We start from the raw sequence: 288,358 nt of genomic DNA on the forward strand, positions 1-288,358 counted from the left end.
CCATAACTCTCCCCAGTTGTGAATGTCAGGAGCGTTATGGGCAGGGCCCTTCAACCAGCTCCTGATTTTGATGATCTATCGTGCCAGTTGTACAGAGTTTGGCACAATATCCCTCAGGAGGATATCCAACAACTCTGTAAATCAGTGCCAAACCGAATAACTTTTTGCATATGGGCCAGAGGTGGACTAACGCGTTAATGACTTGCTAAATTTGTGAAGCTCTTTCTCTTCAACAAATCATACAATTCTTCTGAAACTGTAATAATTTGTTTGTCTGCACATGTACATCACATCTATCAATGTAAATCATATCTACCGATTTCCGTACCATTCGGATAATTCCTTCGTTGTGCGTCGTTTTTTTTTCTTAGTGTGTATATATTCCTCCATTTAAATATACAATTAATCGCACTGAAAATATACTGCTAATAACGTCTAACACCGCCTCTAGCCCTGATAAAGACCTGAAGAGAGTCTGCAAGTTTCTTCAGGTCCGCCGTCTCCAGCTGAAGCCACTCCCATTTTACCTTGTGGAGAGGATGTTGACTGCTACGGCTCACCCACTGTTCCACATAGCTCTGATCAAACGAAGAGGTGCAGAGGTTAGCACACCGGGCTCACATTCGGAAGGACGACGCTCAAATCCCCATCTGATCGTCCAGATTTAGGTTTTTCGTGATTTCCTTAAATCGCCGAGGTGGTTTCTTTGAAGCGGCGCAGCCGGCTTCCTTCCTCATCCTTGGGGCCCGTATGTCCGTTCGTCTGCCTACAAGTCCCGCCCATCTTAAATTCATTTCCATCATTGGGTTGGACAAAAATATGGAAAATGCGCGAGAAATGCATACTTGAACATAAATTTAGATGTTAGCCAAGCCTGCAGATTGCGCTGTTGTATTTGGCCACGAACTTTACCTGTGCAGTGACCTCAACACACTGAAAATATCAGTCGTTGTCAGAACTGAGTTCTATGTAATCGTAAGTGCACTACGTCGATGCTCAGTGCATTCGAACGTAGACAAATTGTTGGTGCTCATATGGTGATTGCTTCCGTAACCAAGGTAGCTGAAGTGCTTGGTGTTTAAAGAGGTACCGTATTGAAGATTTATACCGCATACAGGGAAACCGGTTCAAAAATGGTTCAAATGGCTCTGAGCACTATGAGACTTAACTGCTGAGGTCATCAGTCCCCTAGAACTTAGAACTACTTAAACGTAACTAACCTAAGGACATCACACACATCCAAGCCCGAGGCAGGAGTCGAAGCGGTCGCGCGGTTCCAGACTGTAGCGCCTAGAACCGCTCGGCTAGGGAAACCGGAAAGCATATGTTAAGTCACAACGCGGACGAAAGTGTCTGTTGAGTGATAGTGACAGACGGTCATAGAAGATGATTGTGACGACAAATAAGAGGGCGACCGTTGCAAAAATCACTGCAGAACTGAATGTCACATTTGCGAACTCTTGTCAGCATCAAAACAACACAAAGGCATCTCCAGGAGCAAAGAATTGCAGGGCGAGCTGGAATTCCAAAGCCAATTCATCAGTGACGCAAATGCCAAATACAGGAAAACGTGGTACCAAAGCTCTCAAATCTGGACTATGAAGCAATGGGAGAAAGTCGTTTGGTCTCATGAGTCTTGTTTCACACTGTTCTCAACTTCTGGTGTTTAGGTCCCAAGACTGAAATGTGACTGCGATTGTGTGATGATTTGGGCAGCTATATAGTGGTATTCCATAGGCATCATGATTATTCTCCAAGCTTGCATTACTGCCATGGATTATGTAACCATTTTGGCTGATCAGGTCCATCTCTTGATACAATGTTTCTTCTCCAGTTATTATGCTATGTTTGCAAGTCGACAGGACCCATATTCACGCAACTCGCATCGCCCAGGATGGTTTCGTGAGCACGAGGCCAGCACAGTGACCAGATCTCAATACTACTCAGTGTTTGTGGTCTTCTGTGGAGAGAAGGGCGCGTGGTCGCTGTCCGCCACCGTTATCAGAACTGCAGGAAAAATGGTATAAGATTCCCTTGAAAACCCTACAGGACCTACATTTTAACCATTCCGAGACGACTTGTAGCTTTTTTCAGTCCAGATGGTTTTCCTACGCCGTATTTGGCATGGTAATGTGTTTTCGATGGTTCCATATTTTCATCCTCACCCTGCACATCTGCTCCTCCTGTTTCTTTGTTTTCCTGCCTCTCCTAGTACACTTCCCACTCTCATCAATATACCCACCTGCCAAAAGGCTGAATAAGCACCTTTTGGACCGCGGGCCGCAGCGAGACGTACAGGAAGAGAGTCAGTGAGGTACCGACAGGGATGTGGAGCCACGCCCACTCCAGAGCCGTGGCCAACTGAGCTACATGTCTCAATTAGGATCCAAGTCGCGAACAGCCCAACCGAGGTGGTCCCACAGACTCGACTGGGCTCAAATCCGGGGAGTCTGGTGGCCAGGGGAGTACGGTAAACTCATCCCTGTGCTCTTCGAACCATTCACGAACACTACGACCTGTCTGATGCATTTAGGCGTGGACATAATCCCCAGACATAGATGCATACATTTGTTGATCTCTTGTGCCTTCCATCATCAGGATCACCCAGGGAACGCCCTTCGATGTGGAGCGTCTGACGATTGTTGCAAGGTGTCTGCCTTCGGACGTTTCACACTGTACACGCATACTTCTACCTGTCCGATGGAGCATAAACGTGATTCAACTGAAAAGGCCACCCGTCGCCACTCAGTGGGCCTTCAGTTGCGGTATTGGTGTTCAGATTCCATCCTTCACGGCCGATGAACAGTAATCAGAATTAATGCATGAACCAGGCGCCTGTGGCTGAGGCCCATATGCAGCAACGTGCGCTGTACGGTCGCTGAGGAGACGGTAGTGGTAGCCCCCTGGTTCATCTGCCAGTCAATTGCTCAACAGTTGCGCGTCTACTCGTCTTGTTCACATCCCCGCAGCCGTCGTTCACATCTGTCTCTTGCCCGTGGTGCTCCTCGGTCGTCTCGGCGTTGGTTTTAGATAGCGCCATTTTGCCGTGCACGGTATACTTTAACTATGGTGGCACGCGAACAGTTTACAAACTTGATCATTTCGTAAAAGTTTCCACCCCTGGCCCTTTTGGACTTTAGATAAATTGCTCCGTTTCCGCATTTTGACGACTGCACTGTTTCTCACGTCCACCCGACACGACTTATACGCCCTCCACTGCTAATGCTGCCACTTGCCGTCTGTAAGCGGTTATTACAAGTCGACGTCGAACACAGGCCTTGGTCACATTAATGAGACTGGACCATGTACTTTCCAACACGCATCTCTCCATTGAGCGCTGAGTAAGCCGAAGTTCTTAACGATATTTTCTAGTAAAAGTCCATGTTTCACTGCGACAAGTCAAAAGTGGTACTATACATTGATGGTAAACTCAGCATTTCAGACACACTGTTATCGTAGTTTTGAAAATTCTAACACAAGCCCTCGGACACTTTCAGTTTTCTGTTCATCCTGTGGCGTTCTCTTACACAAAACTCACAAAATGGTTCCATCACTTCATTTTCAAATTGTACAATTCTCGCTGTGTTTTCTACACATTATCACAGTTGACTTTCAGGCTCAGTTTCAAGCTTGCTCTTTTAAGTTCTTCGATTAGTTGTTGGGGCTTATTTACACTAGAGATTATCTGCACTAGAGACAAACGGTACAGTGTCATCTGCAAAACGAAAGTGGTTCACTCTAGTTGTAAATCATTAACTCTGTAGTTAAAGACTACCACGTTTGTATATTGTGTGGCGTGCATAACTGCAAATATGCGCGTTAAGAGAAACCAGCCTTTGTACCACGTTAACATTTTTTCGAGTAGTCTGCTATATCATCTCCTTGATCTTGTTAGGATATTAAGTTTTTCATGAGAGAGCTTACTTGAAGCATGCAGTAGACAGCACATGGCGGCAATGTTATGCCAAGGTCGTTAAATAAGAAAAGTTGACCACCATTAGCATTCCTGCTAACAACTTGCATTCCTTTCTTCGTGATATCTTTCCTGCCACAGCGTGTATTTTCCTATTGGACGGTTACCAGCGACATAAGGTAGCGGGTACAGTTGCTTGTAGTACATGATCATTTGATATCCAAGTCACTTCATTTGCGTGGTATCGAAACTATCAACTACTTTTCACTTCACAGTGATTTCCAGTGTACGAATGTAGATGAAGACTCGGGATGCAGTCCAGTGCCTGCTCTGCTCAGAGATCATGAACAGCGTCCTCATAACCCACAAGAATTGCGTGTACTGCAGCAGAAGAGAGGCCATAACGAATTGCAGCTGTGTGGTGACCCAAAAATCGGTGCGAACGGTGAGCAGCGTTGTACGTTCTTCTTCTTCTTGGCGCGTTTCCCACGTTTTCGGGGTTCCACACGTGTCAGGCATTCGTGCAGCTTGGATTTGGCAGTTACACCCGTAGACATACTACCTTCGAGCTGTGTTGCATGCGTCTTCATGTTATCACTCATTTCTGGAGGTTTTTTTTGGAAAAGGAAATGTGAAATCAAATGGAGACACTTAGAAAGGCCTGTGACTCTCTGCGTAAGAACCAGATCCTCCTGCGTGAAGTACCAACTTCGTTGCAGGCCAGCCTCGATATCATCCCATGCAAACAACCAGTCCGCACATTCCGCAATACGGTCATGTCTAGAAGAGAATGAATGCTGAATGCTGTACCATATCTTTCACTCAGTACTTCTCAGTTGGTCTACAGAAGGATCATTTGGCGTAGCAAACAAGTAAGATTCGAGTTTAAAGTCCAGTAGACATCAAGGTCATTAGCGACAGAGCACAAACTGGAAGTGTTTCAAGGGTGGGAAAGGAAACTAGCTGTGACATTCAAAAGAACAATTCCGGCATTAGCCTAGAGCGATGTAGGGCAATCACGGAAAACCAAAGAGTGGATGGCTGAACGCGGATTTGAGCCGTCGTCTTCTCGAATGAGAGTCCAGTGTGCTAATAACTGCGCCACCTCGCTCGGTATTTGGTGTGGCGGTCTGTTATCACAATGTCGTACAGTATCAAATGTTCATACTCCCCATTAATCTTAAAAAAGGTAGTGTGAAATAAGCAAATGAACTTAGATTTACTTCGGAAAATGATGGTGGACTAATTTCTAAAGTATCTGTGATATTGTCGGCCGGTGTGGCCAAGCGGCTAAAGGCGCTACAGCCTGGAACCGCGTGACCGCTACGGTCGCAGGTTCGAATCCTGCCTCGGGCATGGATGTGTGTGATGTCCTTGGTTAGTTAGGTTTAAAATTCTAGGGGACTGATGACCTGAGAAGTTAAGTCCCATAGTGCTCAGAGCCGTTTATCTGTGATATTTTCATTGCGTAAAGGTCGATACCAACGGTCGCATAAAAAATTGAAAGCAAAATGGCTCTAGGTAATACACTGGTTATTAACTATTTATAGCCGATGGCCATCTTCATCCACAGAAAATAATTTTGCACTCTGACAGACAACAAGAATCAATGTATCTTCTTCTTATTTTCCATTGGTCTTTATCACAAAGTCGGTCTGTTAATGCAGATTTGACATGTTAATTGTGTAAGGTGGCCAGATGCCCTTCTTGTTAACCTCCACATCCCCCCACCCTTCCATCCTCCGAAACCTAAACTGTGTAGCTCATCTGTTTGCGTGTACAGTTAGCCCTGTGGAACTCGGACAATATCTTCTAAAAGTTTGAGAATTGTGTAACTGAGGCGGGACGTGGTATTCACTTGGTCGTAAGTGAGGAAACGCCTAAACACAGGCTGCCCTCGTTATACCTGAATACCAAAAACGCCGCGTTAACGCGCGCGGCTATTTCAGTGATTAATGTACGTCTTGAAAAATCAGTTTCCCCAAATATAGTCGAATGCAAGCAACTTAAACTTAGCTACTTGGGTTGAGTTTGTAAGCGACCCGGCAGGGATAAGCCATTCACGCTTCCTGGCCACGCCAACGCTCTAAACGCAGCCGTTTGTGTTTGTGATGTTAACGGCAGCCTATGTATGGGACGGTAATTCCATAGTCCAGTTACTGCTAGTATCTAATCAACAGTGCGGTATGGCACTGTGTGTAGGAAGGAGCCTCTTACTTGTTCTTGGAATGTAAGCACAGGTGTGAAGGGGTCAACTGGAACGCTGATGACATTAGCCTACAGTACAGCGCCGGGCCACTGTCACTTCCCAGTGTCCAACATATCTAGGTACTTCATAATTCGACCAGCCGCTCAAATGGAGACCCACTAAATATCGTTAACGTCGGTATGCAGCAGTATTTTGGAACATATATTGTGTTCGAACATCATGAGTTACCTCGAAGAAAACGGTCTATTGACACACAGTCAACATGGGTGTAGAAAACATCGTTCCTGTGAAACGCAACTACCTCTTTATTCACATGAAGTGTTGAGTGCTATTGACAAGGGATTTCAGATCGATTCCCTATTTCTGGATTTCCGGAAGGCTTTTGACACTGTACCACACAAGCGGCTCGTAGTGAAATTACGTGCTTATGGAATATCGTCTCAGTTATGTGACTGGATTTGCGATTTCGTGTCAGAGAGGTCACAGTTCGTAGTAATTGACGGAAAGTCGTCGAGTAAAACAGAAGTGATATCCGGCGTTCCCCAAGGTAGTGTTATAGGCCCTTTGCTGTTCCTTATCTATATAAAGGATTTGAGAGAAAATCTGAGCAGCCGTCTTCAGTTGTTTGCAGATGATACTGTCGTTTATCGACTAATAAAGTCATCAGAAGATCAAAACAAACTGCAAAACGATTTAGAAAAGATATCTGAGTGGTGCGAAAAGTGGCTGTTGGCCCCAAATAACGAAAAGTGTGAGGTCATCCACATGAGTGCTAAAAGGAACTCGTTAAAATTCGGTTACACAATAAATCAGTCTAATCTAAAAGCCGTAAATTCAACTAAATACCTAGGTTTTACAATTACGAACAACTTAAATTGTAAGGAACACATAGAAAATGTTTTGGGGAAGGCTAACCAAAGACTGTGTTTTATTGGCAGCACACTTAAAAAATGTAACAGACCTACTACGGAGACTGCCTACACTACGCTTGTCCGTCCTCTTTTAGAATACTGCTGTGCGGTGTGGGATCCTTACCAAATACGACTGATGGAGAACATCGAAAAAGTTCAAAGAAAGGCAGCACGTTTTGTATTATCGCGAAATATGGGGGAGAGTGTCACAGAAATAATACGGATTTGGGCTGGATATCATTAAAAGAAAGGCGTTTTTCGTTGCGACGGAATCTTCTCACGAAATTCCAATCACCAGCCTTCTCCTCCGAATGGGAAAATATTTTATTGACATCGACCTACATAGAGAGGAACGATCACCACGATAAAAGAACGGAAATCAGAGCTCGTACGGAAAGATACAGGTGTTCATTCTTTCCGCGCGCTATACGAGATTGGAATAATAGAGAATTGTGAAGGTGGTTCGATGAACCCTCTGCCAGGCACTTAAATGTGATTTGCAGAGTATCCATGTAGATTTAGATGTAGATAATGAGGCCGCCATAAAACTGTCAGGTGCTGATGGCGCTGTCTCATACGAGAACGTGTTATCCGCGGGTCCTTTACAATGATCACTCAACATCTGACGCTGTTCAGGCGTTTCATGTACCGTACCAGCCCTGGGAACAACACTAAAGGGAACAGCGGTAATGCTCTACAGTGGTCGTTGTACCTGTCACAGAGCATTGCACATCTAATCATTTACGTACCCACCGATGGCGTGTATGTGTCTGAAGCTACACTGATATTCGCCCATGCCTTCTGGGTGCTTCACATTTTTTATTATGCAGTATAGTATGGTGATACATATTTGTTTTATCACTACACTGCAGTGAAGGGAGGTTATATTTGAGCGTCTCGTCATTACCGATTGCCTTAAAATCGCATTCCTCCTCTGCATGAATGAATTGAGCGTGATTGTGTTGATGGAACCTGTATAGTATTCGGCTGAAGTGATTTACGATTACCGTAAATCAGAACGGCTGAACTCTCAATCGAACTTCACCATGTGTACTGCAAGGGTGCCATCCCAGCTGTTCGAATTACAGTGGGAGATACCAGAATTCTATACATTGTGTTTTTCTGTGCCGTAAGGGGGGTGGAGTGAGGGGGTGAAAGAGGGGAGGAGGGGGAGAGCTGAGTAGAGCCAGCCAGCAGTCATACTACACCTCGCACATTTTTCACATAATTTACTGCAGGAGGGCAGTCTGTTGGCAAAGACAGGCATCATCGAGTGGCAATTAACAGCCAATGGCTCCTAACGGTTTGCCGGGGGGTGGCTAGCTGAGAGTACACGTCGAACAAGTACAGTCAAAGCTTATAAGAGAAAAATACACTGATAAACCCAAACATGCGTGCCCGAGACTGACGAGAATCGCCAATGTCAGCAGCAGCGTCAGCGTCAACTGGACGTGGCGCTGGATCTGCCTTCCGCGCCACCCGCCATAGCCAACTCGCCGACAAAGCCTCTGGAGCGCCAGTCTGCACGGGAACCCTCAGAGGCCGCTCTGGCTGCAGCACCATCGATCGCCGCTCCTGTCGAGCGCCCCACTGGCGATCGCTGTCTTCCCCACCAGCTGAGCACAGCAGAGGCCTCGAAGAGCACAGCAAAACACTGGTATCACACCACAACCGAGAGCGCACAACACCGCAGTGGCCACCTCCGGCGCCGCGGGGAGCGGAACGCTAGCGCGGCGGAGGCAGTGATCGTCTGGCGGGAGCTTATTGGCCCGCCTTTGGAACGAAGACATCGGCCATTCTGGGTTGTATTGATTCCAAAAGTCCTCAGTCAGTGTCGAAAGGTACCAGATGTCAACGTACATGTCACGCAGCTCCCGTACATAAACTATGAGCCGTTGTTTTCTGGGCACATAACTGTAGCTCGATGGCGACCCGGATCTGTTCCTCCTGTCGGTTTTGGTGGGCGGTCAATTCATTATCAAGCTTCCCAAACCACTGTTTCTGCAACTGACAGTTATCCTCATGGAAGATGACATAGCCGTTGGGGAAGGCACTAAGCATGAAGGGATTCGAATGATTCGTAATAATGTTGACGTAGTCCACAGCTTCTATTAATGCCACAGGAGTAATGAATAAAGGTAGTTTCTAGGGCATGAGGCAGTTCGAGGTTACCCTCCCCCCTCTAGGTCACCTCCTCTCCCTAACGGTCATCCCCTTCCCATCTTCCATCATACTGCGCTTCATATGTGCGGCAGAAAAAAAAAAAAGTTGGCAGTTCTAGTCAACTTGTACTACTTAAAAAATTCAAGGTGGTTGAAGTTGAAACAGGTCAGTTAAAACGGCTGAATCGTCGTTTTATACGGGGTGTTCAAAAAGTCTCTCCGCAGTGCCGTATGATTGTTAGCCGTGCGTGTCGTATGCCGCAGTGAATCGAAATGAAACTCTGTGAAACACAAGTTATTAATTTATTGAATATTCATTTTTACTTACAAATTTTCACATTGAATGTTGAAAGTGTGTACCCCACCCCCACTGTTGTTGAATACACAATTCAGTTCGTCTAATAATGTTTCCAAACACAAGCTGTAACATTTCTTCGGTAACAGAAGCAGTTTTCAATTCTATGGATTTTGGACGGTTTTTATAGACAGTTGCTTTCGCGGCACCCCAGAAGAAAAAGTCACGTGGTGTTAGGTCAGGCGATCGTGGAGGGCAAAGTCCCTGTGAAATTATGCGATCACCAAAGACATCAGCAAGCAGTGACATTGAAACGCTAGCTGTATGCGCGGTTGCACCATCTTGTTGAAAATAACCATTCAGTATTTTACTTACACGAGTTCTCCTATGAATGGGTACAGAATATCACTGCAGTATCGTTGTGCGTTTGTTTCGTTGAAAAATATGGGATCCACAATCCGACGTCTAGAAACTGGATCCAAACTCCTATTTTCACAGAATGAAGTGGTTCCTCATGAATATACAATGGATTTGCAGTACTCCACATACGAGAATTTTGCGAGTTCATGTCCTCGGCTTGATGAAACCACACATCATCAGTGAAAAACTTTTCATTAAGAATGTCCCTTCCGTTTTGTTGAACGAAATTTTTGAACCATTCACAATAATGCAGTCTCTTGCCATGATCAGTATTTTTCAGTTCTTGCACGACTGTCACTTTGTGTGGGAAAAGTTCTAATTATTTCCTTACAGCTGTGTGGGCCGTTCCGACACTAACATCCATTTCCTGGGCGAGTTTTCTTACTGACTTGTTCGGACACATGGACATTTTATCGGAAATATCGAGTAGTTTATCCTCAGACAAAACGCTAGGACGACCACTTCTCGGTGCATCTACCACTGAACCCGTACTTCGAAATTTGTTAATCAAATCTTGCACAGTATCGCGATGTGGGAGTGCTGTCTACGGGAAAGCTGAATTAAATGTTTGACGAACTGAAACTGTGTATTTACCGCCAGCTTAGAACACTTGTTCGACTAAAAACACACGTTCTTCAATGGTTAGCATTTTAACAGTGACAAAAACGAAACAAACGAACAAAGGAACTAAACTTAAACGTTCACGTCAACACGGAACGACACACACCAACGATACTACTGAAGCTTGCTGAGATAAACGAAACAGTGGAATGTTGGGAGAGTCCCCTTGAAGGGAAGTAACCCAGGCAGGCGAACAGTCATACGGTACGGGCTACTAACAATCATACGGCACTGCGGAGAAACTTTTTGAACACCCCGTATTTTCTTCTCTGTTGCAAAGAGCTATGTTTTGTCGTTGATAGTTATTCTTGACGTACATATTCCGGTGAGCTGGACGTATTTCCCATTTGTTCGAGTATTGATGATGACAGATATGAAATTTCCTGACACCTTGGTTACTGTGGTCCATGGGGGAATTGCGCCTGTGGCAGCTTCACCTCCATAGATGGTTGGCTAGATTATTTTTCTGAAGTCGGGAGCTAGGCGAGTGGCTAGTATATCTGCACATTGATGGGGATTGGCTACGCCCACTTGGTGAGTGACCTCGACCAGAATACAGCAATGGGCTCCAGCCCACAAGTCGTCTAAAAACGTCTGCAGCCTTTCTGGAGTGAATAGAACTGTTGTCGTGGTTGACATCTAGCTGCATAATGGTCGTCGAAAAATTGCCCTCTTTCTCTGCAGTAGCGTACATCACGTGCAGTGTACCCACAAAGGAAACGTACTAGTGTATTGTTCTCTATCATCCAAAAGTCACTTCTTCTTGGGGCGTTCTACTTTGCGTACAAGTTAATAGTACCTGTATAACTTGGATGTTGGATTGTCATTTAATGGCTGTGGCACCGTCCGAGTTGGCCAGTTCCATTCTCCCCACTGCATTCAGTTGGTGGTGGAGATCGGTGCTAAAGATGAAGCCCAAGCAGCCTTTGGTAAAACGCCATATCAACGCAAGCAGCCTGCGGTAAAACACCATATCAACACTGGAGATCATCCACCAGTTAGCCAGTGCTCATAAAAACTCTCTCCAGCTGATCGATGGATAATCCAACAAGAGGTGGAGAAGATGTTATAAGGCGATGACACTGAACCTTCAGAGAGTCCTTGGTCCTCTCATGTGGTCCTTGTGAGAAGGACACCACATGCCCTTTCTGCGTCAACTACTGGTGGCTGAAAGAAATCACAAAAAATGTCTATCCATTTCCGTTCACTGATGATGCACGAAACTACTTGAAGAGGAACAAAATATTTCTCAACTACAGACATACAGACAAACTACTGGTAAATCAGGGTTGACGCCGGCCAGAAAAATACTGCCTTGATAACCCCTGATGGCGTCTAAGAGTTTAAAGTTATACCGTTTGGATGCTCCAGCCAGCGTTGAATGTATGATAAACAGCCTGTTTCGACACCGTAAATGGACTACATGGTTTTGATACCTGGATGACAATGTCGTTTTTTTTAAGATATTTGAAGAAAATTTAAGTTGTCTGGCATTGTGTTGAAGTGTGTTCAAATTGCAGGCCTCTGCCTGAACCCGAGAAAGTGCCTCTTCATCACCAAAGAAACAAAAATCTTGGGGATCTAGTGAATGGCGATGGAGTCCATCACAATCCAGCGAAAATAAGAACAATCACAGATTTTCCAACCCCTCAACACTTTGGTGATCTGAGAATGTTTCTCAGAACGTGCTCGTATTGTTAGCGATTCATAAATGACTTCCGTTCCAAGGCACATCCCTTGCAAGAACTATTGCAGGGGGATGTGAAATTTTACTGGAACAAGATACAAGAAACATGTTTTCTTGTCCTTACGGCAGCTTTCACATCTTCTCCAGTCCTAGCACTGTATGAGAAGAAAGTTTAGACAAAACTTCACACTGACGCTAGTGCTTCTTGGATAGGTGCAGTTCTAGTGCAGATTCGGGAAGGTACTGAAAGGATGACAGATTTGGTTCCGGAACACTCTTCAAGCCAGAGATGAAGTATTCTACAACTGAGAAACAGTTGCAGTTGATTGGGACATCAACAGGTTGTGGCCATATTTATTTGGCAAACCATTTTCTGTGCTAGCTGACCAGCCTGAAAGCTCTGCTGTTTCAGTTGACGTGATCGACACTGAGGCTTCAAGAGCACAATGTCCTAGAGGTATACAAGAAAGGCTACAAACACAAGGATGATGATTGCCTTTCAAGGAATCCTTTGGTGGGGCACATCATCGTGGATGAAATCTCAAACTTTTTGCATTAAATGGAATTGCTGCTGAACAAAGATTAGTCCCAGCATTGCTCTGAAAACGATGGGATCTTGAAGGAGGACGTACCGAGCAAAGAATAATTCTAATTAATAAATGGAGCGTTGTATAAGAGGCACTGTGATTCAATGGGGCAGAAATAGTTACTCGTCATTTCAGCTTGTATGTGATAAGTATCCTGTAGTATTTCCATGATGCTCCAACATTTGGTCTCCTGGAAATCTCTAGACATTATCAGACGCAGATGCCACTAGCCATGTCTCTACCGATTCGTTGGATACTATATTAGCCACTGTAAGGAATAGCAAATTATGGGAGCATGTGCCACTATTACCTGCAGGACATCTGGTACCAATCCCTAGCACAGCAGTGCCATTCCACTGAATTGGCATCGACCTCTTGGGGATGTCTCCGAAGTCGACAAACGGGAATCGATGGATAATAGTCTGCACTGGCTGCCTCACTCTCTATGCTGTCACCAAAGCTGTGCTGACTGCCAAAGTTCCAAAAATTGCAAAGTTCCTTGTAAAAGACGTCAGTCTGAAGCTCGAAGTACCGTGTTTGATGATCTCTGATTGTGGAAAAAATTTCCAATCGAGACTAGTATCAAAGGTAATTTCGCATTGCGACAGCCCCCACAGGGTGACAACTGCCAACCATCCATAGAAGAACGGCCCGTCAGAACGCTTTAATAAGACATTGGCAGTCTCGATGTATGATCATGTTGAACAGAGAAATTGGGATACAGTACTGCTCATTGTGAAATTCTCTTACACAGATCTTTAGAATGAAGCCACTTGAACAGGTAATAATAATTAACACTTTCCTCTTCCTGCACATTGAGACCATAGCCTTCCAGATGTAACATTTTGACATATTCAGGAATAATTAGTTCCAGACTATTTGGGATACCCTGAATACATGAACATCATGCAGTCATCGTTCTCCTTTATCAATGAAATATAAAACCATTATTAAAGTGACGTTAGATGCAAGCAAGACATAGCATTGGTGAAGGTATAGACATTCAGCATAAAACAATGAACAATCGAACTCTGCAATATATATATTATAATGACCCCAGTGAAATAATGGAATGGCTAGAACTGCTCACAAAATCTGCTGGTTTTGAGAATACGGCCCATACAAATGAAATTACATCAATCATTTCTGAGCTTAGAGAGAGATGCACCATCGAATAGTTACGTGGCTTGGACGACTTATGGCAGGTGGATCTCATAGATATGAAGGAATATTCATGTGAGAATAAAGCATTAAATATATTTTAATGCTTAATAGTACGTACTTATTCACGGTTTGCGTGGGCACTACCCGTGAAAATAAAAATGGGGAAGAACATTGCACGAGTGTTTGAACAATTGCTGCATATGGTGACAAACTGTTGCCTGGACAACCTTCAAAATGATCGTGGAGACGAGTTTTATGATATGTGTTAAAAAAGTAATGGATAAGTACAGAATCCGCCACATGGAACGTTTGAACTGAATGATAGAAACCATATGAAATGATAGGGAGCTGGGATATGGGAGTAATAAGGTACTAAGCATAAAGGTAATAGTCCTTTTAATGTATTTATTTGCCAAAGCGTCCAAATTTAACGTGAAAAAGATGAGCAATACTTGTTTGTCACAGAGGCCAATTTTAACATAAACAATTATGAACCTTAAGCTCATGGGAACATACGAAATAAAAAATTCAAATTACACGTTCTATAATGGTACAGAGAATTCCCATTTTGTAAGCAAAAACAAAGAAACACTATGAACTCTATAAATATTAGGAAATCGCTCTAACAATAGTTTTACTTAGTTGGAATTCAATACTATAAAGACCAAACTGTGCATACAATTTAAACATAAAAAAACCTTCCAAGATAGCAAAGCATGCAACTTCCGTACAGCCTTTAAAAATAAGAAAGAGGGCATTATCAAACTGACAAGTATAAGCAATCATTTACAAGAGCAACTGAGGACAAATCCGAAGCAAATAAAGGGACAGAACTGCAGGAATTAACCAATGCATGGTAACTGGTTTGAATTCAGGCCATATTCCAAAGAGTTGCTCAGTTCAGTACAGATTATAAAACATAAACATAGGAAATACAGTGCATTTACATAACATATAAATGGTAAATATCACAAGGACCTTATAATCTTAACTGGCAACGAAAAATTTTAACGATACCTAAACCTAAGAAATACATTTACCGGTAGTGAAGATAACAATAAATCTTTGTAGCTTAAGGTTACCAGACAATGAAAGACACGTAAAGCTAGTAAATACATGCGCCAGTAGTACAGGTAAAGGCAGGAACAAGTTCAACTGGAAGCCTCTTTACAAGCAATATTTAACTCTGTTCAAATGGTTCAAATGGGTCGGAGCACTATGGGACTTAACTTCTGAGGTCATCAGTCCCCTAGAACTTAGAACTACTTAAACATAACTAACCTAAGGACATCACAAATATCCATGCCCTAGGCAGGATTCGAACCTGCGACCGTACCAGTCGCGCGGTTCCAGACTGTAGCGCCTAGAACCTCTCGGCCACATCGGCCGGCATTTAACTCTGTCACATCATTATTACTGGGATGATGATCCACTTTAAGAGATTAGGCCAAAACAACTGCCAGTAGTGGACGCAATATCAGATGAAGGCAAGAACATCACACAAAATTCAGTAGCAAAGCACAGGGCTTTCCTTCAACCACAGTAGACACTTTAACGCAATGAGAAGTTGTACTTACAGTTATTCCTCTGTCAGGCCTAGCAGAAATGAGGATGGTATATGTGGCCACGACCCCCAACCAAGGCAGTAGGTAACAAGCCCAGCGGAACTCCAGAGTATGGTCCACTACCACACAGGCAGAGGAAAGCAATGACTCCCCATCAGGGATAGTCACACTCCTCAAAGTGGTTAAGAGAGACTCGTTCACAGACCATCAACCCCAAGAAGACAGACCTCTTGTCTGAGGTGTGCACTCAATGAAATCCGACTTAAGGCAACACAAGGGCGCCACCTATCAAGATCTCAGACAAATCGTAACTAGGTAAAGACATTCCACAAGCAAAGTGCAGGCACTGCTCAACATACGTGGATCATATGAGGATCATAAAAATGGTTATATATTCTCATACAAATAATTTCACTGTATAACTGAAATATATATCATACTACACAGTCCACTCATGTTGGTATGTTTGATTTCAATGTGCAATAACCACTCACAGACGGCACGTGGCAGCACTAGCAGTTTAGGGCATATAAAGCTTACACAGGGGATATGGAAAACAATGTAGTGATTTTAGTAATGTGGGAAATGTGGAAATGGAGCGATTTATCTGACGTCCAAAAGGGCATGATCATTGGCTTTTAGGCGAAGGGAGGAAGCATTTCGGAAATGGCTAAGTTCGTGAACTGTTTGTATGCTGCCATGGTTAAAGTATACGGTGCATCGCAAAATGGTGCTTTCAAAAACCAGTGCCAAGGCAACTGTGGAGCACCATGAGCCATAGATGACAGGCGGGCTGCGGAGATGTGTACAGGCGAAGAGATGTGCAAATGTTGAACAACTGACCATCCAGAGGAACCAAGGGGCGACCAACAGTATCTCCTCAATGTCTGTTCAGTGAATATTGCTGTATATGGACATCTGCAGCAAGCATCTGGTTTATGCATCCATGCTGACTGCTGTTTATTGTCGAGGAAAACTGGAAATTTCATACCAATACTGCAGCTGGACTGGTGGCCTTTTCAAATGAATTGCGTTTTATGCTTCATCGGCGTGAAACGTCTGAAAGCAAACACCGTGCAACAACCTAATAAGGGTCCTGGCTGGAAGAGGGAGCTTTATGGTTTGTTGAATCTCTTCACGGCATTCTCTCCATGATTTCATCACGTTGGAGGGCCCAATGGATCAACAAGTGTATGCATCTGCCCTTAGGGACATCACCACTCTTACATGCAGTTTCTTTTTCCTTGGCACGATGGTACCTACCAGCAGGACAATGCAGCATGTCACACAGCTCGCAAAGTGCATTTGTGGTTTGGAGAACACCAGGGTCAGTTTACCATACTACCTTGATCACAAGACTCCCTGCATTTAAACCCAATTGAGAATGTGTGGGAGCATCTTAATCGGACTGTTCTTTCCATGGATCGTCAGGCAAGAAACCTGGCCGTGGCACTGGGGTTTGCACAGCTCCACACCCCTGTCAGTACCTTTCAGGATCTCACTGATTCCTGTTCCTGCACGTCTCGCAGTGGTCTTTGCTGCAAAAGGTGATGTACAATCACATTAAAATGGTGGATCCATGTAAACAGGAATGTAATGTAGGTGATTTAGTATGTATTTCAAAGTTCTATGTGGCATTTGAGAAATCTTACCTACCGAACTGACCAACAGAGATATTTATGGTTTTCAAAGTGCAGAGAACAACTCTTAGAACTATCATCTTAAAGTGCAGGTGGAGAAATTTGGTTGGTTGGTTGTTTCGGGGAAGGAGACCAGACAGCGAGGTCATCGGTCTCATCGGATTAGGGAAGGACGGGGAAGGAAGTCAGCCGTGCCCTTTGAAAGGAACCATCCCGGAATTTGCCTGGAGCGATTTAGGGAAATCACGGAAAACCTAAATCAGGATGGCCGGACGCGGGATTGAACCGTCGTCCTCCCGAATGCGAGTCCAGTGTCTAACCACTGCGCCACCTCGCTCGGTGGAGAAATTTGTGAGAGTTCTTACACAGAAGAATTACACAGAAGATCTGAAGTGGATGTGTTTCTGTGGAACATGTCGTAAGATGTCACAGGAACAGGGCTTCAGTTAAATGGCTTAGCTTCTGATCATTGGCTCATGACAGAATATAACAGGGTGCATCAAACCGTTCAGTAGCATAAAATGAGTAGCAGAGAGCGCGTCAAGGGTGGTGGCGGTATTCTCAATAAACTACAAGTGGAATTACACATTCCTAGATATAACTACCGTGGACTGAGAACAAAGCTTCAAAAACGTCTAGGACTTAGGAAAAAAGAAGAGTCATATATTGGACACGGCATGAAAAAACGCAGTATTACATACACTACAAATAAAGATCTCCCAGGGTGCCAAGCTGCAAGTAGAATTTTAGCTGCTGTAGCTACAGAAATACACAGAAGAAGAAACACTGGTGTAAGGCAGCATATTGCAGCATATGCAATTAGCAAAACAATGCTCACGAAACTAAAACTGAGTTTGAGACAAGTTAAATGCTGCTCATCATGCACAAAAGACAAATAAAGACCTGTCGGATGTTTAAAAAACTGTATCTAATCAGCGCTGTTAGTAGCTAAAAGTGTTCTGAAGCAGAAAGGGACGAGAAGAAGAAGAGTAGCGATAAAATGTCTACAGTTCTGCTAATACCTATGACATCTGCTGGAATTATTCCATTTCTAATTCAGTGATTGACTCTTTAACTGGAGGGACGGTACCAATTGCCTGGATAATGAAGGATGCATATAGTGACAGGAACAGCTTGACAAGACGAACAGGCACAAGAGAAGGATGGAATCAGAAGCTATCTGGAAAAGATTATATTTGAAACTGTGTTTGGAACTGTTCATTAAAAAAAAAATTCCTAGCCACACTACCCAAGAGACCACTTACAAATAGCGATCTGCTTAAAGTCGTTAAAAGTGAACATTCCGAGGGGATTTCGTGCATTGTTTATGTAGAATACAACGCCGAGGACTAGATACCAATCTAAAGAATGCAAGACTGTAAATTTAAAAGTTGCAAGAGGACTGAAACTCACTGGGTTTGCGCACATTAAAAAACTACAGTTAAATCTACTGTATTGACTCGTTTGGTGACTTACAGCTACCAGAAGAATTGCGCCAAAACTTTGCCAACGGTCATATGTTCTAAAATTTTCGATGCTATCAAAACTTCGGTACATATTTGCTTGGTCGTTTCTGCCCCATGTTTCTTCTGACGAGTGCATAAAAACAAGTACCATGCACATCACTGCATCAGTTGAGGTATAGAAGTGATGTCATACACTCTGCATTTAAAAGAACGATCGCTAGTTCTATGTACAACTTACTTTCTACCAATCTGTTGAAGCACGGCGGATTGGAGTACTGCATTAACTGGGAACGTATAACAGCATATCACTGAGGCAAATAATAATTAACATTTAGGAGCTGATGGTAAAAAAAAGTGGGAATACCACCTGGCATACAAGATACTGAGGATTTCATAGCATTTTTAAAATAGAAAGTAAAAGGGATTGTGCTATATTCAAACGTCAGTGCACTAAATCGGAAATGAGAACAACACAGGCGACATAGGCTTTACACAGGAAGGTTCAATACGACTGCACCAGATTTCTCAAAAATTCAAGTTTTGGGGAGGAGTCCCAATAAATTTTACGTCAGCTTAGCCAGTAGATATACGGTCAGTCAGTACGATTCTTGACAAGTGTAGTATCATAACAAACGTGTATCACAATAAAAAACTGATTCATATAATCTACGTATTCTCCCCTGCATTCGGTCCAGCGTATAAGATTGTTGAGATGCCCACCAACCCCACACACCTTCCAGTGACTATTCAGACATTAGTCCACCTCAAGTTGCCTCTTGAGTACCAAGACAGGTGCCTAGTCGAGATCGTGATATGCTTCCACCCAAAGCAGATTGGGCGCAAGTCATAAAATCAGTGTATGCAGCCATCAGTATGCCACTTTGCAGGGACGACACAACGTTATAAGGCAGAAGAGCTACCAATTCCTTTAACCGTTAAAACTACGTTGCTGCATCGACCTCAGACTTGAATGGTTTGGAAAACGGAGGATAGTTTAAAAATGAACCGATGAGCAGAACAAAAGCAGAGTACAGACATTTTAGTGCATGTATGCCTCTTAGGCATCCGATGGGTTATTTTCAAGACATGAAATGCTTTATTATGCACACTAAGCAAGATTTTTTTATAGCAAGAAGTGCAACTCATACATTCTAGGAAGTGCTGGAGAGAACGAGATTACCATTGACAAAATAATAAGGAAAATACCTCACATCATAGTATCAGACAAGGCACACTTGAGACTTTTCAAAGTTATAAATGCTAATATTTATCTGCCGTTAACTTTCTGTTCAAGGAAGCTCTTTGAATATCCCATGCTACCAACTGCATTCAAGAAAACCTGGGCTGTTAAAACATTCATTCAAATAGGAACACCAAGGTCCATCATCCTATCATTCCAAACCGACATTAAGAGAAACCTAAGAAAGGATTTTATCATACTCGACAATTGTAACTAAACTAATGCTCTAGTCAATATTAACTCAGAGTTTTATCCATATGAGGACTTACTAGTAGAATGGAATCAAAACATGTACAGTGTAACATCCTTATTCATGTTTTCCGTGATTTCCGTATATCGCTTCAGGCAAATTCCGGGATGGTTCCGTTGAAAGGCACAGCCGATTTCCTTCCCCAGCCTTCCCTCACCGATGGGACTGGTAACCTCGTTGTTCGGTCACACCTCCCCCCCTCCCCCTCCCCCAAATCAACCAACGTACAACAACTACACACATATTCTGCATAAACGGGTGCTGTACCATAATGAGACTCATGTCATGCATCAAATTGCCGCTCGGAGACATGCATAACAGCCATAAGTTTTTGGCACTATCACTATAAATTTATTACTCAATTATCACTATTATATGGTCCTGGTAGACACCACACACACTCCATGAAATGAGACTCGTGTCTTACATCATATAACAGCTGGAAGACATACATATTCAACAGATATCCACACAACGTTTTGCCATTATTTCTATGAGGGCGTTAAGGAAGAGGAAAGATGTCTGCTCGCCCCCAGTAATTTAGTGATCTGGCTCCCGTCATTGTGATAGATTGCTCAAAACAGAACGAAATAATTGAATTGGCACTGAAAGATGTCTAATAGAATTTGAATCTTCTGCAAATTTCCTATCTGCCACTGTACCTCCTGCCTTGGTGCTGCATGGACATGCAAGTAACAACTCATCGATCATAATAATTGTGCTAGTAGTTGCATAAATAAATAAGTGTTACACCACATCTAAAGCATTTCACGATGACGCCTCCACGTGTGAGCTTTACTGTAGACTTTCAAGGCTTGAATGACGAATCCGGCAGGTTTGTACTTAAGGATATTGTTTTTACTGCGCTCAGAAACAGTGGACACGTAATAACGAAATTTTCCGTAAATGTCGATCCATCAAAGCCTTTCAAGAATGTGAAATGCGCAAAAGCATGACAAACTGCGTTATGGTTAACATATTTCCATCATTCAGTATGGTAGTATGAACCCAACATACCCTACGAAAATATGGTGACATCGCTTCGAATATTTAACTACACAGACACAATCATTTATGTCAAAGGTGGCGAGAAGATCTCATGAATGAACGGTATCTACAAGAAAGACACTATCTGGAACTTCAAATCATACAGGTGGCCACTTCTCTGACAGCTCAAGAAGAAGTATGGTGAAGAAAATCGTGTTATGTACACATCAGGTAAGGTAAAATTACTTTCAAGTTCGATGACAAATTATTTTTAATAAAAATACGATGTATTGTTTATTCAGTTTCTCCTCCTCTTTGTCCTCCACATGGCTGAATAAACTTCTGCACATGTACAGGTAAGTATTTATCCATAATTTGTAGACAGCTTCTCCAGATGAGATTCGAAAACGAGATTCGTCAAGTACAGGTGACAGAATTTTACTCAGTTTGTTGATGCATCTTTGGAATAGGTAGTGGTCACATGTAGCCTTCTTCCAAGGTCAAACACGAAAGCCCACACAATTATCATGTAAACTGAGTCGTATTCAGTAGATGGAAACCACAAATTCTTCTTACCACTCGGGTTCACTACTGCTGCAAAAACAGAACAGTTTCTGCAACAACTGCAGAGGTGTTGGGACGCTGACACAGGCAGGAAGTGGCAGGCTGTGGCATGTAGAGCGAGGTAGTCTTATCTGATAGGTGAAGCGATGGCGGCTGGCTGACTCCAGTAACAGTGATGACCGGCGACAGCTCGCAACCCCAGGAGGTAACGCCAGCTAGTCCTAACATATTGTCACCATCTTGTACAACAATACACTTGTATCGCTGTAGGTAGTCTATAACCTCTTACCACACAGAGACATAAGACTGTAGCTTCATTCAGACAATTACACATAACTGTTCAAAGCCACGTCCAGCCATCCTTATTCAGGTTTTCCGTGATTTCCGTATATCGCTTCAGGCAAATTCCGGGATGGTTCCGTTGAAAGGCACAGCCGATTTCCTTCCCCAGCCTTCCCTCACCGATGGGACTGGTGACCTCGTTGTTCGGTCACCTCCCCCCCCCCCCCTCCCCCAAATCAACCAACGTACAACAACTACACACATATTCTGCATAAACGGGTGCTGTACCATAATGAGACTCATGTCATGCATCAAATTGCCGCTCGGAGACATGCATAACAGCCATAAGTTTTTGGCACTATCACTATAAATTTATTACTCAATTATCACTATTATATGGTCCTGGTAGACACCACACACACTCCATGAAATGAGACTCGTGTCTTACATCATATAACAGCTGGAAGACATACATATTCAACAGATAGAATCTACGCAGCAGTCTTCTTTCCCCAAGACCTTCTCTGACGTGTTATCGCAATTAAGAACAAAAACAGGCTATACATATTGCGCTGTGATTTGTTTCCAGCCATAATTTACTCTGATGCGTACATGGACCATTGCATTCATTCCCACGAAAACATTATAAATTATTTCACTCTAATGATTTGGAGATGTGTCCCTAGGAGGCATTATAATTTTAGCAGGCTCTATGACCAAGAAAATGGTCAGAAATCTATTCCATCGGCCAGGATTTGAACCTGTGAACACATACAGTCAGGTGCATGCATGCACCTACCTTTCCCCACCGTCTAACTCAGAGCGGGTGTACATATAAGGTACACCTCTACTGATTGAACTCCCTTCGGTGTTAGACTGTCTACTAACACTGTCAGTTATGAAACACTCATTTGATAAACGTGTTGGAGTGCTGACAATGAAAACAGACGCCCTTGTTTGGATGACTACATTGGAGGTACGCATCTTAAAATGCTGTGTGCGTGTGAATTTTCTGTTGTTACAGATGACAGTCTACTATCAAAGCTGTTTGGTGATGAAGGTAATGCTGATAGAGAGTATTGGTGGAGGTGGCTGGTTAGGGGTTAATTAACCAACACCATTAACAAATAATGATTATGACCATTAGAGTATGTCTTAATGTGGATAATTTTACAGTGGCTATGACATTTTATTGTTTTTATTCAGGATTATTGAGTGAGGGTATTATCACAGAGCCCAATCCAGAGGTTGTTCACACACATAGCCCAAATGAGCCAGCTGCAGGAGGTCACATTGGTATGTAACACGTACCTCTCTCTATGTGTGTGTATATATTTTAAATTTAACACATACATTATTTAACGTTGTGTGAACGGTGATCCTAAGGGCTGTTTAAAGCTCGCTGATCTTTGTATTAACGGTGATCCTAAGGGCTATTTAAAGCTCGTCGATCTAATAAGTATAGTGTCTGCTTTGAATCATTAACCTAGTTTCACCAGCTCTGTTCTTGAAACTATTATTGATATTTAAAAGGGTTGTTTCATGGACATGAACTATTCATATACAGGGTGTTACAGAAAGATACGGCCGAACTTTCAGGAAACATTCCTCGCACACAAATAAAGAAAAGATGTTAAGTGGACATATGTCCAGAAACACTTAATTTCCATGTTAGAGCTCATTTTAGTTTCGTCAGTATGTACTGTACTTCCTCGATTCACCGCCAGTTGGCCCAGTTGAAGGAAGGTAATGTTGACTTCGGTGCTTGTGTTGAAATGCGACTCATTGCTCTACAGTACTAGCATCAAGCACATCAGTACGTAGCATCAGCAGGTTAGTGTTCTCCCACCTACGCTCAATGGAGCACGTTATCATGATTTCATACGGGATACTCTACCTGTGCTGCTAGAACATGTGCCTTTACAAGTACGACACAACATGTGGTTCATGTACGATGGAGCTCCTGCACATTTCAGTCGAAGTGTTTGTACGCTTCTCAACAACAGATTCGGTGACCGATGGATTGGTAGAGGCGGACCAATTCCATGGCCTCCACGCTCTCCTGACCTCAACCCTCTTGACTTTCATTTATGGGGGCATTTGAAAGCTCTTGTCTACGCAACCCCGGTAGAGACTCTTTGTGCTCGTATTGTGGACGGCTGTGATACAATACGCCATTCTCCAGGGCTGAATCAGCGCATCAGGGATTCCATGCGACGGAGGGTGAATGCATGTATCCTCGCTAACAGAGGACATTTTGAACAACTCCTGTAACAAAGTGTTTGAAGTCACGCTGGTACGTTCTGTTGCTGTGTGTTTCCATTCCATGATTAATGTGATTTGAAGAGAAGTAATAAAATGAGCTCTAACATGGAAAGTAAGCATTTCCGGACACATGTCCACATAACATATTTTCTTTCTTTGTGTGTGAGGAATGTTTTCTGAAAGTTTGGCCGTACCTTTTTGTAACACCCTGTATACTACCACTGTATATGTTATAGGAATTTTTGGTTGTTTTTGTAAAAATAAATATTATTACGAATTGCTCAGGATACAATGTATGCGTACCTGTGATGTCTTTTTTGGGTTGTGATAGCAAAAGTTTGCAAATCATGTAGTTCGGCGCCTTCCACTCAAGAATCCTTGCAACCAAGCAAATCCGCTCAGAAGATAAAAGTAGCCAAATGCTGTGCCACTACCCTTTGGATGATGATGCTGCAAAGTATGTTAATGCTGAAATTGAGGCTGTGTTTAGCTGAATACCAAAATTGCAACCACTTGGAAATGATATGAAATCCTTGTGGGACAATACAGATATCACTGAATTCCTACATAAGTACAAGGAATTACGAGGGCCATTCAGAAAGTAACCTCCGGTTGATTTAAAAAAATACACCAAGTTAAATAAAAATATTTTAATATATACATCTTACAACTACATCTTTGCACTATTTTTCTACATAGTCTCCATAGCGATTGAGGCACTTATCGTATCTCTTCACAAGCTTTGAAATTCCTTCTGCATAAAAATCACCCGCTTGTGCCAGGAGCCAGCCTGTGACCGCATCTTTGAGCTCTTCATCGTCATCAAACCGCTGTGACCCGAGCCATTTCTTCAAATGCATGAAGAGGTGATAATCACTTGGCGCCAGGTCTGGGCTGTAAGGTGGATGGTTGATAACGTCCCACTTGAAGGACTCAAGAAGGGCCGTTGTTCTGCGAGCAGAGTGAGGACGGGCGTTATCGTGCAAAAAAACGATACCGGAAGTCAGCATACCAGGGCGTTTGTTCTGTATAGCCCGTCGTAACTTTTTTATTGTTTCACAGTACACGTCTTGATTAATGGTCATACCACGTTCCATGAATTCAACCAACAACACCTCTTTGGCATCCCAAAACACCGTTGCCATCAGTTTTCTGGCAGAAAAATCTTGCGAGGCTTTTCTTGGTTTGGTAGGCGAATTTGAATGTGCCCACATCATTGATTGTTCTTTTGTCTCAGGGTTCACGTACTTAATCCAGGTTTCGTCACCGGTCACGATTCTGTTTAACAATGGTTCTCCTTCGTCCTCATAACGTGACAGAAAGTCTAATGCAGAGGCCATTCTTTGAGTTTTGTGGTGGTCGGTAAGAATTTTGGGCACCCATCGTGCACAGAACTTACGGTAACCCACTCTTGCTGTCACTATCTCGTACAAGAGAGTCTTAGAAATCTGTGGAAAGCCAGTAGACAACTCCGACATTGAGAAACGTCGATTTTCACGAACTTTTGCATCAACTGTCTGAACGAGTTCGTCAGTCACCAATGATGATCTACCACTCCTCTCTTCATCATGAATGTTTTCTCGTCCACTTTTAAATAAACGTACCCATTCACGGACAACTCCTTCACTCATAAATCTTGGTCTGTACACGGCACAAAGCTCACGATGAATAGCTGCTGCAGAATATCCTTTGGCTGTAAAAAACCTTATGACAGCACGCACTTCACATTTGGCGGGGTTTTCTATTGCAGCACACATTTCAAACTGCCACAAAAACTAAACTAGCGCAGGTACGACGTTCACTCGACCACGGCTTGATGCCGACTGACCTGTTGAGTGCGTGAACGCACAGATGGCGTCGCTACTCCCCCCACAACCCGCACTGTGACCAATCGGAGGTTACTTTCTGAACCGCCCTCGTATTTACGCCTTTGTATATCCATTGTGTATTTTGGGATCATCACACATTGTTATGCGCTGATTCGATGATGTATTCTCTGTGTCTAAGTACATCAATGATGCATTCATTATGCTGTGGACCACTGACCACGCCTCACCTCCCGATGTTGAGCAATCACTGGCTAGTAATAATCATCCATCAACTAGCAGCAGCTCTCTTGCCTGTCCTATCGTTTTAGGACAGTAGCACCAGGTTAGTCATATGCCACCTTTAAGTTATGCAGTGGCTGCAGGTAAATTTAAGGGCAGGATCTCATACCTGCATAGATAACTCTACTGCAGGATACCAAGACCCTATTCGTTTCCTAAACACGTGTCTACCTGTTATGAAAATTGCCTAGAATCCACAGTATTCCACCATCAAGTGCTATACGACTTTATGATGTGGACTAACAGACTTTCCCCTAAACAAGATGATAATGGTGAGGGAGAGAAAACCATTGTCTATATTAGGCGGGAAAATGCTGTGATATTGTGGGGTGCCTCAATTACTGAATGGTTCAAGGGCTTTACCTTCAGTGTCCAAAAAAAAAAAAAAAAAGTGATTGAAATGGCTCTGAGCACTATGGGACTCAACTTCTGAGGTCATCAGTCCCCGAGAACTTACAACTACTTAAACCTAACTAACCTAAGGACACCACACACATCCATGCCCGAGGCAGGGGACGAACCTGCGGCCGTAGCAGTCACGCGGTTCCGAACTGAAGCGCCTAAAACCGCTCGGCCCTTCAGTGTCATACTGGGTCAGTTTTCTTAAATGGAAGAAAGAGGTTCCAGAAAGGCACTCAGCTGTATAATCCACCTTGATAAATACAAACAAACAGGACACATTAATGAGAGATGTCGCCTACCATCATTGCTCTCTGTAGATACAGATACTAGCTTGGGCATGTGGTATCCCACAAAAAAAGCACAAACACAGGTTCAAGTTCGAGATGACAGCATAGCAGCCTCCGCCGAAGAAGATCCCACGACCAATGAACTGTCTTCTGCGCTGGGGACACAACTTTAGAAGACGACAGATTATGGAAAGAACGGTTATGGACTCTTATTCAATCTCTACAAATCTCTCTAGCTTCCAGATCTGACTTCGAACACAACAGAGTACAATGTTATAACAGGACGCTAAGGTTTAGCATAAAGGTGCTGGACATATCCACTTTTGCAAAGTAGCTGGTCAGTGTAAGCAACATTTAAATTCGTTGCTTTTCTTCTGGGGGAAAGTCGACATTACATCTGGATCAAAAACTCATCCCATCATCTTCCTCTCAATTGAGAAATAAGAATTGAACGCGTCATTTTTGGTCTATATGTCTCAACCCACTTACTATGAGAGAGGAATGAACAACACATCTGATGGATTGCTCTACACAGGAATCGGAACAAGTGTAATGCATTCTGAGGCAGACAAGTCTTAAACTTTAAGAGTACCTACATCAGGAATGTTGCCTTTTTGTAGTATACATTGATTTCAGGTGCCTCCTAGCTCCTGTGGCACGTTTTGAGGATGATACCACTGCCAACTGTAGTACCTTCACAGAGCGACACATACCATACATGGTGGCATACCAAACTGTATGAATATGTGACTCTAGTATTAACCATTTCAATTCATATATCAGGAATTATTCTGTGAGGTGTCTACTCTTTCAGCTGGAACAACTTGCAAGGAATGTTGACTGGATTTATCTCAGCAACATTCCCATGCCCAAAATGCAGTAAAATTTGTACAAGAAAGCAGTTCACTGTCATATTTGTGGGTTGCCGCCCGACAGAAAAGTAGCAACTCCACGCAAAGACCATTCTCATCTAATGGGAAAGTCCCCAAAGTGCACTACACACTGAATGCAGCTTGAAGTACCAACTACCACAACACATACTCATCTTTTTTTCATAATTTGAATGAGTATCATGGTCGCTTCTTTGTTGAGCACTTAGCTGATTTCGGCTTCAGAAGTGATAAGGTTCATGTCCTGCCTAAGAGACGTTAAAAATACATCTCAAAAAAATGGTTCAAATGGCTCTGAGCACTATGGGACTTAACTTCAGAGGTCATCAGTCCCCTAGAACTTAGAATTACTTAAACCTAACTAACCTAAGGACATCACACACATCGATGCCCGAGGCAGGATTCGAACCTGCGACCGTAGCGGTCGCGCAATCCCAAACTGTAGCGCCTAGAACCGCATGGCCACTCTGGCCGGCAATACATCTCATTCTCCAAGAACATTGCACTCCACTTTCTAGACTCCCTACGTCTTATGCTCGCACTGCTTCAGAAACTTACTGAAACACTGTGTCACGAGAACATGTACATACCTCAGGGGGCACATTCTGATGATGCAGAGTTGCAGCTCGTGACGAAGAACGAGTCTTCCCATGCGAACATTTAGATTCGATGGAGAGACCCGATGAAACCACACTGTCTTACATAACTGCGTTCACCAGTTATCTCACGGGCAGTGCCGTAATGGATGTGGATTATGTGCGTGCAGTTAATGTTTGTCATCCCTAATTTAAGGGAATATGTAAAACTTTTATATACACACACTGGATCTTGCCTTCTGTTACACTGCACCAGGGCTTTCGTGGGACGCCATGTTGAAAATGACGTGATGTTGACGTCCTTCACTTTTTCGAACGTGGGATTCGTAGGAGATAGGATGATAATAAATTAGCTTTTATCAACCCCAAATCTGATCTGATAGCACAATAAACCTTAAAGGAAAAATGCCTGAACTTTTTGTACGTTAACTTTAATCTTAACTGAATCAAAATTTATACTGACTGAATTAAAATGCAAAAAATAATTTTACTGAATATAAATAGTCATGTAAAGTGAAGACAACAAAATTGTTTCCTTCCTTTATTTGGCCAGGATTACAGCGAATAAACTAACATATGAGAAACATAAGATAGGTGTTTTACAACATGAAAATTCTGTGGGTGATATATCTTTTCAAATGAAAATAATTGTGGGCGTATCACTCTCGACAGAACGAGTACAAATAGATATAGATTTTTCCACCATCACACGAACCAGCGAAACATAGTAAAGGAAATAGCGGAGCGACTCTTATAAACAGTAATGAGAACCCTTCTTGACACCAGAGCACACCAGTCGCTATAATAAATATGCAGTCAAGTTCTCTCTGATATAGAAATTGACAACAATTAGCAGTAACTTTAGCTGGATCACTGCAATTAGTACAAATTGTGAAGTCTAGAGCCAAATTTTAAAAAAGCGTTTCAAGAGACAACAGATCATGACCAGAAACATAACTGAGCATACATGAGCGTTGCTGGAGTTTGTTTCACATTACACAATAGTACCAACACCTCACAGAGAAGGCGCAGATCAATTAGCTGTAATCGCAACCAGCGTGTGGCTGTAATCGGAGCACAACCAGGAGCCAACTAGATACTGGGGGACACAGTGTTAAATGTTTCCAAACGCAAATCCTCACCATCAACAACGACCAGCGTGCAGTCGCTCTGATGCAGATGCAGACCTGACGTTTAACATGGTCCTTATGCCAACAACGACTCAACTCCAAAAGGGTCAGGAGCATGTATAGCAGAAAATAAAAGTTCTTCCACACTGTAACACTAGGCATATTCAGTTCTAAGCTGGTGGTTGCGTGGAATATTTAGTCCTGAACTGTAGCAGCGGATTTGGATTCATGAATCATAGACAACACTGCACACCATTAGATGACTCCATGATGTCTGCTGGAATGACTCATTCACACATGCCACCTAAAGTCTGGTTAAAATTACTTGATAGTTGACACTTCATGTGGTGGAGCTAGTTTCATTGAATCAGAGTGCTCAACGTCATGGCTGAACCATTCACTGTTTCCAAACTGCCACAGCAATTTGTCAGTTCACTTACAATTCCTTGCTCAGTATTCTTTCTTTATGCACTTGGAGAAATGCATGGTACACACTGTGCTGTCTTACAATATAAAGGGTGTTTGAAAAAAAACTCCCTAGTTTTAAGTATATGTTTACTGGGGAAACTAATGAAAAATTACATCAATGAGTATATATTATGAAAGAGAATTCCTTAAAGTTTTGGTTAATGTTAGTAGACTTCAACGTGGGATCCATTTGTTGCCCAGCACACATCGAGACGATAATCCACACTTCTCGCCACATATTCACCAACATTTCAGGTGTAACTGCCCTAACTGCTGCGATGATTCTCCCCCGTAAATCATTGATGTCTCTGATCTTTTCACTGTACACAACATTTTTTGTGTGGTTCCAAAATAAAAAGCCAGCCCTGACTATCCACATTCCTGGAAAGTGAATGTCAAGAGACGCACACACATGGCTACTGTAATGAGGTGGGGCGCCATCTTGTTGGAAAAACACAAGCCCCTTTTCCGCCTAAATATCGTCCATTTGGGGAAACACTACCCGGGTTCACCGCCATGCTGACGTCTAAAATTACGGGGTGCGCTGTTATAGCTGACTCAGTTTTCACAAGCCAAATAGCACACTGCGCTTTCTATTGCGAAGTACACATTGTTGCTGAGTTGCACTGCACTGCACTGCACTGCATGCAGGCCTGGACTGGACTGAGGGAACAAAGGAAAAAAACAGCACTGGTGCCGTCTCAAGGTCAAGCAGACCTACCAACTGCAGGGGTACCAAACTTGGAAAGTTGATGAATCAAACACCACAAACTAGAATAGTGTATGTCACTTTGTACAGATTCTAGGACACATTAAAAATAGGGAGTTCTTTTTCAAACACTCTATTTATTCAAACCAGTTTCGATCATTTATCATCTTCACAGTGGAAAAATATTGAGGCATCTTCACATATCATACATACTATTTAACTAAAAAAGACGCCATAGCTGACTTGCAAACATCAGAGAAAGGATACCGTCTTCAGCAACCGGAAAACACTGAAAACACGTAACAGCAGTAAGTGCCAAGCACCATTTGGTTGTTGTGCCTGAGCAATTATGCTGTGCTGTTACAGGGTTTCATGTTTTCTGCTTGTTTAAGCCGGTACTACGGCGTCAAATATTTTTTTCTGACGTCTGCAAGTCAGGCGTCTTTTCTGGTTATATAGTATGTATGACCTGTGAAGTTGTCACAGTATTTTTCCACTTTGAAGGTGATCAATGATCGAAACTGGTTGTGAATAAATATATTGTAAGACAGCACAGAGTGTACCATGCATTTCTCCAATTATATCAATGCTGTTGACAGTCGCCAGAAAAAAATTTTTGTTCTTTCTTGATGTGTTTGGATCCCGAATCATGGGTCAGGCACTTTTATTTCGTATTTCATCATATGTAATAGCCACACCACAAATAACACACACACATTAAGATGCTAATGGCATAACACGTTTTACACGCAGCTCTAACTTAACAATGCTGGATATTTCTGCACAAGACGCCATACAGCGTCCCATATGCGATTATCATAATCACGGAGATCGGCTTGCATTACATAAACTTTGCACACATTGCCTGAAACCGAATTTTCTGAAGGCTTCAGTTCATCATTGCAACTGGGTGACGTCAGTCAAAAGTGTAATGATTTCGTTCAGTGTTATATTTTAGCGCACTGGTTAGCATATTAACCTACCACACTGAAACTCATCAAGAGCTGTGAGTCTTTTAATTTCTAAATCTAATCAAAAGACTCCAATTATCATTTTTATTCAATTAAGTGGTTTAAATATAATTTTAAATAAAAAATTCTTTGCCATGTCATTTTCATCATCGTATTGCCTTTTTGATAGCCCTTATTTTTGTACCTATCATCCTTTTTTCGTCTGGACTCTGCCTGTGTCGTCCATAATCTGCAACTAAGTGCCAATAAGGACTGCTCATCGGTAGGTAGCGCTGTAGTTCGTGCAGCCAGTGAAAGGAGACCAATGTAGCAAGAAATTACAATATACTTTTAGCTCTGAAACTAAACTTTTTCTGTCTTGTTGAGTTTGCTCGTGGATGATAGCTTTAATAGCCACGAACAAGGCGATCGTGATTTTACTTCTGCCGCAGATTGTTGACCACCGCTTTCTCGGATACATCACATACCACGTAGTTGTGATTAGCTTATGATACGAGTTTTAAATTCAGGGCTACAAAACGGTACCGCATTTCAGTCGTTGGTGACTTAAAATCAGCTGTCGACAGATCTCGCATTTCCAACGTACCTTGCACCAATAACCGTGCAAGCCGGACGCCTATGTGGCAACACTGTAGCAGCATGTGACAGACGTCAGCTATCAAGTAACTTTTAAGCGGACTATAGCAGGAACGTGGAAACTAACAGTGTTAGGCGGGAACAAAACTTGAAGACGTACTGCAGTCAGCGCTGTATCAAACATTTTTGTAAGTCATTTACTCTTTTCACTATTAAAGGTTATTTTTGTATAACTAATATATAAACACCGTGTACAGTCCATCACTGCTGTTGGGCGACATCCACAGCACGACACATTAAAGGGCGTCGTGTCTTTCAGCGGGTCCCGAGTATATACTTGGTATGGTACTAATGACTGACAAGGGAACCTCCCCATCGCACCCCCCTCAGATTTAGTTATAAGTTGGCACCGTGGATAGGCCTTGAAAATCTGAACACAAATCAATCGAGAAAACAGGAAGAAGTTGTGTGGAACTATGAAAAAATAAGCAAAATATACAAACTGAGTAGTCCATGCGCAAGATAGGCAACATTCAGGATACTGTGAGCCCAGGAGCGCTGTGGTCCCGTGGTTAGCGTGAGCAGCTGCGGAACGTGGGGTCCTTGGTTCAAGTCTCCCTCGAGTGAAAAGTTTAATTTTTTATTTTCAGACAATTATCAAAGTTCAGGCACTCACACATAATTAACTTCGCCCTCAAAAATTCCAGGACTTGTTCAGATTTACTTGGACATATGCAGGATTTGACGGTCTACACACGGAAAAATTTGAATACGTTAAAAACACATGTTTTGAAAGAGCACAGGGAAAACTGTGAGACTGTGAAACTGTTACATTCATTTGTTGCAGTTTATGTGACAAACTCTTATGTTTTCATCACTTTTTTGGGAGTGATTATCACATCCACAAGAAAACCTAAATCGGGCAAGGTAGAAGAATCTTTTTACCCATTCGCCAAGTGTACGAGTTAGGTGGGTCGACAACATATTCCTGTCATGTGACGCACACGCCGTCACCAGTGTCGTATAGAATATATCAGATGTGTTTTCCTGTGGAGGAATCGGTTGACCTAGGACCTTGCGATCAAATGTTTTCGGTTCCCATTGGAGAGGCACGTCCTTTCGTCTACTAATCGCACGGGTTTGCGGTGCGGTCGCAAAACACAGACACTAAACTTATTACAGTGAACAGAGACGTCAATGAACGAACGGACGGATCATAACCTTGCGAAAATAAAAAAAAGTAAACTTCTCACTCGAGGGAAGACTTGAACCAAGGACATCTCGTTCCGCAGTTGCTCACGCTAACCACAGGACCACGGTGCTCCTGAGCTCACAGTATCCTTGATGTTGCCTATCTTGCGCATCGACTACTCAGTTTGTGTATTTTGCTTATTTTTTTCGTAGTTCCACACAACTTATTCCCGTTTTCTCGATTGATGTGTGTTCAGTTTTTCAAGGCCTATCCACTGTGCCAAATTACAACAAAATCTGAGGGGGGTGCGATGGGGAGGTTCCCTTGTGAGTAAACGAATGCCTACAGCATTTTACAGCTCTGTTTTTGAGTTGCTGTGTAGCCCGAGGAGCCACAACCTCCTGAGAACGACTGTCTCTGGCAGGGAGTTGAGCCCGGTAACACTGACAAAATCCTCTGGCGTCGCGTCATCGAATTTTGACTGAACGAGACCGGCGCCCACCCAGCGACACTTGATCGGCCTGCGGCGGTGCAAGCCGCTGCCGCACTGCCTGTGTTTACCGGCAGACGCACCTGAGGCGCGCATGCGCGGAGCGCGGTGCGCCCAGTGTGTCACGACACACATCTGCCGGGCTGCGCGTAACGGGACGGCGCCCCCCACCCCCTCGGCCTGTCTGCGCTGACCCACTTGACGGCGCGGCTTTTTTTCTGGCTTACGGTAACGCGGCTGGCTGCGAGCGCCTGCAGTGCCCGACGCGACGGCGGCCCGAGAGGTTCGGAAGGACGAGCGAGCAGGAAGAGCGCTCGGCCTAGCGGCGAGGAGTGGTGAGGCGCGATGCGGAGCTGCCAGCAGCGACCCCGACCCAGACCCAGGTAGCGGCCAGCGAGCGCAGCGCCACAGCACCGCCAGACGTCGCGTCGCCACAGGGATGGCCGCACACGGCCTGCTCCTGGTGAGTCGCCGGCGACGCCCACCGCGTCGCCACTGTCCGCAGTAGCTCCTGTGTTGTGCGTGGCTGGTGTGCTCGGCGGCTGTTTGCAACTACAGTAAGGGGGGAAAGAAAACGACTCTGCATCGTGCTTTCGTCGACTCGATTTATTTAGTCGGAAGATGTGACGAGCTCAAGTCCATTTTCAGAGAACAGCATACGTTTCTAGTGCAGATTAAAATTTGTATGCAGGCTGCATTCGAGGGCAGTGTTTATATCTTTGGTGACATGTGATTTTGTAAAGAGTTAGTAGTATGTTTGGGAGTCTCCAACGCCTCCCGTATCCTCAAGGATTTTCCGTACTTCGTATACCATGTATGTACATAATTTGCACATAAACACTCGTCGGACTCCTTTTATCTATGGTGAAATAAGGTTTTTCCGAATTACCTTGCGATCTATTTGTGGCTATGTGTAAACCATTGAAGTGCATAACAAGGGACACTCCCTATTGTACCACGTATTAGGGAAACCCCTTCCATGCCTGGTGTGTGCTGTGATCAGTCAAAAATTTTCTTCTGGGGTTGCAAAATACTAACACTAATTCTTTACAGCCGAATGGAAAAACTGGTAGAAACCGACCTCCAGGAAGAACAGTTTGGATTTCGGAGAAATGTAGGAACACGCGAGTCAATACTGACACTACGACTCCTCTTAAAAGATAAGTTAAGGAAAGGAAAATTTAAAGTCTATACCGTTTGAGGACTTACAGAAACTGGCAAATCTAGCGATATGTAGGAGTGTTCAGTACGTTTTTACTGTGTTGTTGTGGTCTTCTGTACGAATACTGGTTTGATGCAGCCCTCCATGTTACTGTATCCTGTGCAAATCTCTTCACGTCCGAATAACTACTGTTTACTCTATTTATCTCTAGGCCTACCTCTACGATTTTTTACCCCTCACACTTCACTCCAGTATTAAACTGACGATCACTTGACGTCTCAGAAACTGTCCTATGAACTGATCCCTTCTTTTAATAGAGTTGTGCCGCAGATTTCTTGTCTCTCCAATTCTATTCAGTACCTCCACATTAGTTACGTTATTTACTCGTCTAATCTTACCATTCTTCTGCAGCACCACATTTCAAAAGCTATTTTCTTCTTGTCTAAACTGTTTATAGCCCATGTTTTGCTTCTGTACACGGCTACAGTCCATTCAAATACCCTGACACTGGCCGAGCGGTTCTAGGCTACGGTCGCAGGTTCGAATCCTGCCTCGGGCATGGATGTGTGTGATGTCCTTAGGTTATTTAGATTCAAGTAGTTCTAAGTTCTAGGGAACTGATGACCTCAGATGTTAAGTTCCATAGTGCTCAGAGGCATTTGCACCCTCAGACAAGACTCCCTAACACTCAGATCTATATTCCACGTTAACAAATTTCTCTTCAGAGACGCTTTCCTTGCCATAGCCAGTCTACATTTTATATCCTCTGCTTTGACCGTCAGTTATTTTACTAATAGCAAAACTCGTATACTACTTTGTGTCTCGTTTCTAATTCCGTCAGCATCACCTGATTTAATCTGAGAACATTCCATCATCCTTGCTTTGCTTTTGTGGATGTTCATATTATATCATTTCAAGACACTGTCCATTCCATTCAACCGCGCTTCCAAGTCCTTTGCTGTCTGACAGAATTACAATGTCAAAGGCAAACCTGAAAGTTTTTATTTCTTCTCCCAGATCTACTCCAAATTTTTCTTTAGTTTCCTTTGCTGCTTGCTCAAGGTACAGACTGAATAACATCGGGGATAGACTATAACCTTGTCTCTCACTTCTCAACCACTGCTTGCCTTTCCTCCCCCCCCCCCCCCCCTCTGGTTTCTGTACAAGTCGTAAACAGCCTTTCGCTCCCTGTATTTTTACCCCTCTGGCATCAGAATTTGTAAGAGTATTCCAGTCAACATTGTCAAAAGCTTTTCTGTAAATCTACGAATAGTATAGATGTAGATTTGCCATTTTCTGTAAGTCCACAAACGGTGTAGACGTAAGTTTTCCTTTCCTTAACTTATCTTTTAACAGAATTAGCGTCAGTATTGACTCGCGTGTTCCTACATTTCTCCGAAACCCAAACTGTTCTTCCCTGAGGTCGGTTTCTAGCAGTTTTTCCATTCCGCTGTAAAGAATTCGTGTTAGTATTTTGCAACCTTGACTTGTTACGCTGATAGTTCGGTAATTTTCACACTTGTCAGCTTTTCTCACTTTTTACAGTTTCTGAAACTTTGTAAACTGGTTCTTGTGGGATGGTAGGCGTCTCTGTTAAGTGTCTGCCAGTTAAGTTTTATCAGCACCCAATTAACCCCCTTCCAGCGGTAAAAAAAATCTGACGATTTGTGCAAGTTCTTCGTGTACGTTCATAATGTCCTGTTTGTCCTATCTGGTATGGGTCACAGGAGTGTTTTGCAAGCAAACTTCTCTGGATGAATGGTTGCGTTTTTCCAGAACCCTGCTAATGAATCGGAGCCTTCCACCTACTTTACCTGCTGTTGAGACTGTGTTCTTTCCATCTCGCATTCCTACAAACTGTGGCACCAAGATAGCTGCATGAATTTGACTTGTTCCAAGTGCGACTCATTCATGTTAGTTATTTGATGTCATATTTTTGCAGTTTTTTAAAATAATGAACCGTTCGTTAACTATGAACCAAACGTAAAATTCGGTCTACGCTACAGGTCTGTCTGTATTTTGTATTAGTAGGCTTTGTCAACTCGTGACCAAATTGACGCCTTCCAAACTAATCTAGACGGATAAATATGTCGCTTCAAACAGTTCCAGAACGCTGTAACATTCCAACATTTGGCTTTTCGCCATTGTTTTAGCCGTATATGCTTTTTATGACCAGTGCTTCACCATCGGTGGTGACACATCGAACTTAAAATCCAGCAAAGTTTCTCCTAAATACTCCTGAAACTAACTCCTTTACAACTTTGCGAAAATTAAGTTGTAGAAATACTATTCTACCTTTATTAATTCGTTGCCATTGTTAATATATTATTACACTGAATAAAATGCCATACAAGGTGCTCTTACAAAAAGTAAACTTTTCGTTATGGCGTTGTTAAGTCATTCACACATTTGCACAAACTTATTTTAATGAGTAGCTCTTTAACAGTAGATAGCAAGTCAAAATAGGTTTCCTGTTTTTTCACGTTGGCTGATAAGTATTGGCTGCAAAAAATGGAACGCCCCTGGACTCATTCTGTAGAAGTCGTGGAATTTGTGTTCATGTTGGGAGAACTGACGAGAAATCACAGCTGAACAATGTTCGATATTCATGGCGTTGTTCTGATCCGCCCAGTACTTTGTTTCCTTTTTCAATTTCTAGAGCTTTAAATAATAAGCCCCAATGACGTCCTCTTTAGAAGTGTTCATGATTGCAACTGAGAAACATGATTCGTGCAGTCTTGTTGCTTGTTGTATGGTGAGTCCCATCGCATGGCATATTGTATCGCCCCCGTGGTATGAAGTGTCGCACCAACAAGTGTCGCGTCGCATATCGTTTCTTCTCAGAGGTGCAAATGGTTCAAATGGCTCTGAGCACTATGGGACTTAACATCTGTGGTCATCAGTCCCCTAGAACTTAGAACTACTTAATCCTACCTAACCTAAGGACATCACACGCATCCGTGCCCGAGGCAGGATTCGAACCTGCGACCGTAGCGGTCACGCGGTTCCAGACTGAAGCGCCTAGAACCGCACGGCCACATTGGCTGGTCTCAGAGGTGCACTTTCCTCTTTAACCACTAGATGTTGGTGATGGGGCAGATGGTTTCGATCCCGCCTCTGGCATGAGATTTTGTGTTCAAAGGACACTGTGTTGGTTTAGTCGTGATAATAAGCAATGCAGGACGGCGGGTGGAGTTTCAAGTCGGCCGTCCAACTCTAGGTCTTCTGTGATTCCTCTAAATGGTTTGAGGTGTATGTAAAGATTCTTCCTTCGAAAGGGCGCGCTAGATTTCCTCCCTAATCCATCACCACCAACCCAAGTCTGTCTTAGATTGCTAGTGACTTAATCGTCGAGGGATGTTAACTCCTAAACTTTCTTCTAGATGCGTGATAGCGATACGCAATAATCATTATGAAGAAGATATAATATTTATATATCCCTGTAAGGTAGGCACCCCTCCCCCCCCCCTCCCCTCCCCTGTCCAATGTTGGACCTAGCTGGGTGGCCCAGCTTGACCTGACCTGTCCTTTCCACCTTTTTATTCTTTCATTTCTTGGTTTTAATGCCTTTTCTTAAATTATCTTTTAACAGCGTGTTTGTACTGTCTTTTTTATGGGCTTTGTTTTTTTATTTTGTTGGTTACACTTAGGCTTTCCAAGATCCGCCTTTCGCCTCCTTCCTTTGACGAATACTCCTGGTTTGCCACTTAACGGATGAAAGGACTGATCACCCTGCAGTTTTGTCCATTTCACTCCAAACCAACCAATCAACCAATTTATGTATCTGATGTTACCAGTGGTATAGCAACAGATACCAAATGCGCATTTCCTGCTGTTTACATATTTTAATGGGAGAATCGCTTTCTACGGACAGTCTTGAGGCAAATGCTAGCGTGTCATAGTGAGAAGTATTCTTTTGGTAGTTAAGTAATTAGCAGTGAAATTGGTGCTGCAAGATTGTGAATTACGAAATTCCTACTTTTGGGTCGTCAGTCGTATAATGCAACAAATAACTGCACTCCTCAAATATCAAGTTCGTTACTTTCCCAAAGATGAATACAGTGATTATGGAGAGTGGCATAACCATGGATGATGCCACGCAGCGATTGACAGCTAAATGGCTTTACAGTACCTTCACGAAAGACATCTACACCATACTCCGCAAGCCACTTAAAGGTGCGTAGCGGAGGGTACGTCTGGTATCACCATCTGATCCCCCTACCTGCTCGAGTCGCGAATGGCCTGTGGGAAGAATGGTTGTCGGTAAGCCACTGTATTGGCTCTAATTTCGCGAATTTTCTCGTCATGGTCATTACGCGAAATGTAGGAAGAAGTAATATTTGTCCACCTCATTCCGGAAAGTAATTTCTCGAAATTTCAATAGTAAACATCTCCATGATGCACCACACCCCTCTTGTAACGTTTGCCAATCGAGTCTGTTGAGGATCTCTGTAGATCTTTCGCGCCGACGAAACGATCCCCTGACGAAACTCTCCGCTCTACATTGGATCTTCTCTATCTCTATCAGTCCTACCTGATAAGGGTCCCATATTGATGAACAATACTCGAGAATCAGTCTAACATGCGCATTATAAGCCACTTTCTTAGTAGACGTGTTTCCTTAAGATTCTTCCTATGAATCTGTCTGGCAACTGCTGTTTCTCCTTTTTATTTTATGTGGTTATTTCACTTAAGGTCGATCTGAGTAGTTACTCCAGGATATTTTACGGTAGTTAATGTTTCTAGCAGTTTCCCGTCAATAGCGTATTGATACAGCAGTGGATTTCTTTTCCTATGTATGCGCAGTGTGTTACGTTGCCTGGACCATTTATCACTCCTCTGCTCTCCTCTTTGCTCCTTTGTTATAAACATCTGCAAACAGTCTAGAGCTTCCGATGCTTTCTATATATCATTTAGATACATTGTAAACAATAACGGCCATAAAACTTTCTGGCAGATTAAAAGTGTACCGGACCGAGACTCGAACTCGGGACCTTTGCCTTTAGCGGGCAAGAGCTCTACCAGCTGAGCTACCCAAGCACGACTCACGCCCCGTCCTCACAGCTTTACTTCTGCTAATTCCTCGTCTCCTACCTTCCACTTGAGTACTTGCCCGCAAAAGACAAAGGTCCCGAGTTCGAGTCTCGGTCTGGCACACAGTTTTAATCTGCCAGGAAGTTTCATATCAGCGCACACTCCGCTACAAAGTGAAAATCTCATTCTAATAACGATCGTATTACATTTCCTTGGGATACTCCGGAAATTAACTTTACATTTGTCGATTTTGTTTCTTTAAGAGATGTGTTGTCATTTCTACAAGGAACTCTTGAATCTAGTCGCGAATCTGGTCCGATACTCGATAAGCACGTATTTTTTCACTAAAAGGCAGTGCGGGACGGTGTCAAACCCCTTCCAGAAGTCAAGCAACACGGGATCAACCAGAGTGCCGTCTACAGTGCTATAGATCTCTTGGAGGAACAGAGTGGTCAGTTTCGCAAGGCCTGTTTGCGGAATCAGTGTTGACTTCTATAGAGATTTCCGTTTTCCAAATAAGTCGTGATTCAGCGTAAAAGTGCCCTGTAATTCTAAAACAGATTGACTTCAACGATACAGGTCTACATCTGCCCTGCAGCTCTTCTTGAAAATGGACATGACCTGCGCTTTTTTTAGTCCCTACGTACCCTTCTATGCTCCAGCGATCTTCGGTAATCTGCTGTTAGAAGGGGAGTAGGTTCTTTCGCATAATATTTGTAGAACCTTATCTGGTGCCTTCCGACTGCTAAGGGACTGTAATTGCTAGAAACTAGCAAACCTCTTGTAAAACATTTGTATTCGTTGTTATTCTGGCTATTTTCTTCCCATTGGTGTTTCTTTTCTGTAGCGGGATCTGAGACATCATGAGTGGTCGATTATTTTCACTTCGTGGCTGGCTGCCCTTCCCGCCGCCCCGGCTGTTAGCCTTAGGGACTCAAGTTTCTAACGTGTTTAATATTTTAACTATTATTAAAAAAAGAACTTATTCCTCATCTGTTTTTATCGTCTCAAACTGACCATTTTCGGGCAATGTAGTCCATTTCTTGTCACACAGTAACCTGGCATAACGGAACACCGTTTAGCTATCATAGACGTGAGTACATGACAGTAAATCTGATAATTCTCTTGACTGGTTACTCTGTAACTACGAGAAATGATTTGAAGATAGCAGACACTGTCAGTAACCGGTCAGTCAGAGATAATAAAAAGAGCGATCGACAGATGGAAAATGAGTTTATTTTCTGCAAATAAGGATTGCAGACTGCTCCCTGTCTACAAGTATATCCAGTTTTGGTTAACTGTATTTGTGTCGTGTTTTCTCAGATGGAGACAAATACAGCGCGGTATTTATCTAAATGAACGTGGTAAACCATGTAAAACCTTACGTACGTTGGCCGGTGGACCAGGTAAAGTGTCGTTAATCTGGCGCGCGGAACAGTCAGTGTTTCGTAAGCTATCATAAATACTTCCTAGACGCAGCTACTTCAGCATTGCTTTCACCAGCCTTGGTTATTTTTTTTTTTATTTTTGATACTGTGTTGCTTCTTTCTCGCTGTTTAACCATACGGTTGTTTTTGCAGTAATCCTGAAGTCGTCGCCAATGAAAATGTCTTCCTTGTTAAAATATCTTGATCTGTACGTGCTTCTAAACCACCACAATCTCCTCTGATTCCTCATGTCATTGCTACAATTAATCATGTACGTTCACTATAAACGTCATTCACCGATATTTAAAAATCGACCGAGCGAGATTGCTTTGTGGTTTGCACACTGGGCTCTTATTCGGGAGTGTTCTAAATCCGCGTCTGGACATCCAGATTAAGGTTTCCTGTGGTTTCCTTAAATCACCCCAGGCAAATGCCAGGATGGTTTCCTTCCCCGTCCTTGAAACAATCCGAACTTGTGCTCCGCCTTTGGTCACCGCGATGTCGGCGGTAGATTAGACCCTAAGCATCCTTTCTTCCTTTGAAAAATCGAAACTTCTGCTTCGAAAGGCACAAGGAGTCGCTAAATACTTCTGATGTGCAGGCCTGCCAACACGGGTATTAACATCCTCCAATGCAGGATACAGGGGAAAGTAAATGCATCTCCACCAGCGTAGTCTAGTCACTGTTAAACAGTCGTACAGCATGATGAGTGTGTTTGTAAGATTCGTGGTGGTAATTCTGAAACAAGCTTGTCTGGTGCTGTGGTTTTTCAGAAATTAAATAAAACATTGATCTTTCCGAGAGGCGACTTCTAAAGTGTTGTTTCACCGTGTGGTATTGACCCTATTACGTTAAAAATAAACCCCGTGATCAGGCCCTAAAGACTGGCCGCTGTTTCAGCCCCTGCTTCTGGCGTCACTACATTCGATACAGAAGGACATGTGGTCAGCAAACCCCTCTCCCAGCTGTTGTCAACCGTCGGAACCTGGAAACTGCCGTTTTTCATGCAAGTAGTTCCCAGATTAGCCATCAAGAGACTAACTGCAGCCCGTCCAAATCACACAAAGAAAAAAAATCTCTGGCACCATTGGGAACCGAGCCAGAGTTCGCCGCTCGGCAGCCAGACGCCCTGACCACTTAACCACGAAGGTGGACTGTTTTATTGTAGTAATTATTTCTATCTTATTTCTGTCTTATGCCTATTTGTCATTTACGGGTTACTTTGACTCGCAGTGGTCGGTTTCTGGATCTACCAGAGCACATGAACTGCTTTGCTACACAGTAATCCACCACCGATTTAAACTGTCCACAGAAGATATAACTAACGTTACTTAGTCTTCTGCAGTTAATTGTCAATGGAAATTAATTGTCAAAGTGCCAGATCACATCGTTAGTGTAACAGATTTCTAGCGCCACTTGGATATCGGTTGACGTTCCTGCTTTTCGTGGCTGGTCACAGAGCGACGTGGGACATGCTATAGCCAACATATACGCTTATTAGTTTAATTTAATGTCCACACCTACAGTCCAATCTGCGTAAGATCCCTGACATTTAGTGGCGCTGTAGTCAACTGCAAAGCCTCAACGGCTGCAGTCCGCAGCTCGTGGTCTCACGGTCGCGTTCTCGCTTCCCGAGCACGGGGTCACGGATTCGATTCCCGGCGGGGTCAGGGATTTTCACTTACCTCGAGATGACTGGGTGTTTGTGTTGTCCTCATCATTTCATCATCATTCATGCAAGTGGCAAGATTTGACTGAGAAAAGGTTGGGAATTTGTACGGGCGCTGATAACCGCGCAGTTGACCGCCCCACGATCCAAACAACAATGGTGGTCATCATCATCATCATCATCATCATCATACCAAGGGTCGTCCATTTCCGGTGTCTCTGTTTAACTTACCGGGCAATACCAGTCTGTGTACATGTCATCTGGGAAATATACAGGGCACTAAATTACTGCGTCACTTCATTGTGACAAGTCCATGTAGATCTTTCTCTTATTCTGTATAACTGCACCTTCAGAAATATTAGATGGAAAAATCCTAATACTGATCTCCCGTACATTCGGAAAACTTCAAAAGTTGTGCCATCTGTGCGATATATTCTCCATTGTCACGCCTTAAGAGGAATAGTAGAGGCACTTTTGTTCTAAAATAAATAAATAAATAAATAAATAAAAACATAAACACATTAGTAAACGACCAGTCAGACAAGAGGCATACCGATGATTCACTGATGCACTTTTATTAGGTAAACTGATCAAACGTCTAGAAGTAAAGCTAAAATTTGATATTAAGTAAGAGAAACATTTGCTTACTCAGCGGTAGTGATAGCAAGCTGATAAATTCTGCAAAATTATCAAAATCTTGAAAATAAAACAGTATCATCTTTTCTTGCCTTTTCTTGAGTGTTTTAGTGTATTGGATTGCCCCAAGTCGGATCGGAGATCGAAGGAATTGTTTGCCGTTACGAGCTATAGCCGATCGTTCAGTCAGTTACGTGGATGAAAGTTACGTACAGGTAAAAAGTGTGCACCAGTTTATCTATTCAGGAATATCCCAAGGCGTAACAGCTTCACTCAGTACATCAACAGAGTTCTTAATCTCTGGTGACATTGGACCCGCGTTCGGAATGTCGGCGGTTCAAACCGTCTCCGGTCAACCAATTTAACGGTTTTTTGTGGCTGATCTAAACCGCGTGGGCCAAATGGCGCGATGAATCGTTCGAATAGGGCACGGAAGATTTGTTTCCCCATTCGAGGCTTATTCACCGTTTCGAATGACGTTGTGCGTAGGACGTTAAATCTTCTGTCTTCCGTTCAATGCTCCATTGAACTTCGCTGCATACTTTTTCCGTCGCACCTTTCCTCACAGTGATGCTAGCCTAGTAATCGTTAACATCATACTACCTCTCAAAAAGTCACAAAAAAGCGTACATTTCGCTGCAGACAGTAACGCTCATTGTTACGATTTTAAGAAGCTTACACGGAAATATATGCAAGAAACGCCCTTCGTTGTGTGAAAGGCTGACTGGCCGAGAGTGGGGAACACACATCTGGGACAGACTTTAGACACTTATCTCATAGGACAACAAGATCAAGACGAGCGATATTAGTGCGCGTGCAAATATGCACAGACTGGCATTTACCGTCGCGTCATTCGCGTGAGGTTAAGGAAAGAGTGAATAATAACGGTGCGAAGTGTCGTCCGTTATGAGCTGTGCAGTATACAGGCAGACGCCAAAGCTGTTTCACCTTAAGGTAGCTAAACACGTAACGGCATGGTTGACAACCACGCATAAGCAAGCGTGCTTGCTCAAGCATGCACAGATTCCTCGCGCAAGCATGCGCAAATTTGTCGCGCCTCCAATGGCTCAAGTTGCTTGTACAAGTATCAGTTTACCAGAAAAATGTAGAGCTCGGATGACGATGCGCTGTCTTGGGCGACTTTTCAGCTTGTCATGGAAAGAAAAGAAGCGGAAACGCTGTTTGTGGAGTAAAGGAACGAAAATACTATTCCTGGATCAACCGATCGTGGTAGACACGCCACCAAAACTGTTTTTCTTCTCTTTTCTTCCGTGTAATATTTTATTCTTTGACTTGTCCCACGTATGGTACAATATGTGAAGAATTTAATGTGAAAGGAGCAAATAAAAATTAAATCAAATCACTTTCGAATGCTTCTGACTTCTTGATATCCACGCTCAGGCGTGAACACGCTAGAACGCTTCCACGAGCATCGATCGAGCATCACGCTGTCTTTACACTCCTGACGCTTGTGCAAATTTCAGTCACACGCTCAAGCATGTGTACTTGTCAAGCATGCTGAACCATTACGTATGTAGGCCACTCGACTCATTTTGCTGTTACTATTCGGTTGATGCAGAACTTCGTAAAGTTTTTCCGCAAGTACACAATAGACAGATAACAGAGACTTAAGTCATCAGTAATATATTCCCCTTCAGCAGTCTGCAAACGCTGGGGTAAGTTTTAGATTCCGCGACTGCAGAATCACACGGTTTTGAGGCGAAGAACTGATCGAGCCATGTTTGGAGCGCATTTTAATCCGGATAGGGAGTTCCTTGAAGGCTGTTCGATAGGGAGCAGAGAAGATGAAAATCTGAGGGCACAAGGTCAGGTGAATAAGGTGGGTGCGGAATGATTTCCCAACCTAACTCATGTGTAACGATTTTTGTCAGTCTAGGAGAATGCGGGCAGGCGTTATCGTTCAGATCACTTCACGCAGTCATCCTGATCGTTGTTCTTGGATTGCGCCTGCATATTTCTCAGTTGTTGACAATAAATGTCAGTAGTGACGGTTACACCTCGCGGAGGCAATTCATAGTACACCACACAGATTCTATTTCACCAGATGCATAACATTATCTTTTGTGGATGCGCGCAGATCTTCGGGGAGTTGCTGTCATGTTTGGGGTTAATTATTCCTTTATTTTCCTTATGTTAGCATAAAGTCACCATTTCTCGTCATCAGTATCGATACAGGACAGGAATTGTTCGTGTTGTTCACGATCCAATTGATCAACTGATTTTTGTGATTTTGGTTTAGGGGATGCTGTATACTGATTTTTGAACATTCCATATTGCATGAGAATGATCACAGTTCATCACATTTGCCAATTACCGAATACTCTGGCGTTGATCATTGTGGATTAATGTTTAGAATATCCTCTTCAAACCCCGAATGTCTTCCTGAACGTCGACAAGCACTAATGTCAAACGATCTTCCTTAAAACTACTGCAACCTACTTCATAAGTTTACATTCTCTACTGGTCTAAACTGTTTATTTTTAACGTTTCACTTCCGTACAAGGCTGTACTCCAGACAGGACTTACTAGCACCGCAATTTATATTCAATGTTAACATTTTTCTCTTGCTAGTCTGCCTCCATTTTAATTCTTTCTACTTGGGCCATTGTCAGTTATTTTGCTTCTAATGCAATTATCTCGAGATCGCGTGACTGAATTCAATTATACTACACTTGTTTTCCCCCCATGAACCATGGATCTTGCCGTTGGTGGGGAGACTTGCGTGCCTCAGCGATACAGATAGCCGTACGGTAGGTGCAACCACAACGGAGGGGTATCTGTTGAGAGGCCAGACAAACGTGTGGTTCCTGAAGAGGGGCAGGAGCCTTTTCAGTAGTTGCAAGGGCAACAGACTGGATGATTGACTGATCTGGCCTTGTAACACTAACCAAAACGGCCTTGCTGTTGTGGTACTACGAACGGCTGAAAGCAAGGGGAAACTACGGCCGTAATTTTTCCCGAGGGCATCCAGCTTTACTGTATGGTTAAATGATGGCGTCCTCTTGGGTAAAATATTCCGGAGGTAAAATAGTCCCCCGTTCGGATCTCGGGGCGGGGACTACTCAAGAGGATGTCGTTATCAGGAGAAAGAAAATTGGCGTTCTACGGATCGGAGAGTGGAATGTCAGATCCCTTAATCGGGCAGGTAGGTTAGAAAATTTAAAGGGAAATGGATAGGTTAAAGTTAGATATAGTGGGAATTAGTGAAGTTCGGTGGCAGGAGGAACAAGACTTCTGGTCAGGTGACTACAGGGTTATAAACACAAAATCAAATAGGGATAATGCAGGAGTAGGTTTAATAATGAATAGGAAAATAGGAATGCGGGTAAGCTACTACAAACAGCATAGTGAACGCATTATTGTGGCAAAGGTAGATACGAAGCCCACGCCTACTACAGTAATACAAGTTTATATGCCAACTAGCTCTGCAGATGACGAAGGAATTGAAGAAATGTATGATGAAATAAAAGAAATTATTCAGATAGTGAAGGATGACGAAAATTTTAGTCATGGGTGACTGGAATTCGGTAGTAGGAAGAGGGAGAGAAGGAAATGTAGCAGGTGAATATGGATTGGGGCTAAGAAATGAGAGGAAGCTGCCTGGTAGAATTATGCACAGAATATAAGTTAATCATAGCTAACACTTTGTTCAAGAATCATAAAGGAAGGTTGTATACATGGAAGACTCCTGGAGATACTAGAAGGTATCATATAGATTATATAATGGTAAGACAGATTTAGGAACCAGGTTTTAAATTGAAAGACATTTCCAAGGGCAGATGCGGACTCTGACCACAATCTATTGGTTATGATCTGTAGATTAAAACTGAAGAAACTGCAAAAAGGTGGGAATTTAAGGAGATGGGACCTGGATAAACTGACTAAAGCAGAGGTTGTACAGAGTTTCAGGGAGAGCATAAGGGAACAATTGACAGGAATGGGGGAAAGAAATACAGTAGAAGAAGAATGGGTAGCTTTGAGGGATGAAGTAGTGAGGGCAGCAGAGGATCAAGTAGGTAAAAAGACGAGGGCTAGTAGAAAGCCTTGGGTAACAGAAGAGATATTGAATTTAATTGATGAAAGGAGACAATATAAAAATGCAGTAAATGAAGCAGGCAAAAAGGAATACAAACGTCTCAAAAATGAGATCGACAGGAAGTGCAAAATTGCTAAACAGGGATGGCTAGAGGACAAATGTAAGGATGTAGAGGCCTATCTCACTAGGGGTAAGATACATACTGCCTACAGGAAAATTAAAGAGACCTTTGGAGAGAAGAGAACCACTTGCATGAACCTCAAGAGGTTAGATGGAAACCCAGTTCTAAGCAAAGAAGGGAAAGCAGAAAGGTGGAAGGAGTATATAGAGGGTCTCTACAAGGCCGATGCACTTGAGGACAATATTACGCAAATGGAAGAGGATGTAGATGAAGACGAAATGGGAGATAAGATACTGCGTGAAGAGTTTGACAGAGCACTGAAAGACCTGAGTCGAAACAAGGCCCTGGGAGTTGACAACATTCCATTAGAACTACTGAGCCTTGGGAGAGCCAGTCCTGACAAAACTCTACCATCTGGTGAGCAAGATGTATGAAACAGGCGAAATACCCTCAGACTTCAAGAAGAATATAATAATTCCAATCCCAAAGAAAGCAGGTGTTGACAGATGTGTAAATTACCGAACTATCAGTTGAATAAGTCACAGCTGCAAAATACTAACGCGAATTCTTTACAGATGAATGGAAAAACTGGTAGAAGTCGACCTCGGGGAAGATCAGTTTGGATTTCATAGAAATGTTGGAACACGTGAGGCTATACTGACCCTACGACTTATCTTAGAAGATAGATTAAGGAAGGGCAAACCTACGTTTCTAGCATTTCTAGACTTGGAGAAAGCTATTGACAGTGTTGACTGGAATACTCTTTCAAATTCTGAAGGTGGCAGGGGTAAAATACAGGGAGCGAAAGGCTATTTACAATTTGTGCAGAAACCAGATGGCAGTTATAAGAGTAGAGGGGCATGAAACGGAAGGAGTGGTTAGGAAGGGAGTGAGACAGGGTTGTAGCTCACCCAGATGTTATTCAATCTGTATATTGAGCAAGCAGTAAAGGAAACGAAAGAAAAATTCGGAGTAGGTATTAAAATCCTTGGAGAAGAGATAAAAACTTTGAGGTTCGCCGATGACATTGTAATTCTGTCAGAGACAGCAAGGGACTTGGAAGAGCAGTTGAACGGAATGGACAGTGTCTTGAAAGGAGGGTATATGATGAACATTGACAAAAGCAAAACGAGGATAATGGAATGTAGTCGAATTACGTCGGGTGATGCTGAGGGAATTAGATTAAGAAACGAGACACTTAAAGGAGTAAAGGAGTTCTGCTATTTGGGGAGCAAAGTAAATGATGGTCGAAGTAGAGAGGATATAAAATGTAGACTGGCAATGGCAAGGAAAGCGTTTCTGAAGAAGATAAATTTAACATCGAGTATGGATTTAAGTGTCATGAAGTCATTTCTGAAAGTATTTGTATGGAGCGTAGCCATGTATGGAAGTGAAACATGGACGATAAATAGTTTGGACAAGAAGAGAATAGAAGCTTTCGAAATGTGGTACTCCAGAAGAATGCTGAAGATTAGATGGGTAGATCACATAGCTAATGAGGAGGTATTGAATAGGATTGGGAAGAAGAGAAGTTTGTGGCACAACTTGACTAGAAGAAGGGATCGATTGGTAGGACATGTTCTGAGATATCGAGGGATCACCAATTTAGTACTGGAGGGCAGCGTGGAGGGTAAAAATCGTAGAGGCAGACCAAGAGATGAATACACTAAGCAGATTCAGAAGGATGTAGGTTGCGGTAGGTACTGGGAAATGAAGCTTGCACGGGATAGAGTAGCATGGAGAGCTGCATCAAACCAGTCTCAGGACTGAAGACCACAACACCACCACTTGTTTTACTTTTGTTATTCATCTTGTAACCCCATTCCTTTTAACTGTCTTCCAAGTCGTTTGCCGTCTCTGACAGAATTGCAATGTCAACTGTAAATTTGTGAAACACAGCGATCTGTATTATTCGTTATTAATTGGAGTCGTCTTCATCGTGTTATAATATGAACAACAATTAGATGACGATCTGTACTCATCTGGGCCCGCTGCGTCGAATGTCATTTAAGGACATTGTCATGAACCAAAGGCACTGCTATGTTTGATTATATTGTTTATTAAAATAGGCCTATCTCGGCGTGATGGCATAAAATATAGCTAATAAGAACAAAGATGCGACATGGAGAATACCAAAGAAGGAAACTACCCGTAACCATATAACATCGCTGACTCCACGGCCAATATAGCTGCCAGGATACATTATGAAATAAACTTTCGTAGTTAAACTATGTAAATAACTGTTCCAAGAAAAATCTAAAATCTATTATAGATCCAACAGGATCAAAGGAGCAAACTTACAATGTGACAGCACTGTCACACAAGTACCAAGACTATATGACGTACGTAGCAAACAGTAATTCTACAATGGGTTAAATTATTTACTTAAAAATTCGAAATGTTGAACCAAACTATGTATTTTTCACAGATAATTCGAAGATGGCAATCACGCCATAATAGGAGTATTGCAAAAAACCGTACAAACACAGCAGCGTCTTTGGCCTCAAAACATGATTGCTAATTTCCTTCATTAGGAACCATGCTCAGATAATGTAATTGGTGCCTAAATATAGTGTTAACAACCACCACCACCACCACCACCACCACCACCACAACAACAACAACAACAACAACAACATCGATACTACGTGTAACTTGCCAATATCTAAATGCTGGTCAGAGCACGACGTTTGGCGCATACGACCAATAACAATTCACGTAAATAACGGAATATGTTCGCCTTATGAAATCCTTCTATCTGTGTAGTCAACAACTGAGTTTGTTTCTGATATAAATTCGAAAACTGAATACAGTCCTACAGGATGGTGCCATAGTGCACAGCTGATTGCAGTTTCGAAGTAATTTTTAAAAAGAACTCTAGTACCAACCCCGTTGTTGGCCGGCCGTTTTCTGCAAATGTTGCGCGTTGGTAAAACACGAACACAAGCTATATGTTCAAATTGGCAAGTGTAGCTTTATATAAACAATTATGCAAGAAAGAGGAAGTAATTATTATGGCGTCAGTGAAGTTGGTGTCATCAGTTACCCGATGAATAATGCGCCATTTATTTCCTAGGATACACGGGAAAATCCCTGCACGTAGTACGGAGCCGGTTCGAGAACATTTATCCGCACAAGTGACTTATCATTTTGCGCCCTTTTTCCCCCGGACATTTCCACCCGTGCCAATTTCCGCCTACTAACTTCGGTACGCACTGTGTACTACTCTTCCGCTTGGTACTCCTCTCAGCTTGTTGACCAAAGCGGCCGCTACTATGTGATACGCCCTGTACAGAAATCTTAGGCGCCTCTACAGCTCCCCTCCGCTTGGCGCCCCAAACGGTAGCTTGTGCAGCTTGGGCCTTAAACCGTCCTTGGTATATTACGTGACGAAGCAGAAAATCGCAGTGCTCGCGCTTACACGTGAGCTGTGGTTCCGTTGCTCCTTTTCCGCGAGAGAAAGCACCGCAAGGAGGCGTTTGTGCTACGCGATGAAAGGCTGCGGTGAACTTCTAGCCTTAGGAAAGTAGACTGCGCGTTTTAGACACACGGGTTATCTAACACGATTCCCTGTCTCCTGGCTTTTATTCGGAAGTATTTCCATTCTCCATTGATACACTTCTGGAGTCTGTTTGAAACACTCCCGACATACGAACACACAAATATCACTCGCTTCTGAACTAAGTTGTCCTCAGTGTACACATCAACTATTTAACCTTTCATAATATCATATCAAGCACTGCATTCTTAAGTACACTATCTGATCAAAACTACCCGGGACTATGTAAAGGCGGAATTGACGTCTAGAAGTCATGAGAGGCGGACCCGCAAATACACTCCTGGAAATTGAAATAAGAACACCGTGAATTCATTGTCCCAGGAAGGGGAAACTTTATTGACACATTCCTGGGGTCAGATACATCACATGATCACACTGACAGAACCACAGGCACATAGACACAGGCAACAGAGCATGCACAATGTCGGCACTAGTACAGTGTACATCCACCTTTCGCAGCAATGCAGGCTGCTATTCTCCCATGGAGACGATCGTAGAGATGCTGGATGTAGTCCCGTGGAACGGCTTGCCATGCCATTTCCACCTGGCGCCTCAGTTGGACCAGCGTTCGTGCTGGATGTGCAGACCGCGTGAGACGACGCTTCATCCAGTCCCAAACATGCTCAATGGGGGACAGATCCGGAGATCTTGCTGGCCAGGGTAGTTGACTTACACCTTCTAGAGCACGTTGGGTGGCACGGGATACATGCGGACGTGCATTGTCCTGTTGGAACAGCAAGTTCCCTTGCCGGTCTAGGAATGGTAGAACGATGGGTTCGATGACGGTTTGGATGTAACGTGCACTATTCAGTGTCCCCTCGACGATCACCAGTGGTGTACGGCCAGTGTAGGAGATCGCTCCCCACACCATGATACCAGGTGTTGGCCCTGTGTGCCTCGGTTGTATGCAGTCCTGATTGTGGCGCTCACCTGCACGGCGCCAAACACGCATACGACCATCATTGGCACCAAGGCAGAAGCGACTCTCATCGCTGAAGACGACACGTCTCCATTCGTCCCTCCATTCACGCCTGTCGCGACACCACTGGAGGCGGGCTGCACGATGTTGGGGCGTGAGCGGAAGACGGCCTAACGGTGTGCGGGACCGTAGCCCAGCTTCATGGAGACGGTTGCGAATGGTCCTCGCCGATACCCCAGGAGCAACAGTGTCTCTAATTTGCTGGGAAGTGGCGGTGCGGTCCCCTACGGCACTGCGTAGGATCCTACGGTCTTAGCGTGCATCCGTGCGTCGCTGCGGTCCGGTCCCAGGTCGACGGGCACGTGCACCTTCCGCCGACCACTGGCGACAACATCGATGTACTGTGGAGACCTCACGCCCCACGTGTTGAGCAATTCGGCGGTACGTCCACCCGGCCTCCCGCATGCCCACTATACGCTCTCGCACAAAGTCCGTCAACTGCACATGCGGTTCACGTCCACGCTGTCGCGGCATGCTACCAGTGTTAAAGACTGCGATGGAGCACCGTATGCCACGGCAAACTGGCTGACACTGACGGCGGCGGTGCACAAATGCTGCGCAGCTAGCGCCATTCGACGGCCAACACCGCGGTTCCTGGTGTGTCCGCTGTGCCGTGCGTGTGATCATTGCTTGTACAGCCCTCTAGCAGTGTCCGGAGCAAGTATGGTGGGTCTGACACACCGGTGTCAATGTGTTCTTTTTTCCATTTCCAGGAGTGTATAAAAGGAGACGGAGCGTGTTGTATTGCCGGTATGCATTAACAGCAGAACGGGCCGGGCAGGAGAGCTCATGACTTTGGACGTGGACTAGTCATTGGCTGTCATCTGAGTAACAAATCCATCGGATATTTCGAACCTTCAAAAGCTGTCCAACTCGACAGTGTGTGATGTGATTGCGAAGCGGAAATACAAAGGAAAAACGACAGCTGAATCACGACCATACTGTCCTCATGTACTTACAGACACGCACCACCGAGCATTGAGCAGGGTGGTTGGAAAAAGACAGTATGAAATCAGCGGAAGGATTCATTGCTTCCAAAGTGCTGCCAGCGGCCCAGCTAGCACAGTGGCTGTGCGTATGCAATTAAAAGGAATGGGGCACAGTAACCGAGCAGCAACTCCTCTTAATTCAAACATTTACGTTGTCAGTGCTAAGCGACTCTCGAGGTGCGTTAAAGAGCGATGCCACTGGGCAGTGGATAACTGCAAACGAGTGATTTGGATTGATTCCATCCAGCTACAGAATATTGTGCTGCAGTCCGACAGAAGGACTTGAGTTTGGTGCACGCCTGGAGATCGTTACCTGCTATCATGGGCAGTGCCATCATTAAAGAACGGAGGAGGCGATATTATGGTACGGGGATGTTTTTCGTGATTAGGGTGTAAGCGCTTTATTGCACTTAAGAAGATGCTAAATGTGGAAGGACAGTAACACATCTGACAGCACTGCGTCCTGCGTACAGTAGAGGAACAATGCGGAGGCGATGATTGTATCAACCTGATAAAGCACCCTGTCGCAAAGCAGCGCGTACAAGCCAATAATCTGTGGGCTATACAATATACGGACTTCTTAGTCCCGACGCGAACGCAATGGAACACCTTTGACATCGCTCCAGACCCGGCGGACAACGTCTCTACATTGTAAGTGTCGTCAGTAGATTTTAACGCATCCTAAAGGCGAAATGTGGGCACACCCCATGTTGATGTCCATTAATAAGTGTTCGAATACTTTTGATAAGATAGTTTACACACAAGGAGCAGTAGGGTTTTTAACAAGGTCATTAAAAACGAAGCGTACGAACGGACTGGAGACTGAGGGGGAAGAAAATCTGTTGCAAGAATTCGAAGGAATAATTCTGGCATTAGCCTAAAGGGTTTTATGCACACCACGGGTAACTTAAATATCCGTTGTCGGTCGGGATTTTATATCCGACCCCCATCAAGGCGCGAGCACTGTCACCTACACTGGAGTGATATTAGACTGATGTAGTGGCATTTCAGGTGAAATATCAGCAAAGAACGACAAGTGAGAGTGATTTGGAAATATTTACACCTGATTGTTGCAGCATTAGTTCCAAACCAGCAAGCCAATTCTCAGTACTTTTGAGTGCTGTATAGAGTGGAATACTGTTACATAAATTTCGATCAAGTGTTAACTCATGAAATTGTAGTCTCCTGTCTAAGATAAATACCAAAAACTCATAAAATAGAGGTAAAACACACTTCTAAGCGATGTTAACGTTGAACTAGCAGACATTAAATTTCGCGATATTTTGTATGTAATTGTCATTTGGGTTTCCTTGGACTCTTGTGACAACGAGACAAACGAGCAGTCTGGGTTTCCGTATGTGTGTTCTCTTCGATCGCTCCACAAGGCTGTTCGTAAATCTTGTTGCTTCAACTTTTTTCAGCAAATTGTGGTTAGTCCTATGTGGCATCTGATGGGACATGTCTTTTGCGTTTACGTCGAACAGCACCTAAACTAGTTTTATAACTCTCAGGACAAATTCTTTGCGTTACAAGTGCAATGTTCTCTTGTTTTATTATCGTCAATACTACTTCCAAAGTCCCAGTGTACAATTTTCATCGTGAGCATAATCCAATCATCAGTAACGAAATTATATTTTATTTCCTAATTTTATAAACCTGTGACGACGTGTGTGTACGTCGAATATGCATTCACTGATATCTTGCATCAGCCTAGATTCGAAAAAGAAATTTTGAAGTGTTTGAAGTCCAATACTACGTTACAGTAAAACATGGACTAGGAAACAACTGAAACATTGTTGATGGCGTAAGAAACCTCGTATCACATTTGTACGAGATGTAACAGAAAAGGAGAGGCCGTACGCTCATTAAAAATATTAGGTTGGGGATAAGTTAGTTTTTCCGTAAGTTTAAGAAACACAACGAACACACATATAACAGATACTTTAGTCACCAATAATATATTCTCCGTCACTATTTACAACAGTCTGCTAGCGCTGAGATAACTTTTCGATGCCGCGACTGTAGAAATCACGTGGTTTTGAGACGAAGAATTCGTCGAGCCACGTTAGGAGCGCGTTTTCATCCGGGAAGGAGGTCCTTGAAGATTTATCGATAGAGAGCGGAAAACGCGAAAATCTGAGGGCGCAATGATTTCCTAACTCAACCCCTGTTCAAATTTGTCAGTCTAGCAGAATGCGGGAGGGCGTTATTGTGAAGCAGCAACACTCCACGCAGTCCTCCTGGTAGTTTGCAAGACGCCTCAGTTGTTGACAGTAAATTTCAACAGTGACGGTTACACCTCGGATAAGCAATTCGTAGTACACTACACCGTCGCTGTTCTACCAGGTGCATAATAATATGTTTTAGGGATGCGCGCAGGTTTTTGTTCAGGAAGTTGCAGCTTTGTTTGGGTTCTATCTTTCCTAAATTCAGCATAAAGACACCATTTATCGTCACCACTAACGTTACAGAATAGGCATGGTCGGTGTTGTTCAGGAGCCAATTGATGACAAGCAAGGAGGGATGTACATATGGCCACCTGGAGATTGTTGTGACTTTGGCTTCGAGCATATGCAGTACCCATAAACCCGACCTTTGAACTATTCCCATAGCAAGCAAATGTCGCAAGATGATGGAATGATCACAGTTCGTTACATTTACCAATTCTCTAGTACACGGACGTACATCATTGTGGATTAATGCGTTTAAACGATCATCAAACTCCGAAGGTTTGTTGCCGAGCTCTGTCCAATGGCGTTATCCCAATATACGGCGTAAATGTTTCTGGCTGCCTCCGCTGCTGTCACCCTCCACTGAACTCAAACAGAAAAAAATGTCTGAAATGTTGAGATTTTTCCACTTGGCACTCGATTTTCTATCGCCCGCAGCCCCACTCGCTTTCTCCAAATGACAAGATGACATCATGTAAATTCAAACAGAACAGTGAAGTATAAATGAAAAATGATACTCGGTAAACAGACCCACAGCAACCGGAATATCAACACGCAAAACACAAACGCTGCGAACTTATGCACCAACCTAATACATATTAGTGAGAGACCTGTATTGGCGGCTTTGGCCTACGTTACTTTTCCACGTAATCGTGTTCTACTTTTAACATATTTCGTAACGTTACAGTATTTTCTTCAGCCCTTCTGCTTAGTTCATCGTCTGGATTCTGAACCAGTTTACAGCGCAGCCTTGAGTTCCTTACTATTTTCAAACAGTTGTCTCACAAACCATTGAATCTGGGGCAGGGAAAGATAAGAGGCGCCAGGTAAGAAGTGGGGAAGTTTAGTGTGGCAAGGAAAACTGTTTTGTCGTGGAGGACGACGATCCCGGACGACAGTTTCTCGAGAACTTCAGTTTAGGGAGCGACAAGAGTGCATGTCGGCTGTAACTGTTGGCGAACATTCCCCGAAATCGAGTGCATGTCGGCTGTAACTGTTGGCGAACATTCCCCGAAATCAATCAGAAGAAAGCCCTTTTCGTCCTAGGAAACGGTAGCAGTTATTTTTCGACTTGAGTGAGGAGACCTCGAGTAAGGAGACTTTCAATATCCTTGGGTTTCGCTACTACGTTTTTTGTTTTGATTCTTCCTTGGTGTAGGGTATCCACCTATCTTTGCCAGTAACACTGTGGGAAAGCAAACCATCTCTCCATCTTGTCCATAGCATTGCACAACCGATCGTCCGCTTGACGTTCTTTGCTCTCTGCGTTCGCTGTTAATAATTTTCGATGGCCAACTTGAACATAGTTTGCAATGTCTGAGTTTTTCCATGACAATAGTGTATATAGTGGTGCGTCCAACATGAGCCAGAGCATCAGTCATCGAATAGATCGCAGTTATTGGTATGCATGTTGCGCTATTTGATTGGATTGGATAAGATAGTGGACATGCCGCTCCTCTTCATGCATCGTACTTCTGAACAAAGGCACTGCAGTATCGTGTTCATCCGCCGATACCGGGCACGCCACTTCCAATTTAGTAAAATGGCTCCTGTGTACGAGAGTCTATATAATGGATGTAAGAGTGCGGGTTGTTGATACATGATTGCCGATATACGGAATTTGGGTCTGTTCGTGAAGCGTACTCGGATAGCCTATTGTAAGGTGACTGCTCGCGATAAGAGGGAAATCCGGCTTAGAGTCCCGGTTTGGCAAAGATTTTCGTCGTTGTCATTTCATTACATAGCTGATGGTTGTTTATATTCGCAATGGCAAATAGATTTCATGTACTTTCTGAGGTCTCTACACCACTGTCTAAACTTTCTTCACTCTTGATTGTAAGCCAGTTAAGTAAGCACGACCGATGAATTGGAGCAGCTGTAGATAGTTTTAACTAAAAAGTAGAATCAGAACACAATCTCTGCAATTGTCGGAGCAAAGCTTTTCGAAGCTTCCCCTCAGACAATTGAATGAAAACAACATATTACGCGGTTTCATAGCCGGCTTAAGTGGCCGAGCGGTTCTAGGCGCTTCAGTCTGGAACCACGCGACAGCTACGGTCGCAGGTTCGAATCCTGCCTCGGGCATGGATGTGTGTGATGTCCTTAGGTTAGCTAGGTTTAAGTAGTTAAAAGTTCTAGGGGACTGATGACCTCAGATGTTAAGTCCCATAGTGCTCAGAGCCATTTGCCATTTGAGCGGTTTCGTAAACAATCAATAAATAGCGCTACATCCTTGTAACTCTGTTCTGAGATTCAAATGTGCGGACGAAGAATGTTAAAGATTGAGTGGACAGACGAAGCAAAAATGAAGTATGGCAAAGAAGAGGTGAAGAACGTTTCTAAGAAGACTAATACACCGAGAAGGGATAGATTGGTGGGACATCTTTTCGGCATCTAGGAGAATTTACAGTAAATTGGCACTGGAAGCAGTAGGAAAAGGGGCAATAGAAGGTGCAGACAAGGAGAGAAATATGCGAAACAGACAGAGGATGTTGGGTGCAGTATTTGTACAAGGAAGATACTTGTACAACTGCTTGATTGCAGCTCTAGTCAAGGGCCATCGATGAGGTTTTTATTTCTGTCGAGTTAAACGATTTTTCTGCCGAGAAAAAGTCGCTTAGAGTATACGTATACCTCCACTCAGTCCCATTGCTTGTCATGCGAAGCTCTATAGTCGTTAGACTAAAAGTTGCATGTCTGACCTTTTCCCTAATCTATGCAAATGAGCACAGTGCGAATGTGAAGTGTACCAAAGGTGGAAAGAGATCTTTATGTGCATCGACTGTTTATTCCACGATATCTGATAACAAATAATTTGGTAATGATGTATTGAAGAGATGGTGTAAAAGGACTAATTTATGTTTTCATTTGTAATGTAGCTGATATGGATCAATGGACGTAATAAGTTTTTGCTTCTCATTAGCCTTTTGCACTACATTTAAATAACGAACACCCTGCCAATCTTTTATCAAAACACTGAGAGTCCAAGGTGGTTGGTAGGTTTGATATTCAGCCTGCCTAGGTTTTTGTAACATTCAAAGTTCGTTATCTTTAGACTATCCTTTTTGCGTTGCTTTCATTGGTGGTGGTGGTGGTGGTGGTGGTGGTGGTGGGTGGTCGTCGTCGTCGTCGTCGTCGTAAACATTAAAATGCTAAAGTTCCTAAGCCCAGAACACAGTGGAATCAACAGAGTGAATAAATTTAAGTACTTAGGAGAAATAATACCGGCAAAGGGACTAGATAAAGAAACAACAAAACAGAGCCCAGGAAAAGGAAACTGCTTATCAATTAACGTAGGACATTTACAATAAAAAATCTCTATGTAAAGACAAAAATCCAACACTAAAACAATGTCAAAACCGGAGTGCCTTTATGCAGCAGATTGTACAGTCCTCAGTAAAAAGGGAGGAACTGAAGTTGTGGGTAAAAATGACAGGAAAGTACTATGGAAAACACACGCTCCAAGAAAGTTGGGAGTATGTCGAAGAAAGGTAATGAAGAAATCTACACCCAGACTGAAAAACCATCTGATGCTCTCAAACAAAGAATTTCGGTTATGGTGACTTGGCTCGAATGAACTTGGAAAGACAGACTGAAAAGATATTCAACTATTCCAACAAAATCCCGAAACGAAAGTCATTTGGTTCAGAGAAGTGAAGAAAGGCTCAGCAGAAATCAACGCTACGAAAACAGTCTAGACAGGTCATCTTTCCGAAACAAGATTAGTAACAGGTCCCGAGTTAGTCTCGGTTTGGCTCACAATTTTAGTCTGTCTGGAAGTTTCAATTCAGCGTAGACCCCGCTGCAGAGTGACAAATTTCTTTCAAGGTTAAGAAGTTAGTTTTCGGGAAAATGTTCGAAGGCGCATCACTGTATGGACAGGTGGAAGAAGAAATGAACACAGTGAAAGTGTGAAGAAATGCTGGAAACCGGGAAAGAATACATTATGAAGTTACTCCATGTGGTTAGTGGATAGAAAAAAATCTAATAAATAATAATGATAATAATAATATTTGCAATGGAGGATTGTTTTTTCAGTTAATCAGTCAAATCCCGTTGTCAGTAAATTTGAACTGAAGGATGAAGTGTTCCCTAGCTGAAATCACTCCTGTTGTTCGTCTTGGAAGCAACGATTTGCACTCTGACACGGAATGATTACATCAGCTATGACCGTTGCCTAGAAATACTGCGTTTCGTTGGCTTTGATTCTTTGTGTTAATTTTTATCTATTAACATAATAGAAAATACTTGAACAGCCTATATCAGCCTGGTATAATGGTGGTGCTGAAATCATTGAAACGATGCCAGTATGGATCAATAATTAATGAGCTTAAACATTTTACATCAGCAATATAGTATTCGAAAAGAGAGGAAAAACAACAGTACGTCCCTTAACTTGAAGACTCAAGTTATAGATTAACAAGTGAAGCAACTGTTAGAAATGACATCTGTCGCAAAACTGCTCTAAAATGAAGCTAAATTTATCTCCCTAGGATCCAGGGAACACTACTTATCGGGACCGTCAGCAACGACTGTGTGCGCTTAATTAATGCCAGCGCTCTTACTAAGGCATTACATTATTTGTGTCGTTTTTATATAGCTGTTTTTTGGAAGTTAACGTTTCCACCACTGTGAAAATTTCCATTTTAAAACAAGATAATGTAAAATAGGAATTAGCTTAATTGTAGCTTGACAGCTTCCACAACTAATAAAGATTTACACTATAAATTTTGCTCCAACATTGCTTTTAAATTCAGAAATATTTGCTATCAAAAGCTCGCTGAAAGATGCCCACAAAACAACCATTAACATACTATTGGAAGGAGATTTCCAAGAAAAAGTTCACCCAATGAAATACAGTCAATGCAAGCAATAACAAAGCCCACCTATTAGTAAGACAGTGGCAGAGCAAGAACTTGAAACGCAGATAAATGGTAATATCTCAACGAAAATGTTGGAAGGAAGATTAGTTTAACATTTCGGTGACGACGAAGTAATTACAGCACAAACTCTGATTTGGAAATGTAACTGACCGCCGTGCTTCAAAAAAACTACCCAGCTTTCGCCTTAAGCAATCCATGGAAACCGCAAATTGATGGCCAGACGATGATTTGAACCACTGTCATCCCGAATAAGAGTCCAATGTCTTGTTACTGCGCCACCAGACTCTCACATATCCCAGTGAGGCGTAGAAATTGGCACTACAGTACTCAGCGGGCAATATGAAATGTGATCTCCACTCAGCTGTTTCATAATGACTGTTAATACATATGACTACACAGTCCGCATGTGTGTGATCTTCCCATATATTCTTTTCTGACGCGATGGAAGGCAGGAAATACAGCATAGTATTAGAAGCTCGAAAATTAACTACACCAGAAGCAAAAAGAAAACAGTCTAAATCCAAAAGTACTCTACTCGACAAAAAAGTAAAGCAACCAGAAAGGGATGAGGAAACGGAAAAAGCTGTTCGGTTCGGGGAGGATATATGGTGATATTTCAGTGATTACATCAAGTCAAATTTACAAAGATCTTGGCAGTTTGGGGCCACTTAGCAGTATGGCGTTCCAACCCATCTAGTTTGGATCCATGCGCTGATTCAGCTGGGAAGTGTGTCATAAGGCTGTTGTAGCCTCTTGTGAAACCAGCTGGATCACAACTGTTGTAACTGCTCCTTGATATCCTGGTTACTGGCACCCTGTTGAAAAATGGCACCACGATACTGCAGCTGCAGCAAGAGGGGTAATACACGAGGGCTCAGGATGTCTACGACGTTCTTTTATGCCGTCAGAGTTCACTCAATCGCTACGATCCGCGACCTGATGTCGTACCTAATGGCTACCCACATCATGGCGACAATGTAACGCCACTGTGCCTCTCAAAGAACTTGGAAGAATGGAATCTCTCCGCACATCGCCGTCATATTGCAGACGATCATCCGTGTGCAGAATGGCGATTCATCGCTGAACACAATGCGACACCATTCACCAACAGTCCACGCTTCTCAGTCATGGCACCCCACCACAAAAGCAGCCGCTCCTGTTGTGATGTTAACGGCAGCCTACGTGTGGGACGGTAATTCCCTAGTCTGGCTGGTGCTAGGCTCAGACAAAGACACAGAATGTTGGTAGGAGTCCCATTACTCATTCTCGGATGACACGCGCAGATGTGAAGCGGTCACGATGTGCTTGGTGCACAACACAGTGATTCTCCGTTTTGGTGGTCAGTCGTGGCCGATCGGAACCTTGATGAGGAATACGCCTGCCCTCACACTGTCACTGCCACTATCACATCCGAATGCCTCAATAATCTGAATATTGTACGATTCGTCTAGCTGGCCAAAAGGAGACATACAATAAGGCCCCTTCAAACGTGTCAGGTGCTGAAAATACTGTCTCACAGAAGTACGAGGCATCTCAGAGTCCTGCAGTGATTTCTCAACATCTGACGCTGTTCACGCTTCTTGTATACTCTACCAGGCATGGTAACAACACCAAACATGAACAACACTAATGCACTCTGGTGGCAGTTCTACCTATCACTGCGAATTACAACTCTAGTCATTCACATACCCTGCCGATGGTGTGTGTATGTACAAAGTTACTTTTCCCCATCCGACCACGTCGTGGGGTTGCTTCACTTTTTTTTTTTTTTTTTTTTTTTTTTTTTTTTTCAAGCAGTGTGTTAAAGACGAGGGTGGTTTGAAAAGTTCTCAGAACGGAACAGAAAAAAAGTACTTACATCATTGAACTTCTTTTTGTTTTTCAATTTAGTCTCCTTGTAGATTAATGCACTTGGTCCAACGATGTCCAGTGTCTTGATCCCACCTCGAAAATGAGTCGTCAACTCCAGTAATCAGTTCTTCGTTTGAAGTGATTCTTCGTCCACCAAGAAAAATTTTCAGTTTTGGGAAGAGATGGAACTCTGGTGAAGCCATATCAGGTGAATAAGGCGGGTGTGGCAACAGTTCATATCTTTGTTCGTGTAACTTTGCCATGGCAACGGCACATGTGTGCAGGTGCGCATTGTCTTGATGGAAGATGACTGTCTTCCTTGCTAACCCTGGCTTTTTTTCGCGTATCTTTTGTTGTAATTCGTCCAGGAGGTTAGCATAGTATTCTCCAGCAATTGTTTGTCCATTGGGGAGATAATCTACAATCAGAATCCCCTTTGAATCCCAGAACACTGATGCCATCACCTTTCCCGCTGCAGGAATTGCCTTTGCTTTCTTTGGTGGCAGAGAATTAGCATGTTTCCTCTGCTTTGATTTGTTTTGTCTCTGGGGTATAGTAGTGCTCTCAAGTTTCATCTGTGCTCACGAACAGGCGCAAAAAATCTTGTTTGTTTCTCCTAAAACGGGCCAAACATTGTTCCAATATGTCCACTCTCGTGCCTTTTTGATCCGGCGTCGAGAGTCGCTGCATCCGTCTTGCAGATTTTTTTTCATTTCTAATTCTTCAGGTAAAATGTGATATTACCCTTTCAGATGACATCTAGCAAGCGTGAGCAATTTCACGCACTTTCAATCGGCGATCCTCCATGACCATTTTGTATACTTTTGCAATGATTTCTGGAGTAGTGACCCATCTTGGCCGACCACTGCGCGGATCATCTAAGCTCTCCCGACCAAATTTTAATTCATTTGTTCACTTGGCAACAGTTAAATATGAAGGAGCATAGTCACCCAGTGTATTCTGGAAATCGGCATATGACTGTCCGTTGCTTTCATACCTATCTTTACGAAGTACTTAATCACTGCTCGAATCTCGATTTTTTTTTCCATCTTCGCAAATCACTAGGTAGGAACAACAAACCGACATCATCGCCACAGCTCTCTTCCAAGAGCACTGACGTGGCAAGTGTTTACAGGCAACAGTCCAATGAATATCACGTGAACAACTCGTTGCGCTAGCGCTGACCTCTCGTGATGATTCCGAGAACTTTTCAAACCACCCTCGTCAAAAAACTTCCCTGATGTTCTGCAAAATACTTTTGCACATCACCAGGAAAGAGTTTCCTGTTTAATATCGTTGTCGTGTTCTGTCAAGCGCCGAGTGAAAATGCGGTTAAATCGAAAAGTATTATCAATGACAACGGAAAGAGGGCTACAATTCGATTAATAATCTAGAAACGCCTTCCTCTGCATTGTGCATATCATACCCACACGAACAAACGAGAGTGAATGCTATCTTGAGGTGAAAGTATTAATCGGCTCTATGATAATCAACTACTCCTGGCGAAAACAACGAAGAATAACGTCGCAAGTTCGAGAGTTTACTTATATTTGACATGGCAAGAAAACATATGTTTTGTACAAGGATGCCATCGCTAGAAACTTCATCCCTCCCTACTCTTCTTCGACGTTTTAAATAACTATTAATCCGAAAAGTTTGGGTCAGTGATCGCCAATGTTGGGAAGGTAACGTGCGTTCGTGTTGCGGCTCTCGACCTGAACCGATCCAGTCTGAATGTTGTTACCGGTATCGATAGAAATTTGTATTGTCCTAATTTGGCAAGAAGAAAAAGACTGAGACTCGATGTCCTGAAAGAGATGAGACGCTGTTGAAGGTGGTCAGTTTACAGGTGGGAACACCCCCCGGAACACCCCCCCCCCCTCCCAGTTCTCTCTCTCTTTTTGCGAAGTAAAGATGCTTATGAGCGAACGAAGAGAACTTTTCCAACTAGGTGGCTAAGGATATCTAATGAGATGTCCTAGCCCTGAAGGTCACTAAAATTACCGGTGCTCTTTAATTGATAGTTACCGCGTTAATGTAACAGACCTGTACCTTTAAATACTGTTCCATCTCTAACAGCCAGGTGACAATTGTAGCGCTTGCCCCCCCCCCCCCCCCCCCTATTTGGCTGAAGAGCCAAGACTGTTAGCACTCATTTACGGTACGTGAGTGACACTCACTAATTTACGTCATGACGCCAAGCAAGTCGTTGGGGTATTGTTCCATTTCTGAATCCTTACGTACTGTAAAGGCTTTGCTCGTTGATGTACGATTAGAAAAGTAAGTTTCTTTCAGAGTAGCAACCTTTGTGACCTATTGCATGGTGTTGCCATTTGCCAACGCCAACAAAGCGTACATTTACGTACGTGTAAGTGAAGGAAACCACTCGTATATGCATGATCGTGTCGTCTGCAAGAGAGAGTCTAGTTGCATCGAGTTGGACTGTGTTTATCGTCACTATGTTGGCAGAAACAGTTGAAAATCGATCATCTTTGCCGAAGGCCGAGTGCACGCGCGGAAATACCTAAAAGAGAAAATTGTTTCTGCCTCTTAGATCATAACAAAACAGATTTTTAAGATACGTAAAACGATGCTTCATGATAGCGCAGATTATGTTTCTTCGTTTCTGTAACTACATGATTAACACTTAATCGATACTTTTGGTTTGTTGTTGTATGGCAGCAAATATAAAATACTGGATAAACCAAAATTTCTATTTCAGTCTCTCACATAACATTTTCAGACTCTACCTTCAGATATTTTTTTTCACTGAAATTGGTTTCCTAATAGAAAATCAATCAATAGAGGGTTAATTAATTTTTTATACTTCCATTCCATAGATAAAACGGGTTGCCAGAGTAATGACCCCTGCAGAGCTAGGGATTTTTCAGCCAATTACGAAGCGAGCTTGTAGTGGGGCAGAGGCAGACCCAACTGGGAATATTTGGAAGTTCTCTGTTCTTGCACTTTCCTAACGAGCAAGAGAAACCTACCGAAACCCGTTGTGTCGTAATCGGGGGACGGGAACCATTTTTAATATAATTCTAGGACAATGTGTCCCAATAGAAAATGAAAACTTAAATGTATGTAAAAATATATCTGTTAGTGAGTATACACAGTACATTAGATGGCTAGCTCGGTATGTGCAGTGTATCTTTGTCACTATCGGTCGCAGGCGATGCGATGCGAACGACGGTGTTTGACGGTAGCGTTAAAAATCAGTTTAAATCCACAACTGGAGGTATAACGGAAGGTTTCGCAGTTCTTTTTTGAAATAAGAGTTTAACGTTGGAAAGCATATTGGTACAATAGTCAGCATACCCCGCTAGGTATGTTCACCATAAATGGGAAAAAAAGGCAAGTTTTATTCTCACTGCCTCTGATGTCAAGGCAGATTTCACTGCTTATCTGGTAAAGTTTGTGGAAGCAATTGATCATTATCCTAGCCTGCTCGAGGGAAACGCTTTGACTGGGACGTACAGTATATTGTGAAGAAAAGATTGCAGTGAAGCGAGGAAGACGACAAAAGTTTGGATGGAATACTGGATGACATTAAGACCGAAGTTACCAGCAGATTAAGTTACAAGAGAAATAAGAACAAAAAGTCTACAGCGCCGCCTGTTCTCTCCATGCCGTCCAAACCTGGCATCCCAAATTCCTCCCGGTAGCAGAGTTTCCATCAGTTTCCTGATAATAAACGAGGCACATATTTCGGGTGCGGAAGCTAACCTTTCGTCTCACACTAGTCCCAGGGGTGGTCTCTGACTGGTTCAGACCGGTACACCTCTATCTCACTGTAGTGCCTCGTTTTTTGACTTTTGTTTCTTTCCCTTTGCTTTCTACTTGGCCCTCTGCCGCAGATACCAAATTGACAAGCCGTCCCTTGCGTCTCCTGGAATCATTAGGGTTCGATTATTAAAGAGAAAATGGGACTGATCACCTATGTGCAGTCCCTTTCAACTTTCCAAAAATTCTTTGATTCTTTTTAAGCAGATGGTCAATAAGAAGCACCTTATTATGCCTGAAAAAGAATCTGTAACCGAAAAATGCTTGACACGTCGTAAGGAAAATGACGATGTGACTATAGACGGTTTAATATCATTTACTGTTTTTATCTGCATTCTCTAGGGAGTAGGACGATCGAAAAGCGTCCGGTCCCTTCCCAGTAAAGAAATGGTTAACCCGCTGAGATGACAAAAGTAATTGTTAGTCTTTTATGCCGTGAACTCCTTATCGTAACGAGTCAGTTCTGCTACTCAGCCTCATTGTAGTAGCGATCCTCCAGCTTTTGCATCCCATTGGAAAAACATGTTCTGCCAAATTTTGCAAAAATCCGTTGATTGCAAAATCACTTCTTAAATTCATGAAAATTTCTTTGCAAAAAGCAAAATTTTCAGGTCAGGAAGCAGGAAGAAGTCACTTGGGGCTAAGTCTGGTGAATAGGATGGTTGAGGAACCATTCAAAGCCCAATTCATGCACTTCTGCCATTGTTATCGCTGATATGAAAGATGGTACATTGTCCTAGTGAACAAGCACTTTTTTGCATGCCAACCTTGGTCTTGTTCAGCCAATGCAAGTTTCAAAGGATCCAACAACGAAGCATAACAGGGTACAGTCATGGTTCTTTTTTTTCTCTCAGGTAATCTATGAGGATTATTCCTTGAGAATCCCCAAAAAACAGTGGCTATCACGTTACCAGCCTTCGTCTGTGCACTTTTACCAGCCTTTGTCCATTGTTTTTACTACAGTTCTGACTCTGATGGGTAACAATGGATCCATGTTTCATGAGCAGTCTTAAATTGGCGCAAATAGTCTTTCGGATTGCGATTAAAGATCGCCAGACATTTTGCTGAAATGCTGTGCCGGATGGACTTTCGGTTGACTGTGAGCAATCACGTCACCCACCTCGCATGCTACTTCTTCACATCCAACTCTCCGTGTAGGATGTTATGCACTCGCTCAGTTGAGATGCCTATGTCAGAGCGCGGTTTGTCTTTAGCGTTTTTCCGACCAAGTTGTCAACAGCCCTGGTATATACGATGGGTAGTTATAAACTTTTGACTATCACCTCGAAAAAATAAAGTAACATAATTTTCTGTTTGTTTGGCCGTACAAGTATGTAGTTCTGTTTGAAATTCAAATCGTTGCGACACGCCACTGTAGCATACCGCTAGAGGAGCAAAAAAAAAAAAAAAAAAAATTCATAAAAACTAGAGTATCGTGCATTAGCTTGATTCAAGCAGCTGCAAAAATGTTGCAGCTGTGTCAGGACTATTCAGGTGACTTCTTCAGCAGACTCGAATGTACTTCATCATTTGATTTGGCTAAAACGAAACCAAACACAAAGAAAATAGTAATAAATACAGAGCCAAGTGTCTCATTGATTCTATATTTCGTAATACACCTGTGTTATTTGAACCGTTGTTAAATACTGACATTTTAAAAGTTGTTGTTGTTGTTGTTGTTGTTGTTGTTGTTGTTGTTGTTGTTGTGGTCCTCAGTCCCGAGACTGGTTTGATGCAGCTCTCCATGCTACTCTATCCTGTGCAAGCTTTTTCATCTCCCAGTACCTACTGCAACCTACATCCTTCTGAATCTGCTTAGTGTATTCATCTCGTGGTCTCCCTCTACGATTTTTACCCTCCACGCTGCCCTCCAATACTAAATTGGTGATCCCTTGATGCCTCAGAACATGCCCTACCAACCGATCCCTTCTTCTGGTCAAGTTGTGCCACAAACTTCTCTTCTCCCCAATCCTATTCAATACTTCCTCATTAGTTACATGATCTACCCATCTAATCTTCAGCATTCTTCTGTAGCACCACATTTCGAAAGCTTCTATTCTCTTCTTGTCTAAACTATTTATCGTCCATGTTTCACTTCCATACATGGCTACACTCCATACGAATACTTTCAGAAATGACTTCCTGACACTTAAATCAATACTGGATGTTAACAAATTTCTCTTCTTCAGAAACGCTTTCCTTGCCATTGCCAGTCTACATTTTATATCCTCTCTACTTCGACCATCATCAGTTATTTTGCTCCCCAAATAGCAAAACTCCTTTACTACTTTAAGTGCCTCATTTCCTAATCTAATTCCCTCAGCATCACCCGACTTAATTAGACTACATTCCATTATCCTTGTTTTGCTTTTGTTGATGTTCATCTTATATCCTCCTTTCAAGACACTGTCCATTCCATTCAACTGCTCTTCCAAGTCCTTTGCTGTCTCTGACAGGATTACAATGTCATCGGCGAACCTCAAAGTTTTTATTTCTTCTCCATGAATTTTAATACCTACTCCGAATTTTTCTTTTGTTTCCTTTACTGCTTGCTCAATATACAGATTGAACAACATCGGGGAGAGGCTACAACCCTGTCTTACTCCCTTCCCAACCACTGCTTCCCTTTCATGTCCCTCGACTCTTATAACTGCCATCTGGTTTCTGTACAAATTGTAAATAGCCTTTCGTTCCCTGTATTTTACCCCTGCCACCTTTAGAATTTGAAAGAGAGTATTCCAGTCAACATTGTCAAAAGCTTTCTCTAAGTCTACAAATGCTAGAAACGTAGGTTTGCCTTTCCTTAATCTTTCTTCTAAGATAAGTCGTAAGGTCAGTATTGCCTCACGTGTTCCAGTGTTTCTACGGAATCCAAACTGATCTTCCCCGAGGTTGGCTTCTACTAGTTTTTCCATTCGTCTGTAAAGAATTCGTGTTAGTATTTTGCAGCTGTGACTTATTAAGCTGATAGTTCGGTAATTTTCACATCTGTCAACACCTGCTTTCTTTGGGATTGGAATTATTATATTCTTCTTGAAGTCTGAGGGTATTTCGCCTGTTTCATACATCTTGCTCACCAGATGGTAGAGTTTTGTCAGGACTGGCTCTCCCACGGCCGTCAGTAGTTCCAATGGAATATTGTCTACTCCGGGGGCCTTGTAATTTGTAATTTCTTGTGTCAGCCCGAGGTTTTGTTAATAGTTAGGTTTTTTTTTTATATACATATTTCATTATCTACTCGAGAGATTTGCGGGTTGTTGCAGGACAGACTTTGTACTATCAGCCAGTGATGTCCGAATTGGGAATATTTGGGAGGGAAATTCTGTCACCACATTCGCCTCGTGATCGAGGAAACCCGCCCGAAAACCTTGAGCGGTAACGGGAGGACTAGACTCCTGAAAGTTGGAAACCGCTTCTATATACTTATGATCAACAATGGGCAGAAACAATAGAGCTCTTTAGTTGACAACTTAGATGGTTGGCGGCAATTGGCAAACTGTAGAGGTGATTAACTCGACGGATACACGACAGTTACGGTGGATCGAAGACGAAGCTCTGCACCTCTCGTGTAAAGAATGCGTATGACTGAATGGAAATCGAATCTCTTAAGATTACTGCATGTGCATGCATGAACACACACCTGGAACGGCCATAAATCATTTTAACTATCACTGCTACCTTTTACGTAAAACAGAACAGTAGGAAATCATACCTAACATTTCGTCGTCAAAGATTTTAGTTTTTATGTTGTTATCACAGACGAAAAAGGCAGTTTTAATCTCGGTGATGGCCAGATACATGCTTTTACCCATAAATGACCTTGATGGGTGATAGAATACACACATTTCCGTAGTGTAAAATTATTTTTATTCGGTTTCAGTTGGGCTTACTTCCCTTAGTCCTTTCAGAAACACCACTCAAAAATGGCATATAGAAATGACATTTTAGTCTAGAGGAGGATTCAAAAGGTACCCGACAGGTGAGCTTAAAAACTGATGTTTGTTTTACACTTACGACGTATGAAATGACTGTCTTGTATTGGTCGGTGGATAAACAGTATTTCGATTAGTAAAGCCGCGTACACTATGATCGCACCAAGGCTTCTGGCAACAACTGGAGGCCCAGGTTTGCAACATGTTTTGAAACAAACAGCTATCCTCGCCAGTGTCGGAGCAGATCAAAGAAAACAGTTTCCGGCCAACCACCTGACATCACTAGCTTGTGATAATTAGTACACAGTACTAAATTTGAGTGGGCCAGGCAAAAAACTGTCGAAATGGCATCTTTGAATTAGTCAAAGGAGTGCCTTAGAAGTGACACTTATAGTGACACTGTACAGGGCATAAATTGAGGTGGTGCATGAGGCGAAACTGAGCTTAAAAAGGTTTCTTCAATCTGGGTTGAAGTGGCAGATGCATCGACAAGCGCAGATTTCAGATTTCATTCATTACAAGCAACATAAACAGTGAAACAATGGAGAAAAGTGATACTAATCGATGTATTTCAGTGATTTTATTTCATTCATTTGCCTATACAATCCTATATGCTTCAAAATTTTGTCCCGCGAACTTCATATACTACCTGGGACATTGATTGCTTCTGAAATAAATTTTCCAACGAGTAACAAGAAGTCTATAGTACAATGGAACTGTTTTTCGGAAATTTGTCTTTATAAGAAACAAATTGTTAGCATATTCGCTAGAATTTAAACATCAGCCTATAATATCATAGTGAAGCTACGGAAACCAGCGTCGTCTCCCATATTCAGCTCCCTTTGTAGGTTATGCCCATCAGTTAGTCTGTACTAGGTTTAGTCCACCAGCGACTTCTGAGTCTTTCTTTTCCTTACCTCCGAGAAGTAATAGTGTAGCACCATACGTCAATGTATTATCCTCGTCAGTAGACATAAAGTAGCCTCTCTTGCCAGCAGGCAGATCAGATTCTTATGCTTTTATCTCTCTCGCAGTTATTTCGTAACTCTGGCCTCAGTGCCTCGATTTACAACTTCTTCGTACTACCACAATTCGATCAGATTTCTGACCGATGACAGTAACTCCAGATGAACTAACCAGTGAACGTGGGACGGGTGGTGGCCACTGTGACCGAGCGGTTTTAGGCGTTTGTCCCGAACCGTGCTGCTGCTACGGTCGCAGGTTCGAATCTTGCCTTGGTATGGATGTGTGTGATGTCCTTAGGTTAGTTAGCTTTAAGTAGTGCTAAGTCTAGGGGATTGATGACCTCAGATGTTAAGTCCCATAGTCCTTAGAGCCATTTTTTGAGGGACAGGTAACCGCTCTGTTTAGTCCCCAATCAACGAACATAGCGCAGCAAACGATGCGGGAACACTACGGAACGAGAAATGTACTCTGAAGCATACACAATGACCTATAATAAGAAACACTATTACTGTATAAACAAGGTGCCAACGACAGTGTGTACGCAGCTCAGTCATAATGCCTATTAATGTTTGTATCTTACCATATCCTTCGGTTTTATATGTGTACGTACACTGAATGACGTCGATTGAATTTATATATGTAAAGATTCTGTGGAAAATCACAACTTTACTTCTGTACTTACTTGCTGACCCTCATTTAAATCTTCGAGCAATAAACATCTGACTGAACATATTCCCATGACTGCTGGTTTTGATGACTGCCGTCTGCAGCAGGTAAAAAGGTTTGCGCCAATCGCCGTCGCGCGGCTACCTGGGAAGAAGCGCTCGCGTCTGCCTTTCTACCGGTCTCTAATGAAGCCGCCCGTCGAGACTGCCTTCCACGCGAGGTCTTCGCCGATATATAACACAAACCTACTTTCCACACTAGCCGCGTTTCTCCCTTCACTCTTGTGTCAACATTTCTCTCCCAGATGTCTGTGTCTCTTATATCCAATGATATGTTGCTGGCCGTATGGTGTGAATATGAAACACTCTCTCGTGGTAATATAGTGACACCTTAGACTGTGGTGACACGGTGTTTGCATTATTTTCTAAACAGATGGCCTTGTAGAAAATTTTACTTATTAAAATACCGACAAACAATACTTTCCGCGTAAACTAAGTCGACACTCGGCACGGTGGCTGTTGGGAGCGACCATAAGTGGGAAATGCCTTTACAGCCGCTCACCTATGCCACTGCGTCGAGTGTCAACTTAGTTTGCACAGAGAGATATACCTACGTTTTACGCTGAAATAATGGCATTTACTCTTTACCATGCAATTATGCACGAGTGGAAGTTCTGTGACAGTGCTGATACTGTATGGACTGTTTCTGTTATCAGTGTGCATTTTACAACTATGCCTCATTCTGAAGTCATCAGTCTTCTGATTGGTTTTATGAAGGACACAACATGTTCATTTCTTGTGCCAACTCCTTCATCCCAGAATGGCACTTAGAGCCAAAGTCTTCAATTATTTATTGGATGTATTGGTGCATTTTCTTTTTTCCAGACTCAGAATACCTACAATTATAAATTTATACACCTATGTGTCTGTACTCTATATTAAAAATAATATTTCAGAATTTATTGCCAGAGGGGAAATACATGAGCACAACACCAGGGCTACAGGTAACTTAGACGTACCATGCCACAGATTAGCAAGAACAGGAAATTCCCACGAAGTTAACCCACTCAAAATGTTCAATAAACTGCCAATTCATGTTCAGTCTATGGATGCAATTTTTTCTTTTTAAATTAAGTACTACAGCTGGCTGTGAGATCATCCATTCTATGACATTAAAGAATTCTTTGAGATGCCTGAGCAGGATATTAGCATTTAAAAGTTGTCTATAATTAAACATATTATTATGTGCTATGGTTAATCATGTGTAATTACATAGTATATACAATAAACAATAGAATAGTATATTATATTAGATTACAGTATAGCTTATTGCATTAACTTTTAGAAGCTATCCTGGTGTAATTTGGTACACTGCCATGCTTGAAATGTATTCTATAATGTACTGACCCTCGTTTATTTTATTATTCTGTATGTACTAGTACATACTGCATGACAAAGCCAATATCATTGTAAAATGATCTATGGTGAATAAAATTCTTGATTTACATGAGGGCCAGGTTGGGCTGCGTTCCCACCCTATCTTCAGGGAAAGAAAAAAATAGTGTAGTCAGGGGTTTTTCTTTCAAGTAAATGTCTTAAAAATCAGTATTATGCAGGTTTTTAATAGGGTCTGAATTGGAACTTTTTCGTCTGTCTTCCAAAATGTTAAAAACATTTCATACTTCTAGATCTAGGTCCCCCACCTCCTCCTCTCTCCCCTACAAACTCTCATATGGGTGCCTTTGGTTGGGTGTGTGCCAATCTCTGACTTCCCTTACAAATTTTATCCTATAAACTCTCTTTACTGCCATGGAAGTTGTTCCCTAATGTCTTAATATCTGCTGTCAGCCTGCCCTTCCTGCTTTATATGTTCCTTTCTTCACAGACTCTGCAGGGAACCACCTCATTTCTTATATTATCAATCTGTCTAATTTTCAACATCCTTCAAACGTTTACTGGTAGATTCTCTTCTTTTCCTGTTTTCTCCATCCATGATTCACTACCATACAGTACTGTCTTCTGAATGTACGTTATCAATTATTTTCCTCAAATTAAGACTGGTTATATTACAGATGTCTATTTTCTATCAATAAATATCAGTTAGCCTATCTGCTAAAATGGAGATTAGAGCTGCTCCTTTTCAGCTGTGACATTCTTTTAGTTCAAAGTTTATTTGCATATGTTTCTGATGCGTGGAGGGACAGCTGGTTCCAAACCAGATTAATTAAACCTAGATTAATTTTAGTTGTTAGTGCAAACACATGCATCTAAATGCTAATAGACTCTTAATTATTTCCTTGCCCCTACTATGTCAATTTACTGGCCTTGAGTTTAAGCATTAGTATATATTTTGGTTTTAAATGTAGACAGATGTGCAATAGGTTGTGAATTAAAGGCCACATTAACATAAAGGCACATAACAAGAAAACAAAAGAATTTGGAATTGTGTGCTAAGTATTACTGCACTACATTCCATAAAGTTTTAAATGAAAGTCTTACTGCCATTCATTCAACTAAAATTTTACAGGTATCAAGCCTGCAATTTATGTTGTTAATACCTCTTCAAACTGTTTCATTAGCATCACCAGTAATAATAGGTGTATCATTCCCGTTCTTTAGGGATAGTTAATGATAGCCTTTCTTTATGGATAATTAATGATAGCTTTTTTTTTCTAAGAACCTACATTGTCCTTAGATTTGGCTACAATATGATTTATTACTGTGATTTTGTCAATAAATAATGTCCTAATATGTGATGAATAGAGGAAGAGTTTAAGATATTGGTTACGTAGATAGCAGTGTAACTAGAAAAGTTCTGTTATCCTTCATACATTTGTGTTCTTCTTATGCTGAAACACACACAGATGTAACAGTTCCCTCTCTTATGCTTTGTTTGCACTTTTGCTTGACCTCCTTCAAAGATTGCTACTTCCCCATATCTCCTTTTCAGATGAGTTTACTTGAGGTATTTCTGAGAGCTCTGTGTAAACTCTTATTTGAGAAGATGGTGGTTCTGATCCTGGCCCAGCTATTTTTATTTAAGTTTTCAGCAGTTTCCCTAAATCACTTTGGGTGAATGACCGAATGCTTCCTTCAAGGAGGTAATAGAATATAATTTCCTGACTCATCCGTTTTCAAACCCAAGCTTGTGCTCTCTAATGACCTCAATGTTTAAGATACAACAAACTCTAAATTCCACTAGTTTTCAAAGTTCGGCAGTTTGCAATGACTATGTGAAGACATCTCTTAAGATAAGTCACCTTGTCATGCTATTAATTGTTAATATACAGATGATTCATGTTTGAATGAGCTCACTGATCCCAAAAGCAAGTCGTCATACTGGGAAAATATCACTCCCCGACCCTAACAGTAGAAAATTTTATATTTATGATTAACACTATTTTTTGTTTTGATATTATCCAGCATAAAAGAGAGAAAGTAGGTTAGTGTTTGATATTCCATGAATATTGGGATTATTAGACATACAATACTTGATAGGTTCTATTGTCTGGGTTAGTAAAAATTTCATAAGAAGGCACATTAAAAAGGCTCTAAATCTGTATATCTCTTAAACAAGGTTGGTTGATACATTAAAACTTGAGAATATATATTAGCTCTTCCATGTATTGGGCACTTCCTTAAATTAGAAAAATGTTAGCATCTTACAAACAGTAAGCAACATACAGAAAAATAGGTGAACATCTTAGAAACTAATCACTGTAACACTGCTTCAAGCATGTCACAATAGTGCCCAGTTTCTTATTCATAGTTTTGTGTATACACACCCACATTTTGTATAACAATGTAATTGTCTTTTACAGATTATTCTAAGTTGCATTCACATTTTACATGCATATGATGGCTATTCGTCATGTGCAAAACCATACAGGACATCTAAATCTCATGAACCACCATGTGACTTTCAGAAGCAATCATGGTGCACAGTCCCTGGAAGTGCCTACCCCTGGTGAGTGCACTTGTAAGTAGTCAAGCCAAAGAGATGTTAAACCATGATAATAATTCAGAAAATAAATTATTTTAATTTAATACATTTTAAGTACACATAAGAGTTCTCAAGGCCATGCTCTTAAATTCCCTGAAGAATTTCAATAATATAACCATAATTTATGAGATGCCCATTGGCAGCTCATGGTGTAGAGGTTAGTGTTACTGTATCTAGATCACAGAGTCTGGTTTGGATTCCCAACTGGTTCAAAGGTTCTCTTTGGTTGGGAATTGGTTGTTTATATAATGTTAATCATTTCATCTCATCTCACCGTCATCGCAAAGATGTTCATGTCACAAACAATGTGTCAAATGGAAATACTTGCACCAGGTGGCTGAACAACCCCAGATGGGGTCTCCCAGCCAAAAACGCCATATGATCATTTAATTTCATGAGATGCATGGTGTCAATACATATGATGCATTATGTACTTCTTGTCTTGATGTTGATGCTGAAATCCACAAGGAAAAAGACCTAGGGCGTCATGTTAGTCCTAAACATCTCGGCAGTTAGACCAAACTCTTTGAGATTGGTTGATGCCAGTTTCAAAGAATGTACTTCTATCTGAACACCACTCCAGATTCAGTCAATAGAACTGAGCTCAAGTAACATGCAAACAACCTCATGTTTACAGTGCGTCAATCTAACTACTCTGAAACAATTTGGGAACAGTGTAATAGCATGTTGTTACTCAAGTGGGGAAGGAAACGGTTCAGTCTGCCAACGGCTTCAAGTATCAGATATACGAGGTATCATAGCATGTGTCCAGCCCCCAATTCTCGTGTATCTGATAAGACTCTAATTCTGCAATCAGTTTTTTTGTGGGAAATTGTCTGATCATCATGTTTGCATTTGTTACACTTGCAGCCACTAATAGGTCTGACAACATGATTTTTATGTGAGATATGAGAAACCATTCCATGTTGCAAGCCAATAAGGATAGTGTCAGCTGTTCCTAATTTAACTGCTCATAGGTGCACAGTGGCATACATTAAATTGCTTTTATTAGAACAACTGAAAATGCATATAAACATCCAGGGGCTTAAAAAGAAATTTTAATGTTATATGATACACAAATATCTATCATACATGCATTATCATACAGTTCATCATAGAATAAGACTTTCTGTTGCATCAAAGACAAATTACTCTAAATATTAAAATGCTGTAATATTAATGTTCTTCACTTAGACTGTTCAAATATTGCATGTTTTTTCTTGTTTTAATGAAGTTTGCTTTTAAATATAGTAATCCTGTTTGGAATCTTCTAGGCATGCAGTTCGTCGATTTGTCCAGGAGAACCATGGCCTGATGCGAAGAATGTATGGTGAAGAAAGACACATTTCCGTCCTCAGAGCTGAAATTGTGTCCAATGATGTGAATTACATGCACGACAATGAATGGAAGCTTGGAGAATCGCGAAGAACATCATTCAGAAATAAGGCTCCTGTGACAAGTGCCACTACAAAGGAACAGAAGCAAGAAGCTCCCTCTTCGTCTACCTCAACTGAAGCTCCTCAAGGAACAACTACAAACACTAAGAGCACTACACAGAACACAACACAGAATCTGAAGCCATCTCCACTAACCACTACCAATTTTTCCTCAAAGTATAATACCACCCAGCATACAACTGTAACACCTGCCAGCACACTGCTGACAACTACTGCTCAAGATAACAGTACAAGTTTCATTGAAGACTCTACAGAAGACAGCTTTATGGGATCAAGCCTTGTGCCAGATCTTATTACTGATCAGATTGAAATTACAACTGACACAGTTATTGTTACAAATACTCACATAACAACTACTGAAGGGACAACCAGTACAACAGCACAGCTACTGAAGGAGGATGTTTCAGAAACTATGCTTTTTCAAGATGCACAAGCAAAGCATAAGGAACAGCCACTGCCAGCACACAGACTTCGAGGAGTGTAAGTCATTTGTCTGAAAATCACAGTACTGAGATATAAAAACTCTACTGTATAACCAAGTTTTAATTTTATTATTGTCGTACAATTAAGTAAATGTTACTTCACTATTGAAGTAGGGCTACTTCTTCTAATTTAATTCTGAATCTGTTTTTGGAAAAGGAAGTATATCAAGAGAGTTGCTGATATTCACTTCCAGAGTTTTTGTTGTGGAATTTATGTGCGAAGGAAAAAGTATTTTGCTCCTTAAAGCAGCAGAATTTTTACACACTGTAAAATATTGTACATACTTGTGGTATACACACTTACTGCAAGTTTCACAACTCCTGATATCTGACATGAACCTCAATCTGTTAATTTTCAGTCGTGGTTCCTCACAATCTTTTTTTCACTTGTAGCAAGAGGTATTTTATACTTAATGACTATCTCTGTTATGAAATCCAAGGATACCATATTTTTCATTTCATTTGATTGAGTTTATTTTTATTCCTACTGTGTGGTGTGTCATCATTCCATTCCTTGCTGTTGAGTCGAGTGATGGAAACACTGTCATTGAGAGTTACATGCAAAACACTTGATGCAATTTGAGATACATTTTAAGTAAATACAGTAAGTTCAAAGACTTCTCAACTGTTTCATATCCTTAGAAAAAACAAGATTTGTCCTACAGTGCAAAAAAAAAAAAATTATTTGCTGGGAACCAAATCCAGTGAATATGGTAGATGGACAAGAGTGTTAAAGTGAAAGTTGTGCAGTTTCTCTACAATCCAGAACTTAGAAAAGTTTATTGTGATGGAAAAAAACTTTCTTCTTCATAACATGAACTGCATGTTTCAGTGTGTTGAGTAATGAAATGTAATACTCCCCAATTACAGTTACATCCTTACAGAGGACATACTTCAGGAATCCACATAATTGCAGCTGTGATACTTTCTGCTGGTGCAACTGTTTATTTTACTTTCTTTGGCGCACTGTTAGCACCCACTGCTTCGACTATTTTTGTCTCTGGCTTTTAACTATAAATCCACAGCGTATGTATCTTCAACTTACAGAGGACATCATTATATTGTTGGGTGTTTAGGTTTTTGAAGGCTCTGAGATCTCTTCATCTTTGGTGGCTGCATAGTCGCACTTAACTCAGCACCTCAGTTTCCAAATAACTGAAAATTCCGAAAATACTTTATTATAGGCCTTAACCCAGCAGAATGTGTGATTGTTTATATGTTCACCACAAACAAGCAACTGACCATGCATGTCTGGAACATCACAGTGCACATATAAACATTCAGATGTTTCTAATGTAGTGTTTTGTCCACATAGATACCATAGGTGAAAGCTTCTGGTATGATACTTGTATAACTATTTCAGTCGTTGTAGGCAAATGTGGGGCTTTCACCACCAGAGAGGTTTACGGGGATGTATAAATCCCTCGAGTATAGTTTTCCAACATAATACATCAGTTTTTTTTATTTCTTTTTAACTTAAGCTTTTCGCGCCTTATCCTGAAAAATGAAACTCTGTGCCTGGAAATTTATCCCTGCACCAAACTGAGAAACTGCAGTATGCAAAGGTTTTTGTATTCTGTCATAGGCTATTTTGTAATGGCAGGTTGGAAGAGGGGAACGATGGAGTGAGGTGGCGGGCAAGGAAAGATTAAGAGTAGTCAGACAGCTGAGTAAACACTTGTTGTTCGTGGTTGTGCCCTACAAAGTGCTATACTTTAGTGGTATAACGTTTATGGAATTTTCAGAAAGAATTATCTGTGTTTGGAATAGGTGTTTATCGTTCAAAACTACTGCCAGGCATGTGAATTTCATGTGTGTCACAAAACTGCTTATGTATATTCACTGGAAAAAGTTCAAAAAATGAGTGCATTTTACTGTATACCATCACAATCACGAATATTTTATGACTTGGCTGAGGCTTTTTACTGTTTGAAATATTTTATCTTTGTACAAAATTTAAAATAGTATGGGGTAGTAGACTCAGCAGGTTCATGGTATTTACCTTACCTACATGATAAAGAAGTAAACATTACATTGGTTTTAGTTCTAGGAAATCCTGCAGTGACTGAAACTGACTTGCTTCATGTATATTGATAGGAATTATGTTATTTCATGGCTTTTCTTGCTACATTGATATGATCATATCATTGAGTCTTGTACAGATCCTCAGGAGTGTTATTCATGCATTCTGGAATGTCCATTATAATTTTGTTAATTGTACCAAGCAAGCTGGTTTGTTGATTTCCAGATGTTTTGCTGGAAAAAGTGAAGTGAAAAAGGTGGCACACACGTTACTTCCTTTAGTTGAGTATGGACTCAAAAATTTCTTCACTACAATTTCACTAAGATTTAGAGTCTTTATTGACAATTATCGTGTACTTCTGCTCATACTTGTCAGGTTTTGAAGCTGTGAAGTGACACATACACTGGGAGAGGAGCAACTGCTCACTGACACAAATATGTAGGCTAGAAATGTATGTGCTTTGAAAGTTTGCTATGAATCCCTCCCTTGCATCTGCAATGAGAGCAAACTTGTCACCTTTTAGTCACTCCAACCTCACTGAACTCGAATCAAACCTGAGGAACCTCATGATTACTCTAAAGCGATTATGTGATATTGCAGATTAATAAAATTGTATTCCCCATTTCTGTTCCTTTGAATTCAGTGGCATCCATAATATACAGAGTTGTACGAAATGCGTCTAACTCTTATAACTGTAATGAACATTGTTCACCTCCCAGCACACTACATGCCTCTGTTATAAGTGAAATTTTAAATGTCCTATGAGGTTTCAGGATTGCAGCTGGATCATGTTGACTTCTTTCCGCAGTATTATGACTGGCAACCGTTCAACCATCTTCAGGTGAGTGTCCACCACTGCAGACTGCCAGTTCATGGCATTGGCTTTGTACCAAAAACTGGCTCAGAAACTCATGTGCATTGGTGGCTGTCACCGGAATGTCGTCTGTCAAAATCTATGCCCTCTGCAAAGACTGTTCCATCTGTGGCACGCAAGCACGTGCATAAAGGTGAAACCACATATCTGCCTTCTGTTGGAATGTGCACTTGTCACTAAAAACAAATGTGAGATATCTCTTTAGAATAAAATGCTTTCTCTCAGAAGAAATTAAAGAGATAACCGGGTCCCAAGCCTTTTCCAGTTTAAAGCTGCCATCATAATTTATAAGGTTTTGAGGTAGACATATTTCTGCACATTCTTTGATTACTGAATCCCAAAAGGATCTTGTTGGGGCCAAGATTTTTGTAGCAGGGTAGTCCACAGAATGTCCAATGGTAATACAATGATCAGCTATGGCTGAATTACTGGGCTGTGGAAGTAGAGTGTGGCACTCATGTCCAATGCACCTTTCATGTACTGTGTGTATCGTCTGACCTAAAGACGCTTTGCCACACTGGCCAGAAATTTTGTAAATCTCGGTCTTTGCAGACAGAGATCGCACTTTACTGAACCGATAAGGGCACTAATCTTTGCTGGTGCCTGTAAGATTACTTTAACTTGATGTTTCCTTAGGATTCTGCCTAGTTTAGACAAGAGGTTGCTGATGTATGGAAAAACGCCCTGGACTTAAACAGCTCCTTATCTCCTTGATGTTGTGGGTGGTCATGTTTCTTCCTCCTTAGTGCTGCACTAAGAGTGTGGAGAGTAACCATTGCCTTGAACACCAACTGTAGATGGTCTAGCTCCTTTGAAAGTGTATCTCCATCAGAAACAACATGAGCCCAGTGCACCAATGTTCTAAGGATGCCAGTAGTTCATGAAGGGTGATGGCAGCTTGACATTTGAAGCCATCACCCTTCACAAACTTCTGGCTAGTTAGACCTTTGGTGCACCTGGCTCATGTTGTTTCTGATGGGGACAGCCTTACAAAGGAGCTAGAACAATTACAGTTGATGTTCAAAGGTAATGGTTACTCTCTGCATCAAATTAGTGCAATGTTAAGGAGGAAGAAACATGATCACTCACATCATCAAGAAGATAAGGAGCTGTTCAGGTCCAGGGCGTTCCTTCCATACGTTGGCAACTTTTTGTCTAAACTAGACAGGAAACATAAAGTTAGTTATATTCCTGCCATAGGCAAAGATTAGTGCCCTTCTCGGTTCAGTAAAGAATGATTTGGGTCATCGGAAGGCCGGGATTTACAAAATGCCTTGCCAGTGTGGTAAGGCATACATAGGTCAGATGATAAGCAAAGTACATGAAAGGTGCGTTGAACTTGAGCACCACACTTGCCTTTTGTAGCCCAGTAACTGGCCATAGCTGAGCATTGTGTTACCTCTGCACACTCTATGGCTTATTCTGCCACAAATGTCTTGGCCCTGGTGAGATCCTTTTGGGATTCAGTAATTTAAGAATGTGTGAAAATACGTCCATCACAAATCTTATAAATTGTGATGGTGGCTTTCAACTGGACAAGGCTTGGAACTTGGTTCTCTCTTTAATTTCTTCTGAGAGAAAGCATTTTATTCATAAAGACACATCTGGTGACATCTGACAATTGTTTTTAGCGATGCAAGTGTGCATTCTGCCAGAGGGCAGACATGCAGTCTCAACTTTACGTATGTGCCTGCGAACCACAGATGGAACAGTTACTTGTGAGGGTGTGGATTTCGATACAGGGCGCTCTGGTGATGGCTACCAATGCTCATGCATTTCTCTGCCAATTTTTGCTGTAAAGCCAATGCCGTGAACTAACAGTCTCCTTCAACAATCAAAGAAGCTTATAATGCAGAGCATCATAGCTAATCAAGCCTTGAAACTAATATGAACCTACTTCTTGATGAAGGCAAGATTACGAAAGCTAACCAGTACTTCAAACACAAACAGAGGAATCCTACCCTCATGTAAGGTAAAAAGGATTCTCTCACTATTATGCAGTAGCAGTCCCCCAGTGACAGTCACTCAACTTAAGATGGCTGGACAGTTGCCAGAAGAAATATTGTAGCCAGAAGTCAACATGATCCAGCTGCAATCATGAAACCTCATAGAACATTAAGTATATAAGGAAACTTCAAGAGTCACAATTTTGAATGTATTTGAGAATAAGTTCATCAATAAACAAATACCAAGCACTTGAGGAAAGAATCATGATAAAACCAGAATTCTCCCAAAGAACACATTGCTGTTAGTGCCTTCCAGGACTTCTAATTTTGGTAGGAACTACACCCCACTTTTGCAGTGCCTGAGTTATTCTGAATTACGATGCATTGTTCCTTTGGAGGTGTGTGCATGTGCGAAGGAAAAGTTATCATGGTGACTACAGCTGTTATGAAATTAAATACATTAAATGTATTCACAATTGTGAATGTGGACAACAATCAGCTATGTAATGCAATGACAATGAAAATTTTTGCTGGAGCAGACACAAACCCAGATTTCCCACTTGTTGTGAGCGGTCACCTTACCATTTGGCTATCAGAGCACAACTCGTGGCCAGACCCAAACTTCCAAATGTCATCAATCATATGTCTGCAACCTGTACTCGTATGTCCATTATGTATATTCCTGTGCAGGGGAGACATTTTACTTGAAAGTTGCGAGACATTTTACTTGAAAGTTGCGAGACATTTTACTTGAAAGTTGCTCGCCCAGTGTTGGCGAATAAATAAGATATTGCAGTGCCTATGGCATTCTGAATTACGATGCAATGTTCCTTTGGACATGGTTGACGACATTTGGAAGCTTGGATATGGCTGTGTGTCATGCTGGATAGCGAAATGGTAAGGTGATTGCTTGCAATAAGCAGGAAATCCAGGTTAGAGTCCCGATCCGATAAAAATTTTCGTTGTCCTCATTCCATTACACAGCTGATGGTTGTCCATATTTACAACAGAGAATACATTTAAAGTACCTCCCACTTTGTTCTGTCAGGAGATTCTACCCCTATACTGACAGTCATATTATTGAGGAAGCTGTCAAAGATGTTGCATGTAGTTTCACACCTGTATTTCAGGAGCAGATGCAAGGAAGGCTACAAACAGTGTGTAATAATCGGCCGTGTTTAGTTTATTTAGTGGAACAAAAAATTGTATCAGCGGGTTTATAATTTTTTCTCAAAAACTACATATTTGTTAGTGTAGACTATTATTCCAAAATGAACTAGGATAAGAAATATTAAGTCACAAACCATTGTCCACCTAGTATAACAATAAGATGAGGGAAAGTGGCTGAAATTTTAATATGGGAAAAATTTCCTGTAGGCAGTTTCAGTCTCAAATTCATGAAACTTATTTAAAATACATACTGTTTGAACTCCCTAAGGCAGTTCATTGTGTAATAAATCATAACTTGCTCTCTTTTGCATTACAGGAATGCTTGTCCTGTGAAAGAAGAAGTTGTAGCACCTTTTTGGGCTAACAACACCCGTGGGGAAGTCCTTGCTTTATTGAATTTGTATCCATTTGAGCAATATGTTCACTGGGAAAAATGCACGTGAGTATCTCTGAGAAAATGAAAGGGTTTTTGATTACATTTTATCCATTATTTATGAATGTTTATCAACTTTCTTCTTTTATAATTACTCTTTCTGTATGTTTCCATAATGACACAATAGTGATTGTTTAAATACATTACATTACAGTATTGACTGATATTTAAATACATTACATTTTGTGCTTTCTGTGCTAACTGAAAGGTCAAATGATTAGCGAAAAGATTTGTCTGAAAGTAATAAATAACACAGATTAGAGAAACATTTGATGCACCTCTAAAGGATGCTCAAAATAATGTGCAGAAAATGAGGTCCTATTGGGCAATGGCCTTGCCGCAGTGGGTACACCAGTTCCGGTCAGATCACCAAAGTCGAGCACTGTCGGACATGGCCGGCACTTGGATGGGTGACCATCCTGGCCGCCACGTGCTGTTGCCGTTTTTCGGGGTGCACTCAGCCTCGTGATGCCAATTGAGGAGCTACTCAGCTGAATAGTAGTGGCTACAGTCAAAGAAAACCATCATAATGACCGGGAGAGCGGTGTGCTGACCACACGCCCCTGCTATCTGCATCCTCAGCTGAGGATGACACAGCGGTCTGATGGTCCTGATGGGCCACTTGTGGCGTGAAGACAGAGTGAGATGAGGTCCTATTGAGAATTTAAAGTCCAATGTTTAGCTTAGAATCTTTGAATGTGAGAGTGTACTAGAGAATATTTGTCTGTTTGATTATGTAAAATGTGCAGTCTAATTTGCTGTATGTGATTTTGATCACCATTCAAAGGTGCATCTAACGTTTCTATAGCTTGTTTTATTTCTTATTTTTAGACAAATCATTTCACAAAATATTTCATCATTTTGATTTCAAATATTTTTTATTGTATTATTGTACTGTACTGAACTGCAGCCAAAGGAAGTATGACGAAGGTGTTAAATCCTGCACTGATGAGCCAAAATATTGTGTCCACTGCCCACGGGGAGACTGTATGCTGTGTGGTGGCATTGTGGGAAGATGACATAGTAAGGAAAGTATAAACGTGGATCATAGATGCATGGGAAATGATTCTAGTTACAATACAGGCTGCAAAAAGGGGAAATCCACTGACCTATGCAACATAGTGCAGACTGTTATTGGCTGATGCCTGTGAACAAGCATCTTGGTAACTGAGAAGCTGGTTGGCTGTTCAGTGGTACTGGTAGTGAGCACTATGCAAAACAGTGACGAATAGTGAAGCCACAGGTAGGCAATGAGGTGGTGGATGTCTGTGCCTCATCGGAGAATGTAGAGGCTGGAGCCTAGCAAACAGGATAGGAGGAAATATGATGACAGAGCAATGCTGATGCAGGCACAGGTGTATCAGATTACACTGTTCAGTGCATGTTGTTGAACATGTGGCTCCATGGCAGATGACCCCTGTGTGTTCCTATGTTTACACAAAAATTTTGTCAAAATTGCAATTGGCATAGGACAATAGACTTTGGACTGTGGATCAATGGAAACATGTCATCTGGCCAGATGAATCAAGTTCTTCATGTTGACTGTCATGTCCAAATACGCCGCAATCCAGGAAAACTGCTGTATGAAACATGCATCATGCCAAGGTTGTAGGCCAGTAAGAAGGGGGCAGTATTATGCTGCAAGTTAACGTTCGCCTGAGCTTCCATGGGATGTGGGGAAGTAATTGAAGGCACCATGACAGTTATGGACTGTGTAAACACTGTGCAGGCCACATTTATCCCCTTTTTCCTGATGTCTTCTCCAAGAGTGATGGCATTTTCTTGTAGGATAACTGTCTGTCACTTGGCTAGAGCCATGCTACACTGGATTGAAGAACATGATAATGAACTCATGCTGGTGTCTTACCCGCCACATCTGCCTGATCTGAACCTATTGAAACACATCTGGGGTACTACAGGTTGCCAGCATCACACCCACAAATGACTGTCCTGCAATTTCTGGAAATTGAATGACCTCCAGATTATTAAGGAGTTTTTGAATCACTGCTGCATTTCATTCTAAAAAGAGGTGGTCAAAATGTTTCAGTTAATCAGTATATATGGCTTCAGAGACCTAGTTCATGGATGAGACACACTCCAGAAATAAAGATAAACTGCTGTTGTGGAATTTGTGGGGGAAGTTGTCCATGCATGACCATTTATTTAAAAATTGCTCTCCAGTGAATAAAAGCTTTACTTTAACTCCTTGTCTTATGGAACAATGCAGCTGAAGAATATAGTTAGTCAGCAAAAGTGAGCAATAAGAATACTGCATAAAAAGCACCTGTAAATCTTGGATTCCTGTCTCAGTACAGTGACTCCTTACTTTTTACAACTAACAGAAAAATCAGTTTCCAGTCATATATGATATAAGCAATCTGTACTATTATATAGAGACAAGTAATTGTTTAATGTTTCACCAAAAAGTTTGTGACTGAGTTACTTCAGATTTTGACACATATTCTAATAGACTTTTGGATGGAAATAGGCTGTGTATACATTGTCACATTCCATCTTGGATTTTCCATTGTTTGATCCTTTATATTTTTCTAATATATATGGTATGTAAAAGACAATTCAGTTGTCAGTGTTGTTACCAATAACTAGTTTATCAGTCTCCTTCAAATTTTTTCATGATACTCTAATGTTCGGATAGTTGTAGAATACATCTACGTATGGTATAATAAGTATGTTCAAAAGGTGCAACATTGCAAGACAAAAATCTTAAAAAGTTCTTGAATGATTTACTTCAAATCTTTACGCAACACTCCAGTACCATTGGGAAGGACAAAGGCTATATATTTTTAAGCAGCAACACCCAGGTTTTCTCTTAAAGTCAGCTGCAAGGAAGAAAATGCTGTGGTTTCAGTTTTTCCTCACAGTTAGTTTTAGCTACAATATGGGGGCATGTAAGCTTACACAAATTGCTTCTCCCATATTACTATCTTCATATAAATATTCAAACAAGAATTGTACACAAAACAAAATGCTGATTTGTTTTCTTCCTTGCCATCAGTTTTATAATAAACGGGACAGGACAGGACTTATTGGCTTATGATTAGAATACATTTATGGAATTTGAATCATCTGACACTTGGTAATTCTACCCAGTCAAAGAGTAAAACAATGTGAAATAGTCATTGGAGCTACTATCCTCACAGGTACAGCAGCTGGAGAAATCTCTCTCATGCACTTGATCCCAGCTGATTTATCCATTCATTTTAAGAGACTTCAATTTCCAATAAAGGTTTTGTTTGTAATTACAATAAACAAGGCTCAATGTCAGAGAGTAAGGAATAAGGTGAGAGAGAGTGGGGAAGGAAAAGTAGCTGGACAAAGAGAGGGGCGAACAATGAGTTAATGTATATGCAATTCCCATACATATTTAGCAACTGTGAAGCATTGCTGGGTTCGCTGGTCGTTATATAAGACATAAACACAAGTATCCTAGATGCTTGACTCCTATACAGTTCAACACAAAAGGGGAAAGAGGGGGCCGAGAATTTAAGTTTTTCTGTATTCTGTTGCAAACAAGTTCACACTATACAAGGCAAGAAACTCTCAGTTCCTTCAAATTCAAAAGAAAATTAAAATATTACTTTTGACTCCTTATGCTACAAATTATCTGATTATCTAAAGTCAAAGACTGATGGTTCCTGTTACATACAAGTAATAATAATCATTGGAAACAAGCTTATAAAAATAATGAAATGTATTGCCATCTTTTCTTTGACAAATGCCCAATTTTATGTAAACATTAAATTACTTGGGGTAGTGTATTGCAACACCTGTGGTGTTCCAGATGTAACTGTTTTCTTTAAAACAATATTAATGTATTCATGTACACTGATGAGCCAAAACATTATGACCACCTGCTTAATAGTTTGTTCTTTGGAACAAAATACTTCACTAATTCTACAAATCAGAGATCTGATAGTTTGTTGTTAGGTTTGTGGAATTAGATGTCTATGCACAGGTCATGAAATTCATGTAAATAACGCGGTCGTGGTGCCCGATACTGACCCAGATGGGTCCCATAGTATCTACATCAAGATGATGTGGTTCACCCAAAGAGCCGACACATTTCCATTGATCAACGGTCAAATCCCGATGATCCCATGCACACTGAAATCATAATTGACAATGCCATTTGGTCAAGATGTGAACACACAGGGGTGGTTGCTGTTGAGCTCCATGTTCAACAATGTATGATGAATGGTGTGCTGTGAAACACTATTGTGTGCACCAGCACTGTGCTCTTTTCAGCAGAGGTGCAACAGATCACCATTTGTCCTATTTTACAGAGCAGAAAAGCCACTGGACCCCACATTCTACGAAGAGTCGTGGACATCAAACCATTTAGCACCTGGTGGTAGTTTCACTGTCCTTCTACTCCTTGCTGTAGATGCTCATGACAGTACCATGTGAACATTTGACCAGCTTCACTGTTTTCGAGATACAAGTTGACCAGCTCTGCATAATGATGAGCTACCCTTTGTCAAAGTCTCTTATCTCAAGGTGTTTATCCACTTGCAGCCCATATCTTTGCTAGGGTGATCCCCTGCCCATGTCTGCTCTGCTTACATACTTTCGCTATCACATCATGTGCAAGCAATGCTACCCGGCAGCATCCAACATCGTGATGGGAAATGGTCATGATGTTTTGGCATATCAGTGTAAGTATTTGAGAGAGAAAAAGCAGGTATAAAGGTGGAAACAGAAGATTTATTCAAAGTAACTGCTTTCACAATGAATAAGACACTTTCTTCTTTCAGCACTGAATTAAATTCCAGTACACAAAGACAAAATGATAAAAATAATGCATAATTCCAAGATCACTTTGAGTATCACAATGTTTTATTATACATTGTTCTAGTGAGGATTGTTGCTATTGTCGTCCACTGTTCTGTGGACCAGTTCATCTAGAGCGTTATAAGGGGAGACTCGTAATTTAATGTATACCTCAAATCACTCAATACTGGCAGAACCTTTCCATTTGTCACTTGATATTTACCCTCTGACACCAAGCCATGTAATGATGTACTATAAACTAAAAATAATAGTTTTGTGTAATTCATATTATCTTATTAAAGCTTCTTTTTTAAATTTTGCTGTCAGGTATGAGCTGAAACAAATGTACTGTCGTGAAGGGTGTCGCTGTGAACAACAGTATCGTCTTCACAGACTGTTGGCATATGACCCCAACAATGAATGTCGTGGAATATTCTCTGATTGGTTTAAATTTCCATCATGTTGTGTTTGTCGCTGCTATGACCTGCCACCTGAATTCCAAATGACATCCCGAAGTCCAAGAACCCAGCCATCAGTCTCAAACAGCTTAGGACAGCCACCAACTCATTGGTATAAGAAGGAAAGTGACTAATTTTCATGTAGTATATATGAAAAGACTTCTGCAGGGAACAACTAGTATTTAATTGTATTGAAGTTAATTTTCAAACAATTTAATATTAACACCCCAATACTGCTGCATACCAAGCGAGATGAGAGATAATTCTATTACACTGGATTATTGAAGGAAAAAAAAGGATCCAATACAGAATGCTTAACAAAAACTATTGGAGGATAGCAGAAATACCAAGCTGCACACAGTAATTTAGCCATGTTCCCAAAATAGTGAAGACACATTCTGTTGACATTTTAGCACATGGAAACATATTTTGATATCTTCTGCATTGTGCTCATAAGCTGTGACATACAGGATAGGTACTTTACTGTTCCCGGTTTATACAGAATGAGATTAAACCAATCCTTCCTTTTAAGAGAAAAGCCTTTCAGATGTTAACTGTAAGATATGTTAAACAAATTGCATGTTTTTTGTTGGTAAAACATTTACAATTTATCATTTGCAAGGAAGGAAGGTAGGAACAAACAGTGGCTTTTACAATGTTTCGTGTCACTCTAGTTATTTTTTGTGGATGTAAATATCTGGCTAACTGCCCAACATAATGTGTGTTAGTACATTTAAAAGACTGAAACATTTGTGCAATTTTATTGTCATATAAGCAATGTGTGTTAACTATTTAACTAACACCAGATTAGTTGTCAAATCAAAATTATTTTGACTTATAAATTTGAGAATAATTTGTATATATAGTTTTTCCAAAATGTGCCTGTGAATCATTGAACTGAAATTTTCTTGTTTCTGAGGAATATTGAAAATTACTGTAAAGATGTACATTTCCAATGTATTCATAGATTTTCAAAAGTTTTGTTTTTATTGTACATAAGATGTATTTATTTGTACACTTGACATAAAATCTGTGCATAAAAGTATGTTTCTTTCCTGCCCTTCTTCATATTGTGCACCCCCCCCCCCCCCCCCTCTCTATAGTTGACTTTCATGCTTTGGATACAATATGGCAAAATGTTTCAAGTAACAGTACATTGTTCACAATACACAAGTATTTAATGTCTAAATTTAGAAATTATTGGATATTGAAATTGTCTAAACTGTTCCTGTTAAATTCATGTGAGAAATGAAACTTGACCTCAATGTCTGTGCCAGTTACTAAATACTGTGCAGTACCAGGTGTAGAAGTTTGAAACCAGAATTGAGTTGCAATTATTACACATCTGTTGTTTGAAACTGATAAACAATATTTTATTCAAAATCTCCATTGCTATTTATACATTTCTCCCATCTCTCTGGCAGGCTAGAAGGGCATGCAAAAAAAAAAAGTAGTTTTCTTCTGAAGTGAACCAGTCTGCGAGCCATTTTCGTACATATTCCCATGAACTGAAGAATTGTTCAGTGAGTGTGTGTCCCAGTGATGCAAATAGATAACTGGATGAAGCCATGGGGGGGGGGGGGGGGGGGGGGGGAGAGGAGAAAAAAGAGGAGGTTACACAGTATCAGACAAGATTTTGCAACAGGATCCAAGACCTCCTCCTACATAGAACTCAACATGTTGCTTGTAAGGGACATTACACTGGAATACATGTATCGCAGCTTGTATGAGCACCATGTCAATCTGATGTTGCAATTCGTCCTCTCATACAAAAGCTCATCCAACATGTATGCAGAACTGCCCACTTATAAAAGTCGTATTTACGTGATGTCTATAGATTTTTCGTGAAATACTTGACATGTCACAGAAGTTGCAAATGGGCAGTACCATCTTTGGCATTGTGCCGCCATATTTGTTTAAAAATGCCTATTTGATCTTGTGCTCTGTGGAGTTCATTGTTGTATTCATGGTGTTTTGTGGATTTTCCTTTCTTCATCCAAAAGGGCAAGTGCACCAGCACATAAAAATATAGTCTTGGGAAGCCATTACAGAGTCTGAAAGCTTTGCACCACCAGATGCAGTGATACTTGCAAGCAGTGTGCTCTTACAAGTTGCGATGCACATCCTGGAGATTTGTATACATGTCAGGCATACTTGCACTGACACAAGTCCCAGATGTGAATGTACCTTTAACAGAACAAAATCAACAGATGTAAAGGTAATTTCCAGACTACCCCAATGAGGTGTGATAGGACGGTTGCTGTTTACATTGTATATAAAGGATCTAGTAGAAAGCTTCGAAAGCTCATTAAGACTGGTTGCAGGTGATGTGGTTGCCTATAAGAAAGCAGCAACACCAAAAGACAGTATCAATTTTCTGGATGATCTACAGAGAATTGATGGATGGTGCATGCTCTGCAAGTTGATCCTGAACGTGAATAAATGTCGCATAATGTGCATCATAGGAAAATAAACTTGCTACTGTGTGAGTACACTATTTATGACAAATTGCTCGAAACAATATCTACCACAAGATATCCAAGGGTAACTACCCACAACGACCTTAAATGGAATGGCCATGTAAAACAAATAGTAAGAAATACAGATGCCAGACAGATTCATAGGAAGAACCTTAAGAGAAATGTAAATTGTCCATGTAGGAAGAGGCTTATAAGGCACTTGTTCTACTAGTTCTTGAACATTGTTCACCAATCTGGAAACCTCACAATGTAGAACTGATAGAAGAGAGGGAAAGAACCAGGTAAGAGTGGCACATACTGTCAGGGGATTGTTTTCACAGTTCTAGATGCCTACGGTTTGTTTTCAGGCAGTACTGACAACTGGAAGCTAGTAACAGCTCTGTCTCCTATCTAGAAATTTTTTTTGCTGTCCAGATTATAGCAAAAGTAAATAGGATACAATGCTTGAATTGTTATGTTCATCCCACAAGGATAGAAGTAATTTTAAAAGAAGACAAGACATACATAATTGTTTATATACTTGGTTATGATGCGATTCTTAAGGTCTGGAATGAGTTAGGAATGCTATGTGATGCACAGGTAATTTTAGAATGTGGTAGAGAAACTGCAGCCCAAATAAACAGTGTAACATTAATGTATATGCAGCCATGGGAAGCACAGAGAGAACAAATAGAGGCTTCTTTCATAGACAACTGTCATCACATAAACACACTGCCATGAGGCTGGTGGCAGCCACAGCAGAGCTTTACACCTAATGTCTTTGTGCCCACTGGTGGCAACAACAGGGCATCATGTTTGATGCCATGGCCTGGCCTAGCAGTGAAACATTTGTCAGTATGGGTGCAGCATTCAACATGTTAACATACATTTAGGCAAAGGTAATAATAGGTGGAGGCTGTATCTGTTTCTACAAGACAACACACCAACTTTAATTCATGTGAAGAGCTCCAGACTTCAATACATAAACCTGGAATGGAGGATATTCAGCTCAATGTGAATCTTATACCTAAACTTATGTGGGCTGATGTACCGCCAGTGAACTCAATGGAATATTTGCTGTACTTGTATTCATGTATAACAAAGGTACTTGCAGAATCTGTCTTGTAACTTTCTGACATCATACCACAAATATAAACAATTTCTTTTCTGGCCAAGGCAAACAATTCCTTGCTCCAGGAAATTGACCTCGAACAGGAAATTATATAAATTTAGAACGGATGCCACAGCTCACTAGGAACATACAGATAATATGGTAAACAGAATATATTAAACCACAAATTAAAGAATGCATTATACAGTTTTCCAGAACTCCAAAGCATTGGCAAAAATACCAGTAGAGTACTATTTTTTCTCTCTTTCCGAGAACTTAGTCTAAAATAAGTCTTAGTCCAGAAACATATGACAGGACTCTGGATATGTGCACAGAATGAAAATGACATTGTGTGTGAGAAAAGTAGCTGTATTTCATATAATCTGGAATTCAGGGAGGGACTTATTATGAAACTGAAGGATGAACAGTAGATGTAAGATACTAATGAAATTAAAGAGGTTGTGCGCAAATGTTACACAGATCTTTATATAGAGAGGCAGTCAGACATCACAACTGTCAATGAAATTTTGTCGCAAATACTAAGAACCTATTTGGTGTAAATTATAAATTTTGGACCTGCTTTGTAAACAATAGAATGGAACCACTTCTAAAAAATGTAATAGGATCATATCGGTCAATTGCGATATAAGGTATTTCAATTTTATCTGAATGCAGGGATAATGTCAGCTTAGCCTGGATATGTAAATGCAGTCTTTTTGTGGTTCTCTGATGTTTTAATTACCAACAGTCTTCCACCTGGCCCAAAACATCAATTTCTGGGGAACCAGTACGTGGCAGCATTGCCTCCAACAAGAAAGTCCATGGTAAGCTGCCTGAAGGGATTTTGGAGACGTGAATAGTGCTAAACCTTGGCATAACTAAGACCACAGTGGACTCAGCCTAGGCCTGAGTACTTCTACGTCTCTCAGCTTGGGCTCAACAAGATGAGTTAACACATTGATCATTTGCAAGCAGGTACCTCAAGTCTGTAAACAACATTGTCAGCTGAAGAAAGTAACAAAGTAACAACCCTTAGTTTAGTAAGGTTTAGTCTGATCCTGACCCCCCCCCCCCCCCCCTCCCACCCGAATGCATCACATGCTGATAACAAGAAGTTCTTTATCTACTACTAGAAAGAACTACCTACTACACAAACTGCTTTGTCTTATTGTATTTATGGTGTTGTCTTTGTAATTAATCAAACATATAAAATGCAATAACTCAGTACAGATTTTCTTGTGTGTTGGCACTGTCTTCTGCTGACCTCTTCATTTAGCAGTCAGTTGATCTTTGGATGACCTGTAATACATATAGTCTGGGGAGTTGCAGAGCTTAACGCATCAAGCCATTTGCAATAAAGTATGAACTAAGGATGCTGTAGGCTATTGGTCTGTAGCTTTGTGTCACACTTAGCAAAAGATGCATGTCTCGTGTAGTACTGATTAGAATAGAATTATGTTAGAATGGAAAGGTGGTAATTTGCCTAAGTTTTGTGCAAAAGTCAAGGTATTTAATGAGGTATAGTAGATTGATTAGATCTAACTATGGTGCTACAGGGAAACATCTGGACAGACTATTAATAAAACTACAATGTAGTTGTAAAAAGAGAAATAAAGGGGATGTATAAAAAAGGCAGACCAAGCAGACAGTATAAAATGTATTACGTAAGGCAAAAATGGAACAAAAGGTGAATTATTTGGTAAATGGGTTTCTGTGTTCCTGCTCCTACTACAGCTTATTACTACAATGGAGGCATTACATTTATCTCTTCAGGCATATAATGATTCATGTGTCATACAATTCAGCAGGACTTGAAAGCTTAACAATTTAGGTTACCCATGAAGCAACAAAAGAGCAATGAAAAGTCAAAGGGCATATTAAGAGTAGTGTAATATTTACCATTTCATTGGTAAATGCAGTTTATTCTCTGTTAGAAAGATTACATATTTACTGTTTACAATTAAGAACTGAACTTTTCATTGACAGCTTGATCTAACCATGATACTCAAAACAACATCTTTGTACATGAGAAAAAATATGGCTCTACAGAAATGAGCTTTTTTTGGGGAAAAATTGTTATAGCACGAAATTGGCATGGAAAAACTGTAGTTAGCTGACTGAATATTTTAAAAAGGCTTATTGCATTTTCACACTGATTCACACAGGAAATTATGCTAAGATATTTGTTGTGCAATGCATATCACATTATCATGTATATGATCAAATGTTATACTGAAGTTGTGGTAAAGACTTTCATTATTTTTCACAATAAAAACTTTTCGTCTGACATTGTATTTCCACACACTCTTAGGACTGACTGTATTTTAAAACTGTGCGCTATAAAATGAGAAATAGTAGTAAAATCCCATTTGAACAAATAAAACTTCATAAAATATCACTGAAGGACTTCATCAGAATTGTTACTGTGCAAAGCATTAATGACTATCATTTTTCTGACTGTTAAGATAATTCATCACTTTTTCTACTAGGTCCCCTTTCTTGTCTTTTACTTTGCAGGGTACATTTTTCTGTCGAAGCCAGCTGACTAATGTCACAGTGTTGACTTTCACTAAGTCATTGTTGCGTGCCAATATCTCAACATCCACATCATTCTGCACTTGGGGGCGTGGACGAGGCTTCTTACTTGTTGGAACCTGTTTGGGCATAGGATAATTCATATGTCAGAAAACTGAGCAGTACTTGAAAGTTTAATTACTGGAAACAGTTAGGTCACACATAAAGTAACAACAGAGGAATGGAAATTCAAAAAGTTTAAATTAAATGCAATAAAACAGTAAAAGGGGAAACTAGAGGGAGTATTTTACAATAACCAATGAATATGAGCACATCAAAAACTTCTTGAATATGGTCTAAAGCTGTCCTGGGGAACCTACATGGTTTTCAGTTTCCAGTCAGGTGAAGCTGCAACATTACACAATATTTCAGTAACGTACTATGCTGCCATTAACAAATGAATTCACATAATGAAGGATACAGCATGTGTGAAGGGCAAGGATGTCTTTATGTACACTTGGTGGCATCAAGTCACAGCAAATACAGGGTAAGGATATGATAGCCAAATTTTCAGTACTATGCTTTGCAGTAGTTACTACTTCCACTAGCTTTATGACACGCAGTCGCCTGCTTTGAGTAGACCTAATGCGAATATCTACACACTGTTCAACTTGAATCTGCCATTTTGATTTATTAATTTGTCTGTAATGCCATGTTCGTATGTTACTGCCTGGATAAGCAAATTTTTACTAAACTATGAAAGCTATGTATTATACTGATGTTCCTGGTACTAGAGTTTGATTATGCAAGTTGCTTGATTGATGTATATGACAACACATTTTCAAGGACTGTGGTAAATGTCTGATCTGTAAGGGCAGATCATCTTCAAATAAATGAAACGAGACACAGGTTTTGGTTGGACGTTGGAACACACATTGCCTTGTATGCCAAATATTGTCAGCATAGTAAAAATAAGCACTTGGTTTTGGCTTCTCATTTTTACTCACATTCATCCCACATGCAACCAATTTTCTATGAAAAACAGATTTTACATGAAAATCTACAGAAAACTGTCATACGACAGCAACACTTGCTATCTATTGTTTCCCTGTGGGGAAGAGCATGAGCCCTGTAAACAAATATTTTCAGTAAGACATTATATAATGCTGTCACACAGGGTGTCAATTGGCACATGCAAATAAAGATAATGGTGTGTCAGTTTATAGTACACACACTGTAACCAGGATACTCATCTGCTTTCATCAAGGGCATTCAGGAATGCCAGTACTGTGTGCGATTAACATAATTTCATAGGGCTGGATGTCCAAATACCACTCGTGTAGTTAAACCACTGTTTACACAATACAAGAAAATGGTTAACCTGATCAACTGTTAGGTGAATGCAGCATTAGTAAAAACATGCCATGAGTATGCCAGTCCAAAAGTGATCTTGTACATAACAAGATGTGTGATGAATACTCACTGATCCATTTAAAGCTCTTACCATAATTCACCCATGAAGTCAGTGGCGGTTAGTTTGTGGGAGTAGGCAGTGCCTGTGTTGTAAGCTTAGGTCATAGATTTATGTTGACACTGTCTGAATGAGGCAAGAGCTAAACAAATTGAAACATTAATCTGCATTAAGACACTGACCTTTCTAAATTTGTCATTGACCCAAAATTTCACCAACATTTTACATCTGTCACACTTAAAATCTGTACAGCCTCTACAGTTGGAAAATATTTTCAAGGATGCAAAATTATTTTGTTTAATTGCAAACATCTTGTTGTGCTACGTGATGGAAACATCACAATACCACATGACAGCAAAATAAATGTCTCATAGAACTATCTATCAGCTTTACTGATTGGCATACTAACAAAACTCAAGGGAGAAAAACCCCTAAATTATTCTGTGAATAACATATTCACAAAATAGAAATAAATATAAAGCAGTATAAACAATGGTTTAAGAAAATTAACATCTCTCTAAAAATCTTTGTCAATAATATTCAACTGCTCTGCTTACTTTGAAAGCTGTATTTCACTTAGCAATACTGTATTTAATTTGGATTAAGTTTAGCTGCATATGATTCTCTAGTACGTTACTGAAATACTTCTTGTATGAAAACTAAAATAATTGGAAACTGTTCTTGACTGTTCCAACTAGTGACTGGCAACAAAACGTGCCCTCCTGACACAAAGGACAAGTTTTAGGCCTAAATGACACAAGCCACAGCTCGGAGAACCAAATTGAGATTTCTATGTGGGGCGTATCACAATTAATAGTGGCCGCTTGATGCACCAACCTGAGAAGTGTGCCAGGGGTGCCCACATGTAAGACTTATGTACAGTGCATATAAAAATTAATAGCAAGAACTGACATTGATAAAGAGTACAATGGAAAAGGGAGGGAGGGGGGGGGGAGGGCATGGGAAGGGAGGCGGTGCCAAATGATAAGTTGCTTGTTTGGAGAAATGTTTTTGAACCAGCCATGCTGACATGTATCTTCACTTCTATCATCTTAGCCAACCACATTGTGACCCACAATTATACCTCCCTTGAAGCTAAATCTAGAAACAAGGTCATGGCACTGCCATGGGTATGTGGATTGCATTTGCCAATGCTAATATGTTTTATGGGTCAACTTCAGGATTTTCCCCAAAGTTTTATTCAGTCATTCATGCAATATCAAATCAGGGTATTATGCCATATGCCACTCCTGTTCCTAATCCTTCCCCCATTAATCATTCCCTGGCAGATGTCCCACATCAGATGCAAGATCTGATGTAACAACCACAAATCACATGCTATTTGAGATTTGAACAGACATTTGATATTCAACCAGAGGAAGAGCCATGTCTTCTACCAGTTGTGCTGCTACTTAGCAGCTTTCTATCAAACTATGATGTCTGAACAATTGTCTCCCAAGACAAAAAGCCATTATTTAAATGTGACTAACAGCAAAAATAAACCAACTGCTACATCTGCTGTCCTCAACACATACTACAGACCTCTACAGTAACTATATTATTTTTATGCTCTCTGAATTGGACTGGTGGGAGCTGTCGCTCCAGTACAGTTTCTGTTCCCTTAAGCCCCCTGACCTAATCCTCTGCTGCTAGTCATTATCCTGCTCTTTCTACTTTCTTACTCTGTGCATTCTCCTATGTTGTTGTCCTTTCTTCTCTGGTCATTTTCTACTCTCATCCTCTCAATCCTGCATCAGGCTACTCCATCTTCCTCTTGTTTCTCTTGCATCCACTCTCCACTCTGCCTCAAAGGTTTTGTGATTATCACCAGTACTAATCCACATTTTCTCAGTAACACTGCGAGCCATCTGCCAATCTTTTTTTCTTCTGTGGTTGTAAGTGGGTGTATAAACAAAAACAGAAGATGAGAGGAGGTTTGTGTGATCTCTGTGTGCCTAATATTTATATGCAAGTGAGTGATTATTTATTCTCTAGCTGAGGTAAATTTAAAGACCTGTGGCTTCATCAGAAAATATGACTGTGATAACTACTCCTGCAAAACCTAACTTCAGCAGTCCTTCAGTGCAGTAATGTATTGTGTGTTAAGTAAGCCATACAAACAGTTTTTGTTTTGGTATGTTTGCAGTAATCTTTTTGATTATTGTATAAATGAAAAAGAAATGAAAAAGAAAAACTCTGAAAGTCATAAAAATGTATTGAAAAGTACAGAAGAGATTTACATGAGGGAACAAAAGCTGTCCAATTGCACTGATAATTATTGCTAAGTGCATATCATATATTTAACTTCAAAAATCATAAGAAATTCATGTGTCTAAGATCTGTCTATAGAGACACTTTAAACAAATGAACACAAAGTACAGCAAGTGAAAAACCTGTAACATCAGCAAATGCAGATGAAGACCAGTGTCATTCACAATCAAAATCACTTTACATGAATTTTTCATTCAGGCAGAGAATATTTCTCCATTTCTCACATTTCAAAAGTGACTGGTGGAGCAGTGTAACTAAATTCTTAAATGACTCTAAGCTATTGAACATCAATCAAATTAAATGAAATAAAAGCATAGAAGTGATAAAAATGAATAACACTGAAGAATAATTAGATACTTAGAAAGAAAGCAACCTATCATATGAGGGAAGTTAGATTTTTCTACAACTTTTGTTGCTGTCAATGATGAATTTCTTTTAAACAGCCAGGGAGCACTAAATGGACTCAGGTTGTGAAACTTATTTCAGCTCATTACAAGCATGAAATGAGAATGTTGTCCAATGCAAAGGAAGTTTGAACAGGAGTGCCACTCTCATTTTACATAAATGATATTGAGAACAAATATAAGGTAGTCAAACACACCCTGTTTGCAAATGCCACAATAGTAAGTAAAATGAAGGAATTTTGATAGTATTGAATAAGTTCTCGGGCACATATTCACGCTCCAAGGCAAAGAAGTTGACACTTCATGAAACTAAAAAACACATACAATATGAGAAAAAAATCAAAATGAAGAGATAAACCTGATATTGGGCAGCAGAGACTTAGAAAATGTACAGATTACAAGACTGTTGCAAGTGCTTGTTCACCAAGACTTAATACTGAAAAGAATACATAATAAAACATTCACAGATACTGAATTCCATTGGTTTACTCAGAGAATACATAGCAATATAGATATTCTGTTAGCTTCTGCATTCAGTGTTCAGAAGAACTAGCAGCATTTTTTGCTGCTGCATGCTGCAGTGTTCTATATCAGATGGATTCTATGTGGCTGGGACCAACGGTCACTCTGCAGAACAATAGAACTATTACACAGTTGATAACTGCCATAGATTTCTATGATATTTTGGAATTGGAGCGGGATAACAGTTCCTTTGTCTGGATCAACATTGCCTTTCAAAGAAATATGCATCTGTAGTTAAGTAGTCGGGGTTTGAAACTATAATGTAATATCTGCTCATTGAACAGTAGCAGGTGAACACACATATAAAGATACAGAAATTTTCAAGCTTTCAGAGTCAATGGCTTCTTCTTCTGGCAGAAGGGTTGAAGGGGAAGGAAGAGGGTGAAGGAAAAGAACTGGTGAGGAGTAAGAAATGGTAAGAGTTTGGAAAAGTCACCCATAAGCCTGAGTCAGGGGAGACTTACTGGGCACGATGAGAAGTAAAGTGTGTCTGATTGCTGTGTAGAGGACCTTGGTTCAAATTCTAGTACCACCAGGGATTTTTTTTCTTTGTGGGAATGAAGTACTCAGCCTCGTGACGCCAATTGTGGAGCTCCTTGAGTGAGAAATAGTGGTTTCAAGGCCTGCGTAATTGACAATGGCCGGGATAGCAATGTGCTGACCCTATGTCCCTCCATACTGCATCCAAATGAAGCCATTGGCAGGGGATGACATGATGGCCAGTTCAAAGTTATTTTAATCGGAGTGTAGTACTTCCAGTTTTAAGAATTTGGAGTCCAGATCAAATAGCTGACATATAACATGTTCAGATGCATGTCACTAGGATCATTAAAAGTTGGACAGCCCCTACAAAAGTGAAACAGTGACACTCATGGAAATGAAGGGAATGTTTAGAAAAATGGCAAGATTTTTCTTGTGGTGCCTTGTTGGGTAAATTTAGAGCTCCAAGCTCCAGTATTTAAGGAACTGTGTGTGAGAAATCTACTACCTTGATGGTCTCTCTCATATAGCTTTTTTCCCTTCACTCAATATACACATGAAATAGTACAGAATCATTAATACTGACAAAGTGCTCTCTTTAAGAACTGTTCACTTAGGTGAGAAAAGTCATGGGATACCTCCAAATTTCATGTCGGACCTCCTTTTGCTGACATAGTGCCACTATGGGATATGACATGGACTCCACAAGTTGTTGGAAGTTCCCTGCAGAAACATTGAGTCATGCCACCTCAATATCTGTCCATGATTGTGAAAGCGTTGCCAGTGCAGGATGTTGTCCACAAATGGACCTCTCAATCATGTCCCATAAATGTTCGATGCAAATCATGTCATGTGATGTGGGTGACCAATTCATTTGCCTGAATTGTCCACAATGTTCTCCAAACCAATCGTGAACAGTAGTGGCCCAGTGACATGGCACATTGTGATCCATAAAAGTGTCATCATTGTTTGGAAACATGAAGTCCATAAATGGCTGCAAATGGTCTCCAAGTAGCGAATGTAACCATTTCCAGTCAATGATCAGTTCAGTTATACTAGAGGATTGAGACAATTCCATGTAAACACAGCCCACACAATTATGGAGCTTGCGCAGTGTCCTGTTGGCAACTTGCGTCCATGGCTTTGTCGCGTCTGTGCCACACTCAAACCCTACCGTCAGCTCTTACCAATTGAAATCAGGACTCATCTGATGAGGCCCTGGTTTTTCAGTTGTCTATGGTGTAAATGATATGGTCACGAGCTCAGGAGAGGCATTGCTGGTGATGATGTGCTGTTAGCAAAGGCACTTGCGTCGGTTGTCTGCTGCCATGCCCCATTAACCTCAAATTTCGCTGTACTATCCTAATGGATATGTTTGTCATGCATCCAAATTGAATTTCTGCAGTTATTTCATGCAGTGTTGCTTGTCTGGCATCACTGACAACTCTACACAAACGCCACTCCTCTCGGGAGTTAAGCAGAGGCCATCAGCCGCCGCGTTGTACATGGTGAGAGGTAATGCCTGAAGTCTGGTATTCTTGTCACACTGTTGACTCTGTGGGTCTTGGAATACTGAAGTCCCTAACAATTTCCAAAATGGAGTGTCCCATGTGTATAGATCCAACTACAATTCTGTGTTCAAAGTCTGTTAATTTCCGCCATGTGGCCATAATCATGTTGGAAACTTTTTCACATGAATCACCTGAGTACAAACGACAGCTCTGCTAATGCACTGCCCTTTGATAGCTTGTGTACACAATACTGTCAACATCTGTATATGTGCATGTCACTAACCCATGATTTTTGTCACCTCAGTCTATAGTGGCTTGCAAAGTGTAAACGTAAATTTTGAAAAATAATAAAGGTCAGGTACATACTGTGTTCCTCACATTTTGATCTTTAAAATTTAATTTAAGGCTGTTGTTCTACAAGTAAGTGATACACTTTCAGCTAGACATGTAACTGAACAGAAAATTTCATGTCTGGCAGCAGTCACCCTCAGGGTGAACAGAAGTGCTATTCGTAACACATTTAAAATGATGATGTCAGTAACTATTTAAGTTTCTTTGAATATGAAAGTAACATTGATATGCCCGCATCTCGTGGTCGTGCGGTAGCGTTCTCGCTTCCCACGCCCGGGTTCCCGGGATCGATTCCCGGCGGGGTCAGGGATTTTCTCTGCCTCGTGATGGCTGGGTGTTGTGTGCTGTCCTTAGGTTAGTTAGGTTTAAGTAGTTCTAAGTTCTAGGGGACTGATGACCATAGATGTTAAGTCCCATAGCGCTCAGAGCCATTTGAGTAACATTGATGGAGAAATAGTCTCTAATGAAAATACTAGAGAAATTGAGAAATATGTACAGTTTAGTGTACTGCTTGGAATAGTAACCAACAGCAAAATCTAAACATACACAAATGGGGTGCAAAGGGCAAAAAAGAAAAAAAAAGTATTATTTCATTCTTCAAAGTTATATCTGACTGAATGGATGAATGATTTGAGTCAGAAGAGCAAACACTAGATGCATGTAATATGAGGATTATGTGAAGGTACCCAGTGTACAGTCAACCTAGCATCTCTTCCATGTTAAAAGCTTTGTAAAAGACACTTTTGCTTCCTCCAGAAGACATCTCTGTTTTGGCTGTAAATTTTTCAGTAAGCAAACTTCCAATGACTCTAATGGATTCACACTTCACAAAAATCCCATAACATTGTCCTGACCAGATTTATTCTACTAGATTACTTAAAAAAAGCCTCATTTAATTACTATAATTCACATCATTAACCATTCCAACAATGGAAAAATGACTTGAGGAGGAAAAATGACATGTGGTAAGCATCAGCAAGAGTTGGAATTTTTCTTGATTGTCCTATCATTCCTGTCATTTGCAGTATGTATGAGGGATGAAGTAAGGTGTTGTCTGACTCTTCCAGGAATGCATGCTTTTGGAATTTTTATCTGTAAACCCTCATGCGATGTTTGGCACTAATGTTAAATGAATATCTCCATGATGCTCTTGTACTTACAAAATTAAGACTTGATGACAAACACACATTTTCTTTGGATTTTTTGAATTTCTTATGTTTATCCTTCCTGCCAAGTTCTCAGACCGGCGAACAATACTAAAGAACTAGTTGAACAAAGATTTTTTAAAGCTTCCTCATGGAGAGATGAATTATGTTTCTTTAGGATTCTTCTCCCGAATCTCAGCCTGGCATCTGGTTTTCCTACAGTTAGATTTATGTGACTGTTCCAGTTTGGGTTGCTTTGGACAGATACTCCCAGATATTTTATGGTTCTTACCCAGCCTGGCACCTGTTTTTCCTATAATTAGTTTTATATGATTGCACTGGTTCAGGTTGTTATAGACAAATACTCCCAGACATTTATTGTTTTTACAATAATGTGTCTTTCCCCCTATTTATGTGCAGTTATATGTTTATGTTGAGGGTCAACTAACTGCCAGTCCCTATACCAAGTATCAATCCTCTGCAGACTGTCTTATTTATATGCAACAGCATCATCTGCAAACAGACTTACGAAGCTTCCAATGCCATGCACAAGATCAGTCATATACAATCGTGAATATTAATGGCACTATTAGAATCTCCTGGAACACTTTCAAAATATTTTTTCATCAGTCAATTTTGCCCCAACGAGAAACATTGTGTTGAGTTCTCTCTTTTCAAAAGTCTTCAGTTTAGTCAAAAAAATAGTTCTATTTTCAGTAAGATCATACTTCATACAGTAAGCATCAATGTGGGGCTTTATCATATGCCTTCTGGAAATCAAATAGTATACCATCAACTTGGGTGCTATTATCTACTGTTCTGGAGATGTTGTAGGGGACAAGGCAATGTGAGTATCACAAGATAGCTGTTAGCTTAACCAACAGACACTAGCAAAATATATCTATACTAATGTTTGTGAAAATGGCAACATCCTGAAGGAATGTTCAAAATCACTCAAAAATCAGAGGATGTGGAACAATGGACCTGTAATAAGTGATTAAGATTGGAAAGATATGGAGTACACACTTGCCCAGCAGTACCCTCTATTGTGTGACCACACAGGTCATGATGATCAGTCACTGCAGAGCCGTAAAACAAAGTAGATATGGTCAAGCAACTGCCAGTATGGCTCACCAGCATTAAATTGTGCAATATCATCTTGTGATTCAGTTCAAATGGGCAGAATGATTAATCTCTGGGAAATGGGTTTCTTGTACCTGACACAGTGACTGATACAGGGTATGCTGCAATGAGAGTTGTGTGGAACCAGTGGATAGAAGAGTCAGTATTACACAATGCTTAGTTGGTGCAGACCTGTTAAACAGTAGAAATATGCAAGCAAGTGCTGGTAGGCCTCGCCAAAGTTAATGGCGCTATATCAGCAAGTCATTCAGTTCAAATGGGCAGTATAATTGGTTTCTGGGAAACAGGCCTGTGGTACCGTGATACTGTGGCTTGTACGGCTACGCTGCAATGACTGTGATGCATGTGTGGAAGCAATGGATAGAAGGGGGTGGAACACGGAGATGAGTGGGAGCTCTACCACAAAATGTGACCCCAGTACTGAATGACTACCATCTTGTCCACATATCTGTAAACAACAGAACACCTTCATTCACACTGTAGCCTTGATGTTGGAGCACTGCAGTGGGTGTTTACGTGTCTGCACTGATGTTTCAACACATCTGCTAAGGGTGGCACAATGCCATTGTGTTGGCTTCCATCGACCAGAAACCACCAACACCTTACATACTAAGGGAGTAGAACACCATCACTGGCAAAATAAAGTGCTTATGGATGAGTCCCTCTTCAGCATTTCCTACACAGATGGCCACTTACTTGTTAGATTCTACCATGGCGAACACAGTCGGCCAAACTACATTATTGTGCAATAAAGCAGACAAGCACACAAGTGATGGTTTGGGGTGCCATTGGCTATGATTTGCAATCCAGTCTTCTAAATATTGGGGGTGATCTGAACAGCAACCACTACATCACGGAGGTTTTAGAGCCAGTGCACTACCCCTTCTCCAGCAGCACCACATCCCATGTTTCAGCAGGACAATGCCCAGCCAGGTGTGATGAGAAATGTGCAAGCTTTCTTCCATGAGCAAAGGGTACTACTGCTTCCCTGGCCTCCATGATCACCTCGCATATTGCCCATTGAATATGTCTGAGATATGGTTGGTCGGCAACTTGTTTATTCTGGTTCTCCTACAACCAGGGCAGATGCTTTGTGGATGCACTCACAAACTGTGTGGCAGTGTGTTCCCCAGCAACAGATCCATGCCCTCTTTGATTCCATGCCATGATATGTAGAGGCTCTGACTGTAGCATACGGCGGCCTCACACTGTACTGAATTCTCACAGTCAAACTGAATGTACAGTTCTGTAATTACAATCACTGGCATATTGTCACTTCCCTAGTATGTGGAATAAATTTCTTTGTAATTGTATAAGGACGTTGCATTCACAGTGACCAACAGGCTGCTTCCATATATGGCCCTGCCTTTTATTTAGTAGGAAATGCCTGTCACTGGACTTTAGTAAGAGGTAGTGGGTGGGTGTATGGGGCAAGTCTTGCACATGGACGACCACAAGCAAATGACTAATGGGATGCAGGACTGGGAATAGGATAATAATAAGGATGGAAAAAGAGATTTTGTAGGTTGGGTGGGCAGCGGAATACTTTCTTGGTGGATGTGGGTAGGATATCCTTCATCTCAGGGCATGGTGAGAGGTAATGGGAGCCCTGGTGAAGGACAGAGTTGAGCTTTTCAAGGCCAGGGTGATACTGGGTGATCAGAGGATTGCTGGTCTGTGGCTGGTTAACAGGTTTACTCATGTCAGAGAAGGAGACGGCATGGGAGATCTGTTTATGGATGAGCTGGATGGGATACTGTCTGCCAATGAATGCTCTCATAAGATTATTGGTATATTTTGAAAACTCCTGCTATACACTTGAGATACGGTGATTCCGTAAGGAAGAGACATTTTCACATGGAATGAGTGACAGGTGTGGACCTGACGGGATACCAATTCGATTCTACACAGAGTATGCGAAAGAACTTGCCCCCCTCCTAACAGCCATGTACTGCAAGTCTATAGAGGAACAGAAGGTGCCAAATAATTGGAAAAGAGCACAGGTAGTTCCAGTTTTCAAGAAGGGTTGTCGAGCAGATGTGCAAAACTATAGGCCTATATCTCTGACATTAATCTGTTGTAGAATTTTAGAACATGTTTTTTGCTCGTGTATCATGTCATTTCTGGAAACCCAGAATCTACTCTGTAGGAATCAACATGGATTCCGGAAACAGCGATCGTGTGAGACCCAACTCGTTTTATTCATTCATGAGACCCAGAAAATATTAGATACAGGCTCCCAGGTAGGTGCCATTTTCCTTGACTTCTGGAAGGCATTCAATACAGTTCTGCACTGTCGCCTGATAAACAAAGTAAGAGCCTACGGAATATCAGACCAGCTGTGTGGCTGGATTGAAGAGTTTTTAGCAAACAGAACACAGCATGTTGTTCTCAATGGAGAGACGTCTACAGACGTTAAAGTAACCTCTGGCATGCCGCAGGGGAGTGTTATGGGACCATTGCTTTTCACAATATATATAAATGACCTAGTAGATAGTGTTGGAAGTTCCATGCAGCTTTTCGTAGATGATGCTGTAGTAAACAGAGAAGTAGCAGCATTAAAAAATTGCAGCGAAATGCAGGAAGATCTGCAGCGGATAGGCACTTGGTGCAGGGAGTGGCAACTGACCCTTAACATAGACAAATGTAATGTATTGCGAATACATAGAAAGAAGGATCCTTTATTGCACGATTATATGATAGTGGAACAAATACTGGTAGCAGTTACTTCTGTAAAATATCTGGGAGTGTGCGTGCAGAACGATTTGAAGTGGAATGATCATATACAATTAATTGTTGGTAAGGCGGGTGCCAGATTAAGATTCATTGGGAGAGTCCTTAGAAAATGTAGTCCATCAACAAAAGAGGTGGCTTACAAAACACTCGTTCAACCTATACTTGAGTATTGCTCATCAGTGTGGGATCCGTAGCAGGTCGGGTTGACAGAGGAGATAGAGAAGATCCAAAGAAGAGCGGCGCATTTTGTCACAGGGTTATTTAGTAGGCGTGATAGCATTACGGAGATGTTTAGCAAACTCAAGTGGCAGACTCTGCAAGAGAGGTGCTCTGCATCGCGGTGTAGCTTGCTGTCCAGGTTTCGAGAGGGTTCGTTTCGGGATGAGGTATCGAATATATTGCTTCCCCCTCCTTATACCTCCCGAGGAGATCATGATTGTAAAATTAGAGAGATTCGAGCACGCACGGAGGCTTTCTGGCAGTCGTTCTTCCCTCGAATCATATGCGAGTGGAACAGGAAAGGGAGGTAATGACAGTGGCACGTAAAGTGCCCTCCGCCACACACTGTTGGGTGGCTTGCGGAGTGTAAATGTAGATGTAGATGTACTGTTGGTGGTTGACAAGGACACCTGTGCCTATGGAGTCATCTGACAAGTGGAGCTCGACACCTAGGAAGGTGTATTAATGAATTGAGAAGCACCAGTTGAAGTGGAGTTGGGATTTGGCGTTGAGGTTATGGAAGAAAGAGCAAAGGATGTCCTTGCCATGAACCTAGATCATGAAAATGTCGTAAAGGAAACTGAACCGGACAAGAGGTTTTAGGCATTGACTGAGCAGGAAGGATTCCTCCAGATAGCCCATAAATAAGGTGGCGGAGGACAGTGCTATGTGAGTATTTATGGCAGTACCACAGACTTGTTTGTAGATTTGTCCTTTGAAAGAGATATTATTGTGGGTCAGGACTTGGTTGGCTAGCAGGATTAGGAAAGAGGTGGTGGGTTTGGTGCCTGGAGGAAGTTGGTACAGATAGTGTCCCATGACCACAAGGACATGGGCATGGGGGCTGTTGGTGTACAAGGATGTTGCATCCACAGTGGTGGTGAAGGAAGGGAGCAGTGTCTTGAATGCAGGATAGGAGCTTACGGACAGTAGTTTGGAGGGGAATCATTGCACCCAGCCACAGTGTGCCAATCAAGAGAAAAATCTGTGGGGTTGGGATTGTGGAGTTTTTGGAATGGGTGAAAGGTAAGAGTGCAGGGTTTGTTGGTGTGAGGATGGAAAAGGATTTTGGTGTCAGGTCTTGGCATGGACCTAAGGTCTTCAGGAGCTGTTTGAGGTCATGTTGAACTTCTGGGATGTGATCATGGTTGTAACATTTGTATGCAGAGGTGTCAGAAAGTTGATGGAGGCCCCCCCCCCCTTTCTCCCCTTTTTTCAACCTGTCTCACTTCTCTCTCCTCTCCTTTTTCCCCACATCTTCACCCTTTTCTCCCTTTCTCCCCCTCAGTTTTTCCCACCATCTCCCTCTTCCTACATCTGTTTTGCAGTACCCTCTGTACTCCCTTCATCTTGTGCGGCCACAGAGTCAGCTGTCCAAAGACCTGCCTCTTTCTTGATATGCCCTCCTTGCATTCTTCTGTAACCCTCCCACCTCCGTCATCCCAGGCAACTGCTTTCAATAATCAAGTATCAATAATTAGTCTTGTCATGGCCACAACAGTGAACATTTGGGTGTCTGTATGATTGTGTGTTTGAGAATGCGTTTACTTTTGCTGGAAAAAGAGGTAGTGTTCTAAAGCTGGTTGAATGCTCTTTTCTATTCATGTTTCTGTGCTCCCACATATAATCTGTTGTAGGTTTCCCTTATTTCACGTGTATCTGTGCAACATAAATGCCCAACATATTTTAATATTTTGCTACTATTCACTTCTGGTTTCAATCAGCTTTGTGTCTTCACACAACAAACACAGTCCCAGTCCACTGCCAACTATCCAGAACTGACTCTGTATAGTTACATGAAATAATGTACCAAATCAAGCAGTCTGAGACTAATTAAAAGTTAATGAAATTTTATTATTTCACCAGGAATCAAAACTTCATTTGTAGCATTTAACCAGTTAAATTTAATCCTGGATATTAATAGTGTGTTGTATTTGACCCTTGTGGTTCTTCCTTTTGCCCTACTCCAATTTTCTATTTACTTTCACACAAAAGTGTATTTAGTTTTGAACACTTCATATGTTGACGTGAAAACTTTTGTGTGGCTGTTGGGTGGATCTCAGTCAATAATATCTAACCAGTCTTTTCAATACATGTTCTATGCTTTGTTAAATATTTCAGAGCTTTCCACTTCAGGTTCCACCAAGCTCTGTTTCAAGCCACCAAAAAAAAGTGCAAGAGCTCCCATATACATACTGGTGGGTGCTACAGTGCTTGTAGAACCTTGGCCTCCTTTGTCACCTTCCTCCAGTCTTTTCTGTCCACCACTTTCCTTCTCCAATTCCTGACTCCCAGTGTTTTGAGATCCTCCTCTTAATGTTCAAACCACATTTTCCTGGGACTTCCTCTTCTCCCTTTGGGCTTTTCTATAAACACTTTTTTAACACTTTGAATTTGTGCCATTCTCTGTACATGCCCAGCCCATCTTATTCTTTCTTGTCAATTTTCACAACAATTTTCTTCTATCCAAAAAGTGTCTGTAGTTCTGCATTTGTCTTTATTCTCCAGCTCCCTTCCTTACTCACCATCCCAAGTATCTTTCTCAAAATCTTCCTTTCCCATTTCAATAACCAAACTTCATCCTTTGTGGTTATCACTCAGCCTTGCCATCCATACATTACTAGAGGTCTTAATATGATCAAATGTATTTGGATTTTGGTACTTCTCCTAACATTTCTGGACTTGAATATATTCTGCAAATAATAATAATACTGGTTTCAACTTGATATCGTATCTTGAATTTCTGCTGCTCTCATTTTATCTTCTGTTATTACCAAGCCGAGGAATTTTAAACTTTTCCAATCTATGGTACTCTTTCTCATTTATATCAATTGAAGCCTCTCCTCTATCACCACCAGTATCTCCCATCATTGTATACTTTGTTTTAGCTGTATTAACTTCTAGTCCTAACTTCCACACTGCTTCCTCCAATGCAGTATAATTATCCTTCAAGGCTCTGATATTCTTTGCAATTAATGTTGTGTCATCAATGTATGCCACCACGTGGACCTGCCAGTTTCTCCAGGGTTTGCTGAATTATCTTCTATAGCGCTAAGTTAAAGAGTTGTGCAGAGATCACATCTCCCTGCTGCAGTCTCCTCCCCACAAGGAAATCTCCTGACAACTCTTGAAAATTGTTGCTTTCATGGTCATTTCGGTCAGCCTCTCCAATTTTAGTAGCTCCCATGTATAAGAAGGATAAAAGAAGTGATTTGAAAAATTACAGACCAATGTCCTTAATGTTGGTTTGCTACATAATTCTTGAGCAGATCCTGATTTCAAATATAATAAAACTTCTATCCACAAATCAACAAAGATTTATAAATCATTGTTCATACAAAAGTAAACTTGCTCTTTTATTGCTTGATTTCTTGTGTACCATGGATGATAGGCAACAGCATATTCCTACATTTGGCACTGTGCCACACTGCAACCTGTTAATAAAAGTTCAAGCAGATGGAATAGCTTCTCAGATAGGTGAGTGGCTTGAATACTTATTGTTCTGGATGCTGAGTGTTCATCGGAAAAAAAGGTATCAGCTGGAGTGTCCCAGGGAAGTGGGGCCTCTCATTCTCTACATCCATAAATGATCTGATGTATTGGGTGAGCAGCAATTTATGACTGTTTAATGATGAAGCTGTAGTTTTTGGGAAAGTGTTATTTTCGAGTTACTGTAAGGGGAGACAGGATGACTTGTGTAGAGTTTCTACTTGGTATGAAGAATGGTAGTTTGCCCTAAACTTTAAGTTAATGCAGGGTGAGTAGGAAAAACAATCCTACACTCTTCAAATTCAGGGTTAGTGGTGTGCCACTCTACACAGTCAGGTCAATTAAATATCCAGGAACAGCAATGAAAAGTGACTTGAAATGAAACAAGCATGTAAGGTAGGTTGTATGGAATGCAAATGGGTGACTTTGGTTTATTGGGAGAATTCTGGGAAACCGAAGCTCCTTTATAGGAGATTGCATACAGAAAACATGTGCAACCCGTTCTTGAGAACTGCTACAATTTCTCAGATCCCCAATAAGTTGGATTAAAGGAAATCATTTAAGCAATTCAGAGATGTACTGCTAGATAAACACATGAGTATTATAGAAAAGCTCCACAATCTAATGGAAATCTGTGGAGTGAAGATGATGTTCTCTTTGTAAAACACCAATGAGTAAGTTTATGGCACCAGCATTTTCTACAGATGACAGAAGAATCCTACTGGCACCAATATACTTCTTGTATAAGGATCAGGAAGACAAGGTAAGAGATATGGGACCAGACAGTCATTTTTCCCTTGGTTTATTTGTGGAATAAAAAGATGTGATGCAAGTTACTCTCCACCCTGCACCATATGCTGGCTTGCAGAGTATGTATGTAGATGTAGATGATTACAATAATTGTGACTACTTTTAGCATAATTTGTAGATAAAATAGTATATCACCAACGCAACATGCACACTACAACACTTTTCACTTAATTAATACTAAGAGGTTACCGCTGATGAAGGTGATGACGTTTGAACACTTCTCTTTAAACTTGGGACACTATTTAGCAGTGGATTCTGTAATGTATGTGCAATGAATTTTACTTGGAGTTGACCACTCGGAACCTAAAACAGAAAGATTGTAGAGAACACATGTGTTTCAATATATATCTGTAAATTTCTGACTCAGAAAACATTACTTACAGGAACTTGAAGTGTAGCAGGAGCCGAAGACTCATGGGTTTGCATCAGTAACTGTGACAGAGAAGTAGAATGTTTCTCTGTAGTGCTTTGTCCTGTTAGCTGATCACATTTTTCTGCATATTTACTAGAGCTGTTATTAATATCATTCTTTGCTGATTCATGTTGTCCTTCCAGAGTTCTTCTGTAGGGTACACAAACACGCTTCTTGAATATAGGAACATACTTAATCTGATTGGTTTTGCCAATTTCAGCACACTTCTCATTGACTGCAGCTTGTATTTGAAAATCAGGTGCACTGTCAGCAACTGTTGGGTTACTTAGGTCACACTGTAAAACAGGACACACACCAGCAGGTGTCGGTGCATGTTCTGAAGAACTCATAAGGCTTACACATCTACTTCCACTTGGTGAGCCTTTTGCTTGGGGCAACTGTATTTTTCTTTTACTCTCTGATGAGTTCATTTTGGTACATTCTGGCTCTAAACTGCATACTGGTGTCATTTTAAGGAAAGCGGGGCTAATGGGTTGGAGATCTTTGTGATGGACCCGTGAAGAGGAAGACAGATTTGGTAAAACCAAATTCTGAAAATAGGAAAATATACAAGACATCTAATTATCACTCAAATACTTCATTTGCAAGTGTACAGTAAATTAACTGCTCTTGCACAAATTTTTTAAGAGAGCAGATTTTGTCGTGGGATGAAATTAAATGTATGTCACATACTAAGTTCTACGATCCCTTAGTAGTAAAAAAATTTAAGCTTCTAAGTCAATGCAGTCAAAAGATATGGCCATTTATGTCACATATTTTTATATTTACAAACTCACTCATCAAAACCTGTAGGGTACTTTCCTTTGGCCTAGAACCATGAAATTTGGCAAAAAAGGAAGGTTTCACTAGACAAACAAAGGACAAATCCAAACACTGTAAATTTGTAATTATCAATGAAGAAATTTTTTTGTCATTTCTCACCTGACTCCATGTCTGTTAAGACTCCTTTTTCTCATGAACAGGTAGATGTACCAACTTGAAATACATGTCATATACTAAAGTCTATGGTCCCTTGGCAGTATAATAAACATTAGCTACTAAGTCAATGTAATCACAAGACATGCCCATTTATGTCACATATTTTGACTGTCGCAAACTCACTCATCAAAACCTACAAGGTACTTCCTGTTGGCCTAGTATCATGAAATTTGGCAAAAAGGAAGGTTTTACAGTGCAACAAAAGGAAAGAATCTGAAAGCCGTAAATCTGTAATGATATATAAAAAACCAAGAAGCTGTAACTTACCAAACGAAAGCATTGGTACGTTGATAGAGACAATAAAAACAATAAAAAACACACACACAAATTTCATGCTTTCGGAACCCAAGGTTGCTTCGTCAGGAAAGAAGGAAGGAGAGGGAAAGACGAAAGGCTGTGGGTTTTAAGGGAGAGGGTAAGGAGTCATTCCAATCCCGGGAGCGGAAAGACTTACCTTAGGGGGGAAAAGGACAGGTATACACTCGCACACACACACACATCCATCCGCACATATACAGACACAAGCAGACATATGTAAAGGCAAAGAGTTTGGACAGAGATGTCAGTCGAGGCGGAAGTACAGAGGCAAAGATGTTGTTGAATGACAGGTGAGGTATGAGCGGCGGCAACTTGAAATTAGCGGATTTTGAGGCCTGCTGGGTAACGGGAAGAGAGGATATATTGAAGGGCAAGTTCCCATCTCCGGAGTTCTGATAGGTTGGTGTTAGTGGGAAGTATCCAGATAACCCGGACGGTGTAACACTGTGCCAGGATGTGCTGGCCTTGCACCATGGCATGTTTAGCCACAGGGTGATCCTCATTACCAAAGGCATCAAGTGAATTGTTATCTACTGTTTTAAATAGATATATTTTGCATTTATTTTTAGTGGTTTTGGTTGATATGGTTTTGAGCCTCACTACAATGACCTTGTTTTCACTAATCCCTGTATCTGTCATGACACTCTCTATTAGATCAGGATTATTTGTGGCTAAGAGGTCAAGCGTGTTTTCACAAGGATTTACATTCTTGTGGGCTCATGATCTAATTGTTCAAAGTAATTTTCAGAGAAAGCATTTAGTACAATTTCAGAAGATGTTTTCTGTCTACCACCGGCTTTTAACATGTATTTTTGCCAACAAATCGAGGGTACATTGAAGTCTCCACCAATTATAACTGCATGAGTGGGGTTCTTATTTGTAATGAGATTCAAGTTTTCTTTGAACTATTCAGCTATTATGTCATCTGAGTTGGAGGGGTCAGTAGAAGGAGCCAATTATTATTTCAGTATGGCTGTTGGGTATAACCTCTACCCATGGTAATTCGCAGGAACTATTTCAACTTCACTACAAGATAAACTACTACCAACAGACACAAACACACCACCATCTACTTTATTTAATCTATCCTTTCTCTGTAAAAATTTTGGCAGTGTTTATCTCCGGCTTTAGCCAGCATTCTGTTCCTATAACAATTTCAGCTTCAGAGCTTTCTATCAGCACTTGAAGCTCTGGTACTTTTCCAACACAGCTACGACAATTTACAACTACAATACCAACTGCTGCTTGGTCGATTCCTGTTGTTTCTTTGCCCTGTACCCTTTGAGAATGGAGCCCTTTTTGATCTCTCCCGAGACTGTCTAACCTAAAAAACTGCCCAGCCCACACCATACAGCCTCTGCTACCCGTGTAGCCACCTCCTGTGTGTAGTGGACACCTGACCCATTTAGCGGAACCCAAAACCCCACCACCCTATGGCACAAGCCAAGGAATCTGCAGCCTACACAGTTGCAGAACCAACTGAGCACCTGATTGAGACCCTCCACTCGGCTCTGTACCAAAGGTCCGCAATCAGTCCTGTCGATGATGCTGCAGATGGTGAACTCTCGCTTCATCTCACTAGCAAGTCTGGCAGTCTCCACCAACTCAGATAGCCAGTGGAAACCAGAGAAAATCTCTTCTGATCCATAGTGACACATATCATTAGTGCCGACATGAGCCACCACCTGCAGTTGACTACACCCTGTACCCTTCATGGCATCAGGATGGACCCTTTCCACATCTGGATGACTCCCCGCAGTACACACATGGAGTGCACATTGGTTTTCTTCCTGTCATTAGCTGCCATAACCCTAAGAGGCTCCATCACCCGCCTAACATTTGAGCTCCCAATGACAAACAATCCCACCCACTGCGCTTGTACGGACCTCTCAGGAAGACTGGCCACTGCCACAACAGGCGAGGGCGCCCTTGCTGGCTCAGAAGTACTCTCAGCAGTGGGCAGTACCTCAAACCTGTTACGGAGGCATAAGGGTACAGCCTTGTGGCCAGCACCAACTTTTGCCTTCCGCCCAGGGATTCGCGACCCCGCCACGGTTCGCCAATCACTGTCAGGCAAGTGTCGACTGGCAGGGACGTCCGAATCCGAGGGTGCAGTGTCATCAGAGATCCCAGGCGATGCTACAGGTTCCAGAGGTGCCAAAGTGCTTGCCTCGGGTGTCCCAATGTCACCGTGGCCCAGGGCAACAGCCTGGAGCCTGTCGATCACGGCCAACACAACTTCCAGCTGTTTACGGATAGTGGCCAATTCCCCCAGAATCCGTACACAACAGGTGCAGTCCCTATCCATCCCTAACAATTTTTTTTTTCTTTTTACATGGAAATGACTGAATAACAATGAAAAGTCACAATCAGTAAGCCAGTGAGAATTTCCTACTAGAGGCAACAAAAGATAACTTCTAAGTTTCCCACAAGGGTCTGTGGTAACACATACACTTAATTCCAAGTCCTATTCTGATGACGAAGATGTAGTCTTCTGTGAAGACGTCCTTGAGGTTGGTATTTGGTGTGAACTGACGCCCGGTGCTGGTTCTAGCCTTAAAATAGTATTGGCCAGCCAATCAGATGTTGGTGTAGTAATACTTCCTGCAGGCCATCTTGAACTCCCTCTGCAGGAAGTAGTACACAGAATGTCTGTTTCCTAAACAGCCGATGTTTACCATTGCTTACGCCTTGGGCATAGACAACCTTGGTCTTGTGTGATGTTGGATGTGTTGCCAGCCCGCAGGGGCTACCTTGGCGACGGCATAACAACGGGTAGTAAAACGTGATGCTACAACTCTCAAATACTATAATACGCCCAAAATTTGTGAATTAAACTATGCAAGTATCCACAAACATGCAAAGAAATTAAGAATTAAACTATAAAACAAATAAGTGAGCTAAGAGTGCGACTTGCTGCTGGCTGCTGCTTATCCAATGGCGGCAGGGAGCTCACTGGCTAGCAGCAACTGACACTGGCCGTTCAAAACAAAAACAGATGACTGACAACTACAAGAATTTATGCCAACAGAAAAATGAAATAAAAATGGCAGACATTAACAACCACATTATGTAATGTTAAAGATCTTTGGAATTTTGAAAATGAACTTCATATGATTCTGACACTATTTGTGTCTCCAATATAGCTTCCATTTGCTTACTAATTCAGACTTAATGGAACTGAAAAGTAATATATAAACTCCTTCTCTCTCTATCTAAACCCATAATTATTTTGTAAATTTGTACACTAATTGTTTGCTAATGTATGATTTTGTTTCTTTTTTCATATAGTATTTAGAAATAGACACTAAATTGTGGCAAAACATCCTGGAAGGAATCACTCTATAGACATGTAGATGTTGTGGGTCAAGTGCCTTCAGAGACAAACAAACTGAACCCAAATAATAAGTGAAACGATATTCCTAGATTTCCAGAAAGTGTTTGACACAGTGCCCAATTACAGATTATTAACGGAAGTACAAACATATAGAATAGGTTCCCAGATATGTGAGTGGCTCGTAGACTTCTTAAGCAATAGAACCCAATATGTTGTCCTTGATGGTGACTGTTCATCAGGACAAGGGTATCAGCAGGAGTGCTGAAGGGCTCATATTTTCTATATACATAGATCTGATGAATATGGTGAGCAGTGATCTGCAGCTGTTTGCTGATGACACTGTGATGTATGGGAAGGTGTCATTGTTAACTGACTGTAAAAGGATACAAGATGACTTAGACAGAATTTCTGTTTGGTGTGATGTATGGCAGCTAGCTCTAAATATAGAAAAATGTAATTTAATGCAGATGAGTACGAAAAACAATCCTGTAATATATGAATACAGGATCTGCTACCTGTTCCCTGACTTCCAGAAGGCCTACGATTCAGTGCACAGAGGAACAGTATGGGAACTCATGGCAGAATATGGAATCCCTAACAAATTCATCAGCCTGGTCAAAACGTATATGGAGAAGATGGTAAGCAGAATGACATGCTCGTTATTGAACTGACGCAAGGTGATGCATTATCTCCACTTCTTTTCAACTTTGTCATGGAAAATGTAGTCAGAGAAACCAAATAAGCATCAAAAGGAAAAACCACAGACAAATCTATTGGCCTATGCAGATGAGATAGTTTTAATAGGAAATAACAGTGATGAAATGGTAGTGCTGTTCAAGTAACAACATGAAACCACCTAAAATAGTTTAAAAACTAATGACGGTAAGAAAGAATAAACAATATTACAGAGGGAAAATATGACTACACAACAACGTGATGACATGCATACAGAAAACTACACTTTCAAGAACACTCACAAATTCAAATAGCTGTGTGTAAATATAAATGACTTTAACAGTAGAGAAGTTGAATACCAAACTAGACTATGGAATGTAAACCAAGTTTAGTTTTCCCTCCAAAAACTTCTAACCTCCAAACATCTGACAAGGAAAACTTGAAACTCTACAGTGCAGAAATATAGATTGTGATCAAAAGAGAAGAGTACTAACTCTCAGTCTTTGAAAATAAAAGTGTACAGAGAAATCATTAGAACGTTTCACAAAGCAACACAAAGATGAATTTGGAGATTGAATGAAGAGCTAGTTAATCTAGCGAATCAATGAACATTGTCAAGCAAGATGTTAGCAGTGGCCTGATCATGTTGTCAGAATATACCCTGGTAGAATCGTGTGTAAGATGTATGAATGGAAGATGGAAGGCTCAAGACTCCCTGTATGGCCAAGAAGTACAAATGGCAAGAAAAGGTGCCCCAGACTACAGAGTGATGGATATCACTGGATGCAAAGAGGCAGGAAGAACTGGAGGCAGATGGTGCGAGTAGGGCAGTATCATGTCCTAAGGGATCCAACAGTGTGAGGGAGCAATAACGTAATTATTACTGGTTACTTTTTGATACTGCAGTATTGGTAAAAATTTATGATGAAAAGGATTAACATAAATTTAATTTCCAAATGAAATAACTCTGTAATGCGTATATTTGATGTAACTGCCATAGGTTTAATTCTGTATTCTTGATAACTTGTCATTTAGTATGTTTTGACCCCTCAGTTTAATTTGGATGATGCTGCTAGCTATTGGCAATATCTGTCTGTATAATCCAATGATGTAGCAAGGTGGAATAGCTCCCACTTGCTACAATTGTACTCCTTGAACAGTTTTTTGTTTTGCATGATGCACAGTGTACAAACTACAAATATTTAAAACTGCTAAATTCTTATTCATGTAATAGGAGAGAACATGGTACCTTGGAACAGTTTTAAAGCTTTTGCCTCCAGCCAGTCCAGTAATAAAAGTTTAACATATTTTGTCCATCCATTTTGAAATGATAGCATTTAGTTTATGTGTACTGCACTCTTTTTTATGCAAAATAAGGTTTTTTATGAATGTGAAAAACTGTTCCATGGTACAGCATGTCATGTACATAGGCACAAGTACTCTACTCAAAAGTGTTGTAATTGTATGTGTGTTACACTATTACTCTACAATACATGAATAATCAGGAAATGAAACTATATTGACAATAAGTATTACTGTAAACCAGTTGCAAGTTGCAAACATTTTGAAATAGAAGCTATTGGCAACCAAGGCAAATTTTCATTGCAAGAGAGGGGAAATCTTTAAGATGTTAAAGAAACTCAGTTCATTTGCAAATATAACTTGTCTCATGGTAGAAGACCTCCCATTTCAACATACAAGATGGGGCATAAGTAACACGGTACAGCTCAACTGCCCACACATGATGAAGCTAATGTTAAAAACATACCATTTAACTCTGTATCTGAAGAATTAAGAGTATTAGCCACATTGCTGTAATATATCTTACAGCAACTAAGTATGTAGAACTTATAATATTTGCAACTGCTGCACAAAAAACAGCCTCAAGTTTCACAGCAACAAATACAGCAGAAAACACTGGAAACTGCTTATGGTAGTCTCTAGTGCACCTTCTTTGATGTGATTGTAAAATATGTCACCACACTGAAACACTGACCAGAAAACATCATGTGTTTCTTGGACAACACTCTCCCCTGTTTTACAAAACTTTATTATTCATAGGAATGTTTTCAGGCTACTGATGCTAAAAGAATATTTAGTTTATATGGAGACATTTTATCTGAGGAAATATTTTTTATTCTAGAATTATGTAAACCACTTGCATTTAAAAATTTTACTCCCTAATAACTGATTGTTTCAAAACTGACATGGCTTATTTGAAACTCCTCATTTTCCTCTCTCAAGCAAGCATTTTACTTCTATGATAAACTGATACTTCAAAAGTTATTCATATTCAAAATTTTCTTATTCCAGAATGTTTGACATTTACGATGCAACCTTGTCAAAATTCTACTGTTATAGTTTTGTAGTAATAAGTTTTCTGATTTCAAAAATGAATAAATTTCCTAAAGTTACTAGTTAGTTCATTATTTATACAAATTATAAACTGAAACTTTCCATAAAATTCTAGGCGGTCTTTGAAAATCGCGGTGTACAGAAAACTTCCACATCGTAAAGTAGTACCTGTAATTTTGCTAATTTCTGATTATACATTTTATAGTTACAGTAGAGCGTCGATTATCCGAACGTCGGTCAACCGAATGACCGCTTAACCGAACTGTGTACTCGCTCGCACCTGTTACTCTCCCACTCTACCGTCCATCATCCCCCTCACTCCCAAACCAAGTTTCCCACAGTAGTTGCCGCACTGGGCCACCGCTGGCGGAACATTGCTTCTAATGGGGCCTTCACAAGGCGCTGCTGACCAGCCAAGCCGCCAGTCACTGTGTTTCAATAATCAGCACACTCCTGTCGGCTTGGCACTGGCAGTAGAAGTAGCGGCAGTATCAAAGCTGTTCACAGCAACAGCTGTGCCAGCTTAGAGTTGAAGCGTGCCGCTCCGCGCAGTTTGAAGGATTGCGCGCCCCCAAGAAGAGCTTCTCACGGTGCAGTCACCTTCTGTTCTCTGTTACGACCACTTGTGTGCTGCTGCGTGTAGAAGTGAACTTGACAATACAAAATGCTTAAACGTAAATGTGTTGTCCTTTCTATGAGGGACAAGTACGAGATTATTGAAAGGTTAGAAGAAGGTGAATCTGCAACCACTTTATCCAATGAGTACAAGGTGGGGAAGTCGACAATTACGGATATAAAAAAACAAAAGATGAGCAAAGCAAATTTTTTTAAACATTAATTTTGTATACTGTGTGTACTGTTCATGCAAAATGCGTATGTAATATGTATATATTTTTGTTTAATAAACTGTGCCATATACTATATATTCCTACTGAAGTTGCCTTTGTATGTTACTTTTGTATTACTAAAAGAGATGCCTGTTTTTATGAATTAATTTACTGTACAGTACTTCTTTTTGGCAAATAAACATGTACACTTCGATTATCCGAACAAACCAGTTTTCCGAACACCCATGTCCCCCAATTACTTCGGATAATTGACGCTCTACTGTAATTCAGATAACTTCACAACCAATTCTATTTTCATCGTTTCTTTTTTTTTTTTTTTTTTTTTTTTTTTTTTTTTTTTTTTTTTTTTTTTTTTTTTTTTTTTTTTTTGGTAACAGTCTAAAACAAAATAGCTTAGTATTATAATATCACATCATTTACATGCTGTGTGTGTCTTTACATAGGTGTAATGCAGAAAGCATCAGTCATTTATGGGTGAGCACTCAATCAATACAAATACTATCTTAGTCAGCAATGGTTAGTCAATCAGTGTTCTGTTCATTATGCTTCTCATTTTCTTCATTCATTAGGTTCATTATGTGAGAGTTGGACATTAAGTTAGTATACTCACTATGTTCTTACCAAGTTGCACAATTACTAGTCTTTATCACTTGTGAAACCTTTTTATAGCTTGTCAAACTTACCGATTAGTGTTGTGAATCCTATAATAGGATATTCCAAGCAAGCTCTAACAGTATGTGTATATGTATGTCAAGGATATCTTCCCAGGCCCCTGGATCAATTCCAGTCAAATTGGCATAAAACAGCAAACTTGGCGATTGTCAGCAATGTGGTGTTTATAAACTCCTATTAACTGTGATACAGGATAACATGTTTTTCATTCCTTCCTGTGTAGGATGGCCAGCACAGCAGAAATGGTTTCCCCACCCCTGATGTGTACCGTGCCCAGTATGACAGTGTTGTACAGTAATATAAGCTTGCTTTATTGTCCTGTTATCTGGGGGCCATATGTGCAGATGGGCATGGCTGTGGGAGTATAAATGGACAGGGGGGGATAGACAGAGAGAGAGGGGGCAGGAGAGAATGGATAGGTAAGGAGGGGATGGACAGGGGCGGGGAGCAGAAATGGAGAAGGGATGAGGAGAGAGACAGACAGAGTAGGCAGGAGATGGACAGAAAGGGTGAGAGAAGCTGGAGATGGACAAAGAGAGATACTCAGGAGCAGGAAATGAACGGAGTAAGAGGGGGGGGGGGGGGGGGGAGGAGGAGGACAAGCTGGGGAGAGAGAGAGAGAGAGAGAGGGGAGGAGGAGATAGACAGAGAGAGATGACAGAGGAGTAGAACAACTAGGGGAAAGGAGATGGACAGAGAGAGGGTGTATAGGAGGAGATCAACAGAGAGAGGGGGCTGGAAGGTTTGGATAGAGGGAGTAAGTAGGAGGAGATGGGCAGAAGTGAGGGAGAAGGAGATGGGCAAAGAGGTGGGTTGGAAGAGTTAGGCAGAGGGAGTGGTGAGGAGAATGGGGGCAGAGAGGGGGCAAGTAGGTCATGGGCGGACAGGGGAGCAATGAAAGGATGGACCATGTGAAGAGTACTGACAGAGAGAGAGGGAGGAGGGACGGGATGGTCAGAGAAAGGAGGAGAAGGAGATGGTCAAAGTGGGGGTGGAGGAGATTGAAAAATATTGGGGAGAGGAAAGGATGTGTGTAATACATGCATGCAAAGCTGTGGGGAAAAGGCTAGTATACACTGATCAGCCAGAAAATTATGACCACTTACCTAATAGCCGATATGTCCACCTCTGGCACAGATACTAGTGGCGATGTGTCGTGGCTTTGAAGCAAAGAGGCCTTGGTAGGTCGCTTGAGGGAGTTGGCATCCCTTCTGCATCCACAGATCACCTAATTCCCATAAATTTCAGGGAAGGGGGCGATGAGTGGTGATGCCACATTCAATCACACCCCAGATGTGTTTGATTGGGTTCAAATCTGGTCAGCTGGGGAAATGCACTTCAATAGGAATTTGCCACTGAATTCCTTGACTTCTGGCCTTGAGACGTTGCACATTATCTTGTTGAAAAAAGCCACTGCCATTGGGAAACACGATTGTCATGAAGTGATGTACTTGGTCGCAACCAGTGTTGGTTGCTGTTGTGATGCCGTGTATGTACTCCACTGGACCCACGTAAATGTTCTCCAGAGCATAATGGATCTGCCACCAGCTTGTCTCCATCTTGCAGTACATGTATCAAGGAGCTGTTCAGCTGGGAGACTACAGATTCACGCCCTTCCATTGGCATGATGAAGGTATCGGGATTTATCAGACCATGCAATGCTCTGCCACTGCGCCAACGTCTAATGCCAATGGTCATGTGCCCATTTCAGTTGTAGTTGCTGATGTCACGGTGTTAACAATGGCACATGCATGAGTTGTTGCCTGTGGAGGACCATTGTAAGGAGTGTTCAGTACACTCCGTGTTCAGAAATGCTTGTACTATGCACAGCATTAAAGTCTGATGTTAGTTTTGCCACAGTTTGCCACATGTCCTGTTTTACCAGTCTACCCAGCCTACTATGTCTGACATCTGTAATGAGGGGTGGCCGCCCAATCCCACAACGTCTGGGCATGGTTTCACCTTGGTTTTGCCATGTGTGGTAACACTCACCACAGGATTCCTCGAACACCCAACAAGTCATGCTGTTTCAGAAACGCTCATGCCGAGCCAACCATCACAATCTGCTCTTGGTCACATTCAGATAGATTGTGTGCCTCTCCAATTCTACACGCAGACAACGTCCTCACTGATGCTACATGCACCGTGTGTGTGTCTGATTAGCAGTCATTGCTCGCCAGATGCTGCTGCTATCGCCTTGATGTGTTTACGTTGATAGTAATCAGTGGTCATAATTTTTCTGGGTGATCAATGTATGTATAAAGCAGGCTGTATGAATGTATGTTTGTATCTCTGGGATCTGCTGCCAAACCCCTGGCTCAATTTCAACCAGATTTGGCACACAAACAGCAAACTTTACGAAAATCAGCACTCTGGGGTTTATAAGCTCCTAACTTCAAAAGGAGTGGAGATATGGGCAAAAACGAGTTTTTTCAGCCCTTGACATACAGAGTGCCTGAAAGATGTGTGTTGTGCAGGAATAGCAACACCCTGTCTTTTTGACCTGCACTGCTGGGAAGCCAACCCATTAGGGGCAAGAAACTGTTTACAAGCCACTGACGTATACGGTGCCCTGCATGACAGGCATATTATAGTGGTGGCGGTAGTAGTAGTAGTAGTTGCAGCCTGCTTTATCAACCTGTTTTGCAGAGGCTACACATTTGTTTGGGCATGGCTGGGGGATCTTAGCAGTACCAACATTCATAATGTAGTCAGTCTCCACAGTCTTGTAAATAGCTGGATGCCAGCAAAACACATGATGCATGGATAGGAGGCATCTTGATGAATGACCAATACAGCTAGTGCAACTAGTTATATAGCAAAGCAGAGACTGGACAACACAATACACTAGTAACAGATTTTGTGCTGCGGCTAAAATTATTCTAAGCTGAGTTATCATGTGTGGGCAGTGAGGTAGATCTAACACAATCTGTTGACCATGCGGATTGGCTTATCAGCAGCCAGGGTCAACAGACCAGGGATGGACAGGGAGAAGTGGCAGCAGAGGATGAGCAGGGAGAGAGGGGGAGGAGATCGGCAAAGAGACAGAGGTAAGGAGGAGATGGGCAGAAAAAGAGGGAGAGGAGGACATGGGCAGAGAGAAGGGAGGAAGATATGGACAGAGGGAGGGGGAGGAAGGTAGGGTCAGCAGGCATTATCTTGCTGCAATGTAAGTCCAGGATGGCTTGCTAGAAAGGGCCACAAAAATGTGGCCTAGAGTATCATTGTGCTGTAAGTGTGCCATGGATAACAACCAAAGGGGTCCTGCTATGAGTAGAAATGGCACTGCAGACCATCACTCCTACTTGTTGGGCCTTATGGCAGTTGGGTGAGAGTCAGGTTGGTACCCCACCTGCTGTCCAGGGCGTCTCCAGAAATATCTTCACTGGTCAGTGGAGCTCAGTTTGAAGCAGAAGTCATGACTGAAGTCAATTCTACTTCAGTCAATGAGATCCCAGGCTGAAAACATATCTAGAGATGCCCCAGACAGTGGGAAAATATGAACCTGATTGTCACCCATCATACAGCCTGGCAACCAAGAATGATGGCCTGGTGTGCCATTTCTACTCTTAGAAGGACCTCTTTGGTTGTCGTGCACAGCACCCTTACCGCACAGCGATATGTCAAAAATATTTTATGTTCCATTTTGATGCCCTTCATGGCAAGCCATCCTGGGCTTACATTTCAGCAAGATAATACCTACCTGCATATGGTGATAGTTTTTACAGCTTGTCTTTGAGCTTGCCAAACCCTACCTTGGTCAGCAAGGTTGCCGAATCTCTCTCCAATTAAGACATTTGGAGCATTATGAGTGAGGTCCTCCAAACAGCTCAGGATTTTGATGATCTAACACACTAGTTTGACAAAATTTGGCATGACATTCCTCAGGAGGACATCCAACTTTTTTCTTTATCTTAGAGTGTATTTTTCAGGGGCTAGTTTAACACAAAATGCAAATCCCTAAGGAATAGTTTACTAATATCTAGAGCAAGTAGGAAGAGAAAAGTGCTTTATTGTGTAAAGTTGATAATTTCAAGAACATCTCTGCAGATCATTCTCACGTGTGTGGCAGGGGATGTACCAGTTGGGACTGTTTCTTTATGTTCTGTTCATGGAAGAGCAGTGAGAGGTAAGGAGATAATTTTTATGCTGACAGTGAAAGACTGTTTTGTAGGTAAAACATCCTGTCGTGGGATTCTGCACTAGCAGCCATGAAGTTTTATGCAGGCTTTTATTTACTTATTTTTTAACTCATGCACAGTATGTTAAGTTGTATTCATATTTATGAATATTAGAAAAGGCGAATATCTGTGATATGCACAACAACAATGTAAGATATATAAATTATTTTGCAAATATGTCTGTGCATAGGATTCAGATTTGAGGTTGTCTGTTGCTGTCAAAGTCTTTATGAGGTTACCTACAGACCTAATGTAGATCACAGAGATTTCACAGAAATTTAAAAATCAGTGACAGTCTTTAATATTAGCCACCTCTGAGTAATATGTGAATATCACAATTTTCATACTATTGCACTTAGCAATATTCATCGCATTCATTGTTCCAGTATAAATATTACTATTTTCCATCAACAACCATCCATGTCCTGACATGAGAAATAACCATTGGTAGATAAACAGCAGCTGAACAGTATGACCGTAAACACAGCAGATTTTTCCATTGCATCATACCTTGCTGCTATTTTAAACAGGCAATTGCCATTGGTTAATACCACTCTAGTAAAAGGTTCTCCAAAATTTGTGCTAGTTTTGAATCATGTGTTATATTTTTGTTTGCCAGTTGAACACATTGTTGTGCATCATTTCGGTTTCTATGAACAGTCGAATTGTTCCTCCAGTCTAACTTTCTTTATTGTATGTCAAACCATCAAGCAGTTTGCTCTTGTACAACATGTGCTAATAGCAAAAAAGTTTTATCACAATGGAGAAAGACGTACAACAACTGAGATGTGTCACATAATTCTAGGATGCAATGAAGCATCAAATCAATCAACAGTTCGTGGAGAGCTTGTAAAGTTCAATGAAACAGGTTTAACAGTGAACGTTACAAGTTCTGGGAACTCTTGTTCTGGCCAATCTGTGCGAAACGTTGGGGTGATTTGTGATGTTAGTCTGTTAGACCAGTGAAGTCAGTTTTTTCCTGTTCGCAAGAATTGGGCGTAGTATATTCTTCGGTATAGCGAATTCTACAGTATGATCTCCATCACTACATCTACAGAAGTCAATTAATGCAACAAATTGTAACATTACAAATTACCAGCACCACAGTAGAAATTTTAGTTTATCATTTTGTGATATGCTTCTTTGAAATTATGAGAATGAAGCAGTTCAAAAATTTGTGAAATCAGTACTTATGATCTATATATATCTTCTTACCAACTAGGCTGGTATTACACTGTCATACTTAGTTGTCAAAGTTGATATATCAAATATTAACATCAAAGAAATTTGGTAGTGTAATAGGGAACTTTGTCAAATCTTGCCTTTTGTCAAATAAATATGATGAAATCTAGGGCCTCGCTGTACATTTTATCATAAAAGTCATTCATATTCTGTTCATGGCAATGTAAAATGTAACCTCTTGAAGTGCTGGTATCATTATAGCTATCAGAAGTCTGCAGTATGTTTGTAAACATGGCTACAACATTTAGTTGGTGTGTTCCTTTGACTCTTTTGAATAACCTTGCTTCAACTAGGGTGGGAGGTGAGCAAGGGGTACAGTGCGTGCTATTAATTGTGTGCTGATGTGCAGGTGGGATATGCTGCAGGCGACTTCAAATCCACAACTGCAGCTACAGCCATCCGCTTCTACATCTGGAAACATCCAGGCAGCTTTTCAGCAAGCCAGAATAGAGGAGGAGCTCTCTAAAATAAAATAAAAAATTAGCTCTTCATTCTACTTTTTCTATTCTTGAACTCTGGATGCCACAGGTTACAAAGTGCTTCCTCTGTTTTGTTTCAGTGACAAAATACAAATTTCACTGAAAAAGCTCTACACCATTATACAATACACTTTAAAAACTGTCAGATGATATGTCTTTACAAATAGACCTTACTGGCTCACAGTTATTTCTTGTTTAAAAAAGTGCTGAGAAGATGTTCCATTATGATTCTAAGTGAATCAATCTAAATAGTGTTTTACACTTTGTGATATACACTTGACTGAGAAAATATAGTATAAAAAGTTAATTTATACATTAAAAACAGATCAGTTCCAGTTAAAATAAAAGTATATTAGTGGATTTTTGTGCCAATGTCGCCACTGAATGTTCACTTTTTCACTAATTTCATCATACCCTTCGCCACTCTGGTCAGAATATCCAGCTTCCTCCTCTTGAAGATTTTTGTAAAATGTGTGATATTGTCGCTGTTCCTTGATGACGCCCAGTGTGACAAATGTCCAAGAGGGCTTTTGTTTTCTCTTCCAGAAGTTTTGGTGCTCAAAGGTATTTCGGTTCCAACTGGAAAACTGTATTAGAATTTTTAGATTTTTTGGAAACTGGCAAACTTTTGAATTGTTGATCATGGAAATGTTTGAAAAAGATATGATTAACATCACTTTAGCGATATTGAAATTATGACACTGTAAGTCATTTTACTTGATTTCCTTTACTGTCACTTTTGCATATTTTCCAACTGTTCCTTCTGCATAGCACCAAAATCCAGGAAGTCCTTCTGGTCCATTTCGACAACTTCATAAAGCCTTTGTTTTGAAGCAGTCTGAACAACAGTATACCACACTGAAAGGTGATAGAAGTTAAACATTTTTTGCAGCCCTCTCTATACTGTCACACTCTATTAAACAATGGCAACGATAAAAGAAGTATTGCTATATCATAGGAATGTTCAGAGTTTGTACAGCATGAAGAAACATGGTGCTCAAACTGACATTTTGATTTTGTCCTCCACAGGCATGTCGGAGAACAAAACAACTGGATGGCCATGTGCAATCTTTGGAGTTCTTGAAATATACATGACGCTACTTTGATTGATTTGCATTTAGCTACACCTTTGTGCCACATTTAATTTCTAGCTTTCCTGGTATCAGGATTGTGTACTGTGAGACTGTATACAGCTACAAAATGGTCTTCGCTTACAGCTTTTACGTAAAATTCCAGTAAATGGCATTCTCCTGCATGGTCCTGCTCTTTCATTTAATTTTTTAGATTTATAACTATCTCTTTTCTCTTTAGCTGTTCTGAGTGCTGATCTTGCTCTCTCTCTTGATTTTCTTCGGACAGATTTTTAAAGTGATAACAGTGGTCACATACATCTTTTCTAGGTACATGTAAGCCTAGGTTAAACTGTGTATTGAGTACTTCTCTGTAGATCCAATATTCTTCAGCAGTGACCTGTTCATCTTCACAAAGTTTCTTATATAGTTCGTGCATTAGTTATATATTCAAATCTCCTGGTAAGAACAGTCACACAGTGCACTGTTGACAGTAATGTGATGGAACAGTAGGAAATGATTTTATATGGTTCCTTATTTTCTCTCTTGCCTCGTCGGATCTCCTTATGTCAGGATGATGATGACGACTTCCCTTGTCAGCAGTTAAAATCTTTCATCATCCAGAATGCATGGAACATCCACCTAGCTGAAGATCTTGCTACACTTTCTCAGACATTTGGAGCAGTTCTTGTACTTAAATACCGTATTTACTCGAATCTAAGCCGCACTAGAATCTAAGCCGCACCTGAAAAATGAGACTCGAAATCAAGGAAAAAAATTTTTCCCGAATCTAAGCCGCACCTGAAATTTGAGACTCGAAATTCAAGGGAAGAGAAAAGTTTAATTTAAGGCTGCACCTCCAAATCGAAACAAAGTTGGTCCATTGTAATATGAGACACAATTTAGGTCGAATGAATGACGATACAGCTGCAGTAGTTTGGTTCGAGTCGTAAGCTTAGCAGTTAAGAAACTTCCTGGCAGATTAAAACTGTGTGCCCGACCGAGACTCGAACTCGGGACCTTTGCCTTCGCGGGCAAGCGCAAGAGCACTTGCCCGCGAAGGCAAAGGTCCCGAGTTCGAGTCTCAGTCGGGCACACAGTTTTAATCTGCCAGGAAGTTTCATATCAGCGCACACTCCGCTGCAGAGTGAAAATCTCATTCTGGAAACATCCCCCAGGCTGTGGCTAAGCCATGTCTCCGCAATATCCTTTCTTTCAGGAGTGCTAGTTCTGCAAGGTTCGCAGGAGAGCTTCTGTAAAGTTTGGAAGGTAGGAGACGAGGTACTGGCAGAAGTAAAGCTGTGAGTACCGGGCGTGAGTCATGCTTCGGTAGCTCAGTTGGTAGAGCACTTGCCTACGAAAGGCAAAGGTCCCGAGTTCGAGTCTCGGTCGGGCACACAGTTTTAATCTGGCAGGAAGTTTCATATCAGCGCACACTCTGCTGCAGAGTGAAAATCTCATTCTGGAAACATCCCCCAGGCTGTGGCTAAGCCATGTCTCCGCAATATCCTTTCTTTCAGGAGTACTAGTTCTGCAAGGTTCGCAGGAGAGCTTCTGTAAAGTTTGGAAGGTAGGAGATGAGGTACTGGCAGAAGTAAAGCTGTGAGTACAGGGCGTGAGTTGTGCTTTGGTAGCTCAGTTGGTAAAGCACTTGCCCGCGAAAGGCAAAGGTCCCGAGTTCGAGTCTCGGTCGGGCACACAGTTTTAATCTGCCAGGAAGTTTCATATCAGCGCACACTCCGCTGCAGAGTGAAAATCTCATTCTGTTAGCAGTTAAGCTTTACCAGGTAGCCATTGCTACGCATCAGGCGCTCGGTCTGTATTTATATGGGTACCCTTCCTTTTTCACGTGCTTCGTCTGGTTTGATTTGATTGCTTATTTTTCTTTGATCTGATACGTGCCGTTCTCTTTGTTATAGGTGTTTACGTCACTCTAAGCTGAAAATGCATTATTGTACTGTGTCATGCATTGTTTGTCGCATTCTGATAATGAGTGTTTACGGCCTGTCTCCGCTCGCGGCACGGCTTGCTTTTGTGCGCGCTACCACCTGTTACAATAATAAAAAAAAGAGACGAATTGTCTCATAAGTGAAACAATGGCAAAGACTGATATTTTTTGTTACTTACACTGCTGCTTTCTTCGATAATGATCACCACGAACCCAATAATAGACTGTGTATGATAGAAGATGTTCGAACGAGAGTTTAGGGAAAATTTTTAGTACATTACATTCTGCACAGAAATTAGAGTCATCTTAGATTTAAAAATCTAGTCAATTGCCGTGCTTCGTTTCTGACTGTATCACTATTAGGCATAAGAATAATACGTATATAAACATGACATGATATACATATTCTTCCGCGTTTGCTGTTGTCTCACTCTAGTTTCGTAGTTTCTTAGGCAGACAGGATTTAAATGAGATAGCAGCAAACACGAAACAATACATGGCAAAATGTTTATATTCGTATCATTCTTATGGTGAAGAGAATACTGCATGTGATTCACAATTCATAAAAGCTCCTATTAGCAACCATCTCTTCTCATAGGTAGGAAAAAATTCAGAACGTAGAGCTGGCCATAATGACAAACATCCCGAACAGTCTTGCCAGTCGGATTTTCGTAGTACATTGAAATGCTGCTACATTCTAAGATGAACAATACGAAATTTGTATTTACTTTGTTGGATAATGTATGTAAATGCAGTGGTCGAAACTCGAGGTGGAGAGAAAAGCTCGTCTTCCACCTTTTTTTTTTAATTTATTTACTGACGCAGAGGTCTTGGCGCCAGTATTTATCTTTGTGCCTGCAAAGCATGCATGTGTAGCGCTACATATATTCGACGGCAGAAGTTAGTTGTGGCGGCACCTACCAACATTTTTCAGAACTTCTGCTTACTTTGCACTCGATTGTAAGCCGCAGGCAGTTTTTTGGATTACAAAAACCGGAAAAAAAGTGCGGCTTTGTGTATGCCTTTCCTGACTGTCTATTCATTTTTCTTAAATACCATCTGGACTTATCAATCTTATGAGAAAGAAAGTTGCCACTCATCATATAGCAGAGATGCTGAGTCGCAGGTAGATAAAAAAAAAAAAAAAAAAAAAAAAAAAAAAAAAAAAAAAAAAAAAAAAAAAAAAAAAAAAAAAAAACCAGTTTTCACACTTAAAGCTTTTGGCCAATGGCCTTTGACAACAATAGACACACACACATTCATGCAAATGCAACTGTGTGTATGAGTTGCGTGTGTGTGTGTTTCTGTGTGTGTGTCTATTGTTGACAAAGGCCATTGGCAACAAGCTTTAAATGTGAAAATTTTTTTGATCTACGACTCAGCATCTCCGCTATATAGTGAGTGGAAACTTTCCTTCTTGTAATATTGTTACATTCCATCCTGGATTTTCCATTGTTTGATTCTGGACTTATCTGTGTTCTTACTTCATTTTATATCTAAAAGGAAGTGCACACTAACATTAACCTCTTCACAGTGGATCCTTTAAGAAACTGAACAAAATGTGACACGAGAATGAAACCAGTGCTGACAGTGTTTACAAAGAATAATCATTGTTTTGTCTAGCATTTCTCCACTTTCTGATATTCATGGGGGAAGTGCAATAGCTTGAAACATCATACATAAACTGTTCTGAGATCTGATGAACAGACAAATGATTCAGCAGTGAGACGTGATGCAACATTTTGAACTGATGTCGCAAGAATTATTATTTAGCTACTAGACAACATATACTTCTCTTCTATACTAAAGCCTGACAACCAGGAGTGATAGTGTGGGGTGCCATTTCTATTAGCTTTGTCATGTGCAGCACCCTTAATGCACAGTGATATGTTAACAACATTCTATGCCCCATTTTGTTGGCTTCATGGCAAGACATCCTGGGCTTACATTTCAGTAAGAAAAAGCCTGCCTGCACATTGCAAGAGTTTTTACAGCTTGTCTTCATGCTTTCCAAACCCTACCTTGGTCAGCAAGGTCGCTGTATTTGTCCCCAGCTGAGAATGTCTGAGCATTATGGGCAGGGCTCTCCAACTATCTCCGGATTTTGATGATCTAATTCACCAATTGGATAGAATGCTGCTTGATATACCTCAGGAAAACATCCAACAGATCTATCAATCAATGTCAAGCTGAATAAATGCTGACATAAAGGCCAGAGATGGACCAACACGCTATTGACTTGTTCAATTTGTGAAGCTCTTTCTCTTCAAAAATTCATCCAATTTTTCTGAAATTGTAATCATTTATGTGTCTGTACATATACACTACATATACTGATCTCCATCACATCAGATAATTCTTCATGGTGTGTCATTTTTTTGGTCTTAGTGTGTACATCTCATTCACTTCATCTAATACCAACAAAACTACTCTTATCCATGTGACATTTCAGACTTTTTAGCATCATGCTAAATTTCAAGAGTGTTCAAAAATTTTATTGTTAACAGATAAAAATGTTTCATGGAGGAAAAGAAAAGAACTATAGAAGTCACAAATGATTATGTAGAGGACATTAACCGCTCTTTGATAAATAGAAAAAATAAAAGTTGCATAAATTTTCTTCGACCTCAGAAAGATATTCAGTAGTGTGTACCACTTTCTACTGCTTGAAACTGTAAAGTAAAGGGATCAGGGAAAATGGTTTGGAGTGTATCAGGTCATATCTGACATACAGAAAACTAAGGGGTTGTTGTAGCTTCAGATTATGGAAACTATTTCTCACTATGGAAAACAGTTTTACATGGCATCCCAAAAGATTCAGTTCTAGGCCCAATTCTTTTGCTCTTTTATGTAAATGACTTATATGTATATTTAAATTCTCAATCAGTACTATTCATAGAAGATAACAATGTGCTGATTGAAACAACTAGCTTGGAGCAAGTTCCGTCAAATAAAATCTGCCTGGTGGCTTCCCCTTTCATTTCTTTCCCCCAATCATCTGTTTCTTTTCGACTACTGAATTACAGTCTCCCATCACAACAAAATTTTCATCTTCCTTAATTACTTCAATAATTTTCTTGTCTCACCATACATCATTTCAATACCTTCATCATCTGTGGAACTGTAGTTATTGTGGTCTTCATTCCTGAGACTGGTTTGATGCAGCTCTCCATGCTACTCCATCCTGTGCAAGCCTCTTCATCCTTCTGAATCTGCTTAGTGTATTTATCTCTTGGTCTCCCTCCACGATTTTTACCCTCCACGCTACCCTCCAGTACTAAATTGATGACCCCTTGATGCCTCAGAACATGTCCTACCAACCGATCCCTTCTTCTAGTCAAGTTGTGCCACAAACTCCTCTTCTCCCCAATTCTATTCAATACCTACTCATTAGTTATGTGATCTACCCATCTAATCTTCAACATTCTTCTGTAGCACCACATTTCAAAAGCTTCTATTCTCTATTTATCGTCCATGTTTCACTTCCATACATGGCTACACTCCATACAAATACTTTCAGAAACGACTTCCTAACACTTAAATCTATACTCGATGTTAACAAATTTCTCTTCTTCAGAAACGCTTTTCTTGCCATTCCCAGTCTACATTTTATATCCTCTCTACTTCTCCCCAAACGGCAAAACTCCTTTACTACTTTAAGTCTCTCATTTCCTAATCTAATTCCCTCAGCATCACCCGACTTAATTCGACTACATTCCATTATCCTCGTTTTGCTTTTGTTGACGTTCCTCTTATATCCTCCTTTCAAAACACCGTCCATTCCGTTTAGCTGCTCTTCCAAGTCCTTTGCTGTCTCTGACAGAATTACAATGTCATTGGCGACCTCAAAGTTTTTATTTCTTCTCCATGGATTTTAACTCCTGCTCCGAGTTTTTGTTTTGTTTCCTATACTGCTTGCTCAATATACAGATTGAATAGCATTGGGGAGAGGCTACAACCCTGTCTCACTCCCTTCCAAACCACTGCTTCCCTTTCATGTCCCTTGACTCTTATAACTGCCATCTGCTTTCTGTACAAATTGTAAATACCCTTTCGCTCCCTGTATTTTACCCCTGCCACCTTCAGAATTTGAAAGAGGGTATTCCAGTCAACATTGTCAAAAGCTTTCTCTAAGTCTACAAATGCTAGAAACGTAGGTTTGCCTTTCCTTAAATTTTCTTCTAAGATAAGTCATAGGGTCAGTATTGCCTCATCTGTTCCAACATTTCTACGGAATCCAAACTGATCTTCCCCGAGGTCGGCTTCCACCAGTTTTTCCATTTGTCTGTAAAGAATTCGCATTAGTATTTTGCATCTGTGACTTATTAAACTGATAGTTCAGTTATTTTCACATCTGTCAACACCTGCTGCTTTCTTTGTGATTGGAATTATTATATTCTTCTTGAAGTCTGAGGGAATTTCGCCTGTCTCATACATCTTGCTTACCAGATGGTAGAGTTTTGTCAGGACTGGCTCTCCCAAGGCTGTCAGTAGTTCTAATGGAATGTTGTCGACTCCCGGGGCCTTGTTTCGACTTAGGTCTTTCAGTGCTCTGTCAAACTCCTCACATAGTATCATATCTCCCATTTCATCTTCATCTAACTCCTCTTCGATTTCCATAATATTGTCCTCAAGAACATCGTCCCTGTATAGACCCTCTATATACTCCTTCCACCTTTCTGCTTTCCCTTCTTTGCTTAGAACTGGGTTTCCATCTGAGCTCTTGATATTCATGCAAGTGGTTCTCTTTTCTCTATCTTACCCGTCATGAGATAAGCCTCTACATCCTTACATTTGTCCTCTAGCCATCCCTGCTTAGCCATTTTGCACTTCCTGTCGATCTCATTTTTGAGACGTTTCTATTCCTTTTTGCCTGCTTCACTTACTGCATTTTTGTATTTTCTCCTTTCATCAATTAACTTCAGTATCTCTTCTGTTACCCAAGGATTTCTACTAGCTCTTATCTTTTTCCTACTTGATCCTCTGCTGCCTTCACTACTTCATCCCTCAAAGCTGTCCATTCTTCTTCTACTGTATTTCTTTCCCCCATTCCTGTCAATTGTTCCCTTATGCTCTCCCTGAAACTCTGTACAACCTCTGGTTTATTCAGTTTATCCAGGTCCCATCTCCTTAAATTCCCACCTTTTTGCAGTTTCTTCAGTTTTAATCTACAGTTCGTAACCAATAGATTGTGGTCAGAGTCCACATCTGCCCCTGGAAATTTCTTACAATTTAAAACCTGGTTCCTAAATCTCTATCTTGCCATTATATATCTATCTGATACCTTTTAGTATCTGCGGGATTCTTCCATGTATACAACCTTCTTTCATGATTTTTAAACCAAGTGTTAGCTATGATTAAGTTATGCTCTGTGCAAAATTCTACCAGGCGGCTTCCTCTTTCATTTCTTACCCCCAACCCATATTCACCTACTGTGTTTCCTTCTCTCCCTTTTCCTACTCTCGAATTCCAGTCACCCATGACTATTAAATTTTCATCCCTCTTCACTACCTGAATAATTTCTTTTATCTCATCATACATTTCATCAATTTCTTCATCTGCAGAGGTAGTTGGCATATAAACTTGTACTACTGTAGTAGGCGTGGGTTTTGTGTCTATCTTGGCCACAATAATGCATTAACTATGCTGTTTATAGTAGCTTACCCATACTCCTATTTTTTATTCATTATTAAACCTACTCCTGCATTATCCCTATTTGATTTTGTATTTATAACTCTGTATTCACCTGACCAAAAGTCTTGTTCCTCCTGCCACTGAACTTCACTAATTCCCAGTATATCTAACTTTAACCTATTCATTTCTCTTTAAATTTTCTAACCTACCTGCCCAATTAAGGGGTCTGACATTCCACGCTCCGATCTGTAGAACGCCAGTTTCTTTCTCCTGATAACGACGTCCTCCTGAGTAGTCCCCACCCGGAGATCCGAATGGGGGACTATTTTACCTCCGGAATATTTTACCCAAGAGGACGCCATCATCATTTAATCATACAGTAAAGCTACATGCCCTCGGGAAAAGCAAGGCCAGATCAGTCAATCATCCAGACTGTTGCCCCTGCAACTACTGAAAAGGCTGCTGCCCCTCTTCAGGAACCACACGCTTGTCTGGCCTCTCAACAGATACCCCTCCGTTGTGGTTGCACCCATGGTACGGCTATCTGTATCGTTGAGGCACTCAAGCCTCCCCACCAACGGCAAGGTCCATGGTTTATGGGGGGGTCTGTGGAACTAGTAAACATAAAAATTTGCACTACTGCTACTGTGGTGAGTATTGTCTCAGGAGAAACAAGAGCTGTAGCTACCCTTGCTTTCAGCAATTCTCAGTACCGTGATAGCGAGGCCATGTTGACTAATGATACGAGGCCAGATCAGTCAGTCACCCAAAGTGTTGTCCCTGCATCTACTGAAAAGGCTGCTGCCCTCTTCGGTAATCACTGATCTCTCCACAAATACCCTTCCATTGTGGTTGTACCTATGATATGGCTGTGTGAAGTGTTGAGGCACACAAGTCACCCAACTTTTGCTAGGTTCATGGTTCATGGGGGTTACGAATTGAAATATTCTTGGCTTTTCAGTAATTAATGTTCATCATGTTTGAGACAGAGATGTAACATGCCTCTGCCAAATAGAAGAGATGGTTTCATTTGATGGCTGAGTGTGCCTTATCTGGGATTATGTGGCAACTACACCATTCCATAGCGTCTATATAACTTGCCATTACAAGATGTTAGCTGTCAGTTAGCTAAATTCTCAGTTAATACAAATTGGCAAAAACAATCTAAAGATGACCTGTGGTTTGTTGGTTCCTGCAAGAAGCAGATGGAAAATGTCAGGCTATAAGACATGTAAGAAAGGATTTTTAATAGGATTGGGCTATATAGAACAAATCCTGAATAAAAAAGTTATTTAAAATATAACTGGTTTTTTAAATTATTTTGTCTTTTGTGATTTTAATATCTTGTCATGGTATTCTTGCAATCAGTCTTCCTTTTACATAAAGGGTGAACTCAAAGACCACTGACAAAATTTCAGAGGTTATTTAGGAAGATCTTTTGAGTATTTGGAAGACAGGAATTTTATTTCTTTATTTAGTCCAAGAATAATTTTTAGTACATTATTTATACACACGATATAGGACAGGGGTAAACATAATTAATTTATGATTACAGCAGCCATTGTGACTACATGGTCAACACAATTGGAGTGCATAATAATATAAATTGACATACTACGTTGCTTCACCACATGACAGCTGTGGTTATTAGGAGGGACACATGATAAGTACAAGGTAACTTACAGTGTAGAGTGACAAAATACATAATTAACAATATTTGGGAAACGAGGTTTACTTATTATGATGTTCCAGAAATTCAGAGACAAAGCAGAAGCAGTGATCAAGCAAGACCTGTTTCAACTTTACCTTCAATGTTTTTAAAGTCGGCAGGCATTTTAAGTAACAAGACATATGGTTATTAACATAACTCCAGCATGATACACTCCTCTTTAGCATAAGTTTGTACTTACTGTGTTTACGTGTAGGTTCAGTTTCTGCCCAGTTTTATATGCATGCACATAACACACACATCAAAAAAAGTTTTGCATCACCCCTGTTCCCAGAACTCCTGTAGACAGACGTTGACTGTGGTCATTGTATCACAGACACAGTCCCTTTGACTGTTCAGAGATGTCACTAAACCCGCACAAAGATGTAAACAACCATGCACGAGCAGTGCCTTTTAGATAGAGTGGGTCTGACAGCTGATCGGTTCCAGTCATTCCACCAGGAAGGAGATATACGTCTCGTGTTGTCTGTAGTTCAACCATGCCTAGACGGCCAATACCGTGGTTCGATCACGTCCGTATTGTTACTTTGTGCCAGGAAGGGCTCTCAACAACAGAAGTGTCCAGGCATCTCGGAGTGAATCAAAGCGATGTTGTTCAGACATGGAGGAGATACAGAGAGACAGGAACTGTCAATGACATGCCTTGCTCAAGCCACCCAAGGGCTACTACTGCAGTGGATGACCGCTACCTATGGATTATGGCTCGGAGGAAACCTGACAGCAATGTCATATGTTGAATAATGCTTTTTGTGCAGCCACATGACGTGTTACGACTCAGATTGTGTGCAGTAGGCTGCAGGATGCACAACTTCATTCCTGACGTCCACGGCAAGGTCTATGTTTGCAACCACGACACCATGCAGCATGGTATAGATGGGCCCAACAACATGCCAAATGGACTGCTCGGGATTGGCATCACATTCTCTTCAACAATGAGCGTCGCATATGCTTTCAACCAGACAATCGTTGGAGACATGTTCGGAGGCAACCCGGTCAGGCTGAACGCTTTAGACACACTGTCCAGCGAGTGCAGCAAGGTGGGGGTTCTCTGCTGTTTTGGGGTGGCATTATGTGGAGCCGATGTATGCCACTGGCGTTCATGGAATGGACTGTAATGGCTGTAAATGCCATCCTCTGACTGATAGTGCTACTATATCGGTAGCATACTGGTGAGGCATCTGCCTTCATGGATGACAATTCACCCCCCCCCCTCCCCTTAGTGCACATCTTGTGAATGACTTCCTTCAGGATAATGACATAGCTTGACTACAATGGCCAGCATGTTCTTCAGATGTGAACCCTATCAAAACTGCCTGGAATAGATTGAAAAGGGCTGTTTATGGATGAAGTAACCCTCCAACCACTCTGAGGGATCTATGCCGAATTGCTGTTGAGGAGTGGAACAATCTGGACCAACAGTGCCTTGATGAACTTGTGGACAGTATGCCACGATGAATACAGGCATGCATCAATGCTAGAGGATGTGCTACTGGGTATTAGAGGTACCAGTGTGTACAGCAATCTGGAACACCACCTCTGAGGGTCTCACTGTATGGTGGTACAACATGCAATGTGTAATTTTCATGAGCAATAAAAAGGGTGAAAATGATGTTTATGTTGGTCTCTATTCCAATTTTCTGTACAGGCCCCAGAACTCTCGGAACTGAGGTGATGCAGAACTTGTGTAGTTAAGATTGTTTTGGTTTTCTTTTTTTAAGATGCCCCCAGGTTTTGTAAAAATTAGTAGTCTCCTTTGGTTCATCACAGAATAATTGCATTTTTTTGATTTCTCACCACCTCTAGCTTTGTAACTGTGTTGACTGCAAAATATTTGTGCAATAGTTCAAAGGACAATCGTATGCATTATGGGAGTTGTTTGGAAAAAAAACTTGTTATGTTCACTTATGGTACTTGGTGCAGACAACAATAACGCCCACTTTATCCCCCCCACCCACCATCACAAAGTTTGCATTCAGTACTGCTCAGTTCTGTCTCAGCTTTGTTTTTATATTGATTCTTCTGCACAACAGTATGGGTTCATTAAATGCAAAGCAAAAGCGACACAATGACACTGTACTGAGCTGTTTCTGCAGTGATAGCAACAATATTACAGTTCTTTTGCATCTGTACATAGGTACCTATGAGAAACTGTTTTCCATGGTAAAATGGTAGCATATTATAGACTCTTTTCCTGCTATGAAGTTATTTTGAATTCTTTTGTGTGGTTCAGCTTTACCCTGCATTTCTCTTAGCATGATGTTATCCAAGAAAATGTGCTAATCCTATGTACCTGATACTTATACTTGCCTGATTTAATGCCATAGGTTTTGGTATAGCATATCCCAGACGGCAACTAAGAATGAATGACTGACCACACACAGAAGGCATTTTCTTGTTCACATCTCTGAGGAATTCTTTTAATACAGCCTCAAAATTTACTTGTTTCAACACCATAGCATTCATATGGCAGATGCAGATATTTGGATATGAGTACTGATTTGGTGCCAAAGGCAAAAAGAAGACGTTGTAATAAATCAAATTTTCATCACTTTCTGGCAACCGGTAACCGTACTGCAAAATAATACAAGATCTGCCATGCTTTAAACAAGTTTTACATCAGTTACAGAATTTAATGGTGTGAAACAAAAAATAATTACCAAATTTTTCCAATGTCTTCTCAATTCTTTGTAAGTTTTGAATGGAGAACTTTCAGGTAAGTGGTGTGATACAGAGACAACTTTTCCTTTCTTCATACTGTTTGAATAGCAGCATTTTTAGTGAACTGTTCTAACACAAGACAGAGAAAATGGGACTTTGTTTAACTCAACATACCTTGGCAAAACATGAACCCACTGTGGTATTATAGACATTTCAGATATTACTGAAATTTTATGGGAAAAAAAGTCCTGACAGATTGATGGTATTATTTCCATTTCCTCTAGTTTCAAATAAGGTAACTTCATCCTTAATGGCCAAATTACAAGGAGAACCTCTTCATCTGGAAATAAACATTAAGAACATGTGTAGTCTAAAAGAGGGGTTGTGTTAGAAATGATATAATTATTAAAATGTTTTACATCCTAGGTGTCACAAGAACACAATAACAATGAGAAAATTTACTGCTTATATCTTTGCTCTGTAAGGAAACTGAGATGGAAAAGAATGTTCCAATTTCAGCAATTGTATGATACTAACAGTATGAAATCTCAGCCACAACATTAAACATGTAATCATTCCTCTATGTTACAGTATTACCTTACCCTTAAGAAATTAATGTCTAATTTACATAACAAACAATGCATTTCTACAGAAAGGGATGAAACTTCACTGAATCACACATAATCTGCAAAGAGCTATACAGCATTGTTCAGTCAAAAAGCTTAACTAAGAACTGTTTTTCATAAACGTAGCTATGTTTACGCATCACAGCTCTGGAGAAGTTTACTTGACAAATATCAGCCAGGTATGCAAATAACACATTGATACTAAATAAATGGGACTGCTCATATGTGTTATCAAGAAACCATTTGCCATTGTATATTAGTGACTGTTTTTTGAATGTGAACTGCATCCTTATGCTGTAACAATTGACCAATTCAGTTGCAATTTGCTACAGACTTGCCCTGTAATCTCATGGAAAACATGGCATTTATGTGTCTAGAAAGCAATAACATTCTTGTACAGATGTAGACTCTCTCATTTTAAAATGAAAAATACAGTATCAGGGATGAATTGGACAAAACAGGAGCAGCTTCTGAGCACACAAATGTGGTTTCTGTGAAGGTTCTGTGGCGCCATAACCAGTCCTAGATTAACTGTGCTGTTACGTGAGTAAACATGGAGCTGAAGGGCTCCTTCAGATGGATGCAAAACCTCATATTGGTGCTGTTCCAGTAATTGCTATAGGAAGCTCATCTACAGCTGAATAGGAGGAGGATGGAGAAGTTAGCACACCTATCAACATCTACATCTACATTTATACTCCGCAAGCCACCCAACGGTGTGTGGCGGAGGGCACTTTACGTGCCACTGTCATTACCTCCCTTTCCTGTTCCAGTCGCGTATGGTTCGCGGGAAGAACGACTGTCTGAAAGCCTCCATGCGCGCTCTAATCTCTCTAATTTTACATTCGTGATCTGCTCGGGAGGTATAAGTAGGGGGAAGCAATATATTCGGTACCTCATCCAGAAACGCACCCTCTCGAAACCTGGCGAGCAATCTACACCGCGATGCAGAGCGCCTCTCTTGCAGAGTCTGCCACTTGAGTTTATTAAACATCTCCGTAACGCTATCACGGTTACCAAATAACCCTGTGACGAAACGCGCCGCTCTTCTTTGGATCTTCTCTATCTCCTCCGTCAAACCGATCTGGTACGGATCCCACACTGATGAGCAATACTCAAGTATAGGTCGAACGAGTGTTTTGTAAGCCACCTCCTTTGTTGATGGACTATATTTTCTAAGGACTCTCCCAATGAATCTCAACCTGGTACCCCCCTTACCAACAATTAATTTTATATGAATTCCACTTCAAATCGTTCCGCACGCATACTCCCAGATATTTTACAGAAGTAACTGCTACCAGTGTTTGTTCCGCTATCATATAATCATACAATAAAGGATCCTTCTTTCTATGTATTTGCAATACATTACATTTGTCTATGTTAAGGGTCAGTTACCACTCCCTGCACCAAGTGCCTATCCGCTGCAGATCTTCCTGCATTTCGCTGCAATTTTCTAATGCTGCGACTTCTCTGTATACTACAGCATCATCCGCGAAAAGCCGCATGGAACTTCCGACACTATCTACTAGGTCATTTATATATATTGTGAAAATCAATGGTCCCATAACACTCCCCTGCGGCACACCAGAGGTTACTTTAACGTCTGTAGACGTCTCTCCATTGATAACAACATGCTGTGTTCTGTTTGCCAAAAACTCCTCAATCCAGCCACACAGCTGGTCTGATATTCCGTAGGCCCTTACTTTGTTTATCAGGCGGAAGTGCGGAACTGTATCGAATGCCTTCCGGAAGTCAAGAAAAATAGCATCTACCTGGGTGCCTGTATCTAATATTTTCTGGGTCTCATGAACAAATAAAGCGAGTTGGGTCTCACACGATCGCTGTTTCCAGAATCCATGTTGATTCCTACATAGTAGATTCTGGGTTTCCAAAAATGACATGATACTCGAGCAAAAAACATGTTCTAAAATTCTACAACAGATCGACGTCAGAGATATAGGTCTATAATTTTGCGCATATGCTCGACGGCCCTTCTTGAAGACTGGGACTACCTGTGCTCTTTTCCAATCATTTGGAACCTTCCGTTCCTCTAGAGACTTGTGGTACACAGCTGTTAGAAGGGGGGCAAGTTCTTTCGCGTACTCTGAGTAGAATCGAATTGGTATCCCGTCAGGTCCAGTGGACTTTCCTATTTTGAGTGATTCCAGTTGCTTTTCTATTCCTTGGACACTTATTTCGATGTCAGCCATTTTTTCATTTGTGCGAGGATTTAGAGAAGGAACTGCAGTGCGGTCGTCCTCTGTGAAACAGCTTTGGAAAAAGGTGTTTAGTATTTCAGCTTTACGCGTGTCATCCTCTGTTTCAATGCCATCATCATCCCGGAGTGTCTGGATATGCTGTTTCGAGCCACTTACTGATTTAACGTAAGACCAGAACTTCCTAGGATTTTCTGTCAAGTCGGTACACAGAATTTTACTTTCGAATTCACTGAACGCTTCACACATAGCCCTCCTTACGCTAACTTTGACATCGTTTAGCTTCTGTTTGTCTGAGAGGTTTTGGCTGCGTTTAAACTTGGAGTGAAGCTCTCTTTGCTTTCGCAGTAGTTTCCTAACTTTGTTGTTGTACCACGGTGGGTTTTTCCCGTCCCTCACAGTTTTACTCGGCACGTACCTGTCTAAAACGCATTTTACGATTGCCTTGAACTTTTTCCATAAACACTCAACATTGTCAGTGTCGGAACAGAAATTTTCGTTTTGATCTGTTAGGTAGTCTGAAATCTGCCTTCTATTACTCTTGCTAAACAGATAAACCTTCCTCCCTTTTTTTATATTCCTATTAACTTCCATATTCAGGGATGCTGCAATGGCCAAGCAGAAAACATACAGAAAACCACAAAGGAAATCTCTGTGGTTATCCTGGTCAGTTGAGACACTGACACTAGGCCAAATTCAGAATTCAAATAGAAAAAATTAAAACAAACTAAACAGATAGAGACTCTCATTCATCTTATAATCACAGAGCGAAAGGTGAAATCAATTTGCTCCATCAGAATATTAGTGTGGTAATGAAGAAAGCAACAGAGTTGTTAATTTGTTTGCAAGATTTCAGTAGTTGGAAAGAAATTGATCTCATGTAAACAATCAGATTGAAAATCTTAATATAAGTGATTATAAATTAGAGGCATATTCATGTGGCTCCAGCATGGATAAAGGAGGAGTTATGGTAGAAAAGGAATATAAATTAAAAAAGTGAGCAACAGTTAAAGATGGTATGGATAAATAAGTGCAGAGGTAAGTAAATTCTGTATAGATCAGGGTCTAGAATAATGTGTTTGTGAGTTAATATGAGGAAATGTAATACTTGTGACGTTACAGTATACGTATCTCCACTGTGTAACTGGGATATTTTAATGAAAAGTTTTGATATGCTATTACATTGTCTGTTGAACAAAATGGAGGAATTATTAATTTGTGGGAATTTTAATGCAAATTTCTTGAAGGAATCTGTCAGGAAAGTGATATAGAGGTGTTATGTTAGCCACTTATAGTCTGTCATAAATATACCTACCAGAGTTGCTCAAGAGTGTAGCACCATTATAGATAATGTACTTACATAACAAATTCAAGTTAAAGACACAAATACCTATCCTATGGTGAATGGACTGGCTGGTCATGATGCACAGTTAATCACATTATGTAACTTAGCTCTATGTTCATTTCAGAGACACTAAGAAAACAGTGAGGTTGATTAATGACAAAATTATTGGAGATATTAAACAAAGCTTAAAAACTTTTGAGTAAGGTGAAGTTTACAAATAACCTAATTCCAGCTGTAAATTCAACAAAATTTTTAAAGAATCTGTGTCCATTTTTGAAAGAAGTTTTCCTACAAAGATAATTAAATGTAATGTTAGGAAGTTGTTAAAGAAAACTTGGATCACTGCAGGTATCTTCACAATGAAAAAAGTACTTGTACAAAATAGCCATAATAATTAATGATCCAGGAATACTTACATATTATGATCAGTACTGTAACATGCTAAGAAAATTTGTAAAAGAAATCCGAAAGTATATATAACTTGTCTCAAATTGACAGATGAGACAACAAAATCAAGTCCGTCTAGAAAATTAAAAGAGAGACAGAGAAAGAAGCCATAGAAGATAACAGTTTAAAAATTTCAGAGTATGGATGTCTTCCAGAATGAAATTTTCACTCTGCAGTGGAGTGTGTGCTGATATGAAGCTTCCTGGCAGATTAAAACTGTGTGCCGGACCGAGACTCGAACTCGGGACCTTTGCCTTTCGCGGGCAAGTGCTCTACCAACTGAGCTACCCAAGCACGACTCACGCCCCCTCCTCACAGCTTTACTTCTGCCCCTAGGCTGTGGCTTAGCCATGTCTCCACAATATCCTTTATTTCAGGAATGCTAGTTCTGCAAGTTTCGCAGGAGAGCTTCTGTTAAGTTTGGAAGGTAGGAGACAAGGTAGTGGCAGAAGTAAAGCTGTGAGGATGGGGCGTGAGTTGTGCTTGGGTAGCTCAGTTGGTAGAGCACTTGCCCACGAAAGGCAAAGGTCCCGAGTTCGAGTCTCGGTCTGGCACACAGTTTTAATCTTCCAGGAAGTTTCTTATGGATGTCTTGTCTGAAATTATCAGATCAGACAATAAAACCAAATCAGTATGGAACAGACAGAGAAAGGAGCCATAGAAGATGACATTATATCTGTTGACAAGAACAGAAGTGTACTGAAAGACAGTTCATGTGTATCAGATATTTTTAATAATTACTTGTTAAAAATAGATGAGAAAATTGATGCAGTTAGTTCAAAAGGGAAAACAAAACAGTGCACTAGAGAAACAATACAGAGAACACTTAGTGGAATAAAAACTAATCTCAAATTCTCATCTGAAATAAGCAAGTTCATCATGACTCTAAATACTAAAATTTTTTATGGGGTGGATAATAAATCCTCCAACAAGTCACTAGAGTTGCAGCCCTGTATACAATGTCCTTAATCACCTATGTAATGCATAATTAATCAGGGTGTTTTCCCAGACACATTAAAATATACCATTGTTAGGTTGCTCTATAAGAAGGGTGACTCCATAGATGTCACTAACTGCCTACATCATTTTCTAAATTTTTTGAGAAGATAATGTACTCTAAAGTTGCCAGCCACCTGTCTAGTAAAGGGACACTTATCCAATCACATCTTGGATTTCAAAAGGACTACTCTGCTGAGTCACCTGTTTATGTATTTACTGAGCTTGACTTCGGTAGCAACATCTCTTTGCTTGATTATCAGTGGTATAGCAAGCGTCTTCAGATTTGTATACTTCCTCCTTTACAAAAGAAAATCTAGCAATGTTTCATTTCTACATCTACATAGCTACTTTGTAAATCACATGTAAGTGCCTGGCAGAAGTGTCATCGAACAACCTCCACAGTAATTCTCTGTTATTCCCTTCTTGAACAGCGTCCGGAAAAAACGAGCACCTATATCTTTCTAGGCGAGCTCTGATTTCCCTTATTTTATTTTGATGATCATTTCTCTCTATGTAGGTCAGTGCTAACAAAATATTTTTGCCTTCAGAGGAGAAAGTTGGTGATTGAATTTTTGTGAGGAGATCTCACCACAACAAGAAGCACCTTTGTTTTTATGGTGTCCACCAAATCTTGTATCATGTCTGTGACACTCTCTCCCCTATTTCTTGACAATACAAAATGTTGTACCCTTCTTCAAACTTTCTCATTGTACTTTGATACTCCTATCTGGTAAGGACCCCATACTACATAGCAGTACTCCAAAAGTGGACAGATGAGTGTAGAGTAGACACTCTCTTTAGTAGATCTGTTGCATCTTCTAAGTGCTCTGCTAATAAAATGCAGCCTTTGGTTCGCCTTTTGTCACAACAGTTTATGTGAGTTCTTCCTAATTTAAGTTATTTGTAATTGTAATTCCTAGGTACTTAGTCAAGTTTACAGCCTTTCGAATTGATTGATTTGTTGTGTAATTAAAAGATTTTTTTAACACTCGTGGATGACCACATACTTTTCATTATTTAGGGTCAATTGCACCATAATCATTTTGCAATTGGTTTTGATCTTCTGATGACATTAGACAAACAGCAGCATCATCTGCAAACAACCCAAGATGGCTGCTCAGATTGTCTCCTAAATAGTTTATATAGATAAACAACAACAGAGGGCCAGTAACACTACCTATGGGAACACCGGAAATCACTTCTGCTTTACTCGATGACTTTCCATCAGTTACTAAGAACTGTGACATCTCTTAGAGGAAATCACAAATTCAGTTGCATAACTGAGACAATGTTCCATAAGCAAGCAAAGTGATTACATTCCACTTGTGTGGTACAATGTCAAAAGCCTTATGGAAATCTAGAATCAATTTAAATTCCTTTGTTGATAGCACTCAAAAGTTCATATGAGTAAAGAGCTAGCTGTATTTCACAAGAACGGTGTTTCCTAAATCCCTGTTGACCATGCATCAATAGTCCATCTCTTCAAGGTAATTCACAATGTTCGAACACAGTATGTGTTCCAAAATCCACCTGCATCTTGAAGTTAATGATATGGCCCTGTAATTTAGTGGATACTCCTGTTGCCTTTCTTGATTATTGGTGTGACCAATGCAGCTTCCTAGTCGTTGAGTATGGAACTTTCGTTGAGTGAGCAGTTGTATGTAATTGTTAAGTAAGGAGCTATTGCATCAGCATACTCTGGAAGGAACCTAACTAGTATACAATCTGTACCAGAAGAATTGCTTTTATTAAATAATTAAATTTGCTTCACTACTATGAGGATATCTACTTCTATGTTACTCATGTTGGCAGCTGTTCTTGATTCAAATTCCGCTTCGTCTTCTTTGGTGAAGGAATTTCTGAGACTGTGTTTAGCAACGCTGCTTTAGCAGCACTGTCATCTACAGTATTTCCATTGCTGTGGTGCAGAGAAGTCAGTGATTGTGTCTTGCCACTAGCATACTTTACGCATGACCAGAATCTCTTTAGATTTTCTGCCAGGTTTTGAGACAAAATTTCGTTGTGTTAACTATTATAAGCATCTAACACTGAAGTCTGCACTAACTTTTGAGCTTCTTTAAAAGATTGACACTCTTGTGCTTGTTTAAATTTGGCATGCGCTTTTCATTGTTTCTGCAGCAGTGCTCCGACTGCCTTCTGCACCATGGGTAATCATCTCCGTCATTTGTTAATTTACTTGGAGAAAATCTCTCAATGCTATATGGTCAATGGCAAGTAGCTGACTGTATTGGGCAAAATATGTGTTAACTTAGGGATTTGTGGGCTGATGTGGCTGATAAAATTTACTATTTAAAGAGTCTATTGACTGATGTACTGCTTGGTTATGATTTTTTAAAGAAGACAGGATGCATTCTAGATTATGTAAAAAGAGAGTTCCTTTTTTTAGGTATTTGCTGTATAACCATAATGATATTCAAGGGGTGTGTAGTGTCAAAGGGAAAGTACCCATTTTAATGTTGCTCATCTCAGTGAAATTTAGGCTCAGCAATTGATAGGAGTACTTGAAGAATTTCCCAATGTACTAACTGATAAATTAGGAGTCACGGATAAAATTGAGTACAAAATTCAGCTCACTGATCAAATCCCTATCTGCTAATCCCCTTATCAATTGTCTAATCCTAAAATAAAAGAGTTTTATAAAATTATTACTTGACTTTGACAGGTGGTTTTATTAGGCCACCAGTATCTCTGTATGCATTGCCAGATTTTATGGTTCCTAAGCACAGTGTAAGGATTATTGTCCAGTGGTTGATGATCACTCCCTATCAAAAGTAGTATTGGAATTAGTATGTTACTGTCTAATCTGGTATTCAGAAACTTCGTATTTTATCACACTAGATCCTAGGTCTATCATCAGGTGCCACTGGCCAAAGAGTCAAAGCCCCTAATCGCATTTTGTACTAATTGGATTCTGTCTGAATACTGCGTCACTTTCGGGTTAGCAACTGCTGGGATCAGTGTGAGGGGAGCTCAAATACAAATGTGTTTACAGTTACTAATATGATATTGTAATATACATGAAGACTTTCATTGAACACCACAATCATTTATGCCAGGTCTTGTGCCTTTTCCATGAAGCCAGGCTGACTGTACAACATTACAAAGTAAATCGGGCCCAATGAGAGATTTCCTTTTTGGGACACATTCTGTTAGCTTATGGAATGAAGAGCAATCAGGATCATACTAAGCCTACCTACCAATTCCCCCTACATAAATAGAAGAAAGGCATGGATAGATTCATAGGAGGCGATTTTTAAAGAGAGAGAGAGAAAGAAGAAGAAGAAGAAAGTATCACTTATTCTGCCCAATTGTCCACACCTCTGAATCAGTTGCTCCCAGCAATCTGTGTTTGAGGCCTTGAAAATGGTCTTGGCTATCACACCTGTCTTACATGTTTCTGATTTTGACCATGAATTTATCTTGCAAACTGATGCCTCTCATTCAGAAATAGTGGCCATATTGCTTCAAGAATGAGGGGGTACTAGGACCCTGTAGCCCACCGATGTCAAGTACTCTGTATGTGAACTGGAGGCCTTGACTCTCTTGTCTGAACTTGAGAAATTTAAGTTCCACCTTGAAAGCAAATTATTCCGGCTGCGAACAGATAATCAGGTTTTCACCCATTTATGGGCAAGGCTCCACAAAACAGGAAGGATTGGGGGGTGGGCAGTTGGAATTTCCGTCTCCCACTTTCAAGTGAAGCATATCAAAGCTGCAAACAACCAAGTGGCTGAATCTCTCTGTCACATGTTCAAATGCATCTCAGAAGTTATTAAGACCGCACAAAGTATCCAGGAATCCGTATGTGTTTCTGCTGTTCTTGGAGGGATTCCTGCACTGTTCAGCAACTTAAAAGAGGAACCAGATGAGGATGCACAATGAAAGGACATGGTCAACAGATTCTGGGTTATTCTATCAATAAAGGCCTCTTAAAGACCTGCTATTATGGGAGGATGAGAGTTTGTCCTCCAAAGAATTGACTTAAGTGGTTTTTAAATACTTCCACCAATCTTTCGGTACTGAATTCGGTTTGATGTTCTTGATGTAAACTGATATGGCTTATACTGCTGGCTGTTGGTTTGGCCAAAGCCCTTAACATGTATCGGAATCCCAATAATAAGGACATGGCTGAGTTAAAGATTTATTTGAAGGGCTTCCATTTTACCTTGTTAAGTTTGTGAGCAATTGGCGTAAAAGGAATTGCTTTTAACAATGCTTTGCTTGATTTTACCTGCACCACTATTGCAGGTGTTTTTTAATATTAGGTATCTTACATTTTTTATTGTTTGTTAACCTTTGACTAGAAAGACACATTTTTATCTGTACTAATGGTACATGTATTTTCTAAGTTTAGGTACCTTTAAAATTTTTCATTGTCAGTTAATTTTGATCCAGAAAGATTTTTCTGTACGTGCACAACTGGTGTGTGTCGTCTCTGGGTTTAGGTATCTTCAAATTTTTCATTGTCAGTTACGACTGAAAAGGCCATGCTTGTGTTGCAATTTATTTAGTTGGTACTTGCAGGTCCAAAGGGCTCACTTGTCTGCCCTCATTTCCTCTGTCATGGTTGGAGGCCCTCACACTATTTACCATTTATATGTTATGTGAATTTAATGTATTTTCTATGTGTGTGTTTTACAATCTGTACTAAATGGAGTAACAGTTTGGGGCATTGGCTGAGCTCAAGATTGTTATTTTGCTTTGGTTAATCCATCCATTTAGCCCCTTTATTTGCTTTGGATTTGTCTTTCATTGCTCTTCTAAATAATTGCTTATGCTTGTTGTTTTGCTAATGATGACTCTCTTATTTTAAAGCCTGTGTAGATGCTGCATATTCTATTACCTTGAAAAATTTTTTTAATGATTGAAGCAAATGCATATTATAGTCTTTGTAATATTGTTTTCCAAGTCACCAAAACTACTGTCAGACCCAGTAAATACCTCTGGGGCAGTTTTCTAATGTTTATGGGGTGCAAAGAGTTTGTTTTACTTTGATTAAAAAAAAGGGAATTCTCTGTACAGAAACTGTAATTTTACAGTTTTTTGTTTGGGGTGTTTCCGGGAGCTTAATGGCTCATATATGTTTACATTAAAATTGGCTTCATCTTTGCTGGACTACAATTCCTATAAAGGCTCTTCTTTCATCTTACAAAACTGCTTACCATGCAGAAAAGAACAGGAAACCTCACACCACTGAGGAAGACTTTATTTTACCAGCTGCCCTGGACACGGTATCTATTATGATAGGTGAGTCAGCTGCCACGCAATTGACAAGTTTCCCTTTGTCAGAAAACACTATTAGTCATTCAATACTCAATATGAGTGATGACATTAATGATAAGTTGGTTGAAAAGCTCAAAGGTAATGGTGATTTTGCTACTCAGTTTGAGAAAGCTACAAACAACCATAATGTGGTACTATCTAATTTGTTACATGTGGTTTACACATGGCAACAGATTTCATGGGGTTGGGTTGGGCTCTTTGGGGAAGGAGACCAGACATCGAGGTCATCGGTCTCATCGGATTGGGGAAGGATGGGGAAGGAAGTCAGCCGTGCCCTTTCAAAGGAACCATCCCGGCATTTGCCTGGAGCGATTTAGGGAAATCACGGAAAACCCAAATCAGGATGGCCAGACGCGGGATTGAACTGTCGTTCTCCTGAATGCGAGTCCAGTGTCTAACCACTGCGCCACCTCGTTTGGTTCAGATTTCATGACTGTCTGCAGGAAAATAGTTCCTGGAACAAAAGTAACAGTCCTCTATCAAGTACTACAATTGTATCTGAAAGAAAACAGCATTAATTGGGAAAACTGCATAGATGTGTGTACAGACGGGAAAATGATATATTTACCAAAATACATTTATATTCACCGAAATTGCTAGAAGTGACGACCTCCCACTTCCCTGCGTCCCCGAAGGCTGCACTTGGCAGGCACATGTTGTGGAAAACTGCTGATGTGTTCTGCAGGTCAAACCCATTTTGAATATGCTCCCTCAAGACATCACTCTGGGTATGTGAATTGAATGTATCCTGATTTTACATGTCCCTTGGATTCAAATGTGATGATTGAGAAAGCCATTCAATAGGCTCCTTCTACCAATCTACCTGTTAGGAAATTGGTTACAGAAATATTAGTGAACTATCTGTGTAAAGTGAGGTGGGGCACCATTGGGCATAAACCACATTCACTGAGTTATGTCTAGATATACATCAAGTAAATGAAGCAATGTCTGAGAAACTGCTGATACTTTTGTCCAGTAAAATGTGGAAAATGCAGGGGCCTAAGAGATAACCATGAATGACTCCATCCCACATGTTGAGGTCATACCTCCTTTGATGTCTTTCTTGTTGCACTTTGTAAGGGTTTCACAAGCTCAGTCATGGTTGTTATGGCAACTGAAGATCACATCATGTGAAAAGCTAGCCTTGTCAATGAATAAGGTACATGCTAGGAACTGAAGAAATACAGCACACTGCACCAACAAGAATTAGCACGAAGTTATTCTTTGCTCCCACACTTTCATGTGATTAATGCTTCCCATCCTCCCGGGATTCGATTCCTGGTACTGGGATATTTCCTTGATGGGAGGACTGAAACAGGGTACTCTCAGCCTTGTGATGCCAACTGAAGAGCTACTTGACAGAGAACTAGTGGCTCCAAGATCAAGAAATCTGACAACAACTGAGAGGGTGGTGCACTGACCTCATGTTCCTCCCTACTGCATCCAATGATGCTATTGGCAGAGGATGATATGGCAATTCGTCAGTTCTGATTGGTTTACCAGGGCCAGAATGTGAAGCTTTGCTTGCTTTTTTGCCTTCAAGCAACTGTCCTTATACTAGCTGATGGAATTTCATTCACAGTATGACAAACTCATTCTTCAAGCTCAGATGCTCTCCAACCCCTCTGGAACTATCTTCTCAAATGAGACTGTCTCTTTCAAGCACCGGCAGAGTCATATAAACAGTCTTGCACAAGGTAACTACCTCCCAGGATAACTGACATACTGTGCTCATGTTACCATCTCCTAGCCATGCATATGAGGTCTGTTCAACAAGTTCCGGAACATTCATAATTTTGCGCCTGTGTGAAATGCAGTTGACACCCCTGCACATGACTGTGTTTAATGCATAACTTTGGGAAGTTTCATTGTTGTATGTCTGTTAGTTATTGTACAGTGCTGTATTTAGTAGAATGTTGTGTCACACAGTTTGCAAATTTTGAGATGGCAGAGTTAAGAGGAGCAAAGCATCTGACTTAAATTTTGCTTGAAACTTAAGAAAACAATTACAGAGAAAACCATATTATACAAGGGGCCAGCAGTGATGAATGCTTAGGCTGTACTTGGTGTTATAAATGGTTCACATGGTTTAAAAATGGCCGAACAGAAGTTAAAGGTGACCCTCGTTCAGAGTGCATTTCAACGTCCACTGAAGACTCTTATGTCAGGAATGTCAACAAAATTTTTTGTGCCAATCAAAGACTGACTGCCCAAGAGATTGCAAAAAATGTAACATTTCAGTTGGATCATGTCATGAAAATGTGAGAAGGTGAAATATTACTGTATCTCATTGCTACCTATCAGAACCCCTCGGAGAGTATTAAAGATAAACACCAGTCCTAATTGTTCAATTGTAAAGTGACCTGTTTCCAAATTACATACAAAAATAACCACTATTTCAGTATACATATAATTCGAAAACGATGCTTTGCTGATTAACATTGTTCTTATGTGAGAAACACAATATAAATGTAAATGTACTGTAACTAATCGAAAGAAATGTAGCACATGGTCAGGATGTACCAGTAAACCTATCAGTATAAAATTACTACAGCAAATTAAATAGAATGTATAAATAAAGCATGTTAATTGAATCTCTGATATACGTTAGCACTAAAATTCAGGCACTAGTTGATTTGTTATAAACAAATTTAGAAATGTAATTGTTACCTGTAACATAATTGGTCAGAAAATGTTATATTAACTCGTAACTAAGTTGAAAATAGGTTCACCTTGTTCAGCATTGAGATTGTAAATTTTTAGATTGTAAATTCGGTTTAACTTTCAGTTGTGATTTTACATAAAATTGTAATTTTCATTGTAGGTAATTGTTAACAAAAGTATAAATAGAGGTCACGCAGGCGCCTTGGGGCACTCATTTTTGGCTAGGGTTGCGAGAAAATGTATTGTAGGATCACTCGTTTGTTGATTGTTGTGAACTCTGTGTCGTTTGATGTCAACTTTGGGTACATGTAATGTAACCAGTACAGTTCACCAGGCTCGGAAACCAGAGTCCTGGAAATATATTGGTATTAAAACTGCACTGTACTTTGGAATTTATTTGGGAGTCTTCCGCAATCCTTTTAATAGGCTGCACAGCGACAAGACATGAATCCAGGAATTTTACAAAACCCCGAGAACTAAACAACTCTAAATGTTGGTAGAACTGACGTGAAAACAACAGCCCATCGACTGGGCATTTCAACTATGGTCGAAGCTCAAAACATTTGCAACGCGGAGGTGGGAAAATTTAAACATCTCAAAGGAAATTGCTTGAAATGTAGTGACAGAATTCATCACTGTGCTGCCTCAATCTCCTTACTTTCTGGACCTGGCCCTGTGGCCCTGCAGACTTCTTCCTCTTCTTTTTTTACAAACTTGGAAACCCCATTGAAAGGATGAATATTTGCAATGAGAGAAGAGATAAAAGAAAATTTGCAGACAGCACTTTGCATGATCCAGCAAGAAGTGTACCAAGACCGCTTCCAGAAGTGGGAACAGCATTGGAAGCAGTGTATGAATTGTGGAGGAAGTATTTTGAAGGAGACCATGCACAACGGGCCTCTTATAGTGCATATCCTTTATTTCAGATACTGAATACTTTGTTGTGATGGAAGATACTTTAAAACAGAACAAACAACAATCCGACAAAACAAAACAAATGCCATGACCAACCATAAATAAGAAAGTGATTTAAAAATGCTCTGGGAGTGACTACTGGTAACCCCTTTCGCATATTCCAATGAAGGATTTTTGGATCCACGTTCATAAGTACTTTTTGTACAGTTTTGATGTCAAGAATAAATTCCTAAAGCTTTTAACACATGTTTTCATACACCTTAGAGTGTGTGTGTGTGTGTGTGTGTGTGTGTGTGTGTGTGTGTGTGTGTGTGTTCAATCTATGTCTGCTCTATTGACCTGTTCTGCAACACATCATTTATTGTGAAAACAGTCTATGGAACGAGTAACTAACTGACTAAATATGGAGACACTAAGTTACTGCTAGATAAAGGAAATAATATTCTGTCTTTATAATCTACTGAGCAATGAACAAATATGAGCTTCTGAGAACTGGGCTAAAAAGTACTGACTGAACAGCTACAAAGAGGATAAAAAGTTGGGAACAATTTTTGTCAGATGTTCAATCATAAACTATCTCCCAAACAACCTGCAAGAAGAATAATATCAAACAACAGAGCAAGAAGCTCAACAAAGAATTTGTGGTAATTTTAATAGTTAAACTAAATGAACAAATTTCAAGTTTAGAAAAAATTGCGGATATTCTTAAGTGTGATGTTTCACCTCTAAGAAATGAAAAGTTTTAGCTGTAGAAATTGTGACATGTTTCAAATGATAAAACAAGAAAATTGTAAAATGGAAATAAGGGGAGTCACGAGAAGTGGAACCAAAGTGCCAAACAGATATCAAACTTAGAAAATGAGATTACTTTCATAGATAAAAACAGGTACAGTGTATTGTTGGCAGTTAGTGATAACTGCAAGAAAGATAATGAACTTTGTGAACATCATGTGAATAACAAGAACAAACCAATTAATGAAAGAATAAAACAACAGGAATACCTCCAAAGCCGAAAGGTAAGGAACTTGTAGAATTACATGAAAAAAGACAGTTAATTAGGTTAACAAACTCGATGAACAGTGTGAATGGCAACTACACTCTTAAATCTACAATGAAGTACAATGTACTTTTATTTGCTGACAGCCACAGAAGAATGTTAGCTGAAACTCTACAAAGTGTAAACCATAAAATACAAGTTAGCAGTGTGGTGAAGCTAGGAAGGAGAACAAAAAACATTACAGAAGACACAAATTTAGAAGGTAAAATGCTGCATGACAATGATTTTGTTGACCATATAACATGTACTAATGATGTAGCATGTAATGAAGCTGATACCTATACTGTAGTTCTGACTAAATTTTTAGAATGAAACAAATAAAAAAAGTCTTGTTACTACCACTACAGATTAGTATGGTTTAATGTACACCTCGTGAATATGTTAAGGGAGAGATAAGAAAAACACATGTAAGATTTAAATTATTACGTTCAAGATATGAAAAATGTTCAATTCTAGATATAGGTATCTTAGATAAAAGCATGGATACTAAACATGGATTACATTTGAACTATGAGGTTAAGTGTTTTTTGTATGAACAATTAAGCAAAATGATTACAGAGTAAAAGACTGAACTGTGTATCCTGACGTATAAAAATAGTTCATTTGTGAGTGACCTTGACGTCCCTTTTTTTTTAGTGTAATGCAGCCTTCAGAGTGTCCATAAGTAAGCATACCACCAGCTAACAGCACCACAGGAGACACAAAATTTAAAATGACAAAGGCCAGTATAGTAATTCCACTGATTCAGAATCCCATACTCCAAAGTATTATAATTTATATGGAAAGAAAGGTAATGCACTTAAATCTGCAGTATCTTAGCAATATGTTCAATTTTTGCAAATCTTTGAGGATGAGCATTCACTATAACTATTAGTAAGTAATATCAGAACATGGGCTGAAAGTCCATGAAATTAAGTATCACAAATTAGTTGCTTATGTAATGACAGATAGTTATTGCAGGCAACAACACAAAGGAGGTGGTGGGCCAATCTTTGTTAATGAACATCTTATCTTTAAAAGATTTCTTGAACAATACACTAAAAAAAGGAACAACTGAAATGGCTGGTGTTGTGGTAACCATTAATGCTCATTCAAGTGGATTAGCTAAACATAAAGTTGCTGGAAGGTACCACCCACCAAATACCGATACGTTATACTATCTTGACAGTCTTACAGAACAATTAAGCAAATAGGCCCTATTGATCTTAGTACAGTTAGAGACCTAGCTATTGATACAAACTCCTGTAGTATAGTCTACAAAAAACTGACAGATATATTCACTTCAAATAATTTCACAATTATGGTAAGCTCTGACACTAGAACAACAGAGTCAAATTAGAGTAAAACAGTTTACACAACAGTCAGCATAAATGTAAAAGACAATGTCAACCACTGAAGTGCTGCTTTTCATTACTCATCACACTGTTGTCAGTCGTTAAGAGTACTGGTCCTTAATCTTCACCGTGCCAAAAGAAATCAAGATTAATTGAGAAAAAGTGGATTCTGAGTTACATAAACATCAGCACCTTCAAAACAAAGTTAGCAGAGGACAGCTGGGACACCATTTACTAAAGGTAAGGATTAGAAAGCAAATGGGACAAATTTTATAGATTTGTGTTGAGACATCAACTACTGCTGTCCTTTCCAAGAAATAACAGGGCTACAAACAAACTGTCATCCTGAAGGTAATACTAGACAGTAATGTCAACCTAGTTGAATTAAGTTAAGGCAGCAAGTAAGCTTTCGGCCAAAACGGCCTTCATCAGAAATAGGTGACATACACTCATACTCAAGCAAATGCAAGTTCACACACACATGACAAAGCTTCTGTGTAAGCTGAATATTTCTGATGAAGGCCTTTTTGGACGAAAGCTTACTTGCTAACAGTCTTTTTGTTGTGCCTATCTGTCACTCAGCATCTCTGCTATTTGGTGAGAAGCAACTGTCCTTTTCATAATACGTCAGTATTCCATCCTGGATTTTCCATTGTTTAAGTTAAGGCAGAATATATGTGGGCCAAATACTACTTTCCTGAAACTGAGAAAAACTAACCTAAGGTTTAGACCATCACATAGTTTACTGAATGCATATTACTTGCCAACAACTTAGTTTTCCATCTCTAAATTCTGCAAAAACTGATGCGAAACTGGTGGAATATAAGGTAACAAAGGCATTAGATTTCATATTTAGTTTTAGTTATGTTAACTGCTTCTTTATAATCTTGTGCTGGAGACCACTGGGATGGAACAGCAGCTATAATCTTCACAGTGTTTCTTCCCTTTTCAGTGGTGAAATGTCAATAATTTTCCAGCTTTCTATTTCGTTTAGTGAACAGCATTTAATTTTCATGGGTTCAGATGCTTCAAACCTCATCCATTTAATTTTCAATCATTCCACCTTTCCACAATCTACAGTTTCCTTGTGTACTGAAAGTTTACATTTTGTATTATTCTTTATATAAAAAAAGTCAGAGTGATCCATTTTCTTTTACTGTAAAAGGGTTCTTTCTCCAGCAGGGTGATTTCATCTCAAATCATACAGGTCATGTCAACTTGTGGTCATGAATTTCTCTGGAATATATATATATATATATATAAAGCCTCTATATCAAAAGTGTTAAGAAATAAAGTAATTTCATATATAAAAGTACTGGAGACCAGGCAGATGTTTTGCATTAAAGCTCCCTCCTAGTCTCAACCGCACACTCATGGGCTTCCTTTAACTTACAAATTTTTATTTTGTGTCATATTATCAGATCCGACCGATGTAATTATAAGCAGTATCTTTTCTGCTCCAGCTGTTACAGAACACTATATTTTGTGTCATATTATCAGATCCTACCGATGTAATTATAAGCAGTATCTTCTCTGCTCCAGCTGTCTGTATTATGTGAATATTTATTGCTAAAAATGTAAAAAATTGCATTTTTATGAATTATTTACTCGAAAACCCCTATCCAAAACCTTTTGAGAATTACACAAAATATTGTTTGCTTACTATGTTAGTAATCAGTGTGAACACAGTTGACGACATTTTTCTGTGTCAAGTTTTAAAATTTTTTCAACATTCTGCATATTTCGCATCACTGAACTTCTAGTGTAAAATATACAAGATGGCAACACTGTTTTCAGCACTCTTCTATTTATAACAAATGAGTGAGAACTTGCACATAAACCATTCTGCATAGAGTTTTGTGTTTGGTTTGAACTTTTTGTTAGATACAATGCCAGTGAGGAAATACTGTAGTGAAAGGCGAGGTGGGTAGAGTACGAAGAAAGACAGAAGAAGGTGGTGTTAAAGAAAAGCGAAAAACACTTCACAGTTGTTCGAAATCTGTCAGAGGTTTTGCAGAAATATCTTTGTCCTCAAGTAATGGTATTAGCATCAAATCCACTGTGCAGGAATTGTTATACTCACTACAAGAAGAAATTAACTAACAACCCATCTCAACGATCACTATCAACTAAATGCGAAATGAAGAAGACAATGTAGATGTTCATATTCCTAGATGTGAAGTTGTTGATGCATTGAATTTTAGCATTTCTGCTGTAACCTATATTATATCACCCCTTAAACATCCAGGAAAGGTAAGAAGCACAAGAAGAAAACAGTATGTAAAAACAGAAGTGGAAGAAATTGAAACAAGTTTTATACAAGCAAAATCTGCAAAACTTTGTGAAGTGTATAATGAAGATGTATTTGGTGCAGAACCTGAGGATAGTGATATGTGCACGAAATGTGATGTTTGGCTTCAGAACCTAAATACTGCTATATCAGCAGCCATCTATACTGAAAAGGTACAGTTACTGATACTCTGAGCAGCAAATACAGAAATACTTACCCACTTCTCAAATTATATGATTACATAAGCTCATTAAATAAAGAATGAGAAAGGTATTTGGGCGTGGCCAGATTTTTACTGTGGGCATCTGTTGCAAGCTGATATGCTTACTGTTACTCTGGAATATTACCTAAGTGATGACAAAGATTGCAGCAGGCAAAGTCCTAACCAGGCTGATGTTATCTCTGTTAGTGAAAACGGTGGAAAAAAATAAAAGCTAAAAGATATATATGACAAGATCAATAAGAGAAGCATATCTCTTAATGAAAAAGAGAACTCGACTTTAAAAACTGGTCTCACAAAATTCTACTCCTTACAACCAAAATAGGTAAAATGCCAGCCAGTGAAGGAAGTATGCACATGTATTTACTGCACTAATTTAAAACTTGTTTGTTTCACCATAAGCAGTGTCACAGAAAAGAGGTACACAGAGATGGACTTGACACTTTTGTGTATGTTAAGAGCCGCAAGATATATGTTGGTTGCAGTAGTGTGCAACATGTCTAGGTGCTGAAGCGATGACCGTTACACCTTCAGGATACTGACAATGACATAACCTATGGTTTGTGGCAGGGAGAAGAGTTGATGAGGAAGGTAGAGCCAGAGAAGTTTGTTACAGAGGCTAGGCGTTAGGTCATGAAAGGAATAGCTCACCATCATATGCTGAGGATTCAGAGACAGGCCATAGCAGAAGTAAAATCAGTCACATCCCAGAATATTGACACATTAGTACTACATTTCGACTTTGCTGAGAACTGGTCTGTTGCTTTTCAGAACAAAATTCAAAGTTACCACTCGCACACATCACAGGTATCAATATTCGCATGCATGCTGCGCTGTCAGCATGATAATTGATGACATAGCATTTACAGGCCATGCATTTCCTAAACATGTATATGTGACTGATGGTGCAGCACCTCGTTTTAAAAACCGCTTTTAGCTTTATGAGTTTGGTCAATATTGTAGTACAGGAATTAAGATAAAAAAGTGGATGTTTTCAGCAGCAGGTCATGGAAAAAATGCATGTGATGGGATAGGAGGTCTCTGTAAAAATCTTGCAACAAGAATTAATCTGCAGCATGAGCTGCTGCTGGAATAAAAGGTGCTACTGGATTTGTACACACCATATCAACATCAGTAACAAAGAAGACACTCTTAATTCTAATGAAAGTACAATAAGGAATTCCATTAAAAAAAGAGAGCAGAGTGGTCTGCTATGAAGCCTGTGGTAGGAATTCAATCAAGTCACTACTGGGTTGCATCCCAGAGTGGCACTGCAAGAGTGGTTCTCTACAAAATGCAGCCAGTTACTGTGTGTGAAATGAAGAGACCACAGTATACCTTAGAAGACTTTATAGTGAGCCATTGCATTTCTTGTGTGTATGACAATCAGTGGTGGGCGAGACAGACAATAAGTGTCTCTCATGAGCTGCAAGATATAACTGTCTCCTTTATGGCACCTCATGGTCCTGCTAATGCTTTTAAATCGCCATCATCAAAAGATCAGTCTGCAATTCTCATTTCCCAAGTACTGCTCTTGTTGGCTCACTCTTGTCCATGTGCAAATTCAGCCAGGCTATACAAGTTCAATGAGAAACAGATTGGAAAAAAAAAAAAAAAAAAAAAAAAAAAAAAAAAAAAAAAAAAAAAAAAAAAAAAAAAAAAACAGAATGAGTGTTAAATTGTAGGCAATTTTAATTCATAGAAAGCCATGAAGGAGTAAAATTATTAATTTGTGATTAATATCATACAAAGAATAATGGTTATGAATATTCCACATATCTCATTTTTGTTATAAAAAGCTTTTGAACAAAATTATAAATTGTTTTCCCACTCACTTATAAGGTTGTAAAGTAATTACACTGAACTGCCAAAGAAACTAGTATAGGCATGCCTTTTCAAATACGGAGATATGTAAACAGGCAGAAAATGGCACTGCAGTCAACAATGCCTATATAAGACAACAAGTGTCTGGTGCAGATGTTAGATCAGTTACTGCTGCTACAACAGTAGGTTATAAGATTTAAGTGAGTTTGAATGTGGTGTTATAGTTGGCACACGAGAAATGGGACACAGCATCTCTGAGGTAGTGATGAAGTGGGGATTTTCCTCCATGACCATTCCACAGGTGAACCATGAATATCAGGAATCTGGTAAAACATCAAATCTCCGATATCGTTGCGGCCGGAAAAATATCCTGCAAGAACAGAACTAATGACAACAGAAGAGAATCGTTCAATGTGACAGAAGTGCAACCCTTCTGCAAATTGCTGCAGATTTCAATGCTAGGCCATCAACAAGTGACAGCATGCAAACCATTCAATGAAACGTCAATATGGGCTTTTAGAGCTGAAGGCCTACTTGTGTATGCTTGATGATTGCATGACACAAAGATTCACACCTCGCCTGTGCCCATCAACACTGACATTGGACTTTTGATGACTGGAAACATGTTGCCTGGTCGGACGAGTCTCATTTTAAATTGTATTGAGCGGGTGGGTATGGAGACAACCTCATGAATCCACAGACCCTGCAGTTCAACAGGAGACTGTTCAAACTGTTGGAGGCTCTGTAATGGTGTGGGGTGTGTGCAGTTGGAGTGATATGAGACCCCTGATACGCCTAGATACGATTCTGACAGGTGACATGTACGTAAGCATCCTGCCTGAGCACCTGCATTCATTCATGTCCACTGTGTATTCTGATGGACTTGGACAAATCCAGCAGGACAATGCGACACACCACACGTCCAGAATTGTTACAGAGTGGCTCCAGGAACACTCTTCTGAGTTTCAGTACTTCCGCTGGCAACCAAACACCCCGGACATGAACATTATTGAGCGTATCTGTGATGCCTTGCAACAAGCTGTCCAGAAGAGATCTCCACCCCCTCATACTCTTATGGATTTACGGACAGCCCTGCAGGATTCATGGTGTCAATTCCCACCAGCACCACTTCAGATGTTAGTTGAGTCCATGCCATGTCATGTTGCAGCACTTCTGTGTGCTTGCGGGGGCCCTACATGATATTAGGCAGCTGTACCAGTTTATTTGGCTTTTCAGTGTATTTTAATTCAGAAATACCAGTTTGGCATGACATTTGCTTACAATCAGCAGTCGATATAAATATTTAAGTGTCCATGATTTTTTGAACTTGAGAGTAGAACTAGGTCTACCCAAAAAATTTCTCACATTTTGTAGACTAGTATCGCCCACTGTGGTTGTACATTCCCTAAGTACAATGACCAACTAAAGTACCATGAAATTTTTAGGACATTTAGGATGGGGGTTTTGGAGAAAATAATTTCTAAATAAGCAAAAAATTTCAGATTCTTTCGTCTTTATATACAAATATTTTGACAGTTTAAGAATTTCACACATTAATGTCATACTGACAGTTAGCAGTCCTTCCACTTTATCATTTCTCAAGACAGTTAGTTTCTTTATTACAATTTCTCAATTTTTTTCTTTCATTACGACATTTTCACAAATACTCTCATTTAGAAAGGTCTGTAGTGTTTTAACAAATCATCAGAAAATCAAAATGTTGTAGTTTTGGAGAAGTATCATGTGGAACTTCAACACATATTTTTTAAGCAAACTTTGAAATAGTGATGTGACACACTCAATCTTGAACTACAGCTGTATTTTTTCCCAAGGACATGCAGCTTTACTGTATGGTTAAATGGTGATGGTGTCCTCTTGGGTAAAATATTCCGGAGGTAAAATAGTCCCCCATTCGGATCTCCAGGCGAGGAATACTCAGGAGGACATTGTTATCAAGAGAAACAAAATTGGCGTTCTACAGATCGTAGAGTGGAATATCAGATCCCTTAATCGTGTAGGTAGGTTAAAAAATTTAAAAAGGAAAATGGATAAGTTAATGTTAGACATAACGGGAATTAGTAAAACTCAGTGGCACGAGGAACAACGCTTCTGGTCAGGTGAATACAGGGTTATAAATACAAAATCAAATAGGGGTAATGCAGGAGTTGGTTTAATAATGAATAAAAGAAATAGCAGCACAGGTAAGCTATTATAACAGTATAGTGAATGCATTATTGTAGCCCAGATAGAGACGAAACCCACACTTAGCACAGTAGTACAAGTTTATATTAAATGAAAAGCACTAGTTTGGTTTTGTTCTACAGTATTACTTTTATTGTGTTAACTGGTTTTCGACTTACAAGGCCATCTTCAGACACTCACTGAGTATTGTCACCAAATAAATTACAATGTTTGTACATTGGAAGAGAAGTTACACGTCTAGATTGAAGCAGAAATGTACAGTAAGTAACATCTTTGACAGTGTGGTAGCAAAACACAAAATAGGAACAGTATGCCTAAGTAACAGTTTCTATTAATAAACAAAACAGATAAAATAAAATATAATTAGTATTTGACAAGGCTGCTTCAGGACGTATAAAAATGGAGAGTGACACATAAACCAAATAAAAGAAGAAAGATTTATCAATGTAATTGTAGAATACATAAGGAACATAAACAATATCAATAAGATAAAAAAAAAATGAAGTAATACAAGTACCAGTTAAAAGAAAGCCTTAACAACTGAAACTGCAGTCTATATGGATTACATAGACAACTTCAATAAAATAGAAGAACTTAATGAATACAGGAAAATGGGAATACGCAGGAACAGGCAATGTGGGAAGTAATGAAAAACGGAGATGATTATATGAAGTTTAGGAGAGGGGAAGTGTTGAGCTGTGTCTGGTCATTTAGGATTAGGTGTTTGTTAATTTCCCGGGCTTCCAGCAGGTGGAGTTTATGGCCTTTGTTTGCTAAGTGAAGGACATAGGACATTTGCTGGTAGTTATGACCCTCACTCAGTACATCCTCAGCAAATGCAGAGTCAGAATTCTGCAACCTCCAGCTGCATTCATGCTCAGCCAGCCTAGTTGCCACATCTCTGCCTGAGTGATCAATGTAAACTTGTCACACTCACAAGGGGAGGCCACGACGTTTGGAATGCAGATTTACTGCAAACTTCGTATACTCGCAGTACTCTATGAGGACAACAAAATGTGTAAGCAGTAGCATGTACTTCTCAAGTGTTATTGAGAAAATCGCAAGATAATTTCGGTCGTCAAATATCTACCTGTACATGGCCATTTTTACCATGAAGTGGCGGCAGCTGAGTGGTTAGCATTCAAGCCCCGTAATCGCTAGATTGAGTCCCGTTCATCCATCCCCCCCCCCCCCCCCCCCAGCACAGTTATTTTTTTACTGTTTATATTATAGTTGATATAATGGGAAAAATACATATAATCAGATGAACTTTTATTAAATTTACAATGTTATTTCGCAATCTACAAATTTTTATCACAAATAATATAATATTCATAACTATCGACTAGTAAACGACCAAACGCATAAACTAATACTGAAAAAGTATGCTTGTCTGTGATCTGAGAAATCCCTTATACCTGGAAGGAGCCTGAAACAACTTGTTACCTCCAAGTTTTGACTGGCACAGACGGCTTTCGAAAGATGTACAGTTGATCATCACTTTTGACATTACGAGTACAAGTTGCAGGATGGTATTTTTTGTAAAAACATGGAAAATATAGTTAAATGGCACCAGCTGCTTTGAGGTTTTCCATGGAAATACAAACTTCATTAACATTTTCAAAAACCTCTCTTTCAGCCAATAATTTGGAAGCAAGCCATGCATAACGCAGTATTTCCTTAAATATTGGCGCTGATAATTGGTCATGCAGTATCGAGTGTATTTTATAGCATCTTCAGGAGAAGTAATTTCTCGTTCTCTTTCGATTAAATATGAACAATTTTGAAGACACGGACAAGCATACATTTTCAGTTTCACTTTATGCATTTGGTCGTTTACTAGTCGATAGTTATGAATATTATATTATTTGTGATAATAAAAATTTATAGACTGCCAAATAACATTGTAAATTTAATAAAAGTTCATCTGATTACACACATTTTTCCCATTATATCAATTGTAATATAAATAGTAAAGAAAATGACTGTGTTGAAAATTAAAAAACTGATGAATGGGACTTGATCCAGCGATTACGGGGCTTGAACACTATTCATTCGGCTGCCGCCACTTCATGGTAAAAATGGCCACGCACAGGTATATATCTGATGACCGGAATTATCTTGCGATTTTCTCAATAACTCTTGAGAAGTACGCGCTACTACTTACACATTTTGTTGTCCTCATGGAGTACCACGAGTGTACAAAGTTTACAGTAAATCCGCGTTCCAAACGTTGTGGCCTCTCCTTGTCAGAAAAGGTAGTTCTGTATACCCCACTGTTGGCTAATAACTGGATCTTGTCTGTCGTGTTCTTAACATAGTAGGATAGCCTATACTTGCAGGCTTTCCGTGCTTTGGCTGCAATCTGTGATACCTCTCCTCGATATGGTAATGTACACCATTTCTTGGAGACAGTGGATTGGGAAGCAGGTGGGCATAGAGGAGGGTTATAATTTTCCATTTTTGTTTCCTATGCAGTATGTGCTCAATTGTACCATTGGCTGTGGCAATAAATTTTCTTGTATCTAACTGTGCTTTAAAATCATCTCTGGGCATGGGGGCAGATATTTTTTCCTGTATTCATTAAGTACTTTCATTTTATTGAAGTTGCCTATGTAATCCATAAAGACTGTAATTTCAATCGTTAATGCTTTCTTTTAACCGGTACTTGTATTAATTTCCATGTTTAATACCTCTTGTAGTTGTCTCACCAAATATTGTTTTTATTTTATTTGGTTCATTTATTTTAAGCAAACTGTTACACAGTCACAGTTTTAAGTATAATGTTAATGTTTTTCCTGTTTGCTCCTTTTGTATTTGCATACTGTTCAGCCTTTTTTATGTTTTAAAATGCAATAGTACAACACTCACAAAGATTGCATTTACTGTATGTTCCCTCAGACTCTTCCAATTTCCTGCATTTATTCACTTCTGTTTATCTTATTGATATTGCTTAAGTTCCTCATGTATTCTGTAGTTAAATTGATAATTCTTTCTTCTTTTAATTGGTTTATATATCGCTCTCCATATTTTATACATTCTGAAGTAGCCTTGTCAAGTACTCATTTTATTTTATTACTTTTGTTTACTAACAGAAACTGTTATGTAGGCATGCTCTTCCTATTTTGTGCTAAAGTTTTTCCTGTCTACTCTGTTTTTATTTATTTACTGTTCAATTTTTTACTTTATCATTGCATTTCCAGCACACTGTCAAAGATGTTGCTTACTGTATGTTTCTGCTTCAATCTAGACGTGTAACTTCTCTTCCAATGTTGTTTACAAACATTATAACTTCTTTGATGACAATATTCAGTAAATGTCTGAAGATGGCCTTGTAAGCTGAAAACCAGTTAAAACAATAAAACTAATACTGTGAACAAAAGCAAACTAGAGCTTTTCATTTATTACAATGTTGTTCTACCAATTAACGGAAGGTTCAGTTAACAAGTTTGTATGCCAACTAGCTCCACAGATGATGAAGAGATTGAAGAAATGTATGATGAGATAAAAGAAATTCAGATAGTGAAGGGAGGCGAAAATTTAGTAGTCGTGGGAGACTGGAATTCGATAGTAGAAAAAGGAAGAGCAGGAAAAGTAGTAGGTGAATGCAGAATGGGGGTAAGGAATGAAAGAGGAAGCTGCCTGGAAGAATTTTGCACAGAGCATAACTTAATCATAGCTAACACTTGGTTTAAAAATCATGAAAGAAGGTTGTATATGTGGAAGAGGCCTGCAGACACTGGAAGGGTTCAGATAGATTATACAATGATAAGACAGAGATCTAGGAACCTGGTTTTAAATTATAAGAGATATTCCGGGGCAGATGTGGACTCTGACCACAATCTATTGGTTATGAACTGCAGATTAAAACTGAAGAAACTGCAGAAAGGCAGGAATTTAAGGAGATGGACCTGGATAAACTGAAAGAACCAGAGATTGTAGAGAGTTTCAGAGAGAGCATTAGGGAACAATTGACAAGAATCGGGGAAAGAAATACAGTAGAAGAAAAATGGGTAACTTTGAGAGATAAAATAGTGAAGGCAGCAGAGGATCAAGTAGGTAAAAAGATGACGGGTAGTAGAAGTCCTTGGGTAACAGAAGAGATATTGAATTTAATTGATGAAAGGAGAAAATATAAAAATGCAGTAAATGAAGCAGGCGAAAAGAAATACAAACGTCTCAAAAATCAGATCGACAGGATGTGAAAAATGGTTAAGCAGGGATGGCCGAAGGACTAATGTAAGGATGTAAAGGCATATATCACTTGGGGTAAGATAGATACTGTGTACAGGAAAATTAAAGAGACCTTCGGAGAAAAGAGAACTATTTGTATGAATATCAAGAGCTCAAATGGAAAACCATTCTAAGCAAATAAGGGAAAGCAGAGAGGTGGAAGGAGTATATAGAGGGTCCATACAAGGGTGATGTACTTGAGGGCAATATTATGGAAATGGAAGAGTATGTAAATGAAGTTGAAATGGAAGATATGATACTGCGTGAAGAGTTTGACAGAGCACTGAAAGACCTAAGTCCAAACAAGGCCCTGGGAGTAGACAACATTCCATTAGAACGGCTGATAGCCTTGGGAGAGCCAGCCCACTCTACCATCTGGTGAGCAAGATGTATGAGACAGGCAAAATACCGTTAGACTTCAAGAAGAATATAATAATTCCAATGTCAAAGAAAGCAGGCGTTGACAGGTGTGAAAATTACTGAACTATCAGTTTAATAAGCCACGGCTGCAAAATATTAACACAAATTATTTACAGATGAATGTAGAAGCTGACCTTGGGGAAGATCAGTTTGGATTGCATAGAAATGTTGGAACAAGTGAGGCAATATTGACCCTACAACTTGTCTTAGAAGATTAGATTAAAGAAAGGCAAACCTACGTTTCTAGCATTTGTAGACTTAGAGAAAGCTTTTGACAGTGTTGACTGGAATACTCTCTTTCAAATTCTAAAAGTGGCAGGGGTAAAATACAGGGAGTGAAAGGCTATTTACAGTTTATACAGAAACCAGATGGCAGTTACACGAGTCGAGGGGCGCGAAAGGGAAACAGTGGTTGGGAATGGCGTGAGACGAGGTTGTAGCTTATCCCCGATGTTATTCAATCTGTATAATGAGCAAGCAGAAAAGGAAACAAAAGAAAAATTTGGAGTAGGATTTAAAATCAGTGGAGATGAAATAAAAACTTTGAGGTTTGCCAGTGACATTGTAACTCTGTCAGAGACAGCAAAGAACCTGGTAGAGCAGTGGACGGAATGGACAGTGTCTTGCGAGGAGGATATAAGATGAACATCAACAATAGCAAAACGAGGATAATGGGATACAGTCAAATTAAATCAGGTGATGCTGAGGGAGTCAGATTAGGAAATGAGACACTTAAAGTAGTAGATGAGTTTTTAGGGAGCAAACTAACTGATGATGGACGAAGTAGAGAGGATAAAAAATGTAGAAAGGCAATGGCTAGGAAAGCGTTTCTGAAGAAGAGAAATTTGCTAACTTCAAGTATAGATTTAAGTGTCAGAAAGTTTTTTATGAAAGTATTTGTTTGGAGTGTAGCCATGTATGGAAATAAAACATGGACGACAAATACTTTAGACAAGAAGAAAATAGAATTTTCGAAATCTTTGCTATCTACAGAAGAATGCTTAAGATTAGATGGGTAGATCACGTAACTAATTAGGAGGTACTGAATAGAATTGGGGAAAAGAGGAATTTGTGGCACAACTTGACTAGAATAAGGGATCGATTGGTAGGATCTAGGGATCGCTAATTTAGTATTGGCGGGCAGTGTGGAGGGTAAAAATTGTAGAGGGAGACCAAGAGATGAATATACTAAGCAGATTAATAAGGATGCAGGTTGCAGTAGTTACTTGGAGATGACAAAGTCTGCACAGGACAGAGTAACATGGAGAACTGCATCAAATCAGTCTCTGGACTGAAGACCATAACAACAGCAACATAACTAGTACCCCACAAGAAAAAATGTCACCGTAAGTAAATAATACACTGTTAACACCATTTAATATACTCATGAATGAATTATGAGTGTAAATCAGTGCCTGGATTGTTAAATTCTATGTAATGGTGTGTAACTTCAATATGACAAAATAAACATGTGAATGTCTTCTGAATTACTATTTCCATTAGATCTCTTGATATTCATGATATGAAACATCCCTTTACTCTTTTATTATATCACATTATGAGGGATTTGGATCAAACCAACCATTCCATTAAGCATTTCATTCAGCAAGCAATTCACAGATGACGTCAGCTCGAAAAACATGAAAACTGGATTTGGCCCACTCTGGCTCTCAGCCCTTCATATATGATCTTGACTGTTTTCATAAAGAAACAGAACTACTTACATTTAAGAAAAGTACAGTGAAGCTAAAAAAAAGGAAAAAGGAAACATAAACAATGATACAACAGAGTATTCAGGCAACGTAGGTAAGGCTGCCTGGTGACTAATTAATATACATTGTACAACCACCAGCAGGATGCAAAGTGAACCAGTCAGCATTAGACATGAAAGGCACCTCATGAAAGATCCAAATGAAATATGTGAATTGTACAATAAGCACTTTATCTCTCCTTTTGGTTAACCAACCCCCATTATAGATCTACTGGTTGAGGCACCAAATAATATCACACATGGTGTAGGGCTACAATTTATGGAGGCAAATCCACAGGAGATATTTAATGCAACACAAAAGCTAAAGAACAACAAACATTCATCTGAACGGGAAGGTATCTCAAGCGTGGTGTTGAAGAAATGTATCAATAAAATGAAATGATAATTAAATCGGCACCCTAGCTGCAAACAGGGTTGACATACAACATTGGGGACATGTTGAAAATGTGTGCCCTGACCGGGACTCAGACCCGGGATCTCCTGCTTACATGCTGAGCCACTGCGGGCATAGAGGATAGAGTGCCTGCAGGGATGTATCCCTAGCATGCTCCTCATGAGACCAACATTCGCAACATGTCCACACCACTACATTCGTAATGCGCCTAATAGACGTTTGCCCACCGAGTCCTGGTTGGGGCATACATTTTCAACATGTCCCCAATGTTGTATATCAACGCCTGTTTGCAGCTAGGGTGTTGATTTAATTATCATTACATTCTAGAGAAGCTGCACGATCATCAATGGTATCTGTTCTTCTACCTTCATATACCAATAAAATCACTAAACCCTTTACTTATCTTATTAATTATAGTATTAGGGATACATACATGTATACAAGTCCATTACAAACAACTCTGTGCTCTAGGCATCTGCAGCTGTGGTAACGCAACTTGCAAAAAGAACATAGTGTGCAGCTACATGATAATCTTTACTGGAACACGACTGGTTTTGTGGCCCACAGCCAAAGCCTCATGTGTACCCCTAAGAAGTACAATCTGAATGATATCCATATGGTCCAGTGGACCCACGTCATGTCATAAGATCACAATCACAAAATGCTAATAATGACACTCACTAAGCATACAATCCTTTAAGTGACTGTACCTAGATAACACTGCAACCAATCTCGCCATTTTATCATTCGTGTTTGTTCCCCAACTGGCACGCAAGGAGAGCTTGTGGTGCAGTTAAGTGAACACTTCTATTAAATTCACCAAGAGTGTTGCTTTTAATTTAACAAAAAAGTTTTCGTGTCACACAGTATTCGATAAAGATCTAGTTATAGGAAACTTGGCTTTGTGTGCAAAAAATATTGTGAATTATAATGCAAGTATTAAAGAAAATGGGCTTCAGGTTGGAGTGAATGCTGAAGTATAACAGACAATGTATGAGTGAGATGCACTGGCTTTACAAACAAAGGAACCAGTAAGTGCTACTGGGTGGTCTGTGGAAATACTTGACAGTCTGTGACAGAGATGCACTGGCTTTACAAGCAAATGGGACCAAAAAGAGCTTGTTGGTGGTGTGTGGAAATACTTCCTCAAAATGCAGGCAATGGACAATTCCAGTGTGTTGAGAAAGAGCACTGGTTCTCACTGGACAGACCTGGCTGTGAAAAAATTATCACTGACAGAGGGGACTCATCACTAACTGGCTTGGCACTGGGAAAAACATTCTTTCACTACACCTGTGGCTCTGTGAGAAACATAATGGAGGAGCTAACTTTCCTGCAGGAGCGCGACCATTGTGAAGCCAAGACTCCTTTGGAAGGGGGAGGGGGGGGGGGGGGGGGGGAGGTAGACAGTCTGTGACATGTCATGAGCCATCATCCTGTTGGAGGACAAGGCCATGAAAACACTTGCTGAAGGTGTGTACATGAAAATCCATCCACAAAAACTGGGGGACTTTTGAGAGGTTTCAGAGGAAAGTTGCCATCCTGCAACTAGGAATCAAGATGAGGAGCACTGCCAAGGAGCAATTATCTATTGGCTGGCAGTGATATTTCATTATCCAATGATAAGAGGATGCAGCAACACAGTTTCAGCACTCTGGAAGCACAACAGGGGGAAGACTTGGATCAAAACTAGTGAGCTGTAGTACCAATATACTACATTTCAGTAGAGTGATGAGATTCAGTAATCACTGTACCATTATTTGGCATGCTCATTAATAGTTGTGGATTGCTGACTTACAGTCATCCAATGCACTACACTTTCAGTTATGTGGCACTTGCGACCTGAGAAGAGGAAGCTGCCTACCCCTTGAGGAGTGGACAGTAGTGCGCTGGAAAAGGAACAATCATTATCTGACAGGAGCAAAATAAACTTGGTCGTGGATGGCTCTCTTAATCTGTGTGGAGGAAGCAGCAACAGACAACTTGGGTGTGCTGTGGATCTGCATGGGGACAAATGTACAGAGTGCACATGAACAGTTCCTAGGCCAGACAATGTATTCAGTCAATTGTTTATGAAATGTTATGGTGGCTGTACAGAGTAACAGGTGGTGGCCATCATTTGTATAGTGCTGCTGTAACTGCTTTTCAGAGTAACAGGTGGTAGCCATCATTTGTATAGTGCTGCTGTAACTGATTTTGACCTTTCTCTTTGACACCTAGTTCATGGTATCCTTTTAACATTCTTTCAGGTGTCAGTTATTTTATTGCCACCCCAAGAATTGCTAATTTGAAAACATGGCAGACTTTATTGACACCCATCTATTACAAGATAGTCAAATGTGGATTTATTCATTTCTATGAAATCAGTTTTAAATTATTTACATTTTATTTTAAATTGTTACATTTCTAAGTGGTTAGTTTTGTTTTCAGACATTGTCTGTTAAATAAAGTTCACAAATGATTCACCAAATGTGACTGGTCACAACTGACCCCAGCCTTTCACTACCTGTCCACATCAACTGTCCTACTAAATAATGGCAAAAATTTGAGGTAACCCTATTGACCTGTTACAGTTTTATTCAGTGGACATTTTTGGTGAAGACACTGACTGATGAATGAGGCTCCATAATAATTCTTTTGAGAGACTTTGAGCTGTGACTGCGTCTCAAGACTTTGTGGGTAGGACTTGGTCTACACTTGGATTTGGCACTGATCTGATTCCTTCATAACTTCAGCCTACTCCTTGTTCTTCTAATTTCTATTCCCTTATTTTCTGGATTTCACTCCAGTTTGATGCTTATTCTCATGAGCTTTCAACATTGTTTTCTCCCAACTGATGCTGATTGTGGAGTCAGACTTCAATAGTGATCCAAGTTTTGACTCTGCTGTCAATGAGTTATTCTCATGATCATTATCATCCTGTACATACCTCATTTGTTGGGTGCTGCCTTTTTGATTTGGCTGCATACAAAACTTCACTCTTGTGATAGCACCAATCCCTTGTAGGGCAACCACCTGAATGACAAATGTGCCGGCTATATAGCCCTTGACATTGACCATAGTGGTAATCCTCTTGGCCTTAACAAAGGAAATAGGACATTCAACTGCTGACAGCTGTCAAACATCTGCCATGCATTGCCCACTCACAGAGATGCAGGACAAGACAACAGTCCAGAATGGATGATGCAACAGATCAATGTGCACCAACAGCCAACTCTGCATTGCTAATTGTCAATTCAAGACTTTGGTGGGATCTAACTGACAATTCAGCTCCTCAGAGAAGCCATTTTGTTTTGATTTTACCATCCGTGTTCACCTCTTAATCATTCTGATGTTTTGGCAGAACTGGTGAAGAGGTGACCTTCAGTTTAATTAATGTAAATGTCATGTGACTAGGGCCTCCTATGCAATAGATCGTTCGCTGGGTGCAAGTCTTTCAATTTGATGCCACTTCAGCAACTTGAGTGTCGATGGGGATGAAATGATGATGATTAGGACAAGACAACACCCAGTCCCTGAGCGGAGAAAATCTCCGACCCAGCCAGGAACTGAACCCGGGCCCTTAGGATTGACACTCTGTCGCACTGACCACTCAGCCACCAGGGGCGGACAGTTTAATTTCTGTGATGTTGAAGCCTGGTATCTAGCAAACAATAGATTACTGAATTTTTCCCTGTATCTCCACTAAAAATTTCCGTTTATCACATTTTAGCTCAGTAAATTATTTGTGTTCCCACAAGATATTTACAAGATGAACAATGAGAAGAAACTGTCAATAGAGAGAAGTGATTCTGTGGCTGCAAGAGCTGTGTTTTTTGAAAACAATTCCAGAGATTTTGGATAAGGGGAGGAGGAGGAGATTAGTGTTTTAACGTCCCGTCGACAACGAGGTCATTAGAGACGGAGCGCAAGCTCGGGTGAGGGAAGGATGGGGAAGGAAATCGGCCATGCCCTTTCAAAGGAACCATCCCGGCATTTGCCTGAAGCGATTTAGGGAAATCACGGAAAACCTAAATCAGGATGGCCGGAGACGGGATTGAACCGTCGTCCTCCCGAATATGAGTCCAGTGTGCTACCCACTGCGCCACCTCGCTCGGTAGATTTTGGATAAGTGAGAATCTTTCATTTATGAACATAAGTCAACCAGTTGAGAATCTTTCACAAAGTCATTGTGATGAAAACTGAGAAATGGGACTGTTGCTATGAAAGTTTCATGCGAGTAAAGCCTCTATTACCACTCAGACAGGCTCATCAGGCATGTTTTCCATTTCTCATGGTTAGATCATACTCAAGGCATTAAAGTAAACGATTTCTGAGGGACACCATTGTGAAATGTCACACAGTGTTTTTAAATAATGGGTTTCAAACAAGTTATTGCCGTATCTTCTCTGAAGTTTGAGGAAAAAAGAAATATTAAGGCTTCACTCGCGTTGACAATGAAGTCATTAGACATGGAGCACGAACTTGAATTGGAGAAGGAAATAGACAGTATATCCTGACAAAGGAACCATCACAGTATTTGCCTTAAGCAATTCAGGGAAACCACAGAAACTCTAAATATGGTCAGCCAAATGGAGATCTGAATCACTGTTTTCCTGAATGTGAGTTTCATGTCTTACTATTGTGCCACCTCGCTTGGGCCCAAGTTTGGTTACAGCAATGGACGAGATCACAAAACAGCAAGGGCACTATAATTTTTATGTGGGCGTACTGCTTGCAACATGCAGAAAAATTGCATGGTGAGGATTACAGTGAGGAATGTTATGGAGCCTTTCATCCTAAATTAAATTATTTATTTATTTGTTTAATTCCACATTTTTAGTTACATCCTTGTGTTCGTTGGTACAGGAACACTTTGTTAGAATTTGTCCTCAGGAATATTTATTATGCCATATATTATTCTCAATTTTAAAATAGAAAGGAAGAAGATTAATAAGTTCTTCACAGTCCTTATGACTTTTTGTCTATTTACCTTTAACTGCAACTTCTAATTTTACAGCATTCAAAGGACAAGTGCTCAGCAGAAAATCTCTTCCTTGTACTAAATAAGTGTCAACTTGATTCCAGAGAGGAGCTATGTGAGCAACAAGAGTATACCGAAGACATGCTTCGTATATAGAATTTGAAAGATGGATTGGTCCTTGTTCCTGAAACAATTAACACACATATTTTTAAAATCTACATATAAACATGAAGAACATAAGCTAAGAGCTACAGTGCATATAAGTGATTAACTAAACACACTTATCAGGGCATGTGGCAATGAAAAATTTAAAACTATAATTTTAGTATAGTCTTTGCAAACTAAGTAGTACTATCCCATCCCATCACTTTAACTGGTGTAGTCACAGGCTCATTCAGTTAACTTAGTCATTGCTCAGTTCCAAGATTATAACATGATCACTAACCACTTTTAAACAAATATCATACCAAAAAAAACAAAAAAAAAAAAAAACAAAAAAAAAAAAAAATCTTCATCTAGGTAGCATGTATAAGTGATTAACATTGGAAGATTGGAAGATTACAGGCTAATGTAAGAGTGAGATAAGCCATTGCAAATGAGACCTGCTGGTACATTTACCAGTGTAACCACCAGTGTGTTGAATCAAGCATGCAAATATGCATGCTCTGTGTTGTACAGGTGCTGGATGTCAGTTTGTAGGATGGAGTTCCAGGCCTGTTGTACTTGTTAGGTCAGTACAGGGATGATTAAAGCTGTCTGGGGATGACGCTGGAGCTGTTGTCCGATGATGTCGTGTATGTGCTTGACTGGAGTCAGATCTGATGATCGGGCAGGCCAAGGCAACATGTCAGCATTGTGCACAGCATATTGGATAACAACAATGGTATGTAGGCGAGCATTATCCTGTTGGAAAACACTCCAGCAACACAACAGGTTAAATCACCAGACTGACATACAAATCTGTAGTCAGGGTGTTTGGGATAACAATAAGGGTGCTCCTACTGTCATAGGAAATCACAGTCCAGACAATTGCTTCAGATGTAAGTCAAGTGTGTCTAGCATCAAGACAGGTTGGTTGCAGGCCTTCAACTGGCCTCGTCCTAAACAACATATGGCCACCACTGGCACTGAGGCAGAACCAGCTTTCATCAGAAAACACAACAGACCTCCACCCTGCCCTCCAATGAGCTCTCGCTTTACACTATGTAAGTTGCAAATGATGGTGATTTGGGGTCAGTGGAATGCATGCTACAGGGTGTAATGAATGCTACAGGTTGTTTGGATCAGATATATCCCTGAAGTAACCAATTTGTAACAGTTTGTTGTGTCACTGTGATACCAACTGCTGTTGCAGATGCAGTACGATGCGACAAAGCTGTAAACTGAACACAATGGTCTTCCCTGTCGATAGTGCATGGGCTGTCTGGAGCCCAATCTCCTTGTGACCATACTTTCGCATGACCACCGTTGCCAGCAATCATGTACAATGGCTATATTCCCGTCAAGTCCTTCTGCAATACTGCAGAATAGACATAATCTTTCAAATGTAGAAGCACACCTATAAACTTTTGTCTATGTCTCACAACTTCTTCTTGGTGCTGCAATTTTTTTCTCCATCAGTGTATGTGGATCTGGAGTACACAGTGTACAATTATTCACACATAATAATTTGTGTGCACCACTAGTTATTCATGTTGGTACTGCATTTCCTGATTTATGCAGAAAAATATAAGGAAAAAATAAACATGAGAAATGCATGGAACACGGGTAACAAAATACATTCATGAATTAGCAATGCCTACCTAGTAGCATCTGACACCCTCTTAAGCCCTGATGAGGGCAGTGAGATATCATGATATAGACTCCATGAGACACCAAAAGCATTGAGAAACAGTCAAACGCATTAGAGCTCAACTGCTGCCTATGAGCCAAAGGGGCTGGGTGCAAGTACCTACATCTTGCCCATTGTGTCACATGTGTTCACAATATGATTAAAGTCAGATGGTTGGGTGGACCGCAAGAGCACACTCACAGTTACAGAAGGAAGGAAGGAGGATTAGGGTGGAAGGAAGATTAGGATTTAATGTCCCATCGACATTGAGGTCTTTAGATAGGAAGCACAAGCTCGGATTGTTTCAGGGATGGGGAAGCAAATCAGCCATTCCTTTTCAAATAAACCATCCAGGCATTTTCCAGGAGTGATTTAGAGAAATAAGACAAAACCTAAACCTGGATGGACATGAACCATCATGCTCCCAAATGCGAGTTTAGTGTGCTAAGTGTGCTACACAATGACAGTTTTTCCCCAAACCACTTTGCAAGATGTTTCAGGGGTGCAAACAGATGTGTGTTGGGTAGCTCTGTTCCTACATAAACCACACCCACACAAAATCCAAATAATGCTTTTCTCACATGACCTTCTGAGAGCTATGGATCGAGGCAATTAGGTGCATGCAGTATTTCTTTGCTTCCAAAAAGCATTTGACTCAGCACCACATCAACACTCATCAATGAGAATACTGTCATATGGAGGTATCAAATGAAGTTTGTTACAGAACTGAGAACTTATTGGCAGAGATTTACCTTTGATGGAGAGACACTGACAGATGTAGAAGCAACTTCAAACATATCCAAGGAAAGTGTGTTCGAGATCCTGGCTTTTATTTTTTCATATTAATGATGTAACAAATAATTCGTATTAATATAACTTCAGACTTTTCGCAGATGGTATAGTGATAATATATAATACAATAGATGAAAAAGATCAGTCAAATCTTAATAATATTTCAGTGTGGTGCATAGACTCAAAACTTTTTTTAACTGCTCTAAAATGTAAAACTGTGCATTCGACAGAAAGAAAAAAAAATGCAGTGTCATGTGACTACAATATCAATGAGGCACAACTATAATCAGTCGAGTCATTCAAATATGGGTGTGTAATACTTCATGGTGATATGAAATGTAATGATCACATAGGCTCAACCATAGGCAAAGCAGATGGCCGATTCAAGTTCAGTGGTAGGATACTGTGAAAATGCTACAAGTCTACGTGGGAGACTGCTTACAAAATAATTGTGTGATGCATGCTAGAATGTTACTTAAATGAGTGGGAGCCATGCCAATGTAGCCAACAAGGGATGCTGAAAGCCTAAAAAGGACAGCAGGAATGGTAACAGGCTTGTCTGACTCACAAGAGAGCAGTATAGAAATGCTGAAAAGCCTGAACTAGCAGATGCTTGGGGATGGACAACGAAAATGCCCTGAAAGCCTTCTTACAAACTTTCAAAAACTAGTATTCAGTGAGAAATCCAGGAGTATTCTATTCTTGCACCCACACTAATCTTACACCCAAACCTCCAGATCGGTACCAACCGTTGTGTATTGATAGAGTATCAACCAAAATATCAATTTAGTTCATACTGTGTGCTGTAGTCCTGTAGAACATGTGTAAAAGGTAACTAAAAGTAACACCAGAGCTATGGAATATAGGAAAAGGATATTTGTGAGCAATTAACCTGCAGACTTCAGGTAGGCGAGTTGGTAGAGTGTCAGATAGGTGTACCAAAGGTCCTGAGTTCTGAATCCACAAATAGTAGGTTTTTTTTTTAAACAGTTTACGAAACATCCCTTTACATGTCAGAAAAATGTTCTCCCATACAACAGTTTTACATGTAAACTGTTTTAAAAAAAAACCATGCTATCAGTGGGTTTTCGAACTCGGGACTTTTAGTACAACACTCTCACAGTTTACCAGCACACCTATGACAGATTTGCATTTTAATTGACTTTTACTATACTCCTTAGTTGTAGTCTTACTTTTAATTACCATTTACACATATTCTACTGCATGACAGCACACAGCACACACTAAATCGATGTTTTGGTTGATATTCTATTGACACACACAATGTTTTGTACCGATCTGGGTGTCTGACATCTGGAGGTTTGGGTGTCAGTATCTTGTGGTCTGTGGTGAGTAGAGGCATATATTTAGCTGACAGTTTCTGCATCCCATAGTGAGGAGATGGTTCTGGATTAATGTCTTCTCACTCCTTGTTGTTTTGTCCAGCACTGAGTTTGGTGCATCAACAGTTACAATCAGTGACTGTCAATGGTAACTTTTGTCACCAACATGTTATTGCCCATGCAGCAGACTCTAGCGATGGTGGTTTTTCCCAAACACAAGAACTCATGACACACTCTTTGACACAATGGTATGTACAAAGCCTAATGACTGTACTAATTTGGAGACAGTGTGTCTGATGTGTTACTTTATAGCTACCATAAAGTGCATTGATGTCAGTTGACTTACTCCCTTCACATTCAGTTGTCAGGACTGCATCCAGTAAAATGGGAACAGAGGCTATGTTATAGCAAAGGGGAGAATTCAGCAATAGGGCACTAGAACTGAAAAAATAATAAATTAAGAAATAAAAACAAAAGCTGCCAGATCTGAAATGAGAACTTAATGTAGACCCCAAAATAATCAATAAGGGCCATGATGTAGCAGCTTGGTCAATTCTACTTCTCTGTATACATTAGAAGTCAGGCATTATACATCTGCCAAAACTAGTTACCACAAACTTATAGTAATCACATGATGTCTGGTGGTGATCACAAACGGTAAAAACAGCTATGAGTCTATAAAGGTATATTGGATTGTAGTAACAGTAACATCTCTGTTTCATTTCAGTGTAGCCAGGTAGAAAGTACATTTTCTATACATTATATCTTAAGTACATTGCCCTTTGTGATATTTTAGCAAGGCAGCAATTTACAGTTTTACTCTTTGGATTTGCATTTGCCTTCCTTTCTGCATAGACACAGGTAACATAGAGATTAGTTGTGATTCATTAATCAAATAAACTACACTGATGAATTTAGCTACCATTTTATGAAAGCACAGTTTAATGAAATACTACTGTGGCATATGAAGTAGTACCCACAATCATACAAGAATGTACTGAATGCATGTTGGAAGTTACAATCAGCAGTGGTCAAAAATAACTGAAGAACAAGGTACAACATGCTCTCTTTCATCATTTAACAATAACTACTAATCCTTTACAAATGTATGTTTGCAGAGCCAACTGACAAACAGTGATGGAAGATCAGAGAAAAATTAATTGTTTCATCTCTTTTATGTGATGTCCAAAAAGACAAAATATTAATCATTACCAATTTATGGCTTTTGGACTTTATAAAAATCTTTTTATCGAGGCATGAGAAATGGTGACTGTGACAGGATTGGAACTCCATCTCCAGAGGACCTACAATCTATAACTTAATATTATTGTAAATTCAGTTATCTATCTTATACACATCTTCATTGTGGAACAAATAACTAATACTTTTCCTTGTGAGTTTTCTTACATGTACAATGTGGTGCCAGAAGGATCTGGAATATAAAAACGAAAACGGAAATGACCATAAATGGAAACCTATTCATTTGGATTCGATGTGCAAATTGATGAGGATTTTTCTCATTTTTCTAAATTTCACCACAGCAAATTCTGCACTGAGTACAACCAGTACACATTCTTTTCTAGCTATATTAATATCTGGAAATAACTATGATGTGCTGAATCTTAGCTTCAGTAGTACTTTGGACCTTTTCTGTGAGCTTAAGTAAATACTTTAGTGTATGTAGCATGTATGTAGCATTGTTGCCCATAGTGCTAAAAGGTAGTTTTTCTAAATTTGATCTGCCATTGCTGCATGCAACTAATATTTAGGACCAGCCCTCTTCATTTTGGCCTCACCAATTACTTTAAATGCTTGAGAATAATTATTTTTGGTAATATTGTGATTCAATGAAAATTTCAGTTTTTGCAATGGATTCATGTAGTCACTGGAGCTCTAGGTTGAATGACATGGGTTCACCAGGTTCCAAAACTGAAGCTATGACAGTAAGCATTACTGTACAAATCACTGAACAAAAAATGACTGATAGATTAATAGAATTAGTGTCCATTGTAAGTGTCATGACTTGTACGAGTCAAGAATAGTCTCATATGAGTGCTAGTCAAGAATTGACTTGTATGAGTGCTGAACACTTTTCTTTCCAGTGAAGAAATAGACAGAGTTGACTCCACTGCATAAAAGTTAGTGCAATAGATTTTATTGTTGAAGAACAGGCCTGCACAGCAGATAAGGTAAATTTAACACATTCTATTGCCAAAGAAGAGACTCGAATTGTGACAAAAATTAATTCAATAGAATCTACTGGTGAAAAGGTCAGCATGATAGAATCCAAAATAAAAAAAATGTTGATCAGGTCATAGCTGAGCAAAGCTGCTTAATTAATAAGCAGACCAAAATCAAAGCAGCTGCTGAAGCTTTATTTGACCACACACAATATTGCAATCACATTAGACTGGCTTATTGAGGGAAAACTTGGTGAGCATGTTTCTTCAATGGAAACGTAAATGCCTGATGGAACTGTGGTAAATCAGTGTTTGTGGTTTGGTTACTGTAGCAGATATTGTGTTATAAGTAGTTTTCCTTTAAAGAGAAGTAACCCTATATGTTATCCATATTTATTCAAAATTAAGTCCATTTTTGAGTTTTCTAACAATTTTAATTAAGCTTAAAATGCTTTAAGAAACTAGTAATTTTTACCATAGATTTTTGTATTGCCTTAATAGAAAGTTAGTTTTATGTACTTGCTTCAGTTCTTACAGGGAATTAGCAACTTTTTAGCTCAACATATTAAAAGATAGCAAGTGGGCTTGATTTATTTGTTCGCTGTCCTGTAATACACTGCACCAGCCAAAATGCAGCCCCACGGTGAATGCTGTTCTTGAACATGGGAAGAGTTGGTTGACATTTGTAAGAAGCTGGAAATTGTCCTGACTATGGTCAAATGATTGGCAGCTGCGTTGAATTGGTGTGTTGCAAGAGCTCCTGAGTCATGTGCATATGACACTGGCACCAAAGGTACCTCAATTACTACCCTCTCCTGTTGATCCTGTCTCCTCTGCAGAAAGTACAGGATCTGTCATCAGTCATCCAATTGACTGCAAGAGGCATGTCAATGGTAGATCCAGGTGTCTTGTACAGGGTGGATGGGGACCAGGGAGGACCCAGTGTGTTGTATTGATCCCCTAACCAACAAGTTCGAGGTGTTGTCTTTCACTGAAACTGAGCCAGTCGGACTCATGTCATCTGTTTTGGGGAGCCCTGTTCTGTCTGGTGTCAAGAGGAGGTAAATGCAAAACGGATGGGTCTATTAATCACTGGCAGTTCAAATGTATTTTGAATGATAGTGCCCTTCAGGAAAATGGCAGTAAGGAACATAAGAGGCCACAAAATGCTCTCAGTGTGTATGCCTGGGGACCTCAGAGGCTATTCCAGTAGCCACTGAGGGAACAGGGTGCTACCAACTGCAGATTGTGATGCCTATGTCTGGGCTCTGAGGTCATACCTGGATCATTCCAACAACTGGAAGTTCAAGAAGACCAGCCTTGTGCTTGGAGTTTCAATGAAGCTCACAACTTGCAGCATTGTTCCCAGAACTGATTGTGACTCTTTGGTTCTACGTCGAGTGGAAGGACTGAGCCACAGACTTTGAAGGTTCTGTGAAACACTAGGCTCTGACTTCCTGGACCTGGACTTATGCCATAGGACTGAGAACTATAGGGTCCCCTTAAACGGGTCAGGTGTGCACTAGCTGTAGAAAATCCAGAAGTATCAGTGTAAGATCGAAAGAAATGCCTCCCACAGGTGAGAGTATTGAAATCCTAATGGTTTGCAACAGAGTGCCAGAGTTTGAAGTGGTCCTGAAAAACAGGTTTAGAAAGCTAGTTGACACCTGTAGATTGACAGCAGTGTGATTTTTGGGGAAAATCTGAATGTATATCAAAAGGACAGGCGAATGGGAAATGGAGATGGAACTCAAATCTGTCAAGAAAGAAATTGAAGCTGCATTTGAGATTGTTTGGGTAAGAGTTATTATCAGGGGTAGGCATAAAACGATACTTGGATCCTTCTATCGCCCACCAGACTCATCTCCTGATGTAACTGAAAACTTAAGAGAATACCTCAGTTCCTTGTACATAAGTTCCCCAATCATACTGCACTCATCAGTTTAACTTTAATTATCCAACAATTCACTGGGAAAAATACAGTTTTGTTAGTGGTGGACGTAATAACATATCCTGCGAAACATTACTAAATGCCGTCTTTGAAAACTACCTAGAATAGACACTTAGGGACCCCACTCATGCACTCCGTCTTTAGGCCACAAGTGGCACATCAGGACCATCCAACCGCCGTGACATCTTCAGTTGAGGATGCGGGTAGGAGGGGTGTGCTGCCAGCACACTGCTCTCCCGGTCATTACGATGGTTTTCTTTGACTGGAGCCACTACTATTTGGTCGAGTAGCTCCTCAATTGGCATCACGAGGCTGAGTGCACCCCGAAAAATGGCAACAGCGCATGGTGGCCTGGATGGTCACCCATCCAAGTGCCGGCCGCACCTGACAGCGCTTAACTTCGGTGATCTTACGGGAACCAGTGTATCCACTGCGGTAAATCTGTTGCCCGACCCCACTCATAATGGAAATGTATTGGATTTAATGGCAACAAATAGACCTGACCTCTTTGAGGATGTCTTCATCAAACTGGTACCAGTGATCACAAGGCGGTTGCAGCAAAAATGATTAACATAGTACAAAGGACAACCAAGGATATATATGTTCAATAAAATAGAGAAAAAATCAGTAGTGTCATATCTCAGTGAGGAACTTGAAACTTTCAGCATAGGGCAGGAGCATGTAAAAGAACTCTGGCTCAAGTTTAAAAGAATAATAGACTATGCACTGGAGAAGTATGTACTCAGTAGAGTAGTTCATAATGGTAGGAAACCTTCTTGGTATACAGTCACTGCAAATAAACTTTTAATGAAACAGAGATTACTGCATGATAGATGTAAAACAAAGCATAGGGCTATAGATAGAGAGATGCTGAATGAAACGGCTGTTAAGAAAGCAATGCACAATGCCTTCAATGACTATTGTAGCAGAATATTGTCAAATGATAGTTCACAAAACACAAAGAAATTCTGGTCGTATGTAAAGGCTATTAATGGAGCAAAAGTTAGTGTCCAAACCCTAGCAAATGAGACAGGAACTGAAACTGAGGGTAGCAAAGCAAAAACTAAAATGCTTAACTCCATTTTGAAATGTTCCTTTACAAAGGAAAACCCAGGAGCATTGTCTCTGTAGCACTTTGTAGGGATAGGAAATGGAATGATCCCATAGGCTCATTGTGGGTACAGCAGGTGGTAGACTTCAGTTTATTAGTAGATGACTGGGGAAGTGCAATCAACCTACAAAGGAGATTGCTTGCAAATCACTAATGTGACCAGTTTGAGAATTTTGCTCAAGTGTGTGGGACCTGTAACAGATAGTACTAACAGGGAATGTCAAACACAAACAGAGAAGGCAGCACGAATGGCCACAGGTTCGTTTGATCCATGGGAGAGCTTCACAGAGATGCTGATGGAACTGAACTGGAAGACTCTCGGAGGTAGGCATAAACTATCGCTAGAAAGTTTCCAGAACCACCTTTACAGGATGACTCTATGAATATACTATAACACCCTATGTACTGCTCACATAGGGATCGTGAGGATAAGGTTAGAATAACTAATGCTCGCACAGAGGCATTCAAACAATCATTCTTCCCATGCTCCATATGTGAATGGAATGGGAAGAAACCCTAATAGCTGGTACAGTGGGATGTACCTTCTGCCCTGCACCTCGCAAATGATTCCAGAACATAAATGTGGATGCAGATGTAGACTGCTCACTAAAGAAAACAAACAGAAGAGGCCATGGAGAAAACAAAAGAACAAGCTCATACTGTGCAGTGGACTGAACAACAGAGCACACAAATAAATACCAAATTTAGAATGACACTCCAAAAGCACTTATAGGGCATAGAGGTGTGCATTGTCAAAGTTACACAAAAATGATTACAAAAACTTAATGTTGGCTACAATGATCATGTGGACAATTTAAATAATGAAATGTCTTCCTGCATATTTCAAGGGGGAAGGCCACAGGCATAAATACTGGACCAGGTTCACTCGAGGAGTAGTCTCAGGTCGCACCTGGTGAAGGTAACGAGTTACGCTACCAAAATATCGTACAAGTGCGATGCTGATATCTGGCAGAGCACCCAACAACCCAAGATGTCACATTATAAGTTGCTCTTCTCACAGAAAGAATGGGACAAGTCCAAAGTTTGCTTCTACTATTTGCATTACACCTGTCAGGTCACTTGGGTTGCAACTTACTTGGTTTCTTGCTCTATGTTGTTTCCTTACAGTAATAGTGTTTAGTGTGAAATGTGATAGTAGGGTGGTTCTCTCTCGATCTTTAAAATGTGTGGATCATCTTATGATAAATGTGAAAAGTCATCTGTTAATCAATTTTCGTACGGACCGTAGAGCAATGTTTCATGAGTTAGGTAGTGAGTGCAAATGGTCACTGTTTGAGTATTTCAAACAAATAAACCACCCTGAAGGAGAACAGCTTAACAAGAATTTAAATTTTTTAGGTAACTGGAATGATCAATCTCCCTATTTAACCAGCTTCATTTCTGTGACATTAATTGCCTTGAATTCCAATGCCAATGATTGCTCTTTCCAATACATTGTAAGAATCAAACAAAATGATACCATGAGTGAAATTCCTCTTCGCCAAAAGGTATTAATTGCTTTGTATGGATTTACTGTTTTGCAGTTTCAACATTCATGAAATGTCCAATATTTTATCTTTACACTGAAGATGTACACAGTAAAGGAGCAAATGAAGTTATAAGTTATTTGCACACTTATGTGAGTGAAATCCTTGATCCAGAAGTACGTGTTTTTATAATATTCTCTGATTCTTGCTGAGGACACAATAAGAACTATGCACTGATTTTACCTTCACTATCTCATTCATACCATTAAGAGATTAGATAGAGTCAGAATAGTATTTCCTATAAGAGGAATGTGGTAAAAGCTTTGGATTTATACAAGAGAAAGTTATTGGAGAGTTACCAAAAGACTGGTTTAATGCTTGACAAACCACAAGAGTGAGTCCAAGGTCTTAAAATGTAGGATATTGGATGACCTTCTTAAAAGCACGTTGTTGTTGTTGTGGTCTTCAGTTCAGAGGCTGGTTTGATGCAGCTCTCCATGCTACTCTATCCTGTACAAGCTTCTTCATCTCCCAGTACCTACTGCAACCTACATCCTTCTGACTCTGCTTAGTGTATTCATCTCTTGGTCTCCCTCTATGATTTTTACCCTCCACGCTGCCCTCCAATACTAAATTGGTGATCCCTTGATGCTTCAGAATATGTCCTACCGAGTGATCCCTTCTTCTAGTGAAGTTGAGCCACAAATTTCTCTTCTCCCCAATTCTATTCAGTACCTCCTCGCCAGTTATGTGATCTACCCGTCTAATCTTCAGCATTCTTCTGTAGCACCACATTTCGAAAGCTTCTATTCTCCTCTTGTCCAAACTATTTATCGTCCATGTTTCACTTCCATACATGGCCACACTCCATACAAATACTTTCAGAAACGACTTCCTGACACTTAAATCTATACTCGATGTTAACAAATTTCTCTTCTTCAGAAACACTTTCCTTGCCATTGCCAGTTTATATTTTAAACCTCTCTACGTCGACCATCATCAGTTATTTTGCTCCCCAAATAGCAAAACTCATTTACTACTTTAAGCGTCTCATTTCCTAATCTAATACCCTCAGCATCACCCGATTGAATTCAACTACATTCCATTAACCTCGTTTTGCTTTTGTTGATGTTCATCTTATATCCTCCTTTCAAGACACTGTCCATTCCGTTCAGCTGCTCTTCCAGGCCCTTTGCTGTCTCTGACAGAATTACAATGTCGTCGGTGAACGTCAAAGATTTTATTTCTTCTCCCTGGATTTTAACTCCTGCTACGAATTTTTCTTTTGTTTCCTTTACTGCCTGCTCAATATACAGATTGAATAACATCGGGGATAGGCTACAACCCTGTCTCACTTCCTTCCCAACCACTGCTTCCCTTTTGTGCCCCTTGACCCTTATAACTGCCATCTGGTTTCTGCACAAATTGTAAATAGCCTTACGCTCGCTGTATTTTACCCCTGCCACCTTCAGAATTTGAAAGAGAGTATTCCAGTCAACATTGTCAAAAGCTTTCTCTAAGTCTACAAATGCTAGAAATGTAGGTTTGCCTTTCCTTAATCTATTTTCTAAGATAAGTTGTAGGATCAGTATTGCCACACATGTTCCAGCATTTCTACGAAATCCAAACTGATCTTCCATGAGGTCAGCTTTTTCCATTCGTCTGTAAAGAATTCGTGTTAGTATTTTGGAGCTGTGACTTATTAAACTGATAGTTTGGTAATTTTCACATCTGTCAACACCTGCTTTCTTTGGGATTGGAATTATTATATTCTTCTTGAAGTCTGAGGGAATTTTGCCTGTCTCATACATCTTGTTCATCAGATGGTAGAGTTTTGTCAGGGCTGGCTCTCCCAAGGCTATCAGTAGTCCTAATGGAATGTTGTCTACTCCTGGGGCCTTGTTTTGGCTTAGGTCTTTCAGCATGTTACAAACCGATATGTTAATTTCAAGACACTACCAGTCCGAGATGCTCTGGTTATAAAGGAAGGTAAGCTGTTCAAATACATGATTACTCATAATGGAGCCCAGACACCAGTAGATTTGGAACATTCTGGTGATATACAATTAAATGTGAACCTGAATATCAGTCACAGGAACCCGACAAGTTATAATGGCCTTCTTGAGCATGTAATGGTGTTTTGAAACTATGAAATATTTTGTAATGTTTTGCAAATAACTAATCTAGAAGTTTATTTTTGAGCTGTTGCCAATACCAGACGAAAAATATGCAGACATTCAAGAACTTAAACAGTTGTTTGGTCAAGATGCAAGAAATTTCTATTCCAGTCTAGCCAATAACGAACCGAAATCCAAAACCAACAAAAAGAAACTTCCAGTGTTAAAGAATGCAAAAAAAAGGGACAAAAGCCTTCCAAAAAGCAATCGACTTGTATAATCTTCTGTGGCAAAGATGTACTTGCTTCTCATGAATTGTCTTTTAATTTCAGTTGTTATTTCTTCTAATGTACATCTTCCACAGTCACTAAATTTGGCATCATAATTACATTGGTGGCACTCAGTTGGAGCATTTTATGCATTTTTGTGATCTTGATAGATTAAATTGACTCTTCTGAGAAATGTGCAAAATGTGATTTACCCCATTTTTCTGTGGGTAATATGAAACATTAAATTGACTCTTCTGAGAAATGTGCAAAATGTGATTTACCCCATTTTCTGTGGGCTCTTCATTTGTGTGGTTTGTGTAATGAGGCTAGCACTGCTAGTGCATGAGAAAAAAACATTTGATCAAGGAATATATAACTCAGTATAATGGTGCCAACAAGAATGCTGTAATGAATCATGCACCACTGTTAGGCTCTGTAGTCCTGGCTGTCACGGGAGGGGAAGATCTGTCACCATGCTCCCTGTCCCGCCTGTCACTGACCCACTGCACTTCCATGTTGAATTGAGTAACAATGCCACCAGATGTCAGAGCCCTTCACTTGTAGTACGGAGTATAGTGGGGAGATAAGCATCTGCCCCAAAACTATCGACCAGTTTCTATTGTCCCAATTTTCTCTAAAGTTTTTGAATATGTAATGTACAGTCAACTAAATAACTATTTTGATAAGCATGATCTCCTCTCCAACAGACAATTTGCATATCAGCATGGTAAAAACACCACTACTGCTGTCACTGAAGTTGTTAACCAGGTGTTAACTGCATTCGAAAATAAGGATCTAGTGTCAGTCGTACTGTGCGATCTTAGCAAAGCCTTCGACTGCATACCATCTAACACCCTACTTGCAAAACTGGAATTTTATGGCATACACAAACCATCTTTGGATGTAATCGAATCATACTTAAGTAACAGGAGACATTATGTATCAATTAAAAATAGATGCTCCTCACTGAAGGAAGTTCGGACTGGAGTGCCTCAGGGCTCGGTCCTAGGTCCTTTTCTGTTTATCATTGCAATTAATGACTTACCTTACCATGTAGGAGCAAATTCAGTTGTGTGTTATGCAGATGATACAACGTTGCTCAATACACACCATGACACAACAGAACTGCATCAGGCAACACAGGAAAAACTAGAACTAGTAATGGATTGGTTTTCTTCTAATGAACTCCTGTGTAATCCTGATAAAACACAAGAGCTAATTCTGGGTTTAACTACAGCTGTTGAAAGCAAATCAATAAAATTATTAGGATTCCACATAGACTCAAAATTAAACTGGGAGGAACACATTAGCCATATCTGCAAGAGAATAGCAAGAGTGTGTTATCTCATCTGGAGACTGACAGATATAGTCACTGATGAGTATCTAAAGGTGGTATATTTTGGCCTCTTTCAGTCACACATTTCCTACGGCATATTGTTATGGGGACATTCTTGCTTTATCAGTAAAATTCTGAAAATTCAAAAAAAAGTAATCAGAATAATAAGCAAAGCTAAGCCCAAGGAACACTGCCATCCCCTCTTTATCAAGCACATGATATTAACTGTGGTGAATCTATACATCTACACAGCCCTGCTTTATGTCAAAAGCAACTTAAATGAGTTCGAGACCAGAGAGAACATACATCCCCACAACACCAGAGGCAAACTGGACTTTGACATACCAAGACACAGACTCACAAAGACTGCAAACTCACACAAAATAATGAGTTTAAAACTCTTCAATAAACTTCCAGCATCTGCTCGGTCACTGACCAATAATATTTTCAAACGTAAGGTTTATGACTGGCTTCTCAAACACCCATTTTATAAGATAACAGAATATTTTGAAATAAGCATTGACATTAGTATATAAGAATATTCCTAAAAGAAAAGGAATTAAATTGTAAAAACTTTACTGTAAAGTTGTTGTTAATTGTATATTTAATGTTCAGACCTATTCCGCTGTAAGCGGTCAATGGTGAATAAACTGAATACTGAATACTGAACCATCAGCTAATTCTTGACAATCCATTCAAAACAAACCCAATGTTTTCATATTTGAAGCAAAGGAAAATTCATGTTCTGGGAACCATAAGGTTGAACAGACTGTAGGGTGCACAGAGTATATTAGCTAACAGTAAATATCTAATAAAATCAGGCCAAAGTTCGCCGTCTATTGCTACTTCTAATGACAATACAACAGGTGCGCGATGGGTGTCTATCTTTGTTGGTGGGGCACCAACTGATTCTGTCAAAAGATGGAAAGTGAAGAGCCATGCTCGCATAGTAATAGACAGGCTCTATGCTATTGCATACAATAAATTTATGGGTGGAGTAGCCATGACTTGCCGCAGTCACATAATTGAGATGATATTCCATAAGCACGAAATTCGACTAAAAGGTGCTTGTGAAGTACAGCGTCAAATGCCTTCTGGAAATCTAGGAATGTGGAATCAATTTGAAATCCCTTGTTAATAGCATTTGATACTTCATGTATGTAAAGAGCTAGCTGTGTTTCACACGAATGATGTTCTCTAAATCCGTGTTGACTGTGTGTCAATAGACTGTTGTCTTTGAGGTAATTCATATTGATCAAACACAATATAAGTTCCGAAATCCTGCTGCATGTCGACATTACTGATATGGGCCTGTAATTTAGGGGATTACTCCTACTACCCTTCTTGAATATTGGTGTGACCTGAGCAACTTTCCAGTCTTTGGGTGTGGATCTTTTGTTGAGTGAGCAGTTGTATATGTTTGTTAAGTATGGAGATATTACATCAGCATACTGTGAAAGGAGCCTAATCAGTATACAGTCTGGACCATAAGACTTGCTTTTATTGTGATTCACTACTCCGAGGATATCTACTTCTAAGTTACTCATGTTGACAGCTGTTCTTGATTTGAATTCTGGAATATTTACTTTGTCTTCTTTGGTGAAGAAATTTCGGAAGGCTGTGTACAGTAACTTTGCTTTAACGTCATCAATATTACTTCCATTGCTATCACACAGAGAAGGCACTGATTGTGTCTTGCCAATAGCATGTTTTACATATAACCAGAATCTCTTTGGCTTTTCTGCAATATTTTGAGACAATGTTTTGTTGTGGAAGCCATTATAAGCATCTTGCATTGAACTCTGTGCTAAACCGTGAGCTTTGTAAAAGACCATCAATCTTGGAGATTTTGCATGCGCTTAACTTTTGCATGCCTTTTTTGTTGGTTCTGCAGCAGTGTTCTGACCCATTTTGTGTACTAAGGGGGATCAGCTCCTTCATTTGTTTATTTATTTGGTATAAATGTCTCAATTGCTGTTGATACTATTTCTTTGAATCCAAGCCATATCTGGTCTACACATACCAACACATTGTTAATTAGGAAGAAGTGGAGATTGCCTCTCAGGAAGGCATCAAGTGAAGTTTTATCTGCTTTATTGAAAAGTTATATTTTTGTTGATGTTTGGAGGATTTGGGAGTTACAATATTCAGTCCAGCTATGACAACTATGTGTTCACTAATTCCTGTATCCATTTTTATCTTGTTATTAGCTCAGAATTATTTTCTGCTATGAGATCAAATGTGTTTTCACAACTGTTTGCTATTGAGTGGGCTCAAGAGCTAACTGCATGAAATAATTTTCAGAGAATGCATTTAGCACAGTTTCGGATGATGTTTTATGTATACCTCAGGATTTAAACATGTATTTTTGCCACATATCGAGGGTAAATTTGAAGTCACCACCAACTATAACTGTATAAATCGAGTACGTGTTTGAAATCGGACTCAAGTTTTCTTTGAACCTTTCAGAAATTCTATCACCTAAATTGAGAGGTTGGTAAAAGGATTCAATCATTATTTTATTCTGGTTGTTAAGAATGATCTCTATCCACACTAAATCACAGGGACTATCTACTTAAATTTTACTACAAAATAAACTACTTCTAACAGCAACAAACACACCACTGTCAACTGTGTTTAACCTATCCTTTCTGAACACCATTAGGTCCTTTGCAACAATTTCAGCTGAACTTATCTCTGGCTTTAGTCAGCTTTCAGTGTCCATAACGATTTGTGAATCAACTTTCTATTAGCATTTGGAGCTCCAGTACCTTCTCAACACAGCTACGACAATTTATAACTTTTATATTGATGGTTCATGGATCTATGTTTTTCTATGTTTGACCTGCACCCTTAGAGACTGAATCCTTTTTGTGTTTCTCCGAGACCCTCTAACTTAAAAGGATGGTCAGTCCATGCCCCACAGGCCCTGGTACCCATGTAGCCGCCTCATGTGTGTAGCGGATGCAACCTATTTAGTGGAACTCGAAGCCCAGCCACTCTATGGTGCAAATCGAATAATCTGCAGCTAACATTGTCACAGAACCATATGAGCCTCTGATTCAGACCCTCCACTCGGCTCTGTATCAGAGGTCCGCAATTGGTCCTATGCTGCAAATTGTGTGCTCTGATTTCATTTCACAAGCAAGACTGGCAGCCCTACCACTTCTGATAGCCACTCAAAACCAGAGAATCTCTTCTGATTGAAAGCAATACACATCATTGGTACTGACCTAGTGTTGGCTACACCCTGTGCTCTTCATGGCATCCAGTAGGACCTATTCCATGTCTGGAATGACTTCACCTGGTATGCACAAAGAGTGTACACTGTCTTCTTTCCCTTCCTTTGCAGCCATGTTCCGAAGGGCTCCATAATGTGCCTAACATTAGAGCTGCCAACTACCAATAATCCCACTCTCTGTGACTGCTTGGATCTTGCAGGCTGAGAGGCTTCCTCTGAAACAGGACAAGCAACTGCATCTGGCCGAGAGACAGTGCCAGTCACAGACAGCACCTGGAGCCATTTGTCAGACTAACTGGAGAGGCCTGATGTTCAGCCCCTTGGAAAGCATTTTGCCGCCTACCAGGGCCCGAGGTGACCTCCCACTTGGCCATGGGTGAGGGTTCAACCTCAGTGTGAGCAGTAACTGGGTTGGTCACAGGTGCAGACCCATCGGCGGACTCAGACTAATGCGCAATGAATAATAACACCATGAGTGATAACAATAATAATGAATTCTGGAACAAGAAATCCAATAGGTAGCACTAATGACCACCAGGGAAACACATCAAGAAAGTGATGGAGAAATAAATAGAATCCCAATAATAGAAACCAATCCAACAGAACAGTTAATAGCCAGAATATTTGTGAAAGGAAGTGGAAAACTTATAGGCTTCCAGGGCGAGGCTCAGCTAAATGAATATATATATTTCACTATCACATGTACATGGTAATAGTACTGAATATATCGGTAATATTAGACACTGATTGGTTGACAGGCCATAAGTAACCTTAGACTTCAACATAGCAGTGTAACATTTCTGTAAGGTACAGGGGAAGATACTGCAAAATTGTGTTTCTATACAGTTACCATATTTAATTCCGATTTAACACTTATTGCGGGAGACTCAGCTAATTGAAGGTTTGACAATGTGGAACGGAACCGTACTGTAGAAGAAAATATAGAGAACATTAAGACTAATACAAGTAAATCTTTGGAATTTATATCACAGGAAAGAAAGATTTGCATTGTTAAGCAAGCAAGTACGTATTTTTTTTGCTGTGACCAGGAATAATTAATGATGTATGTGTGTTAAAGATATTAGTGTAGATGCCATTTTTTATAAAACCACACCCAATACTAGTGGCAGCTAAAAGCTCATGATATTATCAGAATGTTAACATGGAATGTTATTGAAACACCTGATAGTTCTTACAATAGCCGTTTAGTTGTAGTTAAGAAATCAGACAGATCAGTATAACTGGTACTTGACACAATAACAGTGAACAGAGTAATTGAACCCAAACAAGACACACTCTGTATCATTGAGGAATTACTAATTAGATTTACAGAAATTAAATACAAAAGTACTATGGACTTGGTTATAGGCAAAAACTCCTACATATGGAGGCGTGAAAATATACTGCATTTCTTTTTGAAGGGAAATCTTATCACTTCAACATTTTACATTTTGGACTTAATGTTTCAGACTCAGTTTTTATTACAGCAGTGGATATGTGACTTGAGGGTCAAGATCATAATCAATGTAGATAATATGGTAGTATTATCTAAAACTTGGTCAGAACATATCCAGGTCCTACCAGCTATTTTCAAAATTACATTCTCAGGGAATAACAGTCAAGCTCTCAAAGTCACAGTTTGGCAGAAGTGAGGTAAAATTTCTTGAGGACGATACAAATAGACTAGGGATTGGACCAGCTCCTTGCACATTAGATGCAATTAGACACTACCCAGAACCATCAAACAAGAGACAACTTAAATCATATTTATGTTTTGTTGGATTTTATAGAAAATATATACAAGACACCATATTAAATGCACCACATTTGATGGCATTATTCAAACATAACTCATGTTGGAAATAGCCACAGGATTATAAATTAAGGTTCAGTTTAATAAAGGAGAGTTTAGTATCAGCACCACTTCTAGTCCACCCAGATTTCAATTTACCATTCCACTTAGCAATGGAAGTGTCAGATTATGGATGAGGATGCTATATTTATCAAGAGAAATATACAGAGTTAGTATTCAGCACTGCCACATAGCTTTTGCAAGCAGAATTTTGATCAACCATGAGATAAATTACAATATCACTGAAAAGGAAGCATTAACTGTGGTGTGCTCTTTGTATAAATTTTGTACCTTTTAACTGGACAAAAAGTAATAGTACATAGGGGCCATAGTACACTAAGTTAAACTTTTACAGCATTGTTCCTTCAAGACAGACAATGATGAACACTTTACTGTATCCCGTTATTCCTGTGGCTTTAGGGTGTATGGGATGCCATGGACTTTCCTGCTCCACTGCCTAGAGGTTTGGTATACATCTTTGCTGCTTAGAATGTTGGTCTAAGGTAGTGACACTGTATTCTCTGAAATGAGCAACTATGAATGGTATAATTTTCAGACTGAGAGACAGTTACTTTACGAATTTAGGTAAGCCCTTAGGCTTATTATCATAAATGGCACTCAGTTCAGTGCTACACAGTTCCAGGGATTTATGGCTTAGAAAAGTGCGAAACATATATTGATTTCAAAATACACCCACAAACCATCCTGGATGAAAGAATTATGCGAGAAATGGTTACATTATATAGAACTTACTGTGCTGAGCTTGTTTCCCAACATGATGTTCTTCATTTCAATGACTGCTTTGCAGCCTGTTTCATGTGGATCCTTCCCATCGACACCAGCTTTTCTGAATTGCACAGATGGGAAATCTCCCTACAATATATCCTATGTTCCCGTAAGTCCTCTGGCCTCAACCTTCATCAGTCATCATCTTTCTACCACTTTCCTTTTCCGCACCCCCCCCCCCCCCCCCCCTCTCCTTCCCTGCCCACCATCTAACCTCCCAACTGCACCTAGCTGCCCTACCTTCTCTCCATCTTGTCCCTGCAAGCTCCCACTAGCAGCAATTTACTATCCCCCACCCCTACCCTGCTATTCCTCCCCTGCCCCACCCCAGCCTCATCCTTATTCCCACCCAGTTGCCTCTCCCACATTGTGTTGCTGTTTGTAATCTGGCTTCAGCTGCTAGAGACTGTGGTCATGTGTGTGTGAGTTGTGTTTCCATGAGTGTATACATGTGTCTGTTGTCTATTTTTGACAAAGGCCTTGTTGATAGAAAGCTCATTTTGTGACAGTCTTTTTGTTGTGCCTATCTGCAACTCAGCACTTCTGCTGTATGATGAGTGGCAACTATTCTTTTCATAATACAGCTACATTCCATCCTGGATCTTCTATTGTTTGTTTTGTCTGACGGCTTTTCTTCCATCCTTAACCCGTTGCTGTGTCCCTTTGTTACAATTTTCTAATGCCTTACTATACTTACCCCCACTCCTCCCTCTCTCTATTCCAGCTTGCACCTACAGTTTCACCTAAATACTTACCCACCCACAGACCTGCAACCCACATTTAAAAAAAAAATTATATTTTTTCCTTTGATCTCACTGTGACTTCTCACCAATTTCAGTTGGTTTTCACCCTTCACCATTGACGTACTCCCTTATATGTCATCTTGTTTCCCTTTATTTCATCTGTTTCATCCTTTTCGTGATTTTGCAATGTATTTGGTTATATGTTTGCAATCTTTTTCAGATGTAATCCTACATTATTTACGTATTTTTTCATGTTTTTCCACCACCATGGATCCTTGCTCCTTCATTCTATGTCAATACAGAATAGTTTCCTTATCCCTAGCCAGAATCCAGCCCACAAACTGCTCCTGTGTTGTTGCTTGGATCATGGAATACCCCCAAATGGCCTTACCATCAAATTACCCATCTCCGGCTGCCACCATTCCTTCCAAAATGACCTCCATTTGTCGAGATTCCACCAATCCTAAGCCCTCACCAACATAGTCCTGCAAAACCATATCAATCAAGCCCAAAGCTCCTTGCAGTGCCTTCTCTCCATTGGTAAAATTCTCCTGCTATGCAATCCCAAATTCTTGAATCACATAACACACACTGAAACTCCTGCCCTCCAGGAAATAGAGCAATATGCACAATGCTGCCTCAAAAAACTTTCCACCCTGCTCACTTCCTAGTCCCGCGTTGGACTGCCACTGTCCACCACCTCTACAACAACCTCCAAACCTCCCCCATGTCCCCTCATAGCTGACAAACCCTGTCACGCAGACCTACTGCATTTTCCCCACCCTCCAAAATTCCCTCCCACCACTATACAGAATCCAGAACCTAACAGACCCATAACACAGTTATGAACCTTTCCTCCAACAGCCTTAGCCCCACAGAAATATCAATCCTTTCCAAATGCATCACCTTTCGCTCCACTCCTAAATTTAGTCATGCAGGACTTGTTAAAGACCTTCTCTCCTTCTCCCAGTCCTTACAGTGGAAACACTTTTTTGCCACCAACTCTACAAATAAGAATCAACCAAAGACCAATGTTGAACCCTACTTGACTCAATTCACTCCTCCATCCAACTGTAGTACACCCCCACTGCCCCCCAAATCACCTCCTGTTACCCTTCTAGAATTTCTTGACCCCAAACCTTGCCTCACCATATTTCCCCAAATCCCTCAACATGCAAACTAATCTTACATCTACAGAAAGAACTGCAATCACCACCTAAAAACTGATCCTGTCCTTATAATCCTACCTGCTGACAAAGACTCCACTACTGTTGTTCTGAACCGCAAGGATTACCTGACAAATGGACTCCGCCAGTTGTCAGTTTCATCCACGTACAAACCCTGCCACAGTGACCCTGTTCCAGAGATCCAGCAGGATCTCCAGTCCCTCCTCAAATTCTTAGGTCCATTCCAGAACCTCTCCTCGGAGTTCATCTCTCTCCTCACCCCTACCACCCCCTGGACTCCTACCGTCTACAGGTTTCCAAAAGTCCATAAACCCAACCACCCAGTTTGCCTCATTGTGGCTGGTTACTGGGCTTCTACTGAGAGAATCTCTGTTCTCATAGACCAACACCTTCAGCCTATTACCCGCAATCTGTCCCCCTATAAAATAGGTACTAACCATTTCCTCCACCGACTCTCCACAGTTCCTGTCCCTTTAACCCATGATGCCCTGCTTGTCACTATTGATACCAACTCTCTTTACACTAATATCCCTAATGCCCATGGCCTGACCGCTATTGAACACTACCTTTAACAGCGCCCAATGAATTCCAAACCAACAACCACCTTCCTAGTCGCCATGGTGAACTATATCATCACGCACAATTACTTCTCTACTGAAGGCATTAACTACAAACAAATCCAGAATATGACTTTGGGCACTCGCATGGCACCATCCTATGCCAACCTATTCACGGCCATCTATCCTTCCTAAACACTCAGAATCTGTAATACCACAACCCTTTTTGGGACCCTGCAACCTTTTCCAGTCTCATCCCCACTCTCCCAAAGAGGGCACATGTGTAATATCAATAATTTGCACCAATTCAAACTGCTGCTTACATTTTGTCTTTTCTGGTTATCTGGATTTGAATACAATGAAGATTTTTTTGCAGCAAATTAGCAATTTGCACTAATTTAAGCTACTGTTCTGTCGTTGTTTGCATAGGGCCTCACCAATATGGAGAATGAAGGAAACATGTTGGATTAAAAGTTGATGTACCATCACAATTTGGACATCATACAAACTTCAGGCACATATTGCTATTGTAATTATGGAGCAATTAATTATTTACGATCTGATATTTCTAGTCATCAAAAGACAGATATTTTTATGTATTCAAGCTAAAAACAAATTGTATCCCTAATAGAAATATGACATGATTATTTATCAGTCAGAATTAAGCATACTCATGTTGTAATTGGTGTTAGTTAATGGAATTGGAATTACAACTATATAGAAATGTAAAATTTTACTCATACAAAATTTAATTGATTGAATCTAGGCCTTTTATTCAATAAAACTAATCCCTCTGGTCATATGAAAATGATATGGTGATTATCCTTTAAGTAAGTAAAATGATATATGCAAATTAACAAAATATATTGTGGCAATGATAAAAAATTTAATTTACTGTCTTAACAGAAACAGGTTCTTTCCTGTATTTGTACGAAATTATTCACTTTTAATTCATGTAAATTTCTATGCAATTTGGGAAGATGTATGTAAAAGCTTTAATTGTTAAATATGCAAATTTAATATGTAACAATGTCAGCTATTGTTTAAAATCATATAAACAGAGACAATTTGTATACCGCCATAATTCAGTGCAGTTTGAGGTCAGTCTTAGGTCAGTTATGAGACAGTTTTAAGTCAATTTTACACATCGTTCGCCACCGAACATCTTGAGTGCGAAATAAAACTGTTTGTGAATGTGAATTCCTGGAGCTTATTACTACCATTGCACTATTCCTGAGTGGCAATGCAATAACATCAAGATGAACCTATGGCAACATTAAGAAGCAGCACCCCAGACTGCACAAGACACGTATTATTTATTTGGTGGAGGATATCCATAATATGATGTGGTATTCTGATTTTCTTGTGTTAAGCAACGATACACATCCCAAACTTCACCACACAAAATAATTTTCTATTACAACATGATGAAAGGAGCTGGGATGTGTATAAAAATGCATCATATGCTAATGGTTATTAAGTTTCAGGTGGAATAATTGTTCACAAAATACTGTGCCATATATCAGTATTGGGCTGTGCAAAGAGACAAGGACCTGTATAGGAAAAGTGGACGGTGTGTCAATGGACCAACACCAACAGCCAGCAGCACGGAGTGCCAAAATATTATTTATGTAACAGAGTAGTGAAACAGTGGACTGTTAGGAAGTGAAATTGTATGCTAAAGTCAGGCAAAAATAATTGCATGTGACATACTTTGAAAATATAATAGGACAAATAGTTTTCGGAAGTGTTTTTTTTGTATCATCTCGTCAAGTTGTGCAAAATTAGTTAAAATGAGTAGAAGCAATACATTTTCAGCACGTGACCAAGATGGAATCACAACAAGATTGGGTTGGCAGCTGCATGCACTGACACCAAACCTAAACACTCAAAGCCATGAGAATTCATTAAGTTGTTTAGTTTCACCTTTCCATGGGTTTCAACAATCAGAAGAAATACTAGAAAAAATTTCAAAGATGCAACACTCATGCTCATAAATTAAGGATAATGCTGATACACGGTGAAACAACGCTCTGGTGGGCAGTTTGCGGGTTCAAATCACCTTGGGGTATGACCACGTGGTGCATTTGACCTTTGGTCGTCGCATGGTGGCGCTGGCGGCAGTCCACATATGCAGAGGTGTGCTGGTGCATGTCAGAGTACAGTGCAGCGAGTAAGTGTGCAGACATTTTCAGATGTGCTAATGGTGACTGTGTGTTGAAATTGGCTCAAAGAACACATACTGATGACGTTTTGAGGGTCAGAATACTAGGGTGACTGGAGGCAGGTCAAACACAGCACGTTGAAGCAAGGGCCCTCCGTGTGCCACAAAGTGTGATCTCAAGATTATGGCAACGATTCCAGCAGACAGGAAACGTGTCCAAGCGCTACAGTACAGGACGTCCACAGTGTACAACACCACAAGAAGACCAATATCTGACCATCAGTGCCCACAGACAGCCACGGAGTACTGCAGGTAGCCTTGCTCGGGACCTTACCGCAGCCTCTGGAACGGTTGTCTCCAGACACAAAGTCTACAGACGACTGAACAGACATGGGTTATTCACCCGGAGACCTGCAAGGTGCATTCCACTGACCCCTGGTCACAAGAGAGCCCATAAAGCCTGGTGTCAAGAACCCAGTGCATGGTCACTGGAACAAATGTACCAGGTTATGTTCATGGATGAGTCCAGGTATAGTCTGAACAGTGATTCTCACTGGGTTTTCATCTGGTGTGAACCAGGAACCAGATACCAACCCCTTAATGTCCTTGAAAGGGACATGTATGGAGGTCGTGGTTTGATGGTGTGGGGTGGGATTATGATTGGTGCACATACACCCCTGCATGTCTTTGACAGAGGAACTGTAATAGATCAGGTGTATCAGGACACCATTTTGCACCAGTATGTCTGCCTTTCCAGGGGTGCAGTGGGTCCCAGCTTCCTCCTGATGGATGATAACACACAGCCCCACTGAGCCGCCACCGTGGAGGAGTACCTTGAAACAGAAGATATCAGGCAAATGGATTGACCTGTCTGTTCTCCAGACCTAAACCACATCGAGCACATCTGGGGTTCTCTCGGTCAACGTATCGCTGCACGTCTTCAAACCCCTATGACACTTCAGGAGCCCCGGCAGGCACTGATGCAAGAATGGAAGGCTATACCCTAACAGCTGATCGACCACTTGATCCAGAGTATGTCAACCCATTGTGCAGCCTGTGTAAATGTGCATGGTGATCATATCCCATACTGATGTCGGGGTACATGCGCAGGGATCAATGGCATTTTGTAGCACATGTGTTTTGGGATGGTTTTCTCAACTTATCACGAATACTGTGGACTTACAGATCTGTGTCGTGTGTGATTATGCTATTAGCACCAGTTTTGTGCAGTGCCATGTTGTGTGGCACCACATTCTGTAATTATCCTTAATTTATGAGCATGAGCGTAGATAGTAAACTGTGGAGCAAAATAAAAAAAATAGAGAGGACACCAAAAATAATTGTAGAAAAATTGGCAATATTCTTGTAAAAATGGACCAGAAACTAGAAGCAATTAGGGAAGATGTTAATAAGGCAAATAGACAAATAAGCAATGTAAATGAAAGAGTAGACAATGTAGGATCTGAAGTGGATTGTTTGAAGAAATTTGCTGTTACTGAATTACAACTAGTTAGACGGATGTGCTGACATAATTGACGAATGAGTAAAAAGAACAGAAAACATTGTCACTGACAAACTTGACAGACAAAAATCAGAGTTGCATAACATACAAACTTATATTGAAACTGAAAATAATTTCTTTGACAAGAAACTAAAATTAAATTATATACTTGTTTCAGAACAAGTTTATTCAGTAAACAGCAAAGCGAATGAAGTATCAAATAATCTTCAGTCAACTCTAAAGTTGGAAATCTAGAGACTAATATGTTTAGTAGTATATATAATGGTTATAACGTGTTTCAAAACAATTGCAATAATGTTAATAAGCAAATTTTTCTGTGTGATTTTAAACTACACCCTGTCGATTATTTGTACCAGTGCAAGGACAGCTTTGTACTGGGCATGCCAGAACATATGAAAGTGTAATTTGCTAAATGATATTTAGATGGCAAAGCATTATCCTGGGCTAACCAACATGTTAACCCAGAAATGACATTTGCAGAGTTAGAAAAATTATTTTTAAACAAATTTTGGTCAGAAAGTAAGCAGGCACAAATAAAATCAAAATTTTTGAATTGAAGTAGATTTTGCAAGGGGGAAATGAGAATGCAAGAATTTTGTGAAAAGCAGCTTAGGACATTAGCACACTTAGATAAACCACTTGACGAATTAATCCAAACTGACGCACTGAAGCGGCATTTACCTGCCATGTTCAATGGAGTTCACCAGAATAACAACAGGAACAATAACAACAGATATGATGGTAACAGAAGTAGTAATAATTTTGGTAACAACTATCACAACCAGAGTAATAATAATAATAGGAACGATCAGTGCAGAGGTAATCAAAGGAGAAACGGTAACAGATCTTATGAAAATAATAATCAGGAAAATAGGTAAGCACCTCACTGTGAGACTGTCAGTTTGAGGTGAAGAACAGTTACAGAAATCAGGCTAGAGGTAGCAGAGGAAGGCGAAGTTCGGGTCACAGACACCACAATAGATACAAGAATTACCAGATAAACAGAGTTGATTATGATAAAGAATTCTGGGACTTCATGCTGACGGAAATGGGTGAAGATACTAGTAAAGTAGAAAATAAATTTAATCTTAGTACAGATGATTTGACTAACTTATTTGATGAGAGGTGTGTGTTTAGTAATAGTAACATTTATGATGATGCTGATGAGTATGGTTTAGTCAGCTTATTTTGTGATGATGAATTTTCAGTGTTGTCTGAAAAAGATGTGGAAGAAAGCAAGGATCATACACGTAAGTTGAATTATGTTTATGTTCCCGCTGACACAAGTTCTGGTACTTTTGATGATTGTGATGTGGAAACATGTGTAGTTAAAGCTGAGGTTCATGTAGGTACAGATGATGTTGCAAATGAGTATTTTGAGACTATTGATGCAGACACTTATGTTGTATTACATGGTATGGTTTATGTGGAAGCACTAGACAATGATATGAGTAATGGATTGATACAATATGATGATTTGGAGTCAGAAAAATGGGCACATAAAAAATCAGTTGATACCCAATGAGGTCAGTGAGATATTACATGTTGTTGCAGTAGGGAGGATCAAGATAAGCTAATTAGTAATAAGATACTGAAAGTACTGGAAGAGAATGAGGAGTCTGTAGGAAAAGGTGATTACTGTGATAGTATTAAGCACACACAGTCTAGTTGTAAGCTACCTTTAAGTACTTTACAACCTAAGTTAGGAAATGAGATTTAAGTAAATGCTGATTTAAATTGTAGGGATATTGAAAATGATTTATTGGCAGAAGAGGATGGAAGTAATAAGCATGAAATACTTGGTAGTCCCTATATTGAAATATATGTAGGCAACTGGAAGGGAATTTGTCTATTGGACAATGGTAGCCCCATAAGTGGTGTGTCTGGTAACTTAAGAGAGAGATTAAAGAACACTGAACAGTACACTGAATTTCCAATCACTGGTGTTAAAATAAAAGGAGCCATTGGTTGTTGTTGAGGTTGTGGTCTTCAGCCCAGAGACTGGTTTGATGCAGCTCTCCATGTTACTCTATCTTGTGCAAGATTCTTCATCTCCCAGTGCCTACTGTAACCTCCTTCTGAATTTGTTTAGTGTATTCATCTCTTGGTCTCCCTCTAAGATTTTTACCCTCCACGCTGCCCTCCAATACTAAATTGGTGATCCCTTGATGCCTCAGAATATGCCCTACCAACCGATCCCCTCTTCAAGTCAAGTTGTGCCACAAATTTCTCTTCTCTCCAATTCTATTCAATACCACCTCATTAGTTATGTGATCTACCCATCTAATCTTCAACATTCTTCTGTAGCACCACATTTCTAAAGCATCTATTCTCCTCTTGTCTAAACTATTTATTGTCCACATTTCACTTCCATACATGGCTACACTCCACACAAATACTTTCAGAAACGACTTCCTGACACTTAAATCTATACTCGATGTTAACAAATTTCTCTTCTTCAGAAACACTTTCCTTGCCATTGCCAGTCTGTATTTTATATCCTCTCTACTTTGACCATCATCAGTTATTTTGCTCCCTAAATAGCAAAACTCATTTACTACTTTAAGGGTCTCATTTCCTAATCTAATTCCTGCAGCATCACCCGATTTAATTCAACTACATTCCATTATTCTCATTTTGCTTTTGTTGATGTTCATATTATATCCTCCTTTCAAGACCCTGTCCATTCCGTTCAGCTACTCTTCCAAGTCCTTTGCTGTCTCTGACAGAATTACAATGTCATCGGCGAACCTCAAAGTTTTTATTTCTTCTCCATGGATTTTAATTCCTACTCCAAGTTTTTCTTTTGTTTCCTTTACTGCCTGCTCAATATACAGATTGAATAACATCGGGGAGAGGCTACAACCCTGTCTCACTCCCTTCCCAACCACTGCTTCCCTTTCATGTCCCTCGACTCATATAACTGCCATCTGGTTTCTGTACAAATTGTAAATAGCCTTTCGCTCCCTGTATTTTACCCCTGCCACCTTCAGAATTTGAAAGAGAGTATTCCAGTCAACATTGTCAAAAGCTTTCTCTAAGTCTACAAATGCTAGAAACGTAGGTTTGCCTTTCCTTAATCTATTTTCTAAGATAAGTTGTAGGGTCAGTTTTGCCTCACGTGTTCCATCATTTCTACGGAATCCAAAATGATGTTCCCTGAGGTCGGCTTCGACCAGTTTTTCCATTCGTCTGTAAAGAATTCGTGTTAGTATTTTGGAGCAGTGGCTTATTAAACTGATAGTTCGGTAATTTTCACATCCATCAACACCTGCTTTCTTTGGGATTAGAATTATTATATTATTTTTGAAGTCCGAGGGTATTTCGCCTGTCTCATACATCTTGCTCACCAGATGGTAGAGTTTTGTTAGGCCTGGCTCTCCCAAGGCTGTCAGTAGTTCTAATGGAATGTTGTCTACTCCCGGGGCCTTGTTTCAACTTAGGTCTTTCAGTGCTCTGTCAAACTCTTCACGTAGTATCATGTCTCCTATTTCGTCTTCATCTACGTTCTCTTCCATTTCTATAATATTGTCCTATACTGCATTTTTGTATAATGGGAAAAGTTATCAATACTGTATAGTACCTTTAGGATTAAACTTATCTGTTGCTGAGTTTATCAGGGCTTTGGATTTTGTTTTGGGAAGTGAGTTACTTTCAAATTTAATCATTTATGTGGATGACATTTTGGTAGTCAGTAAAACTTGGGATGAACATATGGAAATTCTGAGAGCAATTGCAATAAAATTTAGGCAGTGGGGTATGACATTAAAATTGGAAAAAAATGTAAATTTGGAGTAAAAGAGTTGAAATTTCTTCGGCACACTATTAATAAGGGAGGAATTTTGCCTGAAAAGACCAATTGTTGGCCATTGCAGATTTACCCAAGCCGAGATCAAGAAGTAACTTAGGTCATTTTATGGTTTACGCAATTACTATAGGAAATATGTAAGGACACAAGCTTTAAATGCCCCATGTCTTCTTGAGCTTTTGAAAAAGAACAGTATTTGGGAATGGACTGACAAATGTCAAGCAGCTTTTGATGAAATTAAAAGACAACTTGTCACTAGCAAAATCTTACATACACTAGACTTAACTTTATCGTTTTGTATGATGACAGAAGAGGGAGAGATCACGCACTGTGCTATTAGTTTTGTCAGTAGTAGTTTACAAAAGCATGAAAAAAATTACAGTCACCAAGAAGGAACTTTTAGCCCTTGGTTAGGGGTTTCAAAAATTTCAAAATATTTAGTTGGACACAAAGTCATTCTATGCATAGACCACAAAGCTTTGTGCTACATTCAGAAGTGCAAACTATATCACAGAAGGATTACCAGGTGGGAAGTTTTCTTACAGCAATTTGACTATTCAGTCCAGTACATTAGAGGTGATCAGAATGTAGTTGCTGATGCTCTGTCTAGATTACGAGTAGGAAGTAACCTGTATAGTGAGAATATTCAAGAGAATAGGAATTATAGGATCATGTACATTCAAGGGATTAAAGAAGAGAAAGACACTGCAAGAATCTATAGACAACTGAGACATAATCAAAATCAGGATGAGACATGGAAACTAGTCAAGATCTACTTAGGTAAGAAAGGATGCGATAAGGTAAAACAATATTACCAAGTATTTAAAGGAATTTTATTTAGAACAAGTAGCCCTGATGTGAATAAGTGGAAGGTTTGTTGGGCTAGACAATATATTGACACTTTGATTAACTATATACATAAGAGTTATGGCCATTGTGGATCCATAAAGTGTATCCGAAAGATACAGGAAAATGTGTACTTTGATAATATCTCCAGGAGGGTCAGGAAGTGTTTGAGTTCTTGTGATCGATGTCAGAGGGTAAAGGTTACCAACCAGAAGCATAAAGGTTTCATGCAGAGCATAGTTCCACAAGGTAAGTCAGGGAATTGACTTATTTGGTCAACTTTCCTGTACTAAAGAAGGCTACACATATTTGTTTGTTACTGTTGACTTGTTTTCAAAATTGGTAAAGTTGTACCCTTTGAAAAAGCCTACAAGTAAGAAAATTATGCAGTATTTTACCAATGACTATTTTAGCAATGTTGGCAAACCACATGCTTTACTGTCAGATAATGGAAGTCAGTTCACATGTAATACATCGAAGGAATTTATTAACAATGGGAACATTAAGCATATTTTACATGTGTCTGGCAAGCATAAGGGCCCCAGCTAGTGTAGTAACTGCTTCAACATCTTTATACTTCGGTACTTCATTCCTTATTTGCACCATTAACACTTACTTTCTTGTCACATGTTTAAATCAATAATGGGAATATGAAGTGCTTCTGCTGATTTGAAAATAGCATCTTGTCTCATCTATACTGACAGGAACTGTCAACAATATGAATTTTGAAGAGAAGTATAGCGAACTGGATAATACACATACTTTTGTCTTCTTAACACTCTATTTGCTCAGTAGGAACTATTGTATAATCTTGGTCACTTTTATAACATTTGGTATTATTCCACATCTTTATGATTTTACAATTATTCAATTATATGCAAATCTGAAATACCGTGTACATATATGATTGAATGTTCAGAAGGATAATTATGGAGACTTTCAATGACAATCGACATAAATTACATTGCATACACTTGCCCGGCTATTTTAAGTTTATACATGACATAGATTCTATGGATTTCAATGATTTGCTTATATTTACTTTATTTTGATTGTAATGAATCCCACTGCTCTGCAGTATATCTGGTGTTGTTCGTTACAGGGTGGTGACAGGAAGGGCATCTGGCCACCCCTTAAAATTAACATGCCAGTTCCGGTTAACCATAACAGCAGAGCTTGGAAAGAGAGAGTTAAATGTAACTGGAATTATGACTATACGGAAATGTAAAATTTTACTCATACAAAATTTAACTGGTTGAATCTAGGCCTTTCATTCAATAAAACTAATCCCTCTGATCATCTGAAAATGATAGAGTGATTATCTTTTAAATAAGTAAAATGATATATGCAAATTAACAAAATATATTGTGGTGCTATTCACGTAAATTTCTATGCAATTTGGGAAGATTTATGTAAAAGTTTTAATTGTTAAATATGCAAATTTAATATGTAACAGTGTCAGGAACTGTTTAAAATCATATAAATAGAGGCGATTTGTATGCCACCATAATTCAGTGCAGTTTGAGATCAGTCTTAGGTCAGTCTATGTTAGTCATGAGACAGTGTTAAGTCAATTTTACGCATGTAGCTCGCTGACGAACATCTAGTGTGCGAAATAAAACTCTTTGTGAACACGAATTCCTGGAGCTTATTTCTACCATTGCATGGTTCCTGAGTGGCAATGCAGTAACATCAAGATGAACCTACGCCAGCATTAAGAAGCAGCACCCTGGATTACACAAAATACGTATTGTTTATTTGGTGGAGGATATCCATAATATGATGTGGCATTATGCTTTTCTTGTGTTAAGTAATGATACACATCCCAAACTTCACCATACAAAATAATTTTTGCCACTTTATATTACAAATCCCGAACCTCTGACCTGTTCAGATTCATCAATGACATCTCTGAACTGAATTGAGGGTTAGGACAGTCTATTCACATTCAAGGATAAGTATGACTGTTAATCAAGTGAGGAGGGCAAAGCACTCCCCTCACAGCAGATTTCTTCTCTTCCCATTATGAATGGAAGGCAAGAAGGGTATTTTTGGGGGCAATCCTGGATCTTGTGGTTCAGAGAGACTAAGATTAATGGTGTCACTCCGGCCACCCTCTACGAGAGCCAGGTTTGTTATTAGGTTACCAAGTTCCTGAGTGTAGTCCTAACTTTTGACGTGAAACAATATGGCAAATAACGGAAATCTAAAGCACTACAATTATTATAAGTTTATGATTTTGGGGTAAAGTATTTCTGCTCCTTTCAAGAAGTTAAAAATGTCCATAATGAGTTTTCAGAACCTTCTAGAGGAAAGTATAACTGTAAATAAAACAAATATCTTAAGATTTGGACATTAATAACTGCCCTGAAAGTGGGAATTCATGTTATCACAGACATACTAAATGGATTAATTACGGTTACTTTGTTTAAAACAATTACCGGAATTCTGATAATGTGTACAGCACTTGGTAACTTGTGAAGTGACTACACCTAGAGTACTATTATTCGATAATGGTGACCCACTGGATGTTCTGTATCTACATTTATTTAAACTAATGCAACAATATGTTGTATTTGCATGTATAGCAAACTGTACTAGACAGAGTAACTAACAGTTTTAGAGTAAAAGTAGTAACAGCTGAGTAGCTTCCGTACTCAGAGCAGCTCTGTAGGGAAGTTTCTAGTTGTAATGGTGGGTGACATGTCAGTTAGATGTTACATTTTGCCCTTCAAAAGTACAAGGGACCATATAATTATAAGGATATCATAACTCATGTTAAGTAGATGCAACTTAAGAGAACAAGGAGGTTAACAGCACTCATCATTGCAAAGTGATGATGGAAAGAATCTGATAACTGGATTGATGAAAAGCGTGTGACACACACACACACACACACACACACACACACACACACACAATGAGACTTGCTGACTATGTAAAATAGAGAATTTAGTTTAGGAATGATTTGTAAACTGTGCATATAGCATTTCCAAAATGTATACTGGATTATTATGAATCAGTGTACAGTAAGAAATAACAGATGGTTCTGTTATAGTAAGTAGTTTAAGAAACTGGAAGTATTATGAACACTGACATGATTACTCTGTTATAGGGGTGGCAGATGTATGGATACAGAATAATTTTATAGTTTTGGGATGGATAGGAAGAATGCCTGTACCCTCAACATTTTAAATAATTGAGCAATTATGCTCAGTGATATGTAGGATTTGTTAGAATGAATTACTTATGCCTTTAACACTATTCTCCATTTCGTTTGTGAATTCTTTTACGTTCAAGATGCTCCAGCGAGATCTTGTGGCAACATGAAACTGCCATCCGACCAGTTTACATCACTGCAAGTATATATCTTGGAGTCTGCTGCCCCATGCACTGTGCCACGGTGTCCCTCCTGCAGTAAGTTCCATTGTACTGTGCTTCCCAAGAATGAAGAGCTTCTCTGAGATGATGTGAGACACACAAGAAGTGAGAGTTACTAATAAAAGACTTCAAATAGTAAGCACGTAATTGGACAACTGTAAAAGGCTATGTTAAATCTGGATAGCCAATTAACAAATTTGTTGCTTGTGATACACGTATTCCTCTGTACTTACTCCAATAGTGACTGATTAGTTAGCACCAGGGACGATTGATTTCAGAGTGAGGTTCCAATAAAAGAATTTTAATCTCATGGTCAAAAATGTCGACAGGAACCGTGGCAATCTGTTGTTACAATTAAAGAGCTTGGAAGTCTGCAAAGGAAGTGTGGCAGTCCATCAGGCACCCCAACAATGCTCAAAAGAAGAAAAACCAATGCCCTGAATGTTCTGCAGATATAAGGCTGGATGGAATAGCCCAATACCCTGCAAAAAAGGAATAATACAATCCCCCTAGGTGGAGGGGTACAAACTATGAAACAAGAAACAGTTTGCCAAGAATGTATGGAGTTCTTCCACAGTAACTAACGTGAATAATTTCTTGTTGGCTGAATTTAACCATTATTTATAACCTTTCTTGGTTTCTTTATGTCTTGTACCATGGTTACGTTCATTTTTCCTGATTGGCACCATGTACACAAATGTGGCCATTTCTTATTTTCACAGTTGAAGATTAAAATTGATACATTTATACCAAAAATATATTTTTACTGACTTCCTAATATTCGAGATACTTATAAAATAATTGTGTGAACTGAAATTATTAAAAAATTCGTCACTGAAGAGGTTAAAAAACTCAGAACCTTTGGTGGATTTTCTTAACTGAGAAATTTGACTTTTAGATTCCATGTAATACATGAGTAGGGTGTAATAACAAAATGCATATGTACTTGTAAATTAAGTGGTGGTTCAGCTCTCCTATAATGCCAACAATTCTGATGTACTGATCAGATTAACAAATACTTTTAAGTACATATATAACAATGAAGATTGAAGGTAATACATATTGCAGCAATAAAAACCATGTCCAATTGAGGGAACATAAGATCACAGTAGAACACTGAAACAGAGGCAGCTGACAAAAGCTGCCAATAATACAGTGCCCATCTAAATAAAAGACAGACTACACAAGTAAGTTAGACAATTTTGTCAGTGCTATGGTGTCAAGTATGAGCAATGTTAATGATTAATAGAAAAGAGGTTTAGCTTACAATTAATCCAAATTTCTGTAGGTGAATATCAAGTCTGCCTGCTGCTTTATTTCCTTTGGTTGTAATAACATAAATCCAGCCTTGTGAACCAAGTACAGGAGAGGCAATTATTTCAGGTACTGAAAATATAAGTTGCCTGAAAAAATATATAAATTAAATAAAGTAACTAATAAAGTCATACTGGTATTGGCAATTATGTATGAATCATATAATGTCAACAGTGAATAATTCAAAAGAACATACTGCCTAACAAAGAACAGGATAAATACTTTCCCAGAGTTACTCACATTTCTTATTTCGTTACATTATAGTGTTGTAAATATTCTTCATTTAGGGATCTCTGTTAATAGAAAGCTGTGTGTCTCCAAGAGAGGGGAATCTTATTTTCAGGTACAACAGGATATAACTGATAAAATTTCATGAATATGATCACATTTTCTGTGTACAACCTCCAACACAATATGTCAAAAGGCATACTTTTCCTTACTTATGAGCTTTGTGCATGCTATTCTGTAGAAAGAAGGTGTGGTGAGTACATCAAACTTTGTTTTCAGTGAAACATGAAGCAGGATTATTGTGCAGTAATTTTAAAAGCAGTAAGTACATAGACATACACCTTCACACATGATCTGACAGACATCTGTGAAAAGGAACAATCGTATATGCAGCTCCCAAATGCAAAAAATATTTTTTGCTGTTGACAGATTTATAATAAAGAAAGGATCCTTTGTACGAGGCAGAATAAAGGGAACCACATTGCAGCTAGTCTGTGGAAAGAAGAGCGTTTGGTACATATGGTAGAGGAAAAACCACAGACAGGAATTGTCAAATACAGTATGGAACTCATAGATTTTTGTTAAGCACACCCTTAAGGAAACAATTTACCATCCATATCATATGTACAGCACCATCAAAATCTTGTGCCTGCTGACTATCAAAAACATGAACTTCTGGAGATGGATACAACAAGCATGTATTGATCATTACCGACTCCAGAAAAAGTCTAATTAACTAAAATGTAACCACTTTCCCATGGGACATATGAACGCACACACTCACATCTGGTCAATGAGAATCCTGCATGCCCTTTTAGAAGAAAACCATAACGAACAATTGCCAGTAAATATCTGGAGCTGTATTATTTGTAACATCCACTAACCTTGATTTTTCAGCATAGATTGTCTAACATTACTACAGGATAAATTACCAAAACTGCAGGAGACATCTAGTTTGCATGACAAGATAATATTCCTGCACTACTTTTGGCAACAACTGTGTTCTTAGGGGTGGACCTGTGTCATGGCCTCCAGTCTCCAGACCTAAATCCATCACATTATTTTTATGGAGCTACTTTAAAGTGCTGTGTATGGGACAGAAGTAGTAGATGCTGCTAACTGCATGGAAGGATACATCAAGCATTTGTGTTAGTTCACAAATGTACAAAGGTATTTCAGTGTGTGGCTACATCCTTTATAGGAAGAGTAAAAACCTGTCATCAGCCAGGAGGGAAAGTGCCTGAATGGTTCTTACGAAAGTTTATTTCATCAAAGGCTTACCATTCTAGTAGTTACATTTATGAGTGTACTTTTGTTTCTTGTTGTTAAAAATGTTGGTAATTTGTTGTTTTAATGCATGACTGACATGTAATGTTGCAAGAAAATAATGAACTATACTTCTGTAATACAGTTTAATTTTCTGTAACTGATGTCAAGTAAGACTATACAGAAAGTATGCCTATTTATTATGAAGGATAACAGTATTTGTCTTCTTCCATTCACTTATTTGAATTTACTGCCAGCAGATGTAGCGATGTGCTATGGAAAACTCATGTGCAGTATGCTGTCAACATGAACAAAGATGCTAACAGAAAAAAGGAAAGATTTAGAAATTCTACTAATCATTTATAAAATAGTATCATGAGTAACTCAAGATGGTAGTACCATCTTAGGTAAAATTTTCATATAACAAAAATAAATTAAACAAAAAAATGTCTATTGTTAAGTGATGACATAGTAAATCACATTACCTAACTTGTAAAATTATGGTTAATGTTGCGTCATTGTTGAGATTATTAGGTACTGAACATATGATAGAACAAGAATGGTGAAGGAAATTGACTTTGTCCATTTCAAAGAAGCCATAACAAAATTCATTTTATCTGATTTGGGCAGAAAACCTAAATCTGCATGGCCAGATTCGGATTTGAATGTCACTCCGTATGTTTACGTGTGATACATCTTCTGAAAGATGAAAACTGCATCGCGGAAACTGTTCTACCTGTCGGTGTTTACGTCTTAAGGTCTGAAACAGATTTGCTAGCCCGGTTACATATGGCACCTGGAAAACAGCTGTTACAGTTCATGATTTAGTCAGCACAATCCTTTCAATAAGACGAAACGTAGACAGCTTCAGTCTAGTATTTCTGCTTATCCTTCACTATACAAAAAGCCAATCTGTCCATATTAGCCACAAATCTTTAAAAACAAGATGAAACCTGCCAGCCAGGGCACGTTTCAAAACCATTAGCATCTGCATGGGAACAAAAATTGATTGCGCGACTGGAAAACCAGCAACCAGAAATGAATTTCCAGAATCGATTTTGAAGTGACCATCCAGGAGCAGTATTGGGAAATTGGTCTATAAGTCTGGTTTTGGGAGCCCCATGTAAACAGGGTGACTATCCCTGATTGTAAGCCTAGTGTCTTAAACTTGTACCATCTTGTTGAGTACATTACTTGGATGGCTATGAAGCTCAGGACTAATTACAGAAAACAATGAGGATGTTAAATAGAAAACACCAAATGACTCTAGTAAAAGTTTGAAAAATATTAGCAGGAGTGAAGTTTACTGTTCTGACCACAAGAACATACAAATACTAACACACATGTAACTTTTTTACATCTAGAATATTTGTACAAGACGACACTTGCCACGGAGTGCCTGCACTACTGGTCTGATAAACACAGGCCAGATGTCATCATATGACAGAGAGTGACATTGGCTGGGTCCAACTCTATAAGCCATTGGCGGGCTGGCAGCGTGCACTATGGGGAGGCTGCACGCGCATCCAAGAGTGATGCCCTCTACCAGTGCTAGTGTCTTCTGTCTTTTGTGGTGCGCCATACAACTGCGCACTCGGTTCACGGGTGTGGAATCTAAACGGATCACTAAGCCCCTCTACTGTTCGGGGTGGAGCATTGCTGTTTCCCCGGGTATGGTGCGATGGCTGCGATGTGGAGACAGCATCACTCACGTCTATGGATGCCCTGGAGGTGAGAGAAACTCCTAGGCACTGAAGACCTTAGAATATGTGCAAAAGTGGCCGGTGCATGGCGTGTCCTTCTGCACCCCTGCCTGACGATGAGACGACAGTATTGGCGATGGACAGTCCAAGTTGGGACCCTGGTGACAGCTGGCGGTGGTGTGGAAAGTGGAGGCAACTTTGGCACATGCCAAGCCCATGCAGGAGGCATAAAACCAGCAAGGGGCATGTCCACTGGCTGAAGGGGCACTGGAGCTGTTTCTTGAGGCTGTGAAGTCACCGGCTCGTCAGGCACTGATGCAGGATGAAGATGAGGTTGGAACACCAGCAGATAGGTGGCACCTAGCGATTGGGGCACTGGTGAAGGTGGTTGTGTGGCCAGTACATGGGGGGAGGGTGCTATCCGGAATTGCAGCTGATTTCGATGATGCTGGATCTCCAGTCTCCAGTCCAGAGTGGGTAGAATGGTGGCTGTTCTGATGCACGATGACTGCCAGTAACCAGTGGGGCACTGACCAAAACCATGCAACTAGACTGCCATCGCTGGCAGGTAACTTCATACAGTGGGACACGATGGTGGGTGAGGTCCCAGATGGAGGAGGTGGAGCAGTGTCCGCGGCTTGTGCCTGTGAAGGAGCTTGTCAGGGCTACATGAACCAATAGGACTCACCCAGTAGGCTGTGAGAAAAAAACTGTAACGCCTCCTCTGCATGGAAGTCTTGCAGATATTTTTTCATCTGAGTGTTAAACGCGTGAACTATGCACTCAGGCTCCCCCTTAGATTGGGGGAGAAAGGGCCGGTTAACACCGTCATGACATCATCCTCCCTGGATGCAGCCAGGTCACCCAGTACCTCATTGCACCATGCTTCCAGCTGCTGAACAACAGCTTGTGAAACCTCATTTGTGTGGGCAATGGGGAAATCCTCTTTGAGGGAGGGGTTTTCTAATTGGAAGGCTTCCTTATTCGAGGCACAGTGATTGATAACATCGCGAACCATGATGTCTGCATACAACTCTTTTCACTTGGCCGCGACAAAATGGCACTTGCGACTGAGGTCGTGGAGGGTTGCAGCCCAGGCACAATAAGACTGATGGGACTCCTTCATGCATTGGTAGAATTCAACACTAGCAGCCATGACGTACACATGGTAGTGATAACAGGAACACAGTAATGAGCATAAATTGTCAAACACCAATGAGGAATGTTCCTGTAACAGGGCCAACTAGTGCAGCACCTGATACAAGGCATGAGAAATCAATGACAAAAACAGTGCACAGCATACCTCCACATCTGTAATGTGGAAGGCAAGAAAATGGTGGTGTTTGTATGATTCCCAATCTCCTGCCACCTTGTCAAACGGCAGAAACGTAGGAGATACATAGCCGAAGACAAAGGAGGAGAGAGAAACACTTGCTTGGCCTGCTGCATGACCATAAGAAGTTCCATCTCTCATTGCACCAATGTTTTAAGCAGAGACTCCGTTTCACAAGAAGATGCGAAAAGCAACCACACAATGAGGCATATGAAAAAATGCCCCTACTAGTCGCAAATGTGTTCTGACCACAAGAACAAGCAGATCATAACAAACACAGGATTTTACTATGCCTAGAATACTTGTATGAAGAGACCCTTCTCAGGGAGTGACTCCACTACTAGCCTGATAAACGGAGATCAAATGTCAATATACGAGTGACAGTGAGGCTGGCCAGGCCCATTTGTATGAGTCGTCAGCTGGTCGGTAGAGTGCACGGCGGAGAGGCTGCACGCACATCCAAGAGGGCACACTCTGCTGGTGCTAGCATCTTCTGACTTCTGTAGTGCGCCATACAACTGTGCATTCAGATAGTGAGTGTGGAATCTACAAGTGTCACTGCATTTACAACAAACATAATGCAGGAACTAGTTTCAATATATTTCCTTGGACCACTGAACACATTTTTGAAAAATTTTTTTTTAAAAATATTACAAGTAGTACCAGCAATTTGTAAAAAGATCAAGAAAAGAACTTTTCAGCACAGGTATCAGACTATCTCCAGAAAAAAATGGAACATCTACAAAACAGCCAAATGAGCAATGATAATTTTCATAGCATAAATAGAACCAGTAGAAGAGCATATTCAGAAAAAAATATCTCTTGTGAAAGAGACAGTTCAGATGATAAAGTAAAATCAGTTCAAAAATTTGAAGACAGAAGGACAGACAAAGAAGTCACAAAAATTACATTATTCTTTATGAATGAAAACCACACAACACTGGAGTAATATTCTACAATATTTATTGTTTATTTCACAAACTGGTTATTGGCTGTTAATGGTGTAACAGCTAACAACCGGTTTGTGAAATAAATAATAAATATTGTAGAATATTATACTAGTGTTGTGTGTGTTATTATTCATAATGTATAAAAATTCTACCAAGAACAGACAGAACAGTCAATCAATGTGATGTCTTTCCTATTAACCTTCTGCATACCAAGTGGGGTACTGTGGGACCACAACATGACTAGTTCATTCTTTATAGCTGCTTGAATTAGTTTATATTTTTCAGACTATGCGATCTTGTTAAACTATCCCCATTAAACACTACCATTGTTGTAATTTTAAAGTAAATTTATCTATACAAAAAATGGATATGTTTATTTGAGTCCTTTGGAACCTTGCTTTGGATTCTGTGTGACAAGAATACACACATCTATAAACGGCCATTGTAGAAAGTTATACTGGTGCAAGTGTGAAATGAATGTTTTAAATTTTATTGCAATGTTGTGTGTAATAAGTTTCAGTCAAATACTTTTCTCTGTTATTTGTTTTCTTCAGTTCTGACACTATAGCATATTTTGTTGCGAAACTTACATGTTGAAAATGCTAAAGTTACAGAATAAATATGATTTACACAATTAATGAGATCTAGAAGAAGTAATGCACATAACAGAAGTAGAATTAGAACCAGGACATAGTGATGTGGAGTCTTTGTGTTCAGAAACAGAAGACAATGTGGAAGATGTTGAAAATGTTATAGAAAAAAAGCAACTGATGGGATTCAGATCTTGGAGGGACCTACAAGTACAAGAAAAATGTAATGATATGACAATCAATGTATAAAAAACCAAGTAGGTATCGGAAACAGGTTATGTGTTTTTTCTTAATCTAGCAGTCTCATAATGACTACCAGGGGCCTGTCTTCAGTTGTGGACTCTTTCATGTTGTTCATCACACCTAAAATAGCAGAGAAAGCTGTAAAATACACAAACAAAACAGCAGAGACAGTTTATAATTTACTGCATGTAACTCACTCTACTAACAAATGTAAGAGGATCCCTACAAGTACAACAGAAACGCCAGGTTTCACAGGGCTCCTTGTAAGTGTGGGGGCACTAAAAGCTAAAACACAGCCACTTTCTATGTTATGATCCATGGACCCCTTGTACCAAAGGAAAATATTCCCAGCTTTATTTTCGAGAAATCTGACAGAAGTGGAGCAAGATTAATCAGCTTTCATTAGGAAGTGTACTTAGTTCTGAGTCTTTCCCCAAGAATGGGGGAGGGGGACAAGAGGAGTGGGGACAATGGATTTCCCTTAATCCCCTATTAGGTTAATTTCAGATTGATCCTACTAATAACAACCAACAACGGAAGAGTGACCCTTAATGTCGACATAATGAAAACACATAAAACATTGACACAGTCGAATTTCAGCTTAATGACATCACTGTAAAGCTGTAAAGAAACAAAGGATTAACATAGAAATTACTCAAACAAAACATGAGCAGTTACCACGGAAATCTCTGTAAGATATTCCCTTATAAAGGTGTTTATTGAGCTGTCAACAGACATATTAAACAATGAAACTGATAATTTAATCCTTGTAGAATGAACAGAAAATTAAAACTGTATTTTATTAGTTACTCCGACTAATAATTATTTGATCACTTTGAGTCAGTAGTTGTAAACAGCATAACTACTAACAATGTTCACTGCAAACATGTTCTTAGACTTCTGATGTAATAATTTAACAAGGCGTAATGGATAAACTGCAACTACTTAATATCTTAGTAAGGCTTGTTTCACAGCAACTTCCCCTGGTATTTAGACTGTGTCTCTTGACGCCTCTACGGGGACTATCAGTAAATAGCACTATATTGATTGTCAATACAGGGTACTGAATTAAGTTACCACTGTGGCCTTCATTTATTATTATTGTGAAAGCCTATCCTGACTTGCCCCATATCCTTGTAAATAGGACTTTATCGACCGTTAATACAGGGTGCAGAATTTCACTACGGTTTCGATTTATTAATATGTAGGCGTGTCCTAACTTGCTTCAGATGCCTGAAGCACCCCGCGCCCACGCAAGACGTAACAATTTAAGCACGTCGCTAATTTGTCTAAGTCGTAAGACATGACCCACCATATTCATTCAGCGGATAGCGGTACATCGACGGCTTCTTTTCAACCAACACTCCATTATGGGCTGCTACTGTTGAGCAGTTGTTAGCTTCGCATGTCTGTCACCTACACCGCAACTGACAGTGGCAAAGAAGTAGAATGCTTAAAGCCTTTTAATTGAGTAACTCGATGCTAAATAAAATTTTAATGACACACGCGATCTATCCCATCGATTAAATTAATAAATTAATTTCGTGTTTACTGGCATCCGTGTTCTATCGGAAATGTATACAGGCATCAGCTACAAGACACACCATCTGCGCTTAAGGATGTCTCTACACAAATTGTTCAATAATGTGTTGTGATTTAATGTGTGCTTCGTAGCCGTCCTGTGAACAGATCTGGCGATGTTCGTTCTATGTTGCTGTCTTTTGATATCCAGTTTTCCGACTGTAGGGTTATCGAGAAATCCGTTTATATAGTTTTAACAAGGCAACCGACATTCATATCACTTATCAATGTTTGTACATGCTCACCTGCACTTCAGGATCTGCCACTGATAGTCCGATTTCGCGGAACTATCGCGCTTTTCCGAAACGTTGACCTTTGCAACTATGCAACAAAGGTCGCTAGGTTTCGGCACTGATGCAAAAACCACTACTCTGCTTCCATTTTCTTCTTCGGGCTTCATTGAAAGTGATTTTACAGGCATTTGAGGATATTTGTAGCAATGACGATCCAACGGTCCAAATGTTATTTGTCGAATGTTTCGTACTTCGCGGGTTACTTCTATTGGGCATAAAAAGAAGAATGACCAAAGATATTATGCGAAAGATACAAATATTTATGAACGAATGCACCTCTCGAAGGTGCGATTGTAGACACGTAACTTCGAATAACTGTTAGCCTAAAAATTTCGCTATGCATACACATTCAGAACAGTGAAACTGTTCTTTTATTATGTAAGACTACGAAGTGGAAGATAAAGCAAATCTGAGCTCTTGGGGGGGTCTCTCAATGACCCGTATATGAAGAAACGTAAAGGTAACATCACTTACTTGTCTTCTTTCACAACAGGATCAGAGATGCCATTTTCTATCGTTGATAACTGTAGTTTTTGTTTGACAGTGCGACAGCCCAGGGAAATTAGCTCAAAGAAGGTCACGCTGGCCAATAAATATGCGAATGCTGGAAATAATTTTAATCGATATTAGGCATCTCGAATAAGCGTTAAATCCGTTTGCGATGGCTTCTGGCTTGTGTTAAACTTTTAAGGGCCGAAAAACTACGAAGTCTTTGGATTTTGTACAGTTTTTCGCTTGCAACTCGGAAACAATACAGCCTACAGAAAATTCTTAAGACACCAAAACGAAAGAGCATAAAATTTCTTGCCGAATAATCTACTTAGAATCGGTTGAGCTGTTTAGCCAAAATCAATCGCAAACGATCAGCAATTTTAACCAACTTGGCTGATAATAAGTCTTGCTCATGTTCCAATGCCTTGTAACTCAGTGCCTACTTCATACAAAAATTTCCATCATATTCTGCGTAAAAAGAGCTCCTAAATTTTAAAATTCACGCATTCCTTTGCATAGAGGCAAACAAAAATGCGAAATTATTCGTAGCGCTAAATTCCTGCTAAGACTTTCGAACGACAAACCATATGCATTCGTCCAAATATTCAAATTCAAGGGCATTTTAGTTAGATACCTATCTACCTATGTAGTTAGCATGCTCGGCTAGCTGCACGGTCTAACGTGCTGCTTCCCGAGCGGGAAGCAGTCCTCGGCACAAATCCTCCCGGAAGATTTGTGTTGACGTCCGGTGTGCCAGCCAGCCTGTGGATGGTTTTTAAGGTGGTTTTCCATCTCCCTCGGTGAATGTGGGCTGGTTCCCCTTATTCTGCCTCAATTACACTATGTCGGCGATTGCTGCATAAACAAGTTCTCCACGTATGCATACACCATAATTACTCTACCAAGGGAACATTTAAGCTTACACTCGTCTGGTATGAGACGTTTCCAGGGCTCAGGATGGACTGCTGTGTCCTGTTGTGGGATTGTGGACCGCTGAGTGCTACGGCTAGACAGACCATCCATTGTTTCTAGGTCCATGGTTCAATACACAATACCTAGTAGTAAGCTCTAATTATTAATTTAATTTTTAAATTAGATAATTTACAGTGTTTTATATTAATTACATGTGTTTGTGGTAATCATAAAAGGAGTATCTAATGTTACCTATTAATTTGTCTCCCTTTGTTGCTTTCAGAGAACCGGTTATGGAGAAAGAGAGCTGAATGACTGGCCATCTGGTGTATTCTACAATGACAAGTATGTGATTCATAGGCAACTTGTCTTGATATGGTGCACGCTACTTGTCTCATATGTGGTGATGCAGTTGATAATCGTTAAGATAAGAGTACAATAAAGGAAAAGGCACTGAATACCTTTGTTGATACCAGCAGAAGAAAAAGGCTATAGCGTCAGACATCTGTAATCACCCAGAAAAAGTGTTGACAACGTTTCTACACAAGGGAGTCAAATGTTCTCAAGGCCGAAAGACAAGTATAAAATCCAGAAAATGTCACAACAGATGAAATGAACAAGTTTGGCTTCAAGAAAGTATTATTTGTTTTTACAGGAAGACGCCTGAAGAGACAGACAGTGTGCAGAAGAAAATGAACTTGGAGACAAAAAAAGAAAGCATAACAACAGTTGCTGCAGACAGAGAATATGAATGAGGTGAGGGTATTTTACAGAGGCTCAGCACTGGAACAGATGTAGTAGAAGCAGAAGGAAAGAACTACAGTTCCTGTCACATGCATTTCTTCCTCCATTCCTTCAACAGCCTGAAGTTCAAATTAGTGAGTTTATGGACCTCATAATCAAGAGGATGGAAGAAAATGACTTGTGTCAGTTTACAGTAGCAGACATTCTCCAAACAAATGAAGGAGTTATTCCCAGAAAAAAGATACATACTTCTAAAGTTGTCTGGAATATTTAAAGATAATTGTGGTACTTAGAACCAAACAATTCAAAATCAGTAAATAATGTGCTTCCAAAACACAGGCTACAGCATCCAGACAAATAATTGGTATCAGTCCAAGTAAACTCACATGAATGAGAAACATATGCTGGCGGTGAAAGCAGCTGCAGAGATTATACATGAGGACATTCTCTAGGTAAGTATCCCTTTCGTGATATGTTTTTAAGTAGTGTGAATGGAGACATCCCAAATTGTTTGACATTTACACTGGACATTGCAACCATTCCTGCTATTAAAAGAAAGGAAGATGGAGATAGGAAGGACAGAACTCAGAAAAAACTCCAGGCCATTGCACATTCACTGATATCAGTGATCTGACCAAAATCATTCATACCTCTAATCCTACTAGGGGTTGGTTCAAAAATGGTTCAAATGGCTCTGAGCACTATGGGACTTAACATCTTAGGTCATCAGTCCCCTAGAACTTAGAACTACTTAAACCTAACTAACCTAAGGACATCACACAACACCTAGCCATCACGAGGCAGAGAAAAATCCCTGACCCCGCCGGGAATCGAACCCGGGACCCCGGGCGTGGGAAGCGAGAATGCTACCGCACGACCACGAGCTGCGGGCCACTAGGGGTTGGAACTTTGTTATACAGGAAGTATGAATTGAGGCTCTGAGTGGATGTGCCTTCAGCCATGGGTTTCAGGAGTTCATATTGTGATGTGAGGAAACTTGAAGTTTTAACTCTTCAGCAGCCTCTTGATATCATAATCAAGAACCCATTTATACAATTCATTTTTGGCAACCCAGACATAAACATGGATACAACTGATGAGAATGACTCTTTTCATGCCGTGGGGGCTATTCAGTGTTTTACTACCTATAGTCACTAGAATATAGCAGTATTACCCTGGAGCATTTCGATAAACCTAGTGACAGAGGTTTTGCTAGTGGAGTGGTGAAAGTAGTACTGCGTAGATCTGCAGATGTGCTGTGTTAGTACAAGAATGTAAGGACGTGATCAATTTATCTGGGTGGAATGAGTTTATGGAGACAACAACATTTAGCCAACCTTTCCGAACCTCTTGCATATTGTGCCTTCCATTTATAAGCATATCCACCTTGGATGTTGATACCATCTATACAGATCTCAAAATAGCCACTAAAATATAAGGTGCAATGTCAAAAGTTCTGTTTTGTCACCTTGGACCAATTGCTCTACGTAAATGCAAGAACAATGGTTGTTTTGCATTGACCAGATAGTGAGCTGAGTAGTGTTATTGTGTGGCTTTGGATCTTCTATGTATTGACATCATTCATGGTTGTCATTGTATTCATAATGGATGGCAGTGTTTAATAGTCCTATCCCCAAAGTCCAATTAATTTATAACTATTGAAATGGTTTAATTTTAACAGTAACATTTCTTCATCTGTACTATCAGACATATAAATGGATATCAATATGTGATGGGAAATGGCACTGTATAACAGAAGTCTTATTGGTGGCTGTTGCATAAACTAGAAGACAATAATAATACTCATTTGCTATTTGAAAGAATTTCGTGTCTCACCTTGTCGTCTAATATATTTTGGGGTGTGATTCTTCAAGAGGCTCAGGTTTTAAATGTTTTATTGAAGACATTAATTGTAGATAATAAAGGATTGTGGTTTATTGTCAACTTCAATGTATTGAACAAATCATACCTTTTTATAATCACTGATTTCGTAATTGGTGTTACTGCATTTCTTTTCTTCATTGTAGAGCTATAAAAATTGACTTATGTTTGACACTGTGTTGACACTTCACATCACTCCATCTTACACGGAAATTAGTATAACACCTCTTTTTACAACTGTCCTCTCTCCATAACTCTTCAAGACTACTACTCAAGGAATAAACAAAGATAGCACAACACAATGGTGGAAAGCCTCAAAGATACATTCTTACAATAGGAATTTCCGTTTTTCTCACATTTATGGAAAATTTTAACAGTTTTTATTTTTTAGGGGTAGCGAAATGTTAAGATAGATTTTTCACAATGAAATATTTACAGGATAACTAGCCTTTTCCCTGTGGCTTCGCCTGCATATGTGTTTGATACAATACTGGCCATACCTCCTTCCAATCTCTCCGCCTACCTCTTTCTCTGTCACTCTATCTACCTCATCCTCAAATATCTGTCTATATCCTCCTACTCACTCTCTCTATCTCTTCATCTCCTTTTCTTCCCTATCTCTATCTACTCCTCTCTCTTCTCATTCTATCCCCTCATCAGTCCTCTCCCTATCTCCTTCTCTCCGTCTCTTTGACCATCTTCTCCTCTTTCTCTCTCTGTTTATCTCCTTCACCACCTCACTGTGGTGTCTACCTTCTCCTCCTCTGCGTTCTTTGTCTGTCTTCTCCTCCCCCACTCTCTGTCCTTCTCCTCCTTCCATCTCTGTCCCTACCTACCTTCCCCCTTTTTCCATCCATCCCCTCCTGCCTCCCTCTCTCCCTATCAGGCTGATACTATTCCAACACAACACATCTGTTATTCATGGCAGCCTACAAGTTAGACACTTGAAAACCGTTTCTTGCCCCTTATGTAAAGGCTGCCTTCTATGGGGTTGGTAAGGCAGGCCGACATTATTCCAACACAGCATTGAGAAGCCAATACTCCTACAAAATATGCCCACCATGTAGCCTGTATGTCAGGATCTGGAAAAAACAGGTTTTTGCCCGTATCTCTGCTCCAAATGGAGCTAGGAGGTTATAAGTGCTACAGTGCTGATCTTCATGAGGCCTGCTGTTTCTGTGCTAAATTTGTTTGAAGTTGATCCAGGAGTTTGGGAGGAAAATTCGGATATACCCACATACATTTTGCTTTACATATTTTTAAAAGTCTAAGATAAAATGAATTTTCTTTGGGAGGAAAATTCAGATATACACACATAAATTTTGCTTTACATATTTTTAAAAGTGAAAGATAAAATTAATTTTCAAAATATTACGGAAAATATGAACAAGAAAGAAATTTTAGGTAAATGTTTTTTTATACAATATATCATTCCCAAAGGTTTTGTTATTGAATATGAGATTTGAAATTTTCGAAAAAATGTAGTTGAAAATTAGACTGACTCATAAATTTCGTCAATCAGAGTATGTATCGTCGTTAAATGTTGAAATGAGGTCCCTGTGATACAAATCCATTACAAGTGGTTTACAAGATTTGTTCGATGTTTCTTTCATGCCGGCGTCAACAAAAACCATGATGTCTGGACGCTGCTATTCAAGAGGTGTAAGAGCTTATATTTTGGCTCGGCTTGGTAAAATTATTCTGTGAACAATGGAGAAATCACAAAAGGAGCATGAAGCACTATTATCTCTTCTTGATAACCTTGGAATTGATGAATTTGAGATGAATGACTCCAATGTGAAACGATTGATGAGAAAATTCAAAACACTGTTACCAAACTTAGAGGTAAAAAGCCCAGTTGCTAAACTATGGGTGGAAAATGTTCGTCTGGTTTCAGTACTTAAACAGTTCATTGGATCTGAGGGAAGTGGGAATTGGCAGTTGAAACTATCAAGCATAAAGAATATGATGCCTTATTTTCATGTAAGTGGCCACTTTAACTATGACAAAGCTAGCCAATTATACTTGGAGGATATGACGGAACTTGATAAAAGTCTCACGTTTACCAAATGCAAGCAATCTGTAACCAAATGATTTTTTTACCATCAGACAAATCTGTAAACACTGCTCAGGCATATGGTCAGACATGACCATTGAACAAGTCCTCATGAGGGCTATATTCGTATGTGGGGGCTAATCATAGGGGTAGGGGATTACACATGGAACTCTACGTAAATGGATTATTGAAAGGCCAACAGCAGTAGACACTACACAATCAAAATGAGGAATTGTGTAGCGTATCACTTACTTCATCAGATCAACATATTTATACAACATTTCCTCAGATGAAGAGGACAACACTGTTGTGGTGAAATTCAGTAAATGGTTTGATTCTCATGATCCATGACCTCAAGGAACATCCATTACATGCTGCAGTAGTGGAGTGTTGGGAGTGGGGGTGATGACATCAACTCCCAAGTGATTTATGAAAAAGTTAATTAGTTAGTTAGTTTCATGTTCCATGGATCATTTTGCATGATAAATTGCAATAGTGTGGAACGAGTCATTTTACATTCGCAAATTAATTTGAAAATATGGTCACATACTGAACATTTATAAGCTTTATATTTCAAAACGAAGAAAAAGATATACAGATATGAGTTAGTAATTCCTACCCACCACCTTTTAAACATTACAGCAATAGAAATCTATCTACAGAATAGAAGGAGCTTTTGAGGTTAAACTTTTTCAGTTTGTTTTCAAATTTTGTGCTAAAGATAACTTTAATGCGGAGTAATGAATGTAAATTTTACTTCTGTTATTGTAATTATATACAACATTGTTTCTTTTATACAGCTGTAGATTATTTACAACAAATGTGATGAGGGAATAAATATACTGTGAAGCAATAGTCACAATGCCCAACTCCTTAAAAAGATGTATACAAGATGATCCTGCTTGAGCACCATGTATTATTCTTACAACACGTTTTTAAACTATGAAGACTTTCTTCCTTAAGGCTGAGATATCCCACAACATTATTCCAAATGACATTATTGAATGAAAAAATGCAAAACGTGTCAACTTACTGATTTGTCTCTCCCCAAGATTTCCAATGATTCTAACTGCAAAAATGACTGAATTCAGTTGTTTTAGGAGTTTCAATATATGCCTTTTACAGTGTAAATTGTCATCAATGTGGACACTTATTGATTCTGAAGTTATTTGTTATTTCCTTGCCATGTGTTACATTTATCATTAGTGTATTACCCATAGATGTGCAGAAGTGAATATGTTATCCCTTTGTAAAATTTAGGGTGAGACTGTTTACAGAACACCAGTTAATGATACTTTTAAGACCACTGTTTACCATTTCGTCTGTTACTGTATGCATGCTTGGACCGACATAGTCTAGAGTCTACTGGAAAAAGAACTAATACTGCTTGTAGTATATTAAACAGAAGATCGTTTACATATATGAAGAACAATATGCGATTTCTCACTAGGCAGGATAACGTGCCTGGACCATATAGGTTGAATTATGAAGTACAATTTTTGTTACCAAGTTACTTACATATTTCATGGATCATTTAGCTCGATAGATCATAATGATGTGGAATGAGTAATTTTACATTTGTATCATAAATTTGTACATACAGGGTGACAATTATTGAACTATACGAAAAAACGTAAATTAGTTACAAACTACGACATGCACACTTCATTCAACATGTAAGCGTCAACACAGATATTCGGATTTGGGATACAGCGTGTTCGATATGCCTGCCATCATTGGCGACGATGTGGCACAGACGAATAGCGAAATTCTCCATGACCTGCTGAAGTGTCGGAACATCGATGCTATCAATGACCTACTGAATAACTGTTTTCAGCTCAGCAACGGTTTTCGGGTTATTGCCGTACATCTTGTCTTTAATATAGACCTACAAAAAGAATTCCCATGTGTTCAGATCCAGAGAACACGGCGGCCAATCGAGGCCCATGCAGTGGCCTCTGGGTACCCCAGAGTCAAAATGCAGCCCCGAAAGTGCTCTTCCAGAACAAAAGCACTCTCCTGCTTCGATGCGGTCGAGCTCTGTCTTGCATGAACCACATCTTGTCGAAATCAGGGTCACTTTGGATAATGGGGATGAAATCGTCTTCCAAAACTTTCATGCACAGTTTGCTAGATGCCATACTACCAAGGAATACCACACCGATTATTCTATGACTGGACATTGCACACCACACAGTCACCCATTGAGACTTCTCGATTGCGAAATACGGATTCTCATTCCCACAAACACGTCAATTTTGCTTATTGGTGAACCCATCCAAATGAAAGGGGGCTTCGTCGCTAAGCCAAACCGTAATGCGCATATTAATTCCCATCATGCGCAGTGACCAACCACGCAGTTTGAACATCCTAACGCAAACCTTTCAGAAGTTACGAGGATTTCATTTTGTATAGTTCAATAATTGACACCCTGTAGGATTACTAGGGCTCGGATTTTAATTACCTAAAAAACAGTGAAATACGCAAGCATTTATGACCTAAAACTTACATAAATATGACCTTAAAAATAAAATATGACTTAATAGAAGCTTATTTAAAGCATTCTTGTTTGTTTATTTAATTTTTTATTCATCATAAAGCAATACAAAATTCACTTCTCAAAATATTGTAACTATAGTTCTTTCATTCTGTAGGGTCTGTGGCTAATTTGTACCTGGTTTTTGAATGTCTGAATGTTTTAGTTTCTAAACACAAAGTACAGTGAAAAGGTCATCTATCGAAACAGTAAAACAATGTTTTTATTACTACATAGTACTTAAAGCATTTCACATTATTTAATACCGTATGTCAATCTTCGGTATCTGCAAAGTTGCACTGGATCACAAGGTGCATTTACAAGTTTTCCATTGTCAAAGATCTACGGTTATCGCTGAGGATAGTTTTGTACCTGGAAAAGCTCCTCTCCACTTCACAAGACGTCACTGGAGCGTATTTGAAGGCAGCCAGGTCACTGGAGTTCAGCTTTCTTTCAGTATCTTCAGATGTTGCGGCATTCCCTGAAAGACTGTCACTAATTTTGCACAGTGTAGAATATCCAGGATTCTGTCGAAGAACATTTGCAATTTGGTTTTCACTTTGTCAGCCACATGACCACGAGCTCGACCCAACTCACTCTGCACATGTTGCACAATACTCAGGGCCCCACATAGCTGAGTGCCAACAGCTTCCAGTCGTTTGATGGCTTTTGATATCACTGAAAAATTGGCGTTGATGTATGCCAAGTTTCGAGACAATGTATCTGTAAAAACGTCTCTCACAATTTTGATAGCACTTGATTCATCGCTATCAAGCTCACAGAAGATTGTCTTTATTTGGGTTTAGTTGGTGCAGTAAAACTCACCTCAGCAGCATTAAGCCAAGAACCCCATCGTATAAGAACAGGTTTAGGTGGGAGGGGCGTTGAAGGTGCTTGTTCCTTGAATTTCTGCACCCATAGTAGAGCCTTCACATAGATTTTCTTCCCACAGGAAATTAATTTGTCCAAGTCAGGGTAATTTGATCTCACCTCTTCGGCAACTCTGTGCAATGCATGTGCAAGGCAAGTGTCGTACACCATACTGGGGTAGAGAATCTGAAGCCCTTTGGCTGCTTTAGCCATATATGAAGCACTATCTGTTACAAGCAGCAAAACGTTGTCTCTTTTCACACCATCCGGCCACAGTAGCTTCAGAGAGTTGTCAAACAAAACAGCAATCATCGAATTGTTTACTCTATCGAGAGCTTCACACATTAGCAGGAACATATCTCCAGGGCCATCAACTTTTAGAACACCAACAACAACATTTACAATATATCGCTCACTAATATCCGTAGTTTCATCTATCGACAGCCAGATCTTTTGCTCAGCAATAGTAAATCGTATTTTGTTGAGCATATCATTGTAGCATACGGATAAATAGTTCTCTCTCTGTGTAGGTACATCGGAAACTGGATGTGACGTGTACTTCTCCAAGAACTGTCTGAAGTGTGGAGTCTTCAGCTTTTCCAGTGGGATGTTGCAGGACCTGTCTGTTCAAATAACAGCGTTTGCCTGCTGTTATTTTCAGCACTTCGTTTCACACAGCTGCTGTGTTCAGCGGTACTACAGCGTTGTTTCACATTAAAGCGCTTTTCTGCAGAAACTTTAACTTCACACAGTTTACAAAATAATATTTTCCCATCGGTTCTAAAGAACTTCTCTCCAGATTCACGAACATATCCTCGCAACTTCACACTGTCGGAGCACTTTGCTTTAGGCATGTTGAACAAGACAAGTCTGTATTCAGACTGGTTACTGGAAACACCTGTGCGACTGCGATGATTATTACGGCAGAAGCCGCCTTTGTTGGTTGTGAAAGCGTATTGTCGACTCTGTGCAGCAATGTTTTATTTTCGCGAAACGACTGTTGTGGTACATCGATTTTCTGCTTTAGTCTTGAGAAATAAAGCTGTGTACTAATTTATCTGTTTATCTTTCATAATAACACGCTGAATATAGTCTCATGAGCAACATATTCATTTTCTTATTCGTGTGTCCTGAAAGATACGAGAGAAACGGTATATGCATTTTTGGTAAAAGTTAACGAAAATATGACCTATTATATTAAAAGTTAGCCCCAAAGGACCTATTACTAAAATTTGTTGAAAAAGGACTTTACATGCACAATCAAAATACCTTTTTCGAGACTAAAATGCCTAGATTTGTGTATAAATTCTTCTAAAATTCACCCTATAGTTCAGAAAAAAATATGACTTGTCATTAAAATCCGGGGCCTAGTGATCACAGAGTCTCTTCAGATAATTTGAATTTTTATTCTGCACTTATTATATGTGTAGGTTAGAGGACGTTTGTTGCATGTTGCGAAGGAATGAATTGATGAAATAATTTAGAAGTCTTGCATAAACATACATGGGTCACAGTTGCTATATGTGCATACACCACAACTTTGAGAACGAAACCTGAATGCCAGAAAGTAAGTATTGCTGACAAGTTTACATGTCAAGACCTGAACCGATTATGCTAACCCAGTCAGATATCGAATTCTACATTGTTAGCTGTTTTACTCAAATGGTCCCTGGAAATCAGTTGTTCTGGTTTCTATCTTAGTCAATTTGATGGCCGTTTCTCTTCAGTTAAATATAGGAAGTGGATAGTTTCATGGTGAGTCCAATATTTCTTTTTCTTTATGTTAAAAAAAGTCACACACTCCAAATTTACCAATATTTTCAAAAGTAAGTTAGAACTTGACAACCCAAGCAAGCCTCAAAGCAGAAAAGTAACAGTCACCTACAAAAGTTGAAGGAAGCCGTGGCAGAATATTTACCTGTGTACAAATATCAGTCATGAAAGAGTTGAAGAGGAAATCGGGCAGTGGAAACTGCATTTCCAGAATCACTATCTGAGTGTTGTTATGACCTACCACAAGCTACAGTGTGAAATCAGTTTACAAACACTGCATTCAAGTCCTCAATGTAAAGGTAGTGGATTGAATTTGTCATAATACAATGAAACCACACCAAAAAAATTGTTCAAATGGCTCTGAGCACTATGGGACTTAACTGTTGTGGTCATCAGTCCCCTAGAACTTAGAACTACTTAAACCTAACTAACCTAAGGACATCACACACATCCATGACCGAGGCAGGATTCGTACCTGCGACCATAGCGGTCGCTAGGTTCCAGATTGTAGTGCCTAGAGCCACTCAGCCACTCCGGCCGGCGAAACCACACAGCTGAGAATAAACGTATACACAGTATACATAAATATGCTTTCATTGGATAGGACAGATGATTAGCCATAGTCTTGATGAAGGAATCATCGCAGTATTCGCCGAAAATGACTTAGGAAAACGTAAATCAGGATAGCCAGGCAGATAAAACTGTATCCACCGTTATATGACTTCATTTTTTAACGATTGCACTGCCTCGTTGATCCCTGTCGTATAGTCTTCTCTGATTTAAACATAATTTGCTCCAGATAACTTATAATACACAACACATAACTGCACACAGGATGACACCCACTGGTGACTCATGGATGACGAACATCTGCTATGTCTATTTTCTTTGCATTCTGTGGGACCATATGAACCAAAGCTACACGGACATGGAGTGGATTACTGTACACACACTTTTCGGACTAACTGAAATCTCATGTAAATTAATGATTTCCATTAATGTAACTTATCTGTACATATGTCTCACAATACAGTGGAAGTCCCAAAAAGGAACTCTTATTCTGTTTTTAATGCAATGTAATGATTATTTTATGTTTATGAAGATCAAATTGCCTCATGTAATTTCCCTGAACGTGTACTTGAGATGGACAGACATGTTATCAGGTAAGAAAGTTAAAAAAAGAGGGGTATGAGGGAGAAAAACACTTTAGCCCTTTATCTGTTTAGGGCCAGAAATGACTTCCAATTTAATAGTAGTGTACACAAATTAGACTTTTGCTGGCCAATACATATGCACAACCTGGAAATGATTTTAATCGACTTTAGGCATCACAATAAGGAGTAAATGACTTTTTGTTAGTTTCTGGCTTCTGTCAAACTTTTGAGGGCCGAAAAACCGCAAAATATTTTAACTTTTTTTCAGTTTTTTGATTATAATTCGAAAACGATACAGCCTACAGAAAATTACTAAAACACCGAAATAATAGAGCCTAAAATTTTGCGTAGGATGACCTACTTAGAAGTCAAAACTGGTTTAGCCGGTTAGCCACAATCGAGCATCAAAGATTGGTAGTTTTTACCAACTTGATCGATATGTGAGTCTTGCTCATTTTACAACGCCTGTATGTCGAAAACGGCTAATCTAAATGAAAAGCTTCATTGATGAAACATGTAAAGCATCACATGCTGCGTAAATAGAACTTCTTCTTCTTCTCTCTTCAGTAGCTCTACAGCCCTTGGTGAGCCTTGGCTTCTTCAACAATCTTCCTCCACACTTCTCGGTTATTTACTGCTCTTTTCCACCCCCGGACTCCCATATTGCTGATATCCATTATTACCTCATCGATCCATCTTCTTCTAGGTCTATCTTTTCGCCTAACTGAATGGATGATACCTTTCATCATTTTCTTTGGAATTCTATCCTCTGCCATTCTCTCCAAGTGTCCTAGCCATCGTATTCGCTGTGATTTAACAAATTTTACTATGCCCCTGCCTTGTATTAACTCCTGTAATTCAACATTGTAGCGTATTCTCCAGCCTTCTTCCTCCCTTATTGGCCCATAGATTTTGCGTAGTATTTTCCTCTCAATGCTTCTTAGAGCATTTTTATCATGTTCTGTCAACGTCCATACCTCTGAGCCGTATGTGATAACTGGGTGGACTAGGGAATTATACACTCCTGGAAATTGAAATAAGAACGCCGTGAATTCATTGTCCCAGGAAGGGGAAACTTTATTGACACATTCCTGGGGTCAGATACATCACATGATCACACTGACAGAACCACAGGCACATAGACACAGGCAACAGAGCATGCACAATGTCGGCACTAGTACAGTGTATATCCACCTTTCGCAGCAATGCAGGCTGCTATTCTCCCATGGAGACGATCGTAGAGATGCTGGATGTAGTCCTGTGGAACGGCTTGCCATGCCATTTCCACCTGGCGCCTCAGTTGGACCAGCGTTCGTGCTGGACGTGCAGACCGCGTGAGACGACGCTTCATCCAGTCCCAAACATGCTCAATGGGGGACAGATCCGGAGATCTTGCTGGCCAGGGTAGTTGACTTACACCTTCTAGAGCACGTTGGGTGGCACGGGATACATGCGGACGTGCATTGTCCTGTTGGAACAGCAAGTTCCCTTGCCGGTCTAGGAATGGTAGAACGATGGGTTCGATGACGGTTTGGATGTACCGTGCACTATTCAGTGTCCCCTCGACGATCACCAGTGGTGTACGGCCAGTGTAGGAGATCGCTCCCCACACCATGATGCCGGGTGTTGGCCCTGTGTGCCTCGGTCGTATGTAGTCCTGATTGTGGCGCTCACCTGCACGGCGCCAAACACGCATACGACCATCATTGGCACCAAGGCAGAAGCGACTCTCATCGCTGAAGACGACACGTCTCCATTCGTCCCTCCATTCACGCCTGTCGCGACACCACTGGAGGCGGGCTGCACGATGTTGGGGCGTGAGCGGAAGACGGCCTAACGGTGTGCGGGACCGTAGCCCAGCTTCATGGAGACGGTTGCGAATGGTCCTCGCCGATACCCCAGGAGCAACAGTGTCCCTAATTTGCTGGGAAGTGGCGGTGCGGTCCCCTACGGCACTGCGTAGGATCCTACGGTCTTGGCGTGCATCCGTGCGTCGCTGCGGTCCGGTCCCAGGTCGACGGGCACGTGCACCTTCCGCCGACCACTGGCGACAACATCGATGTACTGTGGAGGCCTCACGCCCCACGTGTTGAGCAATTCGGTGGTACGTCCACCCGGCCTCCCGCATGCCCACTATACGCCCTCGCTTAAAGTCCGTCAACTGCACATACGGTTCACGTCCACGCTGTCGCGGCATGCTACCAGTGTTAAAGACTGCGATGGAGCTCCGTATGCCACGGCAAACTGGCTGACACTGACGGCGGCGGTGCACAAATGCTGCGCAGCTAGCGCCATTCGACGGCCAACACCGCGGTTCCTGGTGTGTCCGCTGTGCCGTGCGTGTGATCATTGCTTGTACAGCCCTCTCGCAGTGTCCGGAGCAAGTATGGTGGGTCTGACACACCGGTGTCAATGTGTTCTTTTTTCCATTTCCAGGAGTGTATATTAGTAATTTAGTTTTCCTTGTAACAAGGCTACTTTTGAAAAGCTGCATATTTGCAAAGTAAGCTCTGTTTCCTGCTTGTATTCTTTCCCTTATAGCCTTTCCAATACTGTTATCATTTGTTATTAGGGCTCCCAAGTAGTTAAAAGAGGACACTCCATTGAAGCATTTCCCATTGATGTTTAGGTTTTTAGGGGTTCTTCTGGCCTCAGATTGTGACATTACCATACATTTTGTTTTGTTTACATTTACTATGAGGCCAATTTTTAAGGCTTCTGTTTCCATTGCCCGGTATGTTTCTAGGAGTGTATTGGTATTTCTTCCTACTATAGCAATGTCATCAGCGTATGCACATATCTGGCTAGTTTTCATAAATATGGTGCCTCTTTTGTTGATTTTATTTACTGCGCTATGCAGGGCAATGTTGAATAGGACAGTGGAGAGACTATCCCCTTGCTTCACACCTTTATTAAAGTCAAAGCTTTCACTTGCTCTGCTAAGGACCTTTACTTTTGCTCTTGTCTCTGTCATTGTCATTCTGATTAGTCTTATTAATTTAGCACATATACCAACTTCTTTCAGTACTCTGTATAGTTCTTGCCGATTTATGCTGTCAAAGACTTGTTTGAAATCGATGAATAAGAAATGCAGATCTATATCATATTCATAGAACGTTTCCATCATTTGCCTTATCACAAATATTTGATCAGTTGTTCCTCTGCCCGGTCCAAAGCCACACTGATATTCCCCTAGTATGCCTTCTGCACACTTCTGTATCCTTTCATTTAATATACTTGTGGAGATCTTATAAGCTGTACTTAGGAGTGTTACACCTCTATAGTTTTCACATGCTGTTCTGTCCCCTTTCTTATAAATGGGGACTATTATTCCAATTTTCCAATTATCTGGCATAGTTTCTGTTTCCCATGTATCTGATATTAATGTGTGCAGTTCCTTTATTACAGCCTCACCACCAGTTTTTATTAATTCAGCAATTATGCTGTCTTCCCCAGGGGCTCGATTGTTTTTTGACTTGTGCACAGCCTGGGAGACCTGTTGTAGTGTTGGTTTTCTTGCCTCATTGGTTTCATTGTCTACTTCCAGCTCCACTCTTCCCTCCTGTGCAGCTGTCTCTTAATCTCCTACGCTGGTGCTTAGTGTATCTTTGAAATATTCTGCCCATCTTCCCACTATCTGTTCTTCCTCCCTTATCATTTTCCCATCTTTACTGGAACAGGCCATTGTTTTTGGTTGTAATCTATTCTTCATTTTGCCTACGGCATGATAGAACTTTCTTATTTCACTCTGTTCCTTTAGTTCTTCTAGTTCTTGAAATTTCTTCTTATTCCAGTCTCTTTTCTTTCTCTTGCACAGTCTGTTAGCTCTTCTCCTTAATTCTCTATATTGTTCCACATTATTTCTGGTTTCTCTCTGTAGCATTTTTGTTATTGCCCTGTTCTTTTCCTCTATTGCTGACCTGCAATCTTCATCAAACCACTCCTGGGTTCTTCTGTTCCTTCTTATGTCTATTATTTCCTCTGCAGCATCCTTAATGGCTTTTTCAAACCTGTTCCACCTTTCATCTACTCATACTGTGGTCTCTTCATTGCTCAACTTTCTGCTTAGTGTTACTTGGTATTTTTTTACTTCATCAGGGACGTTCAGTTTATCTGTATTCCATTTCATCATCTTTCCCATTCTGTTGCCATTTGTTAGTGACAGTTTCTCTCTCAAGACAGATTTTATCAGAAAGTGGTCTGAATCACAGTTTGGTCCTCTGCAGCTCCGTGCATCCGTAACTGACGTGGAGTGGCGTGCAATCACTAAAATATGATCAATCTGATTGACTACTCCATTGGCTTCAGACTTCCAAGTACCCAGATGGATCCTTTTATGTGGAAAGCAGGTACTTTTAATAATCATATTATTCCTTGCTGCGAATTGGCATAGTAAGTCTCCATTCTCATTGTTTTCTTCATGTAGTGAATATTTTCCAGAAACTCCATACAGATGTTCATTCCTCCCTATTTTTGCATTAAAATCTCCTAGTACTAGCATCAGGTCATATTTAGGTACTGCACCGTATACTTTTTCCAAGTCTTCGTAGAACTGTTCTTTAATTATATCCTCTTTTTCCTCTGTTGGTGCATGTGCATTAACTATTGATATATTCCTAAATTTAGCTTTTAGTCTGAGTCTGCACATCCTTTCATTTATGGGTTTAAATTCTAGAAGGCTTTTCCTAACTTCCCTAGTTATTATAAACCCTCTTCCAAGTTGGCCTGTTCTTTCTTCTGGTACACTATATACCAATGAGTACTCAGGTTTATCTATCTGCCCATTCCCCTGCCATCTTATTTCCTGTAGCCCTACAATATCATATTTGAATTTTAAAATTTCATTGGCTATTTCTTTCATCTTTCCAGACTGAAGCATTGTCCTCACATTCCATGATGCTACTGCGTAAATAGAACTTCCAAATTTTAAAATTCACTCAATCGACTGTAAAGATACCAATAAAAGTGTGAAAGTATTCGTATTGTTAAATTCCAGCCAGGACTTTTTGTGAAATCAAATTACTCTTGTAAGGCAAGTCGTCAACATTCTTCCAAATATTCAGATTTTAAGGCAGTTTAGTTAGACATCTACCTACCTAAGTAATTATGTATAAGTATTAACATTAATTAATTCCCTGCCAGTCCAAGATTATGGTAAACAGATTCAAAAATGAAAAAAACCATATCAAATGAAAATGGAAACATATTTCAATTACAATATAAAATTGATAGAGAGGTATTTTTACAAAAATTCTTTAAGCAGTTAATGTTCTGTATATACATTGATTTACAGTTTTTTTTATGTTTTTCTGCGCTTGAGGGAATATGATTCTGGGGTGGAAATGTCTTCATCCAGTTCTTCATCTTCTTCTGGCGTGGGATCTAAATCGATTTCCTCCTCGACGATGTCAGTTTCATCGTCGATTTGCGTTGAATCGAGGAAGATGTCCTTTTCTGTTAGAGTGTTAAGGCTTGGAAGCCGTGTGCAATCGCTACACATAGCCAAGCGCTTTATGGACGCCTTCCTGTAGGGACAAGCTGCTTGGCATCCCACCTTACGAGTGCAGAACATTGTGTTGAGAAATTCCTGGGGTCCTAGTGGTTGGGTGGTTGGAATGTGGCTCAGACCGTTTTTTTTGTGGTCTTCTATCCCCCATTCCAATGGTTCCAACTGATTGTTCCTCCACATCTAAACCTGCAAGTAGACCCTGATAGAGCGCTCGCCAGCGGCGGCTTCGTTGGGAGGCAAGCATGCCAAACTGAAGTTATTATTTATCGATAAAGCTCTCTGGAATAACTGCAAACGAATTTCCTTCAAAGGTTTGGAGTAGCGTCCCGTGTATGAACACACAACGAACTTCACTCCTGCCTCAGCGAACTTATCAGGAGTTGCGTTTGGAACAATGAAATTTGAGGCGAACGATTGGACGATCGCGCTACTTTGAAATGTGTTTATAAATTTAATTTTGCCCTGTCGAAAAAACGTGGAAGTGATGTCACTGAAGGCGTAAAGAAATTACATGTTATTTGACTTCTTCAGAGAGCTTAGAAGTGTTAAAGGTGTAAGTAAACGTGTCTTGATTGCCTTTACAAGGTTTCATAAGGAAGATATTGATGACGAGTTCTTCCTGCTCGCTACTAGTAGCTATACAGTCAGTCAGCAGGACCAACAAATTAGTATCTTCCTCGAAAATGAAAACATTGCCTCCCCATCTTGACTTTTCTGTAGCTATGCCAACAATCAAGGGATCTGCGTTCTCAGTGGCCTGCTTGACCTTCATAATATAATTTTTTTGTCAACATTGAGACAAGACAGTGAAAAGCTTTCGTTAATAAAGTGAGAGATCTTGGCAGGGGACGCCAAATGAAAAGCTTCTACTTATGTTTCTAATCTAGACTGTAACAATAAAATGGCAAGGAACTGTTAATCAGAACTCAGAGAGAAGTTGTGATCTAAGTGACACTATATTTATTCATTTTTAACATTACAAGACAGCAAACATGACGAGAGAAACATTACACAAACCTTTTTTATTTAACAAACGCTTTCACTAACATGGGGTCTATGGTGTATAAACTGATCACCTGAGGATCGACACACGACACTAACCAGAACACTAATCGCTTTATCCGACTTCATACACGCGAGTCAGGGTTATGGCACAAAACTACGCCACCACCAAGCATCTATACTCCACTATTCAAAAAAAGAAAAAGTATGTTTCGATAGAACAGGGTGCTGAGAAATATATTTTAGAGCCCTACGCCGCAGTAGCGATTACTTTACCCTCCTGCTGGTCAAGGTGGCCCCCCACGATGCGATCGGCGACTGAAGTCGTGGACGGCAGCAATCTGTTATTAATGGCGCGTTGCCGAAAAAGTATGTTTCGATAGAACAGGGTGCTGAGAAACATTTTAGAGCCCTACGCCGCAGTAGCGATTACTTTACCCTCCTGCTGGTCAAGGCGGCCCACCACGATGCGATCGGCGACTGAAGTCGTGGATGGCAGCAATCTGTTATTAATGGCGCGTTGCCGAAAAAGCAGAAAATCGATGTACCACAACAGTCGTTTCGCGAACATAAAACATTGTTGCGCAGAGTCGACAATGCGCTCTCAGAGCCAACAAAGGCGGCTTCCTCCGTAATAATCATCGCAGTCGCACAGGGGTTCCCAGTAACCAGTCTGAATACAGCCTTGCCTTGTTCAACATGCCTAAAGCAAAGTGCTCCGACAGCGTGAAGTTGCGAGAATATGTTCGAGAATTTGGAGTACTGATGGGAAAATATTATTTTGTAAACTGTGTGAAGTTAAAGTTAGTGCAGAAAAGCGCTTTAATGTGCAACAACACTGTAGTACCGCTAAACACAGCAGCTGTGTGAAACGAAGTGCTGAAAATAACAGACAGGTCAATCGTCAACCGCGCAATCATTCTGCAAGGATTTGTGTGAGATGATGGTGTCCTGCAACATCCCATCGGAAAAGATGAAGTTCCACGCTTCAGAGGGTTCTTGGAGAAGTACACAACACATCCAGTTCCAAATGAATCCACACTGAGAAAGAACTATTTATCCATACGCTACAATGAAGTGCTCAACAAATTACGATTTACTATTGCTGAGCAAAAGATCTGGCTGTAGGTAGATGAAACTACGGATATTAGTGGGCTATATATTGTAAATGTTGGTGTTCTAAAAGTCGATGGCCCTGGATATATGTTCCCAGTAACGTGTGAAGCTCTCGATAGAGTAAACAATTCGACGATTGCTATTGTGTTTGACAATTCTCTGAAGCTACCATGGCTGGATGGTGTGAAAAGAGACAACGTTTTGCTGCTTGTAACAGATAGTGCTTCATATATGGCTAAAGCAGCCAAAGGGCTTCAGATTCTCTACCCCAGTATGGTGTACACCACTTGCCTTGCACATGTGTTGCACAGAGTTGCCGAAGAGATGCGATCAAATTACCCTGACGTGGACAAATTAATTTCCTGTGGCAAGAAAATATATGTGAAGGCTCTGCTACGGGTGCAAAAATTCAAGGAACAAGCACCTTCAACGCCCCTCCCACCTAAACCTGTTCTTACACGATGGGGTTCTTGGCTTAATGCTGCTGAGGTGAGTATTACTGCACCAACTAAACCCAAATAAAGACAATCTTCTGTGAGCTTGATAGCGATGAATCAAGTGCTATCAAAATTGTGAAAGACGTTTTTACAGATACATTGTCTCGAAACTTGGCATACATCAACGCCAATTTTTCAGTGATATCAAAAGCCATCAAACGACTGGAAGCTGTTGGCACCCAGCTATGTGAGGCCCTAACTATTGTGCAACATGTGCAGAGTGAGTTGGGTCGAGATCGTGGTCATGTGGCTGATAAAGTGAAAACCAAATTGCAAAGTGTTCTTCGACAGAATCCTGGATATTCTACACTGTGCAAAATTAGTGACAGTCTTTCAAGGAATGCCGCAACATTTGAAGATACTGAAACAAAGCTGAACTCCAGTGACCTGGCTGCCTTCAAATACGCTCCAGTGACGTCTTGTGAAGTGGAGAGGAGCTTTTCTAGGTACAAAACTATCCTCAGCGATAACTGTAGATGTTTGACAATGGAAAACCTGAAAATGCACCTTGCGATCCAGTACAACTTTGCAGATACTGAAGATTGACGTACGATATTAAATAATGTGAAATGCTTTGAATACTATGTAGAAATAAAAACATTGTTTTACTGTTTCGATAGAAGATCTTTTCACTGTACTTTGTGTTTAGGAAATAAAACATTCAGACATTCAAAAAATATGTACAAATTAGCCACAGACCCTACAGAATGAAAGAACTATAGTTACAATATTTTGAGAAGTGAATTTTGTATTGCTTTATGGTGAATAAAAGATTAAATAAACAAACAAGAATGCTTTAAATAAACTTCTATTAAGTCATATTTTATTTTTAAGGTCATATTTATGTAAGTTTTAGGTCATAAATGCTTGCATATTTCACTGTTTTTTAGGTAATTAAAATCTGGGCCCTAGTAATAACATATCTAATATATAAGTGGGACCTACTTCCAAGAGCATAACAACACCAGTGTACGTGTGCTACAGCTTCTGGCCTATCATCACGTTTGTGTTTGTTTACATCACGTTTATTCTTATGATGAACGGATTATAGTAGGGTTAGTTACGTTTGAGATTGGACGTGCTGAGTTGATTAAGTCAAGAATGTCTTTGAGAACGACGCAGTTATCTGTGCCTCGCTGAGTTTCAATGAGGTCGTGTAATAGGGCTATGAGAAGATGGATGTTCTTTCTGTGATACTGCAGAAAGACTTGGTAGAAATGAAGGCACTGTACATGATGGCTGTCAGTGGTGGTCACGAGAATGTTTGTTTGCAAGAAGACCAGGCTCTGGATGACCACGTACCCGAGAGGAAAGACCATCATATTCGGCATATGGCTCTGGCGCTTCCTACTACATCTTCAGCAGTAGTCTGAGCAGCAGTTGGCTCCACAGTGACACAACGAATGTCACAGATCGATTACATCAAGGACAGTTCCGAGCCCAAACCCCCTGTAGCGTGCATTCCACAGACCCCAAACCACCGCAATTTGCGACTTCAGCAGTGTCAAGCGAGAGCTCATTGGAGGGCAGGGTGGAGGTCTGTTACGATTTCTGATGAAAGCCGGTTGGGCTCGAGGCCAGTCATGGTCATATGTTGGTTAGAAGTAGACAGACTGAGGGCCTGCAACCAACTTATTTGCGTGCAAGACGCACCGGAACTACATCTGGAGTTATGGTGCGGTGTGCTATTTCGTATGACAGCAGATGCACTCTCGTGGTTCTCCCACGCAGCCTAACTACAAGTTTGTATGTAAATCTGATGACTCTACCTGTTGTCCTGCCATATATGAATAGCACTCCAGGGAATGTTTTCCAAACTGGATAACGCTCGCCCAAACACCGCTGTTGTAAGCCGACATGGTCCACAGAGTGTCGACATCTTACCCTGGCCTGCTCGATCACCAGATCTGTCTCCAATTGAGCACACAAGGGACATCATTGCACGACAACTTCAGCGTCATCCACAACCGGCATTAACCGTCCCTGTATTGACTGACCAACTGCAATAAGCGTGGAACTCCATCCCACAAACTGACATCGGGCACCTATACAGCACAATGCATGCATGTTTGTATACTTGCTTTCAACATTCTGGCGGTTACTCCGATTATTAATGTGCCAGCCTTTCACATTTGCAATGGCTTGTCGCACGCTTACATTAAGCTCTGATCTCGCAATGTTAATCACTTAAATATGTTACCTAGACAAATGCAATCCCGATATTTCATTAAGCACTCCGTCTTCAGGCCACAAGTGGTTCATCGGGACCATCCGACCGCCGTGTCATCCTCAATGAGGATGCGGATGGGAGGGGCGTGCGGTCAGTACACTGCTCTCCCGGTCGTTTGGCTGGTTTTCTTTGACTGGAGCCGCTACTATTCGCTCGAGTAGCTCCTCAGTTGGCATCATGAGACTGAGTGCACCCCGAAAAATGACAACAGCTCTTGGCGGACCGGATGGTCACCCATTCAAGTGCCGGCCACGCCCAACAGTGCTTAACTGCGGTGATCTGACGGAAACCGGTGTGCCCAATGTGGCAAGGCTGTTGCCCGGTATTTCAATACTCTAAATTAATTATCTTTTGGTGCTGTGATATTTTCTGTCAGTGTATATTTACAAAAAATTAAAACAAATGTTGAAGTTACTGTTGTTAAACTCAAATTTAGATCGGTATTTAGGCGTCTCTACAATAAAGAATCGTTGATTGTGACCAGAATTTAAGTCCTATGATACGCACGGCTCATGGTTTCCACACTAAGGAAGGCTGCGACATTGATCGGATGGAATTAACTTAGACCTCGGGCTACGCTACAGAACTGCATGTCACCACAACCAAGATTACAGGAGTGGGAGGGGGGGGGGGGGGGGGGGGGAGAGACATCACAGTTTAGCCAAACGTTTACATACTGTATCTTCTTTCCGTTTCGCAATCAATTACTAAATAACATGAAAAGCTAACACCAAGACAAAATCTATAGGTAGCTTATTTATCCCCTACCGTTGCATTTCCAGGCACTTTACCATAATAGACCGTATTAAAAGACGCGCTTTGGGGAGATCTTTAATGCGGAATATGTTAGCTTGGCTGCACGCTTAATGTTTCTGGTGTTCTTATTTCTAAACTTTGGACGTTTGAGTTCGCGTGCGAAACAGTGATGTTTCCGTGACGTCCGAGACTTGTGCTGTGACTGGCTGACGTGACCAACCGTCATGTTAATTTAGATGCCGCATTTGTCGTACTATTTATATTTGTGTATTACGAATTTATGCATTTTAAGTGATTTAGTGCATGAAAGGTCTCTCCCAAAAGCATACAGTTTCTTGTACTAAAGTGTCGGCAAATTTAACATTTAGGGCAAAAAGCCGTACTATGAATGAAGATGCATTTTGGAAAATGTGACGTTAGTAGCTAAATATGTCATTATTTTTTTTCATGCATTTAATTTCGTAATCTAAACTGATAGTGACAACAAAGGAATTGCTTCTTATCGTCTATTAACGCACTTTTGCTCACCTTAATTCATTTGTTTACAAATGAAATCAGCTCGTCTCCCCTTCTGCGCCACAAAATGTTCTATAACCATTTCATTGAAATTTTGCTGATTCAGAAGTTCTTTTTCGAGAGAACACGTTGCAAGTGCAGAAAGTGTGTCCTCATTCATAGTACTGCACATAAATGTTTTCACACGCTTTAACGTAGAGAAGCAGCGCTCTGCCTCCACTGTTGTCACTGGAAAGGTTACTATTATTTGCAGAAGTTTAGCACTTTCAGAAAACGCTTTTGCCAAATTGTTTTCATAAAGAAAGTTCAACAAAGTCAAAGCACCTGACGCTTTCATAAAGTCATTTCGTCTGTATAGCACATTCAGTTCATGTCGTAAGTCCAAAAAATCGATCACTGCTGATCTGAGTCATGATGCGGTCACAGACACCACTCTTGATTCAGTGAAACGACCTCCTTTTGCAGTTGGCCCTTCCTGAGTCTAATGAGGCCCTAAAATGCTGGAGCGAAGCTGCGAACTGAGATACGCATTCAACAGTTTTCACTGCATCAATATTCCTTTGTTTGACTAGGCTGAAGAGAATGACACAATGTGGCATGACTTAATTAAAAAAAAAAAAAAAAAGAAGTTCGTCTAGCAGGAAACCCATGAGTCCCACTGCCTTGTTTATTTTCTTGTGAACATTACTACCATCAACAATGATTTTTCCATGCACTCAACAATTTCTTTCTCGTATTTATGTACATTTGTTACGCTGCGTGATTTGAAATTCCATCTGATGAACTGAGGACAAGCAGGAATACGTTTTTCACTATCTCGGCTAGTACGGTTGTGCGTTTAGGAAACTGGAAAAAAAGGTACAAATTTCTTCCAAGTTGTTGAAGAAGATCCGCACTTGCTTACTGCCTGTCACACAAGGTTCAACAATTACATTTAGCTGATGAGATTAACAGTGAATGAAGCGAGTATTTTTATACACCTCTTTAATCCTGATTTGAACTCAATTTTTATTGTCACTCATAACAGGAGCACCGTCGGAACACTGAGCTATCAGTTTTTTAGACGTTTCATTTATGTTCATTTTCCGTAGCTCGCTGAGAACAGCTGCAATTAAATCTCCTGCAGTTTGACTTTTTGGTTGTGCAAAGGAAACAAATCTTTCGAAAATTTTCCCCAGCAGCTCGTAGCGGAGTATTTCGATCGGTTGTGACAAATTTGCACACTCAGTGGTTTCGTCAATTTCGATATTAAGGAAACTTGTCTTCGACAGTTCATTCCTGATCAGATTTAGGCATACCTTGTAAATTGATTCCAACACTTGTTTTGAATTGTTTTGGAGAACCCGGTTTTCCGATTTTTCGGTGTGCTGTTTCAAGATGCCATCAACCAGTGCCGTCAGATCAACTAGCCCTCGAGAAATTCCTGGTTCCTTGGAATTTTACGTTTCGTAGTGGCCCCTTAAGGCCAGCTCGAATTTGCCGCAAAATTTAATGCAATTTATCAGTTTACTCAACATATACTGGTTTTCTGAGATTTTTTCATTGTATGTCTTTATGTTCGGCGGTAAGCACTATCTAATTGCCACATAATGTCCACTTTCACTGGCACTGAAAATTAAATTAAACCGTTTAAATGTTTTTCACTAGGATTGTATTTTTTCACCTTTGCGTGAAATTTTTTTTAAGTCTATGGTACCATCCTCAGTCCAGGCACTATCACTACTGTTTGTCACAAGACGGGTGAAACAGAAAAATGCCTTTTTCACCGCACCACCACTCAGCTACATTGTATATTGTTCTGTTAAAATTTTGTGTGTACCCTTGTCTGGAATAACCCTGTTTCTGTTCTTGATTTATTTTCAGGTCTCGTCTGGGCATCCCAAGTTCCTTGACTTTTATCTTGTCGACATGTTCGAAATTTTTACCTTATAAAATGCACACCGAATTCATACTCGTGATACGCTGCATTTACTCGGAAGACAGTATAGCTCACTTCACTCTGACAATACCGTCACAAAAGGAAACACAATCATAAAAATAACGGACGTTAACCGCGAAGACCGTTCGCAAGCAAGCAAATAAAGTAACGGTTCATATTTTGCGCGCTTTGTTCTACTAATAATTGTTCATGAAACTCTCTCTAGGTGGTGATACTTATGATACTGTATCCTTGTGCATCCTGATGAGAGATTTCCAAACTTATTTTAACATTGGTTAGAGTGGCCAATGGAAGAACAGAAACAAGTATCTAAAACACTTTCGCCGGCCGGAGTAGTCGAGCGGTTCTAGGCGCTTCAGTCTGGAACCGCGCGACCCCTATGGTCGCAGGTTCGAGTCCTGCCTCGGGCATGGATGCGTCATGATGTCCTTAGGTTAGTTAGGTTTAAGTAGTTCTAAGTTCTAGGGGACTGATGACTTCAGAAGTTAATTACCATAGTGCTCAGAGCCATTTTTTTAACACTTTCAAAACAATAATGCTAAAGGTTGCTTAATGACGCATCGATGCATAAGAGAGATATACTGCGACAGGGATTCGACAGCGAAGATTTAGCAACTCTGATCATTCTGTTTTGGTATAAGCAGCGGATCGTGAAAACAGTGCGGAGGTTAGAACACTCTTAGGTTGTATTACCAGAGCTTACCGGCCGGACATAAGAGCTGTACTCAAATAGAAGCCACGCTCCAAACTCTGTTACGTACTGTACGGCTAGGCAGCTTTTCAAGGCGCAACATGATTGTTAGCTACTACCTGTTCGAAAAACATCGCTTGATATTACTTATCAACAGTTTCAAAAACGTTGACCGGCATTATCTAAACCCTTGAGAGAAATATGCGAAATGCACCCTGATGATGTAATTCTGTAACACGTTGTTCAGAAATTTATTTTAATGTATATTTTGGGGTGGCTCCGCCTTAGAGCCTTTAATTAAGAGCCGCTTCTATCCTGCGACATGCTCAGCTGCTATTGGAATATTATAGGTAGTTTTTGTGAAACTAAAACTTGTATAGGCAGTAGTGGGTTCTGTGTTTTTGTGCAGGAAGCTTTTTATTTGATGTAATCTTCACGCTGTTTCACGCAATAAGGGTGATTTGAAGAAGGAATTAAAAATCACTTTGTAACAAGTAAACTCAAGCCTGGAAACCCATCAAAAGCAAAATTGATTAATATAAATCATTCAGATTCATTTCCCGAGGAAAGTATTACAACACTGTGGTAAGAGAGGATCGGCAACCGCAATCGTTAAGGGCAATAATGCTGAAGATGAGTCACCTAACAATGTATGCCGTTACAGGCGATTGGGGGGGAGGGAGGGGGCGGAGATTTCATGTTTCTATGTTTCTGATGACTTGAAACAGCATATGCAGTTGGAGTAACATGAAGAAAGCTGGAATGTCCAACAGATCGAAAAATACTGTGAGTGAAATGAATTCGTTGATATCTGAAGCATACTTTTGCTTACGGTATTATGTGGAAAAGTCAGACATGAATATTGGAATGTTATAGCGATGCTGATCACGGTGGTAATCTTGTTACTGGTCGATCAACACTTATATTTACCCTGGTGTACGTATTGGCTGGTTAAATGGATGACAAACTTTATTTGGTTAGCCACAACAGAAGCTACGACTGGAGCAAATAAAATAGCTGCAGAGATCATCTGGATTAAAAAGAAGCTAACTCAATTACAGCAGCTGATAGCACTGCCATACTTACGAGTTGATCATGAACATACATTGCCGGAAAAAAAATAGTACACCTCGAAAGACGCCGTCGATTTTGAACCGATGACGGCATATGCCGCCTGAGGGATTTTAGATGTACGGATAATGGTTTCGATGACGTCCCCCAACAGACAGCTTAGTGGCATAGCTAAAGAGCGTCTAATAGGGAACGCTCACGACCAGAAGGCTCCGTGTTTTGCAAACATGTGAAGCAGGCAGGCAACCATGCTATGGAGATGCACTCATGCTTCCTACAGCTAACTGAGCGCATTTGAATTGGCCAAATTGTGGTCTTCTGAGTGGCGGGATGGTTCTTTCAGAGAACTACCACACAAGCTGGACATGGTGCGTCAGCTGTGCAACAATGTTCGTATCAGTGGTCACGTGAATATTTTCACACTCGTTGACGAGGTTCTGGACGTCCACGCAGCACGGACAGTAAGGGCAGCAGTGGCAGATAGTGTAGCTACCACAGCGCAGATAGGAGGGTTTGTGAGCCCAGACGTGTCAAGACGAACTGTTGCGAACCAGTTATTAGCAGTGGGACTACTGACACACTTTCACTCATGCCACAGCCTAGACCTGCACGGTTCGAGTGGTGCTGTCAGAGGATCGCTTGGAAGATAGAATGGCGCGCCGTGGTCACCAACAATGAAAGCAATGATGGTCGTTTGCGCGTATTACGTAGACCTGGTGAGTGCTGTTTCATAGAGTGCATTCGTCCATGACATAATGGTCCGACCTCAGTTCTTGTGGTCAGGAGCGCAATAGTTACAATTCTCATGCACCTTTGGTGTTTCTAGGGGGGACCCTAATCTGCTTATGGCACGTGCAGAATGTTATTAGACCCGTTCTTTTGCCATTCCTGTAACAGAAAAGTTATGTTTTATTCCAACATGATAATGCTCGCCAACATCCTGCCCGTGAAACTCAACGTACTCCGCAAGATGTGCAAACGACTTTTTTGGCCGACACGATCTCCAGACTCGTCTTCAATTGAGCACGTGTGGGATACTATGTCGCGAGAAGTGACTCGTGCAACTCGTCAACCAACTACTCTTACAGAACTTTTGGTGTATGACCATCACCAGGTGCATGTTATTTGAATAATTCAGACTATCTTCATTGTAGAACAAAATACATTAGAATGAAACAAGCAGATGAAATTACCATAATTCCGTTTGGAAAAGTGAAGTTGGTAACAATATCCCTGTAACTGATACTGCTAGGAAAAGAGATTATTCGTTGTTTAGTGAAGAGCTCCTCTCAGTTCATCTGGGTGAAAGCAGAACTACAGTATCTTAAACAGTTTCGGAATTTAGGTGAACAACGTAGGTTCAAATGGTTCAAATGGCTCTGAGCACTATGGGACTCAACTTCTGAGGTCATTAGTCCCCTAGAACTTAGAACTAGTTAAACCTAACTAACCTAAGGACATCACAAACATCCATGCCCGAGGCAGGATTCGAACCTGCGACCGTAGCAGTCTTGCGGTTCCAGACTGCAGCGCCTTTAACCGCACGGCCACTTCGGCCGGCAACAACTTAGGTGAATCACAAAAATTACCATACGTTTTAATCACAGATTACATATAATCTGGCCGTGGATTTTTCCAGGGCAAAGTGTCTCATAAGTTTTCAGAGTTTTAATTAACTGATATTGATTAGGACATTATTCTTTGGATGATACAAATTACTTATATCAAAGTGTTTCTGTCCTTTGTATTGAGTGTAATACTTCAATGCTTTCCAAGACGGCCATGTAGTAGCAAAAATTATCCATCGAAGCATAGGAGAACGGTAGGCCATGGCGTGTACGTCACAGCACGTGACACTGCAGGCCTTAGAAGTGCCAGCACCCGCCACCGGAGGGGAGCGATAATCCACTTCAGACGAGTTTAATAGTTCTTGACTGCGTGTTTAAATGCATGCAAGTTCTGGGTAGCACAGGACAAAAGTAAGACCTTTAGCAAATACCTTTTCAATCAAATATTGATTTCCGGTAGGCCCTGCACGGGACCGAGAGTTCACGAAGTCTGGAGGACAAGCCGACTAGTGTGACGTCGCAAGTTCGTCGCAGGAGGGCCCGCATATTTCGTTGGTCGCGGTATCCATTAAGTTACACCAGAACAAACTTTTATTCTGCGGAAATTTGGGTTATGATGATCAAAGGGTCTTCCATTTGAAACAAGAAGTCAAAGAGTTCTACCTAGGAAGCAAGGTTACATTAAATATAGCAAAAGTACATTGATACAAGTAAAAAATTAAGCGAAAGAGCTCTGCTGTATGAAATACTGACATGAGACTGAAGAAGAAGTTCCTAAAGGGACACATACACTCCTGGAAATGGAAAAAAGAACACATTGACACCGGTGTGTCAGACCCACCATACTTGCTCCGGACACTGCGAGAGGGCTGTACAAGCAATGATCACACGCACGGCACAGCGGACACACCAGGAACCGCGGTGTTGGCCGTCGAATGGCGCTAGCTGCGCAGCATTTGTGCACCACCGCCGTCAGTGTCAGCCAGTTTGCCGTGGCATACGGAGCTCCATCGCAGTCTTTAACACTGGTAGCATGCCGCGACAGCGTGGACGTGAACCGTATGTGCAGTTGACGGACTTTGAGCGAGGGTGTATAGTGGGCATGCGGGAGGCCGGGTGGACGTACCGCCGAATTGCTCAACACGTGGGGCGTAAGGTCTCCACAGTACTTCGATGTTGTCGCCAGTGGTCGGCGGAAGGTGCACGTGCCCGTCGACCAGGGACCGGACCGCAGCGACGCACGGATGCACGCCAAGACCGTAGGATCCTACGCAGTGCTGTAGGGGACCGCACCGCCACTTCCCAGCAAATTAGGGACACTGTTGCTACTGGGGTATCGGGGAGGACCACTCGCAACCGTCTCCATGAAGCTGGGCTACGGTCCCGCACACCGTTAGGCCGTCTTCCGCTCACGCCCCAACATCGTGCAGCCCGCCTCCAGTGGTGTCGCGACAGGCGTGAATGGAGGGACGAATGGAGACGTGTCGTCTTCAGCGATGAGAGTCGCTTCTGCCTTGGTGCCAATGATGGTCGTATGCGTGTTTGGCGCCGTGCAGGTGAGCGCCACAATCAGGACTGCATACGACCGAGGCACACAGGGCCAACACCCGGCATCATGGTGTGGGGAGCGATCTCCTACACTGGCCGTACACCACTGGTGATCGTCGAGGGGACACTGAATAGTGCACGGTACATCCAAACCGTCATCGAACCCATCGTTCTACCATTCCTAGACCGGCAAGGGAACTTGCTGTTCCAACAGGACAATGCACGTCCGCATGTATCCCGTGCCACCCAACGTGCTCTAGAAGGTGTAAGTCAACTACCCTGGCCAGCAAGATCTCCGGATCTGTCCCCCATTGAGCATGTTTGGGACTGGATGAAGCGTCGTCTCACGCGGTCTGCACGTCCAGCACGAACGCTGGTCCAACTGAGGCGCCAGGTGGAAATGGCATGGCAAGCCGTTCCACAGGACTACATCCAGCATCTCTACGATCGTCTCCATGGGAGAATAGCAGCCTGCATTGCTGCGAAAGGTGGATATACACTGTACTAGTGCCGACATTGTGCATGCTCTGTTGCCTGTGTCTATGTGCCTGTGGTTCTGTCAGTGTGATCATGTGATGTATCTGACCCCAGGAATGTGTCAATAAAGTTTCCCCTTCCTGGGACAATGAATTCACGGTGTTCTTATTTCAATTTCCAGGAGTGTATTAACTGTGGTGAATATGGAGAAAGAAAGAAACTGAATACTTTTAAAATGCTGTGCTGTAAATGAAATTTAAAATCCAGAAATAACAGGTGGTTGAAATGAAGACATGCCAAAAAGACCAGAGAATACAGAATGCTATAGATGACACCACAAGAAGGGACAGATGCACGATTTTCTACGGCGCCCGTTAGTAGACAACTTGCCGATGAGAGAAGTAGTGGTACTCAAAACTCTTAACGACAGATAAAGATTAGATTGTGAAACAAATTATGCAGAATATTGATTCTTGTAGGTCTGTAGAGAAGAAACTTTACGTTATCTGAAAAGTATATGGTTTCAGTATTTGTAAACAGGGCAGTGGACATAATGTAACAGCACAAAGGCCTCGTAGACAAGCCATGAAAGGATCGCGTCTGGGTTTGGTGGGCTGCCTAGTGCAAGTATTTCCAATGCGCGGTGGCAATGGTAGTGTTACTGAGAACAGTGTCACTAAAGCAGAGTTACTAAACACAGTTTTCCGAAATTTCTACACCAAAGAAGACGGAGTAAATATTTCAAAGTTCGAATCAAGAACAACTGGTTTGGTAAATTGGAAGTAGATATTCTCGCTGTAGAGAAGTTGTTTAAGTCAGATAATAAAGGTAAGGTCTTCGGTCCAGACAATATAGCAGATAGTTTCCTTTCACAGTACGCTGATGCAACCGCTCGCACGTCGAAATATCCTTATCTAAGGACTGGAAAGTTGCACAGGTCACATAAACATTCAAGAAGGGAATTAGATACATGTTTTGCGTCCCACTAGATGCTTAGACCTAACGTTTATATTCGAGTTTTCTGCGTGGCGAACATCTAATGGTTCCATTCTTCCAGGTTCACCGTGAGCCACAGAGAAGCTGGTATGAACGAATTAATAACAGAAATCGAGTAATAATTGTTGGAAATTGTGAGGTCCTAGCAGGAGGCTGATAATTATCAAATGGTGCTTGTTTATTCTACAACAAATACCGCACGAACTCAGCGACGCTCGGTTTCCTTGTGTTTGGGTTCAGTTAAATTAGAGAACAAAGAAAAAATTGGAATGAAGGATACAAGCAATTTAGCCAGTTTCGAACCTAACGCTGTAGCTGCAAAATTACAGGAAACAAGAGTCTTGGCATACGTCAAGGGGGATGGCGTTGGGAAGAAATTGTAATTTACACGTATAATCACTTTCTTGCAATTGAGAAATTAAAATTTTTGACTTCTTGTCAAATCTTAAGTATTAATTGTTTAATACATTTCATAGAAAAGACAAGAATGAATAGCAATCCAATGGATGACAATTTTCCTTTGCTTTGAATTAATACATGTATTATCCTTGCACTCAACTTTTGAACCTTGCTCACTGAGTGCAAAAATTCACATTAAATGTAAATGATTGTGGTCATTTCATTTGGCAGTTGACGAGTACACTGACGTGGACTGTAGCTGAAACCACAAAAACTTTGCTTACTAACGCCAATTGTCTTCCTGAACAACGTATAATAAACTACCTCACCTTGAACGAGGAAACGATTTCCTGAGGTGATTTGTTTTGTGGCAGACGCCCCACATACGGTACAAATGTTTCGAGCTGCCTTTACGTGGGGTAAGCGTCACGATCACATGAGCTGATACTAGTCGGACGGCGTCAGGGTAGTTGGTGCCACCAGTGCGCATCTGCTGCAGCAGAAATTGCTCTGATACAGACAAACTTCCAAGAGCATCTTCGCGGAAACGTTTTTGGAAATTTTGCTATTACTGGCGTCTTAGAAGTGAAATAAATTACGTTTTAACTTCAGTCAGTGTGACACTTACGCAGTTTAAAAAAAATTATGAGTGGTCTCTAAGACGACTTTGCACTTGCAGTGCACGACATATATCACTAGATCACGAGCAAATACAACACCAGAACATGTCGAGCGGAAGACAGCACTCCCTCCAAAAGATTGTGTTTCTTACAGTGTCACCAGTTCATGCAGATGGTTGTTACATCATTTTAATTCAATGATTACAAAATCAAACAGAATAAGTTACTGGGCAGATGAGGCTGCTGCTGAAAAGTGATGTGGTGAACGAGGAAATGAACATATTGAATAAGTTGTAGTCCACCTGCAGGGAGTCAGACGTCTCGTACAGTGTGGTACATCCTCATTACGGCGAAATCATCATCCCAAATACAGCATAACACTTCACAATACGCAGCCTTCGCCCTTCAGTTATTTTGATAATAGTCACGTATTATACCAGAGAATATTCGCTTCTCTGTAATAGAAAACTGTAACCGAAAATAGCTGCTAGCTGCTCACATATGAGTGATTCAGTGGTCTGTTGACACGATTGTAGCTTTGTTTCCTTGTGCCATGTCGAATGGCATGGCTATGTTCCCCGGCGCCAGCAATCTTGTTCTTGGCTACAAGCTACTGGAGCCACTAGAGTGCAGCCGTTGTGAGACGTGTTACCAACAAGAGTGCGACAGGGCTGTGCTGGAGAGAGATGTGAACAGCGGCGGGCAGTCAGCTGGTCTCAACTAGAACAGACACGTCCGTCGGAAACAAGAGCCATGTCTGTGGTCGTGGTCGGCGGCTCTCTGTCGAGAGTCAGTAAGGGGCGCGGGGGGCTGTGATGGTTGGAACTCGCCTGTGCTTAGAGGTGGACGGTCAGCGACGTGTTTTGCTGGAGAGGCGAAAAGGAATTAGTTCTGCGGGAAACAAAGCCCAAGATCCTCACCAAACATGCGATTGCATCGACACCAGATGGATATGGGCAGCATAGGCGGACCTGACATGGGGACAACAACCTGGTGAAGAGGGCGCTGTTTTCTCCAGCCACACACACAGCACTGCAGGAGGGCTATGAAAGGCTTCAGTAGATCACAAGGAGCCCAGTCAGAGTCCTTCTGAAGTTAATGTTTTTATCCCGGTGCTCTGGTGTCAAGTTGAGTCACAGTGTTACATGCAAGGATTTCAATATTTTGAACATAGCTGCGCTACTTCAACGGTCACAGAACAGCAGGTGTAATAGACAGCCAACCAGTTGCAATAAATGGTTGTTTTCAACTAACCTTTACTATGGTTTCGACGGATTTAAACCCGTCTTCCTCAGAAGGGCAAAAAAACTTCACATTAGCGGTCAGTCAGTAAAGCTATCTCCACAAACATGTGTCGGCAATGTTCTATATGTCAATATTTAAAAGTTAAGGCTCCTAGAATCAAGGGCTTGTCTGATCAGTAAAACCGATCTCTTCCAATAACAGGCCATGTTAATAACGGCGTAGCTACATGAGTCACCATGTAGTTATTAACATTAGACGGTAAGGGCTTGACCCGAGCGAGGTGGGAAGACGTCATTAACTATCGCTTGGTCTCACGATCGTACAGGTATCATCTGCAGTAATGATGCGCATATCCAGCAACGTCTGTCCACGGTGCCTCAGGCGACTTGACAAGGAATGTTTGCTGACAGTTTCCAACAGATTTACAACCGATGTTAGAAATGTGTTGTAGCTGCTGGTGATTACTTTAAAAGCTAACAAAGGTACTTTTTTTGCAACTTTTCAGACACACCTTGTCTATGTAGGTGGTTTACTAATTACTTAGACGTAAGCGTGAGTGTTTGAGTAATGTATTATTCGTTGCTGTCTAGCTGTAGAGGGTAGTTAGCAGTAGTCAGGCAAGCAGCAGTTAGCAGCGATTTTCGATTACAGTTTTCTATTACAGATAAGCGAATATTCTCTAGTATAATGAGTGACTATTGTCAAAATAATTGAAGGCTGAAGGCTGTATATTGTAAAGTGTTATGCTGTATTTGGGATTCCTGTCAGGGACCAGACTGAATTGTCTGTATTAATGATTAATTGTTGGTATTATTTTAAGGAGCTATTTTGTGTTATTGAATCCGCGTTCAAGTTTATTCGGGCCACAAAGACTCTTTATTTTTACAATTTTGTTTTCCGTCTTGTTGAATTGGTCTTTCCTGTGGGAAATAAAGTGTTCACACAACCCTCCTCCCCAACCCACTCATCCTAAATCACACGTTACATCCTTAAGGGCTGCGTTCGTTATACACTTCAGGCAATGTTTTTAACAAGCACAGACAAACGCTTTTCACCTCTGGTAACGCCAACTGAACGACGTAGCTTTGAACTGTGGTTCCAAATCCACTTTAAATATGATGTCCCTTTGCTACCGTCTTGACGAGAGTCAGTGTAGGTTGGCCCATCACAGAGGTAGTAGAAACTCTGTCACCAGTAAGCTGTCTTACACCAGAAATTTCATTTTGTAAGTGAATCAGTCGTCACGTAACATCACAGGGTGCCGTGCCCTATCCTTAAACCTACTGCTTAAATCGAGTTAATTGCAGAGACTAACTGTTAAAGGGATATGGCAGTATACATAAAAAGTGAAACTGTTTCCTTGATATCTTTTAATAAACGTTTCCATCTTTAAGCACTTTGACAAGTTAGGTTTCATGTAGTCTCTGTATTTATATTGTCTAATAAACACTCCTTCTTTACACTATAACAGGGTTTGATCTAGCCTCTGTAACTCTCTTAGACACTTCCAGGCTTCCTGACAGCTAGTAATACTCACAAATTATCTGACTTCCAATCTTCGACCGATTAGAATTACCTGCTCCCACCCACAAATGAAACTATAGAAAACTTACTGCGGCGTTTACCTTAGATAGTGAGCGCTGCGCCTCTCCGTTGTCCGTCTGTTCAGGACAAACTGTTAGCCTCTTCTTTCAGAGTGCTTCCAACTCCTCAAGCAACTGTCACCACACTCACACTATCGGCCCCGACTCTGGACCAACACCCACTGCTTCACAGCTCTTTCCGCTCCTGTACCCTGCTACACAAGTCATGGCCTATGCCCTCTTTTGATTTGATGTCTCATAAACAAGCACAGCGACGAGCTGTCATTGGTCACTCAGTTACCTTCTACCTCACTGCCTCTCTTGTTCTTCCCACATGAGTTTCTCAGTGCAATTACAGCCTGGGAACCACAACTATTAAAGTCAAAGGGAAAGAAACACTTAGCAGCTGCCGACATACCTCCATTCTGGGTGTGCAAAATAGCTTCACAGTTTCCAAAGCCGCTATGGTTCCGCAACAGCTCCAGGGATTGCAAGGCGTCGTGACAAACATTTCCGAGAACGGTCTAACTTAGCTTTGTACGGCGTTTGATAGCTGCCGAGAAACCACCGTCCTATGCTTGCAAAATAGCCTCGGAGCTCTTACTGCAGCTCTGGTTACATAACGCCTTGAATGGTCGTAAGGTGCCTTGCTAATCATTTATGAGAACTTGTTGAATTCGCTGTATCTAGCGGTCCCAATGCCCTCGTCTCAGAGAGTTTGGCCATCCACCATCTCTATCGTCGGAAATCGTTATCTAGCACGCAGTTCTCCCATCTGCTCCCTTCAATTAAAGCGCGACCAGTGTATACAGAGGTGTTCACGAACAGTTAATAGGAATTTCGACGAACATACTAACTTATTTATGACGTATCTCTGGGTGTTCACCTGAGTTGTTTCCATTTTACACATAAAACGGGAACGACGACGTAGATGTACAGTCATGCTCAAAAGTAACCGAAAGACCTGAATTGCATTTCGCCTGATTCGCATGTAACCCACATAAAACAGCTGTCTAGCAGGTCCTCTAATCGCTCCTCGGTACAGTCGTTTGACTATTGAAAATGGTTTCAACAAGTCACCACCAGAAAACACTACTCTGTATCGCAATAGCTCAAGATGTAAAGTAATACCACGATGCCACAAATATCAGGGAACACCTTATCACAGATAAGACTGTCCTTAAGGCTTGTAAGCTCACATTTATTACGATAAATGACATACCTGAAATATTACCACTCTCATTATTACGTCAGACAGGGAATGCACGTAGTAAGTTCGTCGTATTCATGATTTCCTCTTCAAAGTAACATACCGTACTTATTATTTTCGTTAGGGAATTCAATATTCTGAGATCCACAGTGTGAAGAGTGGGCCGAGAATACCAAATTTGAGGCATTACCTCTCACCATTGACAAAGTAGTGGCCAACGCCTTTTACTTAACGACTGAGAGGCATGGCGTTTCCATAGGATTGTCAACGCTAACAGACAAACAACACGACGTAAGATAACCGCAGTAATCAATGTGGGACGAACGATGAATGTATCAGTTAGGACAATGCGAAGAAATTTGGCATTAATGGGCTATGTCAGCAGACGACCGACGCGAGTGCCTTTGCTAACAGCGCGACACCACCTGTAGCGCCTCTCCTGGGCTCGTGACCATGTCGTTTGACCCTAGGCAATTGGAAGACCATGGCCCGGTCAGATGAGTTCAGATTTAAATTGGTAAGCGCTGATCTTAGGCTTCCAGTGCGGCGCAGTCCCCACGAAACCATGGACCCAAATTGTCAACAATGCGTTGTGCAAGATGGTCGTGCCTCCATAATGGTGTGGGCTGTATTTACATGGAAAAGACTGATCCTCCGATCCAACTGAACTGATTATTGACTAGAAATAGTTACGTTCGCCTATCTGGAAACCATTTTCAGACACTCATGGACTTCATGTTCCCAAAAATGGTGGAATTTTTATGGCTGACAATGCGCCATGTCATTGGGCCACAGTTTTTCACAACTGGTTTGAAGAACAATCTGAACAATTCGAGCAAAAGACTTGGCCACCGAAATCGCCCGACATGAAGCCCATTGAATGTTGATGATACGTAATCGAGAGGTCAGTTCGCGCACAAAATCCTGCACCGGCAACACCTTCGCAATTGTGGAAGTCTGTAGAGGCACCATGGGTCAATATTTCTGCATGGGACTTTCAACGACTTGTTGAGTCCATGCCACGTCGAGCTGCTGCATAATGCCGAGCAAACGAAAGTCTGACACGATGCTGGGAGGTATCCCATGACTTTTGTCACCTAAAAAATGGTTCAAATGGCTCTGAGCACTATTGGACTTAACATCTATGGTCATTAGTCCCCTAGAACTTAGAACTACTTAAACCTAACTAACCTAAGGACATCACACAACACCCAGTCATCACGAGGCAGAGAAAATCCCTGACCCCGCCGGGAATCAAACCCGGGAAACCGGGCGCGAGAAGCGAGAACGCTACCGCACGACCACGAGCTGCAGACTGTGTCACCTCAGTGTAGAGCTTAACTAAATCACCAGACGAAAATCTCACTAAATGAGCCGTCACAAGGGTACTTATTTCTTATTGTACTTGAACCTGTAATGTTAAAAGTATTGCTACTGGTTGATGGTTACACTGTCTGTGTTTTAGTGTGTCTGTACCTTCACGTTATAATGTCCTTCAGACGCGTATGCGTGTCTGAAGGAACAGACATTGTTCTGGCGATTACTGATGTGGTGAATATTACGACAGGACAGTTTCATCTGTCACAAATAGCGGACGTCAATCCCGATCCGCAAAATGCGAATCAATTTCGTGATATTGCTACTGAACTGAGAAACTCAGACATCCCCTTAGCTGAAACCGATCCATTCTAGTAGATGCAGTTTCATCATTTCGCTTTTCCCCCAAGATCCCGAACTGCTCAAGGTACCAAACAAAGGCACGTGTTTGGGTTCGAGTCCTGTTCAAGCACAAACATATAAAGCTTGTGATTTCAATCTGTAGCCTGAGGACCCCCAACTACAGGTGAAAAATGATAGTGAGTTTTAACACTCTCCTTGCGTTGTCAACAATAACGATTGTTTCCTATCTCACTCCCACTCATATACAGAACTCATGACGCTCCAAGCAACTGGTAAATAAGAATAAAGAAGTTAACGTCTCTTCGTGTTCTCGCGTCCGTCGGCCGTCGTAATTTAATATATTATTATTACTATTATTATTATTATTTGACTGTTGCCGACTTACGTGGTGGGCCTTAATAAAAATGATATTTCATTTAATTTTGATTTACGATTAAATGCTTTCCTGAAGTTCTCCTTTTTAACAATATTGATCTCAAATTATTTGTTACGTTAATGAATGTTAGACTCGCTGAATCTTTTAAAACATGAGCATATAAGTTGAACAATGTAATAAACTTTTCATATTAATTTCCTCGGCTAGTCAGTTCACTTTAAAGCAAGAAATCTTTAGTTATTAATTACAATTGCGGCCCACACACGCGCGAGAGTATTTTTCTTACCTCCGTTAACCATTGTATTGTAGTCGGAGTCCTGGCTCTGGCTCTCGGCTATGGTACTGAAAATAAGAATCTTAAAGCTACGTATTTCTGCAACTTCATGCGGCTGTGGAGAAAATTAATATTATGTTAATAGCGGGCGAGTACTTCGCTTCCGCTAATTTTTCATAAGTTAATATTGTCACGTAATGGCGTCGTTGGCTGCATCGGCAGCTGGGATTGTTGAACTGTAAATTACTTGAATGCAGGTTAATTCAAGGAAGGCGGACATGAAATCGGGATCACCTCTTACAAATTAAAAGTGCACAATAATATTAAATCGGTATATTATATGCTTAACTCATACAAATATGCTTACATTTGCCAGCACTCGCAAGATGTCCGTCTATACACACTCAAGACAAAAGAGGAAGTGAAGTCGACTAAAAAATTAACAAAAGAGCGTATCTTGTCTCTTTAGATCATTTTGTCATAAATTATTTCTTTGCAGTCTAAACCTGCACAGAGAAATTATTATTTTACGGCTACATGATAAAACTATATTATTCAATTTTTTAATGTATCTTCTTTATAAATACTGTTTTTTAAGTCTTTTCGTAATATAGCACTGGGGACGCTATATTGCCCCCCGAAATGTTTATGTCATAAAAAATGTTCGTGTTTTTTGACATAAATATTTCCTCTTTCATGTCCACAGTGTCCACACGCATATTTTTCTTTCACAGTTTACATATGTCACATCGTATGTTTACACCGTTGTAATTACTGAGGTGTGTTGCACACAAGGTGTAATACAGATGAAGTTATCTACATAACAAAGTAATATGCAATTGGTTACGTGTACAGTCATGTACAAAAGAAGAGGACATAGAATACAATTAGTTTCATTTTGGCTGCTTCTTTTTAGGGTTGCAACTTTTGCAGTGTTCAAAGGTATACAATCACGAGTTAGTCCGTAAACTTGAAGTCCCAGGGGTGTCAACTGTTCGCTCCCCATTTGGCGCGCGGCCATAGGGAAACCCTGGGGAAGACCTCGGCGGAGCGACAGACTAACTGCTTTGGTCACTTTCACTTAATTGTTTCTGGAATGTCATTGGAGTACAGGAAGTGCATACATTACAAATATTTTTTTGTTGGACTATGCAAAGAAATGAGGTCATTATAACAATTGATTGCGGTGTCGTTGATGATCTACGCCGCGACGTTTAGCTCGCGACGGCGTCGGTTGGTGTGTTCGGTGCTCGGCGTTCGCGGCAGCTGCGGAGAGGTCAACGCCATCTCGACGCCAGCGTATCTCTCGCCGTCGCGGAACGTCAGAATCAGCTGATCGGCTGCACGGTTGGCGATGCGCTTCTGTCTCGCCCGGGCGTGGCGGAGTGGGATGATATTCGTCCCCCGCTCTTGATGGCAGGAGTCAGCTCTGCTACGCATCTCCGACGTAGTACATGAAACGTACACACAACCAACGTAATATGTTTCCCGCTGCAGATGGTTACGCTAGTGGGAAACAAGCATTTATTAGTGCGGCAGTTGTTAAGTTTTCGCCAGTTTCCGATTGTCAAGGTAGCACTGTCTTGCAGAATACATGACATGGATCTTCTCCCGTGAATGAAGTTTTGATGCGCCACTGTTTCCACAACACGTCAGTTTTTTTTTTTTTTTTGTTTGATAAAATCATTTATGTTTTCGCCGCACTCGCAGGCACTGGTGAGTGTCCCAGTACGAGCTTAGCACAAACATTCGCCGTTTCTGCGGTCGCTGTTTTGCAACAGTCCACGCATCGCATTCCAATCTCGCATTGTTGTACTCACTGAAATTACAGTCTGTCCCAAAAATAATGACTGTGGGTTCACTTCACGTTAACAGTTCACATTTATAAGCAAATTCACAGTTTTTCGTGCGAAATATTGGCGTTTGGCGTCCTTACCGCTGTTGAACGTTCAATAATAGCACTTCACTGTCCGTATCACAGTTTCACCTTCACAGTTTTTCACACTGCTTAAAATAACTGTTTCGATTAGTTCACAAACACTAATGTATTTCATTCAGTCTGAACTGGATTTTGGCTCGTGCTGGATTTTACCAGTCTCTCGCACTAATTATCTCTTTTTATTTTCCACTTAAAGTCGTACTTGCCTTCAGATTTTTTGACTATACAATTGTATTTCCGTCTCATCTGAGGTAAGTCCCCATGTCATGTCTGCCCACTCATTGCGTACTTGCCCTCCAGAGCCTGGCTCGTCTTTACAAAACTTTGCCTCTCGCATTATTGTAGACATTTTATAATCTAGGCCTAGCGTGCAAGTTCCTAGATTAATGTTAGATTTGTGACTTTTGTTTACACTACAAATTCGTGCAAATCTCTGCCTTAGCAGATGGCAATATATTTTAACAGTGCTTAGCGGTAGTCGCGTTTACTGATTTGCTTTGTACCTTGTCCACAACACATGAGGTACCTTGGGTGATGTACACCCTGCACTCATGTTGTTTAGTAAATTATGATTGAGCGTATTTCAAGATCGATATAGACATAAATACATGGAACAACATATACACTATAATATTGAATTTCATAAGTTTCATTACTACTACAGTTCAAAAATATTCATGACACACTAATGAAAAATTCTTTCATCATTAAATGCTGTTGAATTTTTTAAAATATTTTTAAAGCATTTTTAAACATGAAATTTGTAAAATATTCTTAAACCTACGTTCATTTTTTTTTCTTAAAAATGCAATTGCTTAAAATACTATTATTCCTTAACATCTACAAAATTGAATCGCACTAATCTTGTGCGCCTCATTGTCTTTTAATGTTACACTAAAATCTGAACATTTACACACAGAAAAAATACACTATAAACTTACCTATTATTCACATATGTAAACGTTGCTCTATTGAGCGAACTTCTTTAAGTTTTTGTAAGTATTTTCTCTTATTTCCTTCGTAATTGCCTCCTCCTATGACCACGGGATGGTGTAGTTTGCGTGACAGAAAGTATCGTGAGATACCACTTCGATGTTATAGGTGTAGCCCTCGATAACACCGGGTTTTTCCGAAAACACATGCTCATAATCTATAAGTAGCTGAGTCAATTCGTTTTGTTGTGCTTCAGTCAAATGTTCTGACTCTCTGACTTTCATGGCTATCAGTTTCCTTTTTTCCTCTCTGTCTCCAGTAATAAACTCTTTATAACATGCTTGTCTTGTACTTAAGTCAGAATATAAATTCATTACCTGTATTCCTTCGAATCTCGACTGAAAGCTCCGGCAATATTTACCGTGCACTTCCCGTGTCCTCAACAATGGCAAAACTACACGTCTACCCTCATTCATAAGGCTTACTTCCCCGCACAAGAGGTCGATTTTTGCGTCCCTCTGGCGTAAAAATTCCATCCCCAGGATGCAAGCAACACCTAATCCTTCTACTACTAGGAACGAGCTTTTCATTGCTTCCTTTCCTACCGTAAACTCGACTTGCACCTGGTGCTTTATGATATGAGATTGTGCACCTATTGCACCTGTTACACGACAATTCTTTACTGGCAATACTGGTATTCTATTATTTTGACTCAAAATTTGCACTCATGACATTGGTTGACGCACCGGTATCGACTATTATCTGTATTGGTGCTCCGTACATATCTGCTTGCAATATAGCCTGCACAACACTTTTGTCGGTTCGGTTACATTTTTGCGGTATGCCTACATGTTCCTTCTCTATTTTTATTCCCTCATTGTATCTCAGCATACAAAGTTTATGGCTGTCATCCGTGAATGTGCCCTCACTACACCGTCCTGCAGCCAACAACGGAGAGCGTATTGGGGCTGTCTTTAGTTTAACGGATGAGCATTAGTGGGTTGACAGTTGTCTGTCACTTCCACTAACCACACATTGTGGTTCTGGTTGTTGTTGTTGCTACTGTTGGGTTGGCCACCCTGCCTCCCCGATGGAGTAATTTGATATTGTGTATGGCTCTGGTTTTGCGGTGGTCGGTTGTAACTCCCTGACATGTTCTGTGACGGACCGGGGTTGGCGTTCCATTGTGGCGCTGTGTTTTGTTGCCACTGTGGTGTCGGTTCATTACAACCACGCCACTGGTTTCGGTTGTTCCGCCATTGCGGATTGCCGTTACCATTATATCCATTAGTAATGCGTCCATCATGATGTCGCTTCCGATTTTGACGATTATAACCGTTGCCGTTATAACCATTGCCATTGTTTGTGCCTCGATTCTGTTGCCGGTGCTCTTGCCTATTCCCGTTACCATTTGGTACTAAGTTACTATCGTTACTGTGGCTGCCATTGTAATCGGCTTTTTGTTTATTACAGCCTGCATGGTTCCACTTGTTTTCGGTTTTCATATCTTCGATCAATAAGTCAACAGAATCCACTATTTCCATGAATTGTTCTATATCGTATTCCGGCACATTGATGAAATATCTTTTAATTTCACTGGGCAACTTCATTTTTATTAATCTGATTATGGCACGATCGGACATTGGCTCGTCCCAGTACCTGGTTTTGTTTATATACTTTTCAAAATATTTGCGTAACGTTCCCATCTTAGGATTGTACATTTCTGGACTGTACAACTCCTTGCGTAGTCTTTCTTGGACGCTATCGGACCAGAATTTTTGCAAGAAAGCACCTTCAAACTGTTGCATCGTTAGACATTTTTCCGACACGTCGGTCGCCCACAGTGCCGCGTCACCTTGAATAAAGGAGACCACGAACTGTATTCTTTGTCTTTCCGTCCATGTCCTGGGAAACACATTCCTGAAGCTCTTAATAAATACCACAGGGTGGACATTTCGTTTTTCGCTATTGAAGGGTTGGAATGTCCAGTGTTTTATTACATTGTCCTCTTTTTTGCACATCTGTCATTACTTCGTGATGTGCGCTGCACGGTATTGCATGTTGTTCGTGCTCATAATTCGCATTAGGTTGCGGTTGCGCACTCGCACCCTGCATACAGTCTGCGTTATTATAGTAATCAGTACGCGGAGTCGGATTCATTATCTGTCCGCCACTGTTTACATTGCTTTCCAACACAGACAGTCTCCGCGCGACCTCCTGTTGCCAATTTGGCAACTCCGCTGTCACTCGGGATTTGATCTGTGTTAATTCGGCACGTAGTGCGGCAGCGCTAGCGTCAATATTTACACTCGCGGCCGCAGTCGCTTGTTCTACAGCTGTTTTTACGTCGCTTTCAATCTTTGCAGATATCTCGCGATCCTTTACTTCTAGCCATTCATTGAATTCTTTGTCGACTTTTTGAGCTTGCATTTCCAAATATGTATCGATACTTTTCCGTGCATCTATCTCCACATTATCCACGCGGTTAGTTAAAGTTTGGACATTGTCTTCAAACCTAGCCTGCGATATCTGTAATTTTTGCATCTCGCCGGCTAAGCTTTGCACAAGATCGGGGATTTCTTTGCATCTCGGCAAGTTCGCTTTGGATACTGTCTAGCTTCGCTTCACTGCGCTGCTCTTGCTCAATGAGCTTTTGCGTTAATTTTTTCTCTTGGTCATGTAGCATTTGCGTTAATTTTTTCTCCTGCTCATATAGCATCTGAGCCAGTTTTTCGTCTCTTTGTTTTTCCCTCTGTTCTGACATTCTTTCTTTTTCGCTATCTCTTTCTTCTAACCTGCGCAGAAATTCTGCAAATGGGTCTGCAATCGGTGAGCATACTGGTGCCCCGCTTAATCTAGCACTCGATTGGCCCCCTGCCCAGGCAGTGGAGTTGTTACCCTATTCCCATTCTGCTGTGGAGCGTCATTCACCGTCCACAGATCCTCGCCCCCCGCTCCGGAAATTGTTATCCGAGGCGGTGACTTGGGACTCGTTTACGTATTGCAAATGACCCTCACTTTCCATATTAACAAAATTTTGTTCGTCTGGTACGGATGCTTTAGCTTGTCCTATCTTACCCATATTAAATTCACTTTAAGCCACTGACGAATCTTTAACACTGATACGCACACGAATAATTATCCCCTCCAAAAATAAACATATAAATAAACAAAACGACGAATTATCCGCTCCAAAAATAAACACATAAATACACAAAACGAATAATTATCCCCTTCAAAAATAAACACATAAATACACAAAACGAATAATTATCCCCTCCAAAAATAAACATATAAATACACAAAACACCGAAGGTATCTCATGTGCATATGGATTCGATATTCCGCACAGAGCTACAAGGATGCTTGCACAATAGGCCTTACCTTAGTTATTTTTCTTTCTCGCAATCCCTTTTCTTTTCAACACTTTTTCTTCTCTAGCTCTCCTCAGGGTGTGGTTTTGTTGTGTGGTTTTGTTGTTGTACGTGTAAAGGAATTCATATAGGCGTTAATATTTTACAACAATTAGACACATACATAATTAAATTCATTACAATAGAGTCAGATTTAGTAAATTTCGTATTTTCTTTGATCGGGCCCCAAAGTTGCGGCGCCAATCTCGCGTCCGTCGTAATTTAATATATTATTATTGTTATTATTATTTTTTGATTGTTGCCGACTTACGTGGTGGGCCTTAATAAAAATGATATTTCATTTAATTTTGATTTACGATTAAATGCTTTCCTGAAGTTCTCCTTTTTAACAATATTAATCTCAAATTATTTGTTACGTTATTGAATGTTAGACTCGCTGAATCTTTTAAAACATGAGCATATAAGTTGAACAATGTAATAAACTTTTCAAATTAATTTCCTCGGCTAGTCAGTTCACTTTAAAGCAAGAAATCTTTAGTTATTAATTACAATTGCGGCCCACACACGCGCGAGAGTATTTTTCTTACCTCCGTTAACCATTGTGTTGTAGTCGGAGTCCTGGCTCTGGCTCTCGGCTATGGTACTGAAAATAAGAATCTTAAAGCTACGTATTTCTGCAACTTCATGCGGCTGTGGAGAAAATTAATATTATGTTAATAGCGGGCGAGTATGTCGCTTCCGCTAATTTTTCATAAGTTAATATTGCCACGTAATGGCGTCGTTGGCTGCATCGGCAGCTGGGATTGTTGAACTGTAAATTACTTGAATGCAGGTTAATTCAAGGAAGGCGGACATGAAATCGGGATCACCTCTTACAAATTAAAAGTGCACAATAATATTAAATCGGTATATTATATGCTTAACTCATACAAATATGCTTACATTTGCCAGCAATCGCAAGATGTCCGTCTATACACACTCAAGACAAAAGAGGAAGTGAAGTCGACTAAAAAATTAACAAAAGAGCGTATCTTGTCGTCTCTTTAGGTCATTTTGTCATAAATTATTTCTTTGCAATCTAAACCTGCACAGAGAAATTATTATTTTACGGCTACATGATAAAAATATATAATTCAATTTTTTAATGCCTCTTCTTTATAAATACTGTTTTGTAAGTCTTTTCGTAATATAGCACTGAGGACGCTATAGTGTGCAGTCAACAATGATGATATGTGTATTGTATGGCATTGTATGTTAACCGGGGACCTAGAAACGACTACCTATGCCAAACAAGAACGTCGCCTTAATGCTTTCCACATGCGGTGCCTGAGGTCCATCCTCGGAGTAACGTGGAAGGACCGAGTGACGTACAAAGCAGTGCTATCTAAAACTAACTGCAACAGTAATTCAATTATCTTGAAGCAGAGACGACTCCGCTGGCTGGGACACGTCCACCATATGGATCCTGACAGATTACCACGTGAGGTGATGCTTGGAGAGATTTCTATAGCCGAAAGACCTGTAGGACGTCCTGTATTGAGGTTCAAGGACTCCTGTAAACGAGATATGGAGAGCTTTGGAATCGACACAAACAGATGGGAGCCACGGGCTAGCATGAGACCAGAGTGGCATGATGATACATTATCTGGAATGTCGAAGCATGATGAAGGCTTGTTAGACAGATTAAGGCAGAAAAAGCTTGGCAATACTACCACTGCTCCTGCCTCAGCAGCCAGATACACTTGTGACAATTGCAGCAAGAGATGCCGTGCTGCCATTGGCTTGACAAGTCATATGAAAATATGCAACCCATAAACACACAGACACTGCAACAATCATCTACCAAGATGTCGTGGCCAATATATATATATATATATATATATATATATATATATATATATATATATATATATATATATACAGGGCTATTACAAATGAGTGAAGCGATTTCATAAATTCACTGTAGCTCCATTCATTGACATATGGTCACGACACACTACAGATTGTGATGTTACAAAATAAAAGTGATGTTGTTATTCAATGGAAAGTTGGAAATTGAGATTTAGCTTACTGTTTTATCAATCGCAATTGGCGTAAGAATCATGGATTGACCATTGTCATAAAATATTGCATTATGAGATGTGAATAGTTTCTACTTGCAGTTTCGCGTGGCTTGAGGCAGTCTCAACTAGCGTGCTATTGATTAAGAAATTGCGTTATCGTCTTTCTAATTACTTCATGATCGTAGATACGATCATACCCGGTTGTGAAGTTATTGTTATGACAAAACAATTTCCTAAGGGACCAGAAAGTTCTTAAGGGCGCAAAAACAACTGTAACATCACACAAAAGGGAAATTCGATATTAAAGCTGATGCAAGAAGACGATAAAACAGTTTTCTTTTTATCAATGTAACACGCACATTAGACTGCTGATCTTGGTGTCTGTAATATTAGCAAAATGCATAATTAAAATGAAAATAATACTGAGGAGATAATAGGAATGAGCACTGCTAAATGATTCAGTATTCCCAGAACAAATATTTATTATAACTAAAACATATATCGTACCTTAAGCTTAATACAACAATGACGGTAGATTTTTATGTCCGTATCATGTCCATTTAGCGCTCTTTTATATAGCCATTGTCTTCTTTGAGTCGCTCGTGCGTCGTCACGGTAAGTTATAACATTTCTTTACACTTCACTCAACTCAGACATACACGCTTTTATACATTTAGTAAAAATTAGATCAGACTTCCACAAATCTGCGTCCGTCTTACTTCAGAAAAACAGTACAAGTCTTCTTAGCGCTCAAGGCTTCATTTGTTCTCCAGCGAACAAAATAGTGAAGGATCGTACATCTATCCGTATTTTTCTGTTTTTATTGCCGCCCCAAGACGACAAATTACATCATTAGAAAATTCCACCGTCGCTATGCGACGCCTCATTATACATTAATCATTATTTACAAACAAGTATTTGCCTTCTGGCTGAAAGTATTAACTACCCGTATTTGCTGTTTTAATGAAGTCAAAAATAGCGAATATCTCAAGATACGTAGAAAAACTCAAAGTTTTGTTCGGCTGAAGCCGCACTTCAGGTTTCTGGCGCCAGAGCGCTCGAGACGCAGTGAGACAAAATGGCGACAGGAGCCGAGAAAGCGTATGTCGTGCTTGAAATGCACTCACATCAGTCAGTCATAACAGTGCAACGACACTTCAGGACGAAGTTCAACAAAGATCCACCAACTGCTAACTCCATTCGGCGATGGTATGCGCAGTTTAAAGCTTCTGGATGCCTCTGTAAGGGGAAATCAACGGGTCGGCCTGCAGTGAACGAAGAAACGGTTGAACGCGTGCGGGCAAGTTTCACGCGTAGCCCGCGGAAGTCGACGAATAAAGCAAGCAGGGAGCTAAACGTACCACAGCCGACGGATTGGAAAATCTTACGAAAAGGGCTAAAGCAGAAGCCTTACCGTTTACAATTGCTACTAGCCCTGACACCCGAAGACAAAGTCAAACGCTTTGAATTTTCGGCGCGGTTGGAACAGATCATGGAAGAGGATGCGTTAGTGCGAAACTTGTTTCCAGTGATGAAGTAACATTTTTTCTTAATGGTGAAGTGAACAGACACAATGTGCGAATCTGGGCGGTAGAGAATCCTCATGCATTCGTGCAGCAAATTCGCAATTCACCAAAAGTTAACATGTTTTGTGCAATCTCACGGTTTAAAGTTTACGGCCCCTTTTTCTTCTGCAAAAAAAAACGTTACAGGACACGTGTATCTGGACATGCTGGAAAATTGGCTCATGCCACAACTGGAGACCGACAGCGCCGACTTCATCTTTCAACAGGATGGTGCTCCACTGCACTTCCATCATGATGTTCGGCATTTCTTAAACAGGAGATTGGAAAACCGATGGATCGGTCGTGGTGGAGATCATGATCAGCAATTCATGTCATGGCCTCCACACTCTCCCAACTTAACCCCATGCGATTTCTTTCTGTGGGGTTATGTGAAAGATTCAGTGTTTAAACCTCCTCTACCAAGAAACGTGCCAGAACTGCGAGCTCGCATCAACGATGCTTTCGAACTCATTAATGGGGACATGCTGCGCCGAGTGTGGGAGGAACTTGATTATCGGCTTGCTGTCTGCCGAATCACTAAAGGGGCACATATCGAACATTTGTGAATGCCTAAAAAGACTTTCTGAGTTTTTGTATGTGTGTGCAAAGCATTGTGAAAATATCTCAAACAATAAATTTATTGTAGAGCCATGAAATCGCTTCAATCATTTGTAATAACCCTGTATATAGAAACGACGGAGAGGATCCGTCCCCGCCGCAGCCCCAGTAGTCCACAACCCCACGACGACTACGGCAGTCCACTTCACCCCTCCGCCGCCCCACACCGAACCACTCTTTCAGGGTTAGTGTGCGGTTCGGCCCCCGGTGGACCCCCCACTCCCCAGGAAACGTCTCACACCAGTCGAGTGTAACCCCTATGTTTGCGTGGTAGAGTAATGGTGGTGTACGCGTACGTGGAGGTTTGTGCAGCAGTCGCCGACATAGTGTAGCTGAGGTGGAGTAAGGGGAACCAGCCCGCATTCGCAGAGGAAGATGGAAAACCTCCTAAAAACCATCCACAGACTGGCCGGCTCACCGGACCTCGACACAATCGTGCCGGGGACCCGGCGCTCCTTCCCAATCCGGAAAGCCGTGCGTTCTACCGAACGGCTAACCCGGCGTGCATGATATGTGAAGGTTCGATTGCGTATGTAATAAGTTCAAACATACGCACATCTCGCTACTGGTGAAATAAACAGACAATTAACGTCTGTTTGTGGCTACCAAAAAACAACGATAGGTATCTGGTTCAAAGCTTCGTGAAGTAAAACTTGTCGTTTCTGTTTTCAGTCATTTCGGTACAGATGGAAAGTTTCTATATCCAACATATGATTGTACTTAGTCAACAGTTGAATAGGTTCTAGGTACGAGACCCTGTGTGATAAAAAAGTTTACGCCACTTCATTTCAAGTTTAAACATTTGCAAACTTCGTTACTTGTGAACAGAACTGTATCTGTGATCTTTCGTGATTAGTTAACTGTTGCTAGATAGCAGTATGAGATCCCAGTACTGTACGAAAGTTTTCGTCGTGTAATTTAATGTTATAACTTATTTCATTTTCTGTATTAATTTTGCTTTTACAAGCTTTAAAATCTGCGCCGTTTCTAATCTCTTGTTTCCTGACATTTGCGTTAACGACATATTAATTTGTATCGGAACTGATTATCCTACAGAAGAGTGTTGTATAATGGTCCCTTATAGTAACCATTTTGTATAGTCAAACGATTGCACCGAAAAGAGATTAGAAAATCTGTAAGAAACTTACATCGTATGATTCTCATACATCTAGGGCGAAATTTAGATCGTTCGAATACTTTCGGGCATCATAGCAAACTCCTAAACAAAGCGACGCATGTGCAGTTACTGAAAAACACGGTTGACGTTACAGGTCTCGATCCTGCCGTTGTGCTTTTAAAGTGGTCTCTTAAGGACGTCTGTTTCCAAGGGAAAATGTTTTTCTAGTATGGAATTTCTTACTTTCATGCGTGTTATTTAATCGCTCCAGCATCTGCCTGTAATTCTTGACACATGTAGCTCCTCTGGGTGAACATTGTGTTTATTTCAATAAACTTGTCAAGTGAGATGTTTCAGTTATGTTACAGGAAAGGAAAGTGATAGAGTTTAGGGCAATTTACACTGAATACTAGATTGTTCAGTAATTGAAGTGAAAAATACTCGTGATAGTCGTTATGTAATCTTCTATTGCTAAGATACGGAACAATCACGGACGAGGCTCTCAACAATGGAATATCGCGCGATACGCCATGAGCAGTTGCCTGGCACCATTGCGATACTTATTCGCGACTAGAGAACTCGTTCTGAGTGGCTACTTGTGCTGTATTAAGTGTAGCGTGCTATTTAACTAACATCTTACAGAGGTACTTGCTTTCGAAGGTTATCTGAATTTTCTCGAGTTCTAACGAGAAGACAGAAAGCCAGTATCAGAAGGGATTCTGACGAGGAACAAGTAAGTACGCAGGCACCATTTTTTCTCAGGCTCTCCATATCCACACAGTAATCTTCCGATGTGGGCAATCTCTGCTACTGCTGAACTCTGTGATAACTACGTGGCTGTCGTGCTGTTGTAAAACTATGTCAGTTTACGTTGCACTTATTATGGCTATTATCACTGATTTTATAGAAATGTTAACTTTTTTTATTTTGTGTTGATTTAATCAGTTTCAGTGATACGTTCATAATTTGTATGTCTGGTAACTGGCTCTGTAACTGTAATGTAACAGTTCGTTGTATGCGCTACGTTATTATAATAAGCAGCAATTTGAACATCTTATGCAAAAGCCAGTGAATAGCATGTAAACGTCCGATTCTCTTATAAGAATGACTCTGTCGCGACGTGTTTGCCGTAACAGAACTCCCAGCTGAAGCCGTGTACAAAACACTGATTCGAAACGAGAGCTGTGTCTTCCGCTGGCGACGCTGTTATCAGTTGAGCTGTCCCAATATGTCTCCCGGCTAAACCTAATACTTCGGTTTCACCCTTCCTCGCTCCAGCATTTCGTCACCGAAACAAAATGTTATTTTCGCTTCTATGCTTTTTATCTAAAAAGATATTTACGCTCAGTTGTCACCAAAAGGCAAAATGTGGGCACTTATCGAGTTTAGGGGGACACCCATGAAATTTTTGATTTTTTACCGATTATCGTCAATTTGACTATGCTTATCACGAATATGACACATTTTCATCAGTTTTGAAACAGTAAAGCAACATATTGTCATTCAATCAAAATGTAAGAAAACTACAACATAACCTCACCGCCAAGGCATTGTCCATCTTCACAGAATCTGTCACGTTTCAGCAAACCATGACCGAAAGCCCATTCAACAGCTGAATCACTACCACGGCAAACGTCGAACAAATTTACCATACGGAATTCGGTCAAATCAGGGAAAATTCTAGTCATTACTAGTTAGTAGAATAAATGCACAGAACAAACACCAAACTAACGCTTAACTACACTATTATTTGACTTTGGTGTAAACTGAATGAGGCGATTTTATCCGAGTGCTTTGATGTGCTACGATTTAGCTTGAATGATGTTTGCAAATAACATACTCGTGGTCCGGTTAAAAAATGAGAGAAAAATTTTTCATTAAAATTTTTTCTCTCAATATATTAAAAAATTTTTATCGGGGAAATAAATAAATAACATCTTCGAGATCAACATAGTCTAACTGATCAAAAAGTGAGAAAAAATATTTTCGAAAATTTTGTCTCCATAAAGTCGATAAGTGCCAGAATGTGCATACACAATTTTGATATGTCTGACCATAACCGAAACTGTTGTCTGCTTTTGTAGACATGTGTCAGTTACTGAATATGTGTACGTTTGCTTCCGCTGAATTCAGTGCTTCAAAATCACTTCACCGGAGATACTACCGGCCTTTGCTCTGTTTAATATTGTCACTTGACGGAGTCTGCCGTTTTCGGAACTTCACTTCCTTTACATAGTACCGTGTGAGCTGCGAAACAGTAGAACAGTACGTCTGTAGTGCAACGTTTTTTCATACTCTTGTCTATCAGAGTGGGAGTGCGTTTTTCAATGAAGACGGTCACGTTTATTTCTTCGAGGAGTGAGGGATAATCATTTGCTGTACTTACTGAGTTCCTGTCTTCTTATTCTCATCTTTACTCGATTTCAATTGACGTGCAGACATTAATGGTTACAGGGTGAACGTCAACAGCAAATACGAGTGTCCGTAAATTCGAGTGAATTCAAGAAACCCCACTGGGTTTACTGTTTGTGAAAGATGAAGGACTTTCAAGTGTGGATCAGGTATTATTTAATATTAGTTGCAACAAACAGGCTCATTTATTAATGATGCTCTTCTAGGTGCTCACCCGAGATGTTTCCGTTTTATGTATGTTGAACCACACCTAACTACAATATGAGCTAAACTGCACGAAATAAATCTTACAAGCACACAGTGTAGGTGACATAATTAATTCACGAATGTTACTGATTTTTATTTGTCACATTCCTTGTCAGGAGTTTGGAAGATACTCCTGCCAGTTTTAATTTACACCGAAGAAAAAATTTATATGTTTATTCGAAATTCTCTGCTCTATCACCACTCTAAACTTTTCTTTACACTGATAGATGGTCCTTACCCAGTGTTGGCAATACCAACATTCTCAACAGTCATTTCAGACCGTTTAAGAACCAAACTTTCTCGTTGCAGGTCTAATGTAACAGTAGAACCACGTCAAAGACAGTAGCTTCCTAAATAAATGATGAGTTTTTCTGATAGTATGTACGAACTGTATTGTTTGCCATCAGTCATTTCTGTGACCTATCAGGGCGCAGAACTGCAGGGATAGTTTTTAAATGCATGTGACCAGAATACTAATACATTAATAAAAATGGGAGAAAGGCATAAATCAATGGAAACATCTTTCCCCGTTCACGCATAATACCAGCAACTTGTTTCGCCACAGATTAGTGATAATAACATATAATAGGTTACTGAAGCAAAATAACAGACAATGGTAATTTATATTATACTTGACCATTAGCTGCGGAAAGTGTGAGGCTGTACAAGTTTTACCATTTACTTGACATATTTCGAGAAATTTCATATCTAATTAGTTTTGTGGTGACACTAAAAGAGTTTCGTCAGATACTAAATGTTTTCTGGAATCTGGACAGCCGTTAAGACAGCTTCCTTGCCCAGTATGATCTTACTCACTATTTAATGATATCATCGTCTATTCGGCCATCCTTTCCTAGTACTTTCAGCACAGGTACTAAAAATGGGAACACAATGAACATCGTGAAAGTTTATTTTCTTGTTACTGCACAACTTTGAATAGCTTATCCTGACATGAAAATAAATCATCCCGTAATGCGGTGCAGGGCTACCAGATGTCGTCGCTGTGGTACCGCTGTACAGTGTGGTTTGGCTTGACAGTGGTAAGGGCTGTTAGTCAACGTAACTGGCCGTCCATTCTATAATATTTTTCGAAATCGACTGTTTGTGCATGATAATGCCGTCTTGGGTATCTTTAGTGACACTGTATTACTCGTCTGGGAAACGAATGTGTTCAGGCGGTTATGTTACGACAATAACTTCACTAATTTAGGCAGAGAACGGATGGAGTTTGACGCTAAATGTGGGCCACTTGCTCTATAAGGCATTACTGCGAATCATGTGCCAAAGAAAGTAATCCGTGTAGTTTGAAAGCGTTTCACTCTTCCGACTAGTTCAACATCGAGCTGCTACTCTCATCCCGTCTCAGTTACACGATTGCAAACATTTCGAAAACATTCTCACGGTTTCCCAGGATATAACACTAGATGCAGGCGGGTGCGGTACACAAATTCTGTTCTGGGGGCGGATGGGAGGATGGAGGGAGTGGTTGCGACAGGAAGGGCATCCAGCCACCCTGTAACCCCTACACTGCCATATTCATATTAATATGCCGAAGTTTTTTTTAGGATGGTGCGCCCCACTTTCAAGCTTCCGTGCGGGAAAGATGTTCGTGAATATTAGTAGTAAGTGTTGGGACATCCCACGGTGGGAGATACTATTACGATATGTGCAGATGAAAGAACGTCTTAATCACATCACTTCTATAAGAGCGCGTCTCATCACCTGCTATGTGGGTCCGCTTGTTCCTTGGCTTAACGTTTTGAAGGTGTTAGGAAAACAAGGAGGAATGGCTGCAATGCACACAGTGAAAAGTGACAGTCGGATTGGCCAATGTAAGAAAGATAGTTCTAGTCTTGTTTTTGCACAAGCTGCATATGTTTAACACCGACTTAATGTACGAGACTGTGTTATTGTAAACGGAAGTGTGGAAACAGGAAGGTCTGAACTTCAGTTGTATACCTCATTCAAGTACCTTGGAGGAAAATTAACGCTCTCTTTCAGCACACATACATGCACAAGGAGACGAAGTTCTGTGAGGATTGCTGGAACACGGATGAGTGGACCTGAGTAGAAGGGCCACGTAACCAAACATCAAGAAAAATCGACCGAAAAAAATGTTAGTAAATAAAGCTACTGATATCAAATAAGAGAAGGTTACAGATCGCACACAAAAAATGGAACACTGAAGCTACAGCAAAAACCAGATATGACGAAAATAGGGCCATACGCTAGAGAATTTCAAAGAATTTATTTAATAATCAGCAGTACATCTCTATGTGTGAACCATTTGTAGCACGAAGAATATCGAGACTGTATTTAATTTCTTGCTACGTTACTAGTAGCATGTCTTCTGTCACTGTTACAATCGCTTCAAAGATATTACGTCTTAACATAGAAATATCGTTCGGCCTGGCCGCATACTCGTGGTCCTTCACGAATCTCCACATAACGAAATCCAGCGGGATAATCGCGGAGAAACGTGGTGGCCAGGCAATGTGCCCTCCGCGTCCGATCCAGCGACTGGGAAATTTTGTATTCAGTAACTTGTGAACAGCCGTTGATCAATGTGGTGGAGCTCCGTCTTGTTGAAAGATGATGTTGGGCAGCAAGTCTTATACAGACTACTGCAACATATCCAGATATACTGACCCATAACTGTGATTTTTTTCCAAAGAAGAATGGTCCGACAATGCTGTCGTGCATTATTCTACACGTGACGTGAAGTTCAGGGCTATCACAAACGCGGTCAATGATAGCGTGCGGTTGTTGCGAACCCCAAATCCGAACATTATGCCGATTAACCGTTCCTGATACACGGAAGGTTCCCCCATCTAAGTGTAAATATCTTTCCAAGAAGTTGGTATTCATGTCAATAAGCTGCAACATATGCTTGGCAAATGGGTGTCGGGATCAGATGTTGCAGAATTTGCACTTCGTAAGCACACAAATGAAGTCGCTAGTGTACTATACGATAATATCTAGCTCTGGGTACATTAAGTTGCCTGGATACCTGCCGAAACTAACTTACGCTGACGAGGGTATGAGAAACTGCTTTTTCCTCCTATGATGTAGCATAAAAACCTGTCAGGAATATAGCCACTGTATACGGTTGCTGGCAGCGGTGATCACGAGAACGTACGGTGACAAGAAGCCACAGGCTACAGACGGCCACGTGGCACTGCCGTGTTCGTCGTATGGCTCTGGCACATCATATTTCATTTGCAACAGCAACTTGAGCAACAGATGGCACTGTATTGACAACGAACTGCTACAAATCGGTTACTTCAAGGACAACATCGAGCCAGACGTCCTGTAGCGTACATTATACTGACACCGAACCACCATTTTTTCGACTTCAATGTTACCAAGCGAGAGTCTATTGAAGGATGGTTAGAGGTCTGTTGAGTTTTCTCATGAAAGCTGGTTCTGCCCCGATGTCAGTGATTGCCGTCTGTTGATTAGAAAGAGGTCAACTGAGGGTCTGCAAGCAACCTGTCTGCGTGCTAGACACACTGGACATACACCTGGTCAGGGGCACGATTTCGCATGACAGCTCTCGTGGTCACCCGCGAACCCTAGTTTTTAAATTTTGCTTCAGTTAGGTGATTCAACCTGTTGAGCTGTCATTCACGTACAGCATTGCAAGGTATGTTTTCCAGCAGGATAATGCTCGCCCACATACCGCTGTTGTAACCCAACATGCTCTACAAAGTGTCGACATGCTGCCTTGGTCTGCTCGATCACCAGATCTGTCTCCAGTCGAGCAGATGTTGGACATCATCAGAGGACAATTCCAGCTTCATCCACAAACAGCATTAAACTTTCTGTATAGACCGAACAAGCGCGACAGGCATGGAACTCCATCGCACAAACTGCCTTCCGGCTCCTGTACGATACATGGCATGCACGTATGTTCTTTCAGTTACACCGGCCGTAAATGTGGCAACATTTCACAATTTATTGCAATTGGTTATCTTGTGCTTAGACTAACCTATGATCTTGCACTGTTAATCACTTAAATATGTTACCTAGGTAAACGTATTCTCGAAATTACGTTTCCTCTACGTTAATTATTTTTTAGTGTTTGGATCCTTTCCCGTGAGCATACGTCGGCTTCTGAGGATCACTTGTCTGATATCATCCAAAGTCTTTTCCAAAACACTACAGCGTGCGCAAGAATGTTTCAGAACACTATTAGTTGCCCGATACGTATGAAATCACTCCTTAAGTAATTTTACATCAAGTGAATCCTAAGCAAATAACCTACAATAATTTCTCGGCACAGAAATCGACGATTTTGTTTCAGCACACCATACTGCGATACTGTGAGTCGCCATTTTTACTTCAGACGATCATGCTGCACTCTGGCATCTTTGAGATGCTCTAGCATATGGTGCAGTTTTCATTGCCACATCTATTGCAGTTTTTATTCCCTTGGCAGTTGCAGTTTGGGTTTGGAAGGGATACTCTGTACTCAAATCAAGACCCTAAGTTCACGGGGAACGTGCAAGGGGTCAGTCCCTGCAGCCGCACTATCCTCTGTGCCCTCGGTGGCTCAGATGAACAGAGCGTCTGCCATATAAGCAGGAGATCCCGGGTTCGAGTCCCGGTCGGGGCACACATTTTCAACTGTCCCCGTTGACGTATATCAACGCCTGTCGGCAGCGTAGGGTCTTGATTTAATTATCATTTCATTCTAGAGCACTGCATGCTCACCGATGGTATCTGTTGTCTCGGACATTGACCTTCTTCTTCTGTGTGGATGCACACGTATCGTCCGAAAGAACAGATACCCTCTTCATATACTGCGAACGGTTTTCCATCTTAAATTGCCTTCCGTAAAGATGTTTAATTTTGCTAATAAACGCTGTTGCTTTAGTCGGAGATCAAAACGTGGTATTTGTGAGCTAATATTTAAAGCTGCTGAAATCCCTGAAACACCAGAAATTCTGTAGTTTCCAGACCTTTCGCTAGCATGTTGACGAGACGTAGTAGTTCCCGTAAAATGCAGTCCGAGTAACCACCCCAAATTTTCCAATTGCCTTGCAGTACACGCCTGAGCCGCTGCATTTTACTGGACTAACGTGTGAGCTGAGGACAACACTTGACGTCATCTTTTTATTTTCGCAGATGTTCCGCAGAGCCCTCGCGTTTTTCTGTCTCCCTTGTGGGCGGGAGACAGAACTTGAGGAGTTCCGTGTCATTGCTGTCAGCGATGAGGATGCTGACCCTGTAGAATTCAGTCCACAGGTGAGCATCGCCGAGGAGTGTGAAGAATATAACATTCAGGATTAGGGGCAGCCAATTGTAGATATCACAGTCATTAACTACCATTTCGTACTGCAGATTACCGTGAGAACTTTTTCATTTTCCAAATTCAAATGTGTGTGAAATCTTATGGGACTTAACTGCTAAGGTCATCAGTCCCTAAGCTTACACACTACTTAACCTAAATTATCCTAAGGACAAACACAAACACCCATGCCCGAGGGAGGACTCGAACCTCCGCCGGGATCAGCCGCACAGTCCATGACTGCAGCGCCTGAGATCGCTCGGCTAATCCCGCGCGGCATCATTTTTCAAAGGTGTCACAGCTACTGGCCATTAGTTATTGACAGCTGTGGGAATTTTTTTTCTACCAGGCTAGAATGGAGTTTTATTGGGTTACTGTGTTACCACTGTGTCTGGAGATGTGATGAAAGTGTCTCTCTATGCAGACGACCAACGTCTGCTGTTTGCCCTATGAACAGCTCTTACCGGTACACTTTTCTCGCTCATACAGTCATTTCTCAGCTCTGGTATCAACATTGCTCTGCCAGCCTCGATATTATCCATTCCTTCAGATTATCACACTTCAGTCAGATTTCTGTCTGAAGGCATTATTTGCTATGAATGTGGGTTTGATGACCTTGCCGTTCAGGCCCTTAATCACCAACAACCAGATATCTTTTACTTCGAGCCGACAATGTACTGTCTGTGATACTTCGCCTTTCAGTTCTGAAGCACTTGAGGTAGTAATTGTATTCAAAGTTGCTGAAACATGGCTAGAGTTTGCCTGCTGCATAAAAAGAAAAGTCGGCCAAGCACACAGCTGACGGCTTTGGTCACCCTGCTCGACTGAGGCCTTTGAGCGAGTTAGACTAGATAATCCAAATTGCAATTTCGTAAAGCATTTTTCATTGTGGGCAGAATAACGGACAAGCATACAGTATGAGTGGAACACTGAATGAGGCGGTGAGGACAATCGACATTTTCCCATGAGAACGGCTGTTTCCGTTGTTTCATGGACAAATGACTGCATGGTGATTGGCGTAGTTAGTGATCTCTCTGCCCGAGCTATACTCAAAATCGTCAGACGGGTGATTAGTGTTTCCGTTTTGTTGCTAAGCAACGACATATAGATGGAGATGATTTACAGCTTCGTGTTGGCTAGGGTTGCCTTTAGTTACTTCATGAATTCAATGAGGTGGATTTCTTGCCCGCATCGCCATTTAAAACTGTCAGCACGGCGTATCAACATCATACGTAGCTTATAAAGGAGCTCCCTTGAAACACTACGTTCATTACAACTCTTTTTAACTGTAACTTAATTCAAGTCACAACATAAGTAACTGCGTGACTTTTATGGATAAGACTGGGATAGTTATATGACTCTCTAGTTACGTAATGATAAATTCTGAGTACCTTTTATTTGCAAAATGTGAATGTCTTAGATTATGGGTACATTTTTGGGAAAAAATTAAGTAAAAGCACTAAATGAAATCATGACGATGAAAACAAAACTCCCACAGGATTACAACGTGGTGCGACTGCAGTTCCGTTTGGGCCCAGGCCAACAGGGAGGTGTTGCTCCGATAACACAGGGGCTGCAGAAGACGCTGGCGTCACCTGATGCTGTGGACGTCAGTCTTGAGGAGCGTCCTGGGGTACAGGGCACTCAGCAGGAGGAGCGCATCACTGTAAAGGTAAGAAAGCACTGTGATAGTCAGAGAGGGCAACAAGGATGAAACTACTTGAATAGTTAGGGCGTACAAATTCCCGTTCCAATATTGTGCATATCGTGAAGTTAACTGTTCTTGTATCTCATATTTATTAGGAGTGTGTCCCACATGGAACAGGACCCGTTATTGTGAAAGAGCGCTGGTAGCTCCAGTTATTCTAAAAAGTTTAAAAAGTTATTCACGAAATTAAAGTTCAATATTAATGACACGGCCAAGTTGTGGACACAAAATTTGTAATATTACTCAGTGATCAGACAGTTAGGGCACGCCGGCCGCGGTGGCCGAGCGGTTCTTGGCGCTACAGTCTGGAACCGCGCGACCGCTACGGTCGCAGGTTCGAGTCCTGCCTCGGGCATGGATGTGTGTGATGTCCTTAGGTAAGTTAGGTTTAAGTAGTTCTAAGTTCTAGGGGACTGATGACCATAGAAGTTAAGTCCCATTGTGCTCAGAGCCATTTGAACCAAGTTAGGGCAGTTGTATTTTACTTAGGATTGAATGCAAACATAAAAAAATAGTTGTACGTCAGTTGTTTATTTATTTATTTATGATTAAGAATATGCTTGATCTGAAGGGGAGGAGGGACTTAAAGAATATCTAAAACAAAATCAAAACAATAGTTATCTGTTTCAAAGTAAATATTCACACACCATACTCTTCTCATTAGACTTCTCATTCAATTCAGGAGATCCTGTAATTCTTCTTCATTTTCACAACAATGGCATCAACGAATCTAATTACTGTTGTCCTTCACCGCGCATTCCAATCCCATTTTTGAACCTTTCCTTAATTTTCAGCAGTGATTCCTTGACATGTAGACTGAATAACAGTAGGGGTAAAAGAGTGCGTCTGAAACTCACGTCCTTTTTTTCTTTGTCTTGCTTCCATTGTCAAGCGCAACGCAAAAATAGCCTCTCTGGTGCGGTTACCTTTTCCATAACCAAACTGATCCGTCATCTGACAGCTCAGTTTTTCCCTCCAGTCTTCTGTATGCTGTCCTTTTCAGCAGCTGTTTCCAAGTAGCACCTGCACAAAATTTCAGGTTAAGGAACAGTGAAGCTGTAAGCATTGTAACATCGATGTTTGCTTCCCTTGCAGCTGAGTGGTGCGGCTGCTGTCTCGACGGCCGCCCCAGACGCCGGCGCTTCCTGTCGGGGGGAGGCGCCGCCCGCACATCGCCGCAGACGCGGCTGCCGCCGTTGCTGGGCGGAACGACTGGGCGACAAAGTGGTGGTGCGGCCGCAGGGTCGCCGGGGCTACCGCCTCATCAGGAAGTAAAACGTTTTCAAGAGGAAGAGGAAATAAATTCCTGTAGAAGCTACACGCATTTGGACAGTAATAGAAAATTCCGGTACATGTGACAAAGTTCCACAGTAGCAATGGAGTAGGGAGCTACTAAAGCTTACCATGTATTAGTATGGAATAATGATATTCGGCAGCATACTAAGAAAAAAAAATCGCACATTGGTGGAGAACATCGTTCAATATGGAGATGAGATGTGGCCTAAAAGAGAAAGCAAAGGTATACAGAAAAATATGCTAGTGGAAATGGACTATATAAAGAGACAAGAGACGATACGAAATGAGGTATGGATGCAAATGGGGATAACGCGATCCATAACAAAAAAATTTGGGGAACAGAGCGCTTCAGTGATAAGGGCACATACAGAGAATGCCCATGCACATATGGTCAAGGAAAATTTAATCTGGGGGCCGCCCAGAGGAAGAACGAGAGAAAGATCAGCGCTAAGCTGGGAAAAGCACATACAGGACCGAAAAGAAGACGAAAATCTAGGACCGAATGACTCCAACGGAAGCAGTCTGTGGACGCCGTAAACCTCTAAATCCTAGGCCAGACGCCGAAGAAGGGGAGAAGAAATTTTTCGCTGTTCAACTTCGACTTAACAAATCTTTTTAAGTGTGCAGCGGGAAAAATTATTACAAAACGGAACAAAAGGTGATATTCTTAACTATTTCTCATCAGAGTTTTTAAACAGTTCATGGTGTTGATATTTGTGCCCCATGATCATTTTCCCAACCAATAATGGAAGAGACTGAAACCGAACAACCTGCCAGAGTGATGTTACCTACGCAACGTTTGGTGTAGTAGGTACATGAACTTGCACATATCCAGCAAGCAATTTAAGTACGCTAGCTGGTGTAGTGGAGCATCTGGAGTTATTGAAAAGAACACACGTCATTTTTGTTTTCATTCCACTATCTGGAGAGTCATGTAAATCGCCGTTACAAAACTCAATGCTTTGGACATTAATAAACCTCCTGTCAAATTGTCAATAAAATTTCGCACGTAAGTTTCAATAGAGGTATCACTTAAAAGTTTATTCTGGTTTTTGTATTGACATTTAGCTATAGAGTCTTACACTACTGCATTTATGAAAATGTAATGCTATTGAATATATTGTGCATTTTCATCGGCTGAGGCTTTATCTACATACTGAACCTATAACGTTGTTGCTGATATGAGGCTCTGACATTCGGAAATTTGACATTGGGAAATGTAGAAACTGGCGAACCACTATCAATTCAAGATCCGAATAACGTATAATTTTTTGTCAAAATTTTCACTGACTTTGAAATTTGTGAAGAACCACATGGAGGTGTAGAAAGAAGGCATCACAGGAAAACTGATTACTTCGTGTCAAAACATACGTGAAAAAAACCCAAAAAGAGACAATGAGTACCTCCAGTATACATTTTGGAATAGAAGCGCTAATGACACAAAATAAATTTACTAACAGTAGAGATCGTTCTACATACTATCTAGTGCCTGGTCTAAGACTAAACGACTCAGTTTTCCAGAGGGAACACATACCAATATGTGCAACCGCCACCAACCATTCAATCCCTCCCTCCCTCCCCCCCCCCCCTCCCTTACCGCGCCAATACAGTCATATTCATACATAACACACATACACTTTTCACAGGAAATGTTCTGCATGCGTAGATTAAAAGAAAAAACTAATACTATGAACCATTATTCTACTGGAAAAAACCAGTTATATCGAATAATATGTTAAACCCAGGTAACAGGTTCAGGACAGGAACGGATCAAACATCAACACGTGGAAGGGAGACCCATCAGATAGTTAGTCGTTTTCACCAAATTAACATTTATTTAAGAAATACATACTCATCAATTAAATCCCAGATTAACTGTAGTATGAAAACCATCAGTATTATAGTTACATACGAAGTGACAAACTACTGAATTTTACCAATATAAGCAAAAGGAAACAGTATTCAGTAAAGCCGGCCGGAGTGGCCGTGCGGTTCTAGGCGCTACAGTCTGGAGCCGAGCGACCGCTACGGTCGTAGGTTCGAATCCTGCCTCGGGCATGGATGTGTGTGATGTCCTTAGGTTAGTTAGGTTTAATTAGTTCTAAGTTCTAGGCGACTGATGACCTCAGAAGTTAAGTCGCATAGTGCTCAGGGCCATTTGAGTATTCAATAAACACATCTGAATTTATGAACAGTAAGAATGAAATTTTAATCGTTCAGTAAAGGGGAACTAAATTTAACAATTACAGAGCACATCCGGTTTTATGAAGAACAATTAGTAGAGAATTTGAACACTCTTCTTTTATGAATATCTCGCGTCCGTCGGCCGTCGTAATTTAATGTATATATTATTATTGTTATTATTATTTTTTGATTGTTGCCGACTTACGTGGTGGGCCTTAATAAAAATGATATTTAAGTTGAACAATGTAATAAACTTTTCATATTACTTTCCTCAGCTAGTCAGTTCACTTTAAAGTAAGAAATCTTTAGTTATTAATTAAAATTGCGGCCCACACACGCGCGAGAGTATTTTTCTTACCTCCGTTGACCATTGTATTGTAGTCGGAGTCCTGGCTCTGGCTCTCAGCTATGGTACTGAAAATAAGAATCTTAAAGCTAAGTATTTCTGCAACTTCGTGCGGCTGTGGAGAAAAAATGATATTATGCTAATAGCGGGCGAGTTTTTCAGCCTCCGTTAAATTTTCATAAGTTAATATCGCCACGTAATGGCGTCGTTGGCTGCATCGGCCGCTGCGATTGTTGACCTGTAAATTACTTGAATGCAGGTTAATTCAAGGAAGGCAGACATGAAATCGGGATCACCTCTTACAAATTAAAAGTGCACAATAATATTAAATCAGTATATTATATGCTTAACTCGTACAAATATGCTTACATTCGTCAGCACACGCAAGATGTCCCTCTAGACACATTCAAGACAAAAGAAGAAGTAAAGACGACTAAAAAATTAACAAAAGAGTGTATCTTGTCACCTCTTTAGATCATTTTGTCATAAATTATTTCTTTGCATTTGAAACTTGGACAGAGAAATTATTATTTTACGGCTACATGAAAAAAAATCTCTTACAAATTATGAATGTCTTCTTTATAAATAATTTAAAGTCTTTTCGTAATATGGCACTGGGGACGCTATATTGCCCCCCGAAATGTTTATGTCATAAAAAATGTTCGTGTTTTTTGACATAAATATTTCCACTTTCATGTCCACAGTGTCCACACACAGATTTTTCTTTCATAGTCTATATATGTCACATCGTATATTTTCACAGTAGTAATTACTGAGGTGTGTTGCACACAAGGTGTAATACAGATGAAGTTCAAGGTATACAACCACGAGTTAGTCCGGAATATTTGAAGTCCCAGGGGTGTCAACTGTTCGCTCCCCATTTGGCGCGGCCGTAGGGAAACCTGGGGAAAACCTCGGCGGAGCGACAGACTAACTGCTTTGGTCACTTTCACTTAATTGTTTCTGGAATGTCATTGGAGTACAGGATGTGCATACAAATATTTTTGTTGCACTATGCAAAAAATGAGGTCATTATAACAATTGATTGCGGTGTCGTTGATGATCTACGCCGCGACGTTTGGCTCGCGACGGCGTCGGTTGGTGTGTTCGGTGCTCGGCGTTCGCGGCGGCTGCGGAGAGGTCAACGCCCGCCCGACGCCAGCGTGTGTCTCGCCGTCGCGGAACGTCAGAATCAGCTGATCGGATGCACGGTTGGCGATGCGCTTCTGTCTCGGCCAGGCGTGGCGGAGTGGGATGATATCCGCCCCCCGCTCTTGTTGGCAGGAGTCAGCTCTGCTACGGATCTCCGACGTAGTACATGAAACATACACACAACCAACGTAATATTTGTTTCCCGCCGCAGATGGTTACGCTAGTGGGAAAGAAGAATTTATTAGCGCGGCAGTTGTTGTTAAGTTTTCGCCAGTTTCCGAGTGTCAAGCTAGCACTGTCTTGCAGAATACATGACATGGATCTTCTCCCGCGAATGAAGTTTTGATGCGCCACTGTTTCCATTACACGTCAGTTTTTGTCTTGATAAAATTATTTATGTTTTCGCCGCACTCGCAGGCACTGGTGAGTGTCCCAATACGAGCTTAGCACAAACATTCGCCATTTCTGCGGTCGCTGTTTTGCAACAGTCCACGCATCGCATTCCAATCTCGCATTGTTGTACTCACTGAAATTACAGTCTGTCCCAAAAATATTGACTGTGCGTTCACTTCACGTTAACAGTTCACATTTATAAGCAAATTCACAGTTTTTCGTGCGTAATATTGGCGTTTGGCGTCCTCACCGCTGTTGAACGTTCAATACTAGCACTTCACTGTCCATATCACAGTTTCACCTTCACAGTTTTTCACACTGTTTAAAGTAACTGTTTCGATTAGTTCACAAACACTAATGTATTTCATTCAGTCTGAACTAGATTTTGGCTCGTGCTGGATTTTACCAGTCTCTCGCACTAATTGTCTCTTTTCATTTTCCACTTAGAATCGTACTTGCCTTCATATTTTTTTTTTGACTATACAATTGTATTTCCGTCTCATCTGAGGTAAGTCCCCATGTCATGTCTGCCCACTCATTGCGTACTTGCCCTCCAGAGCCAGGCTCGACTTTACAAAACTTTGCCTCTCGCATTATTGTAGACATTTTATAATCTAGGCCTAGCGTGCAAGTTCCTAGATTAATGTTAGATTTGTGACTTTTGTTTACACTACAAATTCGTGCAAATCTCTGCCTTAGCAGATGGCAATATATTTTAACAGTGCTTAGTTGTAGTCGCGTTTATTGATTTGCTTTGTACCTTGCCCACAACACATGAGGTACCTTGGGTGATGTACACCCTGCACTCATGTTGTTTAGTAAATTATGATTGAGCATATTTCAAGATCGGTATAGACATAAATACATGGAACAACATATACACTATAATATTGAATTTCATAAGTTTCATTACTACTACAGTTCAAAAATATTCATGACACACTAATGAAAAATTCTTTCATCATTACATGCTGGTGAATTTTTTTTTTAAATATTTTTTAAAGCATTTTTCAACATGAAATTTTTAACATATTCTTAAACCTACGTTCATTTTTTTCTTCAAAATGGAATTGTTTAAAAATACTATTATTCTTTAACATCTACAAAATTGAATCGCACTAATCTTGTGTGCCTCATTGTCTTTAAATATTACACTAAAATCGGAACATTTACACACAGAAAAAATACACTATAAACTTAACCTACTACACACAAATGTAAACGTTGCTCTACTGAGCGAACTTCTTTAAGTCTTTGTAAGTATTTTTTCTTATTTCCTTGGTAACTGCCTCCTTATTTGACCACGGAATGGTGTAGTTTGCGTGACAGAAAGTATCGTGAGGTACCACTTCGATGTTATAGGTGTAGCCCTCGATAACACCGGGTTTTTCCGAAAGCACATTCTCATAATCTGTAAGTAGCTGAGTCAATTCGTTTTGTTGTGCTTCAGTCAAATGTTCTGACTCCCTAACTTTCATGGCTATCAGTTTCCTTTTTTTCTCTTTGTCTTCAGCAATAAATTCTTTATAATACGCTTGTCTTGTACTTAAGTCAGAATATAAATTCATTACCTGTATTCCTTCGAATCTCGTTTGAAAGCTCCGGCAATATTTACCGTGCACTTCCCGTGTCCTCAACAACGGCAAAACTACACGTCTATCCTCATTCATAAGGCTTACTTCCCCGCACAAGAGGTCGATTTTTGCGTCCCTCTGGCGTAAAAATT

General features: G+C 40.5%; 2 protein-coding genes and 1 non-coding gene across 5 annotated transcripts; 2 read left to right on the top strand and 1 right to left on the bottom strand.

The window, feature by feature from the left end:
* The first annotated feature begins 34,314 nt into the window (after nt 1–34,314).
* Nucleotides 34,315–90,156, top strand: LOC124595275 (protein spaetzle 4-like). Of its 3 annotated transcripts, none has more exons than XM_047133951.1 (5): nt 34,315–34,510; nt 76,035–76,180; nt 77,491–78,153; nt 84,485–84,607; nt 89,720–90,156. In XM_047133951.1, the coding sequence occupies exons 1-5, from the start codon at nt 34,487–34,489 to the stop codon at nt 89,982–89,984; spliced, it is 1,221 nt and encodes a 406-aa protein (XP_046989907.1). In that variant the 5' UTR covers nt 34,315–34,486; the 3' UTR covers nt 89,985–90,156. The 3 variants fall into 3 exon arrangements, with proteins under 3 accessions (XP_046989907.1, XP_046989906.1, XP_046989908.1); XM_047133950.1 differs by lacking the exon at nt 34,315–34,510 and adding an exon at nt 72,556–72,588; XM_047133952.1 differs by lacking the exon at nt 34,315–34,510 and having other exon boundaries at nt 76,035–76,192.
* A 5,670-nt stretch (nt 90,157–95,826) lies between these two features.
* LOC124594447 (uncharacterized protein C18orf63-like) lies at nt 95,827–223,604 on the bottom strand. The gene is made up of 10 exons (XM_047132823.1): nt 223,595–223,604; nt 220,747–220,876; nt 212,039–212,174; nt 176,277–176,451; nt 141,218–141,383; nt 141,043–141,139; nt 140,693–140,956; nt 112,868–113,449; nt 112,676–112,789; nt 95,827–96,074 (listed from the first exon to the last, which is right to left on the bottom strand). Exons 1-10 carry the CDS (start codon nt 223,602–223,604, stop codon nt 95,856–95,858), a joined length of 1,893 nt encoding a protein of 630 aa, XP_046988779.1. The 3' UTR covers nt 95,827–95,855.
* Nucleotides 223,605–278,803: 55,199 nt separating this feature from the next.
* Trnai-uau lies at nt 278,804–278,878 on the top strand. The gene has a single exon. It is a non-coding gene; the product is annotated as a tRNA-Ile (tRNA).
* Nucleotides 278,879–288,358: the final 9,480 nt, after the last annotated feature.

Source organism: Schistocerca americana, chromosome 2, assembly GCF_021461395.2.
Source record: "Schistocerca americana isolate TAMUIC-IGC-003095 chromosome 2, iqSchAmer2.1, whole genome shotgun sequence".
NCBI classification, from domain to species: Eukaryota; Metazoa; Arthropoda; class Insecta; order Orthoptera; family Acrididae; genus Schistocerca; species Schistocerca americana.

Coding starts and splice junctions, on each gene's coding strand:
- LOC124594447 (XM_047132823.1), bottom strand. Junction 176,452..212,038: donor TACAGAAATTTGGATTAATT/GTAAGCTAAACC, acceptor TAATTGTTTCAG/GAACAAGGACCAATCCATCT. Junction 113,450..140,692: donor AACCTATGGCATTAAATCAG/GCAAGTATAAGT, acceptor TCCTATTTTCAG/AATTTGGTTTTACCAAATCT.
- LOC124595275 (XM_047133951.1), top strand. CDS start 34,487: ATGGCCGCACACGGCCTGCTCCTG. Junction 78,154..84,484: donor GCACACAGACTTCGAGGAGT/GTAAGTCATTTG, acceptor TTTGCATTACAG/GAATGCTTGTCCTGTGAAAG. Junction 84,608..89,719: donor GTTCACTGGGAAAAATGCAC/GTGAGTATCTCT, acceptor TTTTGCTGTCAG/GTATGAGCTGAAACAAATGT.